Source organism: Asterias rubens, chromosome 1 (genome assembly GCF_902459465.1).
Source record: "Asterias rubens chromosome 1, eAstRub1.3, whole genome shotgun sequence".
Taxonomy (NCBI): Eukaryota; Metazoa; Echinodermata; class Asteroidea; order Forcipulatida; family Asteriidae; genus Asterias; species Asterias rubens.
Window position 1 is genome coordinate 262,270 of NC_047062.1, and position 231,379 is coordinate 493,648.

General features: G+C 37.9%; 8 protein-coding genes across 13 annotated transcripts; 5 read left to right on the forward strand and 3 right to left on the reverse strand.

Moving 5' to 3' along the window:
- The first annotated feature begins 2,777 nt into the window (after positions 1–2,777).
- On the forward strand, positions 2,778–32,652 carry LOC117287982 (adenylate cyclase type 10-like). Its single transcript, XM_033768651.1, has 35 exons — positions 2,778–2,784; positions 4,541–4,651; positions 5,399–5,545; positions 7,150–7,293; positions 7,736–7,944; positions 8,187–8,295; positions 8,687–8,770; positions 8,900–8,982; positions 12,722–12,878; positions 13,017–13,048; positions 13,209–13,327; positions 13,661–13,737; positions 14,123–14,306; positions 14,419–14,471; positions 15,116–15,281; positions 16,230–16,422; positions 16,606–16,692; positions 16,990–17,270; positions 17,410–17,647; positions 18,476–18,478; positions 19,901–20,075; positions 20,204–20,869; positions 22,215–22,256; positions 22,467–22,716; positions 23,623–23,845; positions 24,157–24,294; positions 24,572–24,747; positions 25,052–25,196; positions 25,432–25,523; positions 25,856–25,974; positions 26,220–26,316; positions 27,135–27,250; positions 27,805–27,922; positions 31,728–31,923; positions 32,047–32,652. Exons 1-35 carry the CDS (start codon positions 2,778–2,780, stop codon positions 32,371–32,373), a joined length of 5,364 nt encoding a protein of 1,787 aa, XP_033624542.1. The 3' UTR covers positions 32,374–32,652.
- A 6,351-nt stretch (positions 32,653–39,003) lies between these two features.
- LOC117297646 (TLC domain-containing protein 5-like) lies at positions 39,004–42,626 on the forward strand. The gene is made up of 2 exons (XM_033780791.1): positions 39,004–39,364; positions 41,145–42,626. The coding sequence occupies exons 1-2, from the start codon at positions 39,157–39,159 to the stop codon at positions 41,732–41,734; spliced, it is 798 nt and encodes a 265-aa protein (XP_033636682.1). The 5' UTR covers positions 39,004–39,156; the 3' UTR covers positions 41,735–42,626.
- Positions 42,627–52,732: 10,106 nt separating this feature from the next.
- LOC117296507 lies at positions 52,733–86,335 on the forward strand. The gene is made up of 12 exons (XM_033779479.1): positions 52,733–52,971; positions 64,388–64,538; positions 69,198–69,334; positions 69,704–69,839; positions 70,201–70,296; positions 72,253–72,383; positions 73,390–73,490; positions 75,649–75,802; positions 77,544–77,648; positions 81,180–81,338; positions 82,877–82,972; positions 85,201–86,335. The coding sequence occupies exons 1-12, from the start codon at positions 52,795–52,797 to the stop codon at positions 85,600–85,602; spliced, it is 1,845 nt and encodes a 614-aa protein (XP_033635370.1). The 5' UTR covers positions 52,733–52,794; the 3' UTR covers positions 85,603–86,335.
- Positions 86,336–93,125: 6,790 nt separating this feature from the next.
- Positions 93,126–119,141, reverse strand: LOC117307006. The gene is made up of 7 exons (XM_033791627.1): positions 119,062–119,141; positions 101,976–102,499; positions 100,960–101,037; positions 99,644–99,718; positions 98,987–99,088; positions 96,078–98,363; positions 93,126–94,001 (listed from the first exon to the last, which is right to left on the reverse strand). The coding sequence occupies exons 2-7, from the start codon at positions 102,256–102,258 to the stop codon at positions 93,655–93,657; spliced, it is 3,171 nt and encodes a 1,056-aa protein (XP_033647518.1). The 5' UTR covers positions 102,259–102,499; positions 119,062–119,141; the 3' UTR covers positions 93,126–93,654.
- Positions 119,097–132,041, forward strand: LOC117307012. Of its 3 annotated transcripts, none has more exons than XM_033791657.1 (9): positions 119,097–119,164; positions 120,427–120,569; positions 121,036–121,124; positions 121,284–121,409; positions 121,597–121,661; positions 122,319–122,431; positions 123,550–123,744; positions 125,799–127,555; positions 128,913–132,041. In XM_033791657.1, exons 2-9 carry the CDS (start codon positions 120,469–120,471, stop codon positions 129,005–129,007), a joined length of 2,541 nt encoding a protein of 846 aa, XP_033647548.1. In that variant the 5' UTR covers positions 119,097–119,164; positions 120,427–120,468; the 3' UTR covers positions 129,008–132,041. The 3 variants fall into 3 exon arrangements, with proteins under 3 accessions (XP_033647548.1, XP_033647532.1, XP_033647540.1); XM_033791641.1 differs by lacking the exon at positions 119,097–119,164 and adding an exon at positions 119,311–119,419 and having other exon boundaries at positions 120,432–120,569; XM_033791649.1 differs by lacking the exon at positions 119,097–119,164 and adding an exon at positions 119,332–119,419.
- A 283-nt stretch (positions 132,042–132,324) lies between these two features.
- Positions 132,325–207,633, reverse strand: LOC117294794 (homeobox protein Meis1-like). Of its 3 annotated transcripts, none has more exons than XM_033777336.1 (12): positions 207,302–207,633; positions 196,964–197,211; positions 193,605–193,746; positions 193,152–193,202; positions 190,282–190,332; positions 182,218–182,370; positions 166,592–166,799; positions 164,841–164,989; positions 164,115–164,191; positions 160,720–160,778; positions 156,123–156,273; positions 138,208–138,296 (listed from the first exon to the last, which is right to left on the reverse strand). In XM_033777336.1, the coding sequence occupies exons 1-11, from the start codon at positions 207,311–207,313 to the stop codon at positions 156,143–156,145; spliced, it is 1,281 nt and encodes a 426-aa protein (XP_033633227.1). In that variant the 5' UTR covers positions 207,314–207,633; the 3' UTR covers positions 138,208–138,296; positions 156,123–156,142. The 3 variants fall into 3 exon arrangements, with proteins under 3 accessions (XP_033633213.1, XP_033633227.1, XP_033633221.1); XM_033777330.1 differs by having other exon boundaries at positions 138,210–138,296; positions 156,135–156,273; XM_033777322.1 differs by lacking the exon at positions 156,123–156,273 and having other exon boundaries at positions 132,325–138,296.
- A 4,037-nt stretch (positions 207,634–211,670) lies between these two features.
- Positions 211,671–220,174, reverse strand: LOC117288088 (protein cornichon homolog 1-like). Its single transcript, XM_033768791.1, has 5 exons — positions 219,973–220,174; positions 218,368–218,436; positions 217,777–217,889; positions 215,053–215,196; positions 211,671–213,286 (listed from the first exon to the last, which is right to left on the reverse strand). Exons 1-5 carry the CDS (start codon positions 220,051–220,053, stop codon positions 213,256–213,258), a joined length of 438 nt encoding a protein of 145 aa, XP_033624682.1. The 5' UTR covers positions 220,054–220,174; the 3' UTR covers positions 211,671–213,255.
- A 225-nt stretch (positions 220,175–220,399) lies between these two features.
- Positions 220,400–223,432, forward strand: LOC117288076 (leucine repeat adapter protein 25-like). Of its 2 annotated transcripts, none has more exons than XM_033768774.1 (3): positions 220,400–220,551; positions 221,363–221,751; positions 221,880–223,432. In XM_033768774.1, exons 2-3 carry the CDS (start codon positions 221,374–221,376, stop codon positions 222,075–222,077), a joined length of 576 nt encoding a protein of 191 aa, XP_033624665.1. In that variant the 5' UTR covers positions 220,400–220,551; positions 221,363–221,373; the 3' UTR covers positions 222,078–223,432. The 2 variants fall into 2 exon arrangements, with proteins under 2 accessions (XP_033624665.1, XP_033624672.1); XM_033768781.1 differs by lacking the exon at positions 220,400–220,551 and adding an exon at positions 220,686–220,820.
- Positions 223,433–231,379: the final 7,947 nt, after the last annotated feature.

Consider the following 231,379-nt stretch of genomic DNA (forward strand, 5'->3'; position numbering starts at 1 on the left):
AAAACACAGTGTTTAAAATTTGTTAATATCCAGGGGGGGGGGGGTGTAACCCACCAAGTTATATTAACTTAATTGAAAATTAAATGTTTTGTCGTGAATCATAAAACAAAGTAAGGTAGCATTTGTTAGTGTATGGGCTTTGATTCAATAATATCATCCTAAGTTTGTATGGATATTTGTTGCAGGTACTTTCTCATGTACACTCTTCCAAGTACAACATTCTGTTACTTACAATGCTACGGCAAAATGCACCGGCAGACTGTTTGTGGTTGTTGGTGCAGTAAAGAATACTAATCGAACTCTGTTGAAGTTTTATTCTGAATTTTGTTTTATAAACGTATGTAATGATCGTCTTTCAGTTTCAGCTTGGATATTTCCATGATAGTTTATAGATAATGTGTGTATCTTAATCTCAAACAGTCCTCTTATAACTGTACATAATTTGTCAATAGTCAGTACTGCACTGGCAAGCTAGCAATAAATGTCACCAAGAAACACCAAAATGCAAGTTTTTATCTCTTACTTTATTAGTGACACGTTGTTAAGCATTTTGGAAAATTATGGCACATCGAGACCATACACCACACTGGGAACTACCTAGCCTGGGAACCTCTCCTCACTAACCACTGAAGGCTGATTGATCAACCAAAAGTGACTGCTCTGCTTGTGTAGTATCTATCTTGCGCTTATGCCGTATCCGAAGTTGCGGCTACGGCTAAAGTTGCGCGTCATCATGCGTTGAGGTATAGGACGTCCTAAGCAACAGCCGTTGCGGCCGTAGCCGCCAGAACTAGTTCATACGTATAATCAAAGTACGTATTCTGGTGACATTTTGTTGACGCAATACACTTCCAATGCACGAGTCGCGTGTTTACAGTTTAGTCCAAATTTCCACAGTCTTATTTTATGCTTATGATGGGATACACCACTGGTCTTTGAAAATTACCAATAGTGTACAGTGTTTAAACGCATGTTTGACCCATGACCTTTGACCCAGTTGTTTGGAAAGGGTCATTCGAGTATATAAATAATGTTTTTTGGATTCTCAAGGTCAGGTTTCTATTCACATTTTTTTTCATAAAATGAATAAATTGAGAGATATTCACCTTAAAGTTTGATGATTACCGCCTAATTTAAATATGCAAATTAGGTCACTTCTGGGTTGAAACCAATGATCTCCATTATACTGACTGGATAGGACATTGCGCTATGCTGCGTGCATAAACAATGTCGGTCGAACAATGGCGGCGCAATTCCTTCAAACGGGTAAACTAATGTGCACTTGGTCGGGTTTGAGTCTGTCAGTTGAAGTTGTAAATTGAGAATAGAAATTAGGGGAAACATGACGATCGATAGTTTGATAAAAGTATGAAAAGGTTTCTGATTGATAAAGATGCAAATAAAGCAAACTAATAATACTTTACATTTTTGTCTATCAAATGCCCTATTAATAATTTAATATTTTGATAATGACATTATTTTTGAACAAAAACTCGGACGAGAAACTGTATTGGGATTCAGGTACATGTTTTTTTAAATTCTTTCAGTTCATTGAGAAACTGACAAAAACCATATAAACTTACCGACAAAACAGGAGTCGCTCCTATAATTTAACATTCGAGTAGTTCTATGCAAACTAAGACTAGAGTGAGAACTACATACTCGCTAAAATCGAGGGGAAAAGACAAGAAAGATAAAAACAAAATACATAGTGATAATTGAGAGTTGCCTCCATTATCGAATTTTAAACTTTTCATTGAAAAACAATCCCAACAGCAAAACTTCCATAACCTTTTTACTGTTTCGCTAGTCTTGGCCCAAGAGTATGGCGCTTGATTCTGGATAGTGTACTACGCGCGGTTGAATCGCCAAAGCGCGTCTCCACGGGATGATTTAGTTAATTGGACGGCTTGAAATCTAGACTACACTGGCAAGCTACCAGTGTAGTCTAGATTTCAAGCCTACCAGTGTAGTCTAGATTTCAAGCCTACCAATTAACTAAATCATACCGTGGCGGGCGCGCTTTGGCGATTCAACCGCGCGTAGTACACTATCCAGAATCAAGCACCATAGTCTTGGGCCAAGACTACTGTTTCGCCAGAAATAAATACTTTTATTTCGGTCACAAATAACGAAGCCGGCTATTTCTGAGACGACTGATCCTCTCAACGAACTTCTAATGTTTGTACCGTCTTAAATGCTACATAATTCGTATACTTGTCGCTCTCCCGAACTGTCAGTATAATGGAGACCTTTCGCAAATACCGGGGCGCGCGCGTAAAGCTTGGAATTAGGTGCATTGTGGTCTTGCTGGTATCCAAATTTGATCCATATCTATCCCACAATGCACCTCATTCAACAGTCTGCGCTTGCGCATTTGTATTTGCGATAAGGTCTATTCTTGTCCCATTTTGAAAATGTGCAAGAAGTTTTGCGGCGGTGCGTTCCGCGTCTGTGGCTAGAATGGTGCGGACAACACGGGAGACAGGCCTTTGACGACGCGCTAAATGTCACGTGCTGACGGCAACGCACAGAAAATGTACACGGGAGATAGGCAATGGCGGTCCCCATGCTAGAACCCGCGTATGTACGCGCGGCCCGCACTTTGTTGTGCACAATTTCTACACACACGCGCGGAACATACTTTTGTTACAAGTTAGATATGTTGTTGTTGTCATGCACGACACACAAACGAGTTTTTATTTTTATTTTGAAAACGTTGTAATTCCACTCAACAGCACTGCATTTAAAGAGAAGTATTGTCCGTACTGCTAAAGATGACAGGTAAATCGATATTTTATCCAACATTTTGACATTATTATGAGTTTTGAAGTCGTTCGATTCAACGGTTTATTAGGGCTATGGCTACAGTAGCCTATGGATTTTTAGGCCTGTGGTAATGTATGAATGAAATCAAAATCGAGATGTTGTTATCGTTTCTCTACTCCAACCAATATTACATGTATTTTTGTCGCTATCTTTCATAGATGTATAGATCTAATTATGTAGTATTTTATTCATGTGATTTCCTGCTCTCAATAATTGTTGTAAGCGTATTAGTTTTCTAATTTAGTAAAGCGTATTTAAAATGTCCTATTATTATTATTATTATTATCATTATTATTTCATTTTATCACAGCATGCAAAAGAAAGATCTCATTTTCCTTTGTGCCGGTAACTCCTCGAGCCGGGCTACGTCCCGTAGCCTTAGATCTCAAGGGTCTTTCTCAGGATCCTCGCTGTTCCCAAAAGCGCTGCCTTCTGTAATAGATCTACCCTCACATTTGTCCCTATTTCATCTAGATGTTTCCCCAGTGCTTTGGGAATGGTGCCAAGTGCTCCAACCACCACGGGGACTACTTTTACCTCTACCTGTCAAATCTTACGAAGTTCCCTGGCCAGGTCCTGGTACTTCTCGATCTTTTCCATCTCCTTCGAAGCTACCCTTATATCACCTGGCACCGCTATGTCAATGAGATGACACATCTTCTTCGTCTTATCTAATAGCACAACATCCGGACGCCTATGTTGTATAACATGATCGGTCTGAATGTTAAAGTCCCATAGGATCTTGACCTGGTCGTTCTCTACAACTTTCTCCGGAACATGGTCGTACCATTTCGCAAGTACTTTGACACCATACTTCTTACACAGATCCCAGTGAATCACCTTGGCCAGCTTGTCATGTCTTCCTTTGTACTCCGTCTGGGCCATCTTACTGCATTCGCTAACAATATGAAATACAGTCTCCTCTGCTTTATTATTATCATTATCATTATCATTATCATTATCATTATCATTATCATTATCATTATCATTATCATTATCATTATCATTATCATTATCATTATCATTATCATTATCATTATCATTATCATTATCATTATCATTATCATTATCATTATCATTATCATTATCATTATCATTATCATTATCATTATCATTATCATTATCATTATCATTATCATTATCATTATCATTATCATTATCATTATCATTATCATTATCATTATCATTATCATTATCATTATCATTATCATTATCATTATCATTATCATTATCATTATCATTATCATTATCATTATCATTATCATTATCATTATCATTATCATTATCATTATCATTATCATTATCATTATCATTATCATTATCATTATCATTATCATTATCATTATCATTATCATTATCATTATCATTATCATTATCATTATCATTATCATTATCATTATCATTATCATTATCATTATCATTATCATTATCATTATCATTATCATTATCATTATCATTATCATTATCATTATCATTATCATTATCATTATCATTATCATTATCATTATCATTATCATTATCATTATCATTATCATTATCATTATCATTATCATTATCATTATCATTATCATTATCATTATCATTATCATTATCATTATCATTATCATTATCATTATCATTATTATTATTATTATTATTATTATTATTATTATTATTATTATTGTTATTATTAATTAATTATTAAAATTCCAACCCCTTGTTGATTTTCCAGCCAATCAGCTAGCTACGCACGTCCCTGATCTGGTTATGGGGGCTAACCAGCTCAAATCCCTTCCTCGAAGCCAAAAGTTTGACGGTGTGCTCATGTTTGCAGACATTTCAGGTTAGTCAGAATCAGATAGCCATTCATTAAGCTTCTTCCGCATTTGCTTTATTTGTTCATTGAATATCAAATTCTGTTTTTAAAAGACTCTGGGCACTATTGGTAATTTTCAACGACCAGTCTTCTTAATTGGTGTATCTCAACATTTGCATAAAATAACAGACCTGTGAAAATTTGAGCTCAATCGGTCGTCAAAGTTGCGAGATAATGATGAAAGAAAAAACACCCTTGTCACACGAAGTTATGTGCTTTCAGATGCTTGATTTCGAGACCTCAAAATTTAATTCCGAGGTCTCAAAATCAAATTCGCGGAAAATTACTTCTTTCTCCAAAACTACGTTACTTTAGAGGGAGCCATTTCTCACAATGTTTTATATTACGAGTAATTACCAACAGAGTCCACTGCCTTTTAAAAACACTGGACACCCATGGTAAATTGTCAAAGATCAGTCTCCTCACTTGGTGTATATGTATCTCAACATGTTATGTACAAAATAACAAATAAGTTTTTATGCTAACAATTATTTTGAGCAATTACCAATAGTATCCAGTTCCTTTAGAACAAAGTACTACAGTTCTTGATAATTTTCTTTTATGAGATTGAATTCATTTGATGATTTTGGCGTATCGTACATACATTACTGAAAATGACAATTGTAGGCCTGTGTTAGCTTTGCGATATTGAAGTATCTTGTTTATATTCAAAACATTTGTAATATTTGATGTTGCAACATGTCTTTAATCCAGGATTCACTGCGCTGACTGAAAGATACAGCATGAGCTCTCGCAACAGCAGCAGTGGTGCAGAAAAACTATCTGCTGCCCTCAATAGTTACATTGGAGAAATCGTGGAGAACATCATAGGATCTGAAGGAGATATTCTGAAATTTGCAGGTTGGGAGAAACATTCTGGATGAGTTATCTTTGAGGCCATAATGCAGTACTCGTTGCATATTGGTTCAGAACAAAAACATTATTATCTTTCTCAAAATGCTTAGTTATTATTGTTGTCGGATGTTCATTTTCACAATGACAAACTATAGCTATTTCTACCTCCATGGACAAACAAAATGTTACCGTACACAGTGGGCCTAATTGTGCGTGCGTCTTAAACTGAGGGAGTGTTTGTATGAAGACTTTTACTTCATTTTAGTCACAACTGTCACATTTCTTGAGGTTTTTGAAGGGATCAAATAGGCCTACCGGATACCAATTATTCAGGCAAATCAACAAATACCACACACACTTGATACACCACCCAGGCAACAAATAAAAGCAAAGCTAAGGGCACATAGTCCTGGGGATGTAGTCCCGAATAAACCACTTGCAAATTTTTGCATCATTCTTTGGATTAGTAAGCTGTGGAACAGATAATCAAACATGATACATTTCAACCATGATACAGTTTTAAGTGTCAACATTAATTACTCCTTTTTTGAAGCGTTTCAATTGTACACAAGTTAATGGTGTAACTATTTGAAGGTAATCCCGAACTATATTATGTTTGCAGACAAAAAAATACATCTCCGCCGAGATTCGAACCCAGAACCTTTGAATAAGAAGTCCAACGCGCGGATCCATTGCGCCACAGTGACGACGTTGTGTAACGTCAAGGGCAGTTCATTTCAATACAACATTTATTTCCAATTCCTTAATCAATATAAATACAATGTTAGCAAAGTGATACAAACATTTAAAGGGAAGGTACACGTTTGGTAATTACTCAAAACAAATATTAACTTAAAAACTGACTTGGTACCTAGCATTGGAGAGCTGTTGATAATATAAAACATTGTAGTAAACGACTCCCTCTGAAGTAACGTAATTTTTGAGAAAGAGGTGATTTCTCACTAAAATAATAAAAGACTTCTAGATAGAAGTATTTTATTCCTATCTGAAAGCACACAAATTCGTCCAACAAGGGTGTTTTTTCTTTCATCATTTTCTCCCAACTCCGATGACCAATTGAGTTCAAATTTTCACATGTTTGTTATTTTATTAATAGATACATTAAGTGGGAACACTGGTCTTTGACAATTACCAACAGTGTACCTTCCCTTTAAGGAAATTGGGGGCACAGCCATGTAAGCGCAACTTGTGTAAGGGAGTGCCAATACAAAAAATACAAACAACACAAACACAAAAGAGTTAATACAGACAGAGCAGACAAAGCACAAAGCACATGGCCAGCGAAGACTGTGACAACAAAGACACACAGCATTCCAGTGGTTACGTCCTACACTCAAGTAAGAATGACAATGAAATCAAGATAACAGGGCGAAAAACAGGAAGTCAAGTTTGAAGAAGGTATGACTTCAGATTACGTTGAAAACTGAATAGATTCTGACTATTCGTTAAACTTACAGGTAATTCATTCCAATGGAGAGGTCTATGGTAACTGCATTATTGATTAATAGAAGGTACAGTAACAATTATTAGGTCGTATAGATACAGATGAGGAGCTGTATTTTGAGCCTTCCGTTTATGTTTTTATACAGGTGACGCATTTCTTGCACTTTGGAAGTTGCAGCGGGATAGCCTGGATTACACACTAATGAGAGTTATCAAGTGTGGTCTCCGTATTCAGGAAAGATGTGATAACAGAGAAACTGAAGTGGGTGTCAAGCTACGCGTCAAATTAGGTACATAGTTACCAATATTAACATGGCGGCGGACAACAAGTCTTATTATACACAATTCAATGCCCTTTTGGATTGATTTTTCTATGCAGTTTTTTATTTTTACGACCCCTAGTTATTATCATTTCATATATACCCCCCCCCCCCCCCCAACGTGTTTTTTTCTTTTTTTGAATGCTCGTTGGCCGGCTACGAGTGGGTAAGAAAAGGCTTGACCACCCTTGTGCATGATGCATGGTTCTCAGTTGGTGCCCAACATTCGGCGCTCGGCAGTGTACCGTACCCCCCCCCCCCCCCACCCCGTGTCTTTATTGTGTACATTAAATCTTCTGAATGCTGTATTATAGAGGAATTCAGTTGTAGGTATATGCCTCGTTACTTTGCTTGGTGGACCGATCATATCACTTTGGTTGGTGAGTGAACTGAACATCGTTTTGTTTATTAGGTGTTTCCATTGGTCCTGTTCGTGTAACCACTGTGGGCAATGAGGAGTCTCGGCACTACGTTCTCAGTGGGCAGGCTGTCGATGATGCCAATAAAGCTGAGAAGTTTGCTACTTCTGGATCCCTCGTCCTATCCCCCAAGACCTGGGCTTATACCCCTGAACATCAGCTCTTTGAGTACCGCATGCTGGAGGATCGAAGACATGTATCAGTAAGTTTCTTATAAAGTATATACTCATCACTTAAACTTTGCTACTTGATTCCAAGAAATGGTTAAACCCACAGATGTTCTTAAATGTCCTCTGTGGTCATTGTTGAGGATTACGAATCGGACTTTTGGGTCTCAGATCTATCAACCTTGTTGTTAATTTGGTTCAATCTCGTTTACAAGCTTGAGTCTAGAATTTTCTCAAATGTACATTGTTTTGAAGTATTCGTTATTTTGTTGTGAAGGTGCTTTCAATTATCGCCCAACCCATTGAGACGGTAGGTGCTAATGTTGACCCAAGCTATGGTAACCAGTACAGTAGAAACCACAAAGACAGTGGTGGCAACCTCACAGGTAAGATATAGGTTAATAGTCGGGAACAGTATTATCTTGTTTATCTGATCTACCGAATACAACACTCAGCCATTTTGAAGTGATTTTTGTTTCTTCTACTTTTTCTCTTTTTAGGTTTTTTTGTTTTTTAATTTATTTATTTATTTATTTTCAGGGGGAGGGGGGGGGGCACGTTACTCTGATTTTCAAGAGGAACATATTTAAAATAATTTTAAATTAATAACAACGCTGATAACTTAAAACTCTGAGGACGACCTTAGAGTATAGACATAAACACAGAACAATCTGCCTTTTCTAACAATAAGACTTTGACATACTATATAAATAAGGAGGCAAAGTGGCATACTAAATATGATCAATATTGCAACAAGTGACTTTCTTTTCATTATAGCTGGACAAAGTGTGACTGTCATTCGACTGTCATGTTCCGCTCCAGCATCTACTGATGAGCACCATGCTGACGCAGTGGGAAGAGGTAAAGTCATTTTTCGTTTACATCTCTTTCAACGTTTGCATTTTTGAAAACTTCCCTCTGCATATGATTTCGAATACATAAATTTACTATGAATATCTGACGATTAAAGCTCTACGTTTTACTACACAGAACGAAGTTGGGCTTTTCGGTCCAGTACCGACGATGAGAAAGCAAGATTAAGATTATACATCATTAAACCGGTGCTGCAAAAGGTAGATAAAACTGCATGGTTCTTAAACAGAAAAATCAAATTTAAAGCTTGAGATATTCAAAAATTAGGGTGAGGCACGCCGCCAAAATGTAGTTTTTATTGTTTGAATGACACACAGGAGTACCCGGCGTATGCGTCACCTGACTTATATGCGGGTAACTCAAAATTAATGAATCGTGTCGTGATTCGTTCATTTGAGTGCATTGATGCATGTCAGTATAAAAGCAGCGTCCTTAGCAACAGAATCCAATTCAGGCCGCTGCTTACTCTGCTGTAGTGTTAGTGTCGCATTTCGGCAACAGCGTATTTTATATACGATATTAAGTTCGCAATGTCAACTGATAAAGATCAACCCGCGTTCAAGAGAAACGATGTGATAAACTCAAAGAATACTTCAATCATAAATTGGAAAGCATTCAAACTTCCAGCAAAGACACAGCTGATCAAGTTAACATTAAGGAGCTCACAAATTAATTGGAGGCAAAAGTAGTGACAAGACCCGTGATGTGAACTCAGCACAATTCGAAATCATGCGGACAAGTCGGAATCACCCACGATAAAATCAAGGCTGCCTTCGAGAAGAGCAACATTCCAGAAGCCATTGAGGCACGTAAAGGAGCCGAAGGCATCATTGCAGAAAGAAGGAGAACAATCAAAATTGCAGACTGTAGCAATTGGCTAGCTGGGCCGATGTACGAGAGCTAGACAAGACGGGGAATAATAGAACGCCAGAAGAGGCCAAAAGAATAATAGTAGATGAGGAAGCCGCATTAAAAGCATCGATAGAAGAAGAAAGAAGTTTAACCAATCTCAAGATAACCCCGAGTATGGCAATGGCACTGCTGCTGATTGGTATCTTTTTCGAGGTAAAAGAAGGGACATAACACCCACCTTTTGATCTTTGTAAATTCATATGCAGTTTAACAACGGTCCACTCCCATGATTTAATAAATTCTGAAACTAAATAATGTTTTCAAGGTGTGTTTATTGTGTGTCCTACAATAAAGTATGAGCGCAGCGAAGGAGCATGAAAATGTAGTTTTTATTGTTTGAATGACACACAGGAGTACCCGGCGTATGCGTCACATGACTTATATGCGGGTAACTCAAAATGAATGAATCGTGTCGTGATTCGTTCATTTGAGTGCATTGATGCATGTCAGTATAAAAGCAGTGTCCTTAGCAACAGAATCCAATTCAGGCCGCTGCTTACTCTGCTGTAGTGTTAGTGTCGCATTTCGGGAACAGCGTATTTTATATACGATATTAAGTTCCACATTATGGAACATATTATGTTTTCCTTTTTCTTCTGTTGGTTTTTTCAATTCTTTGTTGACAGGCATGCCGGACGCTGACGTCTGCTACAACTGCAGAATGCAAGGACACTGGTCCAGAGAGTGACCACTCCATATCGATTAGACCAAGACCTAGAGCCAGAGCTACCCACTCACTCGGCTACACCACAGCAGCCCTAAGTCAGCATTAAAGAGGCAAACATGTTTGACAAGTTTGTATATGTATTTAGAGGTACGATGTGACTATTAATCATGTAAAATAACGTTCTTGAAATCTGACAAATTTATGGTCAAAGAAAGACACGCACAATTTTGGTACTAATTTTGTTCATCTCAATTGATCATGTCTGTGTTATAAATGGTTATAATATCTCGTTTATGCCGCCCCTTGGTCCTTCCGAATTAATCAGCGTTAAATGAGAAAGTTTTCGAAATAGTTTTTATCATGGAATTGTTTAATCTCAAACAATCGTAGAGAAAACAGAGCCCTCTTTCATTGCGGGTCCCTTATCAGTAGCTTATCAATCAACTGATAAGAAACGATTGATTCTAGATTTAAGCAGACTGAACAAATTCGTTCAGAAACTTCAAAATTGGAAAATAAGGTTGCTATTTCTTTCGCAAGTTTCTCTAATGTTCTAGCCTATTAGTCGTAATATATTTCGACTAAAGTCTGGGTACCCTATTATATCGAAATTTCACCAACAGAAATCTTGATACCTGCATGCTGTTCTTGATCATATGATCTATGTTAATGTGTAAAAGCTGGCATTTTTATTTCCTTGGTGGCCATCCTCTGTTTTTGGCCGATTTTGTGATCTAGTTACTTAACTGGGATTTAGGAATGTAGTATATGAAAGGCCCGAAGGCATTTAAGAGGCAAACTTGTTTGACAAGTTTGTAGATTTATTTGAGGTACGATGTTATTATTAATCATGTAAGATAACGGTCTTGAAATCTGATAAATTTATGGTCAAAGAAAGACATGCACAAATTTGGTACTAATTTTGTTCATCTCTATAGATCATGTCTGTGATTCTGACTGGTTATATCTCGTTTTGGAAATGCCGCCCCTTGGTACTTCCGAATTAACACCAATAGTTTTTATCATGGAATTGGTTTCATCTCAAATAATCGTAGAGAAAACAGAGCCCTCTTTTATTGTGGGTCCCTTATCAGTAGCTTATCAAGCAATTGGTAAGAAACGATTGATTATAGAATTAAGCAGACTGAACAAATTCGTTCAGAAAGTTCAAACTAGATGATTGTAAAATAAGGTTGCAATTTCTTTCACAAGATTCTCTATAATTCGACTAAGTTTGGTTACCACCATATCGAAATTTCATCTAATGATGCAAAGTAACTTCATGGTTGTACCACCAGTAGTCTTATGCTGTTCTCGATCATATGATACATAAGAATGCGTAAAAGCTGACATTTTTATTTCCTTGGTGGCTATCCTCTGTTCTTTGCCGATTTTGTGGTCTCGTTACTTAACTTGGATTAAGGAAGGTATTATATGAGTCACCCGAATGGTTTAGAACAACAAAGAAATAAGTAATGCGAAGTTTAATTTGAGAGAGATCCCGGTAGAAACCCGGAGGGCTTAAAGAGCCATGATTCAGATGAATCAAGAGAGTTGTCAAAGGATACAAAAGAACACTTTACACATGACATAGAAAACTTGATTTAATCATTATTAATATTATAATTATTATTATTAAATAAAGTTAAACAATCCGATACAGGAGGCTTATGAGGAACCATCATATGAATTGTTTGGAATGAACTATAATGCGAAGTTTATCTTGAGAGAGATCCCGGTAGAAACCCGGAGGGCTTAAAGAGCCATGATTCAGATGAATCATTGAGAAACGGTGACATGTACTAACTACTAACTTATTAATAATAAACTGTTATACTAATTGTCTACAACTACACTGTATTCTAATGTTTAGTACGAACTACACTATGCAGTTTAACAACGGTCCACTCCCATGATTTAATAAATTCTGAAACTAAATAATGTTTTCAAGGTGTGTTTATTGTGTGTCCTACAATAAAGTGAAACTGTTTTTCATGCGTATGAGCGCAGCGAAGGAGCATGAAAGTACAAATTTAGCGAACGCAAATAATTTATAGGAACCACCCAACCCTGGTTGATGGACAGCCACTGTTGCATCAGCTGTACGTTGTCAACTTTAATCCATTGAATATTTTGATTGTGAGTTAAATGTGTCATATAATGTCGTTTAAATTTGATTTTGTGCAAAATTCTGTATTTATTTTCAAAACAAAATGCACAGTTTAAAATATAGTACCGGTGTCGTAGGGAAATCTGTCCGCGGAGATTCTTTCCACAGTTCTCCATTTTGGGGGACAGAATATCCAGGGGACGGAATCTCGTGTCATATTGATAGATGAGTGAGTCTTGTTTTCTTGTAGATCGATGATGATCTTCCTTTAGAGTATCTCTCTGAGATGAGACAAGTAAGTATAGTCTTCATTAATCTCGTAGTGTCATCTTCAGACCACGAGAGTGAGAAGCGCAATCTACATACTGCTTTCAACGTAGTATACGACGACATGAAGGAATTTCAAGGTAAATGTCTACTAGACTTCTTGCATTCTTATAGCGGTCATTGTTAAATACTGTACAATGAGTGAAACAATTTATATTTTGTTTTATTTCAAAACTCAATTATTAAATAATGAACATTCCCTTTCTTTGTTTTATCAGGTTGTCTAAACAAAGTGTTCATGTTTGACAAGGTATGTAAATAACTAGGTAAGCTAAAATAAACATCGAAACTAACAGTGACTTGGTACCTTCTTCTAATCTCCAGATCGAAAACCATAAACGCCAACAAATTTTCACAAACTTGGTAACTCCACCAATAGTTATTAGGATTTGTCATTTATTTTTGAATAGGGATGCACATTTCTTGCTATATTTGGTCTTCCTGGTTATAAACACGAGGACGACTGCGCACGCGCACTACAATGCTCATATCGACTACTGGAACACCTAAAAGTTACCCCAAATGTCACGTAAGTATATAAATGCCGGACCGGGTGATAACCAATTTGTTACGTTGTTACTTGTCTGTTGAAGCTGTCTGTGTAAACAGATTACTATTCTGTATGTTTATGTTTGACATCTTTGACCAAACTCAACCAGCTACAATGAACAACTTCTCTATCTACGCTACATCTGCAAAACTGCTAGACGAAGTTTGGCCAAATCAAACACTACATTACATGATGTGTATAGTCTAGTTACCTTCATTACAGTCCTTTGCGAACAAACCCTGATAAAACACTCCACTTTTTAAAACATTAATTCACATTGTGTTTTATAATACTGGGTGAATATTTCAACAGGCAAGCTTCTATCGGTGTGACAACTGGATCTACTTTCTGTGGGGTTATTGGACATATACATCGACATGAATACACTGGTAGGTTTATGCATACAACACGATCTATCCCCCCCCCCCAAATAAAAAAACCCCCAAAAAACCAAAAACAAAAAACAAGCAAGTAAACAAACAAACAAACAATCGTATAAGAGCATAAAGAGGTTGTAAAATTAGGGCGTGGTTTGTTCCCCTTCCATTGACTAGCATTGCTTAGCACTCATCGACTATTGTGAAGTTTTTCCATTATTCGATTTTACCATAAACGAACTATCGTCAGTCACTCTCTGGAAGTTTTGTTGTAATTTTGTGTTAACTTTTGAAGATTATTACTTTCGTCCCGGCTAATGTGTTTTTGTGGAATTTGTTGTTCACTTTTCTTTTCCTTGTTTCGTTCTTTTAACTTGAATCCTTTGTATTTGATCAGTGATTGGGAGGAAAGTGAACATGGCTGCCAGACTCATGATGCATTATTCTGGTAGAGTATCTTGTGATCCTGAGACGTTTCATCATTCCAAACTACCAAGACACTTCTTCCGTGAACTTCCTCATAAAGAGATGAAAGGTGTCCGGAATGCTGGGGTCATCCAGGAATTTGTCCAAGGAGAAGAGTAAGAGTTACGATCAAAGTTGGTCTTTATTTATTTAGACACTTATATTCAGAACGGAGAATAGTTCATACACTTGTTAGCAACCCCAAATGTTTCCCGTTTTTTGACGCAGATCAGAGACAGTGACAGGAAATACGGTCCCGGAGTTCGATTATCCACTTCTTGGTAAGAAACTCTGCTTGTTATCAATTTCTTGGTAATCAACTCTGCTTATTATCCACTTCTCGGTAAGAAACTCTGCTTGTTATCCACTTCTTTGTAAGAAAATCTGCTTATTATCCACTTATTGGTAAGAAACTCTGCTTGTTATCCACTTCTTGGTAAGAAACTCTGCTTGTTATCCACTTCTTTGTAAGAAACTCTGCTTATTATCCCTTTCTTGGTAAGAAACTCTGCTTATTATCCCTTTCTTGGTAAGAAACTCTGCTTATTATCCACTTCTCCCTAAGAAACTCTGCTTATTATCCACTTCTCCCTAAGAAACTCTGCTTATTATCCACTTCTCCCTAAGAAACTCTGCTTATTATCCACTTCTCCCTAAGAAACTCTGCTTATTATCCACTTCTCCCTAAGAAACTCTGCTTATTATCCACTTCTTGGTAAGAAACACTGCTTGTTTTACACTTTAAACTCAAACTCCTTTCACTTTTTTGAAAAGGTCTTACTTTTTCTTTGAAACAATTAAAAAGCTCTGGGAGTGACTGTGGTCTGAATGAAAACGCACCAACAACAAGATAATCCAAAGAATGTTTTTAAATAAAGTTTCGTTGTTACTGAATCATCTCTTAATGTTTCGATATCGTTTCCAGGGCGTGATAAGGAGATGGGTACATTTTTAAATGAGTTAGGTATGATTCGAGAACATAAGGAACGAGGTGAACATCGCCGTGTTATAGTGTTTGATGGTCAAGCAGGAATCGGTAAAACTAGAATGCTAGACGCTGTCATCAAGAAGGCTGCCATTGAAGATAATCTGTAAGTTTTGACAATACTCTAACTCGGTCGAATCCATAAACTCACTTGGTCATATTAGTATTGATATAATACACTATGTGCACAGCCACAACCATGGCTACATTTTTTGTTACAAAGACCTTTGCAGATCTTGTATTCGACAAACTCGAGCACTTCTTATTCATCATTGACACAGCGATTGTTATAGTGATGTATAAATAACAAAGAGATACAAACTGCTACTCAGTGGGTTTTTTAATAATTATGTTCACGTAACAAAACATGTCTACCTATGATGGTGGCTGTTCACATGATCTGAACACTTAGTTCACCAGTTACAACTTGCAAAACAAAAAACATTTTCGAGAAGGAAAACGAAAATGGTATTCGTAACCTGGTGGTAATAGAACTTTCAGAAACAAATGTTTATGTTTATATAGGATTTGAGGCATTGCATGGTGAGGTATCAATGTATGTTTGGTTTGCGGTAACACCATGTGTGTGTCTACTTGCCAGGTAGAGTTTGTTCTTAGAGAACTGTCTTGCTTTATTCTACTGCCGCGGAGTAGATAATCGGAGGTTCGGGAGACTAGCTTGCTCTAGTCATCATCGGAAGACTAGTCGATGACTAGAGCAAGCTAGTCGAAACGTTGAGACCAATTCAGAACTGACTCCGCGGCAGTACAGTTAATTACGATCCTATAAGCTAAAGTAGTAGCTAGTCCAGTCTATTTTCTATACCATCCGCCCTGGTAACAGTTAAGAAGCAGGACAGTTCTTTTCAGAACTGAGAAGTCTCCCGAACCTCCGATTATCTACTCCGCGACAGTACAATATAGCAAGACAGTTCCCTAAGAACAAACTCTACCTGGCAAGTAGATATACACATGGTATTACCGCAAACCAAATATAAAAAAAAATTTATGTTCATATTAATTTCTTTCATCCTACTTGTATGTGTGATTCTAGGGTGATATCCAGCGCTTTGACGATGACTGATGCTAATGTACCGTACTATACTGTTAAGCGTCTAGTAACCGTACTTCTACAAATGGAAGATTGCGCAAGTCACGTGGAACGGGAGCATGCGCTGTTGGAGCACGTTCAGAACGAGGCTCTACGGGAAGATCTCTGCCTTCTGAACGACTTGTTTGTTCTTAAAGTACGATTGATAAAAGTTCTTGCATACCATGACTGACCAGATGTTTTCCTATCAGCGTGTTAAGTCATATCATTATAATGCATTAGTTCTTGTTTTCATTACAATGTTTTCTAATGTTCAATACTCCATCACTGAACTTGTTGCCACTTTCAGCTGTTGTTCTTTATTGATTGTTTACCTTAGTTACCAACAAATCCAAGATTTCTGAACATGACGAGTGAGCAGCGGATACGTGAGCTTCATAATCTTATTGCCAAGATCGTCCACCAGGTCAGTCAGTATTGAATAAGAATAATAGTAAAGGTCTCAGTCCTCAGTAGAATACTAAAGACACAAATCTTACTGTCACTCAAATGTCTTTCATTTATTTTGAATCGCATTTATTGTTTACGTCTAACTTTGAGTACATTGAGTATGTTTTTAATTACATTGAGTATGTTTTTGATTAGGAGACTGATCAAAATGAAGTCCGAGGGCTCGGTTAAAAAGAGATCTCCCTTATAAAAACCATGTGTTTTTTTTTTTTTTTGCAAATCGGTTGATTTTGATTGTTCTCCTCAATCCTAGTTCACTCTCCACCAATGTGTAATTTTTGCCGTGGACGACGCCCACTTTATCGATCCAGACTCTTGGGGCTTCTTGATTGATTTTGCTGCTGCTTCCTCAGCCGTTTGTGTTCTGACTATGAGACCCTTTAAACCCGACAAACCACCATGCATAGCTGCCCATCGTGTTCTATCCCATCAAAACACCTTGCATATTAAACTCGGCAGTCTACGCTCTAGTGAGATGGCATCATTGGCGTGCCAGCTTCTTGATGTAGTCAGAGTGCCCCAAGATCTTGTTGGGTGAGTCATCAAAATATTTTACAAAAACTGTGTGGAAAAGCTCCAAAACATTATATGTTCAAATCATGGACTCTTGCGGAGTTTCCGTTATGAAAAGAAAATATGAACCTATTCTTTGAATTGTCGTTTCATCACACAGAATACTCCAGAAGAAGAGCCACGGCATTGCATCTTGGTGTGAGCAGCTCGTTCAGGAGCTCATGGCAGTTAATCAACTCATGATCGTTCCTGAGGGTAGCAAACAAGCAGCCGTAGCTGATGACGAAGCTAGTCACATAACACCGAGTATTACTGTGTTACAGAAGTCTAAAGAAAGTAGTGCCAATGGTGGCACTACTGGAGCTGGTCGCAGTCGACGATCTAGCGTAGATAGCGGGGTGGGTATACCGTTTGACATGAACTGTTAGTTGTAGGCAATAGATTCCGAAACGTATCATTAATTGGCCAGCTGCGAGCGAAACAGAGTGATTTGAAAGTAAGCCAACTGCCAATTTCCGTCCGTCCCTCCGTCGTTGGGTGCGTCCAACCGTCCGGATTCAGTGGAATGTTCAAGTTTAAGCGTGAAGCTGCATCATTCAAGTATTGAGTTGTTTTTTAAATTCAAAATCCAAAATCCAAAATCTAAAATCCCATAGTGACAGTCATGTTTTGTGGTTCCCAACCATTGATCTCCATTATACTGACTGGATAGAACATCGCGTCCAAACGCAGGCCGCGCGCGTACTTTTTGAAACGGGTGAAAACCGTTCGTCACACGAAATGCGTTGTACACTTTTAAACGGAGTTGCTGCAAACAGGGAGAAGTTTTCGTCCTTTTAATTGTCATTTTGGGGATTTAAAATGTTGGAATCAGATCAAACAAACTAAAAATGCTTATGGTGAAGGTGTGCGCGGCTGTTAATCGCCGGAGGAGGGAAAACTGAGTCGGCAAATGGATTGTCTTTCCACAGAAGTAAGTAAGCCTTTGCATTTTTTTTTTAATGATTCATATTATTATTATATCTAACGTTACAAATATTAGACAGGAAATTTAAACTATCATTCATAAAAATAATTATTAAAGGCCAAGTATTTGTTATTTTTATCGAGCAATTATTGTTTTCACTCCGTTACAAATGGTTTTCTGGAATCGACGAGGACGGGAAGCCCGGGATCCAACAAGGTGTTTGTCATAGCATCAATAATTAAAAGGTTCGAGAAAGAAGACGGTACAAACATTAGAAGTTCGTTGAGAGGATCAGTCGTCTCAGAAATAGCCGGCTTCGTTATTTGTGACCGAAATAAAAGTATTTATTTCTGGCGATACAGTAAAAAAGGTTATGAAAGTTTTGCTGTTGGGATTGTTTCTCTTTCTTGTCCTTTTCCCTCAATTTTAGCGAGTATGTAGTTCTCACTCTAGTCTTAGTTTGCATAGAACTACTCGAATTTTAAATTATAGGAGCGACTCTTGTTTTGTCTTTAAGTTTATATGGTTTATTGTCAGTTTCTCAATGTACTGAAAGAATTAAAAAAACATGTACTTAAATCCCAATACAGTTTCTCGTCCGAGTTTTTGTTTAGAAATAATGTCATTATCATAATATTAATAGGGCATTTGATAGACAAAAATGTAAAGTATTATTAGTTTGCCTTATTTGCATTTCAATCACACATTTTTTTTTCACACTTTTCGTCATGTTTCCCCCTAATTTCTGTTCTCAATTTACAACTTCAACTGACAGACTCAAACCCGACCAAGTGCACATTAATTTACCCGTTTAAAGGAATTGCGCCGCCATTGTTCGGCCGCGTGTTTATGCACGCAGCATAGCGCAATGTCCTATCCAGTCAGTATAATGGAGATCAATGTTCCCAACCATGTTTATAAGGAAATGTAGAAGTTTTCGGGGGATAAAAGCCAAACTAAACAATGCTCTCTTGATTTTAAAGAGCCAACGTCAAAAAAATGTGGTTTTTTTTAAACGGACTAATAACTTTAACCAATACAACCATGCCAAATTGCAGCAGACACGCACATCAAATAATTGCACATGAAACTCGGGATTATTTCTGAAAATCTCTAAGGCAATTTTTTGTTTAATGCCGTAACTCGTTGTTGTAATGAAGTGTCAGCTTGAAACTTGGACTAAATATTGCCACTATAGATTTATATATCAAAATAATATAACTCACAAAAGGACAAGTTAATACTCAAGTTGAATGAGCTAAAACAGCAAAAGCATAAACATGTTTGAGAATAGTTTATTCCAAAAGTGCCAATTCTATTCTAGTTTTTTATTATTATCATAACTCGTGTTTCTGTCTGTGTAAGATACCAACGAGTCACCATACATCCATGCCTATTTGTATATCTTCCCTGTCGGCCCTCAGTCATCCTTTTTCACTCCCATATCGAACCAAGTATAGACAGTGGTCAAACGCAAGAATTTGTAATATCCCCACCCCTAACATCAGTTGATCAATGATTTGTTTTTTTCTATTAATTAGTCATTGTTTATCTATGGGGCGATTTGCAGCTCGATATAGCAGCTTCACTGAACTATTAACGTTAATTTGGACATTGTACAGTGTACTGTTATTTTAGAGAGAGAGTAAACGTGCTAAATGTTTTTTCGGTTTGTCTTTAACAGTCACCGATGTTTCAGGTACCTCAATTGGCAACCCACATGCTAGACCAGCTACGTGAGATGCAAGAAGAAGGTTTACAAGATGATGATATAGATGAAGATGAAGAGCCTAACATGGTGTGTGTTGTAGCATCTGGAATCAAACTAGCAGATTTACAGATACCGGATTCAATGACAGGTGACAATAATATAATGCTCGTTAATATTGGTCTTTCTTTCTTTCTTTCTTTCTTTCTTTCTTTGTCCACTAATAATTGACACACTTTTGTAGTTGATATTTACTGAATGTGTTTGGTTCTTCATCAGGCATGATGCTGGCCCGTATCGATCACATGAAACCATCAGAGCAAATGTTGGTAAAGTGTGCTGCCGTTCTTGGGCTAACATTCACCCGCCATATGTTGGAGATCATTGTTCCCAACACCACTGGCTGGAAGATTCGTCGCCTCCTCCATATCCTGATGAAAGGTGGAGTTTTCGAGTGTGCTACATACCACCTTACAATCCATGGGTTGAGCTATGGTGTCAACCAACGTATAGCAAGCTCTGTCTCAAGCCATTTCGGCACTCTGGGTCACGGTAACCGACTTACGGCTGGTATTATCTGCCACTGTCCAAAAACTGCGATTCAGGAGTCTGATGTGGAGGTTCCGACTGGGTCGAGTTATATGTTCATGACAGACTGCAGCCATTTGAGATTTACCAGTGCTTTCATGCAGGAGACAGCTTATGGGTTGTTTCTCTCTGAGCAGCGACGTAAACTTCACCGACAGGCGGCAGAATATCTGGAGTCCCAAGCACATAAGTGCACGCCCTGCGGTGGAGGTGACTTCCTACCCGGTAGTCATCAATATCTTGGGGAGACTAAAATAACAACAAAGAAGACTCGAGAGGAGACTACACGTAGTAAACAAAGCTTGAAGCCGGACAAGGTTAAAGATATCACAACCGGGGAAAAACATTCGCATAATGGTAGGTTCGAGCTTCAAGTTGCTCTGTAGCATTTTGTTAATTGATTCGTATCATCGGTGTATCTCATTGTTTGTTTTTTATGTTAAATTGAATGATTATTTTGTTAAATGACATAACATTACATTTGACTAATCATGAAACGAAATCGAATGACCCTTTTTAGTAGCATTCGATTTCGCGCGAAATAGAATAGTTTGGTGGTTAGATTGGCTGCTCATTTGCCGAAATTGACCGAGAATTGCTCATTTGCCGAAACTGACCGTGAAAACCTATAGAAAACCTATATTATAAGTTTCTCGGTCGAATTCGGCAAATGAGCAGCCAATTTCATTTTCATGCGTTCGCATTAAAGCTGTTTTGCCTCTCCAGTTGTTACTGCGTTTCAAATTCAGAATTCGGCCATTCAATTTCGTTTTAAGTCGAGTAAAATTCCTTTAGCACTATGTATGTTCAATTTAGTGTATCGTAATTTTTTTTTCGTGGCACACACGCCTCAAGAAGCGTCTGCGAATTCGAATGCTGCTTTGATGAATTGTTAAATGGAATGATTATTTTGTTAAATTGAATAACGCAACAATACATTTGACTAATCATAAAACAAAATCGAATAACCCTTTTCAGTAGCATTCGATTTTGCGCGAAATAGAACAGCTTGAAAGTTAATTGCTCATTTGCCGAAGAAACTGCATCCGAAATAACATAATAAATTCTACTTGTTTACGCTGTTTGATTTGTGTGGTTGCGCCCATTTGCTGGGTACAGGCCTATACCTCTTAATTTGCTTTCGGATGCAAGGAATACACCATTAAGCGCTCATGATTCATGAAATAAAACCTAATTAGCCATATTTACAGGTATATTACTTTAATTAGCAGTCATTCAAACTTTACTAACACAATCTTTAGTTTATTACAAGCATTCAATTTTTGAGACCTTTTATTACTATTTATAAGCCATTGGACCCTTTCGGTTCAGAAAAAAAATAAAAGTTCACAGATTTACAAATAACTTACACGGTTTACAGAAGGCAATGGTGAAAGACTTCTCTTGAAATATTATTCTATGAAATGCTACTTTTTGAGAAAACAGCAAAACAATATAAATTCTCGTTAACGAGAATTACGGATTTATTTTAAACACATGTCATGACACGGCGAAACGCGCGGAAACAAGGGTGGGTTTTTCCGTTGTTTTCTCCCGACTCCGATGACCGATTGAGCCTAAATTTTCACAGGTTTGTTATTTGATATAGAAGTTGTGGTACACAAAGCGTGGGCCTTGGACAACACTGTTTACCGAAAGGGTCCAATGGCTTTAACGAAAACATGTCCTTAATTTGTTTCAGGAAGAAGTGCCCGGCAAGTCACCTTCGATGAAAACAGAGGAGGTAAACAAACAGAATACTGCCGAAACTTTGTGGAACATCTACTGTATTCCACAGCAAAATAAACTGAAACTAAAACGATAAAGACAGTTCCTCGTCCAATTTGGATCAACAATCAACTCGTATTCATAATACATTTTGTTCCATTAATTCTAGCTTGATTTTGAGGCATTCTGAGTTCTTGATTGAATGTCTTTTTTACTCGTAATATAGAAACCGAAAACTACGTTCAGGACCACACAGACAACATGATGAACACCATTAAGAAAAGCATCAGGCGTCGTAGTGTAGCATTTGTTGCACCACACGGTGAGAACGAGTCACATGTTGTGCTGAATGATGACGAAGGTAGTGATGAAGAGGACAACAACCCGTCTATCGCTCCGATTAAGTACCATCAATCCCGGAGAGCTACGCTTACTATACGTAAAGGATCACTAGACAACAACCTTAGCGTTATCAGGTACAATGAACACAACAACTCTCAACAAACTTAAACTTGTTCATGTATTCAAGCTTAACTTGTGTTTATTTCGGAGACAAGGCGTATTATGTTCGAGAGTGCCAAAAAAATAACCGCATGCCTTTAACATTCTTAAGGAAACAACAAGTTAACCAAGCGTTTTTAAGATTGCACAAATTCCAGAATTGACTGCCCAAAAGTGAAATTGAATGACTAAACACACGCCTCAAAATAAACTCCTGCGAACTTTAACGCAGCTTCGATGAATTGTTAAATTGAATGGTTATTTTGTTAAATCAAATGACTTAAAAGTAGATTTGACTTGCCTTATAAAGAAATCAATTGAATGACCCTTTTCAGTAGCATTCGATTTCGTGCGAAATAGAATAGGCTGGTAGTTAGATTGGCCGCTCATTTTCCGAAATTGACCGAGAAAACCTATAATTTACAGTAAGTCTATAAAATTATTAAAAACATTGGACAACAATAGAAAAATGTTAAAAAGTAAAAGAATGCAGAATGAGTCAAAATGCAAAATAACCCCCAACATGCAAAAGCAATCCAACCCATTAAAAAAAAATATATATATATATATATATAAATGTATATCTAAAAACATGAAAATGACATAATGATAGGCATGTCTAGTTTTTTGTAGTTGTATTTTTTGTTTGCCCCTACCTATAATAACGGTTGTCGAACTGCCGCCCTGTTATATTTGTCCAGCACCTCCGAATATGTTTGGTCATAGCAAGATGGGACTCTACAAATTAATTGTATTTTTATTATTAATAATTATTTAGAAGAAAATTCCTAGAATTTGTATTTAAAAAAATATGATGATGGCAACATTACATTGAGCGTTCAATATCAGCGACATATACTTGTTGTCCTGATTATATATAGCTTTGGTGAAATCTATGAGTCGCCGATTGCCAACCGATCTGCAAGCCCAAGTTCTCTGGATTTGGAGCGAATGGATCTTCGAGAATGCCGGTGTGCTGATGTTCTAAACACGGTGTACCCTCAGCTAGTGCGTCATTGGAGAGCAGCCTGCTATACAGTCAAAACTGTTCATTTCCTATCTGAGGCTGGTAGTGCTGCAGTAACCACTGGCAACCATTTGCAGGTTGCATTTTGTTTATCATTCTACTACTCGTTTAATAATCAAGCATCGTTTAATCACAAATTCTTGCTTCTAATTATTAGAAGGCCTACATCACTCTGTAAAGCGGGCCAAAAAATTCTCTGCGCAACAAATTAATATGATTAGAACTCCATGAAAGAGGACTGCAGTTGTTGTTAACCTCGGAGGAGTACAGACAAAGAGTCTGGGATATTTTATTGTGTATGTGACTTGAGTTTATAGTCATAAAGCTTATATGCATTATAACGATGTATGCTCATTCATCATTAAGTGTGATATTGGTTTAACTTCAGGCTCTTTCCTACCTACATGAAGCTACCAGCATGATTAAGGATGTCGATAGTGGTCACAATCCTTTGGCAGACGATCCAGCAACAGCTGTGACAATTGACAGGCAAGAGCGCGCCAAAATACAAAGTACAATGGGTCAAGTAAGTTTGATACGGCTATTTAATAATTGCAACTCGTTAATAACCCACTATAGTCAACCACTCTGTATACATGATGTCGTAAGATTACAATGATTAAATATATCAGGGCTCAAGTTTCACAAGTTAATTTTGGTATATTTCATTTTCGCCCAAGTGACAAAACAGTGACATCATTGTTGTTTAAGGCCGTACGATTTGAATTGTTTCCAGTTGAAATTTGTATATAAATGTTATAAATTGTTATGCCTATAATGCGGAACACTTATTTGACTAACAGGCTTTGTTTAAAATGGGCCGCTTAGACGAGTCCATGCCCCACTTCAACCAGGCCCTTAAACTCCTTGGCAACAGGCAGCCGTCTTCCAGAGCAGGAGCTCACTTTAAATTGTTGATAGAGGGCGTACGTCAACTCTTTCACGTTTGGTTTCCGGAACGGGCCATCGGAAACGCCTCGTAAGTGATTAAAATTTGACTTAATTATAATAGAATTTGTAGCTGTTAACAAGGTATTCCTTATTTATTTATAAAACATCAAGTTTTCCCCCAAAACAGCCTAAGAATTATATTTTTATCGTTTATATTATAGGGGTCTGGTTTAAACACATAACCTTGACAGCCCCTGTCTGTCCATGGTCTGTCTAACTTGTAAAGCTATAGATTTAAAATAAAATAAATACAATAAAATAAGTAGGTCTAGTAGAAGATAATTTAACAGTGGATCACAGCATTACTCGTCAATTGTTCATTCCTCCATCAGTAAGCGCATCCAGTATATTGAGCAAGCACGGTGCCTATCTAACATGTGGCATTCTTACAATCGTCAACAAGACAGTCTACGGTGTCTTCTAGCTGCCACACAGCAGGTTAATCTAGCAGAGAAGGCCGATGAAGATTTGCACGAGGTAGACACTAGTACCTGCTATCATTGGTGTTTGTAGGTCACTGTACATGTTGGACCAAAATTATCTTTCAAACAGTTTTGATTAAATAATAAAACAAGTGGTTTTTTTTTTAATTGTGTGTTGCAATAATTAATACAAGTTGTCTCTTGATAAACTTTGATATTCGTTAACCTTGAAAACTTTATTTCTACCGTGGCAGTTTTTAGAAACTAATCCAAACTTGTTTTATTCCTAGCTAATAAGCGCCTACAATAACATCATTGCTTCTTGTCAGATGAGAAAGTGGATAAGTACGGGCGATCACTACGAACAAGTTGCGATGAAAAGGTACAAATTTACAGACGGGTTGCAAATGACGTCATTGACCGCCATCTTTGACAAACAATGGCACTGTGCAGCGTGTACACGGGCTGCTCGTGTTTCATAATAGCGGCCAGTTACTTTTATGGTGACTTAATTTACGGCAGTTATATAGACATGATAGCTTCTCCAATGTACAGACAAACAGATCGAAGACCAAGGAACAGGAACGGACGGCATCTGGAGGTCGGACATATTGAACAAAGACGTAGACAAAAATATGCAAAAGAGGAAAATTTCTGAGTAACCCTGTGAGATTTTAGGGTGGCTGTCTAATCTAATTACTTTGACTGTTTCAGATGCATCGATTCACCAGTTGGCGTTGGTCCTGATGACCTCATTACCATAGGTCAACTTTACAAAGAAAGTATGAGAGTTCGTCTTGGTAATGGTCGGATACAAGGCGCTCTAGACACGGGTTGGTTATTATACTCACTACGCATACATGGGTTTAAACAAGAAAACAAACATTTGACTCCACATGTTGTTTTAACATAAAGCAAGTAGTTCAGTTTTGTTTAATCAAAGAGTCGTATGCAAAGTTCATGTTCTCTGACATTTTCAGCAAATTAATAACAACCAATTTAAACGTCGCTTTTATTTTATTTCCAGATAAACTGAAATCTCAAAACGGTCATAAAGTTTAATATAATTTCTGTATAGGATATAGTGCACTGAAGATAACGGAGAAGATTCACGATATTGATCTTCAAATGCAGACACTACCACTGCTCGCACATGCATTGCTGCTAGATGGAAGGTAAACAACTTTCTAACGTTTACCGATAGTTTAAAGAGTCAAGAAGCCAATCGATAAGCCATTTCATGTGCTAACCATCTTTGACATGTTCCCTACAGTAACTTGCAGTAACAGCACCAAATTCAAACTCTGGTGTTTCTAATCAGCAGTGTGTGGGTTCGAATCCCCGGCCGTGACACTTGTGTTCTCAAGCAAGACACTTGGCTTCGTCCATGGCTTCGTCCCATGGCTTCGTCCTTCCATCGCTTCATCCTTCGGATGGGACGTAAAGCCGTTGGTCCCATGTGTTTTGCAACGTATGTAAAAGAAGAACCCAATGCACTTGTCGAAAAGAGAAGGGATTCGCCCCGTTGCTCTTGGCTGATGTGGCTGCTAAATGCACCGTACACCTTGTAAACCCTTAAGGTGCTAAATAATCGGATCTCAGACTTCCTATAACTTTCAATAACCTCTCTTTCTGTATAAAAATGCATACACTAAGCGTAACCTGTTGGTAGATACATGTTTTAAAACATAAGACTTTGGTATTGGTATTATCAATTCTGTTATTATTGTTAAATGAGGCTTTCAAGACGATATCAAAGGGGGGGGGGGTTACAATACTGATGTCGTGAAGAAATGTAAATAATTTATCATATTATATGACCAGTGCAGTACTACATCTTGCTAGCTTTGTACACATGGAGTTCACACGGTTAGAACATGGAAATTTGGTCTGCCGTCTTTTTGTGTCTTCAGTAAAGTTTACTCAGCAAATAGACCAACGTTGATTTAATTTTGATAATGACTTTCAACGATTGATTTGATTGTCGCCATAGGATAGCGCAGTGTGTAGAGATGTTGGGGAAGCTTTCATACGCAGCCATGGAGGAAGAAGATGCACAGGCACGAGCAGCGTATTACTATGGATGTTTGGATCTCATATTAGAAGCAGGTATTTCAACATCAACAACTTTAGACCAACCATTGTCCTTTAGCAATCTAGAAAATATGACATTTTAATACAGCAAGTATGGCAGGGTTAATGACTTTGATTGAATTGAACTGTCGCGTTTAACGTTTTTGTTTTGTTTATAAGCAGGAAGCTAATATTTTAACAAAAGTAACGATTCGAATATGAAGTTTCAAAACCGTACCCATCTATTTCTACCTCCAAGGTAGGTCTATGTATGCAAAGCTCCCTTGGAATTATTAGACCCATCTAAGGACTGCCACAGCTGCCAACATAAGCATCTTGCAATGAAGAGAGATAAAATAGATTTACAATCAACATAACGGGGAAAACGTTTCCAAAGAGAGATATATTCATCAAAACATTGAGAGATTGGCTTATTTTAAGGAAACATTCTTCTGTCGAATCAGTGAGATATCAGTTCTTATATTTATGTAGGCCTATAGTTTCTTATTTATAAAGAGTCACGTCGTGTTTAGGGCTACTAGAGTCAGTCTAAATTGAAACTATACCCGTTCAATCTACTTTGTCATCAGGTTTTGCGCTTGAAAGTCACCAGTCTTGTGTAGATTTTGCTACCATGGTAACTGCAGACTCTTCATATTCTGTTGATACTACACCACGATACTATCTTACAGCGTGCTTGGCACTGTGGTAAGTTAAGCCTTTTATAACCTTTAGCCAAAGTATAGTGTCAATGAGAATCATTCTTAATTCTTTAAGTCAATTAAATAACTTAACTTAACTTAAATTAACTTAAATGCATTAATAAAGCGCTTTGACACTGTTTCAAAGCGCTGTACAGTGAAGAAAAACATAAACGGGAGTAAACGGGAATTTCAAGGCTCTTAAAGTATTCCCTGTTTGAGGAGTTGGAACAAGGGAATCAATGTGTGGTGGAGAGGAGTTAGAACAAGGGAATCAATGTGTGGTGGAGAGGAGTTAGAACAAGGGAATCAATGTGTGGTGGAGAGGAGTTGGAACAAGGGAATCAATGTGTGGTGGAGAGGAGTTGGAACAAGGGAATCAATGTGTGGTGGAGAGGAGTTACTAAAACAAGGGAATCAATGTGTGGTGGAGAGGAGTTAGAACAAGGGAATCAATGTGTGGTGGAGAGGAGTTAGAACAAGGGAATCAATGTGTGGTGGAGAGGAGTTAGAACAAGGGAATCAATGTGTGGTGGAGAGGAGTTAGAACAAGGGAATCAATGTGTGGTGGAGAGGAGTTACTAAAACAAGGGAATCAATGTGTGGTGGAGAGGAGTTAGAACAAGGGAATCAATGTGTGGTGGAGAGGAGTTAGAACAAGGGAATCAATGTGTGGTGGAGAGGAGTTAGAACAAGGGAATCAATGTGTGGTGGAGAGGAGTTAGAACAAGGGAATCAATGTGTGGTGGAGAGGAGTTAGAACAAGGGAATCAATGTGTGGTGGAGAGGAGTTAGAACAAGGGAATCAATGTGTGGTGGAGAGGAGTTAGAACAAGGGAATCAATGTGTGGTGGAGAGGAGTTAGAACAAGGGAATCAATGTGTGGTGGAGAGGAGTTAGAACAAGGGAATCAACGTGTGGTGGAGAGGAGTTAGAACAAGGGAATCAATGTGTGGTGGAGAGGAGTTAGAACAAGGGAATCAACGTGTGGTGGAGAGGAGTTAGAACAAGGGAATCAATGTGTGGTGGAGAGGAGTTAGAACAAGGGAATCAATGTGTGGTGGAGAGGAGTTACTAAAACAAGGGAATCAATGTGTGGTGGAGAGGAGTTAGAACAAGGGAATCAATGTGTGGTGGAGAGGAGTTAGAACAAGGGAATCAATGTGTGGTGGAGAGGAGTTAGAACAAGGGAATCAATGTGTGGTGGAGAGGAGTTACTAAAACAAGGGAATCAATGTGTGGTGGAGAGGAGTTAGAACAAGGGAATCAATGTGTGGTGGAGAGGAGTTAGAACAAGGGAATCAATGTGTGGTGGAGAGGAGTTAGAACAAGGGAATCAATGTGTGGTGGAGAGGAGTTAGAACAAGGGAATCAATGTGTGGTGGAGAGGAGTTAGAACAAGGGAATCAATGTGTGGTGGAGAGGAGTTAGAACAAGGGAATCAATATGTGGTGGAGAGGAGTTGGAACAAAGGAATCAATGTGTGGTGGAGAGGAGTTGGAACAAGGGAATCAATGTGTGGTGGAGAGGAGTTAGAACAAGGGAATCAATGTGTGGTGGAGAGGTTTTCAACTAGTTGTTTAAACCGGCGCCGAGGCCTGGACTTGATCAATTTACCGAGACGAAGTCGAGGCATTAACCATGTACAAAACAACGCGATTTTCCCTCATTTTTGCCAACCAAAATGTTGGTGCGCACGCGCTGTGTGCAATTGACATATTTCATGGGAAGGGTCTATTCGAAATTGGATTTCCCGTTCATACGTCGCCAAAATAAAAACAAATACGCATTAAGTTTGCAAGGATTTGTTATTAAATAAAATGCATTCCGTCCTAATCTCCACGATAATTTTCGTACGTTCTTTCCATAATATCACTGTCCTTTTTACATCTATGTGTTCTTTCAAGCTTGTTTTACTCAAATTTTGAAAAAGAAGCACATTTTTCATCTTTTCGTATCAGTTTCTACCATAGAGCTATATGTGTAGATCGCTAACTTGCTCTGCGTTTTGAAGCCACCCTAGGCGCAGACATGTTTGATGTGTTGCGTGAATTCGGAACGATTTTAATTTTAATAGAACACACATTGCATCGATTTTTTAATATTCGGCGTGTGCGCTTAACGTACGCGACTGCCCAATCGCGAACGTCCCCGCTACGAAAACCGTAACTTCGACTTGATTGCATAGAGCTATATATATTGACTAGAGCGCTAACACCCCGTTATACACGCACTAAGGTTTTGAAGCCGTGTGGGCGCATCCATGTTTATGTACAAACCAATACAAAAGCTTGAAATTTTGTACGGCAATTTGTACGGCTATTTGCATGATAGTGCGTCTGTTCTTTTTTATGTGCCATCGAAGCAAAAAATGCAGTAAATGTGAACGCACAATCTGCTGATCAGCGCACAAACTGCGAGCGTCATGTGCGTCATGATTAAAAGGCGCGTTTACTTTTTTTTAGTACGGCAATCAAGTCGAAGTTACGGTTTTCATAGCGCGGACGTACGCGAGTGGACAGCTGCGTACGTATGCGCACACGCCGAATGTAAAATGATCGCGGCAAAGTGTGTTCTCTTAAAATTCCGAATTCACGCAACACACCAAACATGTCTGCGCCCAGGGTGGCTTCAAAACGCAGAGCAAGTTAGCGCTCTAGTCAATATATATAGCTCTATGCTTGATTGACGTACTTAAAAAAAAATGACGCACCCCAGTCAGCCGTTGTTCTTGACCGAGCCAATAGGAATATAATGAAGAAAATGTCTTATAAGCACAGGTGCAATTGCAAGCGCGCGTGTCAACACTTTTTACTGGTGTTATACGCCTCTCTCTTAAAGCCATTATACACTTTCGGTAAACAGTATTGTCCAAGTCCCACACTTCGTGTATCACAACTTATATATAAAACAACAAACCTGTGAAAGATTAGGCTCAATCGGTCATCGGAGTCGGGAGAAAATAACGGGAAAACCCACTCTTGTTTCCGCGCGTTTCGCCGCGTCATGACATGTGTTTAAAATAAATCCGTAATTCTCGCTAACGAGAATTTATGTTGTTTTACCGTTTTTTCAAAAAGTAAAGCATTTCATGGAACAATATTTTTTTAAGAGAAGTCTTTCACCATTACCTTCTGTAAACCCTGTAAATTATTTGTAAATCTGTGAATTTTGTTGTCTGTACCGAAAGGGTCCAATGGCTTTAATATTTATGCATGACGTCAAAACTCTTACCCAAAATGAGGCTATGGGTGCGCGTCCCCCATCACTTGCAGTGGCCGTGCTCATCGCATTGCGACGTACCTCATTCATAAATATTAAGAAAGGCGTATATCATCCGCCAACCCCTTGTGATGCCCTCTCGACCAAGAATCAGTCCATTTTTATTTACATTAATACATGAGTGCGTTAACCAGAACCTGAAATATGACCCAAACTTCAAGATGCCAAATCACGGTTTCTTAACAAATATTACTGAGACCATTATAAGATTACTCTAAACCTGACTGATGTGACTGCATCCGAAATTGCAGCAAAACCACTAAACATTGCACCTTGAAGCACCTGGTATAGCATCCTGAACGTTAACAACGCAGCAAATTTAATTAGGTAAAGAGCAGTCGAAAGTAGTGAATTTTAAAAACCTAATAAGATACAAGGTATCAAAAGATTTTTGTTTTCAATTTCCACTTCATTGTCCCAGGAATTGATGAGCATTCTGTGTCAAGAAACAAAAACAATTCGCTTTACTGAGTTTTCTGTCCAGTTTCAGGATGAGCCAGTCATTTAATTTGTTTTTTTTTCATCATAAGGTACATGCGCAAAGACCGTGTAGATCTCGGTAAGCAGTGGCTAGCAACATGTGAAGAGGCTGCACCATCAAGTCGTCTGCCAAATATGACGACCGTCAGAGCAGAGTTTAAGATATTAGAATGCCGACTTCTGGCTTACTATCGTGCCCTTAAAGCTAAGAGGGACACCGCGAGGGTTAAGACCCCCGTAAAGAAGGTAAAGTAGACTCTCTTTTGTTGTTGAATGTCTCACTGTAGAGTCGGGCACGAATCATTATTAATTCTATATAGAAATAGTCAAAACTTAAATTCTAATTTGGGAATAATTGTGAACGTGCAGATGCTGAAGAAACTGAAGAAACACACCTCACGATTCCCGGGTTTATTGCCACGTTATCTCCATATGACAGCCTACATGCACAAACTCAACGGCTCAGATAGCAATGCTAGATCCGACCTGTTGAATTGTATTCAAACCAGCCTGAAGAATGGCAATCGTAATGAGGCATCATGGGCTGAGCATAGTCAGTCTGTATGGTTTGATCCTACCCACCCAATGACTCAAGACGAATTCTGGCAAAGATCTACTGAGGAAGATCTGGACTGGCATGTGGCAAGTACATTGGAACCAGATATCATTAAATTTACATTACCTTTACCGAAATAGATTGGAAATATACTTCGGTACCTTCACGTGACGTCATTAAATGCGATTGAGTATGATTCTCTAAATGTTTACAAAGGAATATAGTATAAATGCAGTAATTTAGACTAGTTACTTATAGTAACAAAACAATAACTTGAAATTTAGCAAAATGAGCTTACCCAAAAATTATATTCTACGGTAACAATTATTGTATTCTAAGTAGTTTAGTTGTGTGTTGGGCCTGATCATATTGCACAGAATGTGCAACCATCTTGCACAGAATGTTAAAGCCGTTATATACTTTCGGTAAACAGTATTGTCCAAGTCCCACAGTTGTGTATCACAACTAATATATAAAATAACAAACCTGTGAAAATTTAGGCTCAATCGGTCATCGGAGTCGGGAGAAAATAACGGGAAAACCCACTCTTGTTTCCGCACGTTTCGCCGTGTCATGACATGTGTTTAAAAAAATCCGTAATTCTCGCTATCGAGAATTGATATTGTTTAATGTTTTCTCAAAAAGTTATTTGTAAATCTGTTAATTTGTTCTCTTCTTTTCTGTACCGAAAGTGTATAATGGCTTTAAGCAAGTGAGGAAGTTATAATACGCATACACAAACAAGACCGGGGAAAATATATTGTTGGCAAGTTCGTTCAGATTATTTATATTTGTCATTTATTCCTTAATTCATTGAATGATTTAAACAAACACCAAATTACAGTGAATATATATTGTTTTGTATATAATATATTACTATTGTTTGTTTTTCTTAGCTATGGTTCTACTTATTGTTTTTTTTTTCTTGTGGCCTTTAGTGTTCATAAGGTTTCATGTGATCCTTAGTGTTTATAACTTCCATGGTTCATGGGGTCCTTTTCATACTATTGACTTGATGGTTCATGGGGTCCTTAGTGATCCTGAGGTACATAGTACATGATGTTCATGACGTACGTATAATATGGGCGTTCTTTGTGTTCATGAGGAACACGGTAAGTGACAATGGCTTCAAAACTAAACACTGTTTTTAAAATAGTCTGAGCAAGATCTTCAAAGACACTGGACACTATTGGTAATTGTCAAAGATCAGTCTTCTCACTTAGTGTATCTCAACATATAATAATAATGAATAGGGTAGATGGCCTTAGCTTTCGATCCAATCCGGACCTTCTTCAGAGGCATAAAACAAGTACAAACAAATACATATCCATTTATAGAGAAAGAGAGGGGGAAAGGGATTAAGGAAAGGATCCAGAAAGAAGCGGGAAAATAACAGCCAATCAAAGTTCCTATTTCAGAAACAATATTGGTGGCTATGAACCAATGGGAGTGAAGTGGCGAGGACAAAGGATGTTTAGAATGAAAGGAAGGGTTACTGGACCATAAAAGTGGTAAACGTATTGTTCGACAACAATGCAGGGAGACATGAAAGGGTAGGATTAGAGAGCAAGTTGCATCATGATGCAACTAACAATGGTCAATTAATAAGAATAGCAAGATCAGCAAGATCAAAGGTATGATGATTTTAAAAATAGGTATGAGGGACCTGTGGAAAAAAAGGGGGGGGGGGTTACTTACATCAGATAGTTACAGTGATGAATTTATAAAAACAACTTTAAACTAGGTTAATTTATACTTTATGTACAGAATATATACAGCATATAAGTTCTTAGGCAGAAGTGAAGTGGAGGGTAATGAGAAGTTATTTAACACCAGTATTTATGTTAAGTCCAAAGGGTTTGACTGTCTTGAGTTGGTGAATCCAGTGTGATTCTCTATTCTTGCGGTGTGTGTCATCACCATTGCAAGCTTCAATCACCAGAAGTTCAACATCAATGACACTATGATTGGGGCTGTTAGTGGATAGAGACTGGGTACGGTTTCTTAGTCTTTATGGAAGAGACATGATTCGCAAAGCGAAGACTAAGTTTGGTCTTAGTCTCTCCCACATATTGTAGCCCACATCTCTTACATGATATGACATAGACTACATTAGACGTGCTGCATTCAGAGTCGGTCTTGATGTTGTATGAAGAGCCAGTGGTATGACTCTTCACCTTAAGTGAGGGCTTAATGTGCAGACACGTTTTGCATTTGGAACGGGTACATTTGTGACAGCCCAGTATATCTGTCGGGGGTTGTGTTTGGACTGTACCTGGGGGAAGTTTGGCCCTGACTAGTATGTCACCAAGGTTCTTAGGGCGGCGGAATGCAACCATGGGAACCTCAGTGATTGCTGAGTGTAACCTGCTGGAGGAGTGAAGTATAGGCATGTTATTATTGAGAATTGAGGGAAGTTTGGGTAGTTTGGGGTGGAAGGTGGTGACCAAATCAACTCTATTGGTAGGAGCTTTTTTAGCTCCCGTGTTAGTCAACAGAGTATGACGAGGTACGTTGAGAGCCCTGTTGATAGCAAGTTGGACCCTACGTTCGCTGTGTCCCCTAGATACAAGGTGTTTCCTTAGCTCTGATGAGCGCCTCTTGTACAGGGTATCTGTGGAACAGATACGCCTGATACGTAAGGCCTGACTGTAAGCAATTGCCTTCTTACAGTGACTAGGGTGACAGCTATTGGAGAGAAGGTACTAGTGGGTGTCGGTGGGTTTACTGTAAACATCTGTGACAAGGCCATTAGGAGACTTGGTTACTGTCACATCTAGAAAGTTCACACTGGTGAGAGATTGTTCGGTAGTGAACTTTATGGTGGGGTGAAATGAGTTGATATGGTCAATAAACTCATCCAAGCTGTCTTGGTCACCACACCAGATGGAGAAAATATCATCAATAAATCTCCACCAAACGAGTGGTCGGTTGGGGGCGGAGGACAGGAGTCTGTCCTCCAACTGAGACATGAATAGGTTAGCATATGAGGGTGCCATTTTGGTACCCATGGCAGTACCCTGTACCTGTAGAAAATGCCTGTCAGAAAATAATAATAATAATAATAATAATACAGCATTTTTAAAGCGCACTAAATCTGTAGAACATTCAAAGGCGCTGGTCAAAGAACAAAAAGAAAATTTCACTCTATATCTGCAAAGGCTTATCTGAAGAGATGGGTTTTGAGAGAATGTTGGAATCGAGAGATGTCATGTGTGTCCTTGAGATGATGAGGCAGAGAGTTCCAGAGGCGGGGTGAAATGTTACTAAATGCCCTGTCCCCATAGCTGGATAAACGGGTCAGAGGAACATAGAGAATGCTGCCAGATGACCTCAGACCCGGCCTGACACTACGGGGCTGAATCATGTTCTGTATGTAGGTAGGGGATAGTCCATGGAGAGCCTTGAATGTCTATGCATAAAATAACAAACCTTTGAAAATTTGAGCTCAATTGGTCGTCGAAACTGCGAGAAAATAATGAAAGAAAAAAACACCCTTGTCGCACGACGTTGTGCGCTTTCAGATGCTTGATTTCGAGACCTCAAATTCTAAATCTTAGGTCTCGAAATCAAATTCGTTTGAAATTACTTCTTTCTAGAAAACTACGTCACTTCAGAGGGAGCCGGTTTCTCACAATGTTGTATATACTATCAACCTCTCCCCATTACTCGAATACCAAGGTTTTATGTTAATAATTATTTTGAGTAATGACCAATAGTGTCCTCTGCCTTTAAATAGAAAAGTTGGTTGCATTGTTTAGATTAGCTTCAATACATTGTTTTATGAGTCGGGCCTAGAATGTTGGTGCGTTTCATCAATGAAGAGATGTATGTTTTAAGACCTTTGTGTTGTTTTCAGTACTTTGAATAGAGGTCTTATAATGCAATAACGAATAAACTACCCGTTTGCATTTGAATATGACGATTTACATTAATTGCTAAAGATTTTGACAAGATGCTGTTTCATCAGATAAAAGGAATCGTATATCGAAAGGAATCGTATATCGAAAGGAATCGTATATCAAAAAGACTTTTAATAAGTTCTTACATCCTTTTCAAAATAAAGCCACCACTCTCAAGAACATCATCTCTCTGTTAAACCACCAAAGTTTTTCGTTCCTTTTGTGACATATTAATTATTATGACGTTTGAATATTTTGGGTGTACAAAAAATGAACAAATGAAAGATGGGTTAAAACTTGACCCAAAGAGCAAAGTCCTAAACAATACATTTAAGTTAAGACCTAAACAATACATTTAGACAAACAATACTTAAATGATCACTACCCCCGTTACTATAACCAACAACAAAAGATACCTCTCTTAGTTCAACCATGCAAAGTATCAAGAATAAAGGAACATAATAATCCGGGTTGCAATACGGACCATCCCACATCACAGTCTCAACCCTCAACCAAAAGGAAAACATTACGGTAACAGATGTTACTCTTATTCAAGTTATCGCTTTAGTCCTGCATGGACTTGACTCAATGAGTCCCATGATAGAGCCGTCGCCAGAAAACTATTGTTTTCGGACGTATGGTCGGCGCGTATATAGACCTGTAGGTCTACAATTTTTAATTGTAGAAGCCGAGTGGTAGTAATTTTACTAATATGCCTTGCAGTAACACTGCTGCGTTACCAAAGTGGTTTGGTCACCTCCAACGAATGGGAACAAATCGCATCACTAAACAACTCTACAGCTGGTCACCAACCCATGGGAAACGCAGATGAGGGCGCCCTAGAACATCATGGGAAAATGTAATCCAGAGGGACCTCTCCAGACTGGGCACTGGGTGGTCTGTGGAGGAGGCAGAAGTGGCAGCTTAAGACCGGTCTATTTTGAAGCATCTCACAAGTCAGGCAGCCGGTGCAGAATTGCATGATGCTAACCGATGATGATGATGATGTTACCAAAGACACGCGCACGCAGTGATGTTTTTACTCAACTTTTTCGTTCGTATTTGCTTTTAAAATACTCATCAAACATTTAAAAGTCTCGCAGCCTTTTGAAAATAAATTAAATCCATTTTGAAAACGGGTCTCAATTTCATTTGAATTGTTGCACTCTATCGTTGTAAAATGATTTCGATTTGCTTTTGTTATTTCATGATGATTAAATTTATGACGTATGAAATGGTGGATAACCTTCTTGCAGCTGATATCTTTAGTGGCAGGGAGTGATACATGGCTTCTCCATGCTGTTTCAATGAAGGGAATGTGAAAACTGATAGAGGTGAGGGTCTGCTAAATGGGCATCATATTCAACACAGTGTTTGAATCCACGATGACCTCTGCCCATGTCTGATCGGTGATTCACCCCAAGATTAATTACGAATGACTGATGGCTGAATCTTTCATCGGGCGCAGATTGCGATTGCGATCACAGTTCGATCTTGGATCGACTGGGAGTGGTCACTGGTTCCAGTCGAAGCAGCAGAGACAACAAGGTGATTGTAACAATCTTGCCTCTGATGTTGTTTGCTCTTGGTTTTTAGACAAGACCCAGGATTGGGCAAAAGTTGTGAAATGTTCAGATTGCGGTTTGTCTGTAGATTATGAAAATATGGATGGTGCTGATTTTACCCACATACGGTTGAGTAAGTGAGGAGTTACATTATACTTCCTATGAATTATTCACGCGTATAGTTAATCAATATCACACTAAATATGTAGCCTAGGCTTTATTCACTTGAAATCTTTTTGCACGTAAACCAAGATTCAGGACTTGTGTGCAACGAAGCAAACACGAGTCTTCGATCAAGGACAAAGTGCAATGACCGGGAGGTGATACAACGTGTCACCCTCTGCTCCATATGAACAACTTGCTCGCATCTGCTCACTGAGCTCCGTGTCCATGCGCTCAGCGCAGGAAAATGACACTCAAAAAGACCCGTCACTGACAACTTTCGCGAGTAAATGGAAAGTACGTCTAGGTTTCTCACCAACTCGCTACGCATTTCAAAGTTCAAAGTATTACCTTTAGCTTGGTTATTTTTTGGGTATTTATTATGCTCGGGAAAAGGGGGCTTTTTTCAGTCAAAAACGGGGTGTAAAACCTCAAAATCGGCAAAGTCAATGGAGGTCAACACGATTATTGACCATTTTCCGGTGGGTTGCCTCACTGAATTGAACAGCACAGTCGTTCCTTTTGTCCCACAGATTCAACTCGCGCTTCTGAATAAAGTACATAAGATTTCCGTTCCACTCGTATAAGAATCATTTTGATTGGACTAGGAGAAAAAGGGGCTTTTTTGCTTCCAATCATGCAACGTCTCTCTTCTAAGACATGACCCGATTACCATAATGCAAAGTATTTCTTTAGTCTGGCTCCATATATAATCTCTTGTAAACACGCGTATAATGTAGGTTGAACGGGGAACTAGATTAGACCACGCAGTCTTTTCGTCGAAGACGAAGCACGCCGGACGGGTGTTAGTTTTGCCCCCTTCAATGTTCATTTTCATTGATTCAATGGCTCAAAACTAAGTTCAGTGTAGGAATATAGATCTTACAACATAGGGTTTCTGTTATGTTCATAACATTCACTGGATGAGTCTTTTTTGTCGTCAATAGTAGTCGGGCCGTATCATTTTTCTTCGAGGGGTGACTGTTGAGTGTTGTTGTGATAGTCGCTATTGTCGCGTGTTTCCCCATCTCGCCTACACATAGACATGTGCACGCACACACCCCCACAGAGGAAATGGGATTTGTTGCACGAAACCAAGGTAAAGTTGTAGGTGGCAGTTACGCCATTCGCTGCGCGCCTTTTAGAAGACCAGTGATTGGCGTGGATTACTGAAGTAGTTGCTTATTATTTAAACAAGCTATTTCATTGTCAGTCAGTCATTATCATCAAGTGCCGGAAACATCGTACCATCGTCCGAAATTAAGGGGCCACGGAGTAAAACAAACTTTTCACGATGGGCGAAGCAGGACTGACGATCGGTGGTGCTGTGATCATCTCATTTATTACTTGGACTGTTTTATTCTGGTTGATATTCTTCCTTCAACCCCATCGTAGCTACAGATGGAATGGGAGAATGGTTGCATGCATCCACGGCATCGTAATCTCACTACTCTCACTTGTTTTCGGAATTTGGTTCAACCCTTCGCCGTTTACGGAACCTGGTGAGTAGGCCTCCCTCAGTTAAATTTCTATATTCGGACTGAAAACTACTGGTACCGTGCGTGCCGGGAATAAGTTAATTATAGTTTTCTAGTTCTCAAACAAACACATCTCACAACGAACCGTATGCGAAAGTTCCTCCAAAACAGTAGTCGTTAGAAACACATTAAATAAATAAAATTACTTTGGAGCTACAGTAAACGCGATTGATGCTCTCGTGTAAACTTGGTCACCATCAAAATTGCCTTTCATTCGTTGCTAAATTATGTTAAGATACTTTTCACTCATTAATCTTCTAACATTATCTGCTCGGTGAAAAGAACTAACAATTCAGACATTTTGTAAACTTCTAATATTCGGATGCATTTACTGTTACGACTAAGGAAGGCATGTAGCCATAAGAAGGGACAAATGACATCGTATATTATAACAATTTAACTTCACGCATTGGCTTTTTGTACACAAAATAGCACAATGATAAATTAAGTTGTATAATGTAATAATAACTACTATATAACTGACATACAGATCCTTGTCATTTGATTGGTGGACTTACTTCACGTGACATTCACTATTACTCCCATCCGCACCGGCGATCAAAAAGACCTATTCGCCCATGGGAATAGCATTTCCCATTCAACAGTTAGGATCATCCTTGTTCCCAATGTTTTTGAGCAGTACAGCGCCGCCGCGCCGCTGCTAAACAACGGAACGCCTGTGCAAATTCGATTGCTATTAAATTTGTGCATTGTTGCCGCTACGCGGCGCTATATGATTTACAATTGAAATCAAATACAATTTATTCCGAACAAGTAATTTGTGTGATTTTTCATAATGTTATACTTTTAAAATACATCAAATGACAAGGATCTATAATTATGTCAGCTATATATAACAAATATTGAATGGCTTCAATTCGTGGAATGAAAGTATATTATCGCTCGGTAAAATACACTCGACTTCGCCTCGTGAAATGGAACAGTCCAAATTTTACCTTGCGATAATATTCCTCCCATTCCACTCTGAGCCACTCAATATTTGTATACTATCTACTCGCATCCGCCCTATATGGAATAAAAATTAAGCAAATGTGTTTACAAGTAAATCAAATGCTCAAACCTGAAAGCTTTTATTTTTACGCTTTAGCTTTTACAGTCGCGTTCGCATTGGACTTAAAATGATTTACTTACCGCCGCAAATTGTTCACTTACCGGTATTAAGTCCAAGAGAGAACAGCCGGTAGCTTACCGGGGTGGTAAGTTATCTGACCCCCAAATCCAATGCGAACGCGACTTTAAGCCTATCAATATTAACTTCGTTTGATACGATATGGAAAGGTTTGCGGTAACACCATGCGGTAACACCAAAAAGGGAAAACAAAAAGACGATCAGAGCATACTGATCGAAACGTCGAGTTGAAACCAACGGTTCTTTTCAGAACCACCCCCAACTCATTAGAGGTATAGTCATTACATGTTTACCATGCAAAGTTTCAAATCCTACTCGTTTGTTAAATAGAAAGAAATAAATGCTTCATAATATTTGGAGTATTTGCTAGGGCTGGGTCACTTTGAAAAGAGAAAAACATCGTGTTCAAAATGGCAGCTTTCTTGGAAAAGTGTCGCTCCAGGAAAAGGTATAATATGCACAGCGCGAAGGCAGTGTCGGGAACCACATGTAGGGCCAACACTGTTAAAGTCGATTATTGCTTTTCCAAAGTAATGCTTTTATACGTCACAGTTCGTATCCATCTGTATATTATTTATTTTCTCTTTATTACAGGAAGCGAGTCCAACGTGTATGAAGTTCTCGTCATGGTTATCTGTCTGGGCTATTTTATCTTCGACTCTTTCTGGTGTCTTTGGTCCAACGTTTATGGCAAGGAGACCAATCTATTCATCATACATCACATGGTCGCCTTTGCGGGAATGGTGACGTCACTATACCTTGGTGTTTCTGGTACTGAAACTAATTCCACTATATTCCTGGCTGAAGTCACAAACCCATTGATGCAGTTCCGTTGGTTCATGAGGGAAGTAGGCTTGAAGGTTCACAATGTGTGGTATGAGATCAATGATTTCATATTCATAGTGACTTATTTAACTCTGAGAGTTGGATTGTCACTTTATCTGGCATATTGTGAGGTTATACATCCACAACCAACCGACATCTTTAAGTTTTTAGCGGTGTCATTTACTGTGATGAACATTATTCTCTCTGTAGGTATTGCACAGTTTGCTTACAGAAAATACACTGTAATGTACAAAGATATTAAGCAATGGAACAACACTGGTGAAAGACAGTTGTGTGTAAAAGATTATGGTCAACTTAGAAACGGTAGCACCACCTTCGACCGAGAACACGGTGATTGATACAATGTCATTTCACAAAGGCCTCGAGATAGCAGTCATTAATAAAGGTTTTTAGGCAATACTATTTAAATAGAGGTTTTTAAAGAATAACTTTATTGAAATAGAACATCTATTGAAGAAAAGCCGCAACAGGACGTTTGGGACAAATCAAATAACAGACTCGATGATTAATTATACGAATTGATATTCCAATATTATTTGCAAACTGTGGCAAAGAATATCGTTACGTAGTTGCAGGAAATTATTGTGTACATTGCTATTAAAGCAGACAACACAATGGCAAGCCAGCCAATTATTATTTGCTCTTGTAACGTTTGAATTTCACACACAAACAGTTTTTAGTTGTAAAAAATCATTAAGGTATGTTAAAAAATCATGGTTTCGTGCCTTTAGATTATAGGATATAGTACATGCATCTTTTGGTTATTTAATGATGAAAGAGTGAAGATATTTAGTTTGGAGTATAAAAAGTTAGGTCTTATGTTTGTACTCAATTTTACGGGTAGTTTAAATACCCTGTAGTGATACGATGAACACAATGTAAAACACCCGCAGGAAATTATCATCATTTCAACTAATTTGAATTAACACTAAATTAATGAAAATGCTGGTATACGTGCCTTTATGCGACTATTTATAAATAATGCTTTTAAGAAAAATACGTGAGCGTTTTGACTGAAGGGCATGTTTGTGATCATAATGTAAACACATACTGGTACAGGTGACACTTGCAGTTCGTTCCTCAGAAGTATTTGTCTTTATAATATATCATACATTGTATACTTATATACGGAGCTCCAGGAGTGCCATCCCACATATTGAGATACCGACATAATTTATCTCATCAAGACGACTTATTTCGTGGTATAAGTTAACTTACCGACATATTTTATCTAGCTTAGTCGACTTATTCAAAACAATTAGTCGACTAAGCAACATAGTTTATCTCACCAAGTCGACTTAGATAAAACAAAAAGTCGACTTGCTGACATAATTTGTCTCGCCAAGTCGACTTACTGAGAGTACTAAGTCGACTTACTGACATAAATTATCTCGCCAAGTCGACTTACTGAGGGTACTAACTCGACTTACTGACATAATTTATCTCGCCAAGTCGACTTAGATAAAACAATAAGTCAACTTGCTGACATAGTTTTTTTCAACAAGTCGACTTACTGAATGTAATAAGTCGACTTACTGACATAATTTATCTCACCAAGTCGACTTAGATAAAACAATAAGTCAACTTGCTGACATAACTTATTTCGCCAAGTTGAATTACTGAGAATATTAAGTCGACTTTCTGACAAAATATGTATCTTCAAGTCGACTTAGATAACATAATTAGTCGACTTACTGAGAGTACTAAGTCGACTTACTGACATAATTTATCTCGCCAAGTCGACTTAGATAAAACAATAAGTCAACTTGCTGACATAATTTACCTCACCAAGTCGACTTACTGAGAGTAATAAGTCAACTTACTGATAAAAATTATCTCACCAAGTCGACTTAGATAAAATAATAAGTCAACTTACTGATATAATTTATATCGACAAGTTGACTTACAGAAACCAAGAAGTCAACATAAATCAATTGATGGTTAGACATGTTTGAACACGTCATCTGTACAATAGTGGCACATAATTTTATGCACCTGACAAATCTATGCATGGATATTCTTTACAAGGTTTTGTGAATAGATTCACATGGTTCGTTGAATATAAGGGGTTGGTTGTGGCGACAACAACCTTTTTATCCTTTTGACAACGGCTGATGGTTGCACTTTGGTATTGTCACTTTTCAACTCGGCTCCGTTACGTGCTGTCTGGTACCTTCCATTATACATTTTGTTGTGAAGATTTTAATTGTGTAAAGGCTTATAGTTTGATGAATAATATGACGAAAACAAACTTTTATCCTTTTGAACTGAATTCATGATTTATTGTCTCATTCTTCTCACGTAGCCATTTAGTAGGGTCAAAACGTCAGGCCAGTAACACTATTTTGCAAGTACTACACCATGTAGTGTTAGTTGGACGCAGTTTGCTAACAGCCATTACCATTTTTTAAATAAAATCAGTAAATTAATAATTTTGCTTGTTACATAAAATAAAATTGAAGAGGATGCCTGAATTGACTAATACAATCGGAGTTGGACGAGGTGTAGACTGGATTCAAGTCTTAGATTGTGGTTATTTTTCTGCATCCAAGGCACGAAAAACGCCCCCACATTATTAGCGATCACGCGGGCCCTAACTCGCAATCTCAATACACACACGTTGCAACGTGTGCAGGCTGTGTATAAGTAAACTTCTTAATTAGTCGACTGGTTGAGATGAATTATGTCAGTAAGTCCATTTATCATTTTATCTAGGTCGACTTGGTGAGACAATATGTCGGTAAGTCGACTTGCCATTTTATCTATAAAGTCGACTTGGTGAGATAAATAATGTCAGTAAGTCGACTTAGTACTCTCAGTTACGGAGCTCCATGAGTGCCATCCCACTTATTGAGATACTGACATAATTTATCTCATCAAGACGACTTATTTCGTGGTATAAGTTAACTTACCGACATATTTTATCTAGCTAAGTCGACTTATTCAAAACAATCAGTCGACTATTAGCAACATAGTTTATCTCACCAAGTCGTCTTAGATAAAACAAAAGGTCGACTTGCTGACATAATTTGTCTTGCCAAGTCAACTTACTGAGAGTACTAAGCCAACTTACCGACATAACTTATCTCGCCAAGTCGACTTAGATAAAACAATAAGTCAACTTGCTGACGTAATTTTTTTCAACAAGTCGACTTACTGAGAGTACCAAGTCGACTTACTGACATAATTTACCTCGCCAAGTCGACTTAGATAAAACAATAAGTCAACTTGCTGACATAATTTATTTCAACAAGTCGATTTACTGAGAGTACTAAGTCGACATACTGACATAATTTACCTCGCCAAGTCGACTTAGATAAAACAATAAGTCAACTTGCTGACATAATTTACCTCACCAAGTCGACTTACTGAGAGTACTAAGTCGACATACTGACATAATTTACCTCGCCAAGTCGACTTAGATAAAACAATAAGTCAACTTGCTGACATAATTTATTTCAACAAGTCGACTTACCGAGAGTAATAAGTCGACTTACTGACATAATTTATCTCACCAAGTCGACTTTATAGATAAAATGGCAAGTCGACTTACCGACATATTGTCTCACCAAGTCGACCTAGATAAAATGATAAATGGACTTACTGACATAATTCATCTCAACCAGTCGACTAATTAAGAAGTTTACTTATACACAGCCTGCACACGTTGCAACGTGTGTGTATTGAGATTGCGAGTTAGGGCCCGCGTGATCGCTAATAATGTGGGGGCGTTTTTCGTGCCTTGGATGCAGAAAAATAACCACAATCTAAGACTTGAATCCAGTCTACACCTCGTCCAACTCCGATTGTATTAGTCAATTCAGGCATCCTCTTCAATTTTATTTTATGTAACAAGCAAAATTATTAATTTACTGATTTTATTTAAAAAATGGTAATGGCTGTTAGCAAACTGCGTCCAACTAACACTACATGGTGTAGTACTTGCAAAATAGTGTTACTGGCCTGACGTTTTGACCCTACTAAATGGCTACGTGAGAAGAATGAGACAATAAATCATGAATTCAGTTCAAAAGGATAAAAGTTTGTTTTCGTCATATTATTCATCAAACTATAAGCCTTTACACAATTAAAATCTTCACAACAAAATGTATAATGGAAGGTACCAGACAGCACGTAACGGAGCCGAGTTGAAAAGTGACAATACCAAAGTGCAACCATCAGCCGTTGTCAAAAGGATAAAAAGGTTGTTGTCGCCACAACCAACCCCTTATATTCAACGAACCATGTGAATCTATTCACAAAACCTTGTAAAGAATATCCATGCATAGATTTGTCAGGTGCATAACATTATGTGCCACTATTGTACAGATGACGTGTTCAAACATGTCTAACCATCAATTGATTTATGTTGACTTCTTGGTTTCTGTAAGTCAACTTGTCGATATAAATTATATCAGTAAGTTGACTTATTACTCTCAGTAAGTCGACTTGGTGAGGTAAATTATGTCAGCAAGTTGACTTATTGTTTTATCTAAGTCGACTTGGCGAGATAAATTATGTCAGTAAGTCGACTTAGTACTCTCAGTAAGTCGACTAATTATGTTATCTAAGTCGACTTGAAGATACATATTTTGTCAGAAAGTCGACTTAATATTCTCAGTAATTCAACTTGGCGAAATAAGTTATGTCAGCAAGTTGACTTATTGTTTTATCTAAGTCGACTTGGTGAGATAAATTATGTCAGTAAGTCGACTTATTACATTCAGTAAGTCGACTTGTTGAAAAAAATTATGTCAGCAAGTTGACTTATTGTTTTATCTAAGTCGACTTGGCGAGATAAATTATGTCAGTAAGTCGAGTTAGTACCCTCAGTAAGTCGACTTGGCGAGATAATTTATGTCAGTAAGTCGACTTAGTACTCTCAGTAAGTCGACTTGGCGAGACAAATTATGTCAGCAAGTCGACTTTTTGTTTTATCTAAGTCGACTTGGTGAGATAAACTATGTTGCTTAGTCGACTAATTGTTTTGAATAAGTCGACTAAGCTAGATAAAATATGTCGGTAAGTTAACTTATACCACGAAATAAGTCGTCTTGATGAGATAAATTATGTCGGTATCTCAATATGTGGGATGGCACTCCTGGAGCTCCGTAATGAAGTGAAATCCATGTCGAGGTTTATCTTCGAACCTATGTGTTCTGTGCAGCTGAGTGTGGGTTCGAATCCCGGTCGTGATACTAACTTGTGTCCCTGAGCAAGACACTTTACTATAATTGCTTCTATCCACCCAGGGGAAAATGGGTATCTGTAAGAGCAGACATGGTTCTTGTGGACAGGCTGTATCTATATTCCCCAGGGAGCTGAGATGGTTTAAGATGGCACAGTTAACAGGGTAATGCGCTTTAATGATGAGACATGGTGTTTAAAGCGTGATATGAAAACCGCGTAAACATTATTATTGGTTAGTATTATTACTAATATTCTTGAAAATAAAGTTATCAAGAAAATGAAATAGTTTTGAAACTTGTTTTTCCTGCGTCTATCGCTGTTTGGATAGTAGGATTTTTTTTACCAAATAAAGTGTTGTACATTACACTTTTGTGTTCCAAAGAGTCCTGTGCCCAAAACAAAACACCCAAATCAAACAATCGGCAGAAAGAGATCACGGAGGAAGAATTTGGTTTTGCGATTGACCCTCCACCCACATCTAGCAATCGGAAGGTCCATGAGATAACAACCAATCAAGCATTACATTACTCGGTGAATTCGGTGTGTGTTTTTGCTATCTGGCACCCTACTCGAACCACGACAAAGTACATCAGCGCCGGAGTCACCCGGCTAAAATGGCACACTGAGGGAAAGAAAACACACCCGTCACCACATTTACCACCACTGCAATCGGAATTTTCGTGAGAAACAACCAATCAAGTGTGTGTACCCTCCTCAACATGGCGGTCAGACACTCAACACGGGAGTCACCCGACCACCAAGCAAGAGGGCACGGGTCAGAAAGGAAAGGACAAGAAGAGAACCAAGCAAGAGAAACCTGTGCAAAACAGCCATCAATCCGGAACACATTTCATGTCATTATTCGGGAGCACTCCGCCAGCCAAAGTCCGACCAGATTTTGAAGGGATCACTCCGCCTCCGACCAACGAAACCGGTGTCAGATGCAATTGTGTCCGCCATTCAATACTGTCCGCTCCGGACACTTTTGCATATGCAATCATGTCCGGGGTTATGCAAAAACTGTCCGGTGGACATGTACATGACTGTATGTGCGCGCGTAAGCAAGCGTGCATGCACTGAACCTACGTATAATTATGATTCACGTATTTTATGATTGCAGCGAGTACCCAAACGGCCGAACATTTCCCATGTCATTCATGACATGCACTTTAGCTTGTAAAAAAAATGGCAAACGTGTTCCGTTGACCAAGGGCGTTTAATTTACTGCAAGGACGGTTTTGCACGGGGCGGACACAACTGCATATGCAAATGTGTCCGGGCGGAGACAACTGCATTATGCAGCGTCCGGGCGGACACGATTGCATATGCAAAACCGTCCGGCGAAAATTATTGCATATGCAAAAGTGTCCGGAGCGGATAGTATTGCATAGAGGACACCGGCACACCCGGGAAATCTGTCCGCCGGGAGCATTTGTTTCTCTATCAACAACGCCACACTTGCCGTAAGCCCATCCCTTTAAATGACTTGGGCTCTAAAATCCATAATGCATCCAAAAACAGAGTTAGTTCATCTTGCTCCATCATCATGATTCAACCAAGGAGTATGAACTTGTGTTGTCACCCAAGCTCACTTCCTCCCATTCGTAAAATACTTGCTCTCTCTCTATAGTCTTTTTAACCATTCAGATCGACTTGAACGTGCTGTCCTTACTCCCGGAGGTAGAGGTAGGTCCTATATCCTACATCAGCAGCAGAGACGCCCAGCTATCAAGTGATCTCATCATTGTCCGGGCAGAAGTCCCTTCCTGATACCTATCCCCCCCCCTTTACCATAGGGATCATCAGGTGTTCCAACGCTTCAATCAGGGAATATAACTCCTTCACAAGCCAATCGATCAGGTACTTAAAGCCAGTGGACACTATTGGTAATTGTCAAAGACTAGCCTTCACAGTTGGTGTATCTCAACATATGCATAAAATAACAAAACTGTGAAAATTTGAGCTCAATCGGTCATCGAACTTGCGAGATAATAATGAAAGAAAAAACACCCTTGTCACACGAGGTTCTGTGCGTTTATTAGATGGTTGGTTCTAAACTTGAGGTCTCGAAAGCAAGTTCGTGGAAAATTACTTCTTTCTCGAAAACTATGGCACTTCAGAGGGAGCCGTTTCTCACAATGTTTGATACCATCAACCTCTCCCCATTACTCGTCACCAAGAAAGGTTTTATGCTAATAATTAATTTGAGTAATATACAAATACGCTCCGGGGATCACCGGGTAACCATTGCACGAGTAAAAGCAGTCAATATTTGTTTTTTACTATATCTCATACATATTCATGACAGAGAGTTGAGTTCTCATTGGTCCATTCATCATCACGTGCCAGGTGTTAATTTTGCTAACTACCAAGCGCGCACTCGAGTATTCACGAAAGTGGTAAATGCGCATGACAAGTAATAGTTCCCGGGAGCTATTCTACTTGTCATGCGCACTACCATTGCGCGACGTCATCCCCGGGCGCTATTGATCGTGGCACCGTTTTGTATAGTCTGGTTCCCAGACCCAAAAATCTCCGACTAGGCTCTGTCGAATTTAGGGTCCGGTATCACCCAAAATCACGTGACCAAAAAGGAGGAATTCCTCCTCTTTCGAAGTTATCCGAAATGTTCCGAACGTGTTGTCGTCAACATTCGGACAGTATCGTTCATGTTCGGTACGGACTCGTAATGTCAGTCCTGTCGGCCGTAGATCCAGGAGTTTTTATGCCAGTTATTGCCAATGCAGGCGTTGTGCCTAAATAAAGCGTTTGCAAAGCGATGCGACAAGTTCAAAATATATAAACCTGGGAAATCGCTCCGAGATCTGGTAAGTTTTTGTCCTTTTTCTTCAAAAATATTTTTTCAAAGGTGTTTTGACTTGAGTGTTCATTAGACATTGATTGAGGATTAAGTTTCATGATTTTTAAAAGTGGTAAAAGTGGGGGAAAATCTGGTGACTAGCTGTCGAAATTATACGTGTTGAACCAGATTGTCATTAATTGACGATCAAAATAATCTCGAAACCCTCCGGCCTGGCGGCCGTTGGGAGGAGGGTTACGTTATCGCAACTGTAGTACGTGTAGACATGGTTTCCCTGGAGATGACCCCCGACCCTGACAAGTTGCGTCATGCTCTATTTTTAACCGTGGGTGATACCTGACCTAAGATTTTTAACAAGAGACGTCAAGGAATCTTTGGTCAGGGGACCAGACTACCCGGGAGCTATTCTACTTGTCATGCGCACTTCCATTGCGAGACGTCATCGCCGGGCGCTATTGATCGGGCACCGTTTTGTATACAATGTACACGCACGACGAACAGCACTCTCTAAGCGACGTCCAACACCCGCATGAACAAACTTATCATGTACATTTTGTTTCACAGTCATAATTTTCTCTTGCTTAAAACTCATGTTCCGGTAACTAACATGGTTCAGGTTTATTTCGGGTGAAGTAGTCGATGAGCTCCCCTCGGTATTGGAAGTTGACAAACTAGTTCCCTCGGCTTCGCCTCGGGAACTAGTTTGTCAATTTCCAGTACCTCGGGGAGCTAATATCGACGAGTCACCCTCAAACCATGTTATATTTGTATAATAGTGTGGACACTATTGGTAATTACTCAAAATAATTATTAGCATAAAACCTTTTTTTGGTGGCGAATAATGGGGAGAGGTTGATGGTGTAAAACATTGTGATAAACGGCTCTCTCTGAAGTGCCATAGTTTTCGAGAAAGAAGTAATTTTCGACGATTTTGATTTCGAGACCTCAGATTTAGACTTTAAGGCAAGGTGGCCATAGTCACCTGCATTAGAGCTCTATCACTCATCTTCTCAGGGTGTTTAGGCGAACAAACCGTACACGACTTCGCTATACTGTTCTCGCTGTACAATGTACTGTACATATACAATGTACTATACATGTACGTTGTTCGAGTATGCACAGCGTGCAGACTGCCGAATCGTGCCGCGCCGGTGTGGTTGGCGGTTTCAATTTTCCGCCGTATTCAGTTTTCCGAATGACCAAATACGGTAACATTACGTCATGTGATGCCTGCGCACAGCAAGCAAAAGTAGTCCATTTTTAGTGCCGTATTGAGTCATCCGTGTTACCCTCCCGGTAGCTCGTACACGAGTACAACGAGCGGCGAACGCGTGGATCGTATGAGAGAATTTGGTGTGAAGACCAAGCAAACTATCCTGTATTTAACCAGTGGCACAAGCAGTGTGACCTGCTTTAAGTTGTACGCATGAATACATGTAAAGATGGGGCAAGAGAATATGACTAAACAGAAAAGAATCGAAATAGAAACAATTTGGGGTCACTGAGAGAACTACAGTACTCGCCAGGGTACTCGCGGCGGTATTTTTGTCTGGCTACGTCACCCGGAAAACTGAACACGCCGGAAAGCTAAAACCGTTTGACCAACGTGCAGAAATGTCCGGCTACGTCACCCGGAAAACTTAACACGGCGGAAGACTGAAACCGCCACACCGGGCCGGGTCACACTACGCAAACAGCCTTGAGTCAAGGTTATCATTTGAAGAGCCATATGAGGGACAACTCGAAATGTAAAGAGTGGTGTTTTTCACTGTTTTACATTTTTTTAGAGAGAGTTGAGACCCAAAAGCTGTATCGTATCCGTGGTGTCCGCTTCATCTTCCTATAATCACTTCATTTTAACTTCAGGGCATTATTTTGAGTGTATCTGAACCCGGTGCCGGTGTGGCGGTTTCAGACTTCCGCCGTGTTCAGTTTTCCGAGTGACGTAGCCGGAAATTTCGACACGTTGCTCAAACGGTTTTAGCTTTCCGGCGTGTTCAGTTTTCCGGGTGACCTGTCAGATACCGCCGCGAGTACCCTGGCGAGTACTGTAGTTCTCTCAGCAGTGACCCCCAAATTGTTTATATTACGATTCTTTTCTGTGTAGTCACATAATCTCTTGCCCCATCTTTACATGTATTCATGGGTACAACTTTAGGCAGGTCACACTCTGCTTGCATAAAAAACAACTCATACGATCCACGCGTTTGCCGCTAGTTGTACTCGACTCGTGGACGCCGCCATGACAGCTACCGGAGGGTAATGGATGACTCAATACGGCACTAAAAACGGACTACTTTCGCTTGCTGTGCGCAGGCATCGCATGACGTAATGCTACCGTATTTGGTCATTCGGAAAACTGAACACAGCGGAAAGTTGAAACCGCCACACCGGGGTCATGTGCTTCACTTCAACTGGGTAAACCCATAGAGCTATATATTGTCAATATATAATAGCTCTATGGGTAAACCAATATAGGGCTATATAAAAGAATAGCTCTATGGGTAAACCACATTCTGAGTTCCAAACGTCTACCCGCAAAAAATGGAAAGAAATGTAAAGGTTACTTGTCCGAAATTGTTTGATTGGTTTTCAAAGACTGTCAATAATATATTATTTGTTATTAATTTTGGTTTTTACCCATACACCGATGTGTGTTAGCACTGTATACTCAGTACTTTCGTCATGTGAACAAATATCACAGGCATGTTACTCGGGTGGGATTTGAACCCACGACCCTTGCAATTCTAGAGCAGTGTCTTACCAACTAGACTATCGAGGTTGCCCGGCAGCTAGAGGCAGTTCGAATCCTATACTTTTTGTTGGGTATTTTTGAATACTTCATAGCGCTGGTGGCAAATGGGATCCCGGGATTGTCTGTGGTGCACCCATATTATTGGGTGCGTTCGCAAGTTCCCTGGGTCATCCCCGGTCTGCCCTGGTGGTGTGTTCGAATAGCTTTTGACGTCATTCCCAGGGCAAGTCAGGTCAGCCAACAGTGCCGCTTGTGGAGTGGGTCACTTGGGGGCTGGCCCCAGGTAAACGACACGAGAGCGGTGAGTGGTCGTTCGTTTTGCTCTTGTCAGGGGCTCACCCGAGTGACCGCGGGGGTAGACCCAGGCAAGCTAACCGAATCGGCGCACCCATTACATATTTTGGACCCTACTGATGAAGTTTGTTTTTACTGAGGCCCTCTACCGTCAGTCACCGTACTTTACCGGTAGTTGTGTATACATTGTGTATGTACGGATGTGAGAGGATACGGATGTACACCATACGCCGCGTCTACTACACAAATTCGTCCACCACAGAGTGCAGAGTGAAGTGTAGGTAGCCGGTAGGAAGGAGTGAGAACGAAAACGAAACTTACATCAACCACCACCATAGATGGCAAAGGCAAAGTTAAAGAGTTTTCGCTTCAAGACAGTGAAAGTACCTTCAATTCAAGAACCAATCTTATCAGAGGATGAGCGAGATGAACTTGGTCAGTTTAAATACCCGTGGCATAACATCGTGTTTGAAGGAGGTGGTAATAAGGGCCTAGCCTATGCAGGCTCAGTTCGGGTAGGTTATTATTACACTAATCACTATTATGTATTGTCATGGAGCAATAAACTCAATAAACTCTAGTTTATTGCTCCATGGTATTGTGAATGGTCTTCTATGTCGAGTGGTTACATCTTTCTAATTCTCATACTGTTTAAATCTGGTTTATAAATTTACAGAGATGCCAAGTCCAGAGGCCAGCTATTATGAGCTATGATTTTATGAGTGAGATTTTTCAAAAATTTGCCAGTTTTAGGGGTCCTACTACTTGCCGTCAACTCGCCGTCAACTCACTTGTGCCGTCAACTCGCCGTCAACTCCTCCAATATACATTTAAAATCCACAAAAGAAGCATAGAACTGTAAAGTATCAGCTCAAAGAGCATTCGCGTAAGTTTTAGGTCATATTTCGAAATAAAAATTGATTTTTTTTCTCGTGAAAAAAAATTCTCGAAGCCCAAAAACTGTCGGCCGCCATCTTGCTTTTTCACAATGATTAGTCTTGGCCCAAGATGTCAATGATTGGTACTTTTTTTTTATCAACACAAAGTCGTTTTTGTGAATGAATTTGTACCGAAAACCATGAGAAATATGTAGTTTAGCCCAGACTTAACACTTCCGTGCCCCCTTTTTATAGATTTTTCATGTAAATTTAATGAGTTGACGGCATGAAAATGAGTTGACGGCGAGTTGACGGCAAGTCGGCGAGTTGACGGCAAGTAGTAGGACCGAGTTTTAGAAGGCCCTTCGAAATCGCTGGCCAACTTCTTTTTTTATTTTTTATAAAATTAAAATAAAATAAAGATTGCAGAAGTTTAGTTGTGGACAAACAAGCATCAAAGTTCCAAAATGCATTAAACACCTCTTCAGAATAATTAAAACTCACATGAGGTACACAGGAGATGTTGATAGTTTTAAATGTGGAGGTACGATTGTGTCAGATTATTTCCTTCCAAAATAAAAAAAAAATCTATTAAAAATGATGTCCAAAATCCTCCGCTCACTTCTTCTGCCTGTTGTGTCTTCGCTAGTGGAGCGCAGTTAACGAATTTGCTAAACGAGTCGAGAACAACTTTTGCGCAATAAGCGTTTTGCGCTCAGTCGAATTTTAGCTGAACCTGCTGGGAGAGCAAAAGCGTGCGCAATCTGCAAATTTGCGCTCTGTTTGTACGACAGCTCAAGTTGATGATTCTGATAAACTGCGTGCAATCTGAAGATTGTGCAATCTGAAGATTGTGCAAACATTGTAGATTGCGTTTTTTATACACACGAGCGCGATTTGTCAATGCATTGTCGTTCATTTAAAAAGAATTCCCGATCTAGACTAGCCCCAATGCTTGAGAAAATGGTTGCTGTACGTGTGAGCGTGAGACAGAGCCCAAATGCCTGAGTCTCACGCCTAATGGGTGCGACTTGGTACATATAGGTCTGGGTTTATTGACGACAGTGCATATTGATGACAGTGCATATTTCGTCGTTTGTACCACAAACTGACCTAACTCGTTCACACTGACAGTTTAAAAAACTTGTTTGGAGAAAATCACGATTGAAGTTGTACTACTTTTCAAACTGCTGTTTCGGAGTCTGCTTACTAATTTTATTTTATTCATTTATAACGAAAACAAAGCTGAAAACTTAGTTCATACAGAACTGGCAATGTGTTTTCATCCCTAAAATTATTTTTATTAGGAATCATTGTTAAACATGAAATTTGTGACTCCAAATCCCCTCAAATGTTGGCCTGTCAAAGTGAGCAGACTTTACAAGTTTGTTACATAACTTATTTTATTATTATAAAAGTGAAAAGGAAACGACTAATAAACCTTTTGTTTTGCCGTCTCCTTTTTTCCCCATAGCCTTTTAGCCTGAGCCTCATTCACTAATAAATTACTTTTTACCCAACCTCACCACCCTTGATGTTGTCCTTTGTGTTTCCATCTTCTTGCTTGTGGTCAAGCCAGTCCCTTCCCTTCAACCCCCCCCCCCTTTTTGTCCCCGTATTCATTGTTTACCCCCTGCTTTTTTATGTATGCTTTCTAACCCCATTCATGTATTTCCACTTCACTGCTTATGTTTCACTTAGTTACCTGTTCATGTTTGTTGTGTTGTAATTTAGCCTTCGAGAAAGACTCTGCTAGGGTCGAAACGTCAGGCCATTAACTATTTTTTTATAGTGAACACATTAAAAGCCATTAAAATGTAAAACTGTTCTTGATTTATTGTCTTGTCAATCTTTGGCATGTCCCTCAGTGAGTCAGAAGACTATAATGGACTTGTTTTTCTGGCCACTGACTGGCCTCGTTGCGAGAGAGGATTGAGGGTTACGATGATCAGAATCCGCAATCCTATTAATGGTCCTATAATCACTACCCTGGCCATGCTGGATTATTTCGGTACCAAATAGTTTCTTTAGAGCCGTGTGTCCAAAGTGGGACTAAATTTTCCACGTTTTACAACCAATTGGGTAAATTAACAATGAATGCACATAACCTTTGGGAGGATCAAGGAAAATACAATAGTTCCCAATCGTTGGGAATCATGTATCACCTACATGTACCACATGTACTGTGCAAGATTATATTATTCCCGGACCTTATATATTATACTGACTTTCAGACCATGTCATTCATTGAGTGACTGGCTCTTTTTGGGGACACAAATTGGCCCCTTATTATACTGCATGATGTCCAAAGCAAGGGGAAGCAATGTGGGTGTAACGCAGGCCCAGAGAGGGCATTTGTTTTCGATTTTCTGAAAGTTTCTGTTAAATTTTGAAGGGGCACCGAGGTCATTACTGGGACAACCGGCAACCCTGATGTCACATGCACGGTACAAATTGGAGACGGCGGAGACCTTTAGATGAGCTTTCCCATTTATTTGCACTCAGTGTATAACATTACGCAGGTGAAACTATAAATAACAAATACATAAATAGCTTACTAAATGACACGAAAAGAAAGCACATTATAAACAATTAAGGGAAGGGGGACAAAGGTGAACCATATCAGACTAACAAAAACAACTTTAAATGCAGAACGAGATACAGCAATAAACCAAGCAACGACCGAGGGCTGATGCAAAGTGAAACTTGAATATAAGACACTACAAAGACAAATCCAGCGTTAAATCACAACAGTGAAATAACTAATACATATAATAAACTCACATCATTGCCGGGAGAAACTCAGAAACTACGTCCGTGCACATGGTAAATGTTCTGCGGTATTCTGGGGGCGTTCACTGGTATTCTGATACAAACATTACATAAACCAACGATAAATATATAGGAAACAAACGGGGGCATTCTGAGGTATTCTGATATAAACGTTAAATAGCCAAAATATACAGGAAACAACGGGGGACTTGTACACTGCAAAATAATCCCAAGCAATAGAATAAATACTGAATGAAGCATCAAGAAAATGAATTACACGAGAAATTAAATCCAGAGACCATAAGCCGTAAAAAAGGGGGACCGAATGAGTTGGCTCAAACGGCGATAAAAAACTATAAGAAAACGGCAACTTGCTAAATATGCCGAACAGGAAAATGCTAACATAAGGGAAGTTTTGACTGCGAAGATTAAAATAAAGATATTTATACATAAGGAAGATGAATGCTAGAAATAACAGTTGCAAACAGAATAAGGCTACTTACGGGAGATGGCTACGGAAAATTACGTGTCTGAGAAGAACTAAAATAAACTCGAACACAACACAACGGAATCAGGAACAGAAGTGACTTGGAAATACAGGCACCCAGGTATATGTATACAAAAATAGGGGTTTGCCACACCTTAGGCGAAATTCCTTAAATGCCCGCAGGCGATTGGCTGTGGCCACTGAACCTTGACTTTATGCAAACAAGGATAAACTGATAAACGTAAGAGAAACGTATAAATTACAAACAACAATATAAACACATCGCCGGTGGGAGATGACACTCCCCCCTAATTAATGAATTACATTCTAAATATTAATACCAAACAATTCTAATCGAAGGACCGCTTGCGCGACCTCAAATACACCCATAAATATTAGTGCTAAAGGCACGATACCATACTCGTAAACTCCATAACAGATAATCAAAATAGCAAAATTTTGAGTAATCGTAACCAGAACAATAAGAAAAAATGTCTATAGCAAAAGCCGGAGACGGGATTGAACAATACTGTAATTATAAACAAGAATAATTAATCACCAGAGGGAAGTTCATTAGCGGATTCCAACAAGACTAACTTGCTTATTGGACGTACAAACTCTGAAGTACGGGTTTTGACTTTAACTGATCTAATCAAGCCGTCCCTACCACTAGTGACACCGCTGACCAATGCTAAAGGCCACAGACTCCTCGGAGTCATTTCGTCCATGAGCATTACCAGATCACCAATAGCCAAATTGTTTGTTACATCAAACCACTTGGAACGCCTCTGCAGCTCTGGTAAATAGAGTTTGAGCCATTTACGCCAAAATTGGTCAGCAAGATGCTGCACATGTTTCCAGCGCCTGCGAAGGGCATCCGCAGAGCCAAACTTTCCCGGTGGTATACTAGCACCATGCCTCAAAAGTAACAAATGATTAGGTGTAAGTGGGGCGGGGTCACATGGGTCGTCACTGAGCTTGGTCAATGGACGCCCATTGACAATGCATTCTATTTCACAAAACAGAGTTTCCAAGATTTCATCTGTAAGTCTGACTGCTCTGGGGAGGATAGCTACCATAACTCTCTTAATCACAGCAATCAAGCGCTCCCAAGCTCCCCCCATGTGGGATGCAGTAGGAGGGTTGAAGTGCCACACTATATTTTCTTTAACAGCATAAGCGTCTACACATTTACGAGAGATACTTTCATTACTCTTCCTTAGTTCGGACTCTCCTCCTACTAAATTAGTACCATTATCAGAAAATACTACCTCTGGATAACCCCTACGTGCGACGAAACGCCTGAACCCATTTAGAAAGGAATCTGTGTCTAATGAATCCAACTTCTCCACGTGAACAGCCCTAGTAATCAAACAGGTGAAGAGGCAGCCATACCGTTTAATTTCTGATCTACCATACTTAACGTGAAATGGACCAAATACATCAATGCCAATGTTAGAAAATGGCGGTTTGTTCGCCTCAATACGCTCTATAGAGAGGTTAGCCATAAGTTGTACGCAGGGTTTGGAGTAAAGACGTTTGCATGTGACGCATGCCCTAATCATCTTCTTGACAAGGGGTCTTGCTCTTACTACCCAGAAATGCTTTCTGATGATACCCAAGACCCATTCAACTCCGACGTGGGCGACACCATGAACATCCTTCACAATGGCACCAGAAATGACATGTCTTCCCGAGATTATGCAGGGATGTTTACCCGTGATGTCACATTCCTTCAACCTACCACCTACACACAATAAACCATGATTATCCAAAACTGGATTGAGCGTTCTGATTTTACTGGACGTTTTGACGACCTTTCCTTGCTTCAATCTCTCCAACTCTGACCCAAAAGTTAGCTGTTGGCTCTTACGAAGAAGAATAATCTCAGCTTCTCTAACTTCTTGCACTGACAACCTACTTGTAGGCTTACGCCCTCTAAGGACCTTACTAAACATCAACCACCAAGCCAGAGCCCTCTTCATTTTGTACCATGACGAGTAATGGTGCATTATGACACACAGTGGATCATCTAATACACCATCATCCCTATACCTTACTGGAGGGGCTTCACCGACGACTGCCTCGCACACAATGACAGATTGAATTTTCTTCACCTCTGGATCATCACCCGACAAGATGGCTGGCCTATTTTGAGGGGAAACCCAATCACTCTTGTACTGATGCAACTTCTGCGGACCATTCCACCATAACTCTGCATCCCATCTGAAAAGAGACGAAGCTCTGGTGACTAAATCTGCAGGATTGACCTTAGTCTCGACGTAGAACCACTGTTTGGGATCGCTGAGCTCTCTAATTAGGCTAACTCTGTTACCTACAAAGACATTAAATCTTCTACTATCGTTCTGGATATATTTAAGCACAATTTCTGAATCTGTCCAAAAATACGACTGACTGAATTTAAGATCCAACTCACGACTCAACAAAGCGTCAACTTTAACTGCCAAAACCGCTGCTTGAAGTTCTAAGCGTGGAATGGTACATAACTTGAGCGGGGCGACTTTATTCTTACTCATTATCAGCTGAACATGGACCATACCCAATCTATTTATGCAGCGAATATAACTACAACAACCATAACCCTGTGAACTAGCATCAGCAAAATGATGAAGTTCAAGCACGGCGTCATCTAATTCGCATGGTTTAATGCAACGAGGGATCCTCAACTGTCTCACGGAATACAAAGATTGCACCCAGCCATTCCAATCCTTCTCAAGGTCTGATGGTAATCTCTCGTCCCAAGACAACTTACGAGCAGTCGCCTCTTGAAAGAGCAGCTTCCCTGCAAGCACTGCTGGACCCAACAACCCGAGTGGGTCGAAAATAGATGAGACTATGCTGAGCATCTTCCTTTTGGTCATCGAGTCGCTCTGGATATGCTGTACATCGAAGAAGAATTCGTCAGGAGAGATTCGCCATTTTATTCCCAACACTCTACCTTCAGACTGAATGCCCAACTCGCGCACTTCCTTAGCCCTACATTCTACTGATACCTCGGTCAAAAGCTCCTCTTTATTAACAACAAATTTCGTCAGATTAAACCCCCCTCTGGCCAGGATCTTTGGGGTTTCAGTGATGATGGTTTTGGCGTGACATCTAGAGTTGACCGAACTTAGACAATCGTCAACATAAAAAGACTTATCTACCGTATTCTTGACCAGGGGATCCACACCGGGGGCATCAAGAATAGTCCGCCGTAGCGCGTATGTCGAGCTTGATGCGCACCATACCCCACCAAACAGATGTGACGTCATTCGACAGCACTTCAGTTGACCATCAACGTACCACAGGAACCGCAGAGCATCTCTGTCCTTCACTGGAATGCTGACTTGGTTGTACATGGCCTCGATGTCTGCCTGAATCGCAATGCTATGCTGACGGAATCTCAATAAGACAGGGAGGAGTTTATTAATTAAATCTGGGCCTTGTAAACAACGTTCATTCAGCGATCTACCCTTGAACTTACTAGCACAATCAAATACAACCCTGAGCTTATCTGGTTTCTTGTCTGACACTACAGCATGGTGAGGGAGATACCAAATTCTCTCAGGACTAAACAACTCGCTGTCTGGAACCCTCTCAGCATACCTGTTATCCATGAGTTTACTTATCTCTGCATCATATTTATCATAAAGATTGTCATTAATAAGTCTTCTACGCAAGGACTCTAACCTGGACTTAGCAACGACAAAGTTGTTGGGAAGAGGTTCTGATCTATCTTTCCATGGGATAGGGAGCTCATAATGACCACTAACCTTCCTACACTCACGGTCCCACAAAGCCATGACTAGTTTATCATCAGGAGACCACGACAACTGTTCTAAACCTTCATTCTCAATTTTCCACAGACGGGACACATCATCATCTACTGATGAACTAGACACAAAATTACAAATAACTTTACGACTAGGCACATTAACCGGGGACTGTCCGTTTAAACACCATCCAAACAGAGTACGGATGGCGAAGGGCTGTCCTGATCTACCTCGTCTCACATCTAAGGGAACAAGCGCCTCGGCGTTATCTTGACCAATAAGCAAATCAACTGATAAGTTACTACACTGATAAGCTGACTTTAAATCAATCCCATGAAGATGGGCATGCGATGAAACGTCAATGCCTGCGTTCCTGACAGGTATTTCATCAACTACATACACTACGGCTAAGTCTAGGCTCTCGCCTGCTAACAACCTCACACTGCTGTACACCGGACTTATTTAAAGTACTAAGATCAACGTTCAGAGTTTTACCTGTAATTCCTAGCTGTCTTACTAAGGCACGGGAACAAAACGTATTACTCGATCCACTATCTAATAAGGCAAATACTTTACGCTGTCTGTCTGCTATGACCTGAACTATGGGCATGTAAGTTGCCTTATCAGTAAATACACCGGCCTTAGATACCTTTACATTACTACTAGGCATGTCATAACCATGATGGATGTACATTGTGTGTTTCTGACCACACCCACTAACTCCACACACAGATCGCTTACCACAATTATCAGTATTATGAAATGGGAGGAGGCAATTATGACATAACTTATGATTAATTACAACCTGCAATCTATCTCTAGGATTCATCTGTTTGAACTTTCCACAATTCCACAAACGGTGTCTCTGACTACATAACACACATGGCTGTTCAGGTTTAGCATAAGCAAAATTCTTAACTTGATCATCTTGCTCACTTGGCTGTGTACCCATTCCCGAATCGTACCCAGATAAAGATGTGGAAAAGTTAGAGGAAGAAGCCTTGTACTGACTTCTCGCGCTATCTGCCTGCTTGGGTTGACTAATGCCATACACTGGGTCGTTCACTTCTGTGGCAACCAAGTCTATGAATTGAACAAGCTCTTTAAATACAGGATAATTACCACTGTTGTGCTTAGATTTGAACACCAACTTTCTCCACCTCGACTGAATGTAATTCGGGAATCTACTGATTATTTCTAATATGACTGACTGAGTGTTAACTTCTTGTAAAGTCTCCAACTGATTGAGAACAAGAAGAGCATTACTCATATCATCAGCAAATTGTTGAATATCTTGGGGGGATCTAACTGGTCTACCCGATTTCAAATCTCGTACAAGACGCTCCGTAACCAAATGAGGGTTACCAAAACGACTAAATAATATTGAACGAGCCTGATAATATCCAGTTTCGCCTCCTATTAACTGGCAACCTCTAATCGCCTCCTTGGCGGGGCCTGAAGTGTATTGCATGAGCCGGGACAACTTAAGGTCGGAGTCTTGACATATTTTGTCTACATTAACATCAAATGCCCTAATGAACTGATGGAAATGCAATGGATTACCACTAAAATTCTCTAACTCTACTCTAGGGAGATTAAGCAAACGCAATAATTCATTACGAGATAAATCTGAGTCATCGGCAGTAATTTCAGTTTTAACCTGTGTGGATTTACAATACACTTTAAATGAATTCAACGAAGAGATATACTCCTTCTGTTCATCATAAAAATAAGCCTCACTTTCATCTATATCTTCATCTTGAGTGAATTTCTCATGGTAGGCATCGTGGGCCGATTTAAACTTTCTGAATAACTCTTTAAGTTTGACAATGTCGTCGTCAATACCATCAGTGTCATCTTCGGCTATACATTGCTTAATTAAATTAATTTCTTTAGTTACCGCCCTCTTGGCTGTCGTCCTCGCCGTCTTCAGGTGCGCCATAGTTGGGCGACTAACCGCCGGTGATGTCGACGATGGCGCCGAAACTGTGCTGGTGACCACGATAGCAGTTGTTGATGGCCGGGGGCAGGAGGGCGACTTCGGTTGACGACGATGGATGAGAGGGTGACGGTTTTACGGCTCGGATTTTCACTGTCACATGCACGGTACAAATTGGAGACGGCGGAGACCTTTAGATGAGCTTTTCCCATTTATTTGCACTCAGTGTATAACATTACGCAGGTGAAACTATAAATAACAAATACATAAATAGCTTACTAAATGACACGAAAAGAAAGCACATTATAAACAATTAAGGGAATGGGGACAAAGGTGAACCATATCAGACTAACAAAAACAACTTTAAATGCAGAACGAGATACAGCAATAAACCAAGCAACGACCGAGGGCTGATGCAAAGTGAAACTTGAATATAAGACACTACAAAGACAAATCCAGCGTTAAATTACAACAGTGAAATAACTAATACATATAATAAACTCACATCATTGCCGGGAGAAACTCAGAAACTACGTCCGTGCACATGGTAAATGTTCTGCGGTATTCTGGGGGCGTTCACTGGTATTCTGATACAAACATTACATAAACCAACGATAAATATATAGGAAACAAACGGGGGCATTCTGAGGTATTCTGATATAAACGTTAAATAGCCAAAATATACAGGAAACAACGGGGGACTTGTACACTACAATATAATCCCAAGCAATAGAATAAATACTGAATGAAGCAGCAAGAAAATGAATTACACGAGAAATTAAATCCAGAGACCATAAGCCGTAAAAAAGGGGGACCGAGTGAGTTGGCTCAAACGGCGATAAAAAACTATAAGAAAACGGCAACTTGCTAAATATGCCGAACAGGAAAATGCTAACATAAGGGAAGTTTTGACTGCGAAGGTTAAAATAAAGATATTTATACATAAGGAAGATGAATGCTAGAAATAACAGTTGTAAACAGAAAAAGGCTACTTACGGGAGATGGCTACGGAAAATTACGTGTCTGAGAAGAACTAAAATAAACTCGAACACAACACAACGGAATCAGGAACAGAAATGACTTGGAAATACAGGCACCCAGGTGTATGTATACAAAAATAGGGGTTTGCCACACCTTAGGCGAAATTCCTTAAATGCCCGCAGGCGATTAGCTGTGGCCACTGAACCTTGACTTTATGCAAACAAGGATAAACTGATAAACGTAAGAGAAACGTATAAATTACAAACAACAATATAAACACATCGCCGGTGGGAGATGACACCTGATGTGTTTGTACAAAAAGTAATGCCTTCTACTTTTTCTGTTTTCTGATTTATTTTTATTTTTTAAAGTTATTTATAAGGTCTAAAAATATATTAAAGACTACTCCACGCATCTACATGTGGTAGATGAGCCCTTGTACTGTCTGTTTCAAGAACCAGTCATTTTGTGCATTATTGCTGCTGTCATTATTGCTGATGTCATTTGAGTGGGAATGAAGCAGCGCAGTGGCGAGTGCATGTTTTAGTATCACCTGTTAATAGACCTTGTAAGTTGACCTCAACTGTTTGAATACATTTCAACTATGTATCTATTTCATCAATTCATCAACAAATGTTGATGAATTGAAATTGAATTGAATCTAATTGAACTACATGTATGTTTTGAAATAAAAGCCCTTGCAAACTGAAGCAAGTTGTAATATTTAGTAGTAGTACAATGTATGACAACCAAACTACATGAAACTAGGACATCATTGTCATGACTCCATGCATCCAGCACATAAAACCATGTGATGCAAGCAAGGGCTGTCTGCACGGTAATCATTCTACCAAATGTTTTTGGTGGTGGAAAAAGGCGATGTGACAAAATTAAAAAAACAATTGCATTACTTTAATCTCTGATGTCTCATAGTTCATGGAAGCTTAATGTTCACCTAATCATCACAAGACGTATATGTGACAACAAAAAATATACAAAAGTCACATCCCACAGCATGTGTCTGGACATGACGTACTGGATCCCAGTTGCTTCTAAATCTTGAAATATTGACCCATGGCTTTGTTTTACATGTTATAGGTACTTGAAGAGATTGGAGTATGGGACCAAGTTAAGAGAATAGCTGGTACCAGTGCAGGAGCAATGACAGCTGGTCTCTTAGCAGTGGGATACAACTCTTATGATTTGGAGGCTTTCTTGAAACAACCAGATCTTGAAAAGATCTTTCTTGGTAAGATTAGAATTATGTAGGTGTGGTACCTAGTGTCGGTTCCTGGTAATTTCAGCCAATATAAGCTGCCTCATTAAACATAAAATATTAGCCGTTTAACACAAAATTGAAAGCTCTTCAAACAGTCAAACATTGAACCATCAAAAATTCCATAAGTTCATACAATTTGTCCGTCATTTGTCATTTTCTGATTTGTTATTTTTAAAATCTGGAAATGTAGCCCCTTTTTTAATTTTAATCCCAAAGTGGCATTTATTCCTAGCTTTGAATACACATTGTTTGAAGAAATAAACTGATTTATTTATGAAGAAAGAGACATTGGCCTAACAGATTCTAGCATAATAGGATCTCTGACTCTGATGTTGCATTTTTTTTCTTTTTTCTTTCTTGATGTGGAGTTATATTACTCCGTTTATTCAACAACAATTATCAGCAACAACATACATCAATAAAACAAGCTCCAATACATACTGCTATTATATAACAGATTAAATGAGCTACAGGATGTAATACATAGAAATTAAATTGATAACATACAAATAAGATCTCTGACTCTGATGTAGCATTCTTTTACTGTCATTATTATAAAGCTAGCAACGAAATCTCTTAAACAGTTAGAGTGATGTCATTCTTATAATTATATGCCGTAATTTTCCTGTGAATGACACAAATAATAATAAGACATAATAATAATAAGACATTTGTAAAGCACCTAATGCAAAAGCCTCTAAGCGCATTAAAGAAACAATTAAATAAACAATTAGAGAAAGATACAAGATACAAATAGGCAAATTACAAAAAAGAAGCTTTAAACAAATGAGTTTTCAACAAGGACTTAAAACATTGTAAAGTATTAGCTTGGCGAATATGCACAGGAAAACTATTCCAAAGAAACGGTGCGGCGTAAGAAAAAGATCTGTGGCCATAAAAACTGAAGAAGCTCTAGTAGCAGAAAGCAATGACCGTTGAGATGATCGTAAAGTCCGAGTAGGGGAATAATGATGTTCAGATAAATAAGCAGGAGATTGACATGTTTGAGCCTTGACAGTTAACAGAAGAATTTTGTAAACTGTTCGAAACTTAACTGGGAGCCAATGCAATTGCATTAGTACAGGTGTAATATGGTGAGAACGAGGCAGACAAGAAACGAGGCGAGCAGCAGTGTTCTGTACACGTTGAATTTTAGCAAGATCTTTATCGGGGAGTCCATACAGAAGTGAATTGCAGGAATCAAGTCTAGTAGTGACGAAGGCATGAACAAGACGAAGAGTAGTTGCTTCATCCAGGTAGCGGCGAATTTGTGATATTTTCCTAATAGCCATGAGAGCTCCTTTGCAAACATTATCACAATGTCTACTCATGCACAATGATGAATCCATAATTAACACCAAGGTTACGGGCAAATTCAGATGGTTCAATGACAGACTGGGCAATTTGTATTGTTGGCAGCGAAATCTTTTTTGCGAAACGAGATCTCAAAAATAAAATCTCAGTTTTGGAGTCATTCAAAGCAAGTTTATTTGACAACGCCCAAGATTTGAATGCACACTTCAACTTTTGCAATGGCAGAAGCGCGATCAGCTGGATCAAATGTAATGTAAAGCTGGGTGTCGTCAGCGTAAGCAACACTAGAAATACCATGGGCAGCAATGAGGTCTTGCAAGGGTGCACTGAACAATATAAATTCAAGTGGCCCAGCTACAGAACCTTGTGGAACACCACACCAGAGATGATGGCGATCTGATTTAACATTGTTGATGAGAACATGCTGGGTTCTGTTGTTCAGATAAGAAGAGAACCAGTTAAGGGCAGTTCCAGTAATTCCATATTGTGAAGATAAACGTTGGATGAGATGCTCATGGTTGATAGTGTCAAATGCAGCACGAGGATTGCTTCCTTATGGTTGTCCAGTGCACGTAAGATTTCGTCCTGCACACGAACAAGAGCAGTCTCACTACTGTGGAAAGGACGATAAGCAGACTGCATTTTAGCATGGAGGTTATTTTCATGGAGATAGTCATGAAGTTGACTAACAACAGCACGCTCAATCAATTTGGAGATGAATCTCAAGTTAGAGATAGGACGATAATTTGACAAACACTCTGGGTCCAAATGTTGCTTTTTCAGAAGTGGCAGGATGCAAGCCACAACCTGTTCCGGTTCATTTCAACTGAGTTCATTCTGGGTTCAACACAACTGTTGGTCTTGGACTTTGTTCCAAGGTATGAAAGTAGATAAATTAATTCCCTGTTTAGAAGCCATCTAGGCAGATAATTTCTATAAACCAAAATGGCAAACCACAATCAAATTAATGACTGTAGATTCTGTGGGCTTATCAAAACTCAGGAAATATTTTAGTGGCTTTAAAGTGTGATACAAATCATTGAGGATTATATTATACGGACATTGTTTCAATATTCATTGAGGATTATATTATACGGACATTGTTTCAATATTCATTGAGGATTATATTATACGGACATTGTTTCAATATTCATTGAGGATTATATTATTCGGACATTGTTTCAATATTCATTGAGGATTATATTATACGGACATTGTTTCAATATTCATTGAGGATTATATTATACGGACATTGTTTCAATATTCATTGAGGATTATATTATACGGACATTGTTTCAATATTCATTGAGGATTATATTATACGGACATTGTTTCAATATTCATTGAGGATTATATTATACGGACATTGTTTCAATATTCATTGAGGATTATATTATACGGACATTGTTTCAATATTCATTGAGGATTATATTATACGGACATTGTTTCAATATTCATTGAGGATTATATTATACGGACATTGTTTCAATATTCATTGAGGATTATATTATACGGACATTGTTTCAATATTCATTGAGGATTATATTATACGGACATTGTTTCAATATTCATTGAGGATTATATTATACAGACATTGTTTCAATATTCATTGAGGATTATATTATACGGACATTGTTTCAATATTCATTGAGGATTATATTATACGGACATTGTTTCAATATTAATTGAGGATTATATTATACGGACATTGTTTCAATATTCATTGAGGATTATATTATACGGACATTGTTTCAATATTCATTGAGGATTATATTATACGGACATTGTTTCAATATTCATTGAGGATTATATTATACGGACATTGTTTCAATATTCATTGAGGATTATATTATACGGACATTGTTTCAATATTCATTGAGGATTATATTATACGGACATTGTTTCAATATTCATTGAGGATTATATTATACGGACATTGTTTCAATATTCATTGAGGATTATATTATACGGACATTGTTTCAATATTCATTGAGGATTATATTATACGGACATTGTTTCAATATTCATTGAGGATTATATTATACGGACATTGTTTCAATATTCATTGAGGATTATATTATACGGACATTGTTTCAATATTCATTGAGGATTATATTATACGGACATTGTTTCAATATTCATTGAGGATTATATTATACGGACATTGTTTCAATATTCATTGAGGATTATATTTTACGGACATTGTTTCAATATTCATTGAGGATTATATTATACGGACATTGTTTCAATATTCATTGAGGATTATATTTTACGGACATTGTTTCAATATTCATTGAGGATTATATTATACGGACATTGTTTCAATATTCTATAAATTAATCAATGATTTTGGTCCAAAATAAGAAAAACATAAACAATTAGAAAACCATTCTCAACAAACTTGTAAATAATTAATATGAAGTTTAGGATGTTTATGAAATTTGAATGTGTTAGTTGTAGACCATTTTTTTTTTTTATGTCAATCATTAGTCTCTTCGTATCACATTTCCGTTCTGTCAATGCTGCTAATAAGAATGAAACAAAACCAGCAGTTACTCACAGTGTCTGCTTGTAGATAAACTCACAGTGTCTGTTTGTAGATAAAGTCACATATTATTATACCAGAATGGATTCTGGCAGAGGATCTAGATAGAATACAGGATATCACATTTCCGTTCTGTCAATGCTGCTAATAAGAATGAAACAAAACTAGCAGTTACTCACAGTGTCTGCTTGTAGATAAACTCACAGTGTCTGTTTGTAGATAAAGTCACATATTATACCAGAATGGATCCTGGCAGAGGATCTAGATAGAATACAGGATATCCTGCTAGTAAAGGCACATCACCAAAATACATACATATGTAATAATAGGAAAGGAAATTAATATTGCAGCTGAAACCATGTGAAAGTATCAGGTTCCAAGGAAGCTCATTGTTCTTTACCAAGATACATTTTGTAAGAGGCATGCATGTAGCTTGCTCCAATGAAATGCAGTGTATATATGAAGTGACCATTTATATTTTAAGATTAATAGCTAGCAAAAAACAAAATTGATTATGAACCATTTTTTTAATCCATTATTTTAATCCATAAGTTCCACATAAAGCTAAGATCCTATGAGATGCCTGCTTGACCCTGGATCTATTGCTCGTTAGTAAAGGTGATGTTACAAGTCACATGACCTATACGTGTGCATGAAAAGTCAGAAAAACCTAACAAACAACTTTGAGTTTTAATTTTGATTGTGTGCAGGAAGGAGAAGCAACATTAGTTGTGATCAATATTGGTTTTGTATTTGTTGTTTCTCTATAGATGCTAGATTTGGTGTCCTGAGTGTCTTACCAAACTTCTTAAAACGGTTTGGTTGGCATCCTGGTAACAAGTTGTATTCTTGGTTTGGTAAGATGATACAAAAGAAGACTGGAAACCCAGACAGCACATTTGAAGAGGTAAAAATTTGCTACGTCATTTGACTGGTGTGCAGGGTTCTCCACAGGGTAGAATATTGTCCGAACACCACACCAATCCTGCCCTATCGTCAAATTGCGCAAACCATTCCTGCACTGTTGTCAATATTCGCAAATTAATCCTGCGCTATTGGCATATTGTGCTCACTATGCTCATCTTTGGCAGTGATTTTGTTTACTTTAATGATGTGTTCATTTTGATTTGCACACAACATGGACTAAGGTTTGAGGGACTCATTTTTTCTACATTGCAGTATTATACTTTAAAAGACCCTTTGTAGGTAAGAAATCAGGTACTGACTTCACCAAGTTTATAACTTTGATCTTCTACTTGTATTTGTTATCCTTCAGGTATATAAGCTGTTTGGGAAAGAGCTGTGTATCTGTGTCACCAATGTGAACTTTCTGGATTGTTATTACTGTCATGTCAAGACTACCCCAGATCTGCCTGTCAGGATGGCTATGCGTATGTCAGGCTCTATCCCAGGTAGGTGTTGGTCACATTGATGTAGGTCCATTTGGAAAGGTTTATGGTAGGGCATGTAGGTGACCTGACCTTTAATTGATATAAAAATCATGACTTGGAGACCTTGTCCATAATGCTAAGAAGTTAATCTACAAGCCTTTTTGAAATATGGCGAACACAATGCTATAACACTATAAGGTTGGGGTAAAACCATGTGTATACACCCAAACCAAACAGTACACTCCTATCACGTCTGCCATACCTGGTTCACACATGGAGGTAGAAATCTCCATGGTTCAGAAAAGTAAAAAAAGTTATTCTGTAGTCAGGTAGTACTTCAATTTGAAATGTAATCTGTTTTCTTACTTCTTATTTGTTTCAGGTGTTTTCTGTACAGTTAAGAACACATTAAGTTCCTTCCCAGATCATTACATCGATGGTGGACTACTAGTCAACTATCCCATTCATGCATTTGATGGTTTGTATTCCATGTTTAATTTAATCAATCCTATTCACCCTTTCCTAGTGCCATTGTCAACCTGAATCCTGCAACCTTGTCAATAACAAGGTCCCTCTTTGTCCATGTTCATGCCATCCATAGCCCAGCTTACAGCTTGGTTAGAAAGAGAAAGATCTCTTGAAAAACATGGGGATCAAAAAGCCTTGAAAAAAGAAAACAACAGCGTTCTCATTATAACCAGGATTTTATTATTTTCTTGTGCGGCATGTGTGTATCTTTAATAAATCACAAAAGTTCAATTATTTGAACTATCTTTTTGAAATGTTGTGCAGAATTTGTAAAAAAAAAATGTCAGAATGTTTGTGAACTGTTGAGGACCTGGTTGGTTGACAAAGCCCAAAAGCTCAATAACAATTGGTACCAGGTCAAATTCTTCACATAGGAACAAAAATAGCTACCTTGAACACTACTCACTACTACTCAAAAAGAGATATTGACATGGTGTTCAATGTGTTACGGCAAACCTCTCTTGGTAACCGTGACACTTCATGTAATTTCCTGATTGACACTATACTGTTTTAACAAGAAGTTTAGGTGATTTTATTAACAAAAGTTATAGCTGAATAATTTAATAATAATATGAAGCATTTATATAGCGCTCTATGGAGAACAGAGCGCTTTGCATGAGACTATGACAACAAAAGAAAAACAAATAAACTAGGATGGGTGGGGAAACAGAAATGTCTTGAGAAGGCTTTTGAATACAGGCAACGAGATCGCCCCTCTCAGACCCGCGGGGAGCTCATTCCATTGGCGAGGGGCAGCTATGGAGAATGAGCTATCCCCAGCTTTCCGTCTAGTTCTAGGAACGGAAAGCCGGGTCTGATCAGCTGATGAGCGGAGTCATTGCCTGTATGTATCAGCAGTATTGGAGTTGTGGGAATGAACAAGTTCAACCAGATATGATGGAGATTGGGCGAGGAGGATTTTGTATACAAGGGTGAAAATTTTGAAGGTTATACATTCTTTAACAGAGAGCCAATGCAGCGATGCAAGCAGGCCGGCAGAAGGCAGGTCACGGCCACACGCAAATACTAGCCGAGCGGCCTTGTTTTGCAGACGCTGCAGTCGAGCGAGGTCAATTTCGCGGGCACCTACCAAAAGAGAGTTGGCATAGTCAAGACGGGACAAGACCAGACTTCTGACGGCATGATGGCAAGCGCTTTGTGTAATAAACCGGCGAATACGCCATAGATTACGTACATGTATGTGGAAATTAACAGTTTTACATACAGAGCTAATATGATGAGAACATATTCTGAGAACAATCAAGCGAGACTCCTAGGTTCTTAACAGATGTGGAAGCTGGAATTGAACTGGAACTTACAACTTACAACAAATCACACTATTTTGTTTTCAAGATTCAATATTTCCCTTCAAAGAGCTGTGTACATTTTGTGCCTGGCAGAAGTCCATGCTCCAGCACTGTTTTTGTTTAAATTGGTCCACATCATTGTCGCATGTTCTTTCTAACATCTAGTTATAGGGACTTGCTATTGTTGTTCTGTTATTCCATTTTCTAAAGAATTGTGGGGTCCTGATTGACAAATAGTTCTCATATGGGGTCCATTGTTCCATTGTGTATAATACCCCTAAATGGCCTCCAGCATACACATTGTTATTGGGACTTAGAACATTAGAACAAAGGTCCCCGTAATATTTGTCTTTTTTCAACTTGCAAGTTGAATAAAGACAAATATTACGGGGACCTTTGGTCCTCACAAAAGAATTCTTGGGGAAAGGTAATAATAAAGTAATGTCTATTTGCAACAAGTATGTCATCAAAAGACAGTGTGGACCCTCTCTCCTTTCATCCCTTTGTCCTAATAAACAATATGGTCCTATTACACATGGGCCTCTTGTTATACGGCCTTGTTTTAAACAGTCTGTTTAATTTGACCTCGTTATCTCCAGGCTGGTATTTATCAATGAGACCAGAGAACACGTTCCTGAAAAAAATCCAACCACTTCGAGATATACGTAAGCTTTGGGATCGGAAAGAACGCTTTGGCCACAAGAATGAGAGAACACTAGGCATGCTCTTGGTAAGTCCACATTTCTATGTTAAATTGATTAGTGTACATTTGATTTAGCATTCATATAAATACCCCAGACAGTTTCTCTACTCCTATTGGTGGAGAGCGCGTCACGTGGGGGTGATTAAACCTTTGATAATGACCAGCTAGAGCTGTTTATAACAAGCTGGCTTCTGAGTGTCGGGCACGCAAGGTTATCACGAGGAACGCAATTTATAGCTATAGTAACAGCGCGTAATCTAAGCACGCGCGTACACAACCAAAGCACACCGAACAGATTCTTCACAAAGTTTTTTTCAAAAATATTTCAAACCTCGAATTTTCAATTGTAAAAGTGTCTATAATTGTATTTTTTTACGTTTTTGAACAAAAGGGCATTTATGAATGGGAATAAAAGAGTAGTGACTCGTTCTTAAACGTCCGATTAAAACCTTGCAGGGTCGTTGCCATGCGATAAAGGCCTCGCCTTCAGCTCGGGCCTTTATCACACGGCCGCCAACCCTCCTTGCTTTAAACGGCCGTTGAAGAACTCGTCGCTACCCTTTTATGCCCTTAGTTATCAATAGCATTGCATTACCACAATCATTTCAAAATGAAAAATTGTGTTATATGAAAAAGCCCAAAGTGGTACTTCTTTCAATTCAATTCAGTTCCACTGGACATTTATTTCCGTATTGCAATACGTGGAGCGTACTCACAAGTGCCTATCCTGGGTGTCATTTGGGGTGTCAAAACATGCACAAAAGGGAGTTGACACCCCAAATTACGTGTATAGTTCGGAGGGGCGTTCTGTTTTGTGTAAGAAATCAATAGCTTCCCCTTGCATAATGTGAGGTACACTGAGGTCATGCGCACCTTTTAGTGCACAGAGAACAGCTATTGTCCAATGATCTACATGTACCTCCTTTTTGAGAGTGTGACATCATATGCAATGGGTCTTTATAATAAGAGGAGGAGTCCTAGTAAATTGCATTAAGAGGTTTTGTGGTTATTTTGCTTTTGACGTCCACTCCAGTATTCCAACTTTGAGCCAGAAGTGATGAAAGATGCTCTGAATGACCGTTCAGCTAAGTATCTGGACTACTCACAGAAAGTACCAACCACAAAACTCTCAAAGTAAGTTAATCATACTTAAATCTGATGTCTTATATTGGTCAGCAAACAAATGAGATTGTCCATTACATTGTTTGTTATTTGTATAAATCATTTATATAGGTTTCCTTTTCTCTGAATTTATGATACGCACTTGACTGACATTAAATGGTCTATGTACTTTTTGTAGAACAAAAAACACAATGTCCACAGATTTACACTAAACTTAATAATAATAGTAGAAAGCTTCCCTGAAAAATAGTACTTACTGAGATGCTGTAGTTTTTGAGAAATGAGTAAAACAACGTCATGAAAATAATTTTCGTCTCAGTGATCATGAGATGAAAATTATTTTAGCACTTAAAAACGTGTTTTCATGACACTGTTTTACTCATTTCTCAAAAACTACAGCACCTCAGCAACTAATATTTTAAGGTTAGCTTTCTACTATCATTATTTTCAAACGGTGTAAGTTTAATGTAAATCTGTGGACATTGTGTTTTGTGTTACAAAAAGCACCGAAATCCTTTAAGTATAAATTGTGAAGGATTTGAGTTTCTATTGATTTGGTTGATTTAGATGATTGGATTGATCTGATGGTTTATTGTAGTGTGCTGTAAGTATGAGCAATGTGGATATGTGTGGAGGGTATGATAAGTGTCAGCTTATTATTAATTATATTGTCTTGGCTCTGAAGAACTCAGGTTTGAGATTTAGTACTTCCCATGACCAAAGACATGGCCTACCACCAAATGCTGTGTCACATGACCAATGTACAACCTTGCCTACCACCAAATGCTGTGTCACATGACCAATGTACAACCTTGCCTACCACCAAATGCTGTGTCACATGACCAATGTACAACTTGCCTACCCAAGATGCTGTGTCACATGACCAATGTACAACCTAGCCTACCCAAGATGCTGTGTCACATGACCAATGTACAACCTTGCCTACCACGAGATGCTGTGTCACATGACCAATGTACAACCTTGCCTACCCAAGATGCTGTGTCACATGACCAATGTACAACCTTGCCTACCCAATATGCTGTGTCACATGACCAATGTACAACCTTGCCTACCACCAAATGCTGTGTCACATGACCAATGTACAACCTTGCCTACCACCAAATGCTGTGTCACATGACCAATGTACAACTTGCCTACCCAAGATGCTGTGTCACATGACCAGTGTACAACCTTGCCTACCCAAGATGCTGTGTCACATGACCAATGTACAACCTAGCCTACCCAAGATGCTGTGTCACATGACCAATGTACAACCTAGCCTACCCAAGATGCTGTGTCACATGACCAATGTACAACCTTGCCTACCACGAGATGCTGTGTCACATGACCAATGTACAACCTTGCCTACCCAAGATGCTGTGTCACATGACCAATGTACAACCTAGCCTACCCAAGATGCTGTGTCACATGACCAATGTACAACCTTGCCTACCCAAGATGCTGTGTCACATGACCAATGTACAACCTTTTCTACCCAAGATGCTGTGTCACATGACCAATGTACAACCTTGCCTACCACGAGATGCTGTGTCACATGACCAATGTACAACCTTGCCTACCCAAGATGCTGTGTCACATGACCAATGTACAACCTAGCCTACCCAAGATGCTGTGTCACATGACCAATGTACAACCTTGCCTACCCAAGATGCTGTGTCACATGACCAATGTACAACCTTTTCTACCCAAGATGCTGTGTCACATGACCAATGTACAACCTTGCCTACCCAAGATGCTGTGTCACATGACCAATTTACAACCTTGCCTACCCAAGATGCTGTGTCACATGACCAATGTAGAACCTTGCCTACTCAAGATGCTGTGTCACATGACCAATGTACAACCTTGCCTACCCAAGATGCTGTGTCACATGACCAATGTACAACCTTGCCTACCCAAGATGCTGTGTCACATGACCAATGTACAACCTTGCCTACCCAAGATGCTGTGTCACATGACCAATGTACAACCTTGCCTACCCAAGATGCTGTGTCATGTGACCAATGTACAACCTAGCCTGTCACGAGATGCTTGCAAAATGTTACATTTTGTGAAAAAAGTTGTTATAATCTACAAGGCGGTTGAGTTGTATTCTTTTAAACATTTTGTTGTCACGCTTATTCTTAATGTTTGTGTTTTCTCTGTCAAGGAAGCGATTGAAGAAGATGAACATTGCTCAGATTGAGTCCCAACATGACCTCCTTGTTGATGCAATGGATAGTCTAATGGCTGAAATGAATATTCAAGATAGAGACGGAGATGGCAGTATTTCCTTAGAGGAGTTCAAGAGAGTTTATGATAGTGTAAGTCATTCTAAATGGTACCCCCATCACCTTCAAGTTTTGTGTTTTCAAGAGGTGAATGTGCAATCAGAGTTTTTGCAAATTGTAATGCCATTTATTGAGAAAAAACAAATGGATGTTGCAAAATGCTTACAAATGTCAGAGTGGTAGTGGCTTATTAAAACATTCCCAGTGACTATTCTACAAAGTAGTAATGACCTCACATTTTGACCTTAGCAGAGTCTTTCAGGCCTCAAATTTCCCGATTTTTAGGGCAAGGCCACTTTGGCCTTGAATTTGTCAAATTTTGAAAGGGCACCAAGGCCATGGGGTAGGGCACCAAGGCCAACTTAAAATTTCAAAAAGGGCATCAAGGCCATAAAAAATAAAGATCATGAAACAATTTCTGTTCAGGTCCATGAAGGCTATTTTAATGAACCATTTCATTACTTTTGCTTTCCTTTAACAAAAAGTATTTTTAAATGTATTTAATTTTATTGATTAATGGGAAGTAAAAGTAAGCATCCATTTTTTGTTGCGATGGCCAGACGTAAACAATGAACTATCACTTAACTGTGTGCAGCGGAGATTTTGTTGCGACGGCCGGACGTAAACAATGAGCTGTCACTTGACTGTGTGCAGAGCGGAGATTTATTCAACGCACATACATGTACATGTACCATACATGTACATGTACCTTTCATGTACATGTACATGTACATGATGCGTGATTTACGTAACATGGCCCACGTGCACAAACATGTACGAGTACCAGTGAACAAGCACAATACCAGTGGAATAGGCGGACGCCCAACCTCGAATGGAACCGAAATTGTGATTAGCTGGTACCCATCATGGACAACCTTGCGTGGGTACGCGTGTTGCAAGATGAGTACCAGTGCGATTGTTCTCAAATGGTCGTTGCAAGTACATCCGGCCCGTGTATAAACTTCGAGTACACAATGTCTATGATGGATGCACGTCTGTCGTTCGTTCTGCATCGTGCACACACACATGCACTGCATGGATATGCTGCCGTCCGTTTAAATTCCGTGTGATGAGCATTCAACCGACCGCGCTCTGTGTGCGTGTATTAATATAGAATGTACATGTAAGTGTTTGATTTTATGTGCACACAGACGGATGGTGGTGTATCAAAACATAAATTTTGATCTCAAAAAGGGCACGGCGGCCATCGGAGAAAAAGGGCACGGCCTTTTTGGCCGCGAAAATGTCCGATTTTCTCGGGGCACCACGGCCAGTAAGCAGGGCACCAGCGGCCATGGCCGTCGTGGCCGCCGGGAAATTTGAGGCCTGGTCTTTCACAAAGGCAGTTTGTCAAGTAATCTGTATTGTTGGTTCCGGTGAATCTATGTAATTTGAGTAACTGAATTATTCATTGATAGTTCCCTTAGCACTTGTTCATCTTCTTGTTTAGCTTGAGGAACATTTTCATGTAATCAGTGTCTCCTATTTTCATCTTCTTGCAGACAGAATCCAAGTTTAGTGATGAGCACAAGAAGTTGCTGTTTGGTGTGATAGTTCCCTTAGGACTTGTTCATCTTCTTGTTCAGCTTGAGGAACATTTTCATGTAATCAGTGTCTCCTATTTTCATCTTCTTGCAGACAGAATCCAAGTTTAGTGATGAGCACAAGAAGTTGCTGTATGGTGTGATAGTTCCCTTAGGACTTGTTCATCTTCTTGTTTAGCTTGAGGAACATTTTCATGTAATCAGTGTCTCCTATTTTCATCTTCTTGCAGACAGAATCCAAGTTTAGTGATGAGCACAAGAAGTTACTGTTTGGAGAAGATGGCTTAGATTCTGACAAAATATTTGAGAAGCTGGATTTTGATAAAAATGGAGAGGTATGTCTGTTTTTTCCATTTGGAACACTTTTTAATATAAAAAAAAAAAAATCATAAATACCTCAGACAGTTTTGGGTGCTGTTGATGACTTGGCCGTGCTGTGTGTGAAAGGAAAACGAGAACCTCTTGCACAAAGACTACGCGCACGAAGCATATCTGAAAACTGTAGTCTCAGTCATTAAAATGCAACACACATACAGAGCTCAAGGACGGTGGAAAAAGGATAACTTTTACAGAGTTTCTTACTTTTCTTACGCCATTTATAAATAAAAGAGTAGTGACTCGTTTTTTAACTGCCGTTTAAAACCTTGCAGGGTCTTGGCCATGCGATAAAGGACCCTGCCGGTTTTAAAGCCATTGGACCTGTTCGATACAGAAAAAAAAAAAAAAAGGTTCACAGATTTACAAATAACTTACAGGGTTTACAGAAGGCAATGGTGAAAGACTTCTCTTGAAATATTATTCCATGAAATGCTTCACTTTTTGAGAAAACAGTAAAACAATGTCAATTCTTGATATCGAGAATTACGGATTTATTTTAAACACATGTCATGGCACGGTGAATCTTGCGAAAACAAGGGTGGGTTTTCACATGACATGACTCCGATGACCGTTTGAGCCTAAATTTTCACAGGTTTGTTATTTTATATAGAAGTTGTGATACACGAAGTGTGGGCCTTGGACATCACTGTGAACCAAAAGGGTCCAATGCAGAGCTGCCAACCTTCAATTTGGAAAATCAGTATTCTGAAGCCTAAAAATCAGTATTCTGCCTTTGAAATCAGTATTTTTCCCGCGGCACTACTCAACTACCCGTTGGTACTTTATTTACCTTTATGCATACTACTCTTAACATAAAATCAATACAAATTTCTGATAATCAACCCCCAACTTTGCAAACAAAACTGTAAAATAAATGAAAGGAAACTTATACAACCTCGGGGTTGTATTTGATTCGTCAATGTCCATGCACTCAAACATCACAACTCTCTGCTCCAGCCTCAACTATCAACTCAGAAACTTAAGTCACATTCGCAAATTTCTGGACTGCGACACATGCCACCTAATTATCCGTGCTCTTATTCTCTCAAGATTAGACTATGGCAACGGGTTGCTTCTTGGATCTAGCACTTCAGACATCCAACGTCTTCAATGCATCCAAAACTGGGCGGCCAAGCTGATTTGCAAGGCTATGAAATATGACCACGCGACACCCTGCCTTCAGCAGTTACATTGGCTCCCGGTCAAAGAGAGAGTAACTTTCAAAGTTTTAGTTACTGTGTTTAAATGTCTTCAAGGAATAGCACCAGGCTACTTATCATCTTGCCTTGCTCTCTACCAACCGCCACGCTCAAGCTTGCGATCAGCTTCTGACAACACACGCCTAACCGAACACCCAACCATCAGAACACTCTCATCTACTCACAACCGGACTTTCTCCTTTATTGCTCCGCGAATATGGAACAACCTCCCAGTACGCATCAGAAATTGTAACTCTTTGCCTTTATTCAAAAAATCTCTCAAAACTCACTTGTATCAGATGTAATTTGTTGTATTTATAGTTCCATTGGTCTTGCTCTTTCCAGCGCTTTGATCCATGAGTGGATTACATTCTTTGTGATGCAGTCGTATGCTGTACATCAGACATGGGGGCTTTCCATGGAAATACAGGGGACCACCCAGAAGACAAAATAATAAAACAAAAAATATATAAAAATGGCCAGGGGGTTGGGGTCGGTGGTTTCCATTCACTAAAAAAAATGACATGGGTCATATACCCGACATGCCAACTACATTAATAAAAAAACATTTTTTTTTAAACAAAACTAACTATATAAAAAAGATGTACCCCCACCTTAAAAGGGTGACACTAAGTTATATAGGTTTATACATTTACTCACCTTAAGCTTCTTGGCCCAAAGTTCTAGCAATGGCGGTTGTCTTAGTCCGACGTGAAGCAAACTTTGACGCTATAGAGCTCTCCGGAAACATCACTTTCACAAGATCAGTCACTAAGTGATCAGCAGTGGCAAAAGGCAGATTATGCTCTATCAAAAATTGTGTCATTAGAGTCTCTGCTCTGATGACTGAAAAGTCTTTCGGTTGCAAGAAGTTGGCCATGTCGCCAGTGCCTTTTGATGATCTAACGGCAGACTCGTGCTTCTTTGGTCTCATGTGGGTTTTAATGTCATCCGCACCTCCGTGGCTAACGGAAAAGTCAGATGAACAAAGTGTACACCTTGCGCTATGCTCATCTCGTCTAGAAGATGAAATGCATGGCCACTTCTCTGATATTCCTTTTTAAATATTTGCTTTCTGGCACTCTTCGTCGTTGATGATAATATAATGAAACCATTTTAGTGCTCAATCATTCGCGGTATTCTCGGGTGTACATCAGAAACTGCTACACATGTGGTTGACGCACGCACACAATAACACACAGCACCATGCTGGCTGCTCAATACTTGTCTGGTTTCCTGACCCAAAATAATCCGACTATGACGAAAATTCGTCAGAGAATCTTTTGTCGAGGAACCAGACTAGCCATGCAACCTTGGTGTAATGCTTGGCTCTGATTACGAAGCCCTAGGCGCAGTCGCATCATTGCACAGTGTCAAGTGCCTGCACTTCATGCGATCAAAAGCATGGCCAGCGTGTATGTAGCGCCTGGTTTTGTTTGCGTCGCGCAAAGTAATTTTAGGTTTACACTCAATCAGCGCCGGCAGTATTTATACTATTATAAAATAAATAAATAAAAAAAAAGATAATCGGATTTCCCGAAATCCTTATTTTGCAACGCATATTCTTACATCCGTATTCTTGTTTGATTTCTGTATGAAATACTGAAATTTGTACTAGTTGGCAGCTCTGCCGATGGCTTTAAATGGGCGTTTAAAAACTCGTCGCTACCCTTTTATTCCCTTAATAAAACATGTACTTTCTTATCGTTTGTAAAAAAAAATGAAATGTAGACATCGATCAACATTTATTTTTAGGCAGATATTTTTTAAGAAACACACATTGTTTCAAGAGAACTTTCTGGGTTAAAACTAAGTTAAGTTAAATACAGCAAACACCCCTTCAGATTTTGTAGAAAACAAAATTTAATAAGATTTTGCATCGATTGAAATGAGACAGTGATAAATGAGAGACATTTATACAATAGTACATGCAAATCTTCTACTGAATCTTTGGTCTGCTAAAACCCTCTAGCCTTTGTAAGTGTGTCATACATGTATTTCCAATGCAAGCTTCCACTTGTACTGCACACTGGCTTTAACCATTGTTTCAAGCCAATAGTGACATCATTTGACTTGCTTTTTCTTCAAGGATTTGTGTACGAAATAAAACTTTATTTACATTCATTCACTTATGTTTTGCAAATTCTCAGAATTTAATCAACCATTTCAAGTTTGGGCTTAGTGACAGTTACTGTTGTATTGAGTTTTGGTGGCCAAGTTCTTACACATGACAGCTTTACGTATAGATTTGATGATCCTCAATTTATTTTCTTAATCATATACCTCTAGATAAGCTTCAGAGAGCTTGTGTACTGGGCAGAGAAACGTGGATTGAAACTTCTGTCTGCCTTCAGAGGTTACGATAGGAGAGAAGTGACAACCATGATGGAATTCTTTTCAACGATGATGGACTGTCTGTTGCTGAACATGAAGAGAATCTTCATACAGGTATTGGATTACTCAAGCTTTGCTGTTCAGCAGAGTGTGGGTTGGAGAGTCGTGACACCTGTGTCCCTAACCTTTTAGCACGTATGCAATATTGAACAAAGCGCCATTCACTCCTCACTGCACCATGAAAATTCAATTGATTTCCGGCCGTTGCCAGACATTTTCGGATAACTGTCGGTGTGATTATTTTCTTGTTGAGTTTATTTTGTAGGGGATAAAATTATCTTTTGATTGATTTTCACAGTTATTTTGTTTCAAGCTTTTCAGGTTGACAAAATTCGAAGACATTGTTTGCGTATGAAGTGAAGGTTTGTGCACACAAGTTTTCTCAACTGTATTGTCGTCTGACAGGAAAACAAAGCTACAAAAGTGATTGAAAATAATCACAACATACCTTTAGAAATGAAAATGAATGCCTCGATTACCAACAGATAACTTCTGTACCTAAAAACCTTTTGTAAAATCCTTTCAAATCACGGTATTCCTTGTGTAAAAACACCAGTGAGTTTGTTGCAAAACAAGTGGGAGACCGCCATTACTGTGTACATTATTATAATGAATAGGGTAGATGGCCTTAGCTTTCGATCCAATCCGGACCTTCTTCAGAGGCATAAAACAAGTACAAACAAATACATATCCATTTATAGAAAAAGAGAGGGGGAAAGGGATTAAGGAAAGGATCCAGAAAGAAGCGGGAAAATAACAGCCAATCAAAGTTTCTATTTCATAAACAATATTGGTGGCTATGAACCAATAGGAGTGAAGTGGCGAGGACAAAGGATGTTTAGAATGAAAGGAAGGGTTACTGGACCATAAAAGTGGTGAATGTATTGTTCGACAACAATGCAGGGAGACATGAAAGGGTAGGATTAGAGAGCAAGTTGCATCATGATGCAACTAACAATGGTCAATTAATAAGAATAGCAAGATCAAAGGTATGATGATTTTAAAATAGGTATGAGGGACCTGTGGAAAAAAGGGGGGGGGTTGGGGTTACTTACATCAGATAGTTACAGTGATGAATTTATAAAAACAACTTTAAACTAGGTTAATTTAAACTTTATGTACAGAATATATACAACATATAAGTTCTTAGGCAGAAGTGAAGTGGAGGGTAATGAGAAGTTATTTAACACCAGTGTTTATGTTAAGTCCAAAGGGTTTGACTGTCAGGGTTTGACTGTGTACATTATTATAATAATAATTCGCACTTCTCCAGAAAACCAATCAAGGCGCCTACACAAAAAGAAAACATTATACAATAGAAAATGAAGAATAAACATAATGAACTGAAATTAAACCCAATGAAAGTGTAAGTGAACGAGTGTGTTTTTAGTTTGTTGAAGTTGTTGAGTGATGTTGTTTTGCGAAGCGAGACAATGAGCTTATTCCATAGGGCAGGAGCAGCTTTGGCGAAAGCCTGTACTGTTTTACATGGACATAGATTAGCCGTTGTACCCAGTCAACCTTTTCTTCCAAATATCATGCCTGCATAAGACATTCTCTAGCAGTTTCTTTGTGATTTGATTTGTGTACAGGACAATGATCTGTACCGTACAGTAGGAATTGATTGTGTCTACCTAGATGCTATGGACTTTAAGATGGAACATGCTGATCAACAGTTTCTTATTCAGGTTAGTATCTCAGTTTAAAGATACTGGACACCTTTGGTAATATTGTCAAAGCCCAGTCTTCTCATTTAGTGTATCTCGACATATGCACAAAACAACAAACCTGTGAAAATTGGAACTCAATTGGTCATCTAAGTTGCAAGATAATGGAAGAAAAAAACACCCTTGTCACTCGAAGTGCAAAGTTGTGTGCTTTCAGATGCTTGATTTAGGGACCTCAAAATTAAGTTCTGAGGTTTCGAAACCAAATTCAAATATTTTAGTGGAAAATAACTTCTTTCATGAAAACTATGTTACGAGAGGGAGCCGTTTCCACAGTGTGTTGTACAATCAACAGCTCTCCATTGCTTGTTACCAAGTAAGTTTTTATGATAACAATTATTTTGAGAAATCAGCAATATTGTCCAGTGCTATTAAGTGTTCCCCAAATTAGCAATTTCATGGTTCTGCTTACCGAATCAAATAATCATAAATGTAGCTAATGGAAGCATTTTGCTTATGTGCATGCATACTCATATGTTACTAGGCATCCTTTGTTTAAAAAGCTAATTTGGCGCTAATTTGGCGCTAATTTGGCACTTGTACAGTAACTGGAGAATGGTAATTGTAGATATAAAGTGAACAAGCCGAAGGCCAGGGCATTGTAGTCATGAATCTACACTTAAAGGCAGTTGACACTATTGGTTCTTGTCAAAGACAAGTCTTCTCTCTTGGTGTATCTCAACATATGCATAAAATAACAAACCTGTGAAAATTTGAGCTCAATTGGTTGGCAAAGTTACGAGATAATAATGAAATAAAAACTACACCCTTGTCACACAAAGTTGTATGCTTTGATGCTTGATTTCGAGACCTCAAATTTTAAATCTGAGGTCTCGAAATCAAATTCGTGGAAAATTACTTCTTTCTGGAAAACTGAGCACTTCAGAGGGAGCTGTTTCTCACAATGTTTTATTCCATCAACCTCTCCCCATTATTCGTTACCAAAAGGTTTTTTCTTAATAATTTGTTTTAGTAGTTACCAATAGTGTCTACTGCCTTTTAGAGTATATTTTCCCATTTAAAGTATTTCCCTAATTGAATATGTAACAAAATAAATGAACTGGATTTCAATGATCTACACTTTCATCAATATAGTGACGTCACAGAAATATTTCATAGCTACCAACATTTGAATATTTCAATTAGTAATTAGTAATTTCAAGGGGTTGGCATTCACACATTTTGTATGAAATTTCAATGTTATTTTTTAATCTTTGCTCCCCAAGGGAGGAGATTGTGAAAAAAAGGAAAAATACTGATTTTTGTTGTCGTTTGGGTCTTTTCGATTTTGGACAATCTGATCCCCTAATTTCTGTCCTTGGTATTGCTTTTTTCATTAATAAACATTTATACTGGTTCGTGATTTGAGGTAAGAATGTATAAAAACTTCTTTTGAAAAAAAAAGTTCGTCGGCGAAGCACATTTTGGGAAAAACTATGCAGCGGAGAGCGATGTGTTTATGAGTACAAGGTTATTATTTAGCATAGGATATAACCGGTATGAGGTTGAGAGTAGACCCCACCATGTCTTCAACCCCGAATATTTGAGTTGTGTTTCCCCACTCGCCTCAGTGCCAGAAATGTGCAGGCAGTTGTATTTATACTGAATAAGACTTGTCAAACCATTTTACGAACTTCAAAACAGTCTCTGTTAGGATTTTACCACCGCAAATTCATTAATTTTGACAAGGATACCTAGTCTGTTTACTCTTGAAAGCCATCAGAAACGATCATTATTCCAACAATTCTGACAATCGCAATGTACTAATAAGGTAAAGGACTGAGACTCGCGGCTACATTGATTTGACCGGTTTCCGAAAACACGTGTGCATGCTGTCACTGGTTTCCACACGTTTTCTTGTATGTATAATATGTGTTGCTGGTATCCTGCAACGCTCTTATACCGTTACTTTAAAAACCGAATGTCTTCAGTATTCTTCCAGAGTTGTTCCATGGTGATACAGTGTTTATAAATGGCATTTAAATGACAAAGAATCAATTACTGTGTACACAAAAAATCAAATACGCAGAGTTCAGTCGACTTTTCAAAGCTAGAGAAAGTTGAAGTTCAAAATTTTTAACAAGCAGTTTGTATTTTCATAACTCATTGCTAAATGCGTAATAATTACAAAAAAGTCGTAATAGTTGGCATAATTATACATAAATAAGTTTTGATTTTAATTTCCACAGCAAGGTAAGCTTGGCTGCATTGCCTACATCCGGGAATTCATCGAGAAGTTTAAACCGTCACAAAGGCCCAAAATGAGAGTAAACGAAAGGGCACGAGACAGCAAAAAGCTTCACCGTGTTACCTTGGAAGTCGCAAGAGCACTTAACAGTGAGTCTGATTTGGAAGGAATGTACTCCCCTTCCCCACCTCAAGTTGGTCCTCTAGGCCAACAGATTGATGATGATGTCTTTAGTGCACAACTACAGGAAGCTAACATCGCTGCTCAGAGAAAAAAAACTCTGGCCGCTGCTAATGCAGAACTAGAAGCTACTCCAACAAATGTTCGCAGCCCAAGGAGTGTTCTCTTTGAAGATGAAGTCCAAATTAATGTCGATGGAGATGGAGAGGAAACTAAGTTATAAACGATTGATACCGTCAGTAATAGTGTATGCAATTGTTCTTGTCACTGTGCAACAAAGTAACTACTTTGAATGGATTAACAGCTTGAATGCAATGTGTGTTTCCCTTCATTGTGACTGTCTCCAAGGATTAATATTGATGAGTTGTTACCTTAGAGCTAAATATATTGACTAGAGCGCTAACTTGCTCTGCGTTGTGAAGCTATCCTGGGCGCAGACATGTTTGATGTGTTGCGTGACTACGGAACGATTTTTAATTTTAAGAGAACACACATTGCCGCGATTTATTTACATTCGGTGTGTGCGCTTACGAAAGGGGACTGCCCATTCGCGTTCGTCCATGCTGTCTAAATGTTTGTGCAAATAAAAAAAATAAGGCATCTCATGAGAAATCAAATACGTTTATGTGTACACACATTCTTTTCTATAATACTAAAATAGTAACTTCAACAACTTAGTTACCGGTAGAGAGCTTTATGAAATTTGACCCAGATTAATTTAGGTAAGCATGTGCGTAATTTACAGCTAATTAAATTGAAAACGAAAAACGTAAGTTTGACTTGAGGTACTTCAAAGACCATATACGCGCCTTTTAAACATGTCGCACATGACACTTGCAGTATGTACGCTCATCAGCAGATGGTGCGTTCACATTTCCTGCTTTTTTTTGTTCGATGACACATATAAAAGAACAAACGCACTATCATGCAAGTAGCTGTACAATTGCCGTACACAATTTCAAGCTTTTGTAATGGTTTGTACATAAACATGGATGCGCTCACACGGCTTCAAAACCTGCGTGTATAACGGGGTGTTAGCGCTCTAGTCAATATATATAGCTCTATGGTTGTTGCAGGTTGGGACTCTCAGCTGGTGCTTTTAAAGTTTTTTTTTAAATAGATGAGTGAAGTAATATCAGGAACTTTGTTAGTATCAAAATGGTTGTCTTTAGATAGTTCAACTACAACACATAGTATAGAGGATATTTTTTAAGTGTATGTTTTATTGTTGTTTCCTTTGTTTATTTCATTGGTTAAATGATTTTTAACATAATTGCCAATTTAAGTGTTTTTTATTCAATGGGTAATACAAGGACTACATAATGTGACTGTGTTGGATATTTACAAGGTATGGCATTCTACAAGTATATCTAAAACCGATTTGGCAAGGCCTAAATTTCTTGTAACCAAAGTTTTTTCTTACTCAAGCTGAGAAAATGTTTTTTCCAAAACGATCAAGAACATTTGACAATTTATGGTGTGTTTAACATTACTACAGTAAGTTTGGATAATGAAATCCAAAATTGATAAAGCTCCATAATAAGCAAACAATTCCTGCTTACACATTTCATAAAATTAGACTGGGGTCTATTTCATATCCAAGCTTCAATCAATGATTCCAATTTTGTTTATTGGCAAAACGTTTAGCTTCAATTATCAACAAGACTTTCTTTCAACATTTACTTTTAAAAACACAAGATTTTTTCATTCCAGTATTATTCAAGTCAAATTGTGCAAATAGAATTTTGGAATCCACTTTTGGTGGATTCTGAAGATGAACTACACTTCAGACTTTTGGAGATTTTGAAATTGTCCATTGAAAATAGATTTTTAAAAAGTTATTATCATCTTACTCAATCTGCTTCGCACAAATTTATCGAAGATTAATGTAACATGGTTTAGTATAAATTCTATTAACTATACATATTTGTAATTATACTTCCATTCTTTGAAAGCTACATTGATTGTTCATATAAGTAGATGGTTGGTAACTATTAACTATACATATTTGTAATTATACTTCCATTCTTTGAAAGCTACATTGATTGTTCATATAAGTAGATGGTTGGTAACTATTTTAACTAGCCCTTGCGGTATTTCATATTATACTACAGTTACAGAACAGAGGAAGAATTCTAGAAAAGGGCCAACATTTAATCACCATGAAATCCTCATTTTACTGGCCTTTAGTGATAACCATCTTAGAACATGTAAAATTGTCTCAATCTTCTTTTTTAACTTATTTCCATTTCTTATTAGACTGCTCTAATTAGATTGTTCTTATTAGATTGTTAAGGCAGTCTTTTAGTAGACCACAGAACACCAGCTTCCAAAGGTGCTCAATTGTCATATTGGTATATTTTTAAAGTATTTTTTTTATAGACAGAAGTCTTCCTTTTTGTACAAGAGCTTCACAATTTTAAAACTTATAAACGTGTTACAGTATAACAATTTCTTATAAATGTGTCCTTTTTAACTAAATCTATTTTTGTATAACCTCTTCCTGACAAACTTTTAACCTTTTTGTAAATAAACATAAATAAAGTGCCTTAACAGTTTAATAGTTGATCTATGAGGATCACAAGTACTAGATTCCACTATATAGAAATACTATTATGTTTACATGTTTGATCACAAGTACTAGATTCCACTATATAGAAATACTATTATGTTTACATGTTTGATCACAAGTACTAGATTCCACTATATAGAAATACTATTATGTTTACATGTTTGATCACAAGTACTAGATTCCACTATATAGAAATACTATTATGTTTATAGAAATACTATTATGTTTACATGTTTGATCACAAGTACTAGATTACACTGTAAGCAAATATAGGTTTTCCCGGTCAATTTCAGCAAAAAAATCATTCAATTTCATTAATATGCATTCAAATTCATGCATTTTCCAATTATCCTCTTTAGGGTTTCTCTTTAGCTCTTGGTGCATTCTGATTCATTTAAGGGCATTCAAACCTACACTTTGACCATTCTTAAGTCTTTACAATTGATGCATTCAAATGAAGACTCATTGAAGCCGATTTTGCTGCTAGTTTGCATTTTCTTTTTCATTCATGTGCAACGAATTTCAACTTCTTTGCGTTCAAATTAAAGATGAGCTTTGGCTTTATGAGTAAAATGGGAATTATAGCTCCTTTACTGGCACATAAGTTGTCCTTTGTAAGAGGTGTTTCCATAAATTTTACACCATTATTTACATCATGTGATTTTTCCTTAATAGAAATCGTTGCGTTGTTACCATTCCTTAAGTTTAAAGCCATTATACACTTTTGGTTAACAGTATTGTCCAAGTCCCACACTTTGTGTATCACAACTAATATACATGTATAAAATAACAAACCTGTGAAAATTTAGGCTCAATCGGTCATTGGACTCTGGAGAAAATAATGGGAAAACCCACTCTTGTTTCCGCCCATTTCGCCGTGTCATGACATGTGTTTAAAATAAATCTGTAATTCTCGCTAACGAGAATTTATATTGCTTTAATGTTTTCTCAAAAAGTAAAGCATTCCATGGAACAATATTTCAAGAGAAGTCTTTCACCATTACCTTCTGTAAACCCTGTAAATTATTGTAAATCTGTCAACTTTTTTTCTTTTCTTTTCTGTACCGAAAGTGTATAATGGCTTTATAAAAGTCTGCACCCGATAAATTTGAAATGCAAAACTAATTATTTGCTTCAGCCTTGATATGTTTTTTGCCCTGGCTATGTGGTCTGTGTTTTCTGTTAGCGTCAGGACCATTTAAAATTCATGTTTAACAAATGTTTCAAAGGAAACAAAACATAAGGGGTTGTTATACAATTAAAAAAAAATTATACAATAAAAAAAAAAAACTAATGTTATTCTTAATTATTTTAACCAGTCTCACCCTACATGTATGTATCTACCTTATTAATAATGTAGATAACATTATTAATAATGTAGATAACATTATTAATAATGTAGATAACATTATTAATAATGTAGATAACATTATTCACTGCTCTAGACTAACCTCGGGCAGCCATCTTTTTACCCAAAACTTCTTGGGTATTTACCTTTTTGCTCATAAATTAAATTGAATGATTGACCAGGTCTTGCTGCAGGCTTTTACGAAATTGAATAATTCTTTAGACCTTGTGAAATTAAATGGTCTAATTTGACCAGTGAATGCTACACTAGTGAAATTGAACTACTCATTTCTAACTGTTAATTGCCGATTCAACGAACATTCGTTTTTCAAACTAAATATAATGTGCTAAACTAAAATTAATGGATTTTGATGAAATTGGCCGGGAAAATCTATACTATAATGTTTACAATTTGCCTGAATATTGTCATTTATGTAAGACAGACAATTGTAACAGGGTGTACTAAACCTTATCAGCATTCAAAACATTAGATCAAATAGTCTGACAGATCTTCCAGACAACTCAATCCAATACAGTAGATCAAATAGTATGACAGATCTTCCAGACAACTCAATCCAATACAGTAGATCAAATAGTCTGACAGATCTTCCAGACAACTCAATCCAATACAGTAGATCAAATAGTCTGACAGATCTTCCAGACAACTCAATCCAATACAGTAGATCAAATAGTCCGACAGATCTTCCAGACAACTCAATCCAATACAGTAGATCAAATAGTATGACAGATCTTCCAGACAACTCAATCCAATACAGTAGATCAAATAGTCTGACAGATCTTCCAGACAACTCAATCCAATACAGTAGATCAAATAGTATGACGGATCTTCCAGACAACTCAATCCAATACAGTAGTGCGATAAGGTCTGCACATACAGTTCTCTTATGTACATGTCTAACATTATAGACGAATAATGTTAATTTAATTTTTAATTGTGTACAATGTAGTTGGTTTGGTCAATTAATATAATCATGAATAAATTTGAAATTATTCTCTCAATTGCCTGTTGATAGTCTCTACTTATATTTTGGGGGTTAAATCTTAATTTTTCATTCGATGTTATCTCTTTGCATTTAATCATAATTTTGTAATAAAGTATTTTTATAAGTATTTTTAAAAAAGGGTTTACGGTTGTGTAATTAACCATGGAAACTAGTCTATTTTTGATCCCACACTAAATTATAAGAAATTTAGGGAGTTATTCGAGCATTTTATACAGCATGCTGTGGCCAACTGGCACAGACATGGCCAACTGGCAAAGACGTGGCAAAAGACACAAGCTCCCGTTTGTTGTCTTTGTTATCAGTTAATATTTGTGACATCAAACCTAGTCTTACCAACCCCTTTTTCCTTCAAAGTTATTTTTAAAAGCAACTTTGGTTTTTTTTTGACAGTACATTAACTTTCCTTTTCAATGATGGATGGTATAAAATGGAAAGATTAAACGCTACAGCTTCAAATGAGGAGCCTTTTTGGAGTTTACTCTGATAAAGTCAAACTGGACTCACAACACTGGTATCATGTCCCAGTTTCATAGAGCTGCTTAAGCACAACTAAATTATGCTCATCAGGATAAGGTTACCAGCCAAACTACCATGTCACATGAAAACTGTTACTGGTATTTTCCCCATTTCTGCTTAGCAGACAAGTAAAAAAAAAAACATTCTGCTTAAAGCCATTATACACTTTCGGTAAACAGTATTGTCCAAGTCCCACACTTCGTGTATCACAACTTATATATAAAATAACAAACCTGTGAAAATTTAGGCTCAATTGGTCATCGGAGTCGGGAGAAAACAACGGGAAAACCCACTGTTGTTTCCGCACGTTTCGCCATATCACATGTGTTTAAAATAAATCCGTAATTCTCGCTATCGAGAATTGATATTGTTTTAATGTTTTCTCAAAAAGTAAAGAATTTCATAGAATAATATTTCAAGAGAAGTCTTTCACCATTACCTTCTGTAAACCCTGTAAGTTATTTGTAAATCTGCAAACTTTTTTTGTACCGAAAGTGTATAATGGCAGTCACCTGGAAATATAATTTTTTCTTCTTCAAACATTAGAGTAAATATTTCTGAACAATAAAATAGTTTGTTCAATAATTGTTTTTAACGATTTATATGTTAAAAAAAATATATAAAGTTGTGTGGGCGTGCGTGCATGACTCTGCTACCCCTTTTGTGACGTCAATCGAGGCAGACTTTGCCTCCCTCGATCGAACATATGTACGTGCAAGTACATTCAAGTCCTAGTCGTGAGTTTGTACTTTCCAAAAAGTTTTTTTTTTGCATTTTTCCGGCAATGTCGACTCGGTGTATTACTGATGGATGCAGCAAAACAACTAAAGATGGGGTCAGTTTGCAAGTCTTTTCCAGCGCTGTGCAGCAAACACTTCGAGCTGTCATGCTTCGAGAATCTGGAATTCACTACACATTTTGACTTGAAGAAAGTTCTTTCCTAAAACATGACGCCATCCCAACAATTTGTCCAGCTAGTGTGAAGTCAAAGAAGGTACCTGAAAGACCTAACAAACCTAAAGGAACATTTGCCTAACGTGAAAAAAAATCAGATATTGTTTCAACTTTGAGGCATGTTTTTAGCTTGCGCAAAGCGCAACTATCTTGTGTTGGCACTGCATGCGATTCATCGCGCCTTGATGACGTCACAATGAAATAACATTGAAACAAATTTGTTTAAACCTTAGTTAATTGTTTATTCATATTCCACTCATCAAAACACATATTTTGGCTTCTGACTGGCACCCCCGAACAAAGATATTGACAAAATAGCTCAGTTGGTGGAGCGCTGGCACGTTAATCCGGAGGTCGTTGGTTCGAATCCCACTCTAGTCAATTCTTTGATCAACCCTCAAAATCATTTCAAAACACATATTTTAGTGACAAAAGCTTTATTTTGACAAAATACCACTTCCAGGTCTACTCCAGGTCTACTAGTCAATTTCTTGCTCTATGCAGGGTCATAGGTTGGAATCCCATCCAAGAAATCTGACCCTGACTAGGGTTTGAAGAGCTGTTCACACTTATTGTCAAACAGTTTATATTCAATAAATGTAAAATAGATGTAATAATCTGCATCGAGCTGTCGAGCTGAAGAATTTTGTTATACGATATTGTATGGATGAATGCATGGTACACTCACTGCCCCCTAGTATGTATGCTTGGTACACTTACTGCCCCCCACCCTTAGTATGTGGAATGAAATTTAAACATATTTTGCTTTATCTGTGATGCAAGTTATTAGGTCTTTTAAAATTGTAATCCTGTGTTGGGTTCACCTCTGTTAAGGGCTCATTATCTGTGAGCTAAATAGTGTTGGGATGCTTCACTCAAACAATAGAACTGCCTACTGTTATCGAATTAGTCACGATTATAAACAATAGGATTTTTCTCTCAAGGGTAATAGCCATTCACAGATTTTCAGATCATGCTTTATTCCATGTGCTGCAATTAAAACACTTCCATGATAATATACTGGGGTTTCAAATTAAAAAAAATTAAGTTTAACATCTTTCAGTTTTAAACTGAAATATATCTCTTGAGAAGTGTTACTGGTAATACATGTATATGGACTTTTGTTTAAGAGGGGGCCCTACATTACAAGTTATCACACAAGCGCGAGTGGAATACTGAAAAATATAGTGCTTCTGCGTCCCATATCCAAACAGGCAGACGCGCTATATTTTCTGTATTTCCACGAGCGCGCGTGTGATAACGTATTGATCTTAAAGCAAACTTGGCGCGTGACATAGAACACACAAGCGCAGGTAGTGATGTTAGCCGTGCAATATAGGTTTTTGTCACCACTCCATTCTGCGAATTTGATTGAAGGATTAGCGCGTACTTGAAGATAGATTCAATTTCAACAGCTTCATGAAGTTATGAGCCATGTTAGCTATCATTTGGTACATGGGGGTATACACTAAACAGTTTTTGTTTGGTTCTGACGTTGTTATCAGAGATAGCAATCCAGCATTAAGGTAAGCTGTCCACAAGAAAATCTAGAATTAGGTGGTTTGAAATTAAAATAAACTAACTTCGATCCTTTTGTGTCAAGAGTAAATCTAGAGTAAGTTATAATACACTAACAGCAACAATAACCAGTATACAAATGTAAATCAGTATTGAAAAACCCTGTTTACAGGAAAGAACTCTCAGAAAAATTTATTATACTCGACTTAACAGAGACATTAATGTTGAAAACTGGATGTTGTTTTCTTGACTTTAAGATATGTACTTTGAATAGAACTGAGCTGAAATGTGGCTAGAACACTAGACTAGTATTGCTGATCAATGGCAGACGTGCAGTCATAAGCTACGATGCTGACTCATTACGAATTATTGGAGATATTTCATCTGTAGCTGTATCTCTTACAAAACCATCTTCACAATAACTGGTTGCAATATTCTTACGTCTACTTGGTCTCTCCATCTTATACTTCCAAGGTTCTAAGAACATCTTCTTTTTAGTTTGCCATTTCCTACTCTTGGCTTCCCTACTAGTCAGCACTGATGTTATACGTCTCCTCTTACGACCCTGGTGTAGTTCCCCCAACAATCTTGAGACATCCGAGGAATCTTGCTTGGCTTTCTTGTTTAACTCTTTTTCATCCGAGGGGGCCATCAGCGGAAGGCGTAGAAGCTTCGAAGCTATCGGGGTATCTGGACAAATAAAAAATTCACTCAAATTCAAAGGGAAGTTCATTATTGATTTATTTATTTTTTTTTATATATTTTTTTACTATGGGAATTGGTAAAGTTTTCAATAAACAAAGGAAACCCCCAAACCAGCCTATGGAAATGTCAATTTAACCAAAAGTAGTTTATGATTTGGCAGGGATTTTGTGCTTAATTTGACTGAGGCAATCAAAACAAACAATTGTGACGTTAAGGCAGTGGTCACTATTGGCAATTACTCAAAATAATTATTTGCATAAAACCTTACTTGGTAACAAGCCATGGGGAGCTGTTGATAGTATAAAACATTGTGAGAAATGGCTCCCTCTGAAGTAACATAGTTTTCAAGAAAGAAGTAATTTTCCCCGAATTTCATTTTGAGACCTCAGACTTAGATTTTGAGGTCTCGAAATCAAGCATCTGACAGCACACAGCTTCGTGTGGCAATGGTGTTTTTCTTTCATTAATATCTCGCAACTTCGACAACCTAATGAGCTCAAAGTTTCACAGGATTTGTGAGATTCACCAAATGGGAGCATGAAATACTATTTCCTCAACTTTGACAGTGTTTCAGGTGGACAATTTTCTTTTGAGGAATGTTTCTGATAGATGGTTTCGAACCCTTGGGAAAAAGATCAAGAATAGCAGTGTTTTGTGCCACTCTTTTCTTTGGTAACAAGGTTGCAAGGATAAATAAGCATCCCTAAAAGCATGCTTGTGCAGTATTAACCCCTTGAAGATGGAAGGCGGTTTTGGCCGCTAATCTAGTCCGGAATGCTGTGGACTGTGTCTGTGGTAAGCCGTGGAATGAAGTCTGTGGCCGCTACAGCTGTGGGAAACAAAGGCTGCTATGCAGTCATGCTGGTAAGCCAGACATTGAGGCCTGATAATACCGGCGTGAAGGAGTTAATGTGGAATATCTGAGTAGATGTCTAAATGTGTACACTTTGTTATGAGAACACCTGTGCTGTTTGCGTTTCTGAAAAAATGACATCAAGAATTATCCAGAAAAATTGTTTTGTTTTTGACACAGGTTTGATGAAGCCTCAGCTGAAGTTATGGTTAAATTGTTAAACTCTGATCTGAATGAGCAGACATTTATGGCCACCATGCAAAAGGTGTTTTATGAAAGCATTAATACCTCCAACATATTGAACAAGTTAAGGCCGTTGTAAGTCATGTAAGTTTATATTAGTTTCTTGTCAACCAATATCTTAAAAATGACAAGGGAACTATTAATTCTCACTTCTGTCACAAAGAATGATCAAAATTAATATTCCTATATTTCCTTTCTGTTTTATAGTTTTAAGATGACTTCGAGTACATGATGGTTGTCCATACAGATTTTTAACTGCTGGAAAATAAGGACTTTACTGTAAAAATTGATTGCAAATCACCTTTTGGGGATCTGGTTATTTATTTTCAAAGCTCCAATTAAAGCCAAACGAAAAGAAAAGCTGATAAATAAATTTCAGTTTTTGATGTGGCAGGAAAACCTCAAGAAAATTATTCCAGGGAAAACCAACGCAATAACATGTTGGTAGTGAAAACCTAACCCACATCATGCCCAGAGGTGGAAGGCGAGGCAACCTGACTGCCCAAAGACAAGGGCTCAATTTCACAGCTCTAGCTGCTTAAGCAGAGATCAGTGCTTAAAATTTTCCTGCAGAAATGACCAGGGGCCAATTTCATAGAGCTGTTCAAGCAAAAAATTTGCGCGAAAATAGCTTGCTTATTTTACACATGTTACTGGCCAAAATTTCATGACATATACTTTCCCTGTGACTGGTATTTAACTGTTGTTCACTTAGCATAACAATTGATCGGAGTCTTGGTCGGTAATCTGATTTTACTAAGCAAGGATTTTTTTGCTTAAGCAAAATTTTGTGCTTAAGCAGCTCTATGAAATTGGGCCCAGGACACCAGTCACATATGGAGCATGTGAAATGGCATTTTGGCTGATAACCTTGTTGTGCTAAGCTTAGTTTGTTGTGCTTAGCTACTTTTTGTGCTTAAGCAGCTCTATGAAATTGGGCCCAGAAATACTTCAATGTAACTTACCCAAATGGTCTGATGACTCTAATGTTGGTCTGGATACTTTATCATACAAGTTACATATATCAGTATGACAATACAATCTCCTCAGTGCTTTCCAGGCATTGTAGCGTAAATCCTCCTCACTATTATCACCAATCTTTAAACGAAACATAAAGGATTCTTTCTGTTCCTTAGTCAGAGTCTTCTCTAAGCAAGACAGAGCATCAGGCATAGATTGATCCACATTATGCTTGGCTACAAACATCCGTGGGTCCTTCCTTTCTGTGTAGCTCTCAAACATCTTGGAGTTTTTACCCAAACTGATGTTGGAACTAGAGTTTGAATGATTCATGTTTAATGGTGTGGGCTCAGTTGAAGATACTGCCTGACCAGCTACTGGTGTACGAGAGAGTATATATTTGATTGGCTGGTTTAGTTTCTTGGATTGGAATTCTGCAAGTGATAAATACCGAAGCTTGTTTTGATTATTAGTGTCTGCTGAAGCCCCAGGACTTTGATTCAGAACCAGTGAGTGTTTTATGCCATCCTTTGAAGTGACCAATACTTGCTTTTGATTGATTTTATTCTTGCTAATGAGGTAATTAGGTTGTATGACGTCACTTTGGTAGATGACCTGACCTGGCTGTTTGACCTGATTGGTACAAACCATCAGCCTTGGCATTTCACCTTTAGCCGAATGGTTTGTTGTAGAATAACTTCGCTTAGACTGGGTATCAGTACTGCACAAAACATTGGCCTGGATACTTGGACTGCTTGTTACACTCCCAGTCGTAGCGGCATGTGACTTACACCGAGGAGTGTAACCATCAACAGAAAGACTGGCTTGTGCTGTCGGGGCGTCTGTCGTCAGTGATTGAATCCCTTCAACTTCTTCCATCTCCTCACCTGTCTGAATGACTTCATTAGCTCCAAGAATTAATCCATCTTGTAAAACAGCAGAGTCAGGCTGTTCGCCTGTGGTCATAGAGCTAGAATTGACAATTCTATTATTATGAGCTCCATTGTCCTTATCTTCCTCATCAGTGTCTGGTAGAACCTCTTCATTAGCTCCAACAATCATCTGATCCATCTCACTCGTTGATGGAACTAAGATGTCTTCCTGTACAACTTCACATGCTGCAACCCCAAGCATTGGATCTTCCATGACTTGGCTATTGTCAAAGTTAGCTGCTTTCAAACTAAGATCAATCACAAAGTTCTCAGAATCTTGGTTTCCTATCATTTTAAAATCGTTTCTATCATTAACTCCATCCGACTTTACTATTGGAGAATCCAGATTGTCTTGTCTAACAACAACAAACTGAGGAGTGGAATTGACTGCCGTTGGTAAAACATAAAACAGATTTTCTGTTGAGGGTTGGCCTTCTTGTGATGAAGTCTTAAGATCAAGGCTGATGTTATTTGAATCTAAGCTGAGATCAGTAGGTTGATCACCACTTGGTGAAATGGTGTTAGAGCCAACCATTTGCTTTGATTCGTTAATTGATATTGCGTTGAATTCTGGGTGGCGACTACAGAAGACTTGCCACCACATATCAGTTGGAGTATTATCTGGAAACCAATGAATTCTCTTAATCCCATTAGCTTCTTCTTCATCCAGCAATGATTTAACCTTAGCAAACACTGTGCTCTTAATATGTGCAGTGTGACCAAGCACAGCCATCCGTACACTTAATCTGACAAGATCATTCTCCTCAGCAGTGCTTAAAACAAAAACAGATTGTATTTTATTCTTAAGGCTCTGTAGTTTGATTTTATAGCATTTGCATGCTTCGTTGACGGTCATACGCATAGACATCACATCCATGCATGCTTGTTGAAGGTTCTCTTCCTGTACCTTGTTAGATACAAGTTTATTTGGAAAATGTTCACTGTGCATAGTTTGTAGAATATCCTTCTCTGCTTTGACTCTATCATTCAGAATACCAGGAATAACTCCATAGACTGATGCAGCTTTCTCTATCGTCATCTTACCTCTCAAGACATTATCACATGCTTTATTAAGATTGACTTTCAGCTCATCTTTCACACAGTCACCTAGCATGTATCTCCCAACACCAAACTGTTTAGCTGCATCAATGACACTCACTCCATTATGAATGACATACTTGCAGGCCTCTTTCAAATTAGATTCATGTTGTTGCTCTGCTTGGGACAGTGAGTGTTGAGTCAAAGTTTGTTGAGCCAAGGATTCTTGCGTCAAGGATTGTTGAGTCAAGGAGTGCTGAGTCATGGAGTGTTGAGTCAAAGACTCTTGCATCAGGGACTGCTGCAAAGTGGTGTCTGTAGCTGTCGAGATAATAACAAATAAATAAAGTTTATTTAAATTTGGCCTTTTCAGTCAAGGTTGCCAGCTGAATTATTATTATTATTTGTCATTATTAAGTATTATTTATACAGGGTAGCCCTATCAGTGTAAAAACACTGTTCTCCCTGGGGGCCCTGTAGAAAAGCAATACACCAAACAAGAGATTAAGAAAGAAGCATTTCTCATTGTGAGTTTGACATTTAACAATGAACTGATTCAGTTTCAAGTTGAAGCCTCTTTTATTGCGAGTTTGACATTTTGACAATAGACTGATCCATTTCTGACCAAGACTCAAGCTTGCACAGCGTGTATCACTCAATGCTGAATCCCAAGAAGTCATTATTCCAGTCGATAATAATATATCAAATCTAAATAAAACCCCATTGAATGGGGCAGTGATACAAATGGAATTATTTACAGAAGTCTTTGAACTAATGACAAAGATTCCATTTCTTTCTTTAGTCACTGGTAATCATGTCTTTAAACAATTTTTTACGTCCATGTAATAGCAGCTTAATGTCCCAACATGACAGGTTGGTGATAATCGGTTCATCAAATACCACCATGGATTGTATATGACTCAATGAACCAATGGAGCACTTACGAGCATTCTCCACAGCGGCTGTAAAGTTCTTGTTATTAGCATTTGTGTCAGTCAGGCTGACCATAGATGACTTGGCAATGGTTGTTCCAAAATAACCTTTTTCTAAGAAAATAAATAAAATAATTCAAGAAAAAGTATAGAATCACTGGTCTTCAACACTTTCTTCATACGTTTGGAGATAACACCAAGTGAGTGCTTAGTTTTTAGTCATGGTGTTTGTGCTTACATTAATTTGCTAAATCAAATTAAGAAGTAAAGTGTTGGCTGACAATATTACTCGGACATGGCAGAATTTCAAAGAGACTTATTTCAAGTGATATTTGTATGAATGAGTCTTATGACAGTTAATGTCATTCATGTCAATTCACTACCTTACAGTTCCTAAGGCCCATATCACAAAGAGATAAGATAAGACTACTCTTATCCAAAGTTAGGACTAGTCTTACCTCTTTGCATTGTCCAGGATTAGTCCTAAAATAGGAAGAGTTTTGTGAAATCAACCCACGGGACTCTCCAAGAAAAAAAGCAGTTTACACTACTAAATTGTTTCTTTTGGTAAAACAAACAACTGTTCTTTAAAAGAAGTACATGCCCTGTGTGTTTTAACAACAAAACTCAGTTCAGTGTTTTGATAAGTAGACATTGTGAGAAACTTACTTTTCAGAGGATCACCAGGCGTTGGAAGAATATAAATATCTTTTGTTTCAATATCTTCAACTGGAGAAAATGGTTCTGAAAACAAGAAAAACAATTTCAAAATTAGAAATAAAAGTGAACTGTAGTATCACATCCATAGACGTTTATCATATTAGGCTATGCCAAATATAGTTGGAACTATCACATCCATAGACGTTTATCATATTAGGCTATGCCAAATATAGTTGAACTATCACATCCATAGACGTTTATCATATTAGGCTATGCCAAATATAGTTGGAACTATCACATCCATAGACGTTTATCATATTAGGCTATGCCAAATATAGTTGGAACTATCACATCCATAGACGTTTATCATATTAGGCTATGCCAAATATAGTTGAACTATCACATCCATAGACGTTTATCATATTAGGCTATGCCAAATATAGTTGAACTATCACATCCATAGACGTTTATCATATTAGGCTATGCCAAATATAGTTGGAACTATCACATCCATAGACGTTTATCATATTAGGCTATGCCAAATATAGTTGGAACTATCACATCCATAGACGTTTATCATATTAGGCTATGCCAAATATAGTTGGAACTATCACATCCATAGACGTTTATCATATTAGGCTATGCCAAATATAGTTGGAACTAAAACTTTTTCTTACTCAAAAACCTCTCCAAGGAATAGTTGTGTTACATTCAATTGTAAAACAAAATATCTATTTCTACTGATATGGTTTGAATTGTATTGATTCATCAACTGGTTGGTAAAGATGTTACATTTCATGCTGCACACCAAAGACAAAATAACTATTGCATTACGTCATACATTATTTATAGTTGGGTTGTATCCTTACACCAAAGTGTGGTAAGGACTATACCCTCTGGACTTTCACAACTCCCACGGAAAGAAAATCCACAAGGTACTTGATTTGGATTTGAAAGTTAACATCATCTTAATTAAACGGAATTCTAACAAAAAGTGTCTCTTCAAGTTCACCAATTCAGGAATTGGTTAACTTGCTAGAATGGCCAGTATAAAAATATTTACGTTAAGCAACTTTTGTTCTCAATTTTAAGCGTCCATCTACACAATGAATAGAATGAAGGCCGAGAAGGCCATAACGCGACGATCGCGCGACCGACTATAAACCGGCCTTGAGCGTGTATTCTCAGTTCTAGCAGTGTATGAGTTAATGTGTGCTGAAACCCAAATCACACTGTAACAGTGGTTTATATTGCATTCCAAATGACTCTACAAAGCAAACTCAATGTGAGACACTAGTGTGAATTCAACTCATAAATCTAGCTACCATTTGAGGAGTTTTTCTGCTCTCTGTTGTTGGTATCTGGATACACAAATGGTCCTGATGGAATACGGGGATCTTCCTCTGAAAAAAATAATAAATCAAGAAAATTTTATGGATTGAATTGTTTCAAGTTGTGCAGTCAATAGTTTAAATTGCCTAATCTTGCTGAAACAGAGAGATTAACGTTAAGGTTGAATGCCGCATGCATACTCTATTTATTTATTTTTCTCTGCCTCATTAAATAGATTTTATTGGTTATTCCTTAAAAAAAAATTGTTTGTACTCGGTTTTCATGAAGTATGGAAATAAATATAAGTTTGAATGAATGAATGAATGAATGAATGTAAATTTGTCACACTTAGCAAAAGTAACAATAATGTGTATACTTGTTAACTTTGTTTCAACATTCTGCCCAGACAAAATACAGAACAGACTTAATAGTAATGTAATAGTGGCTTCTTATATAGTGCACATATCCGTCACTCAGTGACACTCAGGGCGCTGTTACCTACTGTATTTCCTGCAAGGTATGTGGGACTACGCTTGAGTTATGAGGTCTGTTATGGTGTACAAGGTGCTGTGGTGCAATATGCTACCAATCAAACAAGGAACACTAGAGCGGACCACTTTTTTTGTGGATAAGTGCAGATAAGGTCTCAGATATCTCAATACACTGTTATCAGTGAAGCTATATTTGACATACTGATATATCAGAACCCAGTTAACTCATCAATGGAATCAATTCATTTCAATACTCACCTAATGAAACCAAACATGCCGAGACTTACCAGGCCTGCCCCAGCCGTACCAGCTCCTCAAATTTGCGCAGAGATTTGTCATCACAGACCATGCATTACACAAACTTCACAAGACTATCACAGATTACTCTAATCTTTAAGGGACCGTACAGGCTTCAAACTCAAGCTATGCAACAATTTTATGAGAGGAATATTTGAGATGGTTCAATGAAATGTCTTGTAAAAATTCAAATCAGTTCATAGAGTAAATATAATTCATACCTTCCTGTTTCTTGACACAGTCTTCACAGAACCACTTTCCCTTGGGTACTTTCTTGCGGTCGATCCCAACACACGTAAAATGGAACCACTCATACTGGCAATCCTTCCGATCACATCCAATCATATCCACTGTGTTGGGTTGTCTGCACTTACAGAACACCCTGGACTCATTGTTTGAGTCTTGGTCTGAGTCTCCAGAGTCACTCAACTCACTCAACTCATCTGAGTCTTCATTGGATGAGGACTCTGATGAGGACTCAATGAGTTTCTTTCTGCGTGGCATTGTGATAGTTGGATAGTTGTCTGTTGTTTGGTAAGGGAATCAAGTCTTCTTGGGACTACATCTTACGTTTCTTGGAGAATTAGCGACTGCAACAAAATTCCATCAAGTACTTTCTTGTCTCTTGAACACATGCTTCCCAGATGATGAGTAAATATGATACCACTAGGTACCCTGACTACAGACTCCTTCAACAAACCTATGATACCACTAGGTACCCCGACTACAGACTCCTTCAACAAACCTATGCAGAAAAATAAAGAATACAAGAAAACTTTACTTTATTTACAGACATAGAAACCTGTTCAATTGCCAAATACAAAGGGGGGAGGGGTCGGCAAAGGGATTGTTTTTCCACAATGCTTCCTGGCAACCATCTTCATCTTCACACTATACCCCTCCCTCGCCCCCAGCACACACTTTTGTGAGACCTATACAGAATATTGTTAACATTTCTAACATTTCTTCAGTTAGGACTACATGTAGACCCTAATGTTTTAGATACATTTTCAAATCAGATATGCCATTGCCTCAACTATTTGTTTGCCCCTCACCCCCTCCCCCCCCCCCCTTCCCAATATGGTAGAATTAAGAACCCAGGTTAAATGCAGCACATAATTGACAGAATGCAAGAAGCCTGCAATCTGGAAGTTATCTAGTCGGGCTTTGTAAGGCTTTGTTTGCACCTGTAGATCAGTTTTAACTGAATGACGATCGATGCATAGGGACAGTGTAATTTGGATTGTCTATTCATGTTCTAGATGGTTCATTTGCGACCTCACCTTTGACCTGTTCCAATATATCGCATAATGAGTTGCAAGCATGCCCCTGCCTCCCCCTTTTACTTTCAGTATTTTGAGTCAAACAAAGATATGGTCAATGGTGATATCCTAATGGACCAAAGTTGTCTAAGAAAAGTTAATCTATTAAGAATTTTACTGATTAGAAGCAACTAGCAATTAAACAGGGCTGTGTGGGTAATCACAACTCAAGCATCACATCATTGCATAGCAGGTTCTATATTAAATGACATAACTGTGTTCGCTCTATTTTTTTATTAAAATACTCTGTCCAGAATAGCTGAACATTCCCTGCTTTTCCAAGATTGCTCCACCACTTTTTGTTTTCCTTTCCAGATTGATGTTTGCCAAAAGATAAGTTCATTATGACGATAAACAGCCATTCCCTTTTTTCTTGCACAATTCATAAACTAGCCAGTCCAAAGTATAATGTGGGTTCATGTAAACTACTAAGGCCCCTTTATATGGAAGAAGGTGAGGACTCTTCAAATCCTGATTTTGAGTAGAATTGGAGCTCAAAAGTCTTGTCAAAACTTAAGCAAAACGCCATCAAGATATGGTACTACAGTAATGCTGTAGTGCCGTGACAGTACAAATTAATGATAGAGTTAGGACATTATCAAAATTTGTCTTGGCATACTACGAAATGAAAGATTGCAGAATGACAACACTACGGCGATAGCAAGATTCTAATCTTATGATGAAGAAGGCACAATGGGTGATTATTTTATTGCTGTTGTCATTCTCGGTTGCATCTTATTAAAGTCATGCTAGGTTGAAGGATAATCATAGTGTCGTCATATTAGCATTGAAGCAAAGCCTCGGCTTGTTTGTTGGTAGGTATTGTGACCATTATGAATGAGTAGGAATCAGTAAGGGAAGAATAGACAAGACACCTTCATGACCTCTACAACTACAACACTAACTAGACATTAAGTGTTTGTGAATGAGTAGGAATCAGTAAGGGAAGAATAGACAAGACACCTTCATGACCTCTACAACTACAACACTAACTAGACATTAAGTGTTTGTGAATGAGTAGGAATCAGTAAGGGAAGAATAGACAAGACACCTTCATGACCTCTACAACTACAACACTAACTAGACATTAAGTGTTTGTGAATGAGTAGGAATCAGTAAGGGAAGAATAGACAAGACACCTTCATGACCTCTACAACTACAACACTAACTAGACATTAAGTGTTTGTGAATGAGTAGGAATCAGTAAGGGAAGAATAGACAAGACACCTTCATGACCTCTACAACTACAACACTAACTAGACATTAAGTGATTGTGAATGAGTAGGAATCAGTAAGGGAAGAATAGACAAGACACCTTCATGACCTCTACAACTACAACACTAACTAGACATTAAGTGTTTATGAATGAGTAGGAATCAGTAAGGGAAGAATAGACAAGACACCTTCATGACCTCTACAACTACAACACTAACTAGACATTAAGTGTTTGTGAATGAGTAGGAATCAGTAAGGGAAGAATAGACAAGACACCTTCATGACCTCTACAACTACAACACTAACTAGACATTAAGTGTTTGTGAATGAGTAGGAATCAGTAAGGGAAGAATAGACAAGACACCTTCATGACCTCTACAACTACAACACTAACTAGACATTAAGTGTTTGTGAATGAGTAGGAATCAGTAAGGGAAGAATAGACAAGACACCTTCATGACCTCTACAACTACAACACTAACTAGACATTAAGTGATTGTGAATGAGTAGGAATCAGTAAGGGAAGAATAGACAAGACACCTTCATGACCTCTACAACTACAACACTAACTAGACATTAAGTGATTGTGAATGAGTAGGAATCAGTAAGGGAAGAATAGACAAGACACCTTCATGACCTCTACAACTACAACACTAACTAGACATTAAGTGTTTGTGAATGAGTAGGAATCAGTAAGGGAAGAATAGACAAGACACCTTCATGACCTCTACAACTACAACACTAACTAGACATTAAGTGTTTGTGAATGAGTAGGAATCAGTAAGGGAAGAATAGACAAGACACCTTCATGACCTCTACAACTACAACACTAACTAGACATTAAGTGATTGTGAATGAGTAGGAATCAGTAAGGGAAGAATAGACAAGACACCTTCATGACCTCTACAACTACAACACTAACTAGACATTAAGTGATTGTGAATGAGTAGGAATCAGTAAGGGAAGAATAGACAAGACACCTTCATGACCTCTACAACTACAACACTAACTAGACATTAAGTGTTTGTGAATGAGTAGGAATCAGTAAGGGAAGAATAGACAAGACACCTTCATGACCTCTACAACTACAACACTAACTAGACATTAAGTGTTTGTGAACGAAGCTGTTCCGTGTTGTTTTGCTTGGATTATGTGCTTCATTGCCCGAGGAATCTAGAACTGAAAAAGGTTTTTAAAAAGTGGTGCAGCTCTTGATATAAGGTCACACTTCCCGGTTGACCTGTAAGTAAATGTCAACATGGGCTCACAGCTACCAAAGACTAATCTGCAATGCCAAGTAACTGAAAAAAGTTTTTTTTTTTGTGGTAGGAATTAAGCTAAACATCCTAAAGCTTCCATTTGATAGTATTATACGTGTTTAAAAAATATTTTTTGTAGGATACTCCTTTCCTACTCCTGCCGATAGGGGGCGCTCTTATGAGGCATTTCAATTGCACGATTTTTGCACCGTAATGTCTGTATCTCTGACTCTGTATTTGTATGAGTACGTCGCAGAGACCAAAACTGTCATAAAATGTCAAGCTATAACTTCCCCTATAGAACACTGCCCAGTTTTATGGCTCTGTCTGCTTCAACCAAACTGTTTATAATACATCCACCATTCTCTGCTTACTGTGCAAGCGCTGAAACATCTGTGCAAGTTCAAAGCAAAGATTACAAGTTTCCCCGTGCACAAGCAAAAATATCCCTGCTAAGCTGTGAAATGATTTATGTAAGCGATAATATCTGCGCTTCTGAAGTGTCAACTCTTTGCTTACGCAGTGAAGCAGAGTCAAATTGGACCAGTCTCACAAGATTTCCCCTCATGTACTAATCTTTTTTGACTTTACATGTTTGAAGTGTAGGCCTTACCAAACCTACTTACAGGGCAAAATTACATGGTTCTCATTACCACCACAGTCTGCGCTTATGATCACCATTTCCCGCTTTCTGTGCAAGCGCGGAAAATAATGTGTGCGAGCTTGGAAGCACAGAAACAAAAGAAATCCCTGCTATAAGCAGTCTATTTCGCTTGAGGTAAGCGCAGAATTCACTGCTTCTGCTGAGCACTGAATCTTTTTCATTAAGCAAGTTCCCATCATGACTCGACTCGTCGCACCTCAAACCTAACTACGACACTTGTCGAGATAAAATACAGATTCTTAAGATTTGTGCCGCTATGTGCCGCAAAGGCAATATTAATTATGTTGCGACTGGGTGACGAATATTACTACTCGACTAGTCGCACCTCAAACCTAACTACGACACTTGTCGAGACAAAATTCAGATTCTCAAGATTTGTGCCGCTGTGTGCCACAAGGGCAATATTAATTATGTTGCGAATGGGTGACTAGTGAAATTTACTACTCGACTAGTCGCACCTCAAACCTAACTATGACACTTGTCAAGATAAAATACAGATTCTCAATTAGTCAACTGTAGCAAATTTGTTGATGCGAATTGTGACGCTCAAGAACACATTCCCTGCTAAGCTGTAAAATACGCTTAGCGTAAGCACAGTTCCCTGATTACGTAAGCGCTGCGATTCTTTCCTTTAAAAGCCATTGGCCCAAGACCAAACTACATAATAGCTTTTTAAACACAAAAAGCAGCTTAACCATGCCTCATGTTCAAGTTGTGAATCCAGGTATTCTGCTCAATTTCTGCAATTTTGTAAAGCAAAATGTTTTGCCTGTTTATTATAAGCAGCTCTATAAAACTGAGCCACTCAACCACCAGCACGTCAGCATAATAAAATCTCTGCTTTTGTATTCCTGTCAAAGAGTTTTTGTTTGTCATGGTCTAATTTCTGAACGTAACGCGAAATACTGGAATTAGTTTAGGCAAATGGTCCCCGGCGCGAACAAGGTGACTTTACCCGTAAATAATTCCAAATCCCGGGCGGTCTATTTTCGTCGTCCACGCTCATCGCCTGAAATGGTCCACGACGCACCACGAGCGCTCAGGCTTGTCAAATTTTGGGAACAAGTTTAGACTTGTGCTAGTCGGTGACCGTAAGAAATCTATGTACATTGAACAAAAAACGCAATAACATCGGTCGTTAATGGGATAAGGACTTGGTCAAGTTAACAATTTTACAATTTTGACTATTCAAATCAAGTTTTACGCCGTACCCATGATATTTAAAAAAAATTCCCCGGAAATAGTTTTTTTTAAATAATTACACTGTTTCAATAAATGTTGATGCTTTCAAAATAACCATCAATAAAATTCATCTTAATCTAAAACAGTTTTGGAAAGTGTACAACATGAAATTTAATTTGAATCGAATAAATCATGTTTCCGAAAGCTGGGTTTGTTTACACTTCAAGAGCCATTGAGTTTGTGCACAAACACAAAATGTGCAATACATGACGTCATGGTGACGTTGTCCAGAATTTTATGTCGGACATCACATTAACAGGACCTGACTAGTGTATAGCTGAAAAAAGTTTCAGGATCGGCGGCCTACTTTTTGAGATATGGTGTTAACTTGGTTTGCAAATTAAATATTCATAAGCTTAATTATTAATTAACAATTTGAACATTTTTTACAATAAGAATTAAGCTTATGTTCTAAGCTTCAATTTGGTATAATAAACTCACTCTTTTGTATTATGGTTTAGGAGATTAGGCTGCCGCAAAAACGTGTACAAACGCTATGGGATTAAGGGAGAAACAAAGAATAATAATAATAATAAAAATAATAAAAATCTTGACGAAAACAATACCTGTTCCGACGGACGGTCGGAACAGCTAAATATTACAACTCTCATATCATGTTGCTGCGGTGGACCACAATTTCTTTTCCACAACTAGAGTAGAGCAAAATGTTTTTTAACTTTCTGAAAAGATCGTGCTCATCCACAGTAGCATTCAGGTTTCACTGCGTTACGATGCACCACAATTGACTGTGAAAATGTGTACATGGCCGCAGCAAATGTAATTAATTGAAAAATCATGCTCTTTTGTAGCAAAATGGGTGGTTTTAGAAAAGGGGCATAACAATCAATCAATGCTTAATAATGCATCAATGGCAAAGAACAATAAATCTATCATGTAGAAGACAATGCTTAATAATGCATCAATGGCAAAGAACAATAAATCTATCATGTAGAAGACAAAACAAGTCTAAATGTCATCATCGTTACACAACCTTTTCATATTTTAATTTACATATACATATCTGATTAATATGACCAAATATTTATACTTACATAAATATGTAATGAAAGGTTTCTATAGGCAATGCTACTACAATATTATTTTATCTATTTTGAACAATTCAACAATGTGACTTGCTTTGAGCAACGCCAGTCTGTGGAAATAAAGTTCTTATCTATCATAGATTCAACTCCTTTGGTCACAAATAAACATTCCAATATAAAATTATCAAATTAAAAGATGATTTTACAGCATGTACATATCATGGTTTGGGGTCGGATTTTCCAGACATGTACATAATGGAAAGGTTGAGCACCTTTACCCAATTCCCAATGAATACATGTACATGTACATGTAAATGTATACAGTCCATCATCTGCTCTTCACAGGGATATCTGGCTTTGCTGATCTCATGAAACTTAACAGCAATTCACTTTTGATTGGAGAATTCATACGAGTAAACATTTATGACCAAACTGTAAACAAGTACAAGAAATTATTCAAAATAAACTACATGTAGGAAGACCTTTCCATTTAGAATGGTTGGAATCAGCCACTACAGCAGTAAGCAATCTTATTTTTCAATTTGCAATATCATAAAAATAAATTGTTCATCCAACCATTCCAGTCACTCAGTGACACAGGGATTAATAAAAAGAGCTAATTCATCTGAAAGATTTGTGTAAATGGTACATTGGTATACATGTAAGGTGACGATACAGTGTAATACAGAATTATTAATTCATTAATTTCAAAATACAAGTAGATCCATTCAAAAAGTTTTGTATTGTAGCCCTTTACCAACAGTGGTTTTTAGCATTGATTGTTATCGAAATATTGCTTATATTAAAAGGAATAAAAGGGAAGCGATGAGTTCTTAAACTGCCGTTTAAATCCGGCAGTCACTACGCTTTTATTCCCATTCATAAATGCCTTTTTGGTTAAAAAAACATATGTTGCATTTTCACGTCAGAGACAGTTTTTGGATATTCATTCGTACGTGTAGTCTTGGTGCAAGAGCATTTCTCGTTTTCCTTTCACACACACAGTGCATCCAACTCACAAACAGTGCCTGCATTGCCCGTAATGAGAAACGTCTTGCACCAAGACTAGCGCATAGTATCCGAAAACATCCAGTTATAAACAGAGCTCCAGCTGGTCATTATCAACCGTTTAAACACCCCCAAGTGACGCGCTCTACACCAATAGGAATAGCGAAACTGTCTGAGGTGTTTATGAATGTTTATTAACCCTAACCCACACGGATACATTTAACGTTAATGTTTGTTTCATTTAGATAGTGGAATGCACTATTTAAGTGATACTGCTTCACATGGGATACCAACATAATCAGACCAGCATTTGTCCAGCAGTTGAAATCTGCAATTTTGATTGGCTAATCACTGACCTGGTAAATTCGATATCATACCCCTAAACCCGTATCATACCCTCATGTGTTGTGCACATGCTCAGTAGTACAGTTGCAGAGCAACTTAGTAATTTGTATTTACAAACACGGCGTTACAGTGTCGGATAAACAAGACGGTTCCTGCGTTAAAACGTAGGTTTGCAACCTGCACTCTGGCCAAACGTTGAAATGACACAGAGGACTAATAACATAGCAGCAAGACCACTGGGGCAGTTTTATGGTATGATAAAAACGTTATGTTAGGTTAGGGTGAGATTCAGACTACATCTAGTCTCGGAGTCTGTATCAGGCTCGACTAGATACAGTCTGTATCACATCCAAACTCACATAATAACTTATACATGTACTTTTGTAGTGCTATTTACCCAAGATGTCATGTTGTTTGTAGGGAGAGAATCCAATGATAATTGAATAGACTACATTGATAACATATTCAGCTCTGACATGAAGTGTTGTTTTAGAGAGCTGTAATTGCTCACATCACTGCACTAACATTGTAGCTCAGAGCCACAGTGTAATGAGCATAGAAAGAAATGAAGACACTTTATAACTGTGTTTGAATATACTATTATTGCACTGACTAGGCACTAAGCACAGAGTATGTGCTTAGTGCTTAGGGTACAACAAAGAAAGTCATAAGCAGAGACAGAGTTTTCAAAGCAGCCACTGCAGATGTTGCTTCAAAGCAGCCACTGCAGATGTTGCTTCAAAGCAGCCACTGCAGATGTTGCTTCAAAGCAGCCACTGCAGATGATGCTTCAAAGCAGCCACTGCAGATGTTGCTTCAAAGCAGCCACTGCAGATGTTGCTTCAAAGCAGCCACTGCAGATGTTGCTTCAAAGCAGCCACTGCAGATGTTGCTTCAAAGCAGCCACTGCAGATGTTGCTTCAAAGCAGCCACTGCAGATGATGCTTCAAAGCAGCCACTGCAGATGTTGCTTCAAAGCAGCCACTGCAGATGTTGCTTCAAAGCAGCCACTGCAGATGTTGCTTCAAAGCAGCCACTGCAGATGTTGCTTCAAAGCAGCCACTGCAGATGTTGCTTCAAAGCAGCCACTGCAGATGTTGCTTCAAAGCAGCCACTGCAGATGATGCTTCAAAGCAGCCACTGCAGATGATGCTTCAAAGCAGCCACTGCAGATGATGCTTCAAAGCAGCCACTGCAGATGATGCTTCAAAGCAGCCACTGCAGATGTTGCTTCAAAGCAGCCACTGCAGATGTTGCTTCAAAGCAGCCACTGCAGATGATGCTTCAAAGCAGCCACTGCAGATGTTGCTTCAAAGCAGCCACTGCAGATGTTGCTTCAAAGCAGCCACTGCAGATGTTGCTTCAAAGCAGCCACTGCAGATGTTGCTTCAAAGCAGCCACTGCAGATGATGCTTCAAAGCAGCCACTGCAGATGTTGCTTCAAAGCAGCCACTGCAGATGTTGCTTCAAAGCAGCCACTGCAGATGTTGCTTCAAAGCAGCCACTGCAGATGTTGCTTCAAAGCAGCCACTGCAGATGTTGCTTCAAAGCAGCCACTGCAGATGATGCTTCAAAGCAGCCACTGCAGATGATGCTTCAAAGCAGCCACTGCAGATGATGCTTCAAAGCAGCCACTGCAGATGTTGCTTCAAAGCAGCCACTGCAGATGTTGCTTCAAAGCAGCCACTGCAGATGTTGCTTCAAAGCAGCCACTGCAGATGTTGCTTCAAAGCAGCCACTGCAGATGTTGCTTCAAAGCAGCCACTGCAGATGTTGCTTCAAAGCAGCCACTGCAGATGTTGCTTCAAAGCAGCCACTGCAGATGTTGCTTCAAAGCAGCCACTGCAGATGTTGCTTCAAAGCAGCCACTGCAGATGTTGCTTCAGTTTCTCTGGTACTGGCCTTGGTGGTCCTAAATTTACCAAAGAATTGTTCACTTCTTGTGTTGAAAGATGCCTGAACTGATGAAGCCTGAATTAAAATGATCTTAGTGTTAAGGGCAGGACCAAATGAGAAACTCCAACCTGTATGCTGGCTGGCCAAAGGCCACAGAGAAGATCCGTGAACGCTGCCTCAAGCTCGCTGGGCACTGTGTCCGCCACTCGGAGCTTGCAGCTTGCCCAACCATCTTCTGGGAGCCCACCCAAGGCAAGGCCTCGCGTGGGAGAAGATGTCTCTCCTTTGTAGACACACTAAAACGAGACACCGGCTTGACCAGCGCTGAGGAACTTCGCTCCTGCATGCTGGACCGGAACATCTGGAGAAAAATCACTGGGCAGGCTCGAGCTTCTAGATGGCGCTCGACATGATGATGATGAATGTTAAGCACAGCCAGCTAATTGTGACAGCTTGGGAGGTTATTTAAGGCAAGGAAAATAAGTTCAGAAACTCTCGTCAGACATATCCCTCAAATCGTCTGGTAACCCGTCTCTTTCTACGTCTCCTTTTCTTGATCTGGGTCTTTCTTGGCTTAAAGACCTTCCTATTACAGACTCCAAATCTCCAAGGTTCTAGATAATGTCCTCTCTTCTTGACTCCCATGGAGGCTATACGAGACATCATCTTCTTCTGTCTTTTCTTCCCTGGTTCCTCAATCAGGAGAGATACCGAGGACTGACTGGATTGATCAGGGACATAGAATGGACCCTTAATCCATGGTGACCACGGTGGAATGTCTCCTTCAGTTTCAGGCACAAGTGGCTTTTTAGTATCATCTGTATAAACATGAAAATAAATATAACTGGTTTAAATGTTATTGTTTTGTTTTAAATTGAAGGTTGAGGCATTTTTCAAGATTGAAAATCTGTTTCCCCGTGTTTATGATTGAAGCCAAAATTTGTCCATATTCATGATCAGGTCATGATTTTCCTGAATAAATAATGACTAATGGACTCTCCTCTTGATACAAATTAAGTGAATTGTGGACTTTACACAAAACCAGAAATGGAAAAGATGGACATCAAATTGGCCCAGTTTGTTCTTCCCTTGTTGATCAGTTCAAGTATTTCCCCAAAAGTTGCATTTCTCAGCTCATTATCCATAGCTGTATCAAATCAATGGAGCGTCTTTTCAAACCCCCAAACCCCCTATTGCTCATAGAGACCACCGACAGTGTTCACCGTCTGATGTCATACTGATGGGCGCCTACCTGATGACCTCATCACGCCCTCTCAAAGAAAAAGTTTATAGACATCACTATACAATGTACATCTATTTAAACAATTTAACCATTTTAAAAAGCTCAGTATCTTGAAACTTTGTTTTGCTTGTTGTTTCCAAGTTTTCTTTAGATAAAGAAGAATTGTCAAACTAACCTTTCTTTGAGTCTCGGGTACCATAATACAGACGCTTGAGAGCCATCCATGCTGAATACATCACATCATCATCTTGTTTAATATCATTCTTGAACCTATATTGGAAAAGGTGCTTCTGTTTCTTAGTCAAGACTGCCTCTAAACAGTGAAGAGCATTGGGTTCAAAGTTATCAACAATCAATAGTTTCTCATCATGAGTAGCATCTTGACTACACTTCAGTTTCTTGATGTCATTGTTCGGGTCTTCCTTGAGGTGGTCTCTGCCATTGGTTTGAGGAGAGAGGGCACGCTTTAATTTTGACTTAATTGGCGGGTGAGATGTCTTACTTACAAGAGGAGAATTCTTTGTATTTTCTTTCTCCTTCTTTCCTAAAGGTGCAGGGTTTTTGTTTTGCTTTAACATCTTCATTTTATCGAGGAGTGTAATTTTAGGGAGTTTATGAAGATTCATCTTCTTTATCTGCGGATGACGTTTACAGAAAGCATGCCACCATTCATCCTGAGGAACATTCTTCTCAAATGGATGCAGTCGTTTAATTCCCATCTTTTCTTCTACATCTAGAAGGACTTTGACATTATTGAGAATGCTTCGTTTAACCAGAACACCTCGTCCCTGTTTGGCCATACTGAGTGCCAGTCCAACCAATCTCTCTTCCTCCTGCGTCGTCAGGATTGGTTCAGAATAAAGCTGCTTGGTGATCTCTGCTTTAGAGACACCATGGGTCTCTGAGGCTGACTGAATGGTGGTTTTCTTAGTCATGATGTCCTTGCAGATTTGCTTGATCTTTAACTTCAACTCCATTGCGTCTTTCTGAGCATCTACAATTAGGAGATTAAATAAGGTAATTAATTTTTTTTTGCACAAACCACAAATTTACCTCATCAGTCTTTATTTCAAAGAGATGAAAGGTTTGATGAGATAGATTCCAGTGCTAGGGGAAAGTGATTGCTAAAGTTATCATCAAAATTCACTTCAACCTCACCGATACTTTAGTAAATTTGTAAAATAAATTTATTTGAAGTTCTCTTCTCCGCTTGGTATGTGATGTGAAGAAAGGTAAATACCATAATACAAGAATGTCTTCTCAGAAAAAGTGGTGGTTCTGATAAAAACTGGGTAAAATGGGTTAAATGTCTTAAATAGATGAAAGAGAGCCCATGGGTCGTTTCTCTCCAGGAATTCATCTTCAGAAAGTGTACCCCCCCAAAACCAATGTGCTTGACCCCATGCTAAGCTGTACATGAAGACTGCAAGCAACAAGACCAAGTGAAGGTACTTAGAACACTCACCTTTGACCTCTTTGCTACAACCATCACAATACCACTTCCCACGAGGTACCTGCTTACGACTCTTGATTCCAATACATTTGAAGTGAAACCATTCAAATACACAGTTCTTGCCATCACATCCAATCATCTTATCAGTGTTTGGTTTACCACATTTACAATAAACTCTGTCATCTGAGTCTGAACTAGAATCCGTTTCACTCGAATCAGCCTCAATCGATTCAGTCTCAATCAGAACTTTCTTTGACTTGCTCTTAATGTTTCTTGCTTTCCGTTGTCTCTTTTCAGAGGGTGGTATGGTATTATTTGAGGTATTTGAGGGTGATGCAGGCGTGTTCAATGTGTTGTCATTTTCCGAGTCAGCAGACGTGTTCAATGTGATGTCGTTTTCCGAGCCGGCAGACTTGTTCAAAGTGTTGTCCCTTTCCGAGTCAGCAGACGTGTTCAATGTATTGTCGTTTTCCGAGTCAGCAGACGTGTTCAAAGTGTTGTCCCTCTCCGAGTCAACAGACATCTTCAATGTATTGTGGTTTTCCGAGTCAGCAGACATGTTCAAAGTGTTGTCCATTTCCGAGTCAACAGACATGTTCAATGTATTGTCGTTTTCCGGGTCAGCAGACATGTTCAAAGTTTTGTCCCTTTCCGAGTCAAGAGATGCGTTCAGTGTATTGTCTTTTGCAGAATCAGCAGACATATTCTGTGTGTTCTTCTGTTCTGAGTCAGACACATTTACATTATCTCTTTCAGAATTAGGAGAGGCATTTGGTGTGTTCTCTTTTTCAGGAACAGCAGTCAAGTTCAGTTTGTTGTTCTCTACAGACTCCGATGATAAGTTGAAGAAAGATGAGTTCAAGATGTCTTCCTTTTCTGATTTAGTTGATGTATCAATCATTTCATCCTGATCAGAATCTGCCTTATGATCTGGACTTCCATTGATGACATTTTGAACTGGGTCTGGGTTTGCGTTCGTGGGCTTCCCATCTGGAAAATGACGCCAACAGACATGATGTTTGTCCTTGGCATTGAACCATGAACCATTGATGAGGAGATCCTCCCTGTTAATCAGAGAAACCCACCTTGTCCGAGCATCTTGATTGCTAGGGAAGATGAAGAATGCAGGTGGGGGTGTACAGTCGCAGTCAAGATGACCAATATTACACTGATGTAACTCACACAGTTTATTTGGAATGGTAGTTGATTTGTTGCATATGCATGAAGGTACTTCACATTTACATGCACCGACTCCCCCAATGCAGATGGAGAGAGCACCCGCACTCGACGCTTCCATTATGGTTCACCAACAAATCAATAAGAAACTTGACTGTAAATAAGAAAGAATCACAAAATATCAAATTAGTAAATTTTAAGGTCAAAAAGTTTTAAAATAACTTTAGTTTAAAAACAGTAGTCACTAATAAATGTGCTATTGTCACAGTGTTATGACAAAAAAGATTCCAAGTGCATTGATTTCAAGATAAATACTGCAATAAATTGTTGAAGACTTAGGGCTTGTTAAATTAAGGGTTCCTGTGGTAAGGAATTGCAGTTATTTTAGTGAAAGTCTTTCTATTTATGTAAACTGACAAATAAATACAAATAAAAATTTAATATAAATTACTACATGTGTACTCTAAGATGTGTGGAAAGCTTGAAATATTTCAGTAGTCGGGGCCCAATCTTGAGATGACAGGGCTTGTAGCTCAACAAGTTGTCTAGAGCTTCAGTAGTCGGGGCCCAATCTTGAGATGACAGGGCTTGTAGCTCAACAAGTTGTCTAGAGCAAACATTATTTTACAAGATCAGAATCAACATGAGTGAGATCAATTCCTGAGTCCTGACAACATTTAATTGGTTTTTTTAAATAATTAACACACTAAGACGTGTAAGAGAAGGTAATCTCATCTGTCTTTAGTAGAGTATTAAGTATACTTCATTATGCAAAAGAAGTGAAAAGGTATTCATCAGACTCAAAGACACTTTTTAGAAACTTGTTTTTGTTCAATATATGACACAGGTAGGTACAGGTACTGTTTTACAATACAAAACACAAAACCACTATGTTTGTCCGGTCATGAATTAACTGGCCCAACACTAAACCACTGGCCTAGAGCCTGCGGCCCAGTGTAAAACCCCTGGCATGAGTTTCCTCAAACTACATTCTAACATGAGGCCCTGCAAGAAACTATACATACTTTTGAAAATCTCTTGTTTTGTTTGAAATTAAGTGCAATGAACCTTAGTACTATAGTTAAGTTACTCACCTCTGACAATACCGCCCTCTTGCATTTAGGCTTTAGTTGCTTCTTCCAAGATGTCCAACATCCATCACAAGTGTTACATCAAGAAATTGCGCATTCAAAAACTGTCATGAATTTGTTTTTGTTTTTTTCATGATGAGTGAAATTCAATATGTACAGTTTGAACTCACATCATCAAGCATCACTGAACTTTAGCTGAACCTTTTCCCAATTGCAAGAGAGTGACATGTCACTTTAGAAAGTTTAGTTTTATTCCATTTAAGTTGTTCATTCCTCCTACTATCCACATTCAGCCAGAAACTTTGACAGAATATATCAATCAGAGATCATACAACTTGAACTATTAAAAAGGGTGATCCTTTAAAAGTGTCAAAAACATAGATCATATTAAAAAGCCAATGTCTTGACAACACTTAGTTGCTTGAGTTTTCCTTTTTACAGATAAGATTAAATAGCGTTTTAGCTACCAGTTCCTCAACAATTATAATAGTAGTGACCGGCTTCTCATACAGCACTCATATCCATCACTCAGTTACTTCTAGAAACTATAAGGCTCCCCTGTGAGCCTTATAGGGGGTCTCAAATTTAGGGCCTCCTTAACGCTATACGTTTTTCAAATCAGCATTGATAGGTGAAAGTTTTACGACCGTTAGCCAGCCAGAACTGAAGTTTACTGTGTACTGTACACCTAAAGCTTTCCCCACCCTACTCAATATACATTCATAATGCTTGTATTTCCTTTTGTTGAGTGAAATTAAAAAACATCGTCAAGAAATACAATTTTCTGCTCGGTACTTACTGTTGTTTTCCTGCTGCATCGCACGTTTTTTGACTTCTCAATAATGATCAACACTTTATCTTTTGGTCACTCGACCACCAAGCGCTGTACACCAGCCTACTGGCCGAACTGCCAAGCCACGACCGAGTTGGACTAAACCATTCTGTGAAAGGGGTGTTTCAAACAAGTGTGGCATTACGTGCGCTGTTTGTTTACAATACCCGCCGTTCCGTTCACGCATAAAACGCCCACGCACTGCCACACGGGTTTGTAACACCCCTCTCACAGAATGGTTTAGTCCGACGCGGCCGCGGCTCGGCAGCTCGTCGATCTACATGTAGTAGGCTGCATAATGAGAAGGCAAAAAACGTGCGATGCGGCAGGAAAACAACAGTAAGTACCGAGCAGAAAATTGTATTTTTTGACGATGTTTTTTAATTTAACTCAACAAAAAGGAAATGCAAGCATTATGAATGTATATTGAGTAGGGTGGGGAAAGCTTTAGGTGTACAGTACACAGGAAACTTCAGTTCTGGCTGGCTAACGGTCGTAAAACTTTCACCCATCAACGCTGATTTGAAAAACGTATTGCGTTTAGGAGGCCCTAAATATGAGACCCCTATGTATAAGGCTCACAGGGGAGCCTTATAGTTTCTAGAAGTATCACTCAGTGACCCTCAAGGCACTTCAACATTCAGTATCTTCCTGCAAGGTATGTGGGACTACATTTGAATTATGGGGATCTTCTCCTTTACCCTAGCACCATGTAATGGTTTACAAGGTGCTGTGGTGCAATATGCTTCCAATCAGACCAGGGACATCGGGGCAAACCCCTTTTCTTATTGATGAGTGTGCTGGGCTCTTTTACAGGCGTTACACAACACGAAACAAATGGCTTTACGTCATCAATTAAAAAATCCCTAGAATTGAATGAAAATTTACCATTTTCTTTTTCCTACTGAAACATAAAACCTTGCTTGATCTGTTAAATAAATTCTAACTTGTGACGCCAACATGATGTGTCTATTTTTATATTTTTATTATTGCAGCAGGAAATTGTTCGTCATGCATTTAATGATTCAGAAACAAAGTGGGTTGAACAAACTGTTCACCTAAACTAAAATACAAAGCTTTATGTTTTCTTTCACGAGTTAAACGAAATAAATGTTCACAAACGGAAAATCAGCAAGAACTTTGAATGTTGTTTCGCTATCAAAGAGATAGTGAAAAATCATTTTAATTAAGATTTGTATGATATTCAACATGGCTGCCGTTGGTCCCTAGTTCAGCAAACTACAGACAGCTTTTTTTATAACACTGTGACTGCTCACAATTATGAGCATGATTGACGTCATACAACGCGGGTACCAGTATGCAAATACTATCTATTCACTGATCACCAAACAAGTATGAAATGAAGAACTGCACAAAAAAAAAAAAAAATTGGCAATAGCATCAACCAACAGTAAAAACCACTCAATTGGTGAAAACAAGTTACGTTAAAAGTCCCCAATTAATCAGAAATAAGTTTTGAACAAACTTGCGGTGTACTGAGACGAGTTTATGGCTTACTTTCTACAGAAGTCGACAGCAAATCCGCTCAACTGCTGGGCATGGGAGATCACACCGACCGATACATGTTTCATTTCCAGCATAGCGCCAAACGCATGGAAAGGTAAATAGTCGGGTAACTTTAACACATAAGATGTAACTTGCAGTATACACGTCTGGATAAAAATGTGAAACTCGGATACCCAGTCTCAATCACCGTTTGAGGGCGCCCTGTGACATAGGCGGCATTTTTGGAATGCATGTATAACACGTACGTACGTACACTTTTTAAAAAAATCATACACAGACGTTGGCAGATTCTACTTGCTTGACATGGAATCTTTTATATTATCGGAATGTTAAGCATTGATTTTCGAAGGTAAGCCTTTTTCATCTACCTTATATGCTATAGATTGTATAGATTTAACAATAATTTTTAGAATTAGATAGATGAAAAATCGGAAAAGTTTCCGTATGGCGCCACCACTTTTTTATTCGAAATAAAATAATATAGTATCTAATTTACCTGATTGATATATCCCTTTTTGTAAAAATGAGTGAAAAAGTGGTGGCGCCATACGGAAAGTTATCCGAAAAATCAAATGGCAGGTTTACGAAACCGCATAGATAGTTCTAACTTCTACTCTACAACTCACTCAGTCACTGCCTTATAACAATTAACCTAGACTAGCCTAGACTATAAATAGTGCGTGTTTTTTGTGTATTGATCAAACTTCTTGCGAGTTCTACACTTTTTTGTCTATGTAGCTACACCACACCACCATGGAGCTATAGCTCATGACTACAGTACACCTACACAGCAGGCAGGGGGGCACGGTCCAATACTATAGTTTAATTCTTCAAGGGAATCAAGTCGTTACTTTTTAGATTAGTCCCTCTCTGTACAGATCTGATTAACTAATTGCCAATTTCTTTGCTGCATGTGTCCTGTGAAGTGATGCTTTAATTTCGGTAAATTTTTTTAATTTACCATTGTGGGTTTTGGACTCAACAAGGAGTCATGATGTCAATCAAAGTGTTGTGCCAAGTTAAGTTTGGGATAACTTTCCGTATGGCGCCACCACCTTTTCACTCATTTTTACAAAAAGGGATATCTCATTGAGGTAAATTAGATACTATATTATTTCATATCGAATGAAAAAGTGGTGGCGCCATACGGAAACTTTTCCCCCTAACCAACAAATGGATAATTTTTCAGCGGTATGGTGTCACCACTTTTTCACTCGTTTTTACAAAAAAAGATATCTCAGTTTAAGAGGTAAATTTGAAACTATATTATTCATTAGCATATCAAATGAAAAAGTGGTGGTGCCATGCGGAAAGTTTTCCTAACAAATCTATAATTTCTATCCACTTTGCCAACAGCATAGTCTTCCTGCTATAGTCCATAGGCTTCACATTAAAGACATGAGTAAGAGACAAAGAGAGAAGCAAGATGGTAGAATTACTGGACTCTCAAGAACTGATCATCAGCTCGGCCTAACTAAGAAATTGAGAGTTTCTTCACGGTAAGTTCTTACAACATCCTTAGGGCTTTGCACAGTTGTGTGCAATGCAGTACAATCTAGAGTGCGTTTTGGGGACCCCAACCAGAAACATTGGTCATCGGTTGAGCGTTTTCGCGAGTTCGGTTGAGTTCGGTTGAGCGCGGTGACGATGCTGTTCAGATCAACCGATAACCGACTTGTTGAGTTGGTTGGGCTTTGATTGGGGTCGCCAAAACGCACTCCAGGTTTATCAGAACCAATCTATGTGAGTACAGTGCATTCATATGTTCAATTTATCTTTGTTCCGCCCCAACTTAATAATCGTCCCAGTCCCAGCTATAGTTGGGACGATTATCAAGTTGGGGACGGAACATCTTGACCTAAATACCTACACTTCCCATTTCTTCATTTCTTCATGTTAACAACTACTCTACAAGAGTAATACAGTTTATAAAGCAGTTGCAATTGTTCCTTCTTATATTTCTAGGTTGAGATCTTCCAGACAAGACGCATCAAACAACGATGTATCCAGTTCTTATACAAGCCCAGGAAATGGCTCTAAACTACTAACAACAGGTAAAGATAAAACTCCACCCTTACATCAAAACTCTTACATCAAAACTATAAACCAAGTTTGGCCTGAGATTTCTATGAGGGGTTTGGGGGGGACACGAGGTCTCCATGACTTGAATGAGTATTTTAACCAGTATTGTCAACCATTATTTATTTTCCCAGGGCGATCACCAATATGTAGCACCCCCCGGTCCTCCAGGAAGAGACTCAATACATCCCGTAGTGATTCTGAGACAGAGATTATCTGGGATGCTAATTCACCAACAGCTCATCTCATCAAAAGAAGTGGTAAGAAGGATGTGAAGATACATGAAGAAGATGATCATTATGACTCTAAGAAGTGATTAAAATGACAATAAATTGTAATGATCAGAGCTTTAATATTTATTTGGTTTGCGGTAACACCTTGTGTATAACTACCTATCAGGTACAGTGGAGTTTGTTCTGAAGAGAACTGTCTTTCATTTTCACACAGGTCGAAATGGACGAAGCAAAGCGGGAGAGATATCCGAGATGATTAAGTGTGTTAACAACCAAGCAGTAAGTTTCAACACAAGTTGCTGAATCAACAGATCAAAACTTTTTTCTTCTAAATTTTTCTTGAAATATCTGAACTCTGCTTATCTGCAAAGTTTAAAGGCAGTGGACACTATTGGTAATTACTCAAAATAATTATTGGCATAAAACCTTACTTGGTGACGAGTAATGGGGAGAGGTTGATGGTATAAAACATTGTGAGAAACGTCTCCCTCTGAAGTAATGCTAGTTTTCGAGAAAGAAGTAATTTTCCACGAATTTGATTTCGAGACCTCGGATTTAGAATTTGAGGTCTCGAAATCAACCATCTAAACGCACACAACTTTGTGTGACCAGGGTGATTTTTCTTTCATTATTATCTCGCAACTTCGACGACCAATTGAGCTCAAATTTTCACAGGTTTGCTATTTTATGCATATGTTGCTATACACCTAATGAGAAGACGGGTCTTTGACAATTACCAACAGTGTCCAGTGTCTTTAAGACAAGAGCGGTGTAGAAACCAAACAATTTATAAAGTGAAGTTTAGTGCCTTTAAGCTTCGCATATTTATACACAGTTTTCATTACTTGAGGTTCATTTTTTCAGGAGACTTCTCCAGTCCATTTAAGCTTGGCATATTTATACACAGTTTTCATTACTTGATGTCCATTTTTTCAGGAGACTTCTCCAGCCCATTTTCCTCTTCTTGGACTATGGACGCATCGTAGTCCTCTTCATCAACATGAACTCAACTCAGCTGGAGGATCAGAGAAGCCATTTGGGGAAGAAAGGTAATAACTAAGTCTAGTCATTCTAGCACCTTGGAAACCTGGGACCATTAACTCCTTTGAGTTCAAGGATTTGAAGAGGTTTAAAAAATAATAATAACATCAAAGTCTTGATATAGTGCAGGTATCTACCAACAAGGTACTCAAGGCACTTACTATATATATTAATACAGAAAGACCAGTTATGGAAAGATATGAATTCTGAGACAGACCCAATTTATGTAGCACTTTATAATGGTTTACAATGTGCGATTGCGCATTTAGCAGCCACAGCCAGGAACACCGGGGCAAACCCCCTCTCTTTTCGATAAGTGCACTGGGTTCTTTAACATGCGTTACAAAATGCATTATCTTACTGTACTTAGGTATGATTATTTTAGGTACTAGGTATGATGATTTTTATCTATAGGATTTGAAATTTGAGTTCTTAAATTGGTCTCACATTTCAACTAGCTTGCTCTAGTCATCGTCAGTCTCCTGAAGATGACTAGAGCAAGCTAGTCGAAACATTGACACTAATTTAAGAACTGACTCCGCGGTAGTACAGTTAATTACGATCCTATAAGCTAAAGTAGTAGTCCCAGCCTATTTTCTATACCATCCGCCCAGGTAATAGTTAAAAAGCAGGACAGTTCTTTTCAGAACTGAGAAGTCTCTTGAACACCTGAACAATCTACTCCGTGGTAGCAGAACAAAGAAAAACAGTTCTTTAAGAACAAATTCTACTTAGCAAGTAGATACACACATAGTGTTACCGCAAACCAAATATATGATGATTTATATCATTGTTATTAAATCATAAATTCAAATATCAACTTATCGATATCCATTACTAGTACTAGCCTCTCGCCACCAGGCCTGCACATTGGAGGTCAGGGGTTCCAATCCAACGCTAGGAGTAGCAGCCTGTGGAGTTTGGGTTTCATGAAGGATTGACCAATGGAGGTGGAGGGGGCACAAAGTAAACAGTGCTTATCACACATGTATGGGTGTAAGGTTAAGACAAAATAAATATCAACTTGGAAGAGAAAGTGTGACACACATTTGTATTTACGGTAGAATATTTAATTCCCCAAATCTCATTTGATTAATACGCACTTATTTTTTAATATCCTCCTCAGCTGTACATCCAAGAAAGCAACACACAGAAAGAAGAAAGGCAGTCGATTATCTCTGATCCAAGATGAATTACAAAAGATTGCTAATGCTATTGATATGGCATCAAAACATGAAACAACTTCAAGTCCTAATACTGTGCTGAATCAGGAACCAGTAACTGGTTTCATTACACCACCAAGACACAGCAGAATGAAAGAGTAAGTTTCATCAATAAATCTAAACTATAAACAGTTGTGTAATTTGGCTATATCATTACTACATGCACAATCCTTAACGGATTATTCAAATATGGTGCAGTGGTGCCACTGTCAGGCTGTTGAGTGTCTGCCCATAGATTGTGCAAGTCTTCTAACATTGGGACCCTTTTAAAGTTAGCGAGTTTGTTTCCTTCATGTATTAAAGCAAAGTGGTTCCCAAAATATTTGAATACAATCGAGACTACAGTCGACTCCCGTTATTACGAGCTCGCATGTTACAAGGTTCCGGTTGATACAAGGTTTTTTGCCGGTCCCGAACGGCCCCATGCGTTTTTCAATGCATTAAAATACTGATTATACGAGCACGGTAGTAGCGAGAACACGGTTATAACGAGGTAATTTGGGAGACCCATTACGAGCAAAACATTGTTTAAAACCCTTCTATAACGAGAACAATTCAAAAACCAACAAAGGAAATACCTGTACAGCTGGTAAAGTCGATAATTGTGGCTTTTAAGACATACAATAGAGGTGTTAAGTGGACGCTACCGCTAGCAACACGAATCCGAAATCGGGAGTCACGAGTCAGCAAGCAAGGTTGTTAATTCCAAACTCCGGACAATGGTGGGATTAGGAGGTTTGCATGGTTCAAACATTGGAGAAATCTTAAGAAAAGATACTTATCCACTGAGTTTATAAGCGCGTTATAAATTTTCAGAAGGAAAAAAACACCTGCAACTTACAATCAAAACTAGTTGCGTGATCAATATTATTGAATGCAAAAGCAAGATTTTACCTGGTATCCCACATTGGCAATGAACCATCTAACATGACACAGTGTTTACCAATGCAAATCAAGATTCTATTTTTTGTTGCTGCGACGAGTGTATTGCACATGCACACACATGCACAGAATAGCACGATCTTCCCTGGTATCTCGCGTTAGCAATGAACCTTCTATTATTACACTAGTGGTTACCAATGAAAATCCAGCTTTTATTTTATTGAGTGAAAATTTTCACAGCGTGTGCAATATGCATTGCAGCAGTAAGATTTCCCCGGTATCTCGCAGCAGCAATGAACCATCCAGCGTTAAACAGGTGGTTACCAATGAAAACCAAGACTATTTATTGCATTGGCAATAAACTGCCGGCGACCAAAGTTTTGTAAGAGAAACTTCCCAAAACATGAACGCAAGTTAAAATCTTACACTATTTATCAATCTTGTAAAATGTAAATTGATTTTAAAATTGAATTTAAAACTTTACCAACTTAGTTAAAACAGTTTTATAATCCCCGCATTGTGCTTGTTTGTGCAGTACATCGCACATACTACTCTATGCACACAGTAGTATTGTCAATTGCAGCTCTGCCATTCAAAATAATCATTCTCACTTTCAAGGCACTCCAAGGTTCAGCCCCACTCTATATTCAAAACATGTTGACTCCCCGTACTACAAGACCGGGTCTTAGATTCACAAGCAACATGCTCCTTGTTCCCCGTTCTCGTCTAGCCAGCTACGGGGACAGGGGGTTTTCCATTACAGCACCCAGGCTCTGGAATTCACTCCCTGAAAACCTCAGGAAAATCCATGACATCTCCATCTTTCAGCATCAACTTAAGACACACCTGTTCACACTTGCTTTCCCCAACACTTGAGAATTTTCCCTCTTTCCATCTTGACCGGCGCCTTTGAATGGTTTTTCACCAGATTTAGCGCGCCTTTATAAATGCTGTGTTATTATTTTTATTATTATCTATGTACACACGTGCGGCCATTATGTCATGTATTCGAAGTACACGTGTTGTGTGCATGCACAATGATGACGTATGTATCTATATTTAGCGCGCTGCATTTAAGACGAGATTCGGATAATACGAGAAAAATGGGCCAGTCCGGCGGACCTCGTTATAACGGGAGTCGACTGTATAAGGTTTTAAGAGGTATGAAGGTCTGTAACGACTTCCTTCTTCATCTTAATGAAACAGTACTTTTGTATGTTGTATAAATCAACTCCCATTGTTTTAAAGTTTGTGCGTTCCATGATTTCAGATTACCGGATACTGTAGATGACGATTCATCCTCTACCAACGCTAGGCAAGAACCAGAAGGGAAACACCCTCAATTAGAATTAACACTTGGAGATCAGCCCCAGTATCTTCAACCGGACCCAAATGGAGTTGTTGGTAATCAAATAAAAAGCAGACAGTTTGTTAGTAATCAACAACCTACCAGTCATTCTGCTGATGGTCAGACAGACAGTAAGCAACCATTGGTTCCTTGCTCTGCTGTCATTAGTCAGTTAGGGACAAGCTCTGCAGTCATTGGTCAGTCATTGACCTCTAATGTTGACCTCATGTGGGATGATGACAGCTATTTTGAAGATGAGGCTCTGCTTGAGCAATTGACCCAAACTGAGGCTGTAGAAGCATCCAGAAGCCAAAATTATGACGAGTCCAAAAAGAAACCGTCCCGAAACAATCCAGCAACTCATTCTGCCAATTCTGTTAGACAACCAGTTAATTTCGATGTGACAAACAAAATGTGGACTGAAAATGACGGAGAGCAGAAATCCCAAACCTTTCTTGGAACTGTCCCACGTCCTACAATTACCAACAAAAGTACGGCTGCATACCAAAACCAGCAGTGCCAAAGATTGAATGCAATGAATGCTGTAAAAGAAACACGTCCAAATCAAGGGAAGAAGCTGGTTCCATTCAGGCAACCTGTCGCAGTAAAACCACCACTAGCTCAAGAGACTCAAGTTTCAAACTGTACTATTGTACCATCGAACCAATACCAAGCCCCGCCAAGTTATAAAACTTATAATAGTGTTCCTGCTCACCTAGATAGTACAAGGCAGCCTAATGGATACAGTGCCAAATCAAACGTAGCCAAACCACACACAAGCAGCTGTCCCCAACTCGGACCAACAGTAAATACTATGGGTACAAACAATAACTCACTTAAACCTTTCAGTACATCTAGCAATCCTATCAGCTATAATCAACTCACTGTACCAAGCTCCATGAATGCTTCTTCTTCTATTCAAGATGGCTGGGATAACAAGGATCTATTTGAGAGTAGTTTGACTGATGAGATGATGATGTCAATGTGTGTTGGGATAGATTCACCTCAGACCACCAAAGCATCAGAACAAATAACCAATCCCTTCACATCAACAGGGACCAGGGTCTCCCCAAGCCCCACCATGTCAACAAGGACCACCACAGCCAAGGCTGTAAGGATCTCCCCAAAGCCCTTCATGTCAACAGGTACCACCACAGCCAAGTCGCAGACTCAAAACTCATCCAAAATAACCACAAACTCTTGCGTAGGGTCATCATCTACAACCACATATAAATTCAGAAAGCCAGTAAAGGACATAACTCAAGCTGTGTCTCACTGTTCAAGCTCAGCATCAGTGGCAAAATGTTGCACCAATACATCAATCATAAATCAACAACTCCAAAGCTCAATAAACACAGTGCGTCCTGTACAGGTGAAGAACATACAGCCAGTCAACATTACCAGACACCAGCCTATAAGAGTGCCTAAAACTACACATCAGCTCCCCCAATCTAGTGGGTCTGGTGTCCCAACTCAACCTGTAGTGCCAAGTAGTGTGTTTAATGTCACTAAACCATCTTCAGCCACAGACAACCAAGCTTCTTCTTATAGTAAACCTGTGAATACAAATTCTACAAGCTATAAACCACTGACAGCTCAAAGTATGAGACCCATCCAGATAAAGACAACTTCATCATCAGCAAGAAATGCAAAGCCTGCAGTATTATCTACATCCACAGGTTGGTTTTAAATTCCACTATTAATGATAATCTGTCACTACAATGTGTTCATGCATTTCAATTAAACCATTTCCTAACTTTAAGTTAATTGAGACATAGTTTGATGGAAAGCTCTCTCATCAAAACAATAATAATCAACAATGTCCTTTGAGATTCTTAATTTGGCCGAATCTGTGCACAAATGACCAGAACTCTTGTGGTTTATCACTTGATACATAGCCATCAAATTAACATGTTATTATTGAATCCATGATTGATCAGAGCCAAAAGTGTTTTTGCAAATCTTTAAGAGACCAAAGCGGCTTGAAACGACTTGTACCAAAATGCTTGTAGGGCTCTATCTGTAGTGACTGCAAACAACTACCGTACAAGACTTTAACACCACCTTCCACTCCAATAAAAAGGTCAAAGTAAAGGTAATGTCCTGAATTGACAAATTCAAATGTTGTCCATGTAAACATTTTATATCTATGACACTATATAAAAACAAATTGTTTCAGTCAAAAAATCAACAATAACGGTGATTATACAGAATGCTTACAATTCCCTCGCATGAAAGTTCTGGTCCTGAATTCTACACCTTTGCTAACGATACTATTTAGACTTGTCAAAGTGGATTTACATATAATTCAATTGAACTCCCTGATGGTTTATTTGATTTCTTTTACATGGCATTTGCAACTAAAAGAAAAGCAGCATCTCTCTCGATAACTTCATAATGATTATCTCATATCATTATTTAGTAGTCACAACCCACAGTACAAAACATCTTAACTTTCAAATAGAATGAAACTCTCAAGAAAGATCCTCAGGACAAAGTTTTGTGTCAAAAGATAATCCATCTTGTCTGGGATGCTGCATTATGCAAAGATAGCGAGCAAGATAGATCATGAAAGATAACCTTAATCCAATACATCCCATAATCTTAAAGTGTCAGTTCCTGAGAATATGACAACAATTAACTGTCATTGCTGTACAGATAAATTACTCATACTCCTAACAAACTCAATCCATATTGCATTTCCCTTTGTTCAGCCTATAAATCAGACAAAATACTCCAGGGTCTTGTAGCTACCGACTTCCGACTGTTGGTAACATAGCACCCCAGCAGTTCCAAAGTTACTTGCACTTCATCGACCACAGATCAGAAATTTGTTTTGTATCAATGCTAATCACAACTTACTTCACATGCTGCGATTTGTTGTTATCATTGATTAATTTTAACTTGTCAAGTCGCCTAATTGTACATGCATAACCATGTCATTGTCCACAGGTTTGACAATTTGAAATGGGGACACAGAAAGCATTCAAAGGACAGAATCAGTTAAATAAATGTTTTTGTTCTATTGTGTTTCAGGCAGTAGTCACAAACTTTGCAGTCAGACTGAGATTGAGAGAAAACGACAACAAGCCAAGGCTCGATTGCAGCAACGCATGACACAACAGCGTTAAAAAAGAAAGATGACGGCAAGATGCCATGGCTTGCTGCAGCGACACAGTCAACAACGCATGACACAGCAGCCTTAAAAAAGAAAGATGACAGCAAGATGCCATGGCTTGCTGCATTGACACAGTCAGCAACGCATGGCACAGCAGCGTTAAGAAAGAAAGATGACAGCAAGATGCCATGGCTTGCTGCAGCGACACAGTCAACAACGTATGACACAGCAGCCTTAAGAAAGAAAGATGACAGCAAGATGCCATGGCTTGCTGCAGCGACATAGTCAACAACGCATGACACAGCAGCGTTAAGAAAGAAAGATGACAGCAAGATGCCATGGCTTGCTGCAGCTACACAAGGCAGGCAGTCAGCAACGCATGACGCAGCAGCATTACGATAACAGCAAGATGCCATGGCTTGCTGCAGCGACACAGTCAACAACGCATGACACAGCAGCGTTAAGAAAAAAAGATGACAGCAAGATGCCATGGCTTGCTGCAGCTACACAAGGCAGGCAGTCAGCAACGCATGACGCAGCAGCATTAAGATAACAGCATGATGCCTTGGCTTGCTGCAGCTACACAAGTCAACCAGCCCTTGTTGCAGGAGTGTTCATAGTTACGCATTCTGATAAACTATTACATTTACAGAAGGCTTTGCGTCAAGGACACATTAGTGCAATGTAAGCATTGATTTGAGTGCAGTAGTTTGAATTCGAACCGGATCACAGTATTGTTAGTATTGTTGCAACACCAGGGCAAAATTTCATGGTTCTGCTTACCGTATTAAGCAAAAAATTAGCGCTTTTGGAAGCAGGGAATTCCGCGCTTCCATCAAGCGTAATTTCACTGGTTGGTTGGAATTTTTTGCTAGTGCGTGCGTATTCCACGTTACTAAGCATTCTTCGCTTACACAGCTAGCACAGAAATCTGGCGCACAGTAAGTGGAGAATAGTGAACCTTAGTGCAGAATTTGGCAGTAAGCAGAGCCATAAAACTGGGCCCAGGACAAGCTCCTGCAATTGATAACCACAGAACGATCAAGTCCCTGAAAGTGTGTGCCTCAAAAATGAGACACACGTATCATTTATAATTACTCATTTTTTGTGGGATACATTTTTTTTACAGAAGTTTACACTCTGTATTTCAGGAATTTATATGTGAATTAATTTTACAAAGGGTTGGAAATACGTTTTATTTATTTAAATATTGAAATGATGTTTAAATTGTTGATTTATTTTTATTGTCCGTCAGGTAGTTACTTTACTTGTGAGACACACTGGTCGAAAATTTGACCATTAACACTATACATATAGATCAAACTTGTGGCTGATTTAATCCCCAAAATTGTAATTAAACTTTAAAATGGAATAGTTAGCAAGGTGCTTTGACACAATGAAGCCAATTATACTGGAAACATCGGGGTGAACCTTTTTACTTAATGACAAGTGAACTGGGTTCATTCATAATTATAGTTACACAACACAGGATCTAAGTATGGCTTTACATCCAATCCAAAGGAGGCTGCAGTAATGGGCCCTTGCTCAAGGAAGTGTCAAGACCAGGACTCGAACCCACACTCTGCTGCTCATAAACACCAGAGTTTAAGTCCAGTGCGCTTGACCACTCAGCAACAACACAGCACATTGTTTATTAAAGTAGTTGTATTTGTTTTCCCCGGGCAAATCAGACCATAAATTTGAAGTTGTGTCTCGTTTATACTTTGATGACTGATGCCATCTACGCAGGCAGGGGACCTCGTAGTGATGGCTTTGTATGGTGGTTTTCTGCCAATCATAAAGCATCTACGTTGAGAAGCCAAAATGGTTTGGTCATGGGTTTTTTATAAATTGTAATTATAACACGGCAACATGTATCAATGTAATGGGGCAACCTTAATCTACATTATCACGTTTAACCTCGGAAAATTAATTGAAATGTATACAGTATTAAGGATATAGGAGTAAAATACCTTGTTAGTTTCTGCCCTACACAGATGGGTGTTAACTTAAAGGTAGTGCAAACTTCAAAATTTTCCCCCTGACTCATGTGCAATACCTTGTGTGGAACTTGAATCAACAACCATCCATGCTCTACCGAGAACAGATAGATGTTTTAAACCCTAGACCAATGAGGTTATACATGCACACCAAACTTTTATAGTCTGTGGATGATTTACAACTGGACTTGGAAAGTGCCACATATGCAGTGCTTTTATAGTCACTAAGCATTTATATATATAACCTTAACTTGCTATACAATAAATTAGTTTATCCCATTAACATTAAAAAGGAGGGTGTTCTGCATTTGAACTGACCTGGTTCTTGGTGGGACTCCATAGAGCACATCCAATGCAGTTATTTAGACCAACCACTCCTTGAATCAAGTCCTAATACTCGCCCAAAAGGAAACAAAGTATACTTTGTCTTGTATTCCTATCCTTCATTACCATAACTCATAGAATCTGAAAAGGTACCTGTCTACCAACTCAGCCCAATTTCATTCAGCATGTAACCACAAAAAACAAGGGTACCAGTCAAAATTCAATTAAGTTTAGATTGTTGCATTTGGTGCCCCATTCAATTGTTGTAGAATTTTCCAAGGTTACCAACTACTTTGATTGTAGCTATGGCCATTGCTGCTTAATCCAATTGTCAAGTCATCATCGAAGATGCTCTATCTTATACTTATCATGAACTTTTTTATTAGAAATTCTACAAGGCACTGTTTGAAAACTAAACTGGGCCAGTTTTTGTAAGGCTGTTAAAACACAAACATTTCCAAATCACACAAACATCTTGTTTTAGCTGATGTGGGTTACCAGGCAAATGGTCATAGATAAGTTTCTGACCACAAGTTATAAAAACGATCATTGTTTCTAAATTTACAATCAAGAACCAAAGCAGTTTCTTTTTATGAATCAATATTTTGGAGAGGACTGATGAGTCCTTTTTGGAAGACTCTTTTGTATCATCATGTAAATGCAACAATTGTTCACCATCAGGATTTGTAAATAAAGCGTACTATTGTACAAGGATAACATGTATTACAGTTTGGCAGGTTTTTTTTATATCAGTGTGAATAATGACACAATCTGTGAGTATGTTCAGAAAAAATAGAAAATGTACATCAACTAAAAAAAAGTCAACTTATTTGTGACGATCAAAATTCAAAATGCATTTGAATTCAATTATTAATCGAGCTTAACCCATGTGTTCTTGGAAGAAGTGTTGGTTCTAAGAGGAACCAGAGTTGAGTCATCATTTTCAAGGATGTGCTCAGCCTTTGAACAATGTGTACATGAATACAAATAAACACACGTAACTATGTCTGTTAAATAACAACAGTTTATTATATATCACTGATAGTTACAGCTTGTGTGCTTCTATATACTAGCGTCCAAAGCTATAACATGACAAAAACAAGGGAAAAAAGTAGCAGAAATAAAGGCCTAGTTATACATGCTAGCTCTTAAAGACAATAACAAACAGATACAGCAGGGCTGAAAAAGAAAAAACCCAACAGTGGCATATAAATGTTACATTAGAACCAACTAACAATGTACATTAATCTACAAACAACACAGAAGAAACACCATTTAGCTTGAAGCAATCCTACTCAAACAACGTTGTTAAAAGACTCTTCAGTTCAACAAAACTGGAGGTTAGATTTTTGTTTAAATAATAAGAAAAAACATTCACAAATAGTCTTTAAATTAAGAATCTGTGTTTACACATACTAAACAATTAGAAAGAATCTACATACGATAAAATACTGGCAGCAACCATGTTGAAAGGCTTTGAATACTGCCTGTAAGACCAGGCATTGGCCTCAAGAAATACTTGAAGTAATTTATATTTAATCAATATTTGTAAGAAAAACAAAAAACACTCGGCCCATAGAGGAAATGTAAGTTACACACAAAGTGTTTGTCAAAAAAAGGGGATTATGTTGGAATTCAGCAAATGCTTCAAACGGTGTGTATACCTGTTATAAATTACCCGAATCATATCTCTTCAGCAAATGCTTCAAACGGTGTGTTTACCTGTTATAAATTACCCGAATCATATCTCTAGTTTCCAATTGCATTGGATAAAAGCCCTTGTTTATTATGCATGGATTTTGTTTACATTAAGTGGAGTTATACACTACTCAATAATCTTGTTGTTTAATGACTAGAGTGAAACAGATTAATTTCAATTCAGTTGTTTTCCTTAATGAGATATCATGAACAAAGTCAACATGACAGTATTTGTTTGTAATTGCTCGTCACAATTCTTAGGAAGTATTTATTATGTCTTCCTCATTTTACCAAATGTGTAAGCAGTTGCATTTATGAAATGTCATAAAAGCCAAATGTTTCACATTTGTGTATCTGTATTTGGTTTCCAACGACATAACTTTGTTTGACTGTTGTTGTTCCTAGTGACTTAGAAGCTTTCTCACAAATAAACCCATCATTTCTGGAAACATACAAGTAATAGAGGTAGCATAATCAATCAATGTAATACACAATGAATACAAACCACACACATCTGGCAAATCCAAATATGCAAGTTTTTTAAATCTTTATCTGACCTATTTGGATCAACACAATGTCTTCAAGTAAGATCAACCTTTGTTAAATGACCCCCTGTAGGTTACCCCCACCCCCCTTCTCTCACTCCCCTTCGAGTCTGAAACTATAAATACAAACTACTCAAATATCTGACAATCCAAAATATTTTTAAATTGAGTATTAAAAAACACAATAATACTTTGTGACCAAGATTCTTTTTTAAATACACTTTTTGTACGAACACAGGTGGGAAAGCAAAAAAGCAAAAAATAATAATAACAATCAATACCACTCTCTGTAATATTACACTGTAAAGTATAAACATCCATTGTACCCAAGTACGAATAGTACCCAAACTAGACTTCAATTACAAGTATCATAACATGCAGAAGGAAGACTTCTTGGCCACTAGATGGCAGCAGACTTACAGGGTATTGTTCTTGGAAATGCAAAACAAATGAAAACCTACTTAGAAAGTCTGCTTCCACGTAGTGATCTTAAGTCTTCCATCTCCTTTTGGATGCTTAAACCCATCACTTTGCAAACCACATTAGAAGGCCTATACACTATCAGATTTCTGATTAAACAGCTCAATAAATAGGGCCAAAGTTTTTATGCTAGAACTGACTTCTGCAATCCTACTGAGGGAAAACAAATTATGTCCAACTTTTAGGAGTTGCAAAAAAAATAAAAAAGTTTTAAGTCTTATATAGCGCACATATCTACCAAACAAGGTACTCAAGGTGCTGAGTATACACACACTTTCAGAAAGAAAGGTCATTGCAGAGGTGAATTCTAAGACCCAATTATGTAGCACCTTATAAGGGTTTACAAGGTGAGCAATTAAGCAATAGTGTCAAATTGTCATGTACATTTCTTGTTAAATCCCGGGTAACTGTGCTGTATGAATAAATATATCAAAGATAAACCAACTTCACTCCTTGAAGAGTGTTTCCATTCTATTTGAAGAAAACCAATAATGCTGTCGAGTGTCTAATGTCAAACAAAGACAGAAGAATAAATGGGTGGGTTTACATCACCAACAGATTGGCAAGAACAAATCTCGTTTTCACACTTCTTCATTTAAAATGAATGGGAAAAATAGATAACAAATCTGAAATAGATTTATATTACTATTATCTTGAAACTTAAAAATGCTGTATCTCTATCCACGCAATGAATAAAATGAAATGTTTCATTTATTTGCCCACAGTCCAACACTCATCAAAGAATGTACCATTGATATGAACTCGCATTTACCAATTTAGTTTTACAAGCACCAATACTTCAAGTACAATGTTAAAAATAAGACAAGAATAATTGAGGGCAATACTTTGTTATGCTATGTTGAAATTGGTCAAATTCTGCCTTACGGAAAATGAACTCTTGAATGCAGAAAACTTTAAATGTCAATTTGATGTTTAAAAGACCATACCTTTTTGTTTTTCTTTCAAAGTTTAAGGGACTTACAGAACATGGAGAATGCTATGTGCAGTCATCAGTCAAGATCTGCTTTAAAGCAATTCATGCATGCTGTAATTTTATTACAAATTTTTCAATATAGGCATGTCACATGGTATTGCTAATCTATGTCCACATCAGACACAGACGGGAATTGAGCTCAGCATTTCAAAGATTTAATTCTGAGAAACACATTTTGAAAAAAACAAAAATCACAAATCATACAAAAAAACTATACATAGGTGGGCAATATTCTTTAAACATTACAAACAAGCAAATAAACATACCATCAAAACTGGTAATGAAAATGTACTTAACTGAGAAATATCCACTTTAAACTGTACACTTTAGTCTTCCCATTTCTTTTAACTTGTTCCATCAAAATACAGAAAAGAAACCTGATGAGTTTCTGTTTATAAGCCTGTCATAGAGTACATTCAGTAAGATTTCCTGTAACTCAATACAATAAGAGTATTTGAATCACATTCACTTAACAATCAGAAAAGTTCTAAAAAAAATCAACAATTCAAAGAGTTTCCTACTTTGTCCATATTTTGAGGGAACTGAGAAACGAATACAAGGATCTCCATTAAAAGAGTCTGCACCAACAAACCACTTTAAGTGGACACACAGAATCGTTGATTTGATTCAACCTAGCGATCAATCCAGGTTGACTCAGAGTAAAAAACAACAACTATTTATTTACAAGGATTTTAGTTTAATAATCGATTCACACCCAGAAATGTTAAGAAAATTAGCATATTATTAAACTTCCCCCAGGTAAGTGTCAAATTCAAAACAAGCGCTTTTTGATGACAAAAACATCTCTAGAATCAATGTAAGGCTTTAAGAGTTACCCCATGGAATCGGGGAAAAAATAAAATGATTTAGGGCATTGTTAATTATCAACTGACTGCGAAAGACTTTTAATTTGTATGTTGGCACCAATTATGTGAGTTCAGAATGTAAAAACCAGAGATTCTCTTGGCACATTTGTAGTTGGCACAAACATCTTATTTTATATTTTTGCTGAACAAGAAATGAGAAAAAATGTTCAGGGAAAAAATGAAAGGGCAAACCAAATGAAAGGGAAGTATGTGGTTAGGATTTGATACCTTATGTGTAGAGTATTTAGGAATACTCCCCAAAAGGTTCAATACCTAAATAGATCTCTACACCAATAGTGTGATTTGCATTAATGGTTCACACCACATGAATAACCAAACTTCTTTTTTTATTCTTCACAAAATATCCACTCCAGAATTCCTAGAACTAATAAAACCTCAACTCTCATTGATAATTTCCATATGTCAAGAAATGTGCGTAGAATACAAAGTTGTGCTTGAATTCTGAATTTTAACTGTATAACAAGTAATGATATAAGTAATGCATGTGTCTGTACATTACAGATGGTGATTTTTACAGATAAATACCCAACAATGATTTTGAAGCCATTCACAAAGAATGGTGCCACCAAGAGTTTGTAAGAGGAGACACTGTTCTTCATTGGCATCAAAGGTTTCGGTGTCAATCATATGAAATGTTCACAATCCCGTTCAATTAGGAACTAGTGGATCAATGACCCTGCCAAGGCTACACTACTTGAAGTTAGTTTCTAGGTGCTTTAGAATTGTTGACATACTGCTTTGAACAATTAGGAACTGGTGAACCAATGACCCTGCCAGGGCTACACTACTTGAAGTTAGTTTCTAGGTGCTTTAGAATTGTTGACATACTGCTTTGAAACAATTAGGAACTGGTGAACCAATGACCCTGCCAAGGCTACACTACTTGAAGTTAGTTTCTTGGTGCTTTAGAATTGTTGACGTACTGCTTTGAAACAATTTTCTTCTCCACACCAATGTTTTGGTACTCTTAATTATTATTATTCTTTTCTTTTTGTTTTTAACAGCTTTGTATGATAACTGATTCCTGAATAAACAAAACAAAAAAGGGATTTTTGTTTCAAATACATGATTCCTGTAATCTTGTTAATATTTGTTGTTAAAAAAGTATGATGCGTATGGTTTACACAATGAAACAGCATTTTGAAAATGATGTTTCTTTTGGCAACATTTTGAATGTTTTTGGCAAGAATATTAGTCCCTTGTGTATATTCATTTTCCCAACAGAGTAAAAAAACAAATTTATTAAAACAACAAAACCTATTTTGGCATTAAGCGTGTGGCATTCCCTCAGGTCCATTATTATATAAAATCAGGGAGAGTGTAGTAGAAGTTATGAGAGCTATGATTTGGGAATAATGGCAGGTTTTATCCAAACTCGATCCTGTTGGTAAGTAAGGCAATCACATACAATAGTCCCACTCTCAGTATTGAGGTATTTCTGGCTCCAAACTTGACAACATCTGTTTCATTTTTTTCATTATGCAGGCTCATGATTTCCAAAAATTACAAATCCTGAAAAAACCCAGGAAGAGATCTTTTCTTAGAACAGAACACCTTGAATCTTAAATGGCCACAAGACTCAAACTTAAACAGCCACAAGGAGAGGCTCAAACATAAAAATGAACTTTATCGTTCTTCTTTGAAGTCAGTTTACGTCTTGCAAGGAACACTGAATGCAAAGGACATACTTTAAAAAATAATAATAAAAACTGACCCATGGACAAACAGCCTAGTTAGGACAAAAGTTGACATATTCTATAAGTTCTTGAGTGTTTGCAAAACATGAATAGGCCAGAATTCCAGCATACAAGAGCAACGAGCCCAATGTATTTCCTATAGCCGTTCTAAAACCATTTCAGCAAGTATGTATTCAGTGGGCATTGCTTATGATGCAGTTACTTACCAATACAACTTCCATGTTGCAAAAAGTGCTAGAGCAAGTACCATAATATATCACAAGTTAAGTTCAATACAAGTAGATGTCAGACAGATATTTACAAATGATATTAATGGCGTCTCTCATCTGCAATAGCCATATCACCGACAGTTCAACATTATAGATTAACCTTCTAGGTTTCTCTTGTTATTTTTGTTGTTGTTGTTGTTGTTTATGCTGTGACCGAGTCGTTGTGGTTAAGAAGACTAGGTGAAGATTGGCCAACCCCACCACTGTGTGATCCAACATGTCCTGATGCATGATGAGACATCATCATAGAGTGAGGGTGACCAGCGAGCATCATAGCTTGTGAGTGCATTGAGGGGTGGAGCTGGGTGGAGTGAGAATAAGAAGAACCACCCGATACAGGAGGCATACCCATACCAGAGACTGCTGCTGATTGGCCAATCATATCATTACCCATCATGCCTTGACCTCCTACAAAACAAACATAAATACAATCAATCAGGTCCACACGGTAAATCAAATATCTGCCAGAAATATAGACTGTTAAGAATGAGCAAGAAAATCCTATTAAAGTCACCTGCAAATATAATTTTTTTTCTTTCAAACATGAGAGTATATGCTTACGAACAATAACACAATTTTTTTAGTAATTGTTTGTCATGATTTAAATGTTTAAAAAATGTATAAAGTTGTATCCCTTTTGTGACGTCAATCGAGGCAGACTTTGCCTGCAATGCGTATAGTAAACACACGTGCAAAGTACATGTACGTCCAAGTCGTGAGTTGGTACATTTCAAAAAGTGTTTTTCTGCATTCAGCAGCAATACACCTGGTCGGCATTGCCGGGGGGAAAAAAAAAAAAACTCTAGACTTGGTCCGTACATGTACTTTGCAATTGTGTTTACTCTACGCATTACAGGCAAAGTCTGCCTCGTTTGACGTCACGAACAGCGCCTTCTCGGGTCGGGTCTACTCTTAAATTTGTAAATAACATAAGAACTGATTTTTTAAAACCTTAGTTAATTGTTTATTTACATTCCACTCATCAAAACACATATATTAGTGACAAAAGCTTTATTTTGAAAAAATACCACTTCCAGGTGACTTTAAGAAAAGAATGCATGAATGAGTTGAGGATCTTTGCATGCAAAAGATGTTTTAAAGGATGTTTTTTACTGCAGCATTTTGCGAGTTAACCATTCTCTGCTTACAGAGTTAGAGTCCACAGACATCTCTTGCTAACCCCACAAATATACTATAGGCCTAAGTAACCAAGCTGATATTAACTGCTTACTTGGCTTCACCATTCTCTGCTTCTAAAGAGCTAGCACCAATAGTCTGTGCAAGCTCTGTAAGCAAATAATGCCTTGCTACCGGTTTTAACAATTATGTATATGTTAAGTTGCTCCAATGAAATCAACAAGATTTACAAGTTCCTGTGAAGAAAGAGTTACATGTAACACAATCAAATTACAACTTTTTGTAAGCAACTTTTGTAAGACTCACTGTCATGCAACAAGCATAGCCTATTTCTACAAGATTAGATGTCGTTATTGTGACATTCATTAATATCATCAACTCATGCAATCATGGCTAGTTTCAGGCAATGGTATATAATCATCGTGTTTGTCTATCTCCCAAGTGATTCATTGTAAACAAATTGAGTCTGGTCCTGTTTAGTTATTGTGGTTTGGGATGCGATGATTGGACGAGCCTGCAATCATGTGAACCAATGTGCCCTAATGCATGATGGGAGATCATGAAGTGAGAATGGCTAGCGAGCATCATGACCAGTAAATATATGGAAACCTAAAACTCACACAAATCTTCAAATACTAACTGGGTGTGGTAGATTCCATGGTTACTTATCTGTCATGACCACAGAAATGAAAACAAAACTACCTGAATCATTTGTTAGTTATATAACCAAAAAAGTAAAAGGGAATTAGCGAAGTGATTTATGTTAGTTTATTGTCCACATAAATGAAAAAGAATTAATTTAATGATTTCTATTGGTGAATTTAATCACAGAAACAAAAAGGACTAGCCATAGAATTTTTGTTAATTACAAAAATACGGTGTTCGGTTGGGCGTTACGTGATGACGTAGTTCAAAAACATTGAACCATAATGATGAATTTTTCTACAATGTGTCGTTAATTTTTATAGTTAAACTTGTGTCACAGTTTTTAACAACTCCTTTTTTCTTCACAAATGCAACATTTTTGTGTGAGATTGGCTTAAGGTTTTAATTTGCAATTTATGGAAACCCTTTTACAATTTAGCTACCCCTGCACGGGATGATGTACACAGATTTGATAATCAACAGCGCCCTCTTTTGTTGGACAAACGAGAGCTCTGTTGGGATTCCCCCAAACGTTCGCGCCATATGATTTTTACACATTTTAAACATTGTTTTATTGTTATTTAATACCTGATGACGTCACTATGACGTAATTAGGCCTGTTTTGTCTTAAAAATACTAAGGTTCAACTATCTGTTGAGTTTCAAGGTTCAAATCGATCTCAATCTTGAGTTATGCCGTAGATAAGCTCAAAAGTAGTTTTTTTATGAAAAAAAACACGAAGGCGAACTTTGACCCAGGGTAACGACCCGCAAGTTAAGGTCGTACGATTTTAGCGTTAACTTTTCAAATGTTGTCCAAGTCTTTATCTATCTGATGGCCAAGTATGAACATCATAGCTTTTATATTTGTTTAGATACAGCAACAAGCAAATGGTCATTTTTTAACATTAAAAACCCTGTCATGACGTCATCAATGACGTCATCATTCCAAAAAAAGTGGCGGTTTCATCAACTCACTGGTGCCTATGTACATAGTAAGTTTTAAGTTTATACAAGCTTAACTTTTGTTTAAAAAGCTCAAAAGTTGTTTTTTGATGAAAAAACACAAATCAAAAACATGAAGCCGAACTTTGACCCAGGGTAACGACCCGGAAGTTAAGGTCGTATGATTTTGGCGTTAACTTTTCAAATGTTTCCCAAGTCTTTATCTATCCGATGCCCAAGTATGAACATCATAGCTTTTATATTCGTTGAGATACATCAACAAGCAAATGATCATTTTTGAACATTAAAAACCCTGTCATGACGTCATCAATGACGTCATCATTCCAAAAAAGTGGCGGTTTCATCTAATCACTATAACCTATGTACATAGTAAGTTTTAAGTTTGTACAAGCTTTACTTTTGTTTTAAAGCTCAAAAGTTGTTTTTTGATGAAAAAATGCGAAGGCGAACTTTGACCCAGGGTAACGACCAGAAGTTAAGGTCATACGATTTTTGCGTTAACTTTTCAAATGTTGTCCTAGTCTTTATCTATCCGATGCCCAAGTATGAACATCATAGCATTCATATTCGTTGAGATACAGTGAAAAGCAAATGTCGTTTTTCAACTTTAAAAACCTTGCCATGACGTCATCAATGACGTCATCATTCCCAAAAAGTGGCGGTTTCATCTACTCACTATTGCCTATGTACATAGTAGGTTTTAAGTTTGTACAAGCTTTACTTTTGTTTAAAATTGCTGGAGAAGGTTCGCAGGGAAAGAAGAACACAAGGAAAAAAAACCAACAGAACAATAACAATAGTTGTTCGGCTGTTGGCCGAACACCTAATTATCTGAATGGTTTGTGTTAGTTCATTAACCAGGTGTGAGCTTCCTCTGGTCACATCATAAACCATTGACAAAACTAGACTTCTATAAAAACATCTAGGCCATTATCTTAAAAAAATCAGCCTTAACTTCAACAATAGCAATAGCCATTGACTGAACACTTTTATATTACCATCAAAGCCATTGCCCACTACTTAAAAACTGAAGGAGAGTTACTTGAAAACAATACCCCATCCAGCCTTAACCACATACCCTACCCCCCCCCCCCATCCCCCTCTTACGATGCACCCCTATAGTCTTCCCTCCTCCTTCTTATGATGCACCCCTATCAGCCTTCCCTACCTACCTTCCTTTTCCCTTCTTACCAACCCATCCAGCCTAGACCATACACCCCTATTAGCCTTCCCTCCTCCTTCTTACGATGCACCCCTATCAGCCTTCCCTACTTCCCTTTCCCTTCTTACCAACCCATCCAGCCTAGACCACACACCCCTATCAGCCTTCCCTACCTACCTTCCTTTTCCCTTCTTACCAACCCATCCAGCCTAGACCATACACCCCTATTAGCCTTCCCTCCTCCTTCTTACGATGCACCCCTATCAGCCTTCCCTACTTCCCTTTCCCTTCTTACCAACCCATCCAGCCTAGACCACACACCCCTATCAGCCTTCCCTACCTACCTTCCTTTTCCCTTCTTACCAACCCATCCAGCCTAGACCACACACCCCTATCAGCCTTCCCTACCTACCTTCCTTTTCCCTTCTTACCAACCCATCCAGCCTAGACCCACACCACCCCTATCAGCCTTCCCTACCTACCTTCCTTTTCCCTTCTTACCAACCCATCCAGCCTAGACCATACACCCCTATCAGCCTTCCCTACCTACCTTCCTTTTCCCTTCTTACCAACCCATCCAGCCTAGACCACACACCCCTATCAGCCTTCCCTACCTACCTTCCTTTTCCCTTCTTACCAACCCATCCAGCCTAGACCATACACCCCTATTAGCCTTCCCTCCTCCTTCTTACGATGCACCCCTATCAGCCTTCCCTACTTCCCTTTCCCTTCTTACCAACCCATCCAGCCTAGACCACACACCCCTATCAGCCTTCCCTACCTACCTTCCTTTTCTCTTACCAAACCCATCCAGCCTAGACCATACACCCCTATCAGACTTCTACCTACTTCCTTTACTTCTTACCAACCATCCAAGCCTAGACCATACACCCCTATTAGCCTTCTCCTCCTCTTACGATGCACCCCTATCAGACCTTACTTCCTTTTCCCTTCTTACCAACCCATCCAGCTAGACCACACACCCCTATCAGCCTTCCTACCTACTTCCTTCCCTCTTTACCAACCATCCAGCCTAGACCATACACCCCTATCAGCCCTACCTACTTCCTTTTCCCTTCTTACCAACCCATCCAGCCTAGACATACACCCCTATTAGCCTTCTCCCTTTCTTACGATGCACCCTATCAGCCTTCTACTCCAGTTCCTTCTTAAACCATCCAGCCTAGACCATTACCCCTATTAGCCTTCCCTCCTCCTTCTTACGATGCACCCCTATCAGCCTTCCCTACTTCCCTTTCCCTTCTTACCAACCCATCCAGCCTAGACCATACACCCCTATCAGCCTTCCCTACCTACCTTCCTTTTCCCTTCTTACCAACCCATCCAGCCTAGACCATACACCCCTATCAGCCTTCCCTACCTACCTTCCTTTTCCCTTCTTACCAACCCATCCAGCCTAGACCATACACCCCTATCAGCCTTCCCTACCTACCTTCCTTTTCCCTTCTTACCAACCCATCCAGCCTAGACCACACACCCCTATCAGCCTTCCCTACCTACCTTCCTTTTCCCTTCTTACCAACCCATCCAGCCTAGACCACACACCCCTATCAGCCTTCCCTACCTACCTTCCTTTTCCCTTCTTACCAACCCATCCAGCCTAGACCACACACCCCTATTAGCCTTCCCTCCCCCCTTCTTACGATGCACCCCTATTAGCCTTCCTTCCGTACCCTCCCCTCCCCCCTTCTTACCAACCTGTCCTACAGTCACTGACAGATAAGCCAAGAATCAAAGAGAGCAGAAGAAAAAGAGATGGGTTTTGATATGGGACTTGACTACATTAAAGGATGATTAAGCCCGGATATGGACTTGGGCTTCGTTACAGAATGCCGGGGGTAATGGAAAGAGAACTATATCAAGTGCTGACAGTGCAGCTTTTATACAGCATTGGGTCCCCCCCCCCCCCCAATCTCAACGACCATCACCGCCTGGTTGACTTTTAGTGGTTCCTTTTTCCAGAACATGTCTTTAAATACCTCCAATGCTATCAATCATCAACAAGTATTCTACTTTCATCAGAAAACATCAACAATCAAACCTTCTTACCCAAGCATTCTATTTTCATCAGAAAACCTTAACATCTCAAACTTCATGTCCAAGTTCCATCTTAAATTTCAACAGTTACTTTGATACATTGAACAATATTATTTGTAAACATTAATCACATCAGAAACCTTTCCGAAGATAATGAGATCTACAATCATAATGACCAAAAGTATCGAGGTAGAAAGATCCAAACTTATCAAAAATTCCACCTTAAACTTTAACTGTAATTCTTCACTAACTTTTGCGATTGGAAATCAAATTTTCTTTTTTAATGGGAAACATTTGTGATCATCCACCACCACTGGGCTGTAAAGTTGACACTTTCACTGTTATGGGATTAATGCATTTTTTGAGAGAGTGTGTAATCAGCTTCAAAATGATACCATCCACATTTAAATCAGATATTTCTTGACAAAGTTATGATTTCTCAAAGCCACATATTTTTTTATTCAGATTTCTCAAAGTTTTCTTGAAAACCCAAACAATTTAATAGGCTCTGCAATGTGCAAGTGCAACTTTACAGCCCATTTGTGGTGGATGGTCACATTTGCCTGTCACTGATCTCAAACACAGACAGAGATCCCCTCCCCCCATTCCAAAAGGCCATTGAGAAGGGCTACTTAAACAGGCAACAGAATTGCAGCTATTTGTAAATGTGTTCCTCACCGCTAACGTGGCGCTAGTCCAGAGAAGCACACAACAAATTGATTAGGTCATTTCCCTTTTGGGTTTGGGTAAAGGGGGTCTGTTAATAGGTAACGGTAATCCCAGGGATTATCAACCTGCTTGGCTTTACGTGAGCGGGATACAACAAGTTCACCTGTACTAGATTGTAGTCTACCCTCATGGTATGGCTACACAACTTCATGGGGGGAGGGGGGTGGCTAAGTATTTGTGTCCTGAGTTTAATGTTGGAGGTAAATGACAGGAAGATGACTAGATCATGTTATGGGATTTCATCAGAGTCACTTCAATCTAAAGTAAACAGGCAATAAATATCTATTTCTTTTCAATCGGATGTTTTCTAATTGACAATGCGTGTGTGTGGCAAAGCATCATATTATCAACTTCTTTTTGTATTGTCAAAGACTACAAATGAAGATATGTCTTTCAATTTAAGATTTTATTTTAAGGAAAGGTCACAAAATTGTGTAAATATACGGTGCATTATTGCTTAAAGTCACCTGGAAATATAATTTGTTTTCTTTCAAACATAAGAGTATATGCTTACGAACAATAAAGCCATTTTTTTTAGTAATTGTTTTTCACGATTTATATGTTTAAAAAATATATAAAGTTGTTTGGGGGGCTGACTCCGCCTACCCCTTTTGTGATGTCAATCAAGGCAGACTTTGCCTGCAATGCGAATAGTAAACACACGTGCAAAGTACATGTACGTCCAAGTCGTGAGTTGGTACATTTCAAAAAGTTTTTTTCTGCATTCAGCAGCAATACACCTGGTCGGCATTGCCGGAAAAAAACACAAACTCACGACTTGGTCCCTACATGTACTTTGCAATTGTGTTTACTCTACGCATTACAGGCAAAGTCTGCCTCGATTGACGTCACGAACAGCACCCTCTTGGGTCGGGGTCTACTCTCAAATTTGTAAATAACATAAGAACTGATTTTTTAAAACCTTAGTTAACTGTTTATTCACATTCCACTCATCAAAACACATATATTAGTGGCAAAAGCTTTATTTTGAAAAAATACCACTTCCAGGTGACTTTAAGGGTTTTCCTCTGAAACTTGGTCAAATGGTTTTACTTCTTTCTGCAAAGATGGCTAGACTTTGACAGTACCTCAGTTGGAACCAGTTCAATACAGGACTGCTGCTATTGTTAACTTTCTAATCGGTTAGATTTTATATTGGAACGAGAATATGTCATATTTACCAAACCTCTACCATTGTCTGTAAAGTGAGAGTTTGATATCAATATAGTACTGAATAATCCAGATATATCAATCCTAGTTAATCAGTGATGATATATTCTGTTAGACTATTACTATAATGAATGGGGATGTAATGCTTCTCTAAAGACTCCACTAAAATGCAGTTACCAAGTGTCAACTGCTACCAAGTAAAACCAACAAGTCACTCATTACATAGATACATTTAACTCATACTTAGTTGATGTTGTGTTTTCCATACTTCTAAGGAAATTATCCACTTAGTGAAATTGAAGATATTCGCTGGGTATAAGTCGTCACTCATAAAACCTACTAAGTCCAAAAGTATTTGAATCTCACACAATTTACTGCACACTTGGTGCTTTACTACCACTCATACATCAAACATTTAACTGAGACACTCAATGCTACTCACTGTAGTCAACCAGTCTATAATGCGCATAGTGACAGCCTAATACACACTGCATCGTTCACTTAAGTGAGACACTCAATGCTACTCACTGTAGTCAACCAGTCTATAATGCGCATAGTGACAGCCTAATACACACTGCATCGTTCATTTAACTGAGACACTCAATGCTACTCACTGTAGTCAACCAGTCTATAATGCGCATAGTGACAGCCTAATACACACTGCATCGTTCATTTAACTGAGACACTCAATGCTACTCACTGTAGTCAACCAGTCTATAATGCGCATAGTGACAGCCTAATACACACTGCATCGTTCATTTAACTGAGACACTCAATGCTACTCACTGTAGTCAACCAGTCTATAATGCGCATAGTGACAGCCTAATACACACTGCATCGTTCATTTAACTGAGACACTCAATGCTACTCACTGTAGTCAACCAGTCTATAATGCGCATAGTGACAGCCTAATACACACTGCATCGTTCATTTAACTGAGACACTCAATGCTACTCACTGTAGTCAACCAGTCTATAATGCGCATAGTGACAGCCTAATACACACTGCATCGTTCACTTAAGTGAGACACTCAATGCTACTCACTGTAGTCAACCAGTCTATAATGCGCATAGTGACAGCCTAATACACACTGCATCGTTCATTTAAGTGAGACACTCAATGCTACTCACTGTAGTCAACCAGTCTATTATGCGCATAGTGACAGCCTAATACACACTGCATCTTTCATTTAAGTGAGACACTCAATGCTACTCACTGTAGTCAACCAGTCTATAATGCGCATAGTGACAGCCTAATACACACTGCATCGTTCACTTAAGTGAGACACTCAATGCTACTCACTGTAGTCAACCAGTCTATAATGCGCATAGTGACAGCCTAATACACACTGCATCATTCATTTAACTGAGAAACTCAATGCTACTCACTGTAGTCAACCAGTCTATAATGCGCATAGTGACAGCCTAATACACACTGCATCGTTCATTTAACTGAGAAACTCAATGCTACTCACTGTAGTCAACCAGTCTATAATGCGCATAGTGACAGCCTAATACACACTGCATCGTTCATTTAACTGAGAAACTCAATGCTACTCACTGTAGTCAACCAGTCTATAATGCGCATAGTGACAGCCTAATACACACTGCATCGTTCACTTAACTGAGAAACTCAATGCTACTCACTGTAGTCAACCAGTCTATAATGCGCATAGTGACAGCCTAATACACACTGCATCGTTCATTTAACTGAGACACTCAATGCTACTCACTGTAGTCAACCAGTCTATAATGCTCATAGTGACAGCCTAACACACACTGCATCTTTCATTCAACTGTTGATATCACATATAATTCTTGTTTTCTTTCTTAGTAGTGATGAAGTGATGTCGAGCATCCAGACTAACCATTATGACATAGTTTCATCTTGACATCCTTTATCATAACGCCTAATCCATGTGGCCTTTGCCTACCTGACAAGACTTCATCTGACAGCAATGACGTCCTAACTTTCATTAAACCTAAACAAGTCTGTTTACTTTTAATATATATCGGCACACTTCCATGTCAGTGTTTTGACATTGTGTTTCATCTCAATGCAGATATTTTTCTAGCTGGATTGACTTTGATGTCATAATTTAATCAAAGCAAAACCAAAAGATGGATCGAACCTGGATTGCTTTTATCTCTTCTTCTTCTTCATGGTGCAATTACCCCAGAAAAAAATGACACACTGCTTAGAATAACGGTGTACTTAGAATTTCCAATATATTACACTGCCAATCTTCATTAGATTCTAGTATAGGGGCAGAAACAGGATGATCTAGTTCCTGTATCGTTTAAGAGTTGACAACATTATAAGAAAGATAGTCTGGTTACAGATGCTTCAGTACATTCTGTGTGCATGGAAAGATATAATTGCCACTTGGCATTTGGTGCATGCTTGTATTTATTATTATACTAACTTGGTTTAGCATGTCCACATAAATATTTCAAGGGCAGAATACGTTGGGGGAAAAATGTCAAGTTAACAACTTATTATTTCAATAATATCAATCAGAAATCATCCTACTTCAAAAAGAGAATAATTTGTAACAATGGAAACAATAGAAATAAATCTCACAAATCTGACCCTGATAAAGCCGCACCTAAACAGCACAACATAAGTCAAATTAACAATTCCCATACTTGAATAATCAGAGATAAACTCCATTCTAAAGGAAAGAGAGCCAAATCTAAGTGATTAATTCAATTCATGCATGTCATTCTATGTTAATTTGTGCATTTGTATTTGATTGTCTGACGGTGATTGGTCCCACATGCTACTGGGCAGTCCTGACTGAATGTCCAGGTCAACTCAGGGTTCATGCTATTGTAATGTAAGTAGGAGTTCAGTTCCCAGCAAGGGGAGAATTGTTCTCAATTGGAGCTGGTTAAACACAGCTGTTACTGATGGAGGTAAATTTCCTCAATATCAATGAGTGAGTCAGCCAGTCGGAGCTGGACATGGTTAGAAAGAAGCTCCCCTCTCTCTCTGAGTCTGACTGATGATTACTGATGACCAACTAAGAGAGAAGAAGACTCGGATCCAGATCCAGCCAAGAACCACGTACAAAGATTCAACTTGGGTTCAATACTTGATCATTATCTCTTGTAGGAAGGACAATCAACTTTGAATGTTTATGACCTAGTTTAACAGCAAGCTCAACAAACCGGGACCAAACTACTACCCTGTTTCTACATTCAACTTCAAAAATCAAAACCCTGATACTTGAACAAAATATATATAATTTTGTCTCTGATTTGAATGGAACTAAAACACACTTTTGTTGTTCAATCGATTGATTGTGAGAGATTTTTCAGGTCCAAGAATATTTGATTTAGAATGATTTTTTATTGATGGTTGGGAGCTGGAAAAGACTCAACAGTATATAATCTTGAACTAGACCAAACATTATATTCCATGCTACTCCAGGGATTTGAACTATCATCACTGGCGATGTGGACAAAGAATAAACAATTGGGTTTTTGGAACATCCCTTTAAAATACTGAATTTGCCGCCTTACTACAAACTTGAAATGACAATTACTAGTTCCTGGTTCCTCATTGCCATAGGGCTAACATGACTAGTTACAATGAGTCTGCATAACATCGTCTTTCCCTTCTTCCAGTCATCACCATTCCTATTTTCTCTTCACCAGATCTTTTTAATTGTTTCAGTCAGGCTTCAGGGTAAAGGATATGATTGTGATCAAATAGTCTCTCTGAAAGGAACGCCTGAAATCACTTCTATTTTGGAATTACTAAGACATGTTTCATCATGCTGCTAAGTAAAACAGTTTGCTAAGTGTTTATAACAAAATATTGCTTATTATATATACATTTAACTGGTTCCTGTTACCTTACTCTATGCTGTAACAGTCACACAGTTTGCAATGCTTTTAGATGTGTCAAACAATGTTTTATGATGAAAAGAACTTGCTGTTACAAACTGCCTACCATTCAAAATATAAATGGGGAAGATGGCATTGGCATTATTTGTTTTTTAATCCCAGCAGCGTCTTTCTTTCTTTGTGCAATTATCCCGTACAGAGCTTTCCAAACAAACCATGCGCTTAGGAGATACATCACTAAACTTCTATTTGGTGTATTCAACTGCTATTTCATGTACAAATCTTTTAATAGCTACACTGCTAAAAAACAAAATATTTAAGGAAATATTCTAAGCTAAAACTCTAAATCCTTCAAAGCCTGTTTAATTAGTGAAACAATTGTTTTGTCATTTTCTTCAGATTATAAACTGGACCCTAAATAAATGGGAGGCACATGTTTATTGCCCATCCAGTACAGCACAACTACAAGCTCCGTTAAAGTAACTAGTAACATGCCACAACTGAGATTGAGATATTAGTGCAGAAAGCCTATAGTGATTCGGACAGAAATTGAATTTGAAATTTAATAAGATAGTGCCTTTAAATATTAATGAAAAGCCACAGGACTGAGGGCTCACTGAAATAAAGCTCCTTGTAAAAAAGCAACAAATTTAAATCTCCCGTTTTATTGTTGGCATCAAGAAATCCTCCAGACTTGACAGGACAAATTTCCCGCTGGATTTGAGAATTTCTCGGATCTTCGTTTCCAAGACTGAATTTTACTTTGACATTTTGAGTGTGTGAAGGATTCTCTTTGGTTTGTGTGATTTGATACTGACTGTAAGATGCTAAATTAATTACACGCTAGCTAGAATACATCTCAGAGTTTGTGATCATCCTCTACTTGATTGATAAGAGACTGTGTTGGGATCTTAAAGTCATCTTACTGTCTTGGCAATGTCAGGAACAAATGGCCAAATCATTTATTTCCTTTTGAAATTTGAAATCCAGCCAGATCTAAATGGATAATAACATAATGAGTCCTACACAATGTTTTGCACTTGAAATGTTCTCTTTATAATCATTATGTCATTTCTTATTTTACATAAAGTAAACATAAGATGTACATTTAAAAAACAAAAAATAATAATTGCAGCTTTTACATCTTGTTCAAAAGAGGTTATTTTGAAAAGATAAAATCATAAGAATATATTGTTGTGAACAATGTATTGGTAAGGGGTGGATATAATACAATACTACTTTTAGCTTCTTCAAACTGAACATAAATCAAGATTTCTGGATATTTGCGGATATTTTTCATCTTGTTATCTTAAATATCAGGTTAAAGATGATAATCAATGGCCAGCTGTTTTGCTTTATTTTCTATATGAATGCATACAACCAAAATAACAGAGGAAAACAAGTCCTTTGTTGGTGCTTTTCAATTGTTTAATTCCTCATGTTAAGTGTGCAAGCTGAGAGACCTAATTATAAGGATCTAAACATCATGAGGACATCAACATCCACAAATGGAAATAAGAAGTGCTCCTAATTTGGCATTGTAATGTACATCAGGGATTGATTCCATCAAGCAAGTGAATAATTTAAGCATATAGTAATGAGGGACATGGCAAAAGCTATGCATGGCCTATTTAGAGGTAAAGTTGGGCCAATATATCATGCTGTCAATACTCCAGATAAGATCTGTGGCAATTCCTTATGTACAAACTATTCAAATGTTTTCACTTTTGATGGTTTATTTTGAGAGGTTTTGTTTTTCAGACTTGGACCAAACAATCAAAGTCAGATGCTGTTTTTTTCTTTCAATTCTTCATGGCGAATCTTCTATTTTAAACCCGTAAAATACATTTTACATTTGTTCAACTGAATTTGTTATTAAATTGAAACTAGTACCAAAATGTCCTGGGATATAATTATGTGAGTAAATGTTTCCGAAATCATGTTTCCTGAGGGTTTAAATGCCTGTGTATGAGTGTGCAAACAATTCCATTAAAACATAATAAACCTTCAAAATGTGATCACCTAGTTTGGTATTGTGTACTTAGTGAAGGATTGTGATAGATTTCACTTCTTAAAAAATGCATCATATCTTTAGGTGAAGACCAGAGAACAATTACAATACAGCAGTCATTTTGTTTCTATGTGCATGTCGACTAATAAGCTTCCACTTTCATAACTTTGCAATGCATATAGTTTTACAAGATGTCTTGATATCTTGCCAAGACTATGTCTTCCTAAGACAGCTTTGACAGTTATCTCAGCAGAGTATCAGAGTGAGTTTGATGTTCCATATTCTAGACAAACAACTCAGAGGGCTAGGTTTCTTGTATATTATGGAGGTGCAAAAAGGAAACAAATCTTCTCAACGTAATTTCAATTGGACTTGATTAACGTTCACTCAGTGAGTTTTGATAACAGTACCAAAACAAAAAATGGAATTAAATCTGTTGACAAATACAATGACAAATCTCAGCAAGGTTTATTCATTTTTTCTGAATAGTGAACTTTTTATATCCATAGAAAATATAATAAATTAATCATGTTCCAGGCATTACAATGCAGACTTTGGCAAGGTTCATTTCATATTTCAGAATAAGCAATTGTTCATCCCCAACATATTAGACGTCCTTGCGATTACAATGCAAAATTTGGCAAGGTTTCTGGCTGATCAGACAGCTCAGGGAGAAAAAGAGACAGGATTTTTGTAATAATGAGCTGATCTTAAGGCTATCTATTGATCACCTATCAATCATAGCTTCTTATTCTCTCATGTTTATTAAAGGTAGGGTACAGGAAAAACATCACGGTGCGTTGTATAAATATCATCAGAGTTAGATGACCCTCAGCGGAGGATGATTGTAAACTCGGCTTTCCTAAAACTCAGGTGGTTGAATTTAGGAAGAGCTAGGTAATATTTATACCAAATTTGACTTGTCTATTTCCAAATGTTGAAATAGGAATTTCATTTCTCAAAGCTCTCTTCAATATTTACAAACTATAGTAAATTCACCAGTCTGTCTCTGTCCACAAAGTAAACACTATTGTACATGACTAAGTACATCTTTGTTTGTTTGTATTTCAGATTTTGAATATTAATATTTGAGGTATAATTGTTAAAACAAATTACCTTATTATATCTTTAGTTTGTTTTTCCTTTTTCAGTTTCTAGTAAAAAGTTGGTTATGGTGATCACTGGCTGTTGCTTGATGTTTGTTTAAAGATCAACATTCTTAAGATAAATCCTATTACAAACAGTTAAAGTTAAGTATTGTTTTCAAACATACTTTGAAACAAATACAAAATACTTTTTGATTAATTATGTTTCCTGAGGAGTTCTTTGATCTTGTCGGCCATAACAAAATTGCCTCTCCCTCTTTCTTTCAATAAACATTTAACACATGGACAGGGACAAACTAAGGGACAGTGAAGGAAGAAACTTAAAATGGAATTAGGTTTGACTCAGCCCTAACATCCAGGTCTTTTCTAATTATTCTATGCTTACTGTTGTTTCTTGTTGGGTTAGTGCTCCTAAATAGCACTTAATGAATAAAGGATTAACCATTAATGTGCTAAGTGTAAATAGCTTCATTTACAATGCTGTACTGATAGTGGATTCTTAAATGCCTATGAGCGTGTTCAGCACGTTAATCTTGGTCACATCCCAGGCTGAAATTTAAGGTTCAAAGCACAGGATTTAGTTTTACAGTATTCAGTTTGAATGATCTTTGAACGAATAGAGAATGTGTGGACCTAATTTAGTTGCAGCTTATTGTTTTGAATAGAGAATGTGTGGACCTAATTTAGTTGCAGCTTATTGTTTTGAATAGAGAATGTGTGGACCTAATTTAGTTGCAGCTTATTGTTTTGAATAGAGAATGTGTGGACCTAATTTAGTTGCAGCTTATTGTTTTGAATAGAGAATGTGTTGACCTAATTTAGTTGCAGCTTATTGTTTTGAATAGAGAATGTGTGGACCTAATTTAGTTGCAGCTTATTGTTTTGAATAGAGAATGTGTTGACCTAATTTAGTTGCAGCTTATTGTTTTGAATAGAGAATGTGTGGACCTAATTTAGTTGCAGCTTATTGTTTTGAATAGAGAATGTGTGGACCTAATTTAGTTGCAGCTTATTGTTTTGAATAGAGAATGTGTGGACCTAATTTAGTTGCAGCTTATTGTTTTGAATAGAGAATGTGTGGACCTAATTTAGTTGCAGCTTATTGTTTTGAATAGAGATGTGTGGACTTAATTTAGTTGCAGCTTATTGTTTTGAATAGAGAATGTGTGGACCTAATTTAGTTGCAGCTTATTGTTTTGCTTAATTTGTATGCTTTTATTTAGCCTGAACAAAATCTAAATTATCAAAGACACATAATTCCATATCAAAGGACTGATACAAGTCTATGTAGGGAAAACCCCTGAACCTACCACTAAGGTGTTAATTGCTACAGTTGTAAACTGCTTGTTATATCATCATAATAAAGGTAATCTATTTACATCAAATTGCCAGGTATACCAATTAGTTTCAAGCGCAAACATCAATATACATGTCTCTGCAACTGCCATTACGAAAACAAATAACAACATTTTTGTATAATTTCATGCCATCTAAAAATATATGCAGCATGTTTGTAAGAAATTTTGAGTATTGCTTGAGCAAATCAGCAATAGTATTCCTTTAAAGAAAATTTCCTGATCCCAAGGAAAATGCTCAGGGTGACAATTAAACTAATTGGGCTGTGGAAATAGTTATTTAAAATAAAAACGGATTGGACTTTTTGGTTCCTATGAAAAAACAACTCTTGTCTTAAAGGAACACGTTGCCCTGGATCGGTTGAGTTGGTCTTTGAAAAGCGTTTGTAACCGTTTGTTATAAAATGCATATGATTAGAAAGATATTTTAAAAGTAGAATATTATGATCCACACAAGTATCACTCGAAATTGCGTGGTTTTCCTTTACCCTCGTCGACTAACACGGTCGACCATTTATGGGAGTCAAATTTACTCCCATAAATGGCCGACCGTGAAAGTAAAAGGAAAACCACACAATTTCAAGGCAAATTTGTGTGGATCATTGAATTCTACTTTAATGCATTTTATAACCACTGGTTACAAACGCTTTTCAAAGACCAACTCGACCGATCCAAGGCAACGTGTTCCTTTAATTTACTGTGATCTTCAGCTCAGCACATCAAGATTTATACAACCGACGTTTGAAATCAATCCACAAAGCTCATATAATATAACTAGAAAACTTGTAGAATACAGGTTTGATACCAATCCATTGAGAGCACAGTGCAGTATAACTACTCCAATAGGTGAAACATTGCACTACACAAAAAATGACATTACTGTGATTGTTCACCAAACATATCAGAGCAAAACAAAACACTACTATAAAATAAAATAAAACAACAACAACGACGCTACATCAATCAACAACAACAACAACAACACAACACAAATGACTAAACTAAAGAACCACCTAAAAGAAACAACTAAACTAAAGAACCACTGATCGCTGATTTCAAGAATCAAAAGCTGTTCCAGCCACTGTTTGGGAACCAAGACATGCCTTCAACTCAAACAGGGTTTAACTTCAATTCCTTTGCAAATGAATCTATCTCAAACCAAGTTGAGAACAAATATCTGGGGAAAATTAGAAGCAACAAAATGGATACCACTTTGTACTCTAAAGAAGATGTAAAGCAACCACTTGAATATGTCCAGCTTAATCCAAAAATTATTCAATCATTATACTAAATAGCTGATACATTTAACATAAACAAAATAACTTGCAGCTTTTTATTTTCAATTAGCTTGCCTGAATTTCATGAAAGCACAAGCACTCACTAGGCTTAATACACTAATTGGTCTTTATTGTCTTGATTACCCGAGCAGTGGGTTGCTTTTATCAACAATACCCATTTCCACTAATAAGCGCTGTGTTTGACCAGAATGCATCCTCAGTAAAACATGTTGAAATTTCCCATGAAAATAAGCAACACTTTTGTTTTTTATTAATACTGAAGATTCAATACCATTAGTATACGTCAACAATAGATCCACATATAAAAACATAGCAAACATGACTAAAAATTACATCAATCAAAATCCATATTAGAAAATATTGTTTTACCCTTAATGGTACTGCCAGCTATCAGTCATATCCATTAATGAGTTCAGTATTTGAGCATCATGTCAATGAATAATGATGTCTTAATCCCATGGGATCCCAGTCACTACAAAGAGGACAATTAAGGCAATACTAATGGAGTGTCATTCAGAACAATTAAGCATTGAATTCAAGAAGTAATTTGATCTAAAGCCTTTGCAGATACTCAAGTAAAACAAACAGAAGAAGATTGATATAATGGAATGATGATAAAACCAAACAGCATATAAAACCCAGCTATTGCATTCATAAGATTAAACACAGCGCTCTGAAAACAATCAACAACTCAATGCCTAGAAATGCCACATAGAAAGAGAATAAAAAGAAGAGTATAATTACATCTTAATTAACCTTTTGTCTCAATACAGATGATGATCGGAGTAATCACCAGGAGGTGGTGGGCGGAGATGCATCTGTTGTGTATCCATCACAAAACCCCCCATGGGTTGGCTATCGGGGCTATAGGCTGACCCGCCCGACATTCCAGGAACTGTAGATTAGAAAAAAGAAAACCAACCAAAACCCACAAAAACCCACTTCATTACATGGCTCAACAAGATGATACTTAGGTAACATCACTACAAAAGTCATCTGTACAACAACAACAACAAAAACAACAACAACAACAACAACAACAACAACAAGAACAGCAACAACAACAACAACAACAAGAACAGCAACAACAACAACAACAACAACAACAACAACAACGACAACAACGACGACGACGACGACGACGACGCAGACGACGCGGACGACGCGGACGACGACGACGACGACGACGACGAAAACAACAACAACTACAACAATATCAACAACAACACCAACAACAGATATAACCCTAACAACTCAAAACCCATTCCATGATTCAGAAGTCTTATAATCCAACACATAGATTAGGTAGACCCAACCATGACAAGCTGAGGCATGGTGAGGGTAAGGTGTCCTATGGTGCCAATTTATTTGGGGGAAAAATACAAAATAATTGAGGGTTTTAAGGGTACAGATCAGGTTTCCTTCTAAGATGCCTAAAGGATCTGAGGTAAGACTGAAGACAAGGCCTGCTGTTCATATAGTTCCTAACTCTCAGAATTGGAAGTTCAAGATACCTTTATGAAGGATACAAAGACAACAGCCAAACTTAATACTTTACATCCCATCCACAGACCAATGCAATGACAGTGTCTTGCTTTAAGGACAAAAGTGTTAAGACCACGACTAGAACCCACACTCTGCCGATAAGAATCACCAGCGCTTAGGTCCATTGAGCTTGACTGTTAAACATGATTTATTTATAACAAACATTGTAAAGAAATTCAAACAGCTCCAAAAAATCAATCCATCACTTTCAGAAAACCTGAAGTATTGGAGTCTTGATGTTATGGTGTCAATTGATCTTGGGAGGCAAGTTGAGATCACATAGTATGGCGTTTTTTACTGAGGAGTGATGAAAATTACTTATAAAATATTCTAAGCAGACATCATTTAAAACAAATCTTAAATGACTTGTTTTAACAATTAAGTATTATAATTCATAAACAATGTCAAGATGTTTACCAAGATGAAAACAATATTGTTTCAAAATGATCACATGGTTCATCCAAATGATGTTATAAACAGGTTTGTTAATTACTGCTTCCTCATGTGGATCCTGCATCAAGGAATTTCATTCGGTTTGGTTGCAGTAAATTTAGTTCATGTTTTTCTGAGCCCTATTTTCCATTCTCACATGATTTGAAAGTGAGGCTGCGATATAGAAACCTTGATGAAGATAACAATCTGCATACATTGATGAAAATTAACCTAAGTCTGATAGTACACAAGCAACTTTTGTTCCCAACATCAAGAATACAGAGAGGGATGTAGCTTTACTTTTGCTCAAATAATGTAGTTCCTATTTGAAAATGAGGGGCTAGATAAGTCTTGTTCTCTGCATAGCCATTTTACTATACTATACAAATGTAAGAAGTGTTCATTGGATGATCATGTATTAACTGTATTCACCGACTCTTTACTAGTTGAAATAACGCACCAATAACCACCACGACAGAGTGGGTATAAGAAGCTTAATACTCAGGGAGTAAGACTGAAGATGGCAAACAAGTGAATTCAATCTATAAATAGCAATTTCCCTGTCTTAAGGACTGTACTCTACCAGCAAACAATACTAGATTCTAGTAAACCTGTACCATTACTACATGGCCTGCCTCCAATAGATCCACAACTGACCCAACTCAATCTTAATATACGACTGATATCAACATTGGAATCTATGTACCTGTAAATTTCTATACCAGAAGGATTTCAGAATTCTGAAAACATCAAATTATTTATTCAAATTGTTAATTCAAGATTCGTTATGCAACTGCAACCGGTACAGCATGCAGATTAAATATGCAGCCAGCAAGAAACAGAAATATTCTATTCACTTTTGAAGTTGTCATGGCAATTGTGTGATACGGAATGTTGTATCATGATGTGACAGGTATGTTTCAAAACCACTCACTTCATAAAGCTGATTACTGCAAACAATGGTCAGCACAGAATAACACTGCTTAGTAGGAACAGACAAAACACAATGAAAAGAATTGTTTGTGAGTGGTTCTCTACTAATGTTAACTGAACAGCATTTCCAACCAAATACATTGTAGCTTTAGGAAGTTGGGCCTACATCTATAATATATGGGTATATGTAGGAAGGATTTCTTGTCCCCAAAGAGGGAAAAATTTCTTTTGCAAAATAGAATCAATGAGGGATTGAGGGCTTACGGACTACAAACACCATTCAGTGACTTTGCATCTTTGTTTGTGAATTTTTTAGATAAAATGGTCGATGCAAAATTTATGACTTTGAGAATTAAATTGTCATAGTGAGCACTTTATTGAGAGTTTGGACTAGAGTATCAGTAGGGTGTAGGTCCCTTTATTGAGAGTTTGGACTAGAGTATCAGTAGGGTGTAGGTCCCTTTATTGAGAGTTTGGACTAGAGTATCAGTAGGGTGTAGGTCCCTTTGAGAGTTTGGACTAGAGTATCAGTAGGGTGCAGGTCCCTTTGAGAGTTTGGACTAGAGTATCAGTAGGGTGTAGGTCCCTTTATTGAGAGTTTGGACTAGAGTATCAGTAGGGTGTAGGTCCCTTTATTGAGAGTTTGGACTAGAGTATCAGTAGGGTGTAGGTCCCTTTATTGAGAGTTTGGACTAGAGTATCAGTAGGGTGTAGGTCCCTTTATTGAGAGTTTGGACTAGAGTATCAGTAGGGTGCAGGTCCCTTTATTGAGAGTTTGGACTAGAGTATCAGTAGGGTGCAGGTCCCTTTATTGAGAGTTTGGACTAGAGTATCAGTAGGGTGCAGGTCCCTTTATTGAGAGTTTGGACTAGAGTATCAGTAGGGTGTAGGTCCCTTTATTGAGAGTTTGGACTAGAGTATCAGTAGGGTGCAGGTCCCTTTATTGAGAGTTTGGACTAGAGTATCAGTAGGGTGTAGGTCCCTTTGAGAGTTTGGACTAGAGTATCAGTAGGGTGTAGGTCCCTTTATTGAGAGTTTGGACTAGAGTATCAGTAGGGTGTAGGTCCCTTTGAGAGTTTGGACTAGAGTATCAGTAGGGTGTAGGTCCCTTTATTGAGAGTTTGGACTAGAGTATCAGTAGGGTGTAGGTCCCTTTGAGAGTTTGGACTAGAGTATCAGTAGGGTGCAGGTCCCTTTATTGAGAGTTTGGACTAGAGTACCAGTAGGGTGCAGGTCCCTTTATTGAGAGTTTGGACTAGAGTATCAGTAGGGTGTAGGTCCCTTTATTGAGAGTTTGGACTAGAGTATCAGTAGGGTGCAGGTCCCTTTATTGAGAGTTTGGACTAGAGTATCAGTAGGGTGTAGGTCCCTTTATTGAGAGTTTGGACTAGAGTATCAGCAGGGTGTAGGTCCCTTTGAGAGTTTGGACTAGAGTATCAGTAGGGTGTAGGTCCCTTTGAGAGTTTGGACTAGAGTATCAGTAGGGTGCAGGTCCCTTTATTGAGAGTTTGGACTAGAGTATCAGTAGGGTGTAGGTCCCTTTGAGAGTTTGGACTAGAGTATCAGTAGGGTGTAGGTCCCTTTATTGAGAGTTTGGACTAGAGTATCAGTAGGGTGTAGGTCCCTTTATTGAGAGTTTGGACTAGAGTATCAGCAGGGTGTAGGTCCCTTTGAGAGTTTGGACTAGAGTATCAGTAGGGTGTAGGTCCCTTTGAGAGTTTGGACTAGAGTATCAGTAGGGTGCAGGTCCCTTTATTGAGAGTTTGGACTAGAGTATCAGTAGGGTGTAGGTCCCTTTGAGAGTTTGGACTAGAGTATCAGTAGGGTGTAGGTCCCTTTATTGAGAGTTTGGACTAGAGTATCAGCAGGGTGTAGGTCCCTTTGAGAGTTTGGACTAGAGTATCAGTAGGGTGTAGGTCCCTTTGAGAGTTTGGACTAGAGTATCAGTAGGGTGCAGGTCCCTTTATTGAGAGTTTGGACTAGAGTATCAGTAGGGTGTAGGTCCCTTTGAGAGTTTGGACTAGAGTATCAGTAGGGTGTAGGTCCCTTTATTGAGAGTTTGGACTAGAGTATCAGTAGGGTGCAGGTCCCTTTATTGAGAGTTTGGACTAGAGTATCAGTAGGGTGTAGGTCCCTTTGAGAGTTTGGACTAGAGTATCAGTAGGGTGTAGGTCCCTTTGAGAGTTTGGACTAGAGTATCAGTAGGGTGCAGGTCCCTTTAAGATGGATATCTCATTCTTGTTCTCCACTGGCAACCAATATTCAAACTGATCAAGTACAAAGGTCTTCTCAACAAACGCAGCTTTTAAGCTAAGGTAAGCTAAGGTTTGCATAAAACAAGTTTGAGTTTGAGTTGTTAGTGATAGTTAGTAGATGACAATCACAGCATGCTTAGAGGGTGTTATGATTGAGATTGTCTACCCACACTTACCTGCACGGTTTGATTGGTCAATCATCGGCTGGACTATCCTACGCCGTGCATTGATGAACCTACAAAATATAAAGACAAATCCACCATCAGTTTCTTTTTGTCTGTACTTATCTGTTTGTGGTCTGATTGTTTTATCAGTGGCACATCTCTTAAACAGTTAAAACTGTTGTTGCATCCCTCAAGATGATCCCTCAAGATGATCCCTCAAGATGATCCCTCAAGATGATCCCTCAAGGTGATCCCTCAAGGTGATCCCTCACGATGATCCCTCACGATGATCCCTCAAGAAGATCCCTCAAGAAGATCCCTCAAGATGATCCCTCAAGATGATCCCTCAAGATGATCCCTCAAGATGATCCCTCAAGGTGATCCCTCAAGGTGATCCCTCAAGGTGATCCCTCAAGGTGATCCCTCAAGGTTATCCCTCAAGGTGATCCCTCAAGGTGATCCCTCACGATGATCCCTCAAGACGATCCCTCAAGAAGATCCCTCAAGATGATCCCTCAAGATGATCCCTCAAGATGATCCCTCAAGATGATCCCTCAAGATGATCCCTCAAGATGATCCCTCAAGATGATCCCTCAAGATGATCCCTCAAGATGATCCCTCAAGATGATCCCTCAAGGTGATCCCTCAAGGTGATCCCTCAAGATGATCCCTCAAGGTGATCCCTCAAGGTGATCCCTCAAGGTGATCCCTCTGATGCCACTTTCAAGGTTGTGTCTTAAACTTTGGTGTGATCCAAAGGGTGATTAGCTTCTGACTGGAAAGGTTGTGTCTTAAACTTTGGTGTGATCCAAAGGGTGATTAGCTTCTGACTGGAAAGGTTGTGTCTTAAACTTTGGTGTGATCCAAAGGGTGATTAGCTTCTGACTGGAAAGGTTGTGTCTTAAACTTTGGTGTGATCCAAAGGGTGATTGACTTCTGACTGGAAAGGTTGTGTCTTAAACTTTGGTGTGATCCAAAGGGTGATTGACTTCTGACTGGAAAGGTTGTGTCTTAAACTTTGGTGTGATCCAAAGGGTGATTGGCTTCTGACTGCAAACTTCATAATTTGTTACAAAACAATTTGGCTGGAATATGATGTTCACATCTCACATCAAGATGATCCCTCAAGGTGATCCCTCAAGGTGATCCCTCTGATGCCACTTTCAAGGTTGTGTCTTAAACTTTGGTGTGATCCAAAGGGTGATTAGCTTCTGACTGGAAAGGTTGTGTCTTAAACTTTGGTGTGATCCAAAGGGTGATTAGCTTCTGACTGGAAAGGTTGTGTCTTAAACTTTGGTGTGATCCAAAGGGTGATTAGCTTCTGACTGGAAAGGTTGTGTCTTAAACTTTGGTGTGATCCAAAGGGTGATTGACTTCTGACTGGAAAGGTTGTGTCTTAAACTTTGGTGTGATCCAAAGGGTGATTGGCTTCTGACTGCAAACTTCATAATTTGTTACAAAACAATTTGGCGGGAATATGATGTTCACATCTCACATCAAAACAATAGAAACTTGATCAACATTTGCCCTCTTTCCATTCCGTCTTTAAAGACCCATTGAGCAATGTAGCCATCAATGTAGCAGCTGACATCTGACTGAGTATAACACCCTACATTAGAATCTCTAACACCAACACCTCGCAAACTACAACCCTCTGACAGATTTCATTTCCAGCGAATCAATGTTTTATCCAAACTCTTTGCACGTTTGTTACTGATAGGTTTGTTGACACATGGAATGATGATTAAGCCATGTGCTCCATTTTTATTTATGTGCCAGCGGTGAAGGGAATATCCTAATAAATAATCTAGCGTGTTGGCGGTTTTACTTGGCCTAACTTTGGGAAGGAAATCCAGTTTGTGGGTCTAGAGTCTGCTACAAATAGAACATAAGAAGATGACTGTTTCTGTGTGTTTGTACGGCGTAATACCTGATGTGGACTGCTCATAATACCTTCAAGGATCAATCATAACCATAGGCTGTTGAGCAATGAAGTTTATCTGATTACCAAACAATTACCAAAAAGTTTGGCAAAGTTTGTTTGCTACAAATTTGTTGTTACCCTCTAGTTTTCTCTAAAAATATCTTACAACTAACCTGTGAGAATTCCATTACATGCTGGGGGGATTCAGAAAATGTTGTATAATGCTTTATGTTTGTCAGAAATTTTGCCCATGTTTATATGTTTGTATTTTGAATTGGAAAATGAAAAAGTTAAACACCCTCATGGTATTCAAGATGTTTTAACATCTGGAATTTCAAGATGTTTTAACATCTGGAATACCATGAAAATTATTAAAATTATTCTCAGAGAAATTTGTACTGACACCAAGTTCCTAAACTAACACTTCCAAACTAAAAGTTGTCAAAATAGTCTTAATAATAATTTCCAATCATCTACCTGAATAAATGTTATCTTCATATGAATACCATTTTGATTGAGAATTTAGAATGTTTATTCTTCAATTTACAGGCAAACTGTTCCATGCAAACACTGAAGAGTATTCAAACATTATTTTCCATTCTTAATTTCATTTTGTTCATGGACAGTAAAATACTCTTTAAAAATGCTTCTTGTAGAACCAAACTTTTCATTTAGAATGTAGTGAAATTGATTGCTTCGTACTTGGCCCCAAAATGACCAAAAGAAACCAGAGCATACTAATCTCAGCTCTGTCAGTGTGGGTTCAGATAATGTTAAGTTAAGTAGAAAACCGTCTTCAAGTCTGACAGAGTCAATCATGAAACTGATCAAATCTACACTCATTAGAAGCATGACATGGCATTTGTTCTTGTACTAACTCATTAACAAAACAAAACAAATATTGTCCAAAAACGTACTAGCTGTAAAGGTAGATAAAAACTTGTTCTTTGTTTTTAAATGAAGTTCTTCTTTATTATTAATGAAACAACTGTTCTAAATTAACTTAGAGAGGGGTTTTTTTGCAAGTAAAAGTTCAGCTTGAGGATTGACTTTATTGCTGTTTGCTGATGTAGATGACGATGTTTAAAGGCTGACATTGAGTTTGACTCTTTTTATCATTGTCAACATTCATGAATTCCACTGCCTTATGTACAACCTTCATCAGTAATTGTCATAGATTCTCAATTACAGATACTCACCATCAAACCGATTATCCAATCCGGCAAACTGTCTCAGCCCACAACCAGCCCCCCCCCCCCCAGCCCCCCATGCCGGCGGGGAAGAGTTTATAACTTTTGAAAGACTGTCAAGTTCAAAGCCCATGGACCCTTGATGCCTCAAATCTGATTACTGAAATACATTATGAATAACCACCAAGCACTAAACATACGAATAAGTCGTCAAAGTGCTTGTCTAATCCTAATCCCTGTCATGTGTCAGACCCCATCATCCTTGCCTTAGTGTTGAGGTGACAAGTACTTACCAATTGTTAACTTGTAGGATCGTCAAGCCTGTGTCTTGCGCTAGTTGCTTCTTCTGTTCTTCAGAGGGATAAGGGTGCTGTGAGATCAGAGAGAAGACACAAAATAAGAAGGAAAGTGCAGAGTCATGAGTAATGCATGCAGTCAATCCGACAACGTGGAAGCAACTTTATAAATGATCAATCAATGCAATGGTATGCTTCACTTGTGTGTGACAGAAGTTTCTTAGAAGCTAGTGCTATATGACAGGATTACATTCCTTTGAATATAGTGCTATGACGAATCAGCCACTACTCTTTTATCTGTCATGTACTTTATTTCAACCTCCCCATCCCATTAGCTAGAGTGTCTATGTCTACCAGGCCTGTATTCTTAAGCTGAATGCCAAACTTCCTACTACAACTTCATTATATAGTAGGGTCTTAAACTCCAACTAGCTAAATTATGGCAGTGATAAAACAAAGATCATTCTGAGACATACAAATTTAGAGCGCTGCATGCAAACAAAAGTGCATTAACTGCCAGGTCCAAATTCATAGAGCTGCTTTTAAAAGCAGAATACTGCTTGACAGTTTTCTGCTTAGCGCAATTTGGCAGGATACCAGTTACATTTTGTACATGAACAAGGGTATTTTAGATGGTTACCTCATCTGGTAAGCATATTTTGTTTGTGCTCTATGAATTTTGGCCTTGGTCATGACAATAAGGCGGGTTGGGTCATAACTTACAGTAAGATGCTGAAATAACCACGCCCTCATGATGTTTGTTGCTGATTTAGGGAAGATGCCTCGTTTCTTCTGGCGTTTAGATGCTCTATCATCATCATCATCTTCACCCGTTCCTTCACCTGAACCAAGACTGTTATCAAGACCACCATCTGATCATACAAAGATATAAAGCAGAAATATAAATCAAAAGTGACAATCAACGGAAGGTTAAAATAACTATAATAATACTTTACAGGTCTATCACATCATGACCTTTGGAAGAGTATAAGCTTTAAAATATTCATTCAATTCCCACATATATTTGGTTTGCTTTTATATTCACTCCTATCCTCTAGTTTCAATAAACACACTGCACAACCAGACTGTGAAAGTTTAATCAAATTCAGTGGTCAGAAAGTTGTATTTTCAGTGATTTGGTTTTGGTGTTCATATAATACTCTGTAGGATTGGTACTGGTATGGGTTTTATAATGACAGAGCTTTTAGAAAAGCTGTGTAATGAAGTGTCTTCAAAGAAATGTCATTCAAGGTTCACGGGAAGCTGTAATGTGTTTCATTCCAGAATCTACAAAATAAGTAGGATTTGAAACTTTGCATGTTGGGAGGAAGACGATCAGAGCATACTGATCAAAATATTCAGTTGTTAACAACCGGTTCTTTTCAGAACCAACATTAACCTCACCCAATCTACAAAATGTTGTCAACCATCACACAGTGAAGGATATAAGGCAACACTGTTGCATCAGTATGGTTGAACACAACAGAAAAATCAGGACAAATTCTGCTCTAAAGTGAAAATACAGAGTTTGCCGCATGTTAAAAAGGAAAGGCTTTAAACTCTCATTTACCATATAAAGATTGGACTAAGGATGACCACATTGTTACTTCATCTTTTAATGATCAAATTATGAGATCAGGATAAATAAGTGCAGTAACCTAACACTAATGTACTACAACATACCACCTAGCCACTCAAAAGTAGTTTCCTTTTATATTTCTACAATTGAATTCCTGTTTTAGTTGCTGAAGTTTCTCACTCAATGCGGTGGAAGAACTTGTAACAGATGTTGAATGGTGTTATTTGATAACCTTAATTACCATGAACTACAAACTAACCTGCCTCTTGTCATTAGGAAAGAGAGTAGACCAAACACCTCCCACAAAAAAAACTAGATCCTGTTTATTACAAACTGCCAACTCAGGCCATGCTAGTGATTCCGTCAGGAGGTGGGGGGGGGGGAATCCATTAGGGAATGAGTGGAAATAGTGATTAAAACCGGAGCATCTTGAAAGTATCTGTTTGCAGAACACTCTTCAAGTCCAACTACCATGGCTGTTAATGAATACTGCATATATACATTGGTCATACATGTGACACTCAGCAAACCTAAAGTTGCTTTTGTTATTCCAAACAATAACCAACTACCAGTATATTCTATAATACATGAAAACTCAACATGGCATTCAGTTTGACAGAATTTCTTATTACATTTTCAGCCATTTTCTAATCAGCCTTCAGAGAGAATGACAATAACTTACATGTAACTAAAATCTGTGTGAATGAGTTGAGGTTATGAACTGTCCAGTCTAGTTTTCAAGAATAATGTATTCCACAGCAAGATCTATTCAGAATTATCACTTTCTACATCAACAATTGCTTTCAATGAAGAGATGAGTCATTCTTTTGGGGTAAAATTATGCACAATTGTATCCCAGCTTTGAAACTGAAATAATAATAGAGTATTTTCTGACCTGTTTCACTATTGTTATCTCCAGAGTGCATTTGAGCGACCATGCTTGTGAGTGGTGTATCTGATCCTGCATTAGAGTGAGTATCATCTTGTTGTTGGCCATGATTGCCTAGAGGTAAGCTTCCTGAATGTTGGCTGTAGTTACTGCTAGGTTGTTGCAGACCACTAGATGGAGTAAGAGCTCCTTGTGCAGGAGGACCCACCGAGCCCTACAAACAAGAAAACAGCAATAATCAACCATCTGTAAATACACAGTCTATAAAACAATGAATGCAGTTAGGACATACAATAGTTTAAAACTTTATTTTTATAAAAACATGAAATTTCACAAAGGTCATTTTTAGGTCAATACGAATGCATTATTATAAGTAGATAATCCAAAATAGATGCCAATTAATCGGCCAATGTCACTGCTAAGTTTTAGACTCATAAATCACCTTGCAATTGCTGCAATCTAAATAAGAATGTTTACAATCCTGTAAAAACACAAACCTGCCGTTTCACTGAGACAGGATCACCAAAACTGAGGAAACGTTCACAGGATGGAAATAAATTGCATCCTTTAAAAACTAACTAATTATATATTCAAATTATGCAGTCAAATTGTCCACACACAAAATATAGGGCCTTTTACAAATACAAATTTTCATGAGTAAATATTTGTCTTTTATTCTTAAATTTTAAGCTTTATTGATCTGTATCAAATTCCGAAATTAATTGATGCAGGAAAAGGCCTATTTTCAATAATTGTATTTTGCATTTTTACAAACAGCCACTCATCTCAAAAGAACCAAACTGTACATTGAACAAGAGCACAGATGAAGTTCATATCAGGCTTTATATAAACCAGAACCACCCCAACTCATTGAGAGATTGTTATTACATGGTGTTACCGCAAACTTTTCTATATATGTTTTATATAAATTGTTCAGTTAATTCCATACATTTTCATATAATCGGGTTTAGGCCTAATTATCTTGCCAATAAAAGTCTTCCTAAGGGTTCAATTCAAACATATTCCACTCCGTAAATTGGCCCAAATCCAATAGTCATTATAAAATAACCGAGTTTCACTTCTCGATATTCCAAGAGTACAGCTTTAGGGCATCAGTGACACATTCTTCTGTCAAGGAGCTGTCTTTGTAAATTACTTGACAACAACAGGGAGCCACTCAATACTGCCTTGGTGCCTTGGTGTTATTGGCAACATTTTTCCAGGAATATTAAATTCACAGAATTGTTGGTAGATGTGTATTAGTTTCTACATTAAAAAAACAAACTAAAATACTCTGGAATTTTGTACATTAGGGAGCCAGCAAGCAGTATTCTCCCTTAACAGTGGTTTGCTGGTCAAAGCCAAGTTAAAACATGGACCAGTCAAAATTCACTCTGAGTGGTCTCGCTGACTAGTTCAGTTTTGAAAAGCATCACTACTTCATTTGAATTATATCGACTATTGAAAAAGCTAAGAGGACTAAAATAACAAGCGAGCTGGTCCTGCTTGGCAAGCCACTGAAAATGACAAGCTAGCTGGTCCTGCTTGGCAAGCCACTGAAAATGACAAGCTAGCTGGTCCTGCTTGGCAAGCCACTGAAAATGACAAGCGAGCTGGTCCTGCTTGGCAAGCCACTGAAAATGACAAGCTAGCTGGTCCTGCTTGGCAAGCCACTGAAAATGACAAGCTAGCTGGTCCTGCTTGGCAAGCCACTGAAAATGACAAGCGAGCTGGTCCTGCTTAGCAAGCCACTGAAAATGACAAGCTAGCTGGTCCTGCTTGGCAAGCCACTGAAAATGACAAGCTAGCTGGTCCTGCTTGGCAAGCTACTGAAAATGACAAGCTAGCTGGTCCTGCTTGGCAAGCCACTGAAAATGACAAGCTAGCTGGTCCTGCTTGGCAAGTCACTAAAAATGTGAAGGGCAAACCCTGCCAAATTGAATCTTTCTTTGAAACATGAAGTGTGCCAAACAAGAGGTGTGAATGAGGACCAGTAATCCTGCACCATTTCTGTATTTTAAACCATAGAACAATGGTGAGAGAAAGGAAGTTGAAGAATCTGAATTCTTATAGTTTATTTATCACATGTGAAGTCTTTGAAAGAAAGTAATGACATGTCTTTCACATAGTGTGTTTTTTTTCTTATTTTTTAATCTCTGTATATTTTCCTGTAATTCGACCTCCGGTCGCCATGGGAATTTGTTTTTAAAATAATAAACCAATTATGAATGAAAAATGAATGAATATTCTAGTGTGATTTTAGTTGGTTTATTGCTATAGTTTGACAATTTTATTCAAACTTCCATCATCAATAGGCCGTACAAGATCCATGCATAATATTGAGACATGAATGGAAGTTAAAACAAGAAGGTAGGAGAGGGTGGAGTAGGAAGGGATAGTAGGCTCTACTCTAATCAATGCCACAGTGAGGTCTAATATAAAGAACATGTTGGGGGTGGGGGAAAGGAAACAAGAGTTTCCATCAGAATTCAAGGACATGTTTCAATAGATCAGTAATAACAATTAATAAATACCTTGGACGGTTTCAAGTCTTTGATTGGTCAAAACCCGGTCACGTGGGGGGTGTGTTAACAGTCGGTATAAAGCCGGGCTTTGGAAAATAGCAAATAAGAGGCCCCTTAATCAGCATACATTGTGTAAACCTTGCGCGTTGCACTGTATCGCATGCTTATATATTTATATCCATGTTATAGTTTCATTGCAACTTCGCGCACTTGCGCGTACACACTGAAAAGGTAACAGGTGCGCGCGTAAACTCATTTGTCCATTTATATGGTATCGTTTACAGCGACATGCGACATGCTCATGCGCGCGTATTTGCGCACGAAGAACAGCTATCATCCAATCAATTGCCTCCTTTGACCCCAGTGAAGGCGCTGAACAGACCATTATTTAAAAGAGTCACTGTCTCAAAGATCAGTAATGCACGAAAGAGATGGGAACCATCAAAAGCACAAATATGGCTCTTGAACATGTCTGGGAGTATCGCCGAGAGAAAAGTCACAAAATTTGGACAATTTTAGCCGTTTATTTCGTTAAAAAGGTATTTATTAATGGGATCTTGCTCGGTCCGTTACAAGCGCACGCAGTGAAGACCGAGTCCTCGCACTGTTATTCCCTAATTACAACATTTTATCAAGTATAGGACTGATAGCAATGGGAATCAAACACTGTTGACTACAATTACTTTTTCTCTTTGATTAACTAAATCATACATTCAATTAAAAGTAGGTTTTGACAACAGTGATTTGAAAACTCTTCTCATCAAACAATTTTCGAATAGTTGGTTGTATAATGGCAGGATGATTTTAAAATAAAGTGGTGACAATAATAAATTCAAATCTGTTTATTTTTAATTCCTATGTAGGACTATTTGAATAATTCAATTCCTAACTAAAAACTGAAAACATGTTCACAGAATGTACAACTCTGAAAATATTTGGTGTTTTGGGGTTTTTTTTCTTTTCTTTTCTTATGCTGCTTCATTTTAGATTGATCAATACCTACTGGATTCAACAATATTTTTGATTGAATTATTTGATGTTTTTTTTTGCACATTGCATATCCATTATGAGTTACAGCCATTCTATTATTTAATAGCCAATGCAGCGCCTTGTACACATAACACGACTGAATTTCTCAACTATCTCTACATAAATCATACTTGTCAGAATCCATCAAAGTAACTTGTTTTATTCATCGTTGAATCTCTTCATTCCATGTTTGCTTTGTTTTAACACTATGGGCAAAAGAGTTTTTTTTAGTCAATAAGCAATTTCCTCAGTCATTAGGCAATTACTTTCTAACAGCATGGTTCAATGTTCAGTCATGTGTAGTCTAATCTGATCAAAGTAGAATTAGTATTTGATTGACAGCTGATTGGACTGGCTGGTCATCTTAAACCAACTCAATCTCCGCTAAATCCTTCAATACTTGACTCACTACATGTTCTCACTCACTCTTACTTCTTTTCTTTTTTTTCAAATTTCCTTGGGCTTTTTTATTCAGAGTCCAATTTTCTTGATAAGAGCAAATTTTCATCAGGTTAAGTGGTGCGCTATCAATCCTTGGTTGAGCTCTATGTATGGTCTGCATGTGGTGTTTAGGGGATTCATTTACTCAGCTTTAATTAATCTGAATACGTTCTAATGTTTAGTGAATTTAACTGTAATTCAACAAACAAATGCTAACAAGTAGAAGGAGTAAATTAATGGCATTTATTTAATCTGATTTGCTCAGATCATTGATAAATTGTGTTGAAATCCAATTTATCTTAAAGGAAACATGATTGAATATGATGCAGAAAATATCAACTTGATTTCAGAAATAGATAGGCCCATGTCTTCAGTGTTCTCCAATCCACAATAACCAGTTAACGCAGGATGACGTGCCAGCGCGCCTGTTTCAAACCAAGAGATGTGAAGGTTATATTTTCGTGTCACCGGACTGAAGCAAGGACAATCATACTTGTTTACAGCATTTATGTACGGACTGAAACAAGGACAATCATACTTGTTTACAGCATTTATGTACGGACTGAAACAAGGACAATCATACTTGTTTACAGCATTTATGTACGGACTGAAACAAGGACAATCATACTTGTTTACAGCATTTATGTATCAACCATACAAAGAGGTAGTTGGACATATCGATTCTGCTGTTATAGCGAGGCATCCAGAGGCTTTCATCATCATATTTTATTGTATATTTTATTGTAAACTGAGTCCATACATGAATGTATCATCATCACAATATTATTTGTGTATAAGGAAACAACCCTACAGAATTTCACATTGTTTAATCTGAGCCAGTTGCAATTAATGCTACAGTAAGCATGGTAAGCTTAGTATTAATTTGTTGATGCTTAGGAGCCTGCTCAAAAACTTCTAACACAAAATCCTCCAATCGTTTAATTATTTAAAAAAAAAATAATAAGATCTATGCATTCACCTTAAAAATTAACTATCCACTTCTCCTTGTTGAATTGGGCACATTTATATATATAATTATATATAAATAAATAAAAAAATAAAATAAAAAAATATTGTTAAACTGATCAACATTCCAAATTATTGTGTGAATTTTCTAGCAGTTTAAAAACGTACAAGCACGATCTATTATTAATTTAAATCACATTGTTTCCTCAGTGAACTTTTCCTAGGAATAGTTTGACTTCCAAGTGAAATGCTGAAATGGCATTCTTTCATTCTTATGCAGCTCAACCACAACAAATATTACCAAACCCACAAAATACATGTATCAATATTTTGGCAGGCTAGAATACTGAACAAACAGAGTCACGTTTTGCTATAACCTCTGCAATGCCTGGTGTTCTTATCCTTTGTCCTGTCCTAGTGTAACCCAACAAACAAGCTGCATATACCCCTATGCCTGTTTACACACAACACTGTATTGCACAATGCAATGAGCAGCTTCTTGGCTTGCTGGCTATAATCCTATACAGCTTGTGTGTGTAATGTGTGTATACCACAGTTTGACCTCCTAAGGTCATGTTTATTTTTTGATGGATTGGTTTACATTAGCTGGTTGGAGGAGGCCCCATTTTCTCTCTCACTCTCTCTAGTCTTAAGGCTTCTAGTAGGGATTGACTCAGATAGGATACAAGCTTGTGTAAACACAGTTCCTTTTTATTTATTAACTTTAAAGGAAAAGCTACTTCATTTGTATTCCTGTATCTATTCTTTTTACATGTTTGTTAATAATAATAGGGATGAATTTTCTTTGTACAAAATTATTACTCTACAAAGAATTTTGTCCAATCTTCACAGATTTTAAAATGTACAAGTTTCCCTTACCCTAACGTTTTTTTATTTATCAATTTGGTAATGTAACTTTCAACATGAAGATTGAAGATAATGTGATTGTATTTTCTGACTGATTTATGGATGTATAGAGGCTACTTTATTATTTCCGAATTGTCACTATAACAAAAAATGGTCAAGCTACATTGAAAACCTTCTCAACAAGATGTAGGTCTTCTTTACAAAATGCTAGCTATGGTTTAATCCAGTCACAAACATAAATATTTGCTAGAATTTATAAAATGGTAAATGTTGTTATGATTATTCACTGTGGGAAAAAAGGAAATTGGGCTATGGTTAAACATACACAAGCTGCATGCTTCAACTGCTGTACAGTATATCATTACACAATCTGTGTACAAAGTACTGACAAATTTATGAATATGTGTCAAAATAAATAGTTTGCAGTCTTAAAGAGTGAGAGTATTAGGACCATAAATATCACGCTTCATGGTTTCCCAGTTTGGTGTTTTTTTGGTAACTTGTTTTGTTGACATTTGTTGTTATTGTCAATATCAAGCCCTGTAAAGTGTTCAGATCCTGATGCATATGCTGTGAACATTATAGATCTAATTCTAAAATTCTTCAAAATGCAGACATTGTTGTGTTGTTTGTCTATAATATGTAAACACATTTTCTTTTAATGACATGATCACTCAGCAGAAATCCCCGATACATTATGTGATACTAGTATGGACTACCATGGAGGAATAATTCCTCCATGGGACTACTAACCCACATCCTTTGTTCTTAGAGTGTACAGAAAGTATATATCACTGAGGTTAGCTGGTTTGCGTGGTCTGGCATCAGGGTTTTTATGAATGGTTTACTATTACATTTAGGGGCCGTTCATAATTATTGATGTTTTAAAATTTCGATTTCTTTTCCAAAGACGAACGTGGGCACACATTTTATTACCCCACGTTTGTCCTGCTCACCCGGATGCGATTTACCCACGTTTATCCAGGGGGAAAAAAATACGCGGCCCAAATCTCACTTGGGTCATCCTCCCAATGGTATTTCACTGTGGGGCCGGCCACACGCATGTTTTTTTTTTAGTCACGCACACTTTACATTATTTTGTACAGTGTACATAATCGTAGTACGTACATTCTGCTTCGCTTCGTCATGGCGCGCAGGAACGCTGGTACGCAGGCAAGTCAAACTTCGCTTTTTTATTCTTATTTATTAATTTTTTTTATGAAAAGTGAATTTCGATTTTCAATTATTTACCTTGACCCACCCAACCACTAATCGAAAAAAAAAATTAAAAAATTAAAAAACCGACAATTATGAATGGCCCCCTTATAGAGTGTTAATATAACTTTTAAGAGCCAAAGAAAAGTCGCATAGTTATGAGTTTATCATTGTGACTTGAAGTAGAGTTTTGTACACAGTGAAAGCCTTATTGTCAAGAGTTATACATCATTGACTTTATGGAGTCATTACAAGTCACTACTTTCAAATCAACCTACCTATTGTACACAACGCAATCAAGCGGTTAAAACATCCTTTCGAATACAGCAGTCACATTTATTGAGAGAAAACAAACAACAAATTGGTATTAATATTAACTTTATAATCAGCGAGGCTTCAGATTGAAACTTATAAAACATGTCATCTACATGTTCTTGATCAGTCTACCTTTATGACTAAACATTGGAACATCGCTCTCTCAAGTAAACAAAGCTGCTTTTCAATCTCTAGACCTTTATCAATTACTCTGAGACCTAATTCATTATCAATAGTTTATCTGGTGTTGTTTGATCAAATTAAACATTATCAGTTACTGCTGAATTAATGACATCTATCAGACTGGAAGTATTGATAAAACTCAGTATCAGACAGTTTGTTGATTTACTTTGTAACTCCATACATTGATTCTATCAGATTTGTGCTGATACCATTGATAGTGACACAGTTTTTTACAAGCTAGGTAGGCCATGGGTAGGCATACTTCAGATTATGGCTCTTTTGTTCACTTTAAACATCACAATTTCATGTTCTTTTATCTAATAAAAATGAAATACCAATGGTTAATGGTCACATGTGTGGGTGATGTTCATTTGATATACTGAAATGATTGTTTGCAATTTACTTGAAACTTATTTTGATATTGTTGCTCCCTTTCATTTTTCCTTTTTATTTTAATACATAGTTCAACATAATAAATATGACGGGTCAAACAGGTCGCATCAAGACCAACATTTTCAAATGAGGATAAAAAATAGGTTTGGTTTGCCTTTAGTTTGTACACGATCTTGCTGTCAAAATACCTGTATTTATTATGTGTATGCCTAGATACAGCCTAGAGTCAGTGTACTGTGTGGCATGTACTTGACGCAAAAAACAAAGAGGGAAGCCATGCATTTGTTGAAAATTTGAGGCAAATTACCTGAAAATCTAAGTTTGCAACTTATTTCCCTTTAGGCCCAAAACACCAGTTCCATGTCTTACAAGTTAATCCCTATTATTTACTGTGCTAGTCTGGGACTAAGCCAAGTTAGTTACCATAGCAACATGTGGCCAATTAAAGATATTTTTGTAGCCAGTTTGTCCCCGTTGCCATGTATGCATCTCCTTAGAGGCAGTGACCCTTAACCACCAGACTTTCCCTTTAAAACTCTTATCTTTGGTGGTGTGGTGTTTTTACAGAGAGGTCATGGGGGTCGCTTGAATATTGTAGACAGGTTAATGCTTTAAAAACGTTTTTCAAATCTGAGATTATCAATTTGTAGGGAAATTGGTCATGTTGTTTTAAAAGCAAAAAGAGTAAATTGTCAAAAGAATCAAAATGCAAAATGACAGGAATGTAGTTTTGAAATGTTTCTCAAATTTGTAATGTAATCAACGCAAACGAGCGATTAAATGGGTTTAGTCATTAGTAGGCCTAGTAAATAGTAAATCATTACGATATAAAACCTCAATGGTACATGTAATCAACAATTCACACAAACATGAGCAACATTGCCATGACCAAAACAAGACAATATGAGAGAATATGAGTGCACAAACTGTAAATATTGATGACAGGTTGGACACACAATGTTTAGGAAACGAAAGGATTGGAATAATTTGCTCATCAAACACAAAATCATGAATCAGTAGTAATTATAAACTAATATGTTAAGCTGGGAATTAAATTGAATTGGCAAACGAAGGTTCCAACTACCCAACAATAATTGTGTCCATGATGCAATCTGAACCTAATTACTTCACACGAAACTGATGAGAACTCCCACATATACTAATCAACTCTAAGTGACATTGAAATATCAAGAAAAAAATTAAAGAGCAACATATATCACTTCAAGACAGCATGAACGATTGAATTCTGCATCAACCCTTTACACAGGTCATAGTATATAAACTCATCTTTTGCAAACGAATATCCACAATATCTGATTCTAGCAGGTTTGAAATTGGATTTTGTTATCACTCTTCCATTCATTTATGTTAGTTCTCCAGCATTTCTCTTTAAGAAATCTCAGAGGGATCTTAAGATTTCTTCACCAAGCACCAGCAGTGTGAACAGTGTGAACACTGTGCCTTAAGCATAAGTTGATGGGCCAGGCATTGTGAAGAGGGTTTATTGCTTTTAGAACTAAGCCCCACTGTAGCGTGTACACTCACCAGTATCCAATACATTTCCCTAACACAAACAATGATTCTTGAAATAGATTAAAATCTGGCTTGGTATACAGGGCATTTGTATTCATCAAGGAATCCACAAAGTGGATATACTTCTTGTATATATTTGAGATGTATGCATGAATGCATGCATAGCTAGGGAGCCTGTAGTAGTGGCTGTCAGGCAAGGCAGCTCAGGAGGTCAGAGCAAACACTCTCTCACCACTGCCCCCATCAATCAAACCATTGCCATTAGCAAGAGGGTTCTAGCGGCCAGCACGCACACAACCCCCCTTCTCTCTCTCTAGCTCTCGCTTCTCGCTGCCGACACCGACAACAACAGACTAAAAGAAGAAGGAAAAAACCCTAATGGTAATAATCTCTGAGCGCAGAGAGACCGGAGAGAGGGAAAAGGCTTGCAATGATGATGATGCCGGTGAAGCAATCAGGCATGATGATGCAGACATTAGATTAATGTAAACCCTAGCGCTTTTAAAGCCTCGCTCTTTTCTCTTTACTCATACACTCTGATCGTTATCGTTCCTTACAATGCATCCATGACCAAAACTAATTGGGAATTATTTTCCAATTTAAAAGAGAATTTCATAAGGATTCATTTTACTTAAGCCTTGCCTACTCAATTTGATAAAACTGATGTTGATGGAATGGCCCATAATTAAAGGAAACAAATTGTTCTTATTTTCAGTAAAATGGTACCATGGCCAGCCTAATATTTCCTGTTTAAACTCAAATTCCTAGCTATTGCATTTACATACATATATAATTAGTAATTCCTAGCTATTGCATTTACATACATATATAATTAGTAATTCAAGTTAACTCTTACTGAATATTTCTTGCAGCAAATTATCTTTTAAAAAATGTGAAGATTTTTGTAATAACGCACACATTTCAGCGGGATGTCAAAATTTGAAATAAAGGTCAATTGAGTTCAATACCTGCCCAAAGAGATGAGAAATAAATATTTGTGTTCTGTATCGTGAGTTAAATTGTATGTGTGTATATTTCTGTATCGTGAGTTAAATTGTATGTGTGTATATTTCTGTATCGTGAGTTAAATTGTATGTGTGTGTATATTTCTGTATCGTGAGTTAAATTGTATGTGTGTATATTTCTGTATCGTGAGTTAAATTGTATGTGTGTATATTTCTGTATCGTGAGTTAAATCGTGTGTGTGTGTATATTTCTGTATCGTGAGTTAAATTGTATGTGTGTATATTTCTGTATCGTGAGTTAAATCGTGTGTGTGTGTATATTTCTGTATCGTGAGTTAAATTGTATGTGTGTATATTTCTGTATCGTGAGTTAAATTGTATGTGTGTATATTTCTGTATCGTGAGTTAAATTGTATGTGTGTATATTTCTGTATCGTGAGTTAAATTGTATGTGTGTATATTTCTGTATCGTGAGTTAAATTGTATGTGTGTTTATTCAGTTACCAACCAATCTCAATAAGAACATTTCACAACAATTTTATTAGGTCTTCTAATTTTTTATTTTTCGTTGGTGTATTTCTCTTTTTGTTAATCTCTTCTTCTTTTTTCAGTTATCACCTTTTGTAGTGGTTTTAAAAAAGGCCACTACCAACTACAGCATACTTGAGTTTTCCATACATTATCAAAAGAAAACAGTCACGAGAGAGTATGCTTGGTTCAAATCTTACTGCCTCTCTTTAAACTGTAATAATCAATAATCAATATTGAATACAGGAACAGTCACAGCACATAGTTTCCATTTCCTAAACCGCAATATTTTTACAACAATTTATTATTAAAACAAAGTACATTCCAAAGATGTAATTATCAGCAGGACAGAGTTTGATAATCCAATTAAAGAATAGTTGTATCATTAATATCAATTAAAAGGAAGGAAAGGACAGGTTAATGTCAGAATCAGACAGAAGGAATGTAAGTTTCCTGAGTCTAGAGCCTCATTATTAACTCTAGAACTATTCCAAGCTCTGCACGCTACTCTTTCAAATCACCTGCTATATTCACACAGGGTTTGTTTGTTCCAAAGTTCATCATGTAAACCATTCATGTGTTGGAGTACTAACTTGTTTTTGAAAATTATCAAGGCTTCAGACATGGTCCGGTTGTGTAGTGCAATATTTAGTTTTTTGGGTGGTTACCAGGACAGTAAAGGGCTCTTAGTTGCAGATTCTTGTTTTAAATTTGCACCATATAATTATGTGGTTGTAAATGCACCATCGGTTACTTGGTTGACTTACGTGCGTACAATGTATTTACATTTCATTGTAATATTGGTACAAGAATGAAAAGCAAAAAAATAAATAAATAAATCTAGAAGTTTTTCAAAACTGATATATATAAAAGTAACATAACGCAGATAAGTAATTTACTGCTTGTTTGATTTTGTTAACACTCAACTCCATTAGTTCATTTTACTGTTTTCAATGTTTAATATTTTTATCTGTCCTGTTATTGGCTCTTGTGCTGTAGGATGTTGAATAAAATAGAATAAAATAAACAGGATTCATTGTCAGAATCAAGATCACAAAGCGTCATGGATTCTCTATGGTATAATTGGTAACCCTACCTAACTTTGCTATGTTGATTTACTTCACTCACTCGACTTTCAAATTCTACTTGTAATAAATAAGTTGTTGTCTTTAGTTAACCTACTCCTTATCAGATAACCCCGATCTGAACTTTTTCTTTGAAGTAACTTTAATTCTACTTTTTTGCCCATAGAGGAGGAAGCAATTCAGACAGATGTAATTTTGATGGATAATCATTCTTAATGTATCATTTCATTCTATATCTCCATCTTAGGCAAGCTGGCCAATTTCCAGATTTACTTCCTCTCCAACGTGGATAAAAAAAACACATACAGAAATCAACAGCTCAGTTTCTCTGGTTTCAATTAATTTTTTGTCCCTTATCTGTTAAGAGAGCTTTTGTGACAAACATTTACACGTGAGAAATAGAGTAATGAGAAACAAGACGCAGTCCTTGTTGCATCATTGGCTCAGAAGAATGTGTACAACTTCAATTTACATTGAGATCCTTTACTTGAATGTGTGAACTTGATTGTGGGGTCTAAAATACTTTTTCAAATTTTTTGTATATATTTTTTAATTCCCAGAACCAACTTCAAAGCAACTAGGTTGAAATCCAACAAATACGCCTTTTTGGTTAATAGCCAAAAAGTATATTTTTAAAAAGGTGTAAGCTTAGAAGAAAGACATGCCTCTTGCTCTGTGGTCCATTCTCTATGCTAGGACCCTCCTTGCAGGCACACAAAGACATGCCTCTTGCTCTGTGGTCCATTCTCTATGCTATGACCCTCCTTGCAGGCACACAAAGACATGCCTCTTGCTCTGTGGTCCATTCTCTATGCTAGGACCCTCCTTGCAGGCACACAAAGACATGCCTCTTGCTCTGTGGTCCATTCTCTATGCTAGGACCCTCCTTGCTCTGTGGTCCATTCTCTATGCTAGGACCCTCCTTGCTCTGTGGTCCATTCTCTATGCTAGGACCCTCCTTGCTCTGTGGTCCATTCTCTATGCTAGGACCCTCCTTGCTCTGTGGTCCATTCTCTATGCTAGGACCCTCCTTGCTCTGTGGTCCATTCTCTATGCTAGGACCCTCCTTGCTCTGTGGTCCATTCTCTATGCTAGGACCCTCCTTGCTCTGTGGTCCATTCTCTATGCTAGGACCCTCCTTGCAGGCACACAAAGACATGCCTCTTGCTCTGTGGTCCATTCTCTATGCTAGGACCCTCCTTGCTCTGTGGTCCATTCTCTAAGCTAGGACCCTCCTTGCTCTGTGGTCCATTCTCTATGCTAGGACCCTCCTTGCAGGCACACAAAGACATGCCTCTTGCTCTGTGGTCCATTCTCTATGCTAGGACCCTCCTTGCAGGCACACAAAGACATGCCTCTTGCTCTGTGGTCCATTCTCTATGCTAGGACCCTCCTTGCTCTGTGGTCCATTCTCTATGCTAGGACCCTCCTTGCTCTGTGGTCCATTCTCTATGCTAGGACCCTCCTTGCTCTGTGGTCCATTCTCTATGCTAGGACCCTCCTTGCTCTGTGGTCCATTCTCTATGCTAGGACCCTCCTTGCAGGCACACTAAGACATGCCTCTTGCTCTGTGGTCCATTCTCTATGCTAGGACCCTCCTTGCAGGCACACAAAGACATTTATGTCCCAGTAGCAGAAGGTCGCAGCAATAAAATGGCTCCTGGCAAAACAGTACAGCAGTGAGACTGCCATTATATTTTTGTCTTCCCATTCCCTGTAATGACTTTGAATAGCAGAAAACCGATAAAACTTTCATGCTCAGTTTTCTCGAAACAAAATTTCAGATTCTTGTGTTTACTCCTAGAAACTTGCTAATATCTTAACTGGTCTGTGTCTCTGTAGGCCTACTTTGAGAAAATGTCTGTTACCTTGTAGGGTAAAAATTCAACACCAAATGCCTTAATGTTGATATACTGCAGGTCAATGTGGGTGGTACGCAGTTTACAACAGCTAGATCTTGTTTACAATCTAGTAACAGAATACAGTTTACAACAGCTAGATCTTGTTTACAATCTAGTAACAGAATACAGTTTACAACAGCTAGATCTTGTTTACAATCTAGTAACAGAATACAGTTTACAACAGCTAGATCTTGTTTACAATCTAGTAACAGAATACAGTTTACAACAGCTAGATCTTGTTTACAATCTAGTAACAGAATACAGTTTACAACAGCTAGATCTTGTTTATAATCTAGTAACAGAATACTTTCAAGTACCTTGTGGTGATTACATAGAAACCAAAGAGTACATAACAGATCATAAGAATAATGTTGTCAAGAATCAGTCATAATATATATCTGAACATTAAATGATGTTTGCCTCGCTAACCATTTCTGCTAAGTGTCAAAATTCAGTTCAGTTTAGTTTAGTAATGATTCATTACATTTACAAATTGCCGCATCAGCAGATTTGCAAGTAATAATTCAAAAAATATAACAAATAATCCGCAGTATTAAAAGTACAAACACGATATGGTCATGCACTGTTTCTTTGTCTTTCAGTCTTAAAGCAATCGCACAACATTGGTAAAAAGTATTGTCCATGGGCCAACACTTTGTGTATCACATGTTATATATAAAGTAACAAAACTGTGAAAATTTACGCTCAATCGGTCATCGGTGTCAGGAGAAAATAGCGGAAAAACACACCGTTGTTTTCGCACGTTTCGCACATTTCGCAGTGTCATGACATGTGTTTAAAATAAATCTGTTATTCTCGATATCGAGAATTGATAACCGTAATCTCTGTAAGTTATTTGTAAATCTGAGAACTTTTAATTTTTGTTCTGTTCAGAAAGTGTCCAATGGCTTTAAAATGAAAATCATGACTTTGGACAGTCCTTCTGAGATTTCTTTTGTTCTGGAGTGCTGACAAGTATTGACAGAATTAAGTCGTTTTATCAAGACTAATTGCCAAGAAAGAATAACAAAGTGATTGTGAAGAATCTTCTTAAGATTGGAGGGTGCAGTGAGACAAGACCCACTCTTGCAACCGATATTCAAAGAGCATGTTTTTATATACGTTCAATACCTGAGCTTCTGATTATCAGTTGAAGCTTGACTGGACACACTACAAAGCTGGGTTTTCACTGAGTGGTTTGATGTAACCTGTAAATGTGCTGAGTAAATCCTAATGGACAATTTACAGTTGGCTTGCCATTTTTCAATTTTATTGATTTGTTTTCATTTACTTCACATTTATGGTTGAACTGTACCGCACTGCTCACTTTGAGAGAAAATGATAACCAATGAGATTGTAATTCCTGGGGGCCTCGTGTTGATTTCAAACATCATGCATGTAGCAGGATTTAGTGGGGGGTTTCATAGCATCAGACCATTCAACTTGTGTTGATTTAATTGTTGACATTCAATTATTGTCAAATGCACTATCAGCACCAGTATCAAACAAATACCATGGTTGGATGCAACATGGAACTCTGATACAGAAAGTATCCACAATTTAGAAACACAATTCTGTACAATATCCAACCGGCAGGAAAAGTCCCTCTGTCATGATACTCAAACCTCATCATGCTAAAGGGAACCCCAACCCCAATCCAACCCCCTTCCAGCTATTACGACTTACCGTTTCACTTCTTGAATCTGTGAGGTTATCTCCCAAGCCTGGCTTTCCTCCATTCATCCCTCCTTCCCTATCTTCAATCACTAGATCGATTGGCATCTTCCCTTTTAGACAATTTATGTATCGATGGCAGAAGTTGTCACACAACTCATGTACCTATAAATGGAAGTAGGAAAAAACCCATTAACATTAACATTGAGTAAACTTGCTTTTGGTAGCATAAAAAAATACATTCTTGCAATAGTAAAGATCATAAAAGAAAGTACACCAATCAGTATAAGGTAGGTGCCTGAATTATTTCCTTTGCGCATCTCATTCACATTTCAATTTGAGAGAATCTTGTATTAACTCAAAGAGTGTGGATCAGCATCACCTAACCTGTCCACTACACACAGCCTGAGGTATTGACTACCACAATGCTGTGAACTACACAGGGAAATAGACTTCCAAAATGGCACTACCAAGATTGGTTGTGGTGTAGTGATGATACCGGGTCAATTAGGTCAATATATCAGTTTCTTGGTCAAAACAACCAAACTTGCGTACTTTTAACAGGTCCCAAAGACACTAGACTTACAAAATATTCTCTATTACTTTCCTCTTAAGTAAAAATTACACAACGTTTCACTCTGAATCCATTCCAACGTCTTATTACATGATTGATGAACATTTAACAATTCCTGACACCTTCTAACTGGGGCTATTTTAAGATTTGATAAGCAAATCAAAGTTGCCGGAAGTGTTCCTTTTTTCCCATAAAACTCAAGATCAGTCACTGACTCATTGACACAGTTAATGAAAATACCAGGTAAAAAGAAATGTGTTTGCATCAAAAAGGGTTAAATATTTTGTGAATGATTACCGGTTATTTGTTGAGTAGAAAACAAGTGGAAATACCCATTAAGATTGTTCTTTTTCACACTTGATGACCTTGAGTATATTGAAGGCATGACATGCATATTATTCTCTCATTGCTAAAGGAAGATTTCCAACTCCTAAATGCTACAGGAACCAATTCATTATTTCAGTCATACGAACCTCTATGATTAACGCTAAGTTTAGTACTTCATAAAACACAACGTTAACTGCCACTAACAATTGAATGGAACCTGTGCTCAACACATTTATTTGCACTTGAAGGTGGATCAAGAGCTGTGTGTTACCCAAAGCAGTCATGTTTAGACAAATAATGTTATCTGACCTAATTTCCAATCATATGGAATCATAAAGCACATGTTTTATTAGAACATGAGACAATGTCTGAAAACAGAGTTCAATTTTATTATGTGCATGTACTCTACACTAATTATTAAGAATACAATAATATACACAAGAACAGATCTTAAGTATTGATACAGAATCAACTTTTAACCCTGCACTGATGTGTGATAAGCATTCCTCTGTGCTTTCTGGAGTCCTGCTGATTTTATTGGTTTGGGAGGGGGTCGTTACTAGTTATTCAATTCAAACTAACATACATGTTCATACTCCATGAAATATATATCAATGTAAAGAAGTATTGACATAAACTGAGGTCTTAAAAAGCAGAAGTACTCCATGTACTACTTCCAAAATGTTGATATCTTTGGATGATCTAATAAATTAATTTTACAAACCAGCTACTAGATAATTCAGTAATGGCGTACACATGTATCACAAATATTTGAAGTTTCCCATTTTGTATTTTTATCTCCACTTAATGACTAAGAATCCATTCAAATGAATACCCCAAGCTCTATGTGTGCAACACACCGTATGTCGCCAACGTAATTGAACCGGATCTTCTAAATTCTGGCCTCTTAGGAAATGTCTCAGTGATTTCTTTATTTGTTACCATGGAGGAAATCTGACAGATCAACATTAAGTTACAACAGTAACACTCATAACCACATATTCTCAATTTACATAACGGATATTTCATGACCTTGACTTGAATCTGAGTTATGGTACACAATTATGAGCAGCCTAAATGAACTGCGAAACCTTACCCAGGTCTTGGGTAAATGGCATCAAACAATATGAGTAATCAGGCCACATTTCTCATGAGCAGCCTAAATGAACTGCGAAATCTTACCCAGATCTTGGGTAAATGGCATCAAACAATATGAGTAATCAGGCCACATTTCTCATGAGCAGCCTAAATGAACTGCGAAACCTTACCCAAGTCTTGGGTAAATGGCATCAAACAATATGAGTAATCAGGCCACATTTATCAGAGTGTACTTTACAAAAGGAAAAAAAACGACCTCTCTCTTCTATTGAGTAGTGATTTATGCTCGGATGAACAGTGACAGTTGTAGAAACAGTTGTGGCAATGTTGTGGAACTTGTTTATTGGCAATGTCTGACCCCGTTACTGAGATATTTCATCTCCCTAGAAGATTGTCTTACTCATATTGGGGGGTCGGCTAAAGGGTCAAGGTTACTGTCAACATTACAGGAGGGGGAGATACCTTAACGGAAGAAGGGGTGGAAGGACAAGGGGAGCGTAGAAGGACAAGGGATGGAAGGATGGGTGATAAGATGGATGAGGTTTTAAAACCAATAATGACTACTAGTTGACAGTCATTGGGAAGTCTTGCTTAGTGTCAAGGTGAAGGATGGGTGTCCCTTATGAATGCTTTATTCTGTCTTAGAGTACAGTCAAAAGAGCTAATTGAATCAACTTCCTCAAAGTGTGATCTATCATCACTATAACATCCTCTGCTTCTAACTTCATACAACCGGTATTTGTTGTTACTTTCATCAATTACTATTAAGCAGAAAATATTGCTTAGCACTTGACAGGGAAGTGGCACTAAACAATTATCATTACATGTAGAGCCTAGTGACTTGTTGGTTGGTATGTTTCCTTCCTCTAATGGTATAAGTGGAACCTAGTTCTGCTAAACAAGTTTTTCTGTTCCAAGGGAATTTGTGAGTCAGGCTGGTGTATGGAGTCACCACCTGATGGTAATTTTGCTTACCACATACACCAATGAATCTACTGTCATTTCAATGACTTTCATCAGGGCACAAGATTGGTGTCTAATAAAGTGTGTATATTTAAACAAAACAAACAAGCTTTATTATAATATTTCTTTTCATAATATATTTAGCAAAATATATAACATCAGGGCATTCCTAAATTATTAACACATGTTACAATTTGTGATACTTCCATTCTCAAATTAATTTGTTAAAGAAAGGTTTTGGAATTCAAGTTCAATCAGTGATTACAACATTTTAATGAGCTCTCTATGACAAATATGAGGCTCAAGAAAAGTTGGCTTTTCTCAGAGGTTACTCTATGATTTATGCATGTTTTATTCTCAATGTTAAATGCATTAGCATGTTTAGCACAAATAAAGTATACCAAAATATTACCAAACTGGGATATGAGTACAGTATATAAAACTTTCACTGTGTGTAGTTTGTGTGCTTAACATAAGATCACACTGAACTAATGATTCTCCAGGCAGTGAAATAAAAATGTATTTAATTTGCAGAATGTGGAAGCCACATCCAGTTCATACCAATGCCCTTTTATGGTGTGTGGGGGAAAACTTTTACAGAACCAAAAACCGTATGGTTGACCTGATTTTACTATCAGGAAATAATATTGAAGTCACAGCTGTATCTTAATTGATGTTGAAATAAATAATAATAAAGTTGACTCAATAAGTGGGATTCTCTTTGATTTGATTGCATTTCTTGATGGAGGGAATGCAAAGCGGTTCAGGAGTGTAAGATGCTGCTAACCGTAGTTCATAACTAGATAAAACAGATTGTGAAATGAGTTGGTTTTCCACATTGATGTGTGTATGTTTCTTGATGAAGAGGTAGGAGTGTAAGATGCTACTAACCGTAGTTCATAACTAGATAAAACAGATTGTGAAATGAGTTGGTTTTCCACATTGATGTGTGTGTGTTTCTTGATGAAGAGGTTTGAGTGTAAGATGCTACTAACCTTAGCCCAAAACTAGGAGCCAAGGTGTCCCGACCCGACTGCTTGCTGACCAAAAATAACAGGTGCGTTTGCGTTTTTCTGCATTGTCATATCACTCTCAGCATGTCGCTCGCAAGCCCCCCCCCCCCCCCCCCTCAAACGATGCCCTATGCCCAAGGACCCCGTCGAGCACCGTAGTAACTCAGGAGCACCACACGATGAATCATGGTGCTCTGTGAATAATTGTGCGAAGAAAATACACTTCCTGGGTTCTTCTTGGCTGAAGATTGCGTCGTGCTGCTAACTAACGCTGCATCCTGTTGCAAGGAGGGGGGGCTGGCGATGTTACTGCTGCTAGTAATGTTTGCTCAGGGCTTTTACCTATTGGGTAGCCGTAGTAAATACATGCTTCAATGAATGTACACATGGTGTGTATTAGGATTGTGTCTAGGTCTGAAAAAGGTCCGAGGCAGTTCGCAAACAGTATCTGAATGTATACACTACGCTATACATTATAAACAATAGCCTGCGTGCGTTTGGAAAGAAATTCTTTCTTCACAGTTATCATTATGAACACAAATCGCATAGTCATATCTTTGGCCCTTAATAATACTAATAATAATAAGACTTGTAATGCGCACATATCCACCTTGCTGGGTGTTCAAGGGTGTTACCCTTGAGTAACAATTAATACATACTATTTTTCAGAGTTGCACCCCAAAACAATAACATTCTTTGCATCTCGTTTCATTGTCTTTAATTGTCTGTATCAGATGACAAGAGAACCAGAAGTTATAGGTAGAGTGTTGGTCAATACATTGTAAATTGATTCCTAATTTGAAATATTGACAGATTTGGGTCTGATCCTTAACAAAGTGTAAGAGACAACAGAGGTAATTGCCTTCATGCCCTCGGTCATTTCCATAGTGGCCATTGAAGTGTTCAGCTAAATGTAAAAGCTCATAATACACAAATAATCTCACCTGCAGATTGGTAATACAGAGGTTTTCAATCAAAAAGGAAAGAAAAACCAACCAATGTATCTAGCCAGCAGCCAAATATTGTTTTTATTTATCTAAAACAGCAGTTTTAAAAACACTCGTATCTTACAAATCAATTCATAACTTACGAGAAGATCTTTTTTAGTACTTTCTGAATTAATGAGATGATTGATAGATTGATTGGTTGATAGATTGATAGATTGATAGATTGATAGATTGACAGATTGACAGATTGACAGATTGGCAGATTGGCAGATTGACAGAGTGGCAGATTGGCAGATTGGCAGATTGGCTGATTGGCTGATTGGCTGATTGGCTGATTGGCCGATTGGCCGATTGGCCGATTGGCCGATTGGCCGATTGGCCGATTGGCCGATTGGCCGATTGGCCGATTGGCCGATTGGCCGATTGACCGATTGACCGATTGACCGATTGACCGATTGACCGATTGACCGATTGACTGATTGACTGATTGATTGATTGATTGATTGATTGATTGATTGATTGATTGATTGATTGTACTAATCCTCTACAGATTATTTTCCCACCTTTCCAAACTTACATTTCCTACACGATTTAAGCCAATGGATCTACAGAGATTATTCAGTCAGATTTTTTTCCTCTGAAGCCAAGTGAAAACTTGATTTAAAAACTCAGTTCTAGGTTTTTTTGAAGAGCTGAATAAGCACAAAAAGTAAGCTACAGTGTCAACAAAAATCATAGTTCTTCAAAGAATATGTTTACCAGCAAAAACCATGTCATTCCGTGCTGCGCCTGAATGGTTCTGTAATGTTTCCTTTGAAAACATGCAAAATCATTCATAAATGGATATATTTTTTTATCATACCATTCATGTTCATACTTTTAAATAAATGAATAGAATTATATTTTACATAAGTGCAGTTTTGCAAGGGAGAATACTGACATTAAATCCTCAGGCAACCCAGAATAAATGCAAATTAACAAATCAAATGAACATATCCCTGACAGTGACATCCGAAAATGTTCAATACCTTTGCAAACTATTTCTACACCTGCTGTGCGTTCATTGATTTCTGAAGGTGGGGCTGTTGTTTACTACATCAGAGCATTGGATAAGAGACGACAGTGTTTTAAACATGTCCCTATTACCGTTAAAGAAATATTTGAACCCATGGCCAAAGATCACCAAAAACACACAATTTTTGCCTGGTTCCCTCTCTGCAAATTTATACCGACTTGCATTAATACTCTATCAAGGAACCAGACTAAATATTTCACTCCAACAAAGCACTGAATTCTCTGATACAGCATAGACAATAGAAACTATGTTTGTAGGCCATGTGCTAGTGACCTATTTATCGTCAACATTGAACTGAATACATCACAAACTTCAGTTCTTTCTCCAAGGTTTTTCATCTCGAGAGAAGTGACACAACACCGACATGCAAGCAGGAACTTCCCACAGTTTAAGTTAATGTGCAAGTATCCCTGGAGTTGCAGATTCTTTCTCATCACACAAAACAAGTTTTTTTCTTAAACTCTTTCATTTGACTCTAAAATCAGAAGATATATTTCCCACCCTGAAGACACAATAACCATACAACCACTGACAGTGATAGAGGATGCTTTTGTTTTTTAATTGATAATAAAACTATTTATTGAATTAAAAAGTTACATTAAAGTGCACTGGACACTAAAACATTGTGAGAAACGGGCCCCTAAATTAACATAGTTTTTGAATACCAAGTGTATTAAGAATTATTGTCATCTAAAATGCTGCAAGAAGGTCACTGACAAAACTTGGTAGATTCGAAAGAATGTGATTTGATGAAATTTACACACGCTGGATGTACAGTGATCATCTTGTCAATTGGAATAACATGAAGTCTACTTTTAAAACCAAACTTTAATGGTTAGTCTTCACTAAACACTATTTCCAACAAACCTAAGAGAATTTCTAGAACTTCAACGGTTATATTTGAGTGGAAACAAAAAAAGCAACTTATATAATTAGACATGGATTTTGTACACAAAGATGGCTTTATTTCAACAGGCGCAATAGGAATATGCAACAGTTATTTATGAGTCATTAAATTCTTTTTCCTTGACTTTCAGACAATGCTGATTGGTTTAGTCTTTGTCTTTAAGATAAACTGCTTCTTTGTTTTGAAAAGAACTAAATGCTTTTAGGATTTTGTTTTTTTCTTCAGAACTAACCATTAATTGACAACACGATAAGACACCGTAAGACACATTCCAGTTCCACTAGTGAATCCTCACTCTACCCTCCCTCAACTTAAACAAATACAATTACTGAACGCATCTGTAAAGTATCCCCCGTTGACATTGATGTGCATCCCAAAATTAACGTAGCTAGAAAATACAATTAGAAAGAAAACCGTGTGGGATGTAGTGTAAAAGAAGCTTGGCAAAAGGACTTGCGCTGACACATAATCAATACGCAATACCACTAAAAGATAGTGCATTATCATGCTGAATCTTAACGATCGAATTCTGTCAGTTCACGAGACAAAAATACACAGCGCTGAGAGGGGTTTTGTTTTTATGAATTTTGAGGGGATTTTATAAAACTTGGAAAATGGGAAGATATTGATTCCTTCTTTTTTCACAGGACTCATGAGTTTTGCTGATTTTAAAAAACTGTACATTTGATGAATACGTCAAAGTGAAACAACCATTGAAAGCATAAAGGTTGAATGGCAACCATCAGTCATGGTGTCTTAGACTTACTGTACATCAAGGTCACTTGAATTCCTCTTGAGTTATTTGGAAAACTGTAAGCAATGGTTAACTTAATACCATAACACCTTTGGTTTTATACCACAAATTGCAGGTATACATTTAGATGTACATGTAAAACACTGAGTCTATCACACTAAATAAATAATCAGCGTAAGTATCTCGGACAATGTGTTAAGCTTCATCTTAAAAAATGACAAGATGATTGTCTTGCCACTAATTACAACAAAGTTAAGTGTCTATATAAATCAACAATTCATGAAACAATCCTAAAAATTAATGATAAAAAAGGGAAAATTCACATACAACCAGTGTGGTATCTTGCCTGCCAGAAAATGCCCTGAACAAAGTTACTTGTATTAAAAACAACAGAGTGAGTGGAATTGAAGTTGCTTACCTTTTCCAACTCTAATAAGTGAAACCTCAGTACCTGAATAGACTGAATCATCTGTGAATCAAAAAACCACAAAGAAACCTTTAAGTGACAACAAGTATTAAATGTTTTGTACAGTATATGACAGCAAGGATAGTTTTATAAACACCTCCTATACTCTTCAGATTGGTTCTGACAAGAACAGTGTAATCCTCATCAAAACTTTGGTTAAGCCCAAGTGCACCGCCTGTTATCTAAAAAACCACAGAGTATTGACAGGACAAGTTTGGACTAGCTGACCAGAGAAATGGAGGCACTGCGTGGGTTATTAACATAGGATATGGATAGCAATGGAATTGCTCAGAAACTCTTTGTGTGAATGTGTAAGAAATATAACATCACAAAAATGATTTGCTTGCACCTTTAATTATTTTTGACAACAATGTGTGAAAGAGTCATAACATATTTTTACACTCTTTGATTTAAGGAACACAAGGACAAAATGAATAAAAGATGAAGCTTTCTGTGTGAAAAAAAACCAGGAATTTGATTTAATGACCAACAATTTTGTAGCAGATCCTTAATTCTTAACTGGGAGCAGTTGAAGCTTTCTCACAATAGATGGTATTATACAAATTGCTTAGTTTCATTAGTAGACTCATTAGCTTCAGAAGAACTTTCTCTTTGAGCTTAAATGCTATTAGGAAAGAATAAAAATGAAATCTATTAAAACAGATGGGTTATTTTTCCCCAAGATAACTGATTTGTATCAAGATGCCAACAAACCAACACCATCTGCAAGTTTACCCAAATAAAAGTTTCAGAATTGTTTTTCTTCAAACCTGCTAGGGATTTTTTCAATGGAGTAATTCTCCATTTCATTAACATTTGTATGAATCAAACCTCTACACATGAATTAGATTAACCATTATCCAAGGAATCCCAAAACAGATTTAAGGCAAACAATTTATTGTGGATAACAAACAAATCTTCAAATTTACATCACTTAAAACCTCCTTAGCCAACTAAATCCCCCCATATTACTTGAGACACTAAAGTTGTGACTCAAGCATCGCAGACCTATGAAGGAACACTTTAAGGAATACAATTGTACCACTGTGTGTAGTAAATCAAACAGAGTGACAAGCCACTTGTAAGGTTAAATATCAAACAAAATCTCACAGGACATAAAAATGACAAAGGTGAAATTTATTCCTAGATAAGTATGGTACATCCTTCCCAAAACCCATCGGATTGAGCAGTGAACTATCTTACTCCTTCAAGTTGACTGGAGTCATCACCACATTGTCTCTAGCTAGTCACAATCAAGACAGAGTTCTGACAACCGCCTAGCGTTAATGTTGAAATCTCAGGGATAAATGCTCTGTCTTCAGCAGGAAATCCAAGTGTCATTTTTAATAAAGGCAGTTTTTGGTTGTCGTGCTAATCTGCTTGTGTTGGCAGTTTACCAAGTTCAAGAGCTTATGATCAGTATGCTCTTAGTATATGAAGGGATTTCTTCATTTTTTGTGGAGGGAAAATTAAACCCTTTGATTTCCATAATTAAGCACACACTGTAATTTTATGTACACAAATTAATGGAGTACATTTAATTGATGTGGTGGCAGTGGTGGTGAGAAGTGCAAGTAAACCTAAAATCCAAAACAGTTTGAAGAAGAGTCCGAACTTTTCAAAGGTATACCAAGATTAATATCCATATCAATGGTTCTACATGTAAATAGTCAATCAATTAGTATCCCATAGATGCTTAGTTCATGCAGAGATACACAGGTGTATATGTAGGAAGGTTGTTTATGGTTTGAGTCTGAACATTTATTTCTGTACAGTCTTTAGGGTACAGCACAGGCAACCATGAGGCTCCAATTTCAGGATTCTGAGCTAACAGTGCCCTGCTGTAAAGCGCACCAGTGTTAGTGAGAGCCAGTGTAATTCCAATAACTAGTTGGGGTACAAAAAAAAACTCTTAAAATACATCATGAACAATTCATTAACAAATCGTTTAAAAAATTGATTGAATAGGGTTTTTAAAACCAAGGCTTAAATTTGCCTGAAGGAATTACTTCGGTTTTACGCCACAAGATAAGCCTTGATTTACTTTCTATTTTTTCAGTACATTCCCGAGTCCTGTGAAAAATTTCACAGGCATATTACTCGGGTGGGATTCGAACCCACGACCCTTGCAATTCTAGAGCAGTGTCTTACCAACTAGACTACCGAGGTTGCCCGTTGGTAAGACACTGCTCTAGTATTGCAAGGGTCGTGGGTTCGAATCCCACCCGAGTAATATGCCTGTGAAATTTTTTCACAGGACTCGGGAAAGTACTGAGTATACAGTGCTAACACACATCGGTGTATGGGTAAAAACCAAAATTACTATTCTTTATCCCCGATGCAAATTTAACATCTATTATATCGTTGCGGTACCCGCTGCCAAAACATAGGATTCGAACTGCCTCTAGCTACCGGGCAACCTCGGTAGTCTAGTTGGTAAGACACTGCTCTAGAATTGCAAGGGTCGTGGGTTCGAATCCCACCCGAGTAATATGCCTGTGAAATTTTTTCACAGGACTCGGGAAAGTACTGAGTATACAGTGCTAAGACACATCGGTGTATGGGTAAAAACCAAAATTACTATTCTTTATCCCTGATGCAAATTTAACATCTATTATTTCTATTTTTTGCTAGAGTTTGCTGCTTTCACAATAAGAAATCAAATACGGGTAAATAGCCTAATGCTATCTAAACCCTTACCCACTTACTAAACCCTTACCCACTTACAACCTTAACTCAAGGCCTACAGTAACAGCATCATTCCTAATTGCTTTATCCGTAATGGTTAAACTGAGTTAAGTATATAAAGGAACAAAACTTACCAAACTATCAAGTTCTTCATTACTGGAGAAGTACTGCTTGTCAGCCCTTGCCTGAATACAAAATAAAACAACCTTTTTTAAACTCAGTTTCACAGCAATACCTTGCCCTATTATTGTTAAGTATTAGAACTACAATATAAACACTTGAAAATAGGACAATTGTTTTTTGTTTCTATTGGTATTAAAATAAAATAAAAACTGTAAAAACAGCTTGAATAGTATGAGATGTGCCCCTCAAATAAAAATGTCAGATTATGTACAAGTTGTACCTGCCTGAAAAATCAGACTTTGGTGCTTTTTAGTAACATATGATACCACAGGTGTAAATGTCTCTAATAAACTGTTTTACCTCTGTGATCAGCAAACAGTGTGGTGGGTCACATGAATAATAACTATCTGGAAAGTCAGATGGTAGCATTAAAGGAAAGTGATGATTAATTCCTTCTTTCTTACCTGTTTAGCGAAGACAGCGATATCTTCATTGAAGGACTCTGATGAACAAACGTCACCACCGGCCACTCCTGGCTCACGAGGCGTACAAGTTGCAAGCTCACACTTCTCAAAGATTAGTGCAAGAAGGGGAAATAATGGATGCCTGTAAGGGACAAATCAACATACATTTTTAATTTTGTTTTATTTTTTTATACAAACTTTCGTCCAATGTCAAAAGGAAAATTATGAATAAAGAGGATTAAGTTTATTAACATAATGAAAGTACAAGTTTTTCATCTCAGCATTTGGTTCTTGAAAATTTGAAACATTTCAAAAGAAAAAATTCTTCAACATCACACATGTATTTTGTCAGGCCTGATGTATCATAAAACAAACACCTATATTTAGCATTAGACTTGTAACCTCACAACCAAACATTTCGAGCAGTCACAAGGTTTTCGCAGCATTTGTTTGAAGATTTTACAATATTTTTGTTCAACTTTAAATTCCAAACAGGTACCTCCTCTTAAAAGTTCAACAAATACACAACAGGAAGTTGTCTATTGTCTATTGATTTGAAATTTAAACCTGCGCAGATAAATAAACCAACTAATTTGTTTACCACTGTTTAGTGATGTGTTACTTGAGAATGTTCTGAGATAAGAGGGCAAAGTGAATGTCATATTGGGAACCTTGTCAGTGGAACTGTGGTTTTTCAGGCTCCTTTGAAGTCTGCTGAATAAAATTGCAATCACAGTCAGTTAACTTAAACCTGCCATCAGAAATAACGGATTTTTTGCACAGGGTATTCAGAGGGCATTAACATCATACATAGTCCAATGCTATGGTAACCTTAAGTAGGTCATGCAACCAGTGAATGGATGAATCTAATGGTTTGCTTTTAATTAAGCCAAGGTTTAAAATTAGCCCTGTACCACAGGGACACCCTGCCAAGTCCTGACGACTGGTTGGATTGCTCCATCAGATTGCTCCGTTGGATTGCTCTCCATCGGATTGCTCCGACCATGGATAGACGGAAGGAGGAGGGGAAAGTATAATCTGGTTTCCAGCCAGGAATACAAATTGCAAGGGGGAATTGGTTCTCCAACCTACGTATTTTCCTTTCCCACCTTAAACGGGTGCCTGAAATAACTACAGACTGAGGAACTGAGAGCGAAGGAAGGGAAATTTAGAGTAATAAATCAATGAATGGAAATAGTCCATGTCAAAATGAATGTCACGTATTCATGAAAAGGGATTTAACACAAGAACTTTCACACATCACCTTGTAGTCTTTACACACTTTAAAGTTTACACTTTAAATGCGCTAACATTGAAAAGAACTGTCACGAACCAAACAAATTCACTTGTCTTTTTCTGTGAATGTTTTTTTTAGTACATAACGTTTAAATATTCCATAGTTTGTTTATTCTCTCTGTATGAAAATCATTCCACACAATTTCACTTGCAGAAGGTAGTTAAGTCATGTTAGCAGTTTGAATGAACTGAAAGTTATACATGTTACTAACAGGTATAATTTTCAGTTGATTTGTTATTTATTTAATGGAATGGAATAGGTAGTATTTTACACAGCCTTTGTATATTTTGCAAAAACATTTGACCTGTAAATATTATTTTGCAAATTTAACAGTTCTGTTAAGTGTCAATACAATTATTTAAAGAAACTTGAAGCAAAACACAAATTTAAAGCTCGTCTGCATTCAAATATTGTTCCTTGTCTGTAACAAAGAACATCCATTTAAAAGAAAATATTGGTAGAATTAAAGAAAATTCTTCTTTTGGATTTGCTGTCTCCAAAAGACATCAGCCATTTGAGCAAATAAAAATAAGGTCAACTGAGGCGTTGTGTCTTTTTCTTCTTCTGCCTAGCGGCCGAGGGCCGGCCGGTCGTGTGTAAATTTGGAACACGTTTTGATTGTATTATGATTCATGCTTTGACCCTAAGCCACATCCTTTCATCAGAACTGTATGGACACACCATACAGTACCACTCCTCTACACATAAATACAGGCAATGAGCTTCATCCAGTAACTTTGCAAAGCGAAACATTTACAGTGAACATGTTTTGTGCAAACTGAATGGAAGAATTGAGTTGAAAGTTATGACTTCTGGGCAGTATGTGATGCGTTTTGTGTAAGCATTCCGCTGAAATGCTCACAAGAGCAAGATTGATATATAGTTACTTTTTTCACCCAAAATAAAAAATAGAGAATGACGAAAGGAGAAACACTAATTAATAATAATAATAATAAATGTTTGTTCTACTATATTTAAAGTATGAGGACAACTTCTCGGGATAAATGTTTTATTTAGACAAGGCTTTGAAATTCTATCTTTTTGCACATTCTTCGTAAGAATCTAGGCTAAACACACTCACACATTACTGATTCACAAAAAGGGAGGACAGGACTCTACATACATTGAAGCATCTCCTTCAAACCTCTATTTGTTTACACTGATGGTTGTATCAAGTAAAGAGCATAATCCCTCAGGGATAGATGAACAATAAGGCTCATTATTACAGATACCACCACAAAGCACAAACTCATGACACATTGGGTAGGTTTTGTGGATTGGGAAATTGATCATTCCTGGCTAAAATGTAAATTATGCATTGAGGTTATAAAAATGATTTTCTGCTATATAATCTTTCCATAAACAGATTCGCAACTAAGCACACACAATACTAGCTTATATCGAGAAAATATTAATCTTTTCCAGACTATTTGGTTTTACCCCTTACACCAATTGGTAAGCACTATACATACTGTGTGCTTTATGAGTCTTCAAACTCACAACCTCTTCACTCTATTAAATGCAGATGTCTCTACTATTAGACCACCGCCTGTGCACGATGAAAAGAGGCCATGTAAAGTTAGCAGTGGGTTCCACAAAGACAAATAATGCAATAAGCCTACTTGTATCATGAATGAATTACACAATATTATACCTTACACTATATTAGTATACCTCACACAAAATTGAAGATTAAATACATAATTTAAAGGCTCATGATTGACCAACAACTGAGGTCAACTTTGACTACCTCACAGCAAAACAAAACAAAACATGGTAAATTGAGCCCGTAGTTAAAAATCTTACCTTTAAAGAAAACCTAAAATTCACATTCCTATAGCTCTGCAACATGGTTTTTAGCCACGATTTGGTAAAATGGTATCCAAATTTGATGGAATTCAGAAAACATGTCTCCAAATCATTCACAAGACATTACATGTAGATTAAACAGGGTGTCCTAAAAGGTACCCAGACACCCCTCTGGTTTTACACAAAAGACCAACCAACCAACAAATAAATGAACAATTAATTAATGGTGTGGAAAAATACACAAATAATTTACCCATATATGGCATCTTTGTCTCTTTTGTGTATGTCTGTTACCCCTGTTGATACGGGTGTCATGACATTGGCTGTATGGCTGGAATAGAACTGTGGGTGGCCCACTGCTGGAGCATGGTTCAGCTGTGGTATGCTGGGTTGGCCGTAAGCCTGGGAATAGTGAACTGCAGAACGTGGGGCGTGGGCTTCATACATTGATGTAGCTGAAGATTCTAAACCTCCGTAATGGGGCAGACCATCATCATGATACTGAAATAGCAAGAAATTAAATCAAAGATTAAATATTACAACATCACTAAGTTAATCACAATCTTTAATTAAAGGTTTACAAACAAAATTAGTTTCACTCTTAACAAAACTAGTTTGAATTTTGTTTAATGAGGCCAATATTTGCATATTGGTTAAAAGTGTCTGCAGGTTTACTCTTTAAAAACACTATTTAAATGGAGGTTTTACACTGAGCTTTAAATACATTGACCAGGTGGGTATCACATACAATAAACACACTTGAGCAGAGCCATGGGCCAAATTTCATCTAGCTCATGATAACCACAAACTACTACCGCAGCCAAATATTATGCCACAATTGGGTTACCAACCCAGCACCATTAGAGGCAGTGAACACTATTGGTAATTACTCAAAATAACTATTGGCATAAAACCTTACTTGGTAACGAGTAATGGGGAGTGTATAAAACATTGTGAGAAACGGCTCCCTCTAAAGTTACGTAGTTTTCGAGAAAGAAGTAATTTTCCACGAATTTGATTTCAAGACCTCAGAAAATAGATTTTGAAGTCTCGAAATCAAGCATCTGAAAGCACACAACTTCATGTGGCAATGGGTGTTTTTTCTTCTTTTACTAGAGAGGTTTCACAAGCCTACAGATACACATACAAAACACTGATACGTTGACACTGTGTGTGTTCACATGACGCATATCTGCGACTATCGTATTTTGCACACACATTAGCTACGAATACAGTCGCTCATACACATCATAGAAAAACGGATACTGTTTTGCAGCTTTTAGCTTCTTATTTTTCCCAGATCAAAAACATTTTCCATGGAATTGCTTTCACTAGGTAGTCATTTGCAAGCAAAAGGATGAGATGTACATTTGTTTTTAAAAGCAATATTTTAAACAGCTTTGAAGCCGCAGTCTTTATAGGAAGCTTTGGTGCTCCAGAGTCCACTCAGTCTGAAAACTGAATAAAGGTGTATTTGAATAAACACAGGGTTGAATGTATGTATTGACAACCCTGAGCCTGCAGTTTGTTCAATAACAATACTGTGCACCTTTTTATACAGTCTACATGTTTAAGTCAAATTGGCAGGTTTCAGTTAGAAAGATTAAGATGTTCACAGTAAAGCAGGCCACATGAGACTGGATTCCATAAAGTAACAAATTTCAGCTTATTACAATTGATTCAGGATGAAAAGCGGATCAGTCAGTTGAGCCAGCCCTCTTGTCCGTTCATATTACATTGAAAACAACAAGCTGAGTTACTTAGCACCATACAAAGTGTACAATATGGTCATGTATTAAGCCATGGCTCTAGTACTGAATGACTTCCAAAGTGTGCAATATGGTCATGTATTAAGCCATGGCTCTAGTACTGAATGACTTCCAAAGTGTACAATATGGTCATGTAAGCCATGGCTCTAGTACTGAATGACTTCCAAAGTGTACAATATGGTCATGTATTAAGCCATGGCTCTAGTACTGAATGACTTCCAAAGTGTACAATATGGTCATGTATTAAGCCATGGCTCTAGTACTGAATGACTTCCTAAGTGTACAATATGGTCATGTATTAAGCCATGGCTCTAGTACTGAATGACTTCCTAAGTGTACAATATGGTCATGTAAGCCATGGCTCTAGTACTGAATGACTTCCAAAGTGTACAATATGGTCATGTATTAAGCCATGGCTCTAGTACAGAATGACTTCCAAAGTGTACAATATGGTCATGTATTAAGCCATGGCTCTAGTACTGAATGACTTCCAAAGTGTACAATATGGTCATGTAAGCCATGGCTCTAGTACTGAATGACTTCCAAAGTGTACAATATGGTCATGTACTAAGCCATGGCTCTAGTACAGAATGACTTCCAAAGTGTACAATATGGTCATGTATTAAGCCATGGCTCTAGTACTGAATGACTTCCAAAGTGTACAATATGGTCATGTATTAAGCCATGGCTCTAGTACTGAATGACTTCCAAAGTGTACAATATGGTCATGTATTAAGCCATGGCTCTAGTACTGAATGACTTCCTAAGTGTACAATATGGTCATGTATTAAGCCATGGCTCTAGTACTGAATGACTTCCTAAGTGTACAATATGGTCATGTAAGCCATGGCTCTAGTACTGAATGACTTCCAAAGTGTACAATATGGTCATGTATTAAGCCATGGCTCTAGTACTGAATGACTTCCTAAGTGTACAATATGGTCATGTAAGCCATGGCTCTAGTACTGAATGACTTCCAAGTGTACAATATGGTCATGTATTAAGCCATGGCTCTAGTACTGAATGACTTCCTAAGTGTACAATATGGTCATGTATTAAGCCATGGCTCTAGTACTGAATGACTTCCTAAGTGTACAATATGGTCATGTATTAAGCCATGGCTCTAGTACTGAATGACTTCCAAAGTGTACAATATGGTCATGTAAGCCATGGCTCTAGTACTGAATGACTTCCAAAGTGTACAATATGGTCATGTACTAAGCCATGGCTCTAGTACTGAATGACTTCCAAAGTGTACAATATGGTCATGTATTAAGCCATGGCTCTAGTACTGAATGACTTCCAAAGTGTACAATATGGTCATGTATTAAGCCATGGCTCTAGTACTGAATGACTTCCAAAGTGTACAATATGGTCATGTATTAAGCCATGGCTCTAGTACTGAATGACTTCCTAAGTGTACAATATGGTCATGTATTAAGCCATGGCTCTAGTACTGAATGACTTCCTAAGTGTACAATATGGTCATGTAAGCCATGGCTCTAGTACTGAATGACTTCCAAAGTGTACAATATGGTCATGTATTAAGCCATGGCTCTAGTACTGAATGACTTCCTAAGTGTACAATATGGTCATGTAAGCCATGGCTCTAGTACTGAATGACTTCCAAAGTGTACAATATGGTCATGTATTAAGCCATGGCTCTAGTACAGAATGACTTCCAAAGTGTACAATATGGTCATGTATTAAGCCATGGCTCTAGTACTGAATGACTTCCAAAGTGTACAATATGGTCATGTAAGCCATGGCTCTAGTACTGAATGACTTCCAAAGTGTACAATATGGTCATGTACTAAGCCATGGCTCTAGTACAGAATGACTTCCTAAGTGTACAATATGGTCATGTACCCTAACAACCTCTATCCCATCAAACTCCAACAGCAGGTTTTGTTGGGATTTGATGGGATGTGTACTGTACATCTCTGATATGGTGTTGGGATATGATGGGATTAGGTATGCAGGCCTTGGGTAACAGTGTTGGGGTTTGATGGAGTGGATGGAGTGGGTTAGGTGAAGTTGGAGTTTTGGGTAGTTATTTCAATGGATTAGGATAAATAAACAATTGATAAGGGTAAATAAACAATTGATAAGGCATGTAAGATGCTGGGGGTTGTGTGTGCTGCATTTTTTATGCACTGAAAAGTGAACAATGTATTTCTTGCATAATTATGGCAGACCATACCATTTATTTGCTGGGGTGTATATTTATTTTGGGGGTTAAATATGGCATTTTCAATAAAATTTATAACAAAGGCTATATCATAATGGAAAGCATTATGATGAAAAGGTAAGTAATATTATGTAACCTTATGTAATAATTTAGTTAACAATGGCAAGTTTTGCTATAAATAAGGGTGTTTCTGGGGCCTCATCCCAGTCTTACATTGACTGCACCGATTCACATGTGTTCCAGAGATTGTCTCAATCTGCAACAAAACTTAACAACTGAAGAAAGAGAAATATTAACAGGAATGGCGAAATCCTTAAAAGAAAAACCCGGCCAGAGTCTGAGTATGGAGGAAAGATCAAGAAGGGGAGTGGTGGAGAGAAGGTAAAGCCTACAGGAAAAAAGTAAAGGAAAGGAGAAAAGATCCAGAAGCCAGGGGTAAAGGCAAGGCCCTCTTTCGGATGACACTGCTCGCATGGAACGGCTCTATCAAGATGAGTTGCAGAGTCTCAGGGGCGGCAATACGTGCCAGTATCAAGGATGCTGGATTGAGTATGAGCAACAAGGTCTATCGGGCAATTGTTTGAGACATCAGACAGCGAGGAAGAAGAGTTCTGGATAGGGCTGTGTCGTAGGCTACAGCAATGTCTCCATCGTGCCAGGCAGTCGAGACGGAGGGAGAGACTTCAGAAGACGAAGGGGAAGAGGAGAACAGTGTTGAGGAGGAAACGGATGGGGATACAGGGCAGGAGGAGGAGAGAGGGCAGGAGGAGGAGTCAGGGCAGGAGGAGGAGACAGGGCAGGAGGAGGATACAGGGCAGGAGGAGGAGACAGGGCAGGATGAGGAAGGAGACGTTGCTGAAACATCAACTGCTGGACCATCACCCGACCATCAACCCGACCATCAACCCGACCATCTACCCGACCATCAACCCGACCATCAACCCGACCATCGACGCGACCATCAACCCGACCACCACCTAAACAACCAAGCATGAGGAAGAAGAGGACGAAGAAAGTTCTTCCTGCAGATTCTGATGACGACCCGGACCCCCCATCTGCGTACAACAAGATCATGCCCCTGATGAAGAGGGATGGAGTAGGTGTTTGAGGACCTCAGCTTCAGGTCATTCAGGGGGAAGAACCATGGGCCAACTTTCAAAAGGAAGAAGACTCCACTGGAGTACTTTTCAAGTTCTTTTCCCCTGGTGCTCTTCATCTCCATGGTCAAATGGACAAATCTGAAGCTGAGGGCCAGCCGACAGCAGTTGACAAGTCTCCAGGAGCTGAAGGCATGGTTTGGAATACACATATTGATGGGCCTTGTCAAAATCAACAACTGCAAGGATTATTGATCGTCGCATCCAGGGCTGAGGAACACACTAATCTCCACTACGATGAAGAGAAACAGATTTGACATCCTCAGCCAACATCTAGCATGCAACAGGCCAGAAGACGATCCTGAACTCATCCGAGACAAGGCCCATCGATATTTATCCAAGCGTACCAAACCCCTTTATCCCCTACAGCCGTTGTGGGACAAGGTTCGGAGACGTTGTCTCAAAAAGTACAATCCTGGCCGAGAATTAGCCATCGATGAAGCCATGATTAAGTATCGTGGTTTCAAATCCAGCGTGAGGAAGTTCTTTATGCCGCTGAAGCCGATTCGTGCTGGATTCAAGATATATGCAATAGCTGAGTCATCAACCGGGTTCTTCTTGAACTTTATGATTCATCCCCATGGAGAAAAGCCAGCAAAGATGGTGGATATTGCGATGGATGTAGCTAAGCAGCACTTGGGGAAATACCATCACATTTTCACTGATAAATTGTACACATCTGTAAGCCTGGCACGCTTACTTCATTCAAAGCGAACATACTTGACGGGAGCAGTGAAAAGCAACAGTAAGGGACTGCCCCACGACTTTTCACCAAAGCAAAATAAATTGAAAAGGATGAACAAAACAGCTCGGGGCACCTTTTACTGCAACTGTGTGGAAGGATAGCCGGGTCATGATGTTGCTGTCCACTGCTCACCAAGGATGGAGAGACCCGGTAACACACACCCTCAACAGAAAATGTACCGATGAAGCGACAGGTCGGTTGAAGGCCAAGGTCATCCCTGCTCCTCCTCAAGCAGTAGATTACACCAGATGCATGGGAGGAGTAGACCGAGGCGACCAGCTCCGATCTTATCATACCTGTGCGAGGAAGTCGCAATACTGGTGGCGGGGCATTTTGTTTTTCCTGATAGATGTCGCCAGAGTAAATGCTTGGTTGGCATTCAAGCATCACCACCCAATTACCACGAATGACAGCAGCAGTAGCAGTGACGAAGATAAGGAAAAACAAAATGTCCCCCAGACAACCAAGAAGACCACCCACAGCCAGTTTGTGTTGCAAGTAGCCAATGGTCTCATTGATGGATTTGCCAGGGGAGACACTCCAAGGCAAGTTGTAGGATCCTGCCCTGTCCCCGCACACAACGCTGCAGGCCACTTCTCAACAAAGATGCCTGGGCGGTATGCACGGTATTGCCGTGTGTGCAGGAAGAGGAACGTGACAACCAAGAGTGGCAAACCAAAGACAACGAGACAAGGCTGCCCAGTATGTGGAGTAAGCCTCTGCCCAGGTGAATGCTTCCAGCTGTACCACCAAGCCACTGCACCACCGGCTGACTCCTCCACTGCCACCAGCACCGAGTAAAGAAGTCCCAAGCCAGCCAAACTCCCAGTCTACTTCGTGCCATAACAACCCCCCTCCCACAACTCCCATCCCACCCTACCTCAAAGTCACCCTAATAAAAAAATAAAAAAAACACTAAATGTATAAAAAAAAAGGCAATGATGTAACGGTTATCTGTGAACAGCCAGTCGGTTAAAAGTCGCTGAATCTGAAACCATGTGCGAGGAAACATACACAGTAATCGGTCTGAGCCTACAAAAAACAATAATTTTTAGAAATTTATAAAAATATCTGCACTGAAACAGGTGTTGGGATTTGATGGGTAAGGCACTGCAGGCCCACACTCTTCATACTTTGTAGTAAGCCAAAAGTACACAACCCATCAAATCCCAACAGGTATGAGCCTGTTGGGATTTGATGGGATGGGTACTAATGCAGAATGTGTGCTGTTGGGATTTGATGGGTTGTGTACTGTGTACTAGCAGTGTTATTCCTTGGTGTTGGGATTTGATGGGATGAGGACTGATATTATAAAATATACTTAGGAGGTTAGGGTTTTAAGCCATGGCTCTAGTACAGAATGACTTCCTAAGTGTACAATATGGTCATGTATTAAGCCATGGCTCTAGTACAAAATGACTTCCTAAGTGTACAATATGGTCATGTATTAAGCCATGGCTCTAGTACTGAATGACTTCCTAAGTGTACAATATGGTCATGTATTAAGCCATGGCTCTAGTACAGAATGACTTCCTAAGTGTACAATATGGTCATGTATTAAGCCATGGCTCTAGTACAGAATTACTTCCAAAGTGTACAATATGGTCATGTAAGCCATGGCTCTAGTACAGAATGACTTCCAATGTTTGACTCTTCAGTCTCAAAGTGTGGGTTTCATATTCATCTGTCAAAGTGAGTTTTCAAACTTCAAGCTGAGCATCACATATAAAAAACAAATCAAAATTCATTCAGTATAACGAACTGTCTAGATGAGTGAAAAGATTTCAGAGAACATGAACTTTGAACTTGTTGTTTCTCCTAAGTGAAATTGTGGTTAGTGTATCAAGGGTGACCCATCCAAGTCAAATTTCTGTTCATTTCATTTTCAACATTCTATTGAGATGTTTATATAAGTTATAGTGACATTTTCAAACATTCATTTTCTTAGTTAAGTATGAGATCTTCAATTTAAAGCCATTATACACTTTCTGAACAGAAAAATAAATAAAAGTTCACAGTTTTACAACTAACTTACAAGGTTTACAGAAGGTAATGGTAAAAGGCTTCTCTTGAAATATTATTCCATGAAATGCTTTACTTTTTGAGAAAACATTAAAACAATTATCAATTCTCGTTAGCGAGAATCACGGATTTATTGTAAACACATGTCATGACACGGCGAAACATGCGGACACAAGGGTGGGTTTTCCCGTTATTTTCTCCCGACTCCGATGACCGATTGAGCCTAAATGTTCACAGATTTGTTATTTTATATATAAGTTGTGATACACGAAGTGTGGGCCTTGGACAATACTGTTTACTTAAAGTGTCCAATGGCTTTAAGTGTTGGGAAAACATATTAAAATGGGATTCCTTTTATGATTATTTCTCTATCATGAAATACAATCAGAAATTTTGAACATAATGTAAAGACTTACTTCAAATCATTTTGTGTCTGGTGTAAAAAGAGAGCATTTTACACAGGGGAGCCACTGTAGTACCCTATGACAGGCTGGCTGTCAGTGTTCATTAAATCAGACTTAACAAGGTTCAGTATGGACATATGTGCAATAAACTGGCAAATGTATAATCACTAACCCTGTACATGCACTCATAATGCACCTGCTGATGGATATAGGTTATAAAGCCACCCAGTTAATTTCTACCCAATTAATTTCAAACCATTATATTTTCAACCCCTGTGTTTCTTTTTCTCTTTATTTGGGGTGCAACCTGTCTTTGTTGACCCCTTGAATGTCCAGTTCTCTGAGCAGGTGTCAATATTATGATACAATAAATTATTGATTTGAGTTTGTCATATTATAGCTGGCCATAATATGAGATTTGATTACGTACGCCATATAGGCCTAGGCCTGTATTAGGTTAGGCTTTACTTGAACCAGTTGAGGTCTAATGCATGTAACATGTAGCAATAATTATTTCAATATTCCCTTATTGTACACAATTTAAGAAATTGGTTGCACTCCGAAGTGTAATAATATTGGTCATCTTTAGAGATTTGTAAATTATGTGGCTGACTTAAATACTGAGTCAAGCTACTCAAACAATCAAATATGTACATGCCATGGGCAGTGGGACAGGGGAATACAATGGTCAAAATGGCTGCAATTGTCAAAACATTTACAGAAGAAGTGCTCAGTAAAAAGAAAACAAACAATAACATTCATTCAACAGAGAAGTCTTATGAGGTTCGGGGGTAAGTTCAATTGATAAATAATCGTCCTCTGATCATCAACAGAATCTAACGTTTTTAAGGGTTTTTTTCAGGCCTGGTGGGTTTTTTTTAACTTGTTTTAAAGCTGTATGTTTTATCGGTGCTGCTTAACAATTCGTTTTTTTTTTACCACAACAGTAGTCCATCTCAGGGGAAAAAAATGGTGTAAAATTCAAACTTTATAGTCTTTTTAAAACTTTTTCACAAATAAGGCCTATCTCTACTGTTAGTTTCAATAAAATGCTAGGTTTTTTTCCCCCTTTTACTTCCCCGTGAGTTCTGGATTATTTGTGTATATTCCTGTATTAGCATTCAAAATTAATTCAATCTCAATGCCCTTATTTTTTACCGCGTTGGGGCGCTCTCAATAATATTTTTATCACTTCTGGGGGTTTACCCCGGTGGTTCGTCCTGCACAGTAGATGAGTATAAAATAGGCGTTCCAACACATTTGTGCGTCGTAATATTAGGTTGCTTTACTGGTGGATTATAATGGCTCCTAAGGTCGTTTTTTCCGTGGTGGATATGATGTATTGTTCCAGTCTCTAAAAACTGTTTTGGGTATGAATGAATATACCCCCGAATGTGATACAAATACAATTGAGAGCGCCCTCACACGGTCAAAAATACATCGCATTAGGACTAATCAAAATCATAACATGTTGCTAGAATCAGACTAAAAACAAAATTTTTAAAAAGCCATTTTAGTCTATGTACATGATATTTATTATTAGACTTTAGAAGATTTAACAAGTTAAGTGTTGCTGCCATTATTGTAACTACCATTGATTTGAATGTGATAAGTGATTGTTTACCTAGTGTTGACGACACCCTTTAGGCCCTTGAAATTTGCTCTTCAAACACTTTTCCGTATCTTCTTCATTATTTTGAAAAACCATATTTGGGAAAGAATTTTAGATACAAAATATTTTACAATTTAATGAATATAAACGTAAACGCGTCTCCACACAATGAATTCTATTCTTTTTTTTCAGCAAATTTTGCATTTAAAGACAAAAACCCAAAAGAAAACATGAATTTGAACACCACTTTCACTCATCTTATGACAAAAAAAACAGTAGCCAAGGAAAATCATATTTAATAAGAAAAGAGTGAAACACTGGCAAGGATACACCAACCCAAGACATACATGCTAAAAGAATAATTTCAAGAAGTATTTGTCAATAATTGTATCACCATGTTGTCAATGCGTCTGTTCTCGCTAGCTCGTGTAGTGAAAAACCAATCAGATCACATCAAAGCACAAACTCAACCAATGCAATAAGTTTAGTCAACATCATTTTCAATAAAATTCAAACACACATCTTATATTTTATTTAATAACAAATCCCACACAAATAATAGTTACAACAATGACTATTACACAAGCATAATTGTAACTTGTACACAGATCAACAATGGTGGAATTTGCGGTGTTAATCTGTAAATGAACAGTCTCTAATAACACTGAACACAATAGAAATATGCACCTACCCTCTGTGCCATTGGGCTATATAGCTATTCCGCGTTGGTTTAGATCCAGAGCCGTGTTGTGAAGCTGCGGTTCTCTGCAAAAACCATCCGACGAAAACCTCTCTCAAATACGCATCCAAAGGCAATGTTATTTACCTCGTCCGTATCCAAATCAATCTGGGAAAGCCACAGAGACCGATGAACTCGTAGATATGTCAGTTATCCTGCTGTAAATTGACAGTTTCGAAGAGTAGATTCGATCACTTCGTCCCCGAGAAGGCAGCCATGTAATTTGTGAATTCACATGCACGTTCTTTTTACCGTGCGTTTATTCGACGTCCAGGGCATCCTATACAAACGTGTGGTATTATAACTGTGTACAGGTGCATCATAATGAGATGGGTAATTTCCGACGGCTGTTTTATTACGCTTTATATGTCAAAGTGAGGAAATCGAAATGTTTTAGTATTTATACTCAAATAATGTCATTCCGCCCGTGTTTTCCGAGTGGGATCTATTTCAAAACATATTTTCATAGTTACAAAACGGTAATCTTTTTTAAAATATTAAAATTATTTTATATATTTTTTCTCTTTTTTCCCTTTATTTTCCATGAAAGATTAAGGTTCAGTTTGGCAGTTCTTTGTTTTAAACTGCTACTTTTAACTTAGTTTGGTTTGCCTCTTTATGCTCATTTTTTACTCCTTATACAAATTTACTATAATATGAAGATGTTATGGACATTAACTATGAATGTATTTATCTTGTCAGGATGAGTCATTGGTTTTAGATGCAAAGGCCTGAATTTAATAATGGGTAAGATGTTATTATATATATTTTTTCATATTTGCTTCTTTTCTGCACACAGAAATCTCTAAAACAAAACCTGTGGATATTCACACATTAAAATTGAAGTGTGTTTGAGGTTTGTTAGTGTTTTTGGTGCGCAATGACATCTTTGTGTTTGAATGTTTACTACAACAGTCGTTGGGTAAACCTTAACAACTATTTTACGTTTTTACGAGGCAGCTGCGCAGTGAAGTGAACAGGCCAGTTCAGACATCTGTCAATCACTTTTGTTGCCATGACACTCACGCTTGATGGATGACATTTTGCAGTTTTTCATCCTTAGATATATATTTCTTTTAATTCCTCAATGTTCATCATCTTCTCACAAACACAAACTCAATGTTTATATATGTGCTTTTTCCCAAAATGTAAAATAACTTCGTTTTGTGGATTGTTTATCAGGTTTATAGTTTGGGTTTTATAAGTGGAGACAAAGATGGACCACTAGACAAACAACAATTTTAAAACTCTGAAATTGACTTCATACATTCGTCAGGCTAAAGTAGCGTGGCTAAGTCTAAGAGAAGACGTGCCGGCCAATCATCAATCTGCAGACTTTCCATAGACTTCTTGGAGGACCCTGGGTACTGGTGAAGAAGCTTGCACATTTCCGCTTTCGTACTTCTGCCATCACTGCGTGAAGTAACCTGAGATGGTAATTCTTCAGTATGAAGCACATGTGGAAACTGAAGTTTCTATTGTCACTTTTCTACCATTTTTATTTCTTTAGTATTTTGCTTTGTCGGGTGCCAGTAAAGACTGTTAATGTTTATCATTCCTACCCCTCTTTGCTACAGCCTTGATCCACAGAACGCCTTGAAGAAATTGTGTAAATTTTAAAATTCATTTAGAAAAAAAGTCTACAATGGGGGAATGCTTTTCATTGTGCTCCAATACAATTACATGTGGATAATTATTAATGTGAGGAAACAAAAATCTTTTGAGCTTATTATTAATCACCAAGGAGCTGAATGATACCATTGAGTTCTGACAAAAACCGTGAGAAAAATGCTTCATCGATATTACCGGTCACGCTAAACAGCGCCCTCTTTTGTTGAAAATAATAACCTCTTTTTGTTTTCTCGGCCCCTTCCCACTAGTGTGAAAAGTTATTATTACGAAATAGTTAGAGACCAACACACTGTTACAATTTGGGTTGTGAAGTGGACACTATTGGTAATTACTCAAAATAATTATCAGCATAAAACCTCACTTGGTAACAAGTAATGGGGAGAGGTTGATGATATAAAACATTGTGAGAAATGGCTCCCTCTGAAGTGACGTAGTTTTCGAGACGGGAGTAATTTTCCACGAATTTAATTTCGAGACCTCAAGTTTAGAATTTGAGTTCTTGAAACAAGTATCTGAAAGCACACAACTTCGTGTGACGAGGGTGTTTTTAATTTCATTCATATCTCGCAACTTCAACGACAAATTGAGCTCAAATTTTCACACCCTTGTTATTTTATGCATATGTTGAGATACGCCAAGTGAGAAGACTGGTCTTAGACAATTACCAATAGTGTCCACTGTCTTTAAGACACTAAGAGATTTGGTTGTGATTGAGAAACTGACAGATATCATTTAAATTTGTAAACCAAAGTTTTGTTAGATCTGGGTTTAGATTTGAATGAAACAGATTTCACATGAATTGAACAGTTCAGATCACTATGATCTGTGCATTGCAGTGAACTTGTATGAGGCGCCGTCTGTCAATTAATTGTTTGGCACTTTTAAGGTATTTTGTTATCATGGTTTATAGCAAAAAGATGTAAACCAAAGAACGTGTTGCCAAATCCTTTTGATGGTTTACATACCAGTAGTATTTGTTGTGTGTAAGTTACTGGTTTACAAACCATAAACATGCAAAAAACATTTATAAATCATGGTTCATAAACCATGGAAATTAATACACATCTTTAAAACATGGTTTAAAAACTATAATAACTGAAGCATCAAATTTATGGTTTACAAATCATGGTTTATAAACCATAAAAATTGGGGCAGTTTGACTGAACAATTGCAAAGGGCGAGTATTTCTTTACAATAAATTATTTGAAAAATACACAAACTCAAAAAAATTACTAAGAAACACAAGAACCAAGAAACTAACTTGAAACTCAAGTTTGATGACTTATGCAATTTTTATATCACCTGTTCATTTGAAATTAACATAAATTCTTTGATAGTAAATGTATTGGTGCCAATATAAATCTACACAATTTGAAGTACAATATTAGTTACTCACAACTTTAGTTGATTGTGTATGAAGATTAACTAGCAAAATGTACATCTTATATCTATCCATACACACCTAGGCAAATTCATCAAGCTGGTCCGTACAGCACTGGCCCAACTACCGTTAAGATTGGACTACATTGTAACTACTGGTGGGTAGAGCCCAACTATTGTTGAATTCAGCTCAATTATTGTTACGTCAGGGTTAAACTGTAGTTGGTCTAGTTTGATAGTTTGGGCACAACAAATATAGGCACTATGCTCTGAATGTTAATAACCACAGCATACTCTTGCTTAGCAAAAACAGGTTACCAGTATAATGTTAACACCATATAATGTACACAGCTTGTAACTGGTTTCCTGAATTATTGTTAAATTGAAAAATTAATTTGTGAAGTCAAAATCTTTCCAATAGCTCCTGTAACCTTATTCCTTGAAAAAAAAAATGATCTGCATTTTTTTTCTTCCAAGAAAGCACGGGTGAATCGTTGGATCATCTTCTTTTTCTGCGGCATTTTGAGTGTCACACACTCAAACTACCATGACCTAGAAGCGTTATAAACCCAATAAGAGATTTCCTTGCACACTGGGACTGTTTATCATTTTTTCCCATTATTTCAGTACCATCTCTTCCTAATCGATGTCAAGTCTGCAAGAGGTCTCCTCGTTTCAGAGTTTAGTTTCATTAGGAGTTCCACTAATAACCCTTAACTGTAGAAGTTCATGAATGTATTTCTGAACATCAGCATAAATAATGACTTTTAGAAACCTACTCTTAACCCTCCTACTTTTGGTATCATTTACCATTTATTTAACCAACCATTTGGAATCATTCAATTGAATTGGTTGTGTATTATGTGCACTGTGTAGATATGAACCTCTCAATATCAGGCTACAGGCTGGACTTTGCCTATTAATCCAAACAGTACGGTAGATCATTCAGATGAAGGTGAATGGTCATCAACACATGATATCATATTGCAGCCTGGCATTTTGAATGGTCAGACAGTAGGAGGGTTGACTGAGTACTGTGTAGATGCATTCACCATATGGTATCATATTGCAGCCTGGCATTTTGATTGGTTAGACAGTAAGAGGGTTGACTGTGTATTGTGTAGATGCATTCACCACATGGTATCATATTGCAGCATGACATAGTACATCTACATTTTAAACCACAGTGGATGATATTGAATGGTCAGACAGTAGGAAGGTTGACTGTATACTGTGTAGATGCATTCACCACATGATATCTTATTGCAGGCTGGCATAGTACATCTACATTTAAAACCACAGTGGACGATATTGAATGGTCAGACAGTAGGAGGGTTGACTGTGTACTGTGTCAGATGCATTCACCACATGATATCATATTGCAGGATGACATAGTACATCTACATTTTAAACCACAGTGGATGATATTGAATGGTCAGACAGTACCAAGAGGGTTAGAGGGTTCAATAGAATGAAGTCTTTAAACTCACGGTAAATGTTCACAAGTGCACATGAAACAAGTACACTCTCAATTCTTCTACACTATCTCTACTTTTAAAACTTAAACGGAGAGCTAGTTATACAATTACAGGTCTGCCTTCCAGCATCAGCTAACTTAGCCTCGCTCCATAACATTCCTTACACAAATGCATACAGATAGTTTGCATCCCCAATATTGCATTAGAACTGGGCTAATTCCCACAACTGAAATTCATGAGTTAAGCAAATTAAAGAGCAATTTATTAGTTGAAAGAATCAATAATTACCTTGTAACCCATTCTAAATAAGTCTCAGCATCAACTGTTGATGGCCAATATATATTTTGTTTGGAACATATTAAAGCTGCTTAATTAGTCCATGAATGAAAATGAGCTTCATGAAAGCTTGCCCCAAACAAGGCTAAGAGATACCATTTGAAAGAAGGTACAAGAAACATCTACATGAAAATCAATTGAATTCATTTCTACATACAGCAATACCAATGTTTACAACTTGCAAACTTGGAATTAAAATTTAAGTTTAACATACCAGTACTTACTTGATACCAAAATATGCCTTCCTTGGTGTAACAGATTAACAGACAAAAAGATGTTACAACTGACAAAAATGAGAAATAGGGTCTCGTAATTCAAACGTAGTCCCACATGCCTTGCAAGAAATACTGTAGGCCTATGTTACAGCGTCAGGAGCGTCAACGAGTGACGGATATAGGCGCTACATAAGAAGCCTACTATTATTAATAAAAAGGGCAACATTTAATTCCCCCCCCCCCCTCTCCGGACAGAAAGTTTGATTTGGTTTTAATGAACACTGAAACACAGTTTCAAAATGGATGTCAGTTGACTTACAAAACATCCTACATACAAACCACTTTCAAAACAAAACAAAAAAACAACAACTTTTACCTAGGATAACAAATATGTTTTGTCTTTTTACAAAATGTTATTAATTCCAAACAAAGAATCAGTGAAAATATTAGCAAAGTCGAGTAAATACATTCAGGAGCAAGAAAGATTTGCATGATTAATAAAGATCAATCATAAGTAGCTTTTTATATTTTTGGTATTGCTCATTTAGTTTGTATTGATCCCAAGACAATTGGGACCATTCTTCTAAGAGTCGATTGAAGACTAGTAAAAAAATACTCCACCAAACTCTGGCATGTGATGAATACAAAATAACTGACTACACTTATAACAAACTTAGACTCAACACATACATTTACAAAATACAAATCCTATTTTATGACACAAGGGATGCTAAGAAGGGGGGTCTTCAGGCCCCAAACCCCCCGGCATCGCTGATCCACTCTTGATTCTTAATCCTAATCCCCAGCAGAAAAGGATAACTTCACCCTTTCCTAGTCTTATGCGATGTGTGTGTACTTTGCTGACTTATGATGATGACACCAAGACATAAATCATACTGTTGAGAAAGAAGACAAAATAACAGAGTCAATTACTATAAAGAGGGTGAAAAATAAAAGGAACAAATCATAACAAATAGTCAAACTAACCCACACTTCATCAAGAAACCTTTTCCCCACAACTTTAAAAGAAATGATTTTGGAATTAACTATCTCCTTCGGAACTCAGTTGGTATTAGGCCTGGGCGAATTATTTGAATATCCGGTTAATGGCGAATAGGTTTTCCTATCCGTAACCGCGAATGCCTTTTTTTTCTTAACCGGATATCTGCATAGGGCGCGAATAGCTATTTATAAACCGGATAGTTCTGTAATTACAACCAAGTAACCGGATATTCTTTAATATCCGAATATCCGCGGACGTCGGGCGACAACTGATATGAATGTTTTGTCTGAATCCTTATGAAACTTCTATTAAGACAGCATAAAACAGCATAAATTAAGTATTTAACTATGCTCACCTCCGTGAAGAGTTAAAACAATGACATTTCCGAGGTATTTTGTTCAAAGATTACAAAAGTTTTCCTTCACATAGAGTCAAAAGAAAAAGCAAATCACCATCTTTAAATTAGATCCGGTCATTTTTATGAATGAACCGAGTGACACTGTCTAAAATTAATATCAATCCGCCTATAAGATCTCATTCACAAACGAACAGCGCCCTCTAGCAGCAAACAAAAATATTTTAAATATTTTTTTTATTTTTATTGAAATAGCGTCCTCTATCGGTGAAAAAAACTATTCGAATATTCGGTTAATTTTTGGATAGTTGGCCAGCGGTAACCGAATACCAAAATTTCACTATTCGCCCAGCACTATATCAAACATTACATATGAAATTGAAGATACAAATCAATAATCAAATGTCTAAAATTAATATCAATCCGCCTATAAGATCTCATTCACAAATGAACAGCGCCCTCTAGCGGCAAAAAAACTATTTGAATATCCGGTTAATTTCGGATAGTTGGCCAGCGGTATCCGAATAACAAAATTTCACTATTCGCCCAGCACTAGTTGGTATGCCTTAATTAATGCAGATGACAGAAATAACACAAAACAGTCATTCAATCAAAGAAGAACTATAAAAGCGGTAAATTTGACATGGTTTTTCCTGAGATAATCAGCAATATACTGTACACATTGTACAGGAAGAACAAAGCTCAAAGGAGGATTAAAGCACCAGAACTGACAAAGACATTATACACATAATGAATGTTTATGAGTGCAATGGTGCGAATATGTTCATGAGTTGAAAGATGGAATGTTCTATTCAACGTGGCGGAGCCGAGTTGAATGGAACATTCCAGCTTTCAACGAATGAACATATTCGCACCATTGCACGAATGAAAAACATTCATTATTTGTTATATATAACATCCAAGTAGATCTTTGTCATTTTGATTGAAAGATACAACTTCCAAAACAAACAATTTCAACTGTAGAAGCTGAATGCTAGTAATTTTACTATGCCTTCTTGCAGTAACACCTGCTGCGCTACCAAAGACACGCGCACGCAGTGATGTTTTTACTCAGCTTTTTCGTTCCATCCGAAAAGTACCATTGCACGCTGCCAGCGTGCAATGGTACTTTTCGGATGGAACGAAAAAGCACGGTGAGTGACTCAGCGTGCAATGGTACTTTTATTTGCTTTCACGTGACGGACAATCCTCCAATCAAATAGCAAGGATCTGCTTGGGTGTTATATAAAAACAACTATTTTGTATTTTCCTTTTCTATAGCAATAATAAACTAAGCAACTCACCTGTAGAGATAGTAAAAGAATGAAATGAGATAAAATGCCAGTTTGATCCATCCTTCTCTCATACACCTTGACAAGACATCAGCGTTCATGATTGTTGTTGGATCATACAATCCTGGCGAGCTCATTACTGGCCTGTTGGCATATCTAAATAGAGGGGTAGCAAGATTATACAAGATCTATAACGTATACTCTATACCAATCGGCATATCTAAATAGAGGGGTAGCAAGATTATACAAGATCTATAAGGTAAACTCTATACCAATCGGCATATCTAAAAAGAGGGGTAGCAAGATCTATAAGGATTAAGGTATACTCTATACCAATCGGCATATATCTAAATAGAGGGGTAGCAAGATTATACAAGATCTATAAGGTATACTCTATAACAATCGGCATATCTAAAAAGAGGGGTAGCAAGATAATACAAGATCTATAAGGTATACTCTATACCAATCGGCATATCTAAATAGAGGGGTAGCAAGATAATACAAGATCTATAAGGTATACTCTATCCCAATCGGCATATATCTAAATAGAGGGGTAGCAAGATTATACAAGATCTATAACGTATACTCTATACCAATCGGCACATATTTTATCTAAATAGAGGGGTAGCAAGATAATACAAGATCTATAAGGTATACTCTATACCAATCGACATATATCTAAATAGAGGGGTAGCAAGATAATACAAGATCTATAAGGTATACTCTATACCAATCGACATATATCTAAATAGAGGGGTAGCAAGATTATACAAGATCTATAAGGTATACTCTATACCAATCGGCATATATCTAAATAGAGGGGTAGCAAGATAATACAAGATCTATAAGGTATACTATATACCAATCGGCATATCTAAATAGAGGGGTAGCAAGATTATACAAGATCTATAAGGTATACTCTATACCAATCGGCATATCTAAATAGAGGGGTAGCAAGATAATACAAGATCTATAAGGTATACTCTATACCAATCGGCATATATCTAAATAGAGGGGTAGCAAGATTATACAAGATCTATAAGGTATACTCTATACAAATCGGCATATCTAAATAGAGGGGTAGCAAGATAATACAAGATCTATAAGGTATACTCTACACCAATCGGCATATATCTAAATAGAGGGGTAGCAAGATTATACAAGATCTATAAGGTATACTCTATACCAATCGTCATATATCTAAATAGAGGGGTAGCAAGATAATACAAGATCTATAAGGTATACTCTATACCAATCGGCATATATCTAAATAGAGGGGTAGCAAGATAATACAAGATCTATAAGGTATATAATACTCTATACCAATCGGCATATATCTAAATAGAGGGGTAGCAAGATAATACAAGATCTATAAGGTATACTCTATACCAATCGGCATATATCTAAATAGAGGGGTAGCAAGATAATACAAGATCTATAAGGTATACTCTATACCAATCGGCATATATCTAAATAGAGGGGTAGCAAGATTATACAAGATCTATAAGGTATACTCTATACCAATCGGCATATATCTAAATAGAGGGGTAGCAAGATAATACAAGATCTATGAAGGTATACTCTATACCAATCGGCATATATCTAAATAGAGGGGCAGCAAGATTATACAAGGATATCAATCCGGTCATAATGACCCCAAACTGTCCCCAACACTTCCAAACCCTACTAACTGCATGCTTTGTTTGAATCTGTTGCACTGAGGACTACACTTTATGCTTACTATGGGATCAGGCACAACACTATAAGGAATCCCCACCCAAAAAAGTTCAAGCAATAGTACCCAAACCGCAGTTGCAAATCAGTTCAATAGTTTCAAATTGTTGGTCAAAATGCTGGAAAATGTCACCAAGAGTAAAAGTAGGAGGGTTAATCAATCTAATACACTTTTCTTGAAAGTGGTAATTGTCCCTGTGAGGGATTCTGCTGCATAGTCTTAGCATTTTTGGGGTATATAAAACTAGGCCTGGGCGAATAATTTGAATATCCGGTTAATGGCGAATACCTTTTCCTATCCGTAACCGCGAATGCCTTTTTTTTCTTAACCGGATATCTGTAATGGGCGCGAATACCTTTATAAACCGGATAGTCCTGTAATTACAACCAAGTAACCGGATATTCTTTAATATCCGAATATCCGCGGACGTCGGGCGACAACTTATAGGAATGTTTTGTCGAAATCGCTAAGAAACTTCTATTAAGAAAGCATAAAACAGAATAAATCAAGTATTTAACTATGCTCACCTCCGTGAAGAGTTAACCGTGAAGAGTTAACCGTGAAGAGTTAAAACAATGACATTTCTGACGTAATTGTTCAAAGATTACGAAAGTTTTCCTTCACGTAGAGTCAATCACGATCAAAAGAATTAGCAAAAAGCCATCTTTAAATTAGATCCAGTTATTTTCATGAATGAACCAAGTGACACTGTCTAAAACTAATATCAATTCGCCCATAAGATCTCATTACAAACAAACAGCGCCCTCTAGCAGCAAACAAAAATATTTTAAATATTTTTTTTATTTTTATTGAAATAGCGTCCTCTTTCGGTGAAAAAAAGTATTCGAATATTCGGTTAATTTTTGGATAGTTGGCCAGCGGTAACCGAATACCAAAATTTCACTATTCGCCCAGCACTATATCAAACATTACATATGAAATTGAAGATACAAATCAATAATCAAATTGACTAATGGTTACCAGAACCCCGTTTTGCTTACCTGTAAATATGATACGCAATCAAAGGAATATTGAAAGCTAACGTCCCAAACTGTCCAGCTGCCAAGAATAGGACATTGTAGAAAATGTGCACAATATACTCTGGTAGTACAAGCTGTTAAGATATGAATAACATGAACAAAGTGATTTTATCTTTTATTTCCCATCTGAAATTTTGTACTCTGAAAGAACAATACAATACAATACAAAAGGGCATGTTTCATTAAGCTCACAGCGGTTGATGAAGCACATGACTCCAGAACAAACCAAAAGACTGTTGAGTGAATCAAATATCTAAGATTGTTTAGCAACTGATTTAACACTAAGATTTTCTGCTCAACAACTTTTTCAATCAGACTGAACGCTTTTAGCTTATGCGCATGCGTATACCACATTACTAGGAGTTCTTCACTTACTCAGCTAGCGTAGAAATTCAGCGCTTGCATAGTAAGCTGAGAATGGTCATGCTTAATGCAGTACCAACGGTACGCAGAGCCATGAAATTGGGCCCAGATTGCCTTAGGATACCCTTTGAAGTAAAGAGTAGAGTAATGAGTTGTGTAGTCAGAGTGTAATATGAACTATGTACCTACCGGATTCAGACTGTTGCATTGGTCGATAGGATTCTTGTAATCTGTCTTCAACTCATCAAATGCAATAATCTGAAATGTAAAAATAAATTCAACAATTGTCAAATCTCAACAGCACTTTTTCCCTCTTTACACTTCAAGTACTTTACACTTTAAGTATCATTTTCATGACAACTCTTTCTGATTGACTCATTGTTAAAAGGCACTGGACAATATTGGTTATTACTCAAAATAATTGTTTTGCATAAAAACTTACTTGGTAACAAGCAATGGAGAGCTAATGATAGTATAAAACATTGTGAGAAATGGCTCTATCTGAAATAACACATAGTTTTTGAGAAAGAGGCAATTTCTCACTCAAATCAGCTGAGCCCTACTACATACTAGTATACATCTGAAAGCACACAAGTACTGCACCAAGGGTGTTTTTTTCTTTCATTTTTCTCCTGCAAATTGTAATTTGATTTGACCAATTTAGCTCAAATATTTGCAGGTTTGTTACTTTATGCAATGTTGGGATACACCAAGTGAGAATACTGGTCTTTGACAATTACTAAACGTGCCCAGTGCCTTTAAAGTAAAATAAGAGAGCCAATAACTTGGTCTCACTGGCTTTCTCTAGCTGCAGTGTTCCTTAAATATTTTCCTTTACAAATTACCAACTTGTACCAAAATTGGTAGTTGCATCCAACTAAATTACAGACTTTACTTCAGTATACCTAATACATTAATATTGTGCCAATACTCTAACTCTGGAGTCTGGACTGCCTCTAGTTATACACCATACTGCGAAGTCCTGTTTCTGTCCAGGAACATAACATTGAACAATTATTGCCCAGAAAGTCCCATTTCTTAATTGGGAATTGCATTTTTTAATGTGAAGAAGAAAAGAGCTGCTTTGATAATTCATTTTCATGTATGTGAAGAATCAATGTCTGGACTGGTCCAGTGTTCAAACTTGGACTAGCATGACTAGACTGACTGTGGATGTTGGTCTTTTGCTTGCAGTCAAGCAAGGACTGATTGATTTCAAAAGCGACGGTAGGCCTACCTCTTAATTTTGAAGTACAGATTATGTGGTGAGCCTTTCGGAAACATTTCCGTATCCTGCCATCACTTTTTCATTAATAAATTTGTGATTTATAGGCCCTATATCATGATCTAATTTATTCACTCAAATCAAACGTCAGTTGTCAATCCGAGTCCATGTCAATCTCACTCAGCTCAGTCAAATAAACAAGATGAAAACCACAAATTAATGGCAGGATGCGGAAACTTGTTTTAGCCCTCCTAAGCTAAGACCTAAGTGAAGAAATAATGGATAACTTTCCGTATGGCGCCACCACTTTTTCACTAATGTTTACAAAAAGGGATATCTCATTGTCTATTGTGGTAAATTAGATACTATATTATTTCATATCGCGTGAAAAAGTGGTGGCGCCATACGGAAACTTTTCCGTGTAAACCTGCGGGCTTTTTGCCGTTAAATACTTAGAAACATTGAACTTGTGAAGTGGTAAATTACATGGTGTCGGAAATACACGTCCGCTGCATTAGAACTACGTTGACCACATACGAAAATGCCCAAATAAAGGTTGGAATACTCACGTGAAATATTGCGAAAAATATGAGGACGGCTGCGAGCAGCATCGCCAGTAAATAACAAAAAGCAACGAATGTGAACGCCATGATTTCAACTGTAAAAAAACTGTACTAAGAGGAAAAAATGAGGTTTTAACGTTAAATTGTATTTATCGGTTTACCAATCCTGATGACCAAGGCCCCCTCTTTCTCTCAACGCCTAAGTAGAAATGGTACCCGCGCCCATGTCTCACCCTGAACAATATTTTGCATTTTATTGGGTTACCAGTGTCATTTGGTTCCCTCTTGCGCAAAACTAAAAATACGCAACAACGACAACACAGAGTTATTGCGCATTCTCGCTGATGTAGGGGGCTATTTAGTGAAAAGCGCAATTGTTTCTATCATCATCCTTCAGTCATCTTCCTTCAAAGTTCAGTGAGCTTGTTGGTGATGATGCTGCCAGCCAATAGCTTTTGTTTTGTGATGAAAACATCTGCTTTATCCTTTGATAAATCTTTGTTCTGAACCTTGTTCAAAGCAACAACTGTAGCAATAACAGTTACTATTTATAGATCGAAAGGAGAACAATGACATATTGAAATCGTAAGTACAACGGAGCTTCACTTTAATTCTTTTGTCGGGTAGGCCTAGTTGTGGTTTGGGAGATTATTTTCTGAGTCATTTCTACTCAATGATTCACTACACACACGTACTGCTGTCTGACTGTGCAGCCTCCGCATGCTTCACCCACACTCCACAGCCAGACACAGCTGCCTGCGCTAGTCGACATTCCTCACATTCTTGTCTCTTTTACATGCTTTATTGCGCGCATTTGTTCCAGTGAATTCTGTTCCGGTAGGCTTTGTATGTTGGTAAGTACTTACATGTGTAGCTTGATTGGGTTTCTGCTCTTGTTTTTGTAACAATAATTCTAGATTTGTATTTTACTTTAGTCCACAAAAGCACAATGGAGTAATGACAGATGTGAGATGCTGAGAATATTCAATGATGCCACCTCATCTGGAGTGGATGGTGTATGCGTATGTATGTGATGTAGATTGCAAAATGGATGTACAGTGTAATGGAAAGCATGAGTGGTTGTGGATTGGTAGAATGGGTGGACAATTAATTAGGATCACGGTGATCAAATTTTGCTTTGCTTGGTAAAGATGATAATGAGGAGATTATAATTATATGGTGATTATTACTTATGTCTGATGATAATGCCTTATAATCTATAATCTTGTGATTGGTGATGATCTCATGTAAGATGTTGATAACAGTGATACCGCCCGGCCGTGTGATTGTGTGGTAATGCCTGATGATGGTGGGTGAATTGGTGATGAACCATCGGGCCTCTAGGGCCTAATGGTATTTTATTGATATTATTTTCTTGTTCTCTTTCTTTTAACAGAAGTGAACATCATGGCTAAAGCCATCTCACCCAGTGCCTACTCAACAGCTGGCGTCACGATGCGTGTGCGCAAAACTCCCCCAAGGGTCCCAGAGAAGCCAATTATGACATCACGCTCGAGTATCGGACCCATGGATGCTCCTGGTCTTCCTCCATTGCCTAAAAGCTTGAGCAGTCTCCTGAATGCAAATCGTGGCAACTGGAGAGAGACACTTCGAATACAGACTCATAAGAACATGATTCAAGATAATCTTGGAGGGGAGAATAAATCAGCGACTCCACAACCGTCTTCTGGAGTCTCAAAGGGACCAGGAAGAGGTAGAACAAGAAGGGTTTCTGTTCCACAGGGGAATCTAGATGGTGCCTTGGCAGTGCTCAGAAAGGAAATGGTAATTTTTAATCTCTTGTTTATGAAATGTTCATCAGTAGCATGTTTGTGAATACTGGTATCTTTGAACTGGACCTTTAAAAACTAAGCTTAATATTTATTCCATTTCTTTCTTTAAATGTACTTCAGGTGGGACTGCGCCAGCTGGACATGTCACTTCTGAGCCAACTCTGGTCTTTACATGAATCCATTCAGGAATATAAAGTAGTCGTTGAGACGATGTCATGTCTGTCAGATAGAGATAGTATGGACTTAGACAGTGAAGATTTGCAATCATTGAGTCCTCTAAGCCCAGGATTACTGTCTCCTAGTTCATCATTGGTGTGAGATCTCAATCAGGATTACTTGCTCCTAGTTCACCATGGTTCATCATTGGTGTGAATAATGAGAAAGCTGCTCTCAGTTAGGATTACTGGCTCCTACATCATTGTTGTGAGTAATCTCAATCAGGATTACTGGCTCCTAGTTCATCATTGGTGTGAGTATTGAGAAAGTTTGCTCTCATGTAGGATTACTGGCTCCTAGTTCATCATTGGTGTGAGTATTGAGAAAAGATTGCTCTCATGTAGGATTACTGGCTCCTAGTTCATCATTGGTGTGAGTATTGAGAAAGCTTTTTCTAATTTAGGATTACTGGCTCCTAGTTCATCATTGGTGTGAGTGTTAAGAAAGTTTTAACTTCAGCTAAGTAATATTAATCTGATATGAATTAATCTTTTATTCTTACACCGATGTATTTTCAAAACTAATCTTAATTGTAAGGTGAATAGGTGAACTAGTCGTTGGGTTTTCTGCAGCATGCGTGATACCACACACATCAATGCTGGGTGAACATAAATAAATATCCTTTGTCCCCCCTATCCAAAATACAATTGATATGCCAATACGGTTAATATGTACTTAGTGAGAAGTTCATTGTATCCATGCCCACTTATCACATCTCACCTCCAACAACTAGGCCTAACAGAAGCCCATAGGAAATGCAATGACCACTTTCTAGTTTTATAAACTGCTGTGGACACATTCAAAGTTGCGGGAAGGAAAAATTGTTAAAATGGATCCACATCTAAGAGTTGTTAAAAATTGTTTGCTTGAGAAAAAAAATCTGCAAGAACAAATTTTCAAAGTTTTTACTGATTGTTGAATGGATGCTTAACTTGTGTGAAATATTAGAGAGTAGAGCCCGGTTCATACTTTGTGCAAATGCAAGTGATTTTTGGGGTCTCTGTTTTCGCAGCGAATATTTCAAAGGTGTTGAGCACAACTCAACTGTGCGAGTTTTTGACGTCAAAATTCAAATCGCATTCGCATTCGCATTCTCAGGAAGTATGAACCGGGCTTTAGACTGTGAACAGTACTGAAGTTTGCAGGCAAAGTTTTGTGTGCACTTATTTATAAAAACTAAACTAAAGGAAAGTTATGAATAAGTGTTTTATAAGTTAAAGAGCACCACTTACAGTATGACATTTGCTATGAAGACCTTACCTCTACGTGTATTTTTTACTAGATTATCTTAACAATTTTGAAAGTACAGTTGTCTGGATTTGAGTGATAATTGCTTTTAAAGCTAGTTATTTTGGTGTGCCACATATTGCCCAAGTAAGAGGTACCTTAAAGGCAGTGGACACTATTGGTAATTATTCAAAATAAATATTAGCATAAAACCTTACTTGGTGATGAGTAATGGGGAGAGGTTGATAGTATACACGTAATGAATGTTTATGAGTGCAATGGTGCGAATATGTTCATGAGTTGAAAGATGGAATGTTCTATTCAATGAGGCGAAGCCGAGTTGAATGGAACATTCCAGCTTTCAACGAATGAACATTTTCGCACCATTGCACGAATGAAAAACATTCATTATTTGTTTTATATAACATCCAAGTAGATCTTTGTCATTTTGATTGAAAGATACAACTTTCAAAATAAACAAAGCGTAGGCCTACAATTTTTAATTGTAGAAGCCGAATGCTAGTAATTTTACTAATATGCCTTGCAGTAACACTGCTGCGTTACCAAAGACACGCGCACGCAGTGATGTTTTTACTCAGCTTTTTCGTTCCAGCTTTTTCGTTCCATTGCACGCTGGCAGCGTGCAATGGTACTTTTCAGATGGAACGAAAAAGCACGGTGAGTGACTCAGCGTGTATTGGTACTTTTATTTGCTATCACGTGACGGACAATCCTCCAATCAAATGGCAAGGATCTGCTTGGGTGTTATATAATATAAAACATTGTGAGAAACAGCTCCTTCTGAAGTGACATAGTTTTTGAGAAAGAAGTAATATTCCACGAATTTGATTTTGAGACCTCAGATTTAGAACTTAAGGTCTCGAAATCAACCTTCTAAACGCACACAACTTCGTGTGACAAGGGTGTTTTTTTCTTTCATTGTTATCTCGCAACTTCGATGATCGATGTAGCTCAAATTTTCACAGGTTTGTTATTTTATGCATATGTTGAGATACACCATCTATGAAGGCTAGTCTTTGACAATTACCAATAGTGTCCATTGCCTTTAACTTTTGTGTGTTTATAGTCTTTTGATCCATAAAACAGTAACTTATTGTGTTTATAGTCTTTTGATCCATAAAACAGTAACTTATTGTGTTTATAGTCTTTTGATCCATAAAACAAGGTGAAAGTTGTAAAACCATTACCATTATACTATACTGCAATTCAGGGTGAAATGTCAAATGTAAGTTAAATGCTAGTGTATTTTTTATTCTTCTTCTAATCTCACAGCCACAGGGCTTGCCAGATTTAATGGGACTAGTGCAATTCTAATATAACCAGGGTTTGAAATTCAAACATGACTAAGTAATCCCATATTAGTCTTGAAGTCATGCAGTCTTGGACTTATTCCATACACATATTTTTGAATATACTTACTAGTCAATTCTATATCACCTTCTCAAAGTTCAGCAACTGTAAAACAGGGAGGAATGTTTTAGGTCTTTAAAAACTGGGTTTTTAAAATGAAGCTTCAAATCATGTGGTTTTTGGGGAAAGTTTTTGATAACCCTGTTAACCCTATATGCAACCTTTCATAGGACTACAACCTTGAGAACACAATGTGCTTTATTGTTGGATTTGGCTGTGAGTCAATCATGTAGTTTCAAAGTTATATCACTGGTTATGATTGTTATGTTTTATTGTATACTGTAGTCAAAGTCAGGGTGTATATGTAGCTCTGCCAGGCACTTTTAAGTTATAGTAGAAATCCAATCCACCCTTGGTATGCAATAGTGCCTCACAATAATGAGCATTCTTTGCAAACTCAGTTAGCCCAGAACTTTGGTGCTAACTCAGTAAGTGGTGAATGACGATCGGCAGAGCTAGAACAATGGGCAGGGGGTCAATTTCATTTTAGGAGTTATTAAAAACAAGGCTAGTTCTATGTTAGAACGAATAAACTCAATACAAGACTAACTAGTCTTAACTCTAGCAAGTGAACCTTGTGTCCACTCTCGCAATTGAGAATCCATCAACGAGTTCAGAACTGGAAGTCACATTTAGTGCGTATATTGTAGAAGAGAATGTAAAAATGATGGGTGTTCTTTATCGCATAAACTAAACAATAACATGGCTGAACGTCACCAAACTTGAACATGAGATCAGAATTCTTGATATTCAACTTGCGACTGACGTCTACCCAAACTGTAAAGTAGTGTGTAACACGCAATTAAACAACATAAAATAATTATTCTTGCCAACAAACTTGAAAATTTATTCCACAGAATATCTGTTACAGAGATGGGGAACTAAATGCTAAACAGAATACTTCACGACTAATACATGCTCTCATAGGTTGACCATTGAATTCAACCTAGATCTTAAAATAGGTCCGCAACCACTGGGTGTCGAACTTGGACGCATGATCAATTATGCAAAGAAGGTCTATAGTATTTACCAAGCCTACAGAATCCAGTACAATGCTGTATGAAATCAAACTGTCTTATATCATTAATAAGGTGTTTTTTTATGAAGTGCCTTATTTGTTCTGTTTCAAAATTATTTGTCCAATCTATTGGTTGTTTTTTATCAAAATTTTAGAGGAAAAATGTTGTGCCAAAATATTAACAGTGGCCTAAACATATACTGAACCAATATCTTTCAGATAAGAAAGTAGGTGTGAGAGGGATTTCTTAAACTGGTCTGTACCAGTTTCAGAGAACATCCCAAGCTTAAAGGGTGGCTGCAGTGTTTTTTTTTTTTAATTTAAACGATTAAACATGACTTTTTAAACTTGAAATATTTTTTTAAATTTTTTATTTAATGCGCAAGTATTTTAAAAGTGTTTTTCAAGAGATTAGGGGAACTCACCCCGCCCCTAAAAGAGAGCCTTCATGTGACGTCATGTCGGGAACCCGAGCTGTCGGGTACCCTGGCTGTGTGCATATAGAGACGTGTGCATTGTGTGGCCTGGTACCTAGGCGCGTGTAGTTAGGAACCAGACGATATGTTTGAATTCCCGACGTGACGTCGATGGTAGGGGGGGCGGTAACAATCCACAAAAGGGGGGGCATGACTTATTCGCTAATTACGCAAGTGAGATATGTCGGGGAAAAAACAAAACACATTTTATTGATGTTCAATACATATATCAGAAATTAATGACAGCAAAACTAACTGTTTTATTTTAATTCACTGCAGCATCCCTTTAATCCAACTTATACATTATTAACAGTCAATATTGTTACGAGTGTCTGTATCAAAACCAAATGTTGTACTCCATATCAACAGTTACAAAGGTTAGTAACTAGATTTACTAGTTTTAAGTTTAGGTAATGTTGAAGTAACATTTTCTATTGAACATGGTTGCATTTAATTATTTACTTTCTAAAACAATTTTGATATCTTTTATGAGTATAAGTTATTGAGTATTTATAAAATAAATTCCCTTGGTCAAAGCCTGGGTAATGTGTACTTATTTCATTTGGCTTTGTATTGTTCAAGATAATACAATATGATATTACAAGATAATACAAATAGTACAGAAGTGAGAGAAAAAAATTGTTTATGCATTTCAAAATGTTCAACATTAAACATGGCTCGTTTAGAATAATAGGGGCCTATGCTGTGCTTTGTTTATGCATCTTTTGATCAAACTAAAGTTATATATTCATGTTTATTTGTTGTGCAATGGGTCTTTTTAAATTCTAAAAATATTTTAGTTTTGAAAGCTAACTGTTGTTTAAGCTGAATTACTAATCCTTGAAAAGGAATATTTGCTTAGCTTTTATGAAGTTGTGGTTTCGATGCATTTGGTTGTCACAGGATAATCCTCAATTAATAATATGCTCAAAAGGAAGAAAAATATTTACTGTGAAGATAATGCACTAATATCATATTGCAGCCTGGCACAGATTACCTATTAAAACCATAATGGGTGATATTGAATGGTCAGACAGTAGGAGGGTTGACTGTGTACTGTGTATATAAACTCAACACATGATATCGTATTGCAGGCTGGCATACTTTGTCATTCAAAACCACAGTGGGTGATATTCAATGTGCAGACAGTGTCGATGAATCATTAGACAAAATGGACTTCACTTCTTTTTTTTAAGAAAACGTGCTTTATGTTTGGGTGGTCAGCCTTTTGCCTTTTCTGTGTTCTTGCGAATAATTTGAAACAATTTTCAACAGATTTCGTTGGGCAGTGTTTATTGAATAGCAAAAGAATAACTGAGAAAAAGAGGGTGTCACTTGGTGATGGGTTAAAACTGTAAAAGTTCCTTAGAAGCTAGCTTTAAAGTACTACATGTATTGAATAATACCATCATAGGTTGCTGGTCATAGTGGTGGTCTCTTTCCTCCCAACATTCCCCTGGGACCCTACGCCCCCAAATACCAAGGGATAAATCGAGGGGTGAGCAGGGGAGAGAAGTTGCCACTATTATGACTTAAGATTTCATTTCAACTTGTAGCACAATATTTGTGAATGCATTGCTTTATATGTTAATATCTGTTGGAAATGATACCTGTTAATGGCGGTTATCAGCTGTTGGATGTCAATAAATAAATATAAATAAATAAAATTACATGACATTTCAGTTTACATTGGCAACAGGAATCCAACATTGGATTTTCTGAATGATTTTAAGATTTGATGTTTTGAAATTTGCTACTTCTAACAAATATCAACAAATCAAATTACAACAAATCTTGTTTAGAAAAACCATATTGCTGATTCCTGTGGTCAGTGTAGCATGAGTTACTGTGGAATTACTGAACATTTCAGGCTGTATGCCTTGGTTTTCTCCCTGTTTATGTTAACTATTGCTCCAAACTATTCAGAGGCCTTAGTGGCTGCTAAAGACTTGTGCCAAATGCTTCAGAGGCCTTAGTGGCTGCTAATGACTCTTGCCAAATGCTTCAGAGGCCTTAGTGGCTGCTTATGACTTGTGCCAAATGCATCAGAGGCCTTAGTTGCTGCTAATGACCCATGCCAAATGCTTCAGAGGCCTTAGTGGCTGATAATGACTCATGCCAAATGCTGAGGCCTTAGTGGCTGCTAATGATTCGTGCCAAATGCTTCAGAGGCCTTAGTGGCTGCTAATGCCAAATGCTTCAGAGGCCGTGTTCAGAGGTTTTCAAATTGTATTTATTATTATTCTTGAATTGTGTCAGTACTTGTTGAATTGTAAGTTATTGTAAACAACCAGACTTGCTGTGTTGGTGATGCATCTCAGTAAAGTTACTTTTAAATAAAAATTTAATAGAAAGGATTCTGGTTTTCAAATTTTGCAGAACATTCAAACAATTCTCTGGTGTTGATATTTCCTTGATCTGTCAAGATAGTAAACTAATTTAAATAGGCGGGCAGTAAAATGTGCAGTGTCCAGTAGTTTTTGATTGGTAGAATCACAACTAATTGAAGGGAACTGTTCTATTATCAACTGTAAACATGTGTGCAATGGCTTTTTAAGCAAAATAAATATGTGTGTATATATATCGTGTGTGTTTCTCCAAAATACCTTTTGGTTTTTGCATTGCCAAAATGCACAAAGTATTAAGTTAAATATTTATATTCGTTTTGAGAAAAATAAAGTGCTCCTTAAGGTGTGTTGAGTTTCAACCTTGATGTGTTATTGTTTTGTCATTTTCAGAGTGTGATTGGTAAATAATCAAAGGTACTACTTTCAATCTGAAATCTCAGCAATTATAAAGTTTCATACCAAAACCAATTGTCGGATAAATAACACAAAAATACTGCCAAAATCATGGAAGTATAGCATTCAAAGATACTACAGGTCACTGCTTTAAAATAATAATAATAATATGAATGAATTCCAACCATACACGGACTTCACCTCATTATTGTTACTCTACTAATTATTTAGTACTTTAAGTTGTTACCTTTAAGTGATGAGTCTTACTCCAGTGGGAGGGGTTCCGGGAAATAATGGAGCAGTTATAAACTGTAAAGCTATCAAGTTTGCTTAGACCACGCATCAACTTACACCCATTGTAGACAGGCACAGGCGCTCCAGAGTCGGGCCTAACCAATTACTGAATTAAGTACATGAAAAGTTTGACTCAGAAACGGTGAGGAGCGACTGGATGCAATGGAAGTTGAAAGATCGACTATTGCAGTAATTTTGGAACGACTCTACAGTGCCTTGGATCTTGTCATGAGCCAAATCTTATTGTAAATGTTATGTTAAGTTTACCTGTCTGAAACTGAAATGGGTCGACCTAGGGTTGCCCCTAATCTATTTGGTTTGGCGCAACTCTGGCTCACCTGTCAAAAAACAAAATGGGTCGACCTAGAGTCTCTACCAAACTATTTGATTTGGCGCAACTCTGGCTCGCCGGTCAAAAACCAAAATGGGTCGACCTAGAGTCACTCCTAATCTATTTGATTTGGCGCAACTCTGGTGCGCCTGTCTGAAACCAAAATGGTCGACCTAGAGTCGCTCCTAATCTATTTGGTTTGGCGCAACTCTGGCATGCCTGTCTGAAACCAAAACAGGTCGACCTAGAGTCACTCCTAATCTATTTGGTTTGGCGCAACTCTGGCGTGCCTCTATGAAACCAAATTGGGTCGACCTAGAGTCGCTCCTAATCTATTTGGTTTGGCGCAACTCTGGCGTGCCTCTATGAAACCAAATTGGGTCGACCTAGAGTCGCTCTTAATCTTTTTGATTTGGCGCAACTCTGGCGCGCCTGTCTGAAACCAAAATAGGTCGACCTAGAGTCGCTCCTAATCTATTTGGTTTGGCGCAACTCTGGTGCGCCTGTCTGAAACCAAAATAGGTCAACCTAGAGTTGCTCCTAATCTATTTGGTTTGGCGCAACTCTGGCGCGCCTGTCTGAAACCAAAATAGGTCAACCTAGAGTCTCTACTAATCTATTTGGTTTGGCGCAACTCTGGCTCGCCTGTCTGAAACCAAAATAGGTCGACCCAGAGTCGCTCCTAATCTATTTGGTTTGGCGCAACTCTGGCGCGCCTGTCTGAAACCAAAATAGGTCGACCTAGAGTCGCTCCTAATCTATTTGGTTTGGCGCAACTCTGGCGCGCCTGTATGAAACCAAAATAGGTCGACCTAGAGTCGCTCCTAATCTATTTGGTTTGGCGCAACTCTGGCGCGCCTGTCTGAAACCAAAATAGGTTGACCTACAGTCACTCCTGATCTATTTGGTTTGGCGCAACTCTGGCGCGCCTGTCTGAAACCAAAATAGGTCGACCTAGAGTTGCTCCTAATCTATTTGGTTGGGCGCAACTCTGGTGTGCCTGTCTGAAACCAAAATAGGTCGACCTAGAGTCACTCCTAATCTATTTGGTTTGGCGCAACTCTGGCGCGCATGTCTGAAACCAAAATAGGTCGACCTAGAGTCACTCCTTATCTATTTGATTTGGCGCAACTCTGGCGCGCCTGTCTGAAACCAAAATAGGTCTACCTAGAGTCGCTCCTAATCTATTTGGTTTGGCGCAACTCTGGTGTGCCTGTCTGAAACCAAAATAGGTCGACCTAGAGTCACTCCTAATCTATTTGGTTTGGCGCAACTCTGGCGCGCCTGTCTGAAACCAAAATAGGTCGACCTAGAGTCGCTCCTAATCTATTTGGTTTGGCGCAACTCTGGTGCGCCTGTCTGAAACCAAAATAGGTCAACCTAGAGTTGCTCCTAATCTATTTGGTTTGGCGCAACTCTGGCGCGCCTGTCTGAAACCAAAATAGGTCAACCTAGAGTCTCTACTAATCTATTTGGTTTGGCGCAACTCTGGCTCGCCTGTCTGAAACCAAAATAGGCTCACCTAGAGTCGCTCCTAATCTATTTGGTTTGGCGCAACTCTGGCGCGCCTGTCTGAAACCAAAATAGGTCGACCTAGAGTCACTCCTTATCTATTTGGTTTGGCGCAACTCTGGCGCCTGTCTGAAACCAAAATAGGTCAACCTACAGTCACTCGTAATCTATTTGGTTTGGCACAACTCTGGCGTGCCTGTCTGAAACCAAAATAGGTCGACCTACAGTCACTCCTAATCTATTTGGTTTGGCGCAACTCTGGCGCGCCTGTCTGAAACCAAAATAGGTCGACCTAGAGTTGCTCCTAATCTATTTGGTTGGGCGCAACTCTGGTGTGCCTGTCTGAAACCAAAATAGGTCGACCTAGAGTCACT

Bases quoted from the DNA above. Each gene is read 5' to 3' on its own strand.
- LOC117287982 (XM_033768651.1), top strand. The intron at 13,738-14,122 runs GTAGGTTTATGC...GTATTTGATCAG, and splicing joins ACATCGACATGAATACACTG to TGATTGGGAGGAAAGTGAAC. The intron at 14,472-15,115 runs GTAAGAAACTCT...TATCGTTTCCAG, and splicing joins GTTCGATTATCCACTTCTTG to GGCGTGATAAGGAGATGGGT.
- LOC117297646 (XM_033780791.1), top strand. From the start codon at position 39,157: ATGGGCGAAGCAGGACTGACGATCGGTGGTGCTGTGATCATCTCATTT. The intron at 39,365-41,144 runs GTGAGTAGGCCT...TCTTTATTACAG, and splicing joins TTCGCCGTTTACGGAACCTG to GAAGCGAGTCCAACGTGTAT.
- LOC117296507 (XM_033779479.1), top strand. From the start codon at position 52,795: ATGGCAAAGGCAAAGTTAAAGAGTTTTCGCTTCAAGACAGTGAAAGTA. The intron at 69,335-69,703 runs GTAAAAATTTGC...GTTATCCTTCAG, and splicing joins CAGACAGCACATTTGAAGAG to GTATATAAGCTGTTTGGGAA. The intron at 82,973-85,200 runs GTTAGTATCTCA...TAATTTCCACAG, and splicing joins ATCAACAGTTTCTTATTCAG to CAAGGTAAGCTTGGCTGCAT.
- LOC117307006 (XM_033791627.1), bottom strand. From the start codon at position 102,258: ATGCCACGCAGAAAGAAACTCATTGAGTCCTCATCAGAGTCCTCATCC. The intron at 101,038-101,975 runs GTATGAATTATA...TATTTTTTTCAG, and splicing joins CTGTGTCAAGAAACAGGAAG to AGGAAGATCCCCGTATTCCA. The intron at 99,719-100,959 runs GTAGCTAGATTT...TCTTGTTTTCAG, and splicing joins GCAGAAAAACTCCTCAAATG to AACCATTTTCTCCAGTTGAA.
- LOC117307012 (XM_033791641.1), top strand. From the start codon at position 119,397: ATGTTAAGCATTGATTTTCGAAG. The intron at 121,125-121,283 runs GTAAAGATAAAA...TTATTTTCCCAG, and splicing joins CTCTAAACTACTAACAACAG to GGCGATCACCAATATGTAGC. The intron at 123,745-125,798 runs GTAAGTTTCATC...CCATGATTTCAG, and splicing joins AGACACAGCAGAATGAAAGA to ATTACCGGATACTGTAGATG.
- LOC117294794 (XM_033777322.1), bottom strand. The intron at 193,747-196,963 runs GTAAATTATTTG...TGTCCCTTACAG, and splicing joins GACAAAGATGCCATATATGG to GCATCCATTATTTCCCCTTC. The intron at 193,203-193,604 runs GTAAGAAAGAAG...TTTTGTATTCAG, and splicing joins TCGCTGTCTTCGCTAAACAG to GCAAGGGCTGACAAGCAGTA.
- LOC117288088 (XM_033768791.1), bottom strand. From the start codon at position 220,053: ATGGCGTTCACATTCGTTGCTTTTTGTTATTTACTGGCGATGCTGCTC. The intron at 215,197-217,776 runs GTAAGCAAAACG...CCCTCTATTTAG, and splicing joins ATTGCGTATCATATTTACAG to ATATGCCAACAGGCCAGTAA. The intron at 213,287-215,052 runs GTGAGTTGCTTA...CTTTCTCAACAG, and splicing joins TTCTTTTACTATCTCTACAG to TATGATTTATGTCTTGGTGT.
- LOC117288076 (XM_033768774.1), top strand. From the start codon at position 221,374: ATGGCTAAAGCCATCTCACCCAGTGCCTACTCAACAGCTGGCGTCACG. The intron at 221,752-221,879 runs GTAATTTTTAAT...AATGTACTTCAG, and splicing joins CAGTGCTCAGAAAGGAAATG to GTGGGACTGCGCCAGCTGGA.